Source organism: Lutra lutra, chromosome 6 (genome assembly GCF_902655055.1).
Source record: "Lutra lutra chromosome 6, mLutLut1.2, whole genome shotgun sequence".
Lineage (NCBI taxonomy): Eukaryota > Metazoa > Chordata > Mammalia > Carnivora > Mustelidae > Lutra > Lutra lutra.
The window spans coordinates 50643849-50899607 of record NC_062283.1 but is presented as its reverse complement, the minus strand read 5'-3'; the positions used below and the strand labels follow the sequence as shown (position 1 = coordinate 50899607).

Genomic DNA, 255759 nt, shown 5'->3' with positions numbered 1-255759 from the left:
GAGTCTAAAGTGAGAAAATATGGGATATAAAACTGACAAACATCAGGACTGAGACACAAAAGGTTCATAACCATGTAGCTAAGGAGTTAAGATCCTATAAATGTAGCTTTCAGGCCCCTTCAGAACATGGTCGCCATCCCACCCCCATCTTTCACTCTTCCCCATCCCGGCCTCTAGAAAGCCTTTCCTTACAGCCTTGTCCTGCTCTAGAGTTAGGAACTCCTGCTCAATGCTCCCCGCCTCTTGGACTAATATACCTTATTATGATTTATTTTTTATTATTGTTTTTCATAGTAAATTGTAAATGTTCTAATTGAATCTCTTGATTCATCTCAAATTTCCCTTCCTTTATACATGGTCAATAAAAAATAGCTGTTTAATGAATGAATTTCCTCATTTGGAAAACCATGAAGTGTCATTAAATAATTCTAAACAGGGGAGTGACTTCCAATTTATGAATGAGAAGATCCATTTCGGCAGGAATGTAAATGGTGGACTGAAGACGGCTAACACTAATGTCACAGAGTCTACTAAAAATGCACTATAATGTGGAGCCGATAAATATTGAGGGTTTGCATTAATTCATGTGTTCAACATATATTTACTGAATATATACTATGTACCAGCCACTCTACTAGGCACTGGAGACAGAGTTCTGAACACTGGAGACAGAGTTCTAAATTTCTCTTGGAAATTTGGAGTACATATAAGTAAAGACAGTAATTTGTGAAAGTGATAGATGCTACTAAGAAATGATAGGTTGGCGATTAAGAGTGATGTAAAGTAACAGTGACAGGAGAGAATAGCATGGACATAAATATTTCATAAATAAAATGGTAGGGATTTGATATTAGATATTTGCAGAGAACAACATCACGAAGATCATGGCAGGAACAGAGATTAAGAGTAGATAAACCACGGTGCTACCTAGAAAACTGGTTCAGAGGAGAGGAGTAACTTGGAATGGGAAAAGACTGTCTGCCACTTAACTTCAGATCTGTTACCAGTTTTCTCTGCCTTGTATATACCCCAGGAGGCTGACCTGTATGAATACAGGTTCTCTTGTCCTCTGGTTCCCAGTTGGGTTTAGCCAATAGTGAAAAGATGGGGGGACATATTCCTCTGGATCCCTCCATGAGGGCCCAACTTGGGCTAGCTGTTTCCCTAGACAGAATATCACTGTTTCTATAGTGTGGCTTTTTCTACACAAATCTCTCCTTCTGAATTCCAGAAACATTTCCCTTTCCCTTCAGGACTAGCAGTAGTAATGACTCAGCTATTACTATTCTTGAGTTCCTGAGTTACTGGTTTACTCCTTATGGTTTTCCAACAACTACCTACACCTGGATAAAGGCTCCCTAAATCAAACTCTTATAGTCATCGAGTTTTAGATAACTTGGACTTTATACTAATTTGAGTATACTATTTGTTTCCTTTTGGGTCCCAGACTAATGCTCTTAGTAATTATTTCAGTTTGGACCATTCACTGGAACACCAGTGGGATATCCATGTGGAGTTTTCTAGTGGCCAACCAGAAAAATATGGTTATGGCATTGCTGAGAGGTATCTAAACTAGATCCATTGAATTTGGAACTTTACAAGATTTTCCTTATCTCTCCCTCCCCAAGAGGAGAAAGCAAGTTTACCACCAGAGGTTGCTGGTGATTTCTGGGGAAAAAAAAAAAAAAAAAACACTGGGAAAATGGTTACTAGATGACAGACTTCTCAGAAGAATTCGAACATTGATGAAATTCCCTCCAGAGGAGCACCTGGATGGCTCAGTCAGTTAAGCATTTGCGTAAGGCTCAGGTCATAATTACAGGACCCTGAGATCTGGCTTCCTGCTCAGCAGGGCATCTGCTTCTCACTCTGCTTCTCTCCCACCCCAGCTTGTGCTCCCTCTCTTGCTCACTCTCTCTCAAATAAATAAAGAAAATCATTATAAAAAAGAAAGAAAGAAAGAAAGAAAGAAAGGAAAGAAAGAAAGAAAGAAAAGAAAGAAAGAAATTCCCTAAGTTATAAAGTTTTGTTCCTCTAGCTTCATCTACATATTTACCTACAGCCACTTTTTCTCCCTAGAACAGTTTGCATAAAACCCCACAGGTGCTCCTTGGCAGGAGTCAGGAGAGTGGTACCAGCTGAGATTCAGCAAGATGAATCAGAAAGGCTCCTTGGGAAGGGATTTAAGGCAGAAGGAAAACAAGGACTTTGTTGTTACTCTAAAGGCAGGGCTCCCAACTAGTCTTACTTTTGAATTCCCTGTGAGCCTTCTGAGAACATATTTTTGGGACTTACGGAAACCTGCATCCTTTTTGTTGCCCTGTACAGTGAAATGATGAACAACTTAAAGAGTAAGTGAAAGATTTCTTTTTTTTACTTTTTTGAGGGAACTGGAGGAGATTATGCTGAGTGAAATTAGTCAGGCAGAGAGTCAATTATCATACGGTTTCACTTACTTGTGGAGCATATGGAATAACATGGAGGACGTTAGGAGAAGGAAAGGGGAAGTGAAGGGGGGGAAATCAGAGGGGGAGATGAGCCATAAGAGACTGTGGACTCTGAGAAACAAACTGAGGGTTTTGGCAGGGGCGGGGGGGTGGTGTTTAGAGAGCCTGGTGGTTGGTATTAAGGAGGGTATGTATTGCATGGAGCACTGGATATGGTGCATAAACAATGAATCTTGGAACACTGAAAAAAATTAAAAAAAAAAAAAACATCAAATTTGAGAGTTCTACAACCAAAGAAATAAAATCTAAGGAATTGTTGGTCAAAATGATGGCATCACTGCCTTAAAGGCATGCCACGTTAGCGTGTGTATTTGGTGCATCCCCACTGATGTTTTTCCATACGCTTGCTTGTCTATTCTTTCACACTTTGCTCCTCAACACTTTAAGAGGAGTATCCAGCTGCAATCACTCACTGCACTCCGGTACCTCAAGTTGTTCCCTCCATACTACTTTGAGACTTGAGTGTCCATTCAGATCACACTGGTTACATCCAGAAACTTATTCTGGGAATTGGTCTTTCCAAAGCTTTTCTGCATAGTCAAGTCAGTTTCCATAACTGTATCTTCTTTAATTAGGGATTTATCACACAGGTATCTGTTATCTTGGTTGTACAAAGAGAAGGAAAATAGGCCTTTAAAACAGTGATTTAGTCAGATAAAATTTTAGATAGTCATAAAACTTCATAGAACTAGAATTTCTCCATCTACTTCATATAATTATGTTTATCTATTAATATGTCCATGAAATATGTAATTACTCATCTTGAGTGTAATGGACTATTGGATATCTGTATATAAGTTGAATTTGTGCTAGAGAGAACTGTGACAAGGTAAAATATTTTCTGACTCTTTTATGCTTAGGTAAAAATACAACTACAAACATAAAACAGCCATCTTTCAAGTAAAAATCTTCATTTGCAAGCCCGGAGTTTGCTTTGGTTCTATGTTTACTAATTAAGGAGTTAATTTTTATTTTAATATCATATGTGTGTGCTCATGAAATTATTTTCTGTTTTCTTAAGAATATTGATTTCCTTTATGCAGTGGTTTAAAGTTTTTAACATAAATATTAGTTTTATTTCCTCTGGATAGAAGTTCTTAAAAAAGGCTTAAGGAGGATGTATTTCCATGATTATTAAAAACCTACTAATTTACATAAAATAATACTGGAAAAAAGAATATGTATTTAAGATGGCTAAATAAATACTTTGAGACTTTACTAAAATTTCATGTTGCATAACTGTTTTTGCAGAAATCCTTTTATAAGGTGAGTTTTTACTGAATGCTTACATTTACTATACTCCTTTAATATTTTGCAATAAGTGTAACTGCTGCTCTTCTGCCTGAAAATCCTAATTTAGTGAATCACTGAAAGTAATGAGCCTCCTAAGAAGAGCAGATGGTATTATTAGGGCAATGTAAACATAAGAAAAGAAGTAGCCATAAATACAAAAGTGGAATAAGTCCTTTAGAAAATATTCACAAACATCAAATATCTATGATGGACAAGTAATTTAATTTTGGTGTTGGCAGAAATATAAGTCCCTGAGATCTGGAGCAGTTGTTACTGACTTGGTAGACATAAAAGCCCAGTTACCGTAGAGGAAAGAGATAGGTGAGAAAATGTAAACCATGAATATAGGCAAGTGTTAGAGTTTTGCTTCTATGGACAGCATTGCACATGGGATGTGTCTGGAGTTTCTGTGAATGTGAGATCATCAACTGATAACTGAGAGGAAAAGATAGAAGGAAGAGAGATTGTGAAATGGTTATTTTGGGGAATGCGTTAAGTATACTTATTAGGGAAGTATTGTAGCAGCAACATTTCTAAGCTTATCTTTGTTCAAATCCTTGTTGTCTTCTTGTTCTGTGATTTGGGACAAAATACTTAAATTCTGAGCTTTGGTTCCCTCAACTTTGAAATAAGGTTAATAGCATTTACCTTAAGCTTTTGAGAGAAATATATTAAAAATTTCTTTTTTAAGTCCACTGTAACTGTTTTGGCATATGGTAAGAAATGTATGTGGGCTTTCTACTATGTAATTATTTGAATCATCTGGCATGATATTTGCGCTCGTAAAATACATATGTCAAAGTTGTGTTTTTTTGTTTGGTTGGTTTTTGTTTCGTTTTATTTTTGCCATCAACTAACCAGATGTAAAGAGCTGAATTTTGACATAGTTGAATTTTTGAAGATAAGTTCAATGGAGGGAAGAAGAGGGAGAGGGTTTGATTTAAAAACTAGTTGAGTCATTTTGGCAATGATTAGAAAGATGGTAAATGGGTCATAGACAGGGTAAAAGCTTTGTGGTCTCAGTGGAGATCAGGGATTGTTGGGTGGGAATTCCGGTACAAGAGAGGTAGAAAAATGGGACCTGAATCAATTGTACAGTTATAGTTAATAGGCCCATGAGGGTGCTAGATGGATTTGAAGAGGACATTGAGGAAAAGGTATTACAAATGAGACTAGTAAGGAATAAAGGTCAGGTGTTTGGTAGTTAACAGATGACTGAAAGGATATTGATATCACCAAGGAATAGCAGTAGAGGGGGAAACAAACAAAAACAAAACTGGCGAGCCAGGCAGCAGAATTTTCATGAGTGAGCGGGGAAATAAGAGAATAGTAAATGACCCCCCCCCCCCTCCAAAAAAATCAGTATGGTACCTAAAAGAATCACATAATGGGGGCGCCTGGGTGGCTCAGTGGTTTAAAGCCTCTGCCTTCGGCTCAGGTCATGATCTCAAGGTCCTGGGATCGAGCCCCACATCAGACTCTCTGCTCAGCGGGGAGCCTGCTTCCTCCTCTCTCTCTGCCTGCTTCTCTGCCTACTTGTGATCTCTGTCTGTCAAATAAATAAATAAAATCTTAAAAAAAAAATCACATAATGGATAACTAAATTTGATGATATTCTCTTCAAAGATATGGGATGTTTTGAAGCAGCAACAGGGAGAAACCTCTTGGAGTAGAAAGGGATTGAAGAAGAATGTAAAACCCAACCTCTGGGTCCAGAAATAAGTGAGTTATGGCAGGAAACTGCCTAAAATTGGAAGGATAGAGTTCACAATCGGTAGTCACATTGGCCCTATGCTATGGTTCCTAAACTCAGTCCTCCTCATGGAAGGTTTGTTAAACACCGCTTTCTGGGCCCCATCTCTGAGTTTGTTTTTTTGGGGTGATCTGAGAATTTGCATTCCTAACACGTTCCCAGGTGATGCTGCCGCTTCAGATCTGGAGGTTATGCTTTGAGAACAATTGACCTAGTGGCTCTCAACCCTGGATACTCCTCACCTGGGAAATTTTAGACTTAATAAATGCACAGGACTTTTCCTCCTGGATTTAACTGATGTGACATAGTCCAGCGCATTAGCACAACTCTTCCGTAAAGATTCTAATATCCACCCCATGAGATAGAATTGAATGAAACCAAAGAGAAAGGAACATGAAGAGGTTAAGGATACAAGATAAGTTGGTTGATGACCAATTGTGAATTCCTAAAGCCCAGTGCAAGGATATGGAAGGCCAGGAAGTAATGAAAGATGGGATTCTACTAGGAAATAAGCAGACTGAAGGAACAAGCAAGTACAAAATGGATGGTCTGGACATTTGGGCCTTACATAGTATGTGAGATGGTCCTGGGTTTCTCCTAGAAATCACCAAGCACAAAGAGAATGAAGAGCATGTAGTGATGTCATGCAGACTTGAAATGTGGCCATCAGCAAAACTCAGGGTGATTATTCTTGCTCCTAGCTTGGGAGATTGTTAGATATAAAATGTTTTTTTCAAGTGTTGAGAAAAGTTATCAAACAACAGGAGGAATAGGCAGTGTCCCAGCCCCTGAAAACTGTGACCTTGTGTGTGTTGAGAAATTACTTGCCTGTTTATTATTTTTAGCACTAAGAGGTAATCAAGAAAATAGAGAAATGGTGATCTGATTCCCTGCTGTCCTATGGTTAGATAAAATGAATTTGTTCACTTGAAAACAGGCAATTGAAAGACAAGGTATTTATATGCTTGCTTCACTAAGCATTTCTAAAATATGTAACTACAGGGGCACCTGGATGGCTCAGTGGGTTAAAGCCTCTGCCTTTGGCTCCAGTCATGATCTCCGTGTTCTGGGATCAAGCCCACATCCGGCTCTCTGCTCAGTGGGGAGCCTGCTTTCCCTCTCTCTGTCTCTGTCTGCCTCTCTGCCTACTTGTGATCTCTGTCAAATAAATAAAATCTTTAAAAAATAATAAAATATGTAACTACAGGGGAAAACTTGTTCTGATCTGGTGATAAGTACTTCTGTACATAAGAAATATTAAAGTTTTAGTTAAAATAGAAACTTCTGTCTTTCACAATCTCTTGTTGATGCTAACGTAGTAACCCTTCCTTTTCTCCTATACATGCTTGACTCTCCTATCTGTCCATGTTACCCCTATCTCTCCCTCTATTACTTAAAAGGTCTAATCTTCTCATAGCTTTTAGACTACAGGTTAATTTCTTAACCCAGGCCTAAAACAATAATTTCTACAACTTCATAATGGAAAGGATAGTCCCCACAGCAAGACTCCCTGGTATGGAAACTCCTCATTCTATACTGATTAAGTCTGTGAGTTTAGGAAAGTTACTTAAAATCTCCATGCCTCCATTGCTTATTAATTATTTAAGGAACTGCAAGTACCTCTTAAAGTTGTCAAGATTGAATTATTTGATACACATAAATTACATAGGACAGTGTTGGGAGGTAGCAGGAGCTCAATTACTGTTAGGGATTGGCAGTAATAGTAATAGCTGTGTGATGACCCCTGCCTACCTCCCCTGGCCCAACCTCTTATGGAGCTTCCAACTCATTTACACTCTGTGTTCCAGCCACAATTGTTTTGTTTTCATCCCTTAAAATCTAGAAGCTCTTTCTTACCACCAGACATTCATATTAGCTCTGCCTTTCATCTTCCTCCCCTCCTCACCAAGGTAAATCCCATGCTATGTAGATTTTAGATGATTGTTTCCTTGGGGAAATTATCACTGGCCTCTAGGACTAGCTTGAAGCCCCTTTGATAATACTGTGTACCTCTCCTGTGAAGGAATTGCTATATGTGTGATTACCTATTTGTGTGGTAATCTGATGAGATCTCTCCCTTTCTGTGGCTTCCAGCTGCTTGAGGCCAGAGGCTAGTTTCTTTACTCACCAGTGTATCAGCAATATGTTGTACCATTCCTGCTACCTAATTTTTTTGAAAGAATAAGAAAAGAGGACATTTAAAAATGGACAATTCCGAAAATTGAGTAAAATTTTTAACTAATAATAAAGGCTTTTGCTAAGAAATAATCTTGGTATTCTAAAAACAAACAACCAAAGTATATCAAATTAAGAAGCTTCTGAAAGCAAAATGAATCATAAACAAAAAGTAGTAGATAAAATTGGAGAAAACATTTGCAAGTCATGTCTGATAAGGGTTAATACTAAAAATGTATAAGGAACTCAATAACAAAAAATCTATTTTTCCCATATTTTATTTTTTTTTATCTCTATAAAAATGGCCAACAGACACAGGAAAAGATGTTCAGCATTACTGTAAATCAGGGAAATGCAATTTGAAACTACAATGGGCTATCCCCTCATATCTGTTAGAATTACCATTAGCAAAAATAAGAAGAGAAATCTTGGCAAGAAAGTAGAGAAAAGGGAACATTTGAGAATAAAGACTGGTGTAGCCACTATTGAAAACAGTATGGAGTTGACTCAAAAAATTAAAAACAAACTACCCTGTAATGCAGAAATCCCGCTTCTGGGTATATATCCAAAGGAAATAAAATCAGGATCTCCAAGATCTATCTGCACTCACATGTTCATTGCAGCACAACAGCCAAGTTATGGAAACAGTTTAAGTGTCCATCTGTGGATTATTGGATAAAGAAGATACACATCCATCCATACATACACACATAATAGAGTATTCAGCCATGAGAAGGAAGGAAATCCCGTCATTTGTAACATCATGGGTGGAATTGAGGGCATGATGTTAAGTGAAATAAGGAAAGACAAACTCTGCATGATATTACTTATATGCGGAATCTAAAAAAGCTGAACTCCTAGGAACAGTAGAATGGTGGTTGCCAGAGACCGGAGTCTAGGGGGAAATGGAGAGAGGTTGGTCAAAGAATAAAAACTTCCTTTTCTGGGCGCCTGGGTGCCTCAGTCCATTAAGCATCTGTCTTTTCAGCTCAGGTCATGATCCCAGAGTCCTCTGATCTAGTCCTGCCTCAGGCTTTCTGCTCCGTGGGGAGCCTGCTTCTCCCTCTGCCTGCCTCTATCTCTTTTCCTCTCTCTCTCTCTCTGATGAATAAAGAAATTCTTTAAAAAAACAAACAAACAAAAAAAACTTCCTTTTATAAGATGAAAGAGTTGTGGAGTAAGTTATGGAGTTATGTGGAGTTGTGGAGATACAATGTACAGCATGGTGACTATTGTCATCAATACTGTATTTTTAATTGAAATATAATTGACCTGTAATTTCAGATGTAAAACATAGTGATTCAACAATCATGTATTGTAAAATGTTCACCAGAGAGCAACCTCTGAATTGCTCAGTCAGTTAAGCTTAGGTCATTATCTCAGGGTCCTAAGATTGAGCTCTACGTCAGGCTCCTCCTCTCCTTCTCCCTCTCCCTTTGTCCCTTCCCTGCCTCATGTTTGGGCTCTCTCTCCCATGTGTGTGCACCCACATGGTCTCTAATAAATAAAATATTTTAAAAAATGTTCACCACAGAAAGCATATTTACATTCTGCCACCATACAAAGTACAGTATTATTGACTATATCCCTTATGTTGTAATTTTCATTTGTGTGACTTATTTTATAATTGAAAGTTTGTGCCTCAACCCCTTCATCTGTATTCTTACCCCACCCCCTTAGGGTCCACTAATTTTTTCCTCTGTATTTATGAGTCTGTTTCTTTTTTCTTTTTTTTTTTTTTTTAATTTTTTAAGATTTTATCCATTTGACAGAGAGAGAGAGATCACAAGTAGGCGGAGAGGCAGGCAGAGAGAGAGCGGAGGAAGCAGGCTCCCCACCGAGCAGAGAGCCCGACACGGGGCTCGATCCCAGGACCCTGGGATCATGACCCGAGCCAAAGGCAGAGGCTTTAACCCACTGAGCCACCCAGGTGCCCCATGAGTCTGTTTCTTGCCCAATTACTTTTTTAGATTACATATAGAAGTGAAATCATATGGCATTTGTCTTGTTCTGTCTTATTTCACTTATCATATACCCTCTAGATCCATCAATGTGTTTACAAAAGGCAATATTTCATTTTCTTTATGATTAATATCCAGTGTGTGTATATATACCACATCTTCTTCATCTAGATATATCTATGGTTTCCATATCTGGGCTACTATAAATTTATGTAGGAATAAACCTAAGGACACTTATATTTAATGTCTTCATTTTCTTTGGGTAAATATACAGAGGTGGAATTACTTGGTCATACAGTAGCTCTATCTTTAATTTTCTGAGGAAACTCAGAAAAGGTTTTCCACTGTTTTCCACTGTGGATGCACCAATTTACATTCATAGTGCATGAGCGTTTCCGTTGCTCCACATGTTCGTCAACATTTGTTATTTCTTTTCTTTTTGATACTACTCATTCTGACTGGTATGAGATGATCTCCTTGTAGATTTGAATTTTTTTGGCCTGAGGATTAGTGATGTTCATCTTTTCATGTGTCTGTTGGCCATCTGTATGTTCTCTCTGGAAAAAAAATCTCTTTAGCTCTTCTGCCCTTTTTTGTGTGTGTTTCTATTAACCTCTTAGTGGATGTATCACTTGCAATTACATTCTCCCACTCAATAGATTGCCTTAAGGTTTTTGTGGATGGTTTCCTTTGCTATCTATCTAAAAGCTTTGTAGTTTGATATACTCCCAGTTGTTTATTTTTGCTTCTGTTACCCTTACCTAGGAAGATCTATCCAGAAAATTACTGCTAAGGCTGATGTCCAAGACATTACTGCCAATGTTTTCTTCTGGGACTTCTGTGGTTTCATCTCTTAAATTTAGGTCTTTAATCCATTTCGAGTTTGTTTGTGGATGATGTAAGAAAGGGGTCCATTTTCATTATTTGTCCTATAACTGTCCAGTTTTCACAACATCATTTATTGTAAAGACTCACTTTTCTCTATTGTATATTCTAGCCTCTTTTCTTGAGCTTAATTGCTCTTAAAAGCATGGGTTAATTTCTAGGTTCTCTATTCTGTTCCACTGAACTATGTGACTATTTTTGTTTCTATTTTGTGTTTTGATTACCATAGATTTATAGTATAGCCTGAAATCAAGAATTGTGGTATCTCCAGGACTGATCTAAACGTTCCTTTGACTCTTCCGGGTCTTTCATGGTTCCATACAAATTTTAGTTATAGGAAAAATACTACTGGCGTTTTGATAGAGATTGTGTTGACTCACTAAATTGTTGTGGATAGTATGGACATTTTAACAATTTTCTTCCCATCCATGATCACGATCTATCTTTCTATTGATTTCATCTTCAGTTCTTTCATCAGTGTCTTAGGGTTTTCAGATGACCGATCTTTCACCTCTTTTGGTTAAATTTATCCCTCGATATCTTATTCTTCTTCATGTGATTGTAAATAGGATTGTTTTCTTAATTTCTCTTTCCAGTAGTTTATTAGTGTTTAGAAACACAACAGACTTTTGTATATTGGCTGCTATATCCTATAATTTTCCTGAATTCATTTATTAGTTTTAATAGCTTCTGGTAGTCCCTAGGGTTTTCTACGTATATTGTCATCTGCAAATAGTGACAGTTTTATTTACCAATTTGGATGCAGTGAATTTCTGTGTTCAATTGTTAAGGCAGGACTATGTTGAATAAGATGGGTAAGAGTGGGCATCCTTGTATTGTTTCTGATCTTAAAGGGAAAAATTTCAACTTTTCACCATTGAGTATATACTATAGCTGTGGGTTTGTCCTATATTGCCTTTATTATGTTGAGGTATGCTTTCTTATATTCACTTTGAGAGTTTTTCTCATGAATAGATGTCCAACTTTGTCAAATGCTTTTTCTGCATCTATTGAGATAATCATACGGTTTTTCACTCTTGTTTTGTTAATGTGGTATATCATGTTGATTGATTTGCAGATGTTGGTCTTGCATCCTCTGCATAAATCCCATTTGATTGTGGTGAATAATCCTCTTAATGTATTGTTGAATGTGGTTTGCTGATATTTTGTTGAGGATTCTTGTATGTATATTGATCAGTGATATTGGCCTATGATTATGTGTTTGTGTGTATGTGTCTTTATCTGGTTTTGGTTTGGTATTCAGTTAATCCTGATCTTATAAAATGAATTTAGAAATTTTCTTTCCTCTTTGATTTTTTGGAATAGTGTGAGAAGGATATATACTAACTTTTTTAAATGTTGCAAAATTCACTTGTGAAGCTGCCTGGTCCTGGACTTTTATTTTTATGGGAGTTTGGTGATTACTGAATCAATTTTGTGACTACTAATAGATCTATTCTGACTTTCTGATTCAGTCTTGGAAGATTGTAGGCTTCTGGGGTTTGATTTCTTCTAGGTTGTCCAATTTCTTGGCGTATAATTTTTCTGTAGCTTTTTAGAATCTTTTCTTTTTCTTTGGTGTCAGTTGTGATTTCTTTTCTTTCCTAATTTTGAGTACTCTTTTCTTTAAGTCTAAAGGTTTATCAGTGTCCTTCATGTTTTCAAAGAACCAGATGTTACTTTCATTGATCTTTTCTAATATTGTTTTGTCTCTTTTTCATCTCTTTCTGCACTAATCTTTATTTCTTCCCTTCTGACTTTGGCTATTTGTGTTCTTCTAGCTCCTTTGGGTATAAGGTTAAGTTGTTTAAGATTTTTTTTTTTTTTCTTTCTTGAGGTAGGCCTGTATCATTATAAACCCTCTTAGCACTGCCTTTGCTGTAGAAAGATTTCTTTCTTTCTTTCTTTCTTTTTTTTAAAGATTTTATCTATTTGACAGAGATCATAAGTAGGCAGAGGGGCAAGCAGAGAGAGAGGGTGGGTGGGAGGAAGAAGCAGGCTCCCTGCCTAGCAGAGAGCCCGATGCGGGACTCGATCCCAGGACCCTGAGATCATGACCTGAGCTGAAGGCAGAGGCATAACCCACTGAGCCACCCAGGCAGCCCTGTAGAAAAATTTCTTAACTGTTTCCATCTTTGCATCCAGGTATTTTTTTTTATTTCCTCTTTGGTTTTTTCATTGACCCATGGTTAGTTAGAAACCTATTGTTTTGCCTCCACATGTTTGAAGGTTTTTCCCAGTTTCCTTTTTATAATTGATTGCTAGTTTCATGTCATTGTAGTCAGAAAAGATGCCTGATATGAACTTTAATCTTTCTGTTGAGACTTGTTTTGTGACTTAACATGTAGTCTATCTTGGAGAATGTTCCGTGTGTACTTGAACAGTGTATATTTTGTTTTTGGATGAAATGTTCTGTATATATCTGTTTATCTGATGTGTCATTCAAAGCTGCTACAATCTTCTAATTTGTTTGGATGATCTATCCATTGCTATAAATGGGCTGTTAAAGCCCTAATATTGTATTACTTAATATCGCCCTTTATGCCAATCTTTGCTTTACATATTTACATGCTCTTAATTTGGGTAAACAGATATTTAAAATTGTTACACACTTTTTTTTTTTTTTTTTGGATGGATCCTTTCATCATTACATAATGTTCTTCTTTGGCTTTTGTTACAGTCTTCATTTTAAAGTCCATTTTGTTTGATAACGGATATTACTAACCTGACCCCCCCACACCATTTCCACGTTCCATAGAATATTTTGTTTCTATTCCTTCCGTTTCCATCTAAATTTGTCTTTAGGTCTGAAGGGATTCTCTTGTAGGCAGCATATAGATGGGTCTTTTTGTTTTGTTTTGTTTAATTCCATTTTGTTCTATTCTGTCAGGTTTTTTTTGAGCACATAGCCCATTTACATTTATTGATCAGTATGTAATTACTGCCATTTTGTTGTTATCTGGTTGTTTTTGTAGTTCTCTGTCCTTTCTCCTTCTTTTGTTCTCCTCTCTTGTGGTTTGATGGCTTTCCTTAGTGTTATGCTTAGATTCCTGTCTCTACTTCTCATAGATCTATAACAGGCTTTTGGTTTGTGGTTACCAAAAGGTTCATATGTAATATCCCATGTATAGCAGTCTATATTAAGTTTCTGGTCACTTAAAATAGAGTACATTCTAAAAGCTCTCTGCATTTTATGCATATGATGTCATATCTTATATCTTATTTTGTCTCGAACTAATTTTCATAGATATAATTGATTTTATTATTTGTCTTTTAATTTTCATACCCACTTTATAAATGATCTATTACCTGTACTGTATGCTGGTTTTTACCAGTGGAATTTTTTCTTATCATAATTTTCTGACTTCAAGTTATGGCCTTTTCACTTAAATTGTCCTTAATATTTCTTAAAAGACCAATTTAGTGATGACAAACTCCTTTAGCCTTCATTTGTGAAATTCTTTGTCTCCTTATATTTTGAAGGATAACCTTGCCAAGTAGAGTACTCCTGGTTGTTTTTTGTTTTGTTTTTGTCTTTTTTCCTTTTTAGCACTTTGAACATTGTGTCACTTTCTTCTGGTCTGCAAAGTTTCTGCTGAAAATCTACCTGATAGCCTGATAGGGTTTCCTCATATGTAACTGCTTTGCTTTGGTGTTGTGTGTGTGTGTGTGTGTGTGTGTGTGTGTGAACTTAATTGGGTCCATCTTATTCAGCTCTGTGTGTTTTCTGTACCTGATGTCTGTTTTTTTTCCCAGGGTAGGGAAATTTTCAGCTATTTCTTAAACAAGTGTTCTATCCCTTTTGGTATCTCTCCTCTTTCTGGGACTCCTATAATACAAATATTTGCATGCATGTTGTTGTCACTGAGGTCCCTGAAACTGTCCTCATTTTTTTTTTCTTCTCGTTGTTGAGCTTGGGTGCTTTCTATTATCCTGTCTTACATATCATTAATCCATTCTTCAATTTCTAATCTGTTGTTCACTCCCTCTAGTATATCTTTCATTTCAGATAATGCATTCTTCAGCTTTGTTTTTTTTTTTTTCATATTTTCTATCTCTGTGTTGAAGTTCTCACTGAGTTCACTCTCTTTTCTCAAGATTGTGAGAATCTTTAGAACTATTACTTTAAATTCTATCAAGTGCATCGCTGATCTCCATTTCAGTTAGATTTTTTCCTGGTGTTTTATTCTGTTTTTTGTTGAATCATATTCCTTTCTCCTAATGTTGTTTGCTTCTGTGCTCATTACTATGCATTAGGTAGGTCAGCTGCATCTCCTTGTCTTGAAAGTAGTAGTCTTATGTAGAAGACATCATGTGGGGCCCAGTAATACAATCCTCCTTGGTCACAAGAGCCAGGTGCTCCAGTGGTAGCCCCTTTAGGGGCTGCATGCCCCCTCTTGTGGTGAGGCTCTGACTAGTATGGGTGGTCTAGTAGGAGGGTTTGGCCCTCAGCCTAGAAGGCTTCAAAGACCAGCCATGACTGCCATCAGTGCATTGCTGAGAAGGGCTTGCCTGGCTGCAGCATTTGTGAGTGTGATATTTAGTGGGGCTAGCTCCTTATCCCACCTCCACTGGACAGAAATAGTCATGGGGGGCAGTGGTGGTACTGGTCCTAGTGGCTGCTGCTTGCCAAGTGTGGATGGGCAGTAGTAGGTCTAGGGCACGCTGGCCTCAACTGAGGTAACCTGCTGGGTGTGGCAGAGTGGGAGCTCATTTAGAGGGTCACTTTCTGGCATGCGAGTTGGGCAGAGTGGGTCCTCAGAAGAACACCCGGGCTGGGCAAGTAATACTACCAACATAGATGGTGGTCAGAACTGGTTGTCATAAGCATCAGGTTAGATAGGCTAAAAGAGAGCAATAAAAATTGTACCTGACAGCATCTCCATTCCCAGAGAAAGCTCCTGGGGATCCCTGACCCTTCGATACACATCTCAAAATTGTCAATGAATCTTCATAGATAACTCAAGCACTTTTTAAACTGCTGCTTCCGTGCTCCGGTCTTAGGCCAAATGATTTATCACACTGCCCTTTAAACTTGGTTTCCTGCAGCCTTCTGGCTTTTCTAGAGCTAAGTCCACTGATTTTTTTTTTTTTTTTTTCAAAGCCATAGGTTGATGGTTTATCTTCCCAGTGAAGATAAACAGTTGCTATTGCCTGATTGAGGGCTGGATTGACTTGATTATCTTGGAGTGCCTCAATGCCTGTGATACTCTGGTGTGGCAGTGACCCACAGGTGGGAGAGGTTTAGCTCCCTATTGTACCTCTTCCCCTATACTCCTTGATGTGGCTTTGTGGCTTTTTCTTTACACCTTTTAGCTATTGAAAGTCTGCTCTGCCAATCTTAAGACATTTTTACAACGAGTTAGATTAGATGTAGTTATTTCTTCAGTGTTTCCATGGAGATGAGCTCAGGATCTTCCTACTCCATCATCCTCTCTCTCTCTCTGAAAGTCTGAACAATACTGCATTTTATATGCCCTTGAAAATTCCTAGTAGTTAAATGTTTGCAGTATTAAAAGATGGTAATTATGCAAGATGATGCATAGCAAAGCATAATTCTACAAAGACGATGTCTCAATAAGGAAGTGTATCAGGTCATCACATCGTATGCCTTAAATTCATGCAATGTTAGATACATCTTAATAAAGCTGGGGGGAAAAGAATCTTGATTTACAATCCTATCCAAAAATAGATTTTATATGTTCAAGTCTTTGAATTATTTAGGAGGAAAGAAGAGGGAACTATTAAATAATTCCTCTATTTGTGTATAAATATTCAGAAAATTGATAAAGATAACCAGATTTTGGTTATGACTCCTCCAAACATAGGGACTAAGCATGAAGGTATAGGAACATTATTAATCTGACTGCTTAATGTGAAGCACATTTGGACAGGCAGCTTTCTTATTTGAAGGTTGCGCCCCTTCTGGGTCCCTAGAAAGGGTCTCAGCCTCCTTGCATTCTTAGGGTCAAAATGGTCCTCTACTCTCTCTGCACATTGTTGTATTATGCAGTGTTTTGTTGGAATTAACCTCAAATCCCTCCTTCACTCATGGCTTCCTTCCTGCTAGAGTTCCAGTGACATGCGGATTTGGCAATATAATTAATGCATGCCTTTGCTGAGAGAAAAGCAGTAGATCTTTTACACTGGCATTTCCCACAAACTTACGTGGATGTTAACATAGTTTGTCATTTCTGCCCTGGTACCAAGCCCGTGGTATGTTCCACTATGGATGGGGTGGGACAGTGATTGGGAGTCAGGGGATGTTGTGGTTAAGAATGGGTCAGGACAGAGTGCCAAAGTTGAACCTCCTGCTTCTGCCTTTCTCTTCCCTTCATCTCTCCAGGATTGAAAGTTTCCTATCAAATGTGGACTTTTCTTTCAGTATATTCCCAGACTGTTTATAGTATAACTTTCAGTGCAGCCCTACCACTCAAATCTACCAGAATTGGATCATGATATATACAGGAAAATTAATAAAATTTAGAAAGTACTCTCAAAAAAGCCTGGCTTTCAATGCTATTGTTTCCTCATGTCCTTTTAAGATTTTGAGCTCAAACTAAACAGTGATTTCCTTGGTCTAATACTGTACCCAAATTTAGGAGTAATGAATGCTGTTGCTTCATTAGTTTTGGAGCTGCAGAGAATCACAATTCAAGGAAAATAATAAGAAATTTTTTTAAAAAGATTTTATTTATTTATTTGACAGAGAGAAATCACAAGTAGGCAGAGAGGCAGGCAGAGAGAGAGGAGGAAGCAGACTCCCTGCTGAGCAGAAAGCCCGATGTGGGGCTTGAACCCAGGACCTGGGATCATGACCTGAGCCGAAGGCAGCGGCTTAACCCACTGAGCCACCCAGGCGCCCCGATAAGAAATTTTTTGATGGCGTAAGATTTTCCATTATTTTCCTATTACATGCAGCATGTCAACTAAAAGCCAGAGTTAATAGAGGAAAGAGGAAATAAGGACAAGGGAAATAAGAAGAAAAGAGTAGATGAGAGCAGGTGAGAAGAGAGAAAAGAGGGGGGAGGGACTACACTCTGCTGCCATCTATTTCCATTTCTTATACTATTGTGCTGCTACTGCAGGTAGAAAACAAGAGTGCCTGTTAGAGTAAAAGGTACCCCAAATTTAAAGCTGTAAATCGGCACTTTTGTAGATTCATTCAGATTAGATTCAGATTAGGACTTTGGTGGTTGTAGTTGCCTCACTGTTTTGCAAGTAGCTATAATGATTGCCACAGGTCAGAGAAGACTGAAAATCCTACAATTTCCACACACTGGATTTAATTGGCTAGTCAAATATATATTTATAAATTTATATGTACATTTTTTGTGAAGATCCGTGGGACATAGTTAATATTTCTGATCTAGAAGTACTTTTGATAACAGCTTTGGAATGTCGGTGAGGTCTGGAGTCGACTGCCAAGGAAGAATTCTTGAGGCCTCCTTGGAGGAAAAGGTGATTTTATTAAAGCACAGGGACAGGGCCTGGAGGCAGAAAGAGCTGCTGCCGATTATATACTTGGGAGTTGGGAGAAGTTAACAGAGGGAGGTGTCCAAAAGGACTTTCATATGCTAATGAAAACCCTCAGGATACGGAGGCCTTGCTAAGGTCAAGTTAAGGTGGTTTTTCCCTCTAGCAAAGCATTAACTTTAAGATAGTTGGGGGTTTCCTGGAGGAATGTCCTAAATATCCCACCCAGTAGTAGGAGGGGTAGTTTACAGGGTGTCAGGTCATGCTTTGTTCTCAGCTTGCCTTCTGCTCCCTTATCAGTTTGATTGCCCTTAGTAGCCCATTTACTGTTATATAATGGACCTGAATCTAATATCTAATAATCTAATATCTAAGTGTTTGCCTTTATGAAATAACTAAAAGAAAGTTGAGTTTAATTTGCATCTGACATCGACGGAGTATCCCTGACTATACAGACTTTTATAATTTTCATTATCTATTTGCATTTGTCTTCATTATTTATCTTGTTTCTATTACTAGTGATAAGTGCATCAAAGTAGGCTGGGTTATTTTATAGGAACGAGCTGTCACAAAATGTCAGTAGATCCCAATAACAAAGGTTTATTTCTTGCTCACACTACAAGCTGATTTACAGCTAAGTTCTGACTGTGCCCTGTTGCTTTCCCTGGGAGTTCCGGGCTGATCAAACTGCTTCTCCCTATAATACTACTAAAAGGAAATTAGAAATCATGACAAAGTACATTTTGGGTCTTAAAACTTTAATCTGGGAATAAAACATGTCCTTTCTGCTCATTTTTCATTGGCCAAAGCAAATCATAAGGCTCTCTGAATCAGTGAGGTAGGGAAATACATTGTTGCTCCAGGGAAGCCCAGGAGATATTTGGGGATAACAAGATAAGTCCATCAAAAAGAGCTAGCATTTAAATAATTATTCTGAACTCTGTATCCCTGTAAGACTGACATATTTAATACTCATCAGAGCCCTTGTTGGGTATACATGAAGTTTTTCTTATCAATGAGCAATAAGGAGTTTGGAGAGTAAGAAATTAGCTTAGGTTTACAAAATTGATAGTGGGCTAAGATGGGATCAGAACTGTTTTTTGTTTGTTTGTTTGTTTGTTTTTCTGTCTCCAAATGCAGTCTCTACTTATGGTTATTGTATTGCATATGTTTTCATAAGCTCTCAGGGATAAGGAGGGGGTTGAATATTTAAGCAGAAGCTGATGAGAAGCTGAATGATCCACATTACCACTCCGGTATTAGGAAAATCCCATTTGATGGTAGTGAGTTTTCCTCTACCCTTGTTTAAGGAACCAACTGCCCATAAGCCAAAGTAGCTGCAAATGAGCCAATGATTTTCTCTCACTGGTAATTAATTAACCTGGGGGCACTTGTCCATTGGTGTTGAAAACCAATAAAGGAGGGGTCAGCTAGACTAGCTGAACAGGTCAAACCAGATTTGTGAAATACAAAAATTTTGTATGTGATAATAAATTACATGTATACATGACAACCAAAGAGATGTTACAGTCAAATCTATATATCCCCTTTGTATTTTCTAAGGTACCATTTATTTTGTATATGAATAATAGAATTTCAGTAAGCCATGGGCTCCTTAATCTAAGCAATCACTGACCACAATACTTAAAACCATTTTGGGCTGTTGGATAGGCAGCTTTAGCTTTCTGGATGCCATTTTCCTTCACATACAAAATCGCTCTTGCTTCCCACTGTTACACTCCAGTGTAACTTCTTAAGGCATCACTGAGTGTATACTAAGGCAACATAGAGAAGGAATCCTGAAACACAATTATATACCTGTGCTTGTGGTGAACCTGGATGTTTAAAAAAAAGAAGAAGAAGTAAAAGAAAAAAAAATCTGACCTCTTGGAGCTGAAAGTCAACTGCAGTGACTAATTTGCAAAGGTATTTGTGTAATTAATATCAATCATGGTAACATTAAAGCATTTTAATAATACATCCCATTTGTAATCTTCACCTACAGTCCTGATTTTGACAGAAAAGTAACATGCAAATTCATTCTCTTCAACTTCAGTATTAAGTTGTGGACTGAATTGTTGTATTTCTACTGAAATTCATATGTTAAGATCCTACCCCGCCACCCCATCTAATGGTATTGGGAAGTGGGCCTTGGGAAGGTAAGTTATGTTACAAGGGTGGAGTCCTCATGAATGGGATTGGTATTCTCCTCAGAGAGACCCAGAGTTCTCTAGCTTTCTTTTCCCCATGTAAGAATAACACAAGCAGTCAGCATTTGCAACCTGGAAGAGGGCTTTCATCAAAACCTAACCATCCCAGAACTCTGGTCTCACTTTCAGTCTCCCAAACTGAGAAATTAATTTTCTTATGTGGTACTTTGTTATAGCAGCCCAAACTAAGATGTACTATGATTTAACTTACACTACATTGAAGGTAGATATTTGTTAGTCTTGATAATTACCTATGCCTTGACAATTATATACCACGGATTTAGAAATATATGTGTCAAAATTAAAAACTTAGGTATTTAAGCTTATTTTTGAAGGCTTCAAATTTCCTCATGAAGTTAAAATTACATTTAATACTTAATTTTTGAATGCTGCCAAAAAACTTCAAATGTAGTTATAAGTAAACATAAATGTTGGAAAGTATCTTTTGTTAATTAAAACTTTGATTTGTCATGAGAACTGAAAATTGTTACTGATAGACCTCTTTTAAAGTTCGTGAAATAGTACTATGTATTTAATTCTATCATAATAAAAAGACTTGCATTTTCTGGTTTCTAGAATATATGACCATATATTCTCATCCTTGAATATCTTGAAGCACACTGAAGCTTAGCATAAAAGTAACAGGCCCCTTAAGCAGGTGGATAACATAATTTTCGTTTTCCTAATGTATAACAGAATCTAAATTGCATTTTGCCTTCATTTGAAACCCAACCATTTGGTTATGGTAAACTCTTGATGGGAAGTTTATCTTAAGACTTATGTAATCTTTGCCCCTTGTGTATCATGATATTTGGGGAATATATTTTCTGGGGATAACATATGGTGGAACAATCTTTCAGGTTACCTGTTGTGACCCTGAGTTTGCATTATGGGGGGAAATATGCTTCCAATTAAAATTGTCCTATGGGGATGCTATTCTTTATGAATTCAGGGTGAAGAATAGCTAAGGAGTCTGGTCTGTGTCTGACAGCTGGTGCAAAGCACCTTGAATCAATAAAACTCTTATTAATTCCATGCTAAGTACTTGCTATTGGTTCACATGAACATGATTCTACAAAGAACTGTAGATTTGAAAACTCTAATACAGGTTATCGTTCAGAACAATGTCAATATTCCTGAGAAAGTCCTACAAACGGACAAAAACGATATCAAGTAAATACCTATATGTTAGCAATTTGTGGTCAGTGTTTTAAGTGCTTTGAGGGTTACAAAGAAGTTTAAAGACCCAATTATCTCCTTAAATGGTATTTCTAGAAAAAAAGACCTAGAACTTGAAGGCTACATAGACTATGGTTTATAGACATTCCTCTTACAACACAAACTCACTTTCTGTTGAAAATGATCGAGCCATTCACAAATGATCTCCTAGGTTGCACCCTGTATAATGCTAAAACTATTAAACATTCTGCAGCGTCAAGTAAAATTTTAATTATAGGAGGATTTATTTTTCCTTACTGTTCTCCAAGCCTTCAGGTTGTTCCGTATTCAGTTTTTTTTTTTTTTTTTTTTTTAATCGTTGTTGTTTTAATCCAGGGCAAATAGAACACTAAGTCAAACGTTTCTTCCCTATTTAGTCTTCATTATGCATCTCTAGTTTACTGGCATATCCCTTTCGTTTTCTGGAACATGTTCTACTATTTTATTGTATAATTCAGAGCTGAGTATCCAGAATCAAAGAAACTGTTTTCTCTTGATATCATTACTACAGCCCCTCACCTTCATTAGGAAATCAACTTAATGACCAAGAAGGAGTTGACCATTCATTCCTCTTTTCTTCATTACAAGAATCTCAAGGTAATTATTTTTTTAAAGATCTACTTCTCATTCCTAATATTCCCTAATAGCCAGTCCATAAGACAAAAGATCTATATTGATTTTTCATATCTGCTTAGTCATAAGGATTTGGGTGTTGTTTGAGAACCATTTCTTGAAATGACATTACATGACAAAACTAATTCTTAAGTAATTTAGTCATTTTAAAATTTCAGTCTTTTACTGAAAAAATACATAGGTGCAAAGTGATTGCTGTGTCTTAAACACTGAGCACATGGTTGTAGAAGAACTTTGAAGCTACAAACAATTCCCAAGCATCTGCCCACCTAAAATCTTTGTATTATTTGAGCGCTCTTTTAACCAACTTGCGTCTGTATGTCCATATTTCTCCATTTTTCCCTGTGCTTCTTTGAGTTTCCCAGATGCCTTGTACCTCTTCCATGCAAAGGATCTTGACACTTAAGGTTCCTTTCACATGAAATGGTCTTTTATCTCTTATGTAGCACCTTAATTTTTTTAGACTTCACCTCACAAATCATGTCCTTTGGATGGAATCACTTGGCAAGGTGGGTCATACCTTTTATTATACACAGAAGAAAATGTTTCTTCTTTATAGCACTTATTATAAGTATAATTGTCACTTGATGATTTTTATTTCCCCCTCTTAGATAGTTCTATAAGGAACTGTGGGTGGTTTTACTCAGTTACATCTCTAGCACATCATACAACCTGGCCTGTATTTGGGCTGGTTGACAGTTACTTTCTCGGGATCCATTCTCACGTCTGTACATAAAATTATGATTTTTTTTTAGGGTAGCAATATGCTCAAATGAAATGCTTGAGTTCCCTGACTCTTTAACAACTAAGTATAGTGATGACACATTTCTGGCTAATGACAATGAGAAGACTATAATTTTCCTGATAAAGAGACCGGTGTAGCAAGACTGCTGTTGCCCTCACTTCTGACCTAGAATGTGAATGTGGAGACTGGAACTATAGGAGCTATTTTGAGAACAGAGGAAACCAGCAAAAAGCTGAAAAATAACATACTTCCATCCTGGTGAAGCAGAAATAGAGCATTACAGTGTCGTGATCACTTACAGAGACAGGACAGGCCTCCACCCAAAAGTGGTTCAAATAGTGAAACTGGTGATGCTTGTGAAGAGATGTATTCCTCACATAGTGAATCTTTTTGAGACGATCAGAGAAGATAGACAAGCAGATATAAAAATGGCTTGTGCAAAGGAAGGGGATGATTGGACCTAGATTTTATAGTGGCTAGGATGTAGAGCCAACATCCAGATTTCTGCAGTTTGAACTTCCTCACCAGCACCACAGAAGGAGCAACTGGGCTTTTCCTTTGAGCATGTCCAAAGGAAATGTGGCAGGGTAGGGGGAGGGGTAGAGAAGTGTGGGGAAGATATAAAAGCTGTCAGTGGTTAAACACCAAAAGGGAGTCAGGCATTTTATTACATAGAGCATTAGGACAGTAACTGCAACCATGTATCTCTGTATTCTTGTCACTAGCAGGCAGTCACAATCCTAACTATAGAATAGGTGCTGAAAGAATACTAAGCATTTGTCTTTGAGGTATAATTGAGTTATAACATATTCTAAGTATATAACATGATTCAATATTTTATATAATAGAATTATCAAATAAATCAAGTTAGCATCTATCACCACACATAATTACAACATACTTTTCCTCGTGATGAGGACTTTTAAGACTTACCCAATTAGCAACTTTGACATACGCAATACAGGATTAACTATAGTCGTAATGCTGTACTGCATCTCTATGACTTATTTTATAACTAAAAACTTGTACATTTTGACCCCTTTCACCTATTTTGCCCACCTACCTACCCCCTCTACCCCAGCTTCTGACAACCACCAATGTATTCTCTATATCTAAGAGCTAGTCTTTGTTTTTTTAATTTTTTCAAGATTCCACATATGAGATCCTATGGATGTCTTTCTCTTAGTTCATTTAGCATAATGCCCTCAAGGGACATCCTTGTCACAAATGGCAAGATTTCATTCTGTTTTATGGCTGAATGATATTTCATCATATATACACCTGCATACATGCATCCCCATATAGATATGCACGCACATATGTGCAAGTATGTTTCTATGTCATATCCACACAACCACCTCGTCTTTATCCACTCATGTGTCAATAGACACTTAGGTTGTTTCCCTTTCTGGGCTATTGTAAAGAATGTTGTAATAAACATGGGGGTGCATGTATCTTTTCACGATAGTTTTTTGTTGTTTTTGTCTTTGTTTTTTTAAGATTTTATTTATTTACTTGACAGAAAGACAGCAAAAGAGGGAACACAAACAAGGGGAGTGTGGGAGGGAGAAGGGTTCCCGCTGAGCTGGGAGCCTAATGAGGGGCTCCATCCCAGGACCCCTGAGGCCTAAGGCAGACACTTAACAATTGAGCCATCCAGGCACCCCTAGTTATTGTTTCCTTCAGATAAATACTCAAAAGTAGAATTGTGTAATTATATGGTCGTTCTCTTTTTAATTTGTTGAGGAATCTCCATACTGTTTACCATAGTGACTGTACCCATTTACATTCCCACCAGTGATGCATAATGGTTCCTTTTTCTCCACATTCTCACCAATGCTGGTCTTTCTGATGATCACCATTTTAACAGGTGGCAGGTGATACCTCCTTGTGGTTTTGATTCATGCTTCCCTTATGTTTAGTAATGTTGAGCATCTTTTCATGTACCTATTGGCCATTTGTATGTTTTCTTTGGGAAAATATCTATTCAGATTTTTCCCTATTTTGAAATTGGATTGTGTGGGTTTTGCTACTGAGTTATAGGAATTCTTGATATATTTTGAATATTAATTCTTATCAGATCCATGATTTGGGAATATTTTCTAATTCATTAAGTCGCTCTTTCATCTTGTTGATGATTTTCTTAGCTGTGCAGAAGCTTTCTACTTTGAGTTAGTCCCACTTGTTTTTTAGTTGTTGCTTTGCTTTTGCAATAAAATCTAAAAAATCATCACCCAGACCAATATCAAAGAATTTACTGCCTAGGTTTTTTTCCTAGGAATTTTATGGTTTCTGTTCTTATATTTGGGGTTTTAACCCATTTTGATTTTTTTTTTTTATGGTATACGAAAGTAGTCCAGTTTCATTCTTTTATGTGTTAACTGCCCCAGATTTCCCCAACACCGTTTATTGAACAGACAGTTTCCCTTTACTATATATTCTGGCTTCGTTTGCTGTGTATTAATTGACCATATAAATATGGGTTTATTTTGGGGCTTTCTATTCTGTTACGTTGAGTGATGTGTCTGTGCCAGTACTATATGTTTTGATTATTATAGCTTTGTAGTATAGCTAGCAATCTTGGCTTGTGATACTTCTAACTTTGTTCTTTCAAGATTGCTTTGACTATATAGGGCCTTTTGTGGTTCCACAGAAATCATAAGTTACTGTAGTTCTATAAAAAAATGCCATTGGAACTGATGAGAATTGCATTGAATCTGCACATCATTTTGAGTAGTATGGGCACTTTAACATTGTTCTTTCCATCCATGGTCATAAACATCTTCCCATTTATTTGTCTTTAATTTCTCATCAATGTCTTAAGTCATCATTGTATGTCTTTTACCTCCTTGGTTAAATTTATTTCTAAGTATTAGTTTAACTTAAATTTTAGTTGACATATAGCATAATATTGGTTTCAGGAGTAGAATCCAGTTATTCATCACTTAAATATAACACCCAGTGCTCAACACAACAAATATTTTTGGATGCAATTTTAAGTGGAATTATTCTGGTTTTTTTTCTCATACCTTGTTATTAATGTAGAAAAAAGCAAAAGATTTTTGTATACAGATTTTATATCCTGCAACTTTACTGTATTTTTTTCTTATCGGTTCCAATATTTTTTGTTTTTTGTTTTTGTTTTTGTCTTTAGTGGAAGCCTTAGAAAATATATATATATATATATGTATGTGTGTATATATATATATATATATATGTATGTATATATATATATACACATATATATAAATATAAAAATCACGTTATATGTAATAGTAATAATTTTACTTCTTCCTTTCCAATTTAGATTTTTTTTTTCCTTGCCTAATTGCTCTTGCTAGGACTCCTAATATTATGTTGGATAAAAGATGAGAGTGAGCATCCTTGTCTTGTTAGTGATCTTAGAGGAAAAGCTTTCAGCTTTTTCAGTGTTTGAGTATGATGTTAGTCGTGAGCTTAAAATATATGGCCATTATTAAGTCGGAATATGTTCCTTCAATACTCACTCTGTTGAGAGAGTTTTTTATTGCAGATGTATATGGAATTTTGTCAAGTGTTTTTCCTGCACATATTAAGATGATCATAAGATTTTTAACCTTCATTTTGTTGATGTTTCATCTGCAAGTCAATCAACATGATACATTATCTTTGCATCCCTGAAATCATACCTGATCATGGTATGCTCCTTTTAATGTACTGTTAAATTTGGTTTATTGATATTTAGTAAGGATATTGGCATCTATGTTCATTAGGAATTTTGGTATGTAATTTGTTGTGGTGTTCTTTTCTGGTTTTGGTATCAAGGTAATGCTGATCTTGTAAAATGAATTTGAAATTGCCCCTTTTCTTTTCTTTTTTTTTTTTTTTTTTGGAAAGGTTTGGGAAGCATTATTATTATTATTATTATTTATTTATTTATTTTTTAAGTTTGGTAGAATTCACTGGTGAAGCTGTCTGGTCCTAGACTTCTGTTTGTTGGGAAGCTTTTAATTGTTGCTCAATCTTCCTATCCATAATTAATCTATTCAGATTTCCTATTTACTCATGATTCCGTCTCATAAAGTTGGATGTCTAGGGATTTAACCATATCTTCTGAGCCATGCAATTTGTTGGCATTTATTTATTTATTTATTTATTTATTTATACTTGTCTCTAATAATGATTTGCATTGCTCTGGTATCCGTTGTAATGTCTCTTTGTTTCTGATTTCCTTGAGCCTTCTTTTTTCAGGTGAGTCTAACTAAAGGTGTGTCCATTGTTCATCTTTTCATTGGTTCCTAGTTTCATTGTTATTTTTGTCTTTTTGTTCCCTATTTAATAAATATTTATTAAATGATGAGAAAAATGAATATAAGTTTATAAGGTATACAAAGCCCTAGACTTTCAGAGTTGCAACTTTTATCTTTTTCTGTATATACTATGCCCTTTCACTTGGGCATTATAACAAAGAACAGAGGACCAGTAATAAGGAAATTCACACAATGGTACATCGTTACCTACATATGCTAGAATTTGAGGCCAGGTAGTGAGTCAGAACCAACGAAGTAATATGGAGATATTATGACTGAGGAAGATCAAGTTTGGCATAAAAGCATACAAGTACACAGAAGTATATAGTGGGCCTAAAATTGAGACAAAGTCTTCCCAGACTTTTTCTCTTGTTTGTTTTTTAATTTCATAGTATGTGATCAGAAAAGATGCATGCTAGGACTTCAGTCTCTGACTTTGTTGAGCCTTGTTTTGTGGCCTAATACGTTTTCTATTCTGAAGAATGTTCTCTATTCTGGAGAATGTTTTCTATTCTGGAAAATGTGCACCTGAGAAGAATGTGTATTCTTTGCTTTAAGATGGAATGTTCTGAAGATGTCTGTTAAATCCATCTGGTTCATTGTGTCATTCAAAGTCACTGTTTCCTTGTTTCTGTTGAGATGTCTGTTCATCTGTGTTAAAGTCCCCCACTATCACTGTATTACTATCAACTCATTCCTTTATGTTTGTTACTAAGTCTTCCCTTGTGGGTGCATATATATTTACAACTGTTAAATCTTCTTGGTGGATTGTCCCCTTTATTATTATGTTGTATCCTTCTTTGTCTCATGTTATAATCTTTGTTTTAAAGCCTGTTTTGTCTGATATGAGTATTGTTACTCCAGCTTTCTTTTGACCTCCATTTCCATGATAAATATTACTCCATCCTTTCACTTTGAATCTGCAGGTGTCTTTAGGTCTGAAATCAGTCTCTTGTAGGCAGCAAATATATGGTTCTAGCTTTTTTAATCTACTTCATCACCCTGTGTTTTGATGAGAGAACTTACTCCATTTACATTCAAAGTCTACATTCAAAGTCATTGTTGACAGATGGTTATTTATTGATATTTTATTACTTGTTTTGAGGTGGGTTTTGTAGTTTTTCTCTGCTCTGTCTTCTCTTTTTCTCTTTCATAGTTTGCTGGTTTCTTTAGTGATATACTGAGGTTCCTTACTCTATTTTTTGCATATCTCTTACTGTTCTTTGATATGTGGTTCCCATTCAGTTTATATTTAACTTAATTTTGAACTCATTCTTTGCTCCTCCCCCCTGTGTGTTTAAGATATTTGGTAATAAGTTTTACATCATTCATTTTGTGCTTCCTGTTTCTCTTACTTATGATTTTTGTTTTCCACTCAGTCTCCTTTATCATTTTTTATAGGTCGGGTTTAGTGGTTATAGATTCTTTTAACTTTAGTTTTTCTGGGGAAATTTCTCTCCTTCTATTCTTAATGATAGCTTTGCTGTGCAAAGTATTCCTGGCTACAGATTTTTCATTTTAAGCACTTTGAATACATCATGCCACTTTCTTCTGAACTGTAGAGTTTCTGCTGAAAAATCAGCTGATAGCCTTATGGGAGTTCCTTTGTGTCTTCTATCTTGCAGGCTTTTGAAATTCTTTATCATTTTTTTTTTTTTTTTTTGCCATCTTAATTACAATGTGTGTTGGTGTGGACCATCTTGGGTTGAACTTGTTAGGGGATCACTGTGTTTCCTAAATCTGGATCTCTTTTCCCTCCCCAGATTTGTGATGTTTTCAGCTATTATTTCCCCAAATACATTTCCTGTCCCCTTTTATCTTCTCCTTCTAGTATCCCTATAATGCAAATATTACTAAGCTTGGTGGAATGACTGAGTTTTCTAAGTCTGTTCTCAATGTACAATATTTCTCTCCCCTGTTCAGCATAATTGTTTTCCATTACTCCATCCTCCAGGTCACTAATACATTCCTCTGCTTCCTGTATTCTATTCTTTTCTTATTTCTTTAGACCGAGAATGCATTTGGGAAGGGGGCAGGTAGGGAGAAGGACAGAGAAAATCCCAAACAAGGTCCGTATCAAGCCCAAAGCCAATGAAGGACTTGATCCCACAGCCTTGAGATCATCACCTTAGCCAAAATCAAGAGTCAGCTGGTTAACTGAGCTACCTAGGGTTCCGTTTGTGTGTGTGTGTGTGTGTTTGTGTGTGTGTGTGTGTTTGTGTGTGTGTGTGTGTTTGTGTGTGTGTGTGTGTTTGTGTGTGTGTGTGTGTTTGTGTGTGTGTGTGTTTGTGTGTGTGTGTGTGTGTGTTTGTGTGTGTGTGTGTGTGTGTTTGTGTGTGTGTGTGTGTGTGTGTGTTTTTAACCCACAAGACAACCTATAATTTTCATTAATACCATACTAGTATGTGAGGCATTTGTAGAAAAAGTGGTTCACACATCAAATATATCTTGGATATGAACTGAGATTCTGCTGAGCTTCTCCATCTTGACGGATTTTTAAATAGTAGGCGAAATAGAATATGCCAAGAGGTGACTTAAGAGTGAGAGCTCTTGGGGCACCTGGGTGGCTCAGTGGGTTAAGCCGCTGCCTTCGGCTCAGGTCATGATCTCAGGGTCCTGGGATCGAGCCCCGCATCGGGCTCTCGGCTCCGCAGGGAGCCTGCTTCCTCCTCTCTCTCTCTCTCTCTCTGCCTGCCTCTCTGCCTGCTTGTGATCTCTCTTTGTCAAATAAATGAATAAAAAAATCTTTAAAAAAAAAAAAAAGAGTGAGAGCTCTTTCAAATTAGGAAGATAAAGTCAGTTTCCCAAAAGAACACAGTGTTAGTGTACTGAGGGCAGGGCTTACATTTTGCCCTGTACATTTCAATAATAACTGAGACTGCTAACTAATGAACTAAAAGAAAAGATAAAAGTATGTCAATTCATTTATTCTTGCAACATCTACTCATGAGATCCTACAATTTGTTAGATATTGTGAGAGTCACTGGGGATATGTAAGTACATATGATACAGAATGAATTTCAGAAGTTCACAGTCCAGTCAAATGGGTACATAGCGAATAATCACACTGAACAGCGATTGAGTATTAACAAATTCCAGTGGGAATATGCTGGAGGAATAGAGCTACCCAAGGGAGAAGTTATCAGAAGCCAAGACATGAGCATGAGGAGAGGCAGAACATTGAGGGGTAGTATTTGATTTTGAGGGTGTTTGAACAGAGGCTGTGGAGGGTAGGAAGTAGAAGATAACAAAGTAGGAAGTAGAAGATAACAAAGGTAAACCTGAGTGATAGATGAAATCCATATTGGGAATGGCCTTGTGTGTTGTGAGGAGTTCCTAAAACTGGAGAATAGGGTGCCTCAGTTGATTAAGTGACTGCCTTCAGCTCAGGTCATGATCCTGGAGTCCGAGGATCGAGTCCTGCATCAGGGTCCGAGCTTCATGGGGAGTCTGCTTCTCTCTCTGACCTTCTCCCCTCTCATGCTCTCTCTCACTCCTCTCTCTTAAATAAATAAAAATCTTAAAAATAATAAAACTGGAGAATAAATTCCTGACCATGGCAATAATACTTCCTACAGAAATGTTGATTCTTTAGATAGTTGTGATGTAAAGTGGAAATTTTCATTCAACTTGGAAAATCCTGCATCTTTAACAGCCTATCCCTAATTCATATAGATAAATGGTACTATATACAAGGTGTGAGATATAAAAATATTTTTTAAGCAAACAAAGATAGAAATCAATGACACCCCTTCAGAACTGCTGACCTGAAACTATAGGCACCTATTCAGACATTCTGCGAGTGATGTTACTGTGTTTGTTTATGGTTCAGTGAAATTGTTCTAGAAAAATAATCGCATTCTTTTGAATTATCTAGAAAGTTGAAAATACCTCTTGCATCAAATTTTAGAAATAACTGAATATCATTTGGATAGAGACTTAGTTAATAATGTAGATAGTTGAATTGGTTAGTATTATGTTAACTACTAATAAAAGGTAAAAATAAAATATGTAGATACTATCTTTGTTAACAGTATCAGCGCAGTCTTTCCTGCACATACAAAATATTTAATGATAGTGGTATACTGTTTGAGTCCAATGAGTCCAGGGAATAGTGTCTCCTCACTTGAGTGATAGCCCACCAGGAGGCAGAAGCAGACTAAGAGCATGGCAGTGTCTGTGTTGTCCTTTACCTATGTAAACCCCTTACAGAAACACATCTACTTCCACACGTTTCTAACATTTGTCATCACATAATTCTCCCTTCTTATTGCTCATAATTCTAATCTGAATGTCTCTGATCTTCATCATGCATGAAGACCTTAAGAGATGACAAACCCAAGATGTACTGTTTTTTGCTTAAAGATAGGTCCATAGATAGGCTTTTCTTTACATAGATGTGATAGGTATCTGAGTGTACAGACTTCTGTAAAAAAGAGCCAGATGTTCTATCCCTAGAACTTAGTCATCTTATAACTAGAACATTGTACTCTTTGACCAAAATTTGCTCATTTTCTTCAACCCTACTCCCATTAAACACCATTCTAGTATGATTATAGTTAATAATACCATATAATATACTTGACAATTGCTGAGAGAGAAAATGATAAATATGATCACCACTATAAAGTATTGGTAATTATATAATGTGGTGAATGTGTTAGCTAACTATTGTGCTAGTAATCACTTCGCAGTATGTAAGGATATTAAATCAACATATGTGTACCTTAAACTTATACAATGTTTGTCAGTTATATCTCACCAGTGCTAGAAGAAGGGAAGAAAGCTATAAAGTCAAATGAACCTAAATAGAAGTAAATTTGGGGCTATGTTTATAAAATCATGACCTAGGTTTTAAATCCCATCTTCCAATTTTTAGAAAAAGTTTTATTGAACTTCAATAAAATATGTTGCTTTCCTAATGTTTATCAGTTATTCTTGTATACTTAACAGAATAAATAAGATTTTTAGGTTTTTAACAAATGCATTTCAAAAAGAAAACTATTGAGACGAACTAGTTTTGTAGGTGAACTAGTTTTTTAGATGAACTAAAATAGTCACTTTCCAATGTTTTAAAATGAGAATATAGAAAGTTTTTATGGAGGGCATACATTGTTTTCTCGCAACAAAATCTAACAAACTAATTATTTTCAAATTAACTATTCTCAAAAAATTTTTCTGGTATTTCAATTTCAATTATTCCCCCCTCCTTTGGTATATACACACATTCAGAATATTGATTTTTATCAGCTGACTCCCACATGATCCAGTGGCACCTAGATGAAGCTCCTAGGAACCCTAAACAGTGTTTTCTTAACAGTGTTGCTGGCCTTGTAGAATGCTTTCTGATTGTCTGCCCAACAACCCAATACATTTTCATTCACATACAGATACAGCGGTCACTGAGAAACCCTGATTGGGAAGCAGCTTTTCAGAATTCAGATGCTTCAGGATAATGGTCTGGCTACTTGTGATATGTTGGTCAACTTTATCAATGACAGGGGCCTTAAAGAACTAGCTGGAGAAAGGCATGTTCAGGTGAGAGTTCTCAGAAGTTCTGAGGTATTTCTTCTCATTTCTTCTCAATTCTTAGAAGAGTATAATCCTTTCCATATGCCATGTAAGCTTGATACTATGGTTCAGGACAGAAGAGAGTTGACTCCCATGGAAGCAGAGAAGAGCTCTCTTCAACAACAAAGCTTCATAAAAGAAGCATGTAGAATAGTTTTCTATAGAACAAGAAGAAACCAAGGCCTGCCTAGCTAGATAGCCCACCAGATGAATACTGGCAACTCATGTAGCATTGAACATCAAATCTACCTGCTCTCATGTCCAACTGCCAAAAGAATAGGACAAATTGCTAATTTTCATGAAATTCTTGCCTTTAGGTGATGTCTGACATGGAGACTGAGCCTACTGTGATATTCTTCAAACAGATTTACTCAGTAAAATGGTTTACTCTGTAAAAAATTTCATAATAAGTTCTTACTGAAATTATAGTTGCAGGAAATGCAGAAAGCAATTAGTTCAGAATGCATAACTTAATGATGTAACATAATAAGTAAAGCATAAGACTTTATCAATTTAAGATTATATGATTCTGGGGTTTGATGGTGAGCAGTCTCTTCTGGGTTCACGAAAAGCTCTTCAAGACAATGCACACTTTACATGAAACAGGATGAAGGGTGATCTTTTATAAGAGCCTGAGAGTTAAACAACTCATAATGGAATTCCACTGTAAGGCACTTCCATAGAAAGGGATAATAAAAATAATAATAGTTAACATTTACTGAATGCTTACTAAGTCACCAGTACTTTGTCAAACACTTGTAAGTATTGCATCAAATCAAAGAGCTCTATAAATAAGGACTACTCTTCAAGTTTTACAGATGAAGGGAACTGAGGTTTGGAGTTTAAAGTTACTAGGTAAACTGACCAAGGTTGTATAGCCATTGAGTAATAGCCAGATGCTGCCACAAGATTCAAGACTGATGGATATATAGTAAATCCATTACACCTTCTCTCTCCTTGGGCAAACTAGTTTGTTGACAATGTCTTCTTCCCTCAACTGAGGCATTATGTCTAGTCTTCCTTTATAACTATCCCAAATACTCCCTAGCACTCACTCTATTTTACTTTTATACTTGTAATAATCTTGAAGAATCGTATACAGAAAACTGGTGGAATTTATCTCAGATCCGAGTCTCCTGGAACAATTCTGATGATGACATGTTAACATGGAACTTGCATTTTATGGAGCTGGGAAACCGTAAAGGGGAGGAATGTGACAGGAGATATTGATAGGTTTTTGCATATTCTGTTTAGACTTTATAAGACTTTATCACATTGCAAATGTGAAGTGATATGGTTGTTTAGGTTGTAGGAGTTAATTTGAGAGGATGCTTTTGCTGTGTGAATGAGGAACTTGTAATAAACTGACTCTGGCCCATTTTCCCCCTCAATTAAAAGGGTAGTAAATCACTGTTGTGGAAAGAAATTCACTCTAGAGCAGTGTTCTCAAACTTTAGGGTACCTGAGAATGCCTTGGAGAGCCTGTAAAAACACAGCTTCTGATTCAGTAGGTCTGGCTTGGGGCCCAAGAATTTGCATTTCGGTTAAATTGTAATCACATGCTAATGTATTGGTACTCTATTCCTTCCCCTCATATCAGGAGTACAAACACATTAATGATCCAGAGTTTGTGAGCTGACTCTTAAATGACTCACATTTTTCTGAATAAAGCTTCTAAGAAAAATGTAAGCTTTGTTGCTGATGCTGCTCATCCTAGAACCACATTTTATTTTAGTTATTTCTAAGATTTTTTTTTTTCATTTTAGAGAAAGCAAGTGTGACCGCAAGAGGGGGGAGGGGCAGAGGCAGAGGGAGAAAAATCCTTAAGCAGACTCCCCACTGAGTATGGAGCCTAGTGCAGGATTCAATCTCAGGACCCTGAGATCATGACCTGAGCCAAGTCAACAGTCAGATTGAACCAATTGAGCCACCCAGGTGCCTCCTAGAACCACATTTTGAAAATCACTATCCTAGAGTAGAGATTTCAACTCTGGCTTCACATGCAACTGCCTTGTATACATTTTAAAAAGAAAGAGAAAAGAAAAAAATACAAACAAACAAATCATCTGGTGTGCTTGAAATCCTAGTCCACACCAACTAAATCAAGTCTTTGGAGGTGAAGTCCAGGCATCTGTATGATTATCTACACTCCCACTCCCATCCTCCTTCCATTGATGGATCAAATGGGCAGCCTGAATGGAGACCACAGACAGTAAGTTTGTGTCAGCCATGGAGAATAGAGGGTTATATCCATGTTATATATAACACACACAGAGACACAGAGACACACACAGACACAGAGAAAGAGAGGTACACAGAAAGAGACATGGAGAGACAGAGATACACAGAGAAAGACACACACAGATTCACATAGATACAGAGACACACAGAAATACAGAGAGACACAGAGGTACACATGGCAACACAGACATGGAGAGAGATAGAGACACACACATAGAGATACAGACACGTAGCGGGATATACACATACACAGAGGGAGATACAGAGAGGAACTATAAGCAATTCTTAAAGTAGCTATGCTTTTCTTCCAACTCAAGAAGGTTTTTAATATTATCACTTTTGTATCAATCTGGATGGCTTAATTCCTGCTTTAAAAATATTTCTCTGACAAATTAGTTTCTCTAACATGTCTTAACCTTTTTGGTATATATATGCATCCATTCTAGAGTTCATTCAACGTAGATTTTTTAAGGATTTTCAATAAGCTTTGTTGTCAAACCATTATAAGACAAATCCTAATGAATGACTAAGGGCTCAGGAAAAACATTAAGAAATATATTTAAAAGACAATTCAGGTAGAATGGTTTCCTTAAATTCCCAAATGTTTGATTTAAACTCATTTCTATCCTTTTTCCTTCTCTGTAACATTTACTAGACAGCTACAGTTCCAGGCCTGAGCAATATGTTCTGAGCACTAAGGAAGTAAAATTAAAGAAGGTGTAGCAAAGTCCTTGTTCTCATGGAGCATCTATTTGTTGGGGAAGCAAAGACCATAAACAACTAAATATACAAAGGGTTAAAAATTCTATAATAGAAGTTAAACAAGTTAATGTGAGAGAAGTCATTAAGACCTTTCTTTAGAGTGGGTTGTCCACAAAGACTTACTAAAGCGGGGAGATCTATGCTGAACCTGAATGGCAGATCAGAAGGAGCCAGGCTGAGAGCCAGGAAAAGCATTCCAGGCAGAGAGAATAACCAACTTACAGGACCTGAGGTGGGTTTGAATCTGGTTTGTTTGAGGAACAAAGACCTTGGGTTATAGTACAATGCAGGAGGGGTAACAGGTACAGGTATTTTGAATATACAAAGTTTCAGGTGCCCATTAGACACCCAAGAGGAGGTATCGAACAGGCACGTGCTTCTTAAACTTTAGAGAGAGTATGAGTCCTGGGATGGAGCCTGAGAGACTATTTCTCTAAAGGTCCCAAGCAATGGTAATTCTGTTGGCTGTGGAATGCATTTTGACTGGTGGGGATGTCGGAAAATTTGTATTTGTGGTATGTAGTTAAAGGAGAGAAGGAGGAGACCAAAATATCAGAAGTAGAGGACATGGGACCAGAGAAGTGGTGGGACGTGCACAGAGTGGTCCCTAGGGGTCAAGAAGTGCTTCCAGGAGGTGAAATATCAAATGGAGTGGTAAGGTTAGCATGAGGACAGATACTTACTCCTGAACTTAGTACACAACAGCCCCTGGAAAACTTGGATGGAGTAATAAATTCTAACAGAGCTCTAGGTGGATTTCAAGCTTTACCATTGTTCTCCAGCCCTCACTCCACCCCCAACTGATGCATGAAGACCTTACTTCCTCTCGTTTCAAAAATTAGCAGGATCATGTACTTTCCCCTTAAAATGCATACTCCTCAACTTTAAAACTTCTCCTGTTTCCATCTTTTGTCCCTATCTGTGAGAAGCTAAATATGGTCTTTCCTTAGGGTTAACTCAATTGCCTCAATTCCCTACCATTTCATCATAAAATGTGCTCCTGTCAGGGTTTTTTTCCTCCACCACTTCATGGATTTGTTGAAGGTCACCAATGACCTTAGTTGGTCTATCTTAATGTATTATTCCCGTCTTAAGTTAAAGTTTAAGGAGGGGCATGTAATGTTCTTCTCATTGAAACATGAGAAGTTTCTAATGCTGGGAAAATATTCTTCATTGATTAAAAAAAAAAATCAGAATAAAAGCTTCCACAACTGCTGAGCACTGTGTGGAATGTGAGGCTGGGAAGTGTACCCACCATCTTGTGACACTGGGGAGCAGGGGCCTGATGATGAGCCAAAACCCTGAGACAAAGAGGACAATGCAGAGAAACTTCTCATTTGGAGCATACTGAGCTTCTGAGTAAAGTGATGGTGGAAAAGCAGTATTTCTTAACTATTGAAGAGAATTTTGTTTCCAAAGCTTATCAGCTTAAGGCTTTTTTTTTTTTTAAGATTTTATTTATTCAAAAAAAAAAGATGTATTCATTTGACAGAGATCACAAGTAGGCAGAGAGGCAGGCAGAGAGAGGGGGAAGCAGGCTCCCCGCTGAGCAGAGAGCCTGATGCGGGACTCCATCCTAGGATCCCGAGATCATGACCTGAGCCGAAGGCAGAGGCTTAACCCACTGAGCCACCCAGGCGCCCCAAGGCTTTTTATTTGCAATTTATAGTAGCAACTCCACCATAGCAGAATGTGCCTTCCTTTGGGGCTGCTCAAGGCAGACAACAGATTCTCACCCCTCTCTCCAGCCCTTTTCCCCCACCAAATTTCCTCCTCCCCCTCTGTTCTTCAACCTTTCCTCCCTGCTTCCCTCCTTGCCCAAAATCTTCCTCCCTTTTTCCCTGTCTCCTAAACTATTCTTTTAACTTCTGGGTCTACCCCACATGGTACAAAACTTATATTTTCTAGCTCACAAAAGCAATTTGCAAATGGTTATTGGTATTCACAGCAACTCCTCACCGGCCTGTTACTTCCATTCAGATTTCTGGCTGTTGCCCAGGCCTTCATTTGATCTCCTCTTGACAGTTCTGATAGGGATATTTGTGGCTCACTTATTCAATGTTGTATAACCTGTCACTCTCATATCTGGAGTCAATCATTTTGGAGGTATAGGATGCACATATACAGAAGTGAGTAGCCATATAAGAGCAACTAAAAAGGAAGTAAATGTTAGAGTAATCAGAATAACCTAAAGGGGCATCCTACATTTTCTCAGAAGGTCCTAGTCCGTTACCATTTATTTGCTTGGTGAATTTCATGAATCTGGAACTTGGAAAATTTATAGTTTTCAGAGGACATCATTTTAGTTTTCATCTATAATAGGTCATCAAATATAAACTTGTGATTAAATATGTCACATATTCTAAAACACAGGATATTTTCCCTAAGGGCAGATGCCATAAAAGATTTTTTTTTTTATTAAGTATTTCAGTAAAGGTCATAATTGCTTTGCCATTCTTAAGCCTTTCCCCAAGGCTAACTCTGGTATGGGTTTATGTGTAGGTTGCTGGGGTGGGTCCTACAGTGATTATAAGGTTTCCTGGTTAGTTGAAATGTGGCTTTGGGGAGATTCTGCCTGTGGACTTCGGATGGTTTTATATGCTTAAGTGATTCCCCCCCAACCCCCCAAACCAGAAATGAAACTCCAGTCTAGCAGAAAGGTTTAGATGGTTTGGGTAGGGAAAGGATAACCGATAACTAAAACATCAACTTTCTTGTGGTGAGTGTGAAGAGGAAACATTGAGGTATTCTCGGAAATGAATCTGTAGACTGAGCTGTGAGCTAAGTGTGTGCTAAGCTGCACCGGGGGTTTTGGATCACTTGCTCTGCCTTCTGGAGAGTCCATGGTTTGTGTTTCAAAACAACAAATCCTGGCTGTTTCTGTAAGCAGTTTGCACCAACAGATCTTTTTGCAGGTAGCTTAAAACTAAGAACCTCACAGTTCCATAAGAGAGAAAGATCCAATCTCCTCAGAAGACGGGGTATGCATCCTGCTGTGCACTCTAGGGCAGGTATCCCATTACTGTCCCCAGTGCATAGGGCTGTGTTCTTCGTGGAGAGACTCACAGGGAGATATAACAGGTAGATCCATAAAGAATGATGATTTTGTTTGCTCCCTGCACTGTCCCCCTGGCAACATTAACCTAAATGCAATGAGTTACTCAGTACTCAGGATAATAAGCTCCTGCTCCAACACCCATCACAACCTGATGAGTTAGCCTCTTCTGTGGGAATTTGGTGTGCTTTTGTCAATTACCAATATGCATTCCTTGTGATTCTTATTACGAATGTCTTTAAAGTAACTGAGTTATAATCATTACTTCTCATATTTTCTTGAATTACTTTTTATTTCAATAGTTGTGAATATTTAATAGACAGTCCACAATGCTCACCTTCATATTTAAAGTTATATTCAAATTTATTCAAAGATAAGATCACTAAGTATTACTGGAGAAGTCTACATAAGTAATAGAACTGATGGTTCAGACCCACATTTAATAATTCTATCCCTTTGTGATTTGCATAGGTTAAAGAAATGTTTTTTTTCTTAACGTAGTCTTCCTGCTCTTCTCAACTTTGACATATTAATTTTTGTTATTTCTGACAATGATGTCTATTACAAGAGCTAAAATTTCAGTCATTTCAACATTAAAAATAACCATAACGTCAACCAAAAAAATGATGTGATTTAATCAAAGTAGACCTGAATCAATGGAAAACAGTTGTTTTCGTTTTTGTTTTTTGTTTTGTTTTGTTTTTCAATTAAAAACTGCCTTAATATTCTTAGGGTTACAGTGACCTTTCTTTTGGCAATTTGGATGTGATCTGAAAATTACCAAAGTGGATTATAATATATATATCAATCTATTCTTAACACTGCAACTGAGACATTGAGATGAAAGTCAGACCTTATATTTTTCAATAGTTGAGTAACACCATCCTGGTTTTTACTGATGAAAGAGAAAATATGGTAAACTGGATACATATAACAAACATGGGAGGTCGTAATGTTTCCAGGATATGGAGTCTTGCCATTGACCACAGCCTCTTGGAACAAGATAAAGTCATTGAAATAGTTAACAGATGTTAACCATACTAGAAATATAAAAGTTCTATTGCTAAAAATTATGTATGGTCAGATGGAGATTTGGCCCTTGGTCCATAATTTAACTGACTTGGCAAATGGAAAATTAAGATCCAGAGGCATAATGCATATCAAGGCCACACACTTTGCACACTATGCAGGAGCTCATAAACTACTGACAATATGTATACTGTGCTAAGCCAGCTTGATTAAGTATTAACACAGTATTTGATACTTAGGGAAATCTGAAGTCAATTTTCACATCTACTAAATTAAAAAGTTATTTCTATAAGAGCAAAAGAGTAGACTTTTCTCCAAGTTCAAAAGCAGGTCTACAAATTGTATTATATAGCTTCAGCTTGCAATTTACCAATGATTGGTATTGCTTTCCACCGATTTTGTAATCCATCCAGTAATATTCTTTAAAATTACATTTTCCCACTCTTGTCTATTACTTCACATTTCAGAACAAGTTGACAGTAATGATTTTCAGATGAGTATCTGTAGCTGAAATGGATCTTCCCAGCCTTGAGTCACAGGTTCATCCACGTCAAGCATTAAAGGAAGCTTGTGCTACTTTAGAGTTTGTGGTTTTATTCACAGCTTTGCAAATAAAGTCCCCAGCTTCCATCACTTTGTAAAGATTCACACCCTGTTAAGGGAAAGAAGGGATACCAGGTGGATTAGGGAGAAAGAAAACAAAACGGCTTTCCATTTTATTAGTAGTTAATTAACAATTTGAAATTATTAAACAAGATGTTACTCACTGATTTCAGAGTAACATTTGTCTTCTTCATGAATCACACAATCAGCGGATTTTAAATTTTTATGTTTTATTAAAGCATATCTTGAATCTGACTTTTAAATAAAATCATAGGCTGGCCATACCTGAAAAAACTCCATGTAATTTGGGGTGGTATCTGAATTCTAGGAAGGACAATAACAGAACTAGAAATAATCTACAAAATACCAGTGGCGAGCAATTAAAATTAGTAGGGTTTGGAGGAGTTCAATGACTTAAGAAAGAACCTTTTTACTATATAAAGAAACAACTTGATAAGCCTATGAGCAATACACGAAAAGTAAATGTATAATTTCAATGGTATTCAGAAACACTACTGGTATGATATTGAGGGAAGTAGTTGTAGGTCAAATCAAATGGAGTAGTATTAGTACACATCTGGAACTTGTTTGCCTGAGAAGTTGTACTGTTCGAAAGCATAAACAGGATCAACAAAAGCTTAGGTAAATCCATGAAAGACAGATAGGCAGTTGGGTATGAAGGCCAAGTTCAGGGCATGCTCCTCATCTCCTGGGCCCTGTGTAACAAAAGATCCCCATCGAGGTCTCCACTCTGCACTCAGCTGTCACTATAGGGGAGGTAGAGCATTAGGTGGATTAGCCAGAGATTTGCCCTCAGGTAGCATTTCATAAACTCCTGTGTCTTGCCTTACCATGGAATAGAAACAATGTTGACTTAAAACTGAACAGACTCAGGCTTCCTTACTATTAAGTAGTTCTTAATATTTATGTAAGTCTGTCATTTTCTTAAAAGAGACAAATAAAAATACAGGACCATTTCAACAGTGATCATAAGGAGATCATCGTTCTAGTACAGTCAATTCTCTCTAGAAACTTTTAGAGCGATGTTTCCTTTGTAGTTTACTTCTCTTTGAGAGTAGTCAAGAAAATTATTTTGTAAAATGATACTTAGGAGTCTCATTGTCTTTTTGCTATAAAGTTGTTCTTCAGGTCTCAACATTTGCTTTGGTTTGAGATTGCCCTGTCCTGGGAACAGCTATAGGTAGAGTATGTTAAGCACATCTTAGTTGACATCTTAAATGGAGTCCTATTTAAGTTTTATGAATAATTAGCTACATGTGCCTACCATTTTTGAATTATACCCAGCAAAGGATTCTAGAAAGATATTAGTCACCAGTGTTCTTTGCTTTCTAAGAATTCCATTGACAAGTATGCACTGGGATTTGCAGACATTTTATGTTAAAAAAAAATCCCTTTTGCCTTTATCATTTTACCTAAAAGATATCATTATATAATAACATTACATTTATTATTGAATCATTTGCCAGGTGCTTAAATATGTCTCATGTACTATGATATGTTCTGGGTTTTCAAAAACCCCATGTAAAATGAGTTTTCTATCCTCAGACTGTTGAGCATCAAGCAGGTGATATGGACCCTGTTGGGGGGGTGGCTCCTGTATTACAATTAAAATCACTGATAGAGATATGCCCAGATGATTATGAGGGTTGACGATGGGGCAGTAAACCCAATGAGGAAAAGAAAGTAGAGAGGAGTGTGTTTGGAAAGGGTGTGAGGAAGGGTAAATTCTGACCTGAGTCTTGCTTGGGGAGTATGAGTTGTTGAGAAAGGAGACAGAGGGGACACTGCAGGCAGAAGAACAGTAAAAAACATCTAAAAAAAAATGCCATGCTGTATGTAGAATGTTGGGCAGAGATGACCTGAAAAGGCATGAATAGGCCATATTAGGTGAAAGAACACAGCTTTGCCTTATAGGAAGTAAGAATCCAATGATGACAGCTCAAGCAGAAACAAGGCATATTCTTATTTGTATTTTGGATGACATCCTCTGATGGTAACATGGAAAATGAATTTAGAGGCAAGTCAGAAGTTCTACACACCAGGGTGGAGAATTGAATACCTAGGAAAGAACTAGGGAATTGTGCCGACATAGCTACAGTATGGGTATTAAAGAACAAACAACCGAAATATCTTGCAAGTCAAATTAGTGGCTCTTGGTAAGTGACCTGGCATGGTAGCCATAGTAACATTAGATTCTACAGAGAATCTTGGCTCGCTAGTCTGGGTAGCTCATTGAATTTTAGAACCTACCCCATGTAACCATTCTCTCCTTAAATTTTGAATTCTTAGGAATGAAGCCATGGTTTATGTGCATTTCAGTCCTCAAGTTCTAGAACAGGACCCAATACATAATATGCATCAAAGCATTAGCTGAGATCAATTCACTCATCTAAACCTACAAGAAAGAATCTAATTTGCCTCAGTTGTTGTCAATTCTACTTGAAATGATTAAGCTACTGTAAATGAAATAATAGTTACTCCTAACCAGGAAAGACAGGCAGTAGTTTTTGATGTTTACCCCAAGTGACACCCATCTCCCAGTCAATGTTATTGAGCATCTCTAGGTAACACGCATAGCTGTAATTGCTCGCTGGCTACAGGGAAAGCTAAACACAGAAATAAGGTCCTGAGACCACCTCAGGTTAGGTTCAGAGGTAGAAGCACACAGGTTGGCATGGAAGTCATAAGGTGAGGAACCCAACAGCAGGAGCCTGGGGGTTAGGCAGGGAGACACGAGAAGACTTCAGTGGTTGGGAGCAGCTCACTCTCCAGGTGAAACTGAGTATGGGGAGTAAGGCCATCTGAGTGGTGATGGAAGCAAGAGCCAGGAGTGAGAAATAAAATGGTGTGGAAATGGAAACTACAGGTAAATGGTACTGCAGGAGCTTTCATGTAAGTATAGTGAAGAGAGAGAGAAGCTTTCATGTTGTAACCAGAGGATGCTCTGACATCTCAGAAAATATTTTGAACTTCTAATCATCTGTGAACTTTTTTCTTCTATATTTTTGCCCCCTTCCTCCCCAAATCTGCCTTACAGACTAATAAGTAATGTTAACAAGCATGTGGCAAAACAAAGTACTAAATTATGTGGATGCCATAGAGGATGTGACTTTCCAGGAACTTTTATTTAAGAGACAGTTCTTGTTGTCCAGTGTCTCCCATGCTAAGTAGTGTTAAGCTCTCTTCTTTTCTGACCATTCCAATAGTGTGCTGGGCTCTTTTCCAAAAACCCTAGTTGTCACTGCAAGAAAATCAAGATCTCTGTTTCCTCCTAGGAAAACATCCATCCCAAACCAAAGCGCCAAAACAACAATCCTAAAGGCAGAGACACAGGCTCTCACTCAGTTTGTGAAATCAAATCAGATGATACATGAAAAAGTACTTCAGAGGTCATGAAGCACTATAAAAATGTGAAATGGTAGCATTATTGATGATGGAGCTATAGCTATAAGTTACTTTATAAAGCCCCCTAAAGAATTTTTACTGTATTTTCCCACTGTGCATTTTAGCAAACAGCAGAAAGGTAGTAAAACTTTGACCTCAAAATTGCTTCCCAAATCTGAGACACATTCCCATTTGTATCTGAGAGGCATACATGAATATTAAAATATGTTAAGGGACTTACTGTGTTGAGCCCCAAGCCATTAAGCATATATATCAAATCCTCAGTGGCTACGTTCCCAGAAGCACCCTTTGCATAAGGGCAGCCACCTAATCCGGATACTGCTGAGTCCACCACATTAATCCCCATCTGGAAAACAAACCAGAACACTCAGGGCTTGTCTATTCACGGCACGTAAATTGTTGAATTTCTATTTAACCTGTTCCAAAGAGCAAATAAGCAAAATCTAAACCCGTTATCCAAACATACTCGCTTACTCACCTGCTGCTAGAAAAGTCCCCGGGGTGCTGATTTCTTTTCTACCTAATCTTGTCTTTTAGGCTAACACAAACTCAAGGGATCTCAGGAAGTAGAATAATTTTAGACCAAAATTGAAGTGGTGTTATTCATTGATAACCACACAACTGTAGGGGGTGAAGCTTGAAGTAAGACGAATTCATTCCCAGGTTGTATAGATTCTCCAACCAATTCTCCAATTCAACCCTAATACTGTTATGTAAACACAAAACACTTCCAACATTCTAACTCAAAGTCAAGGTGCCTTGGAAGACTGGTGGTAGTGGTAGGGTCGCTGTGTTTGAAATAGGATTTTTGAAGGCTTAGTTCACCCTTTCAATTCACTTGTTCTTTACTGAGCCATTATTTTGCATACCTAACCCCGCTGCTTTGGGAGACGCAAAGAGCTATTTGGGAGGTAAGACCTCTACCAGCACCATCTCACATTTACTGAGTCCTCATTAAGGGCTGGGATTATTCCTAACATCTTGTGAGTAGTAACTCATAATCTTCACAAAAAGACCGATGAGGTAGATCTCCTTCTATCATCCCCAAATCACAGATGAAGAAACTCAAGTACAGCAGGATCACAAAATTGGCCCAAGGTCACCTCTGTCTCCAGAAAATTCACACTTGGATTTATGGCTTCTGGAAACATGCAGATTGTTACAAGTCATGTATGTGGGGATATCAGAGGTAGAGGATATGTGTGAGCTAGAATGTCCTTGAGGACATGATTGCAGTGGGGTCTGAAAGGAGCCCTGAAAATCAGAGGATTGGAGAAGACTGGAGAAGAGAGGCAGGGATGTCCTATCTCTGTAAAGGGTGACAGTTGGATGATCAGAAGCTACCAAGAGGCATAATCTGGTCACTCCGCTCCCGGATATTAAAGAAAAAAAGTAACATGACTTCTGCTAAAATGAGAAGTTCCTGAAAGCAGAGATCTTAGGCAGCATGTTAGGTCAGCTGTTTGCACTCACAGGATTGGAGCTCTACATTGCGGCTACATCTCCACAGTCTGTCTCCCAAGACCTGCGCTCAGTCTTGAGAATCTGAGTTTTTCACAAGATCGCAGATGCCGAGCTCACTGCCAATCTGGGGATCACACAAAAACACTTGTTTTTCTTTTTAATATATTTTTTAAAGATTTATTATTTATTTGACAGATTGAGAGAGATCACAAGCAGGCAGAGAGGCGGCGGGGGGGGGGGGGGGGGGGATGGTGGCGGGAAGCAGTCTTCCTGCTGAGCAGAGAGCCCGATGCAGGACTCGATTCCAGGACTCTGAGATCATGACCTGAGCCAGAGGCAGAGGTTTAACCCTCTGAGCCACCCAGGCGTCCCTTGTTTTTCTTTTTGATTAACTTTTTATTTTAGAAGAGCTTCAGATCTTTGGGAAATTGTTGGAGAACAGAGCATCCCCATATACACTGCACCTAGTTTCCCATATTGTTACATTATCTTGCATGATTATGGTGAACCTGTCCCAGCTGAGGGACCAGTATCAGAATGGTATTAGTATAGTCCATACGTGATTCTGATTTCCTCATTTTGAACTTAATGTTCTTGTCTGTCCTTTAGTTTGGGTTTGTCTGATGTTTTTCTAATGGCTAGACTAGAATTCTGAAATACTTCAAGGCAGGCCACAGAGGTGAAATACCATTCTCAATATGTCATAAACAAGATTTATGACTGATAAGCACCTTGATCACCTGGCTGAGGTAGTGTTTGTCAGGGTTCTGAAGTAAGGAAGCCTCCACTCCCCTCTTTCCATACTGTACTCTCTGGAGAAAAGTGACGGTGTGCTCACAATTAGGGGTAGTGAGATCTACAGAGATCACTTGGAATGCTCCCATTTGGACATGTATGTTCTCCTCTGTTTATTCAAACATTGTTTTTTTATCAGTAGGGACTCAAGGTATTTTTTTCAGTTTGGTTTAGAATCCAATATTATGTTATATATTTTGGGGATCAGGTTGTTGGAGCTTTGGTTTTTAGCAGCCCTTTCAGTTGGTTCCAGTATCTCTTTGTCATACCAAAGGGACTGTGCTTTTTGAACCATTCTTTTAGATTTCCCTTTGAGACTTAAGATACCTACATCAAGGCCTACAAGGTTTAAAAAAAAAATTTTTTTTTAATGGTAGACCAAAACAGTTAATAGCGGTGATCACTGGGTGTTGCGATTATAGCACACAATTAATTAATTAATTAATTTTTATTTTTATTTTATTTTAATTTGTTTATTTTAATTTTGTCTTTATTTTCCAATTCTTTCACAGTGAATGCTAATTATATATAAAGCATAAAAAGTTTCTATAAACTTTCACCTGTAGTAGAATAACAGTATGGAAAGGAGAATGAACATAAATGAATCCAAGACTCATTTTCTTGATTAACATCATTATTTTGCAACTAGGTGATCTTCCTAGGGTATGAGACTGCAGAGTTAATCTGCATACAAAATCGTTAAATAAGACAAGATCTGAGTGAAAGGTTACCTGGAAAAGGTCCTTTCCTGTTTTCCTAGAATCAGAAGGGCTATAGACCTGGGCAATTTCTATCAATAAGCTCTATTCCTAAGTGAACTGAATCAATTTTATGCACTATGTTGCTCTAAAGCAAATTTGAAGAGTTTACTATATACATTACCTGTGAAGTAGAACATTAAGATATTAATGCCTTTTAAATTCTCCAAAAAAACCCACCGTACTACTTTAAAAGCACTTTTTATGCAGTATCTCCTAAATTCTGACCTCTATTAAATGTGCAATTCTATTCCTAGAAATAAATCTTAATGGATAATACTACCCATATACTAAGCTATGATCTAATTTTTAAACAAGCTGCTTTAGGAGCACATGGGTGGCTCAGTCAGTCAGGCATCTGACTCTCAGTTTCGGCTTAGGTAATGATCTCAGGGTTGTAGGATGGAACCCAGAGGGGACTCCATGCTCAGCGGGAGTCTGAGAGTCTCTCTCTCCCTCCCTCCCTCTCTCTGTCCTCCTTCCACTCCCCTCACATGACCTTGTGCACTCTTTCAAATAAATAAATCTTAAAAAAAAAAAAAAGCTGCTTTGAAACTTGGGAACTATGAAAATTTGGTTTTATGATGTATGTTTTCTTCTACTTCCCTATTCCATTGGAAATAATGCATACTAGGATGTAAACAAGTTCTTGATGGAGTAGGGAAAAACAAACAAACAAAAAAACCCATTTATTCCCTTCCTTGATTCTTGATGGTAATAGATGGATAATTTTTGTACTTAAATAATATTAATAGTACATGTCACTATGTTCTCTAATATCATGTATTTGAAGATAATAGACGGGATCTTAGATGATTTTATTATACAAGAAATTGTTTTCAGTAAAAAACATTTTGTAGATACTCCTTTTTCTGTGTCTCCAAACACAAACCACTATTTTCAGGCTTTCACATTCCCAGGGGTATGGGTCTGTGTGCACGTGTGTGTGTGTGTGTGTGTGTGTGTGTGTGCGCGCGCGCGTGCGCGTGCACAAGAGCAGGCTTTTTGCACCATAGATTGAAAAACAAAGCACTTGCTTGTTTTGAAGGAAAATACATCTTTAGACGAGAAACCACAAGGTGGCAATGTCGCTTCAAAATCAGAGTTAAAGCCAAGCATTTGACCCCACTGTGTTCCAGCCGCTCCAAATGGCAAACATGTAAATAAATAGCTTTATATTATACAAATAACTATTTTCTTTTCCAAATGAGGAAACTTTTACTAATGGTATAGAACAAAAACTGTGGTTTAATATATTTTTTATTAGTAGTCCTTTGACGTGAACATGTTTATGAAGTGCATTCTTTGCACCAGGGACTTGGAATCCATACAAAATCCTGTAGCTCAGGAAGTTTAGCATTAGAAATCAAAATTATATATTTTGTCACTGAAGTGATATATTTGTCACAAAAGTAGCATATTGTTATTAAACTAGAAACCATTTTCTTCAGAGCTAAGGGAACTAGTAGTCCTCTCTAAACTAAAACTCAGAACTCAAAGTGTTGTGGTATCCTTGGCTCCCACCTTCCTCCAAGCTCATGATTAAAGCTACTAATCCAGTGACCAGGAAATGATAAACTTGTTGAGTTTAGTTACGTATGCTCTGTCTTCTTGAGCTCTCTATTTACATGCTTGGATTTAGGGGCTGAGAAAAATGAATAAAATACTAGTAGCCACTTTTTCTGGAAAATGGTAAATTGTAGATAAACCATGAGCCTATCATTCTGTGCTACAATCTTAGGTGAGCTCTGTGTAGAATTAATCTTGTGTAGTGCTTAGATGCCTGGACCATGATGATATGCTAACGAAAAGTACAACTTGACTTTTTCTTAGTGCTGTAAGAACCTCTTTCCCAAAGAAAATGAGAAATCCTTAAGCCAAGTCAAATCCTTTTGCAAAGCTTATAATGTCCCATATTTTCATGATTTCAAAATGCTTAATGAAATCTCAAGTTTTAGGTATTGTGGATATTAAAATCTTAAGGAACACATAAAATTTTGATATGTTAAGTTTTGAAATGACATCTACTTTCTTTCCCCTCTAAGATCAACTTTTTCTTTAAAAGAATCTGTAATGTTAGATTTAATTTAAAAGGAGATCTTTCTGATGTTGTAAGGTACTCATTTTTGGATTTCAGTTCCTCGGGAGAAAAGGCAAATGTTCATATGGGATAAATATTAAAAATACACTCCTTTTTCTAGTAGTTGTCTCCTCAGCCATTTCTAAGTCAGTATACAGAGGATTGCGATTATCCAAGCGTACGGTGCTACTGGTCTTCCAGTCATCAGGCCAGATAACACTAATGGAACAGGGCACTCTTGCCAATAAGCCCAGATCTTGCCTTGAGCTATTTCTCAATCACCACTCTAAACGGTTACTGTATATTGAGTTAGGCTACCACCTGAGAAATAAACACTATTTGCATTCATGGGTACTGGGAATGTAACATATTATGTAAATCTCTGATAATGAACAGTTAGCATACATGAATTAAGCCCAGGGTTTAAACTAAGTGATGTATATACAAAATTGGTATGTAAATAATGACAGGCATATATACTGCTGTTGGGGGATAACTAAGCTAATGGGACACTGTCATGTAAACTCCTTCCTCTCTGAGAAGGTTTTCCTACATGTTTCATTCTTCTCTGCCTTATTACACATAATGAGATGGATTATATTCTTTGCATCATTTAGTATATTTCAAATGGAGATAGAAATGGGACTGTGTACATAGACGCGGGGGTAAGGAAACAAACAGATTAAAAAAGGAATTCTCAATTTCAGTAAGAGAAAATAATAGACTATTAATGAACATTTATTGAATGCTTATTTTGTCACAGATCCTGTGCTTTAGGCCTTACATATGATAAAGCCATGCAGAAATAGGGTGAAATGCGTGGGAACCCATGCCCATTTTACTGATGAGGAGACTGACGCTCCAGGAAGATAAGCACCATCTCCTGCTTCAAACAGTGTAAAACAGAGGAAGAATGCAAATAGCTGGGCACTACTGTCCAGTGTTAATTGTTAACATTTCATTAACACTGACTGTCTGCCAGGCACATGACTAAACACCTCCTGTGCATTGTTTCATTTAATCCATATAAGAACACCAGGAGGCAAGGTATGAATTAGGAAGAGAATATTGACCAATCAAAAGGCTTCATTTTCTTAAGATATTGTTTTCAACTTTCTGAAAAGTCTCTACACAATGTACTGATAAGAGGATTTTGAGAAAGTAAATGCTGATTGTCCAAAGGATTTTTTCCTAAGAAGCTATCCCAAGAAAATAGCCAGAAACTTTAATTATAGATTATTGTTCAAGGACAGATATTCTTTGTAGCATAATTTATAATTGGAGAAAAAGGGCCATAAGTTAATGTCCAATAATAGGGAAATAGTTAACAGATTATATAAGATGTGGTGGGTTTTAGGGAGGGCACGTATTGCATGGAGCACTGGGTGTGGTGCAAAAACAATGAATACTGTTACGCTGAAAAGAAATAAAAAAAGATAGACTACTATGAAATTATTAAATATTTTTAATGAATTTGTAATTGTATAGAAAAATAAGAAACTGGAAGATAGGGGTTCCTGGATGGCTCAGTTGGTTAAATGTCTACCTTCAACTCAGGTCATGATCCCAGGGTCCTGAGATGGAGCCCCACATCAGTGTACCTGCTCAGCAGGAAACTAGTTTCTCCCTCTACCTCTGTGCTTTCTCTCTCTCTCTCTCTGTCAAATAAATAAAATCTCAAGAAACTGGAAGATAAGAGAGGATGCCAACCATGCTTGGCATTGTTCGTGTTTCGAAGAATTTTTTTTAATCCTCCCTGATAAATACATACCACACATGTCATGTGTACTCTTGTTTCATCATCATCCCCTTCTGCCAGAACAATACCCCAGAACCATACTGGCCTTTCTCATTTCCTGGTTTCAGTCCAAATTCTAGAGATGGTTCCTCTAGGAATCCTCTACTTCTGCCTGTTCTTGAGAGGCTTTTGCTCCTAAACTGCACTTCTTCAGTAACCACCTATTCCCTCTAACCTAATGGCACAAAATAATTAAGCCACCCCCCCCCAAACGTGACTGAGCATAAGATTCCACTTATAATGTCTGACTAGAGGGTATTACATGAAGTGAAGTAAATGAAAGACAGAGAAAGACAAAACAATATGATTTCACTTATATGTAAAACCTACAAGAAACCCAAACAAAAGAATAAGCCTTTATGATGTCTGAGGTGGGACCTGAGCTTCTGCATTTCTAAATTTCTAACACTTTCTAAATTCTGCAGAAGCTGCTATTCCCCAGAACATAGTTGAGTGGGAAGAAACTCTGGTTCTTCTAGGGAAGAACTGGTTCTCGAAGGTGTCGGTATATCCTGGTCCAGTCCGCGGTGGTGCCATCTTGCTTTGCACCATATTGCTCAAAATGGGACCACCTGAGTATCAGAGTTACTTACAGTCATAGTTTAAAAAGGCAGATTTCTGTTGTCTATCCCCAAAACTGATCTTTTTTTCTCATAAAGTCAAAGAACTTGAATTATTTCATACTCCAAGATGACTTTTATGCATAATAATGTTTGAAAATAACCTTCTGATTTACCTGTTGATCTACAGCAGATAGTGCTGGCTCTTCAGCAAAAAACAAAAAAACAAAAAAACAAAAAAAAACAAAACTGTTTCCTCTTCTTCTGGGATTTAGCACGGTGGCATAACCAAATTGTCCTTTAACTTACATGTGGTTACATGACTGTAGGCTAGCCAATGATGCGTAAGCAGAGAGATACAAGCCATTTCTAAATTATTTCTTCTCAGAAATTTTGTCAATAGTCAAATGCAGATGACAATGAGGCCTTAGGGAATGGTGAGCCAAAAATTGGGAGGAGCCTGGGCCCATGAATTACCTGGAGGAGAGATACCCACTGACAAAAACATGTTTAGTGAGGGGCAAACATCCATGTGTTTGAGCTGTTATTCATTTTGGGGAGTGCAGTTTTATTAGCCAATTAGAACTAATACACCAACTGATGACACACATTAAAATCCATCTTTTCCAGCTATTTTCTATTCTTTTTTTTTGTCCTCTTTTCTATCTTTTGTTGAGTATATTTTTTTAAATTCCATTTTCTCTCTTCTACTGACTTAATATTTCTACCTCTTTACATTGTTCAGTAGTTACTTTATGGTTTACAATATAAACTTAAATAGGTCTACCTTCACCTATCCATTCCACATGTATGGAAAGAATTTATAATAATATATTCTCAATTCCATCCAACTGCTCTTTGTGCTATAGTTTCCCTACCTTTACTTTTATATACCCATAATACATTTACATGCCCATGAAATGTTGCTCTTCTTTTTGCTTTAGGCAGTTATCTTTTAGAGCAATTAAGATTTAAAAAATTATCTTGGGCGCCTGGGTGGCTCAGTGGGTTAAGCCGCTGCCTTCGGCTCAGGTCATGATCTCAGGGTCCTGGGATCGAGTCCCGCATCAGGCTCTCTGCTCAGCAGGGAGCCTGCTTCCCTCTCTCTCTCTCTCTCTGCCTGCCTCTCTGCCTACTTGTGATCTCTGTCTGTCAAATAAATAAAATCTTTAAAAAAAAAAAAAAGATTTAAAAAATTATCTTGATCTATTCCACTTTTTCTCTGAAGAAACTTGACAGGAATAAGAATATCAGAGATTCGAATTCTAGTATTTAGTTAACAATCACCTTTTGGAGGTAGAAGAAAGAAGGTGAGTTAGTCAAAGAGACAAGTTCAGGAGGTATAATGTCACAAGCCAGAGAAGGAAAACTTTCTCTATTTTTTTTTTTTTAAGAGATAGAGAGAGAGAGAGAGAGAAGGAGGAGGGTAAGAGAAAATCTCAAGCTGGCTCCATGCTCAGTATGGAGTCCGACGTGGGGCTAGATCTCATGACCCTGAGATCATGACCTGAGCCAAGATCAAGAGTCAGACACTTAACCAACTGAGCCACCCAGGTGCCCCAAGGTTTCTCTAAATACTTATACCACAGTGATGAATACTTCACCTACTTAAGGAAAGTAGCTGAGAAAAATCTACTGTATTTATAAAATTGACAAATTTTTAGTTGGATGGTTTCAGCAGAGATCAGACAGGAAGAGCTGGCAATTAATTGAAAAACAAATGGAGGACATACAGCCTAATGCTTAAAAAATCAGTTTCAGGACACTTGTATTTAGACTTGTTCTGCCACTTGTTAACTGTGTGATATTGATGTTACTTCTCTGTCCCACCAACTGTAAGATGAATATAATAGCACCGAATCATGGGCTTGTTGAAGACTCAGTGGAATCTTCCATGAAAGTGCTTATCACATAGGTTGGCACGTAACACTTAGCAAATGCTGGCTCTAACAAGTATGTGTCGAGTATAGGGTCAGATGACCTAGGGTGATAAAGAAGAAGACCAGGGCATAGTTGTGGGTATAAGAATGGAGACATAAGCAGGATATTTGAGAGCTGTAACTGGGAAGCTTTAAGGGATAGAAGTAAGTAAATGGAAGTAAAGAATGATACCATACATAGAAAATTCACAGAGAAAAAAACCTTGGAGAATTTGGATGGGTTTGGGATTAGGGCAGAAACATGGATTGAGCTAGAAATTAGTGGCGAAAACTATCCTTTGAAGTAGGCTGAGAAGAGAGGATGGATGAGATATGGAGATATATTAAAGGAACACAGACCATGAACTCTTCAGGGCAATAAATGATCAATACTCTCAGAAACGCAGTAATTGAGCTAATCTGCTGGAAGTTCAGAAGTTATATCATTTCTAGATCCCTGACACTAACTTCTCTTGGAACAGCCCTACCTTCCACTTACCACACTCTTAGATGTGTGCACAAAGGGAGATGCATAATGAGGAGGAAGGAATGGGAACAGATCAATAAATAACACCATGTAAACAATAAAAAAATTGTACCTATACACGTGTAAATGACATTTTAATAAGAATCTATAAGTCCCAGATTTCTACAACTAGATAATTTAGTCAATTTTCCTTATGACTGATTAATTGACTTAAAGGGAACTAAGCTCCCGAGTTCCTAGTGGGGCTACCGAAAGTCACAGAAGCCATTATTCTATAGATGGATCTAGAACGTCGACCTTCATGTTTTTGGAATTTCACTGGTAGGAGGTAAATAACTTCAATTACAAATTAATGTTAGTGGGAGGTCTATGCAATAGTGTAAATATGCAACTAAATATTAAGTAAAAAGTTACAGAATGAGAGCACAGTGATGCCTGATAAGAATTAGGTGTTACAGTGTTATTACAAACCAAGGAGGGCTTGGGTTAGTGGGAGGACCAAATTTTGGTAGGAGGTGGGGAGTCAAAATAGCAGGTAACATATACAAACTACATGAGGGCAAGAGAGTTCCTCTATCTCACTCTATTATAGGCTCCACATATGGCATAGCACTCAGAACATGATGAGTTATTACACAAATATTTCTGAAAGAATTGAACAAATAACATACCTAAAAGAACAATGAATGCAATAGCAAGGCCTGCGGGCAAGTATAACAATACATGGTAATAAAGGAACTTGATACAATTCAACTGGAAATACAGAACCGCATAAGGAGGATACTAAAATAAATGAAACAGTTCAGTGGTTCAGTACCTTCTTTGTTTTCTCCCTCAACCTCCTTATCTTCGTACTGCCTTCTTATAAAGATGGGTTCTTGGAACCTGTTTTTTTGTTCAGTGATTTCTCATTAATCCTCAGTGCAATTGATGGACCTAAGTTGGGCTAATCACAGTCTCCTCTGCCAGAATTTAGAACAGAAACAAAGACCGAATCCACCTTTCTAAAAAGTGAGATGTACAGCATAAGAGGTATGGACAAGCAACTTTTTCCACGAGCAATGAGAAGTAGAGAAATTGAGTCTGCAGTAAGAGGGAAAAGGAAGCATCACTGAATTAGAAATGTCACCTGAATTCCAGATGACTTTTCAATCTTTCTGAGGTCCAGCTTCATTTCCTCCCTTTGTTTTTGAAGTAACATTTAATTAGAGCTATGCCAAGTGCCTTAAACCACACAATAAAACCAGGAAGTAGGTACTATTATCATCCTCATTTTCTAAAACCGAGCCACAGAACATTTAGTATGGTCATGCGTGGTGTTACATATTTGGTAAGTGATGTAAGGTGAGATGCAGGATCAGGTGGAAAATCCAAATCTCTGCTCTTGACTTGTGTGTATACTTCTCTAAGAGGTTTCCATGGGACATCCCTGTATCCTCATAACAAAGTCTCCTTTTTGCTTAAGGTAGCTTGAGTTGGCTACTGTTACTTGGAAACAAAGAGTAGTAACTAACACATCATTAAGGTAATGACCTGGCAGGGAAAAGATTCATAAATACAGAGAACGATAATGCAAAGTAGAGTGTGGTAGCTATTATGAAAATTACAAACAGAGCTATTCAGAAATACCAGTGAGACCATTTCTATATTTTGTAGTAGAGCAAGGAGGGAGGGGCTGGGTGAAAAGGTTGATGAATAGTTTGGCTCTGCTTTGGGCCTTGAAGGATGTTGACAAGTGGGGGATGGTAAGGGAAAAGATATTCTACAGAGAGGGAACAGCTTGAGAAAAGGCACATATGATGAACAGGCCAAGGATGGACTGAAACTATTTTAATGCGACTTGTATTGTAGGGGCTGTTGAGGTGTGGAAGGAGTACAGCTCCAGATCATGATAGGCCCTTAAAGCTTTTCTCTGGGGGATGAACTTTATTCCCTAAGAAATAAAGAGTTACTTACGGTTCATGAACAATCATGACATCATCAGCATTTGTTTTACTCAAATTTTGTTATCAGGGGAGCAATAATTAAGATGGATAGAAGGTTGAGAAATCTGTAAGTAGAAGTACTTGTTAGAAAATTAGTGCAATGCGTGAAGTCACTGGTGATGAGTATTTAAAGTGAAGCAGAAGGGGGAAAAGATTTCTGTTAAGGAACAAATTTGACATTTATGAGGTAAAATTGTGTCTAAATGAATAATAATGGAAGAAAGAGGTGTCATTGACAAAAACAGTGATTTCTAGCTTAATAACTAAGATGATCCATTAACTGGAATGGGATATAGGATCAACTCTAGTGGAAGGTAGAAGTTGCTTTCTTAGAAACCATTACAGATATAAAAAAAATGGGATATTTAACATGTTGTTTCTTAAAGCATCCCTGCTTATTCAAAACTAGCTTTAATTCTTAATCTTGCATTGCATACCTACTTCTTCTCATTTACATCTGGGGTGATCCATAGCTTTGGTAATGTTCAAATTCATGGTTAAGCATTCTTATAACCCAAAGGACTGGCCTCCACGGGGTAGTGAAATAATTTATAAAGATACGACAATATGCTTCCTAGGTCCCTGAGTTGAAGATTCCTCCTCTCTGCTGAGTACCATGGGTGTGGTTGGGGAGTGGGTGATAAAAATTCCAGATAGGTTTAGGGGAGCCCTAGAATACAGGGGACTGGTCCTGATTCCAGATGTGCATGATGGAAAATGTACAAGACTCAAAACTCCCATCCGGTTGGCTGAGATACCAGGGTAGCAAAGGTAAAGTTAGGAGCCTGGCAAGTGGGACCCAAGGCAGTCTCAAAGACAACAGGACACTTAAAAATGGCCATCAGACTAGGTAACCCCTGGCTAATGGTGGATGGATACTCAAACTTCCTTCACACTAAGCATGAGCATAAGAACAAGAGGCAAAGAGGGGCAGGGGAAACTTGAGACACAGAATTTTAAATGGAAATGGCTAAGCTGATTAACATATTATTCAGCCATTAATTAGGAAATATTTAGGGCATTTAATCTGAGGGTTCATTAAACTGAACATTGTCATTTACATAGAAAGTTTTAAGCATTTCACAATATTACATCACTACATGAATATTACCACTCAGTCCTTATTGTTCATTTCAAATAGTTCAAGTTCAGTTTGGTTTTTCTTTCTTTATTCCTTTCTTTCTCTTTCCCTTTCTTCCTTCCTTCCTTCCTCCCTCCTTTTCTTTCTTTCCTTCTTTCCTTTTTTCTTCCTTTCTTTCCTTCTTTCTTCTTTCTTTCTGTCTTTCTGTCTGTCTCTCTGCTTCAAGAGAGGTAGGGGAGAGGGGAAGGGAGAAAGAGAATCTTAAACAATGGGTGTAGAGCCCAGCACAGGACTTGACCTTACAACCCTGAGATCATGATCTAAGCCAAAATTAAGAGTGGGTTGCTTAACCAAGTGAGCCACCTTGGTACCCCCAATCTGATTTATAAATGACTCACCAGAAACCTTGCTTACTCTAAACAATAGGTCAGAATATCTCACAAGGTATTTATGATAATGTGTTAATTTTTCCAAGTAGTAAGTATAACTTGAAAAGTGAGAAAGCTGAGTACACATGAAATCAAAACAGATTTTCCTCCAGTTGAAGCCAGTTAACTCAAAGGAGGTAGGAAAACAAAAGTAAGTATAATTACATTTACATATATAGGATGTGAAGCAGGCTTGGAGCAAACTAACATATCGGAAAATATGATATAATCAATGGTTGAGGCAATTGTGGGTATTTATCTTTGATAAGACTCAGAGGTAGATAATAGTTGCAGTTACAAAGTTCAAGGTCATTATGTGGTCAAGAAAGTAGACATACTCCATATGATTCCAGAGGAAAATTGACATAGGTAGATTTTGCTTAATTATGAGAGAGAACTCTGTAGCCATTTAATGCTGCCTAAACTTAAGTGATTAGCTCTCAAAATAATGATCTGCCACTGAAACTATTAAAAGACAATCTAAAAGTTGTAGAAAGAATCCCTTCTACAGTGAGTGAAGCTCTTGGCTTTGATGCCCCATAGGAATTTTATCCAATCCTAAGTCTGTCTATAAATGCACATTTCACTTAGTTTAGTCAGTAACATCTAATTTTGTCATAAAATTATAAATGACAACTAAAATATGAAGTGCTGCTGCTATTGTGACTTGAGGTTACACATTCCTGTGGTAGGTCCATTCCTTGGCATCTGAACACAACAGGTAAATTCTAAGTAAAAACACAGCAACTTCTTGGGAAGGCCACATGCAGTAATCTTCTAGATGGCATACAACTGCAGAGTCCAGGGCTAATAGCCAAGAAAAAAACCTATAAAACATAGCTTAAAGAAAAAAAAATTATTGAAGATTCTCTTGAAAGTTTCAAACCCACACATATTTGATATTTGCGGCAAGGTTGCCCAATACCACTAGAATTACAAAAGCTTCCATATGACATGTAACATATTTTAGAATTTGCTTTAACTTTAATACTTCCAAGCACCTAAAATTCAATGCCACCCTTAGTTAAAAGTGAAAATAGAGAAGCAGATAAGAATTTTTATATCTGAGTCCAAGTACTATTCCCTCATTTGGCTAGATAACATTCAGAGAAAAAGAAAACTCACCTATGAAATATGTAGGAAAATAACAATATTAACCACGGGGTGGGGGGAGCTGATAGATAAGGCCAAATATCCTGTTCATGCAAGAATAAAGTAAGACTCCTCAACTTTCACAACTACAAGAAAGCTGCCACCTGCATCTCTGATTTCCCAAGTGCATAGCCCTGTGATGGTCAAGTGTTTGATTGCTGTGTGAGGTCATTCTTGTCCATATCTTTTCTGTTTTTTAACATAGGGGACTGCCTGTGCAGTCCCAACTCCCACATGAGATAGATTCCAACTGGTTCAGCCATCAGAAGGCTCTGTTGGAGGGAGAAACCAGAATATTCCCCCTTTCTGTTTCAGGTGCTATTTCTAGCAGAGCCTGTTTTCTCAGTGGCTCTAAATGTTGACTATGGACAGGCCCACCACAGTTCCAACTTCCTCCTGGTGATTCCTGTAACAATGTCTTCTTTCTTTGTGGTCTTCAGGTGGTTTCCTGCTCCTGCTCATCTCAGGAGTTAAAAGTGAGGGCACTGAGAGGCAAGCTATAAGGAGGCACTCACATTCAGAGTAGAGCAAGTACAATCAGCGCCTGAGAATGAGTGCTCCCTAAATGGTGTGCCCTAGGCACCTTGTTTCCTTGCCTTAATCCAGACACTGCTAATTTCTGGGTTGCTTTGCTGCCTAATGTTTAGTTTTATGGTTCTTTAGTCCCCTGTGCAGAGTTTCCTGGATTCAGTTGCTTACATAGCTCCTGTTTTCCAGCTGGACCCTGAAAGACCCAAGCATCCCTTTCATGGAGTTCAGTCTGAATTTGCTTCTATCAGGTGCCTACCAAAGGTAAATTGAGAAAATATTAAAGGAAGACCTTTTTAGGAGTATAGAGACCTTCCTCTTCTAAGGATCTGAATTCTAGACTTACACCAATTTAGTTTATCAGAACGACATATACCAGGATCTCCTCAGCTCAGACTCCGGCAGAGATAGCTTCCCTGAATCCCAGTTTAAGGTTATTTTCTTGTATTTACTGACAGTCATTAAAAAACACTAAAAAATAAGTCATGATACAGGATTTTCCCCCAACATGTATCTTAAAACCTTCTGTTGGAGATATCATTCATTAATTTTACCAGATTGTGTCCTGTGGAAAATTAGGTTGAACTAAGGGGGAAAAAAAGAGAGGAAATCTAGTGGCTCACTTCAGTGGATTATGGGAAGAGTTTGGAGCTAATCTTGGAAAAGACTGGAAGCTTTCTCTTTCATTCTGTCTCTTCCCTTCTCTTCCTCCTTCTCTCTTCACCTTCCCATCTTCCTTTCTCTCCTTTCCTCTGTCTTCACTCCCCACCCTTCATCATTTCTTTTCTGTGTTGACTTTATTTTTTCATGTCTGTTTTGCCAAAGGTCACAGGATTTTAAATAAGAAAAGTGAGTACTTTTTTCATGAGCTCCAGCCAGGAAACTATTGGGAAAGGGATCTTTGTTGAGCCACCTTGAATCACATGTCCATCTCTGGATGGGATATTGAAGCCAAAGATTTCTTGCACTAGAGCCAGGAGTCTACCATATCATACACTTAGGAGGAGTGTTGGGTATATGTTGTGCGTGTGTGTGCATGTGTGTGCGCACAAGCATGCGCAAAGGGAAAGTGCTACAATTTGTATGCCTTCATAAGAACTACATGGTTCGACTTGTGGGGAGCAGTTTCTTAGAAGAAGGAAGGTGTTATTTTCACAAATCAAACAAGGACTGTTCACCAAATTCCTTTGGTAGAAGTCACTCAGTATATTCCATTTAAATTTCAGTACCATAAAAAGATTAGTGTTTAGCACTCACACAACTCGCTTTGTCTTTGTTTTTAGAAAAGTTAAAACATCACGTAATGCTCTATAGTGGCAACTATTGGTCCCACCAGTACACAAACATTTGTGGAGTTCCTATGCTCTTGGTGCCAGGTTTCAAGTCGTGGGAAAGAACATGCACAAAATCTGTGCTCTTATGGAGCCAACTTTCCAGTGGAGGAGAAAAACATTTAAGGTGGTTAAACGACAAGGTAAGAATAATTCAGGAAACAAGTGACAGGGAAAAGATGCCAATTTACACCACTCCTCCAGGGAGCATTGCTTGACAAAGGAGTATTTGAGCTGGGACCCAGCTGAAGTAGGAAAGTGAACTTAAGTACTTCTGTGAAATAACTGTGTTAAGGCAAAATGAACAAAGGACAAATGCCTTGAAAAGGGATGACACTTGGTGTTTTGAGAGCAGCAAAGAGACCACAGTGACTGCAGTGGTGGGAACAGGAAGACAGTGTTAGAAAATAATACCAGATGTGTGGCAGGGACAGATCTTGTGGAAAGTATATTTTGATAAGGTCAGTATCATTAGTGTGGCAAATAGGAGTCTCAAACAGCATTTTTTTTGATGGCAGGAACAGAATGAAAAACATCTTGGGGCATTTTACTGTTTGATAGGCCACAATGTTTTAGATGAGGAAACCACAGTAGACTAGGGAATATGTTATAGGCCAAAGCTCATGAGTCTATTAACAAATTAACCAAAGTCATGTTAATGCTTTCCTGTCAAATAAAACATGTTTACTTGAACAAAAGTCTTCTGTAATTGACTACAGGAGATTTAGTTTTTTACTAGACAATGTAATAAGAATTTCATAAATGTCTATTAGTTGAACAAGTTCTGATTTCACAGGAAGACCTCCTCTTTTGTTGGATTAGTATGAAATGATAGCTCTTATGAACATATTCAGCTTTATAAAAGCTAAAGAATCAATCAACCAATGTTGAAAAGTCTTTGTATACCAGTATATTCAAGGGACAGTCCTAGATAGAAAAACTTATGATCTAGTGGAAAAGCTATAATGTATATGTGAATATATAGAAAGAAGACTGTGAGAAATACTAATTCAGGTCAATTAGGAAAATATTATAAGAGTTCAAGGAGGAATGAAGTTATTTCAGGCCCAGTTAATCAGAGCAGGTTGCATGGAGGAAATGACGTCTAAATCTGGCCTTGTGGAGTAGGATGATTTTACAGAGTGTGGCACTTGGACCTAGGAATACTTTAAAAAGAACTAAAAACAACACCATGACTAAACTTGTTAATAACAGTTTCCTGTTTATTGACATTAACATTAGCTTGATTCCTCCCACTATGTAGGGAAACTTTGTACATGTATCTGAAATATTATTCATTTACTATTTATTAAAACAGATTTATTAGGTGGTTTCTATGCACAACTCACTATGGGGACAAAAACAAAGGTTAGATGCAATATTATAAATCTAGATGCATAGTAGGATGGGTTTTTAAATAGAGGATTATGATATGTACACACACATAAATACTTTTTAACTTTCAGTTAAATGCTACATTATTGACTATGGTTAAGATAGCTATATATAAGTATAGAAGGAGATATCTATATGTTGCTTTTGGTGGGTATGTGTGTGTATATATTTCAGCCATCTCACATAATTCATGTTTAATTTAGAACTCTTAGAATCTTCTTTACAACTATGTCCAAAAGACATCTGTAGGTACTGCTGCATTTCTTCATAGAATTATGTCTGTTCTGGCTCAGTGTTTCAGGCCCGTGTCTAATCTTGTATCAATTACTCACATCATCTCACATGTCCAGAAGGAATTTATATCAAAGTTTGTAAGCCATCTAACAAATGCATGCATGCTTCTCTAAAGTAGAGCTGTATTTGAAATTTTACAGAGGTGGAACTCTTCCAGGCATCATATCTCACAAAGGATAAGAGAAATCCAAATCTTTATACAAAATGAAGTATAGCATTGTACAGTTATCTATGCAAAATGTGCTAGTTACTTATTGCAATATATGTAAAACCAAACATATCTCTGTCAAGTTGATATCTAATTCAAAGGTGAATGATTTATGTACACAAATAACTCACTTTCGCTTTATCAGAAACAAATGACAAGAGTCAGAGAAAGCACTCAAGTTTAATTTTACTCAAGTTTTTGTCCCCTTCACCAACCACATACTGATAAACATCATTTCACACCAGACAAGCTTTGGGGGAACACAATAGACATGGACTTTGGTTTTGCTTTTAGTTCTTCAGTAACTGGTATTTGACTTGGGAAAGGTCACTTTACTTCTTTGGGTCTCACTTTCCATATTTGAAAAGTGAGTTGTTGAAATAGTCCCCTTTGAAGTTCTACTCGCAGAGTACAGACAAATAGTCTTTAAAAAAAAAGAGGAAGGACAGAGTTCACAGTTACTCCCCTAACTATAAAGGAAATGAGGGATGTTTATGACCTCCCTATAAAGTTTCAATAAAATGTCATTCAGGGTGCTCATACCTGCCGAATGTCAGACATTCATAACACAGGTTTGTGCATGGTAGACAGGCAGTCAGTAAGTGTTGGGTGAGTTGGCGAACATATTTCGTGCTTTTAATATTCTAGTGATAAGATACATAACAGTTAAAACGGTATATTTAACATTAAGAGAATTGCATATTGAATGTACTATAAATCATTCTGCTTCTCAATATACATGCAATTCTTTTCCTAACTCACAGTTACAAATGTTTTATAAGTCATATAAGCACAAAAAAGACACACATTCAAAAGTGAATATATTGATCTGATCCATGGGCAAAACACTTTTCTAAAAGAAATGTATTGAATCCACTTATCACTTTTATCCAAAGGAGGAAAAATGTTCCATTGTTACTAGTAAGCAGTGTAGCCCATGTTTCTGCACATTGTTGGGTCGTATTTTTTAATCTAGACATTTCTGAAATTTAAGATGAAGATAAGTTTTAATGTCGCCATTTTTTTATTAGTAAAACACTAGCAACATTTAAACATTTTTCTGACCAAGTAACATTATGTAGGAAATTTCTATGAGACATAAAATATAAGATGTAATATCTTTTCATGAGAAACAACTTAATGTGTTTTATTAAGACTTTTGCCCTTAGGGTGCTGCTACAGAACTTGGAACCAAAATCATTTAACTCTGTGCCCTGAATATGGAGAAAAAAAAAGAGGAAAAAAAAACCCACAAATCTAATTTGTAAAATTATTCTGTGGTGCTTTGTTGGCAAGCAGTATAAACATCTTAAAGAATAATGAGCCATTGTATTTTTTAGTCATCCAGACATTCTTTAAGGTAGTAAAGATTTTTTTTTTTTTTTTTGAGAGTAAATTGTTTTTTGGAGAGTCAAAAAAGGAAACATGTGGAACACATTCCTTGGCTTTCCAAAATCTCCAACTGTGAGTGACACATGTACAGTATTTTAAAAGTTTCAAAAAAAAAAAAGCACAAATCATACTGTCATTCTCCAAATAATACTGTGTCTACCAAATAGTACTGCTTTTGAAAAGGATTAGCTAGCTAGTGTGTCAACATCTGGTAATCAAAGGTTGGGGATGTAGGGTGGGAAGTGGACTAAAATCAAATAGTCAAAGATTTGCTACTTTGAAGTACATTGTTGGTTAGAATACTTGGCACATGGTAAGAACAAGAATACAGTTTCTTCCTTTGTGTTACTTTGACTAGTAAATTCACTTAATGAAAACTGATGTATTTTGGTACTTCATTTAAAACTAAAACCATCCTTTGAATAAGAGAAGGTAACTATCATTTTATCAGAACTTCAAAAAATACCACCACAAAATTAGACCAACATTCTACAAAACAATGTTTTGTATTTTAAATGTATATGTATTTGATCAGACCCTGGACTTAAATAAATTGAAGAAGTATTCAAGATAGTCAATGTCAGTCTGGCTGCTGCAAAACACAGAGGTGGGCAAAACTACCCTAAAACACATCAATAAGGAAATCATCCTACTTATAACTTGAGAGAGGGAGGTTAAATAGTAGCAAAATTAGTAAGAATGTAAATGGCTATTTACTAATTGGGCAGAAGGTTTGTGTGATTCATTGTGATCCATATGAATGACAAATACACCAAATCAAGACAAACATTGCTCCTATCAGATATGCAATATATGCATATATTACGGGGCCTTTGGAGCATAACTGATGGAAACCTCTGTTGAAATTAGTCAACAAATTAGACTATAGGAAAACTTACCTTAGAAATTTTCAAAAAGATGGAATAAGAATGGCTGTTATGCTTCTCTATGCTTGTTTTCTAAAACACGAGTTAACTTCTTTTCTCAAAAGAGGCAATCTGCTGTCTTGGGACCTTGTCACGTTGTCCTCAAAATTTTCACTTTTATCTGTTGCAACCATATCCAAAATTATTTCCATTCTTCCTGTGCTAACCATATATACTCCCCTCTTAAATTTCTGGGTTTCTTTTTCTCTTCCTCACTTATACTGCAACATGGCTTTCTCCTCCTCTCCTCTCCCTCCTGCCCTGGCTCCATGACTACTAGAGCTCTCCTCTCTCCCACACATATCTACCTTCAACTTCTGTATCTGGATTTACAACTTTATGATTTTAATTTCATCTAGAGATTTATGTTTCAAAATGTAATCCATAACACTGTGCCAATAGAACCTTAAAAATTCTTTAAAAAAATCTAAAAAAATCTAAATCTAATCTAAAAAATCTAATAAAAGCCACCTGGGTGGCTCAGTGGGTTAAAGCCTCTGCCTTCGGCTCAGGTCATGATCCCAGAGTTCTGGGATTACGCCCAGCATTGGGTTCTCTGCTTAGCGGGGAGCCTGCTTCCCCGCCCCTCCTGCCTGCCTCTCTGCCTACCTGCCATCTCTGTCAAGTGAATAAATAAAATCTTAAAAAAAAAATATCTAAAGTAGATGGTGCAAATGATCACTGAAAATGCCAGTCCTCTTTAGCTCCTATAAAATGGTCTAAGGATTATTTTGAATACCACCTAAGACCAAACCGATTATACAAACTTCCTTTGCTATAGGCATGGCGCAGATGCTCAGATCTCATATTGGGGCTGTATATTTCAGTCAATAGACTTCTCAGAAGTAGTGCAAAGCGTATACACCAAGCAATGACTCCATCACAATTAAAACACAGTTTATGAAAGAAAATGGAAGGCACAAAGAATCTCTTTCCATGTGGAACAGTAGGTGTGAATATTCACAAAAACATTATGTTAGGGTTGGGGTGCTGAGTCCATACAGCCTTTACCTGAGAAGAGTGAGAAAGATAAGTGGAAAAAAATGGCCTTTGCAATGTTAAAAAAAAAAAAATTACAACTCTTTTAAAGCAAATGTGAAAGAAATATAATTTATAATTTATTTACTGCTGTGCCTTAATTTCCTTGCTTTAGAACTTTTACAGAGAAAATTCCAGAAAAAAATGTTAGAACATAGTTTTCAAAGTGTTCCTGTAAGATAAAATAAACTCAGAGACTGATATCTCAAAATATAGCAATAGAAACAGAAAAATTTTGGTCTGAAACCCTAGGTGAACTGTAGATTTTCTAATATTTCAAATAAAAAAATATCTACTTTTGTTCCCTAAATATAGTAACCCCTTGGCACCTCTCCAGATGGAACCATCACTAAAAGAAGTGAGCTTTGTCTTTTGTTCTGTTTCTGATTGAGCTGTTCATTTTTCTACTCCACATATTCCTGCTTTCCTGAGAGAACACATGGGACATGCTTTCAGTATAAAATATTCCAAAGTCTTTTGATTGTTTTGAGTCTCACCTCCAGGGCCATACTCTATAGGTACAGGATCATTTTTAAAAAATGAGAATACAAAACAGGTGGAAATCAGGAACCAAATAAAGCTTTTCAAATTAAAATGCCTTATTTTGATTAGAACTTCATTCCTTTTTTTTATCTGCTTTAAATATTGGTAATGAGACTCTTGTACAATTATCTAGGATTAAGATTTCTGTCAAGATACACGTTTCTAGAAACAATGACTATGACTAATATTAAAGTTAAATTCCAAGAGAAATTGTTAATTGCTAGCATGTGATAGCCACTGAAAAAATTACACCTATGTCATTAGATTTTCATGAAGATGATTCACTGATTTTATATACAAAAATATTAGACTCTTAGTTGCAGAAATCCAATTAAAAAAAGAAGACATAAAAGTCTTATTCTGCAGCCATAACACTGATAATGTGACTTAGTGATTTAAGTTTTTTGAGTTTAAGAAAGCAAAAGGACTCTACTGCCAGGTCTCTATATACCCATCCAGATAGACATCTAAAGGATATTTTTAATAGATATAACCTAAAACAAAGTTCTCCAAACACAAATAATATGGCAATAGCTAAGTCTGACATTCAGTTTGAATTGTGACTCAAACTCACTCACATTAACAACCTAGTGAAGACTAACAATAAAATAATGTTTCCTCTGTGTGGATTTCTATAGGTAAAACCAACACCCTCTCCTACTTTCTAGCCTTTTAGAACTAAGTATTGAGCATTTTCCCAAGCATTGTAAACCGGCCTAAGTGCCCCATGAAATCAGTCTTGGAAGCTGCTTTGTCATAAAGAAGTCTTTTCCTGATTATAATTTGGTAAGGCAGGTTCTCTTATTTTAAAACTTTTCTTGTTTATTCTGCCTTCTACACCTGTTTGTTTTGCTCTTTCTTATTAGCTTTATTGAAAGACAGTCGACATGTAACATTATGTAAGTTTAAGGTATACGGCATGTCAATTTCATACATTTATATATTGCAAAATAATTACCACCATAGCATTAGCTAATACCACCATCTGGTCATATAATTACCATCTCTTGTGCGTGGTGAGAATATTTAAGATGTACTCAGGTAACAACTTTCAGGTATATAATACAGTACTGTTGGCTAGAGCCACCATGCTGTATGTTAGATCCTTGGAACTTATTAGTTTTATAACTGAAGGTCTGTACCATTTAACCAATATGTCTCCATTTCCTCTACCCTGCCAGTCCCATTTACTATGCTTCTCTGAATACAGCTTTTTTTTTTTTAGCTTTCACATATAAGTGATAACATACAGAATTTGTCTTTCTCTAATTTATCTCCGTATACAAAGTGCATCTAAGTTGCTGTCATAAACGACAAGATTTCCTTTCCCATGGCTAAATGTACATGTGTGTCCATACCACATCTTCATCCACCAAAGGGCACTTAGGTTGTTTCTCTATCTTGGCTATTGTAAATAATGCTGCAATGAACATGGGGTACAGACAGGTCTTTTTAAATTTTTTTTTTTATTAGAAAAGAAAAAATATATTGCATAGGTCTTAATAACTGGATACCAAGTATATTCACAAATAGCAAGTACATTCATGTGAACAGTTCTGGGTGGGAGACCCTGATGGCACTCGTCTGGGGGAGGGTTTTAGCCCCTACCTCAATCAGCCCCATCCTCTCACAGCTCAACTCTTAGGTACAGCAGGGGACAAGCCTAAGGCAGCCCTCCACTGTATTTTTCCTTCAGGTGTCCAAGATCCCTAAGTAATCCCAACATCCACCCCTTCCTCCTCTTAGATCATGCCTCTGTAAGATAGCTGCCTAGGACAGGTCAGTAGTGAAGCTCCGATCAAAAACAAACAAAAAACACAAACGCTACAAAAACAAAGAAGAAACACATTGGGTCCCTTAAGACCATGAGATACACAAACCACTTCTATGACCTCCCCATCTTTCTGGGGCCATGACCAGAAGCACACACCCCTTGCAGGGGCCAGGTGTAGCCCAGCCGCTCTCCTGGCTCTGTCACACCACTGCTGTCTTAACTGCTGGTAACAATAAGGCACCTGCTACATATACATCCAGCCAAAAGCCCGGCTGTCCTCTAAGCCTGTGCTTTATGCTATAGCACTAGGGAGCATGCGCCCCCAACTGGAAGTCACCTGCACACCCCAGTGAGCTTCCTAGGAAACACAACGTTCCCTCTATCTCCATCTTCTTCCCCTCGGGTGGCTGTTGTCCATTTTCTAACAAGCACCAATCCCTCAGTTCCTGCCTGCCAAAGTCCACCCCTAAAATTCGGTTGTCTCTGCCATATGGGTAAGGTTGGTCCCCAGGTCCAAGTTCAATATTTCTCAAAAAACAGTTGTTAGGAACTAGACAGATTTTTCTTGAGGATTCAGAAGCTATGCTCAGGGTCAGGGACTGGCTGAAGCCAGAGATGAAAGGAGTGATGCTAGAGCTGAATAGTCCTGGCTCCTAGGCCAGAGGCAATAGTTCAGACACTGACATGAGGGTCAGCCGGAAGCTGGGCACTAAGCTGGGGTTGAGGGCCCACCGGCCAGTGCTGTGGCAGCTCCTGCCCTGCTGTACACAAGTATCCAGCAGTGCCTCTCAGAGACCACGGGGCTTGCTGTAGCCCAGATGGAGTAGTTTCTCGCCCACCTGGCAGACCAGCCGGCTGGGCATTGATGACAGCCATTCTAATGGGTATGAGGTAATATCTTGTGGTTTTAATTTACATTTTCCTGATGATCAGTGATGTTGAGCACCTTTCTATGTATCTGTTGACCATCTGTATGTCTTCTTTGGAAAAATATTTGCTCAGTTCTTTTGCTCGTATTTTAAAAGATTTTATTTAAAATAGAGTGAGAGAGAGCACAGGTGGGGGGGGGGAGAGGGAGAGGGAGAAGCAGGCTCCCTACAGAGCAGGGAGCCTGACAGGGGCCTCCATTCTAGGACTCCGGGATCATGACCTGAGCCAAAGGCATATCTTAACCAACTGAGCCACCCAGGCACCCCTTTTTGCCCTTTTTGTTTTGTTTTGTTTTGTTTTGCTCTTGAGTTGCAGGATTTCTTTGTACATTTTAGGTATCAATCCCTTATCAGGTATATGACTTGCAAATATTTTCTCCTATTCCATAGGTTGCCTCTTTATTTTCCTGGTTGTTTCTTTTGATGTGCAGAAGGCTTTCGGTTTGATGTAGTCCCACATAGCCTCTTGTAGTTTATTTTTGCTTTTGTAGCTTGTGCTTTTGATGTCATATCTAGGAAATTGCTTCCAAGACCCATGTAAAGGAGCATTTTCCCTATGTTTTCCTTAGCGGTTTTAGGGTTTCAGGTCTAAGAGTTTCATCCATTTCAAGTTAATTTTTGTGAGTGGTATAAGATAGGAGTCCAGTTTCATTCTTCTGTATGTGGTTATCCAGTTCCCAACATCATTTATGAAAGAGACTATCTTTTCCCCATTGAGGATTCTTGGCTCTCTTGCAAATATTAGTTGAACACATATGCGAGAACTTATTTCTGGGCTCTCAGTACTGTTCCATTGGTCTATATGTCTATTTTTATGCCAGAAACATTCTGTTTAGCTTTGTAGTATAGCTGTATATTTGATTTTGAAATCAAGGAGCATGATGCCTCCAGCTTTGTTCTTGCTTCTCAAGACTCCTTTGGTTCTTTGGGGCCTTTTTAGAATTATATATATATTTTTTTATTTCCGTGAATAATGGCACTGGAACTTTTATAGGGGTTGCATTGAATTTGTAGATGGATTTGGGTAATATAGACATTGCAACTATATGAATTCTTCCAATCCATGACCACAGGATATCTTTCCATTTGTTGTGTTTTGTTCAATTCCTTTCATCAAAGTCTTCAAGATCTTCCAGCTCATGGGTAAAATTTATTCCCAAGTATTTTAATGTTTTTGGTGATACTCTGTATGGGATTGTTTTCCTTATTTTTTTGGATGATTGGTTGTTAATGTATAGAAACCCAATTGTTATCTGTTGATTTTTGCATATGCAACTTTACTGAATTCATTCATTAATTCTAGTAGTGTTTTGGTGGAGATTGAGATTTTCTGTATATAAGACAGTATCATCTGTAAACAAAGACAGTTTTGCTTCTTTCTTTGATGTCTTTTATTTCCTGTCTGAATGCTCTGGCTAGGACTTCTAGGACTATGCTGAATAGAACTGGTAAGGGGGTGCGGGGAGGCCACTCCTGTCTTTTTCCTAATCTTAGAGGAAAAACTTTCAACTTTTTACCATTGAGCTTGAGGTTGTTTGGGTATATCATACATAACATTCATAGATTTTGTTTTTAAGTTTCATGAGCAAAGCTGTTAGGATCATTTCAAAGAATATAAACTTTAGAAATCAATATTGGGACATTTACCATTTTTCAGATACTGAATTCTCTCCTCTGTGAACATTATATATCTAGCTATTTGTTCTCATTTCTTTGTATTTTTTTTAAACTTAAATTCATTTAGCCAACATATAGTACATCATTGGTTTCAGATGCAGAGGTCAATAATTCATCAGTTGCATGTAACACCCAGTGGTCATCATGTGCCCTCTTTACTGCCCATCACCCAATTACCCCATCTTCCCACCCCTTTGTATTCCTTGATTATCATTTTTAATATGTATAGGTTTTTACATCAAAGGTTTAGTATATATTTGGTTTTAATACATATTTGGTTTCTTCTAGTACTCTATAGTTCTTTTGTTGCTAACTTGAATATTTAGTTTGTTATATTTTGATTGGTAACTATTCTGTGTAGGAGCACTGTTATTTTGGATATTTTTTAGCCTGAAACTTTGCTGAATCCTCTTACTACTATATATATTCCCATCCCCACTACCACACAATAGTTATTACAAATGATAGGACTGTCTACATGAAAATCCAAGAGAATATATATTATTATAACCATTTGAAAATACAGATGATTTTTAAAGTTTTTAAAGATATTTCACTTATGTATGAGAGAGAGTGAGCGAGATAAAACATAAGTGAAAGAAGGAGCAGGGGGAGAGGGAGAATTGGACTCAGGACTCATTGCTAAGCAGGAAGCCAGATGTGGGGCTCAATCCCAGAACCCTTCGAACATGACCTGAGCTGAAGGCAGACACTTATCTGACTGAACTACACAGGTAACCCTGATTTTTAAGTTCTAATTACTTTTTATTTATTTTCCTTATGTTATTACATTTATTATAGTGCTAACACATTGACAGGTACCTTTTTTTTTTTCCAGAAAAAGGCTCAATTAAAAAAATTAATCATTTAGTAAAATATTCATTGTAAGGTTTTGATAATACTCACGAGCTAAGGAAGGTTCCCACCTACTTTAAAGAGGTTTTATCAAGAACAAGTATTTATCAACTGTTTTCTGCATTCCTTAAGAGATGGTTTTCTTTTCTCCTCTATTAACAATAGGATTACATAAATTTCCTGATATTGAACCAATCTTCATTCATTCCTGGTATAAATCTTGGTGTTGCAGTCAGTTTGAGCTATTATAACAATATTATAAACTGCGTGGCTCACAAAACAGCCATTTGCTTCTCACAATTCTGGGGACAGGGAAATCCAGCATCAAGGTGCCAACATATCTGATGTCTGGTGAGGTCCCTTTTCCTGATTTGCATATGGCTGTCTTCATGTTGTATTCTTACATGATCAAGAGAAAAACCATCTAATTTCTTCTCAGAATAACGTTGTCCTACTCATGAGGGTTCTTATGAACTAATTACCCCCCACAAAGGTTCCCGTCTCCTAAAAATAGAACATGGGTTTTAGGATTTCAGCATATGACTTGGCTGGGGGAGGGAGGAGGGTGGGCACACACATTCAGTTCATAATAACTGGTCACGTTGTATTCATTTTTTTGATTTTGTAACAATTTTATAACAGTTTTTTGATTTTATAACAGTTTAAAATCTGTGTTCTTAAAACTTTCTTTTTTTTATATTTGCATTTATGCCCATGCATGTTTTAAAGTTGGTCTGGCTCCAGAACCACGGCACTTAATCTCTATGGTGTACTGCCATTAGTAATGGAAGTTGTTAAATAACAAAAACTCAGCGAAGTAAATTTTAAAGATCCAACTGGCTTTACTTAACTCGATTAATGAATCAGGCAGTATCCCATCTAGCAAGTAGAGGGGAGGTTCAAAGGGCTACAGAAAAGAGTTTTTAAAGGTAAAGAGGGAGTAGAAAAAAATGAAATTATTAGCAAAGAACCCATTGTTCAAAGCAAGGTCACCCTCCTAAGGAGAATAGAAGGGGTCTATCAATAAATTTCCTAGTGCTGACCAGGAAATTCCCATGTTGACTGGTTAAAGGTTACATTCCTCAGGGGTTGAAAGTGCAGTTAAGTTAGGTATTAAATCTTGATTTACTGACTTGTGGCCTTAACCTAAGTGATGCCATCTTGGGCCTATAGTTTTCTTTTTAACAAAGTGAATAATTTTCCCAAGATACAATAAGGTGAACATAAAAGCTGGATAAAAGTATGCCAGACTATAAGATTCTTGAGTACAGAATCTATTTGTAGACCTTCGGAGGTTCAGTATCAAGGGCCCTAGAACCCTACTCCATAAACCTTAATGGTTAGTGGGGCAGAAATTTGAGCGAAATTATGTCTGATTGACTATTTTGACTTATCAAAAGTCAGTATCACTAGCCAAGAAGGAGGAAAACAGTTTTGTAGGAAGCTTATGAGGGATGAATGTTGAGAATAGTGGTAGCTCAAGGGAATGAGACATAAAATCAAGAACAAGAGCTTTGTCACAAGTGCCATAGAAATAAAGGATGAAGTTCCACTTCTTGAGAAATTCTGACAACCTGAAATGGCTCTGGTTCTTGCTTGCTTGGTTTTCTTTCTTTCTTTTCTTTTCTCTTCTTTCTTTCTTTCTTTCTTCCTTTCTTTCTTTATGTTTAAAGAGTTCATGTGTTTTTTTTAAGAGAGAGAGAGAGCGAGCAAGCATACAAGTAGTGGGGGCAGCGAGCAGAGGGAGAAGGAGAAGCAAGCTCCCTGCTAGGCAGGGAACCCAATGCGAGGCTGGATTCCAGGACCTTGGGATCATGACCTGAGCCAAAGGCAGACACTTAAGGACCGAGCCACCCAGTAACCCTGAAATGGCTCTTGTGCTTTAACTCTTCTGTTTCCACCGACTGCCTCTTCTGTACTTCAGGCACACTGTTCACGCTGGAGGACCGCAATAGCAGTTTCAATGTATCTACAGGACAGTGGTTTGATCATTGAGTCTCCAGTCATTTCTGCAGAAACCACGGGAATCAGCGATGCGTCTCCCCCTCCCCTTTCTTTCTCCCCATTTCTTCCCTTCCATTTTCAGCCAATCATGAGGTCTACTAATATCAGTTTCTAAATAAATTTCCAACAGCCCTCTTCTCCTACTTGGTACAGGATATGCCCTATGCACTAAGCCATCAATAACTCCTGCTTTGTTCACTGAAAGAGACTATAACATGATCTGCCTTGTCCTATGTTCCTTACATTGATCTGTTCCTCTACAGATCTGCCAGAAAGATTTTTCTAAAATACAAACCTAAAGTTCTAATATCATTTCCCTGCTTAAAATCCTTTGTGGCTCTACATTACCTACTGGGTGAAATCCAAGATTTTTACCCATGCAGGTGAGGCCCTTCATGTTTTGGCATCAGGATATGTTGTGCAGCCTTTTTTTTTAAATCATTGTCTCATATTTTATTTACATCACCATTTTCTTTATGGTACCATTGTCTTGAAGTTCGTATTTCAACAACATAAAACTTCTTGTAGATTCCCTCACACTGTAACTTCCTTGTTCTTACCACAATGTCTTTTTCACCTGAAAGTTTTCCTATATATGAAGTAATTTTTCCTCATCTGAAAGACTGCTTCTTTTACAAAACTACATTTTTGGAATAAAACTATGGCTTCAACTAATAAAGATCTCATTTTAAGAATTTCTTCCATACATGTAAGAAATCATTTATTTTATGGATTTCCATGCCTATAGTTCAAATATACAGCCTACATTCAATATAGAGTATCTTTTTTAGAATTTATTTTCTCTTTGTGAATTTTTTTTCAAATGTATCAAGCAAGAGTCATTTCAGATTTCTTTTGTATAGACATCTAGTATTAAGTTGCCATGCTACTTGAATGAACACTACCTAATTCCTGCTCTACCTTATATCTAACACCAACTAAAAGTGAATTAAATAATTCAACCAGAGTTCACTTAAGGAAAATCAGCAGACCTAAACAAATGAACCAAAGTCAGCTTCTGAATTTTTAATCATTTCACAGACTTTCCAAGTATTCCCCCATTAAGTTCACATGTTCTGTTCTTATATCCTTAGGTACTGGAGTATCAGGTAATTCAGTAGAAATTTCAGTAGAAATCAAGTAAAAAAAATTCCTTATCACTGATGTTAAGAAATAAATTGTTTCATTGAAACTGTATATACTTAGCAATATTTAGTTACTCTTAAGATAGGTACTGAACATTAGGCATATTATTATGTGCTAGTCTTTGTGCTAAAAATTATGACTAACCATGATACACAGTCCTTTTCCTCACTGTTAAGTGGGACACTGACATGTAAGTAAGCAGTGTATAGTGCTGCAATAAACATGGAGGTGGGGGGATGCCTGGGTGGCTTAGTTGGATAAGATCTGCCTTCAGCTCAGGTTATGATCCCAAGGTTCTGGGATTGAATCCAACTCAGGTCATGATCCCAGGGTCTTGGGATAGAGTCCTACGTCGGGTTCCTTGCTTAGCAGGGAGCTGCTAAGATAGAGGCTGTTTCTCCCTCTATCTGTTCTGCCTGCCACTTCCCCTGCTTGTGTGCATTCTCTCTCTCTCTCTGACAAAATCTTGAAAACAAACAAACGAACAAACAAATGGAGGTATAGATATTTCTTCAATACTGTTTTCATTTCCTTTGGATTTATACCCAGAAGTAGGATTACCAGATCATATGGTAGTTCTGTTTTCAATTTTTTTGAGGTACTATTTTCCACAGAGGCTAAACCAATTTACATTCTCACCAACAGTGCCAGGGTTCCCTTTGTTCTACAACCTCACCAGTATTTATGACCTCTTGTCTTTTTGACAGTAGCCATTCTAACAGGTATGAGGTTATATCTCATCATGGTTTTGATTTGTATTTTCCTGATGATTAATGATAGTGAACAACCATTATCAACAATTGGTAAGATATGGAAATAATCTAAATGTCCATGAACTGATAAAAGGATAAAGAAAATGTGGCATATATATGCAATGAAATATTCTTCAGCCATGAGAAAGAAGGAAATCCTTATTCCCAATAATATGGATGGACCTTGAGGTCATTATGCTAAGTGAAACAAATCAGACAGAGAAAGCCAAATACTGCATATCACTTATATGTAGAATCTTAAAACACACACACACACCAAACAAAAAGCCCCAACGCTGATAAAGAGAAGGAAAGTGGTTACCAGAGGTGGGGGCAGGTAAGAGAAATAGAAGTTAGATGAAGGTCACAAACTTTTAGTTATGAGTGAATTCTGAGGATCTAACATAAAACATGGTGACTACAGTTGGTAACACTGAATTGTGTAAGTAAAATGTGCTAAGACAGTAGAATTTATGTTCTCACCAAAATTAAAAAAAAATGTTATGTGAGGTAGTGGATGTATGGGGGGAATCCTTTCATAAGGTATACATATATATCAGCACCATGATGTACACTTTAAGTATATTTTTGGTCAATTATACCTCAAGCTGAAATTTAAAAAAGAAATCAGCAGCGGAAATACTGTGTGAATAGCAACAGAGCTGGGGGTTTAACATATGGTACAGGAGCACAGTCTAGAAACACCTGTTAAGGAACTCTTTGTAAAGTGTGACTTAAAAGACCAATGTATTGTCCAGAGATAGTGGAAAAAATATTCCATAAAGAACAGCCTGTTTGAAGGCCTCCAGTTCAGAAGATTTGAGTGAAGAGGAGGTGACCGGTGATAAGGCTGTGGTGGCAGGCCTAAGGCAGCCTAACGAGGGATTTGAGATCTATTTGGAGGACTGAAAAGGGCAAGGAGTCACTAAAGACTTTAAGAATGTGAGTTCTTATTGTCTTCATAAGGTAACAATGGATTCAGTTATTAATTATTTTGAATATTATTATTTTGAAACTATTAGAAAATGATCTAATACCCTCTCAAAGATACACAATTAAGTTAACCAATTTTACTACCTAGTAAAGTACAATATATTAAAGATAATTAACATTAACATATTAATATTAACATATTAAAGTATAATATATTATATATTATATGTTATATATATAACATAATTAACATACAAAATCATATTAGTTTGAGGGGTAGAACCTCATTAACAGTTTTGTTATTGCTCATCACAGTGAGTATAGTCATCCTCTGCCACCATATAACATTATTACAACGTTATTGACTATATTCCCTATACTGTACTTTTCATCTCTATAACTTATTTATTTTATAACGGGAAGTTTGTATCCCAATCTCCTTTATCTCTTTTGCTCATACCCCCACTCACCTCCTTTCTGGCAAATACCAGTTCTCTATATCTAAGAGATTGTTATTTGGTTTGTTAGTTTTTTAGGTTGCCTACAGTATTAGTTTCTCTGACTTATGTTACTTAGCTTTATACCATATAAGCCCCATCCATGTTGCTCATTCTCTTTGTTGGCTGAGTAATAGTCTATCTTCTTTATCCATTCATCTATTAATGGATGCTTGGACTGATCCCACATCTCGGCTATTGAAAATAATGCTATAATAAACATAGGACTACATATTTCATTTTAAATCAGTGTTTTTGTTTTCTCTGGGTAAATATTCAGTAGTGGAATTACTGGATTTTTTTTTTAATTTTTAATTTTAATTTTTTTTTTTGAGAAATCTCCATACTGTTTTCCACAGTGGTTGCAACAACTTAAATTCTCACCAACAACATATGAGGGTCCTTTTTACTCTACAGCCTCATCAATACTTGCTATTTTTTGTCTTATTTTAGCCATTCTGACAGGTAGAAGGCGATGGGTTATTGTCATTTTGCTGTGCATTTAATTGGTCACATTGAGCATCTTTTCATGTGTCCATTGGCTATATGTATGTTGTCTTTGGAAAAGTTCTATTCAGGTCCTTTGCTAATTTTTAATTGGATTATTGCTTTTTTTTGGTGTAAAATTTCCTAAGTATATTGGATATTAACTCCTTGTCAAATATATCATTTGTGAATATTTTCTCCCATTTAGTAGATAGCCATATTATTATTCACTTTTTATTTTTTTATTAACATATATTATTTGCCCCAGGGGTACAGGTCTGTGAATCACCAGGCTTATACATTTCACAGCACTCACCATAGCACATACCTTTCCCAATGTCCATAACCCAACCACTCTCTCTCTATCCCCCACCCCTCAGCAACCCTTAGTTTGTTTCATGAGATTAAGAGTCTCTTATGGTTTTTCTCCCCCTCTGGTTTCATCTTGTTTCATTTTTTCCTTCCCTACTCCCCAACAACCCCTCTCAAATTCCTCATATCAGAGAGATCATATGATAATTGTCTTTCTCTGATTGACTTATTTCGCTCAGCATAATACCCTCTAGTTCCATCCACGTCCTTGCAAATGGCAAGATTTCATTTTTTTTTTCTAATTAATTTTTATTTTTTCAGCATAACAGTATTCATTATTTTTGCACCACACCCAGTGCTCCATGCAATCCGTGCCCTCTACCATACCCACCACCTGGTGCCCCCAACCTCCCACCCCCCACCCCTTCAAAATTCTCAGATCGTTTTTCAGAGTCCATAGTCTCTCATGGTTCACCTCCCCTTCCAATTTCCCTCAACTCCCTTCTCCTCTCTATATCCCCTTGTCCTCCATGCTATTTGTTATGCTCCACAAATAAGTGAAACCATATGATAATTGACTCTCTCTGCTTGACTCACTTCACTCAGCATCATCTCTTCCAGTCCCGTCCATGTTGCTACAAAACTTGGGTATTCATCTTTTCTTTTCTTTTTTTTTTTTTTTACAGCTTTATAAACATATATTTTTATCCCCAGGGGTACAGGTCTGCGAATCGCCAGGTTTACACACTTCACAGCACTCACCATAGCACATACCCTTCCCAATATCCATAACCCCACTCCCCTCTCCCAACCCCCTCCCCCCATCAACCCTCAGTTTGTTTTGTGAAATAAGAGTCACTTATGGTTTGTCTCCCTCCCAATCCCATCTTGTTTCATTTACTCTTCTCCTACCCCCTCAACCCTCCATGTTGCATCTCCTCTCCCTCATATCAGGGAGATCATATGATAGTTGTCTTTCTCCGATTGACTTATTTCGCTAAGCATGATACCCTCTAGTTCCATCCACGTCATCGCAAATGGCAAGATTTCATTTCTTTGGATGGCTGCATAGTATTCCATTGTGTATATATACCACATCTTCTTTATCCATTCGTCTGTTGATGGACATCTAGGTTCTTTCCATAGTTTGGCTATTGTAGACATTGCTGCTATAAATATTCGGGTGCACGTGCCCCTTCGGATCACCACGTTTGTATCTTTAGGGTAAATACCCAGCAGTGCAATTGCTGGGTCATAGGGTAGTTCTATTTTCAACATTTTGAGGAACCTCCATGCTGTTTTCCAGAGTGGTTGCACCAGCTTGCATTCCCACCAACAGTGTAGGAGGGTTCCCCTTTCTCCGCATCCTCGCCAGCATCTGTCATTTCCTGACTTGTTAATTTTAGCCATTCTGACTGGTGTGAGGTGATATCTCATGGTGGTTTTGATTTGTATTTCCCTGATGCCGAGTGATATGGAGCACTTTTTCATGTGTCTGTTGGCCATCTGGATGTCTTCTTTGCAGAAATGTCTGTTCATGTCCTCTGCCCATTTCTTGATTGGATTATTTGTTCTTTGGGTGTTGAGTTTGCTAAGTTCTTTATAGATTTTGGACACTAGCCCTTTATCTGATATGTCATTTGCAAATACCTTCTCCCATTCTGTCAGTTGTCTTTTGGTTTTGTTAACTGTTTCCTTTGCTGTGCAAAAGCTTTTGATTTTGATAAAATCCCAAAAGTTCATTTTTGCCCTTGCTTCCCTTGCCTTTGGGGATGTTCCTAGGAAGATGTTGCTGCGGCTGAGATCGAAGAGGTTGCTGCCTGTATTCTCCTCGAGGATTTTGATGGATTCCTTTCTCACATTGAGATCCTTCATCCATTTTGAGTCTATTTTCGTGTGTGGTGTAAGGAAATGATCCAATTTCATTTTTCTGCATGTGGCTGTCCAATTTTCCCAACACCATTTATTGAAGAGGCTGTCTTTTTTCCATTGGACATTCTTTCCTGCTTTGTCGAAGATGAGTTGACCATAGAGTTGAGGGTCCATTTCTGGGCTCTCTATTCTGTTCCATTGATCTATGTGTCTGTTTTTGTGCCAGTACCATGCTGTCTTGATGATGACAGCTTTGTAATAGAGCTTGAAGTCCGGAATTGTGATGCCACCAACTTTGGCTTTCTTTTTCAATATTCCTTTGGCTATTCGAGGTCTTTTCTGGTTCCATATAAATTTTAGGATTATTTGTTCCATTTCTTTGAAAAAAATGGATGGTACTTTGATAGGAATTGCATTAAATGTGTAGATTGCTTTAGGTAGCATAGACATTTTCACAATATTTATTCTTCCAATCCAGGAGCATGGAACATTTTTCCATTTCTTTGAGTCTTCCTCAATTTCTTTCATGAGTACTTTATAGTTTTCTGAGTATAGATTCTTAGTCTCTTTGGTTAGGTTTATTCCTAGGTATCTTATAGTTTTGGGTGCAATTGTAAATGGGATGGACTCCTTAATTTCTCTTTCTTCTGTCTTGTTGTTGGTGTAGAGAAATGCAACTGATTTCTGTGCATTGATTTTATATCCTGACACTTTACTGAATTCCTGTACAAGTTCTAGCAGTTTTGGAGTGGAGTCTTTTGGGTTTTCCACATAGAGTATCATATCATCTGCAAAGAGTGATAGTTTGACTTCTTCTTTGCCGATTTGGATGCCTTTAATTTCCTTTTGTTGTCTGATTGCTGAGGCTAGGACTTCTAGTACTATGTTGAATAGCAGTGGTGATAACGGACATCCCTGCCGTGTTCCTGACCTTAGCGGAAAAGCTTTCATTTTTTCTCCATTGAGAATGATATTTGCGGTGGGTTTTTCATAGATGGCTTTGATAATATTGAGGTATGTACCGTCTGTCCCTACACTTTGAAGAGTTTTGATCAGGAAGGGATGCTGTACTTTGTCAAATGCTTTTTCAGCATCTATGGAGAGTATCATATGGTTCTTGTTCTTTCTTTTATTAATGTGTTGTATCACATTGATTGATTTGCAGATGTTGAACCAGCCCTGCAGCCCTGGAATAAATCCCACTTGGTCGTGGTGAATATCCTTTTAATGTACTGTTGAATGCTATTGGCTAATATTTTGGCGAGAATTTTTGCATCTGTGTTCATCAAGGATATTGTTCTGTAGTTCTCTTTTTTGTTGGGATCCTTGTCTGGTTTTGGGATCAAGGTGATGCTGGCCTCATAAAATGAGTTTGGAAGTTTTCCTTCTATTTCTATTTTTTGGAACAGTTTCAGGAGAATAGGAATTAGTTCTTCTTTAAATGTTTGGTAGAATTCCCCCGGGAAGCCATCTGGCCCTGGGCTTTTGTTTGTTTGGAGATTTTTGATGACTGTTTCAATCTCCTTACTGGTTATGGGTCTGTTCAGGTTTTCTATTTCTTCCTGGTTCAGTTGTGGTAGTTTATATGTCTCTAGGAATGCATCCATTTCTTCCAGATTGTCAAATTTGTTGGCGTAGAGTTGCTCATAGTATGTTCTTCTAATTGTCTGTATTTCTTTGGTGTTCGTTGTGATCTCTCCTTTTTCATTCATGATTTTATTTATTTGGGTCCTTTCTCTTTTCTTTTTGATAAGTCTGGCCAGGGGTTTATCAATCTTATTAATTCTTTCAAAGAACCAGCTCCTAGTTTCGTTGATTTGTTCTATTGTTTCTTTGGTTTCTATTTCATTGATTTCTGCTCTGATCTTTATGATTTCTCTTCTCCTGCTGGGTTTAGGGTTTCTTTCTTGTTCTTTCTCCAGCTCCTTTAGGTGTAGGGTTAGGTTGTGTACCTGAGACCTTTCTTGTTTCTTGAGAAAGGCTTGTCCCGCTATATATTTTCCTCTCAGGACTGCCTTTGTTGTGTCCCACAGATTCTGAACCATTGTGTTTTCATTATCATTTGTTTCCATAAATTTTTTCAATTCTTCTTTAATTTCCTGATTGACCCATTCAATCTTTAGAAGGATGCTGTTTAGTCTCCATGTATTTGGGTTCTTTCCAAATTTCCTCTTGTGATTGAGTTCTAGCTTTAGAGCATTGTGGTCTGAAAATATGCAGGGAATGATCCCAATCTTTTGATACCGGTTGAGACTTGATTTAGGACCAAGAATGTGATCTATTCTGGAGAATGTTCCATGTGCACTAGAGAAGAATGTGTATTCTGTTGCTTTGGGATGAAATGTTCTGAATATATCTGTGATGTCCATCTGGTCCAGTGTGTCATTTAAGGCCTTGATTTCCTTGTTGATCTTTTGCTTGGATGATCTGTCCATTTCAGTGAGGGGAGTGTTAAAATCCCCTACTATTATTGTATTCTTGTCGATGTGTTTCTTTGATTTTGTTATTAATTGGTTTATATAGTTGGCTGCTCCCACGTTAGGGGCATAGATATTTAAAATTGTTAGATCTTCTTGTTGGACAGTTCCTTTGAGTATGATATAGTGTCCTTCCTCATCTCTTATTATAGTCTTTGGCTTAAAATCTAATTGATCTGATATAAGGATTGCCACTCCTGCTTTCTTCTGATGTCCATTAGCATGGTAAATTCTTTTCCACCCCCTCACTTTAAATCTGGAGGTGTCTTCGGGTTTAAGATGAGTTTCTTGTAGGCAACATATAGATGGGTTTTGTTTTTTTATCCATTCTGATACCCTGTGTCTTTTGATTGGGGCATTTAGCCCATTCACATTCAGGGTAAGTATTGAGAGATATGAATTTAGTGCCATCGTATTGCCTGTAAGGTGACTGTTATTGTGTATCGTCTCTGTTTCTTTCTGATCTACTACTTTTAGGGTCTCTCTTTGCTTAGAGGACCCCTTTCAATATTTCCTGTAGAGCTGGTTTGGTATTTGCAAATTCTTTCAGTTTTTGTTTGTCCTGGAAGCTTTTAATCTCTCCTTCTATTTTCAATGATAGCCTAGCTGGATATAGTATTCTTGGCTGCATGTTTTTCTCATTTAGTACTCTGAATATATCATGCCAGCTCTTTCTGGCCTGCCAGGTCTCTGTGGATAAGTCTGCTGCCAATCTAATATTTTTACCATTGTACGTTACAGACTTCTTTTCCCGGGCTGCTTTCAGGATCTTTTCTTTGTCACTAAGACTTGTAAATTTTACTATTAGGTGATGGGGTGTGGACCTATTCTTATTGATTTTGAGGAGGTTCTCTGAACCTCTTGAATTTTGATGCTTGTTCCCTTTGCCATATTGGGGAAATTCTCTCCAATAATTCTCTCCAATATACCTTCTGCTCCCCTCTCTGTTTCCTCTTCTTCTGGAATCCCAATTATTCTAATGTTGTTTCGTCTTATGGTGTCACTTATCTCTCGAATTCTCCCCTCGTGGTCCAGTAGCTGTTTGTCCCTCTTTTGCTCAGCTTCTTTATTCTCTGTCATTTGGTCTTCTATATCACTAATTCTTTCTTCTGCCTCATTTATCCTAGCAGTGAGAACCTCCATTTTTGATTGCACCTCATTAATAGCTTTTTTGATTTCAACTTGGTTAGATTTTAGTTCTTTTATTTCTCCAGAAAGGGCTTTTATGTCTCCCAAGAGGGTTGCTTTAATATCTTCCATGCCTTTTTCAAGCCCGGCTAGAACCTTGAGAATCGTCATTCTGAACTCTATATCTGACATATTACCAATGTCTGTATTGATTAGGTCCCTAGCCTTTGGTACTGCCTCTTGTTCTTTTTTTTTGTTGTGAATTTTTCCGCCTTGTCATTTTGTCCAGATAAGAGTTTATGAAGGAGCAAGTAAAATACTAAAAGGGTGGCAACAACCCCAGGAAAATATCCTTTAGCCAAATCAGAAGAGATCCCGAATCGTGAGGGGGGAGAAAGGGGATAAAAATGGGTTCAAAAAGAAAAAAAAAAAAAAGAAACTATTTAAAAAAAGAAAGCCGATAAAGAAAAAATATAAAAAGAGGAAAAAATATATATATATTAGATAAACTATTTAAAAAAATGTTAAAAAAGAAAACGGTAAAAGTTAAAAAAAATTTAGCAGAAGAAGAGAAAAAGAAAAAAAAATTGAAAAAGAAAAAAAAATTAACTGCAAGGCTAAAAAATCATGGGGAGAAAGCCATGAGTTCCGTGCTTTGCTTTCTTCTCCTCTGGAATTCTGCCGCTCTCCTTGGTATTGAAACAGCACTCCTGGGTAGGTGAACTTGGTCCTGGCTGGGTTTCCTGTTGATCTTCTGGGGGAGGGGCCTGTTGTAGTGATTCTCAAGCGTCTTTGCCCCAGGCGGAGTTGCACTGCCCTTACCCGGGGCCGCGCTGAGTAATCCGCTCGGGTTTGCTTTCGGGAGCTTTTGTTCCCTGAGCGCTTTCCGTAGAGTTCCGGAAGACAGGAATGAAGATGGCGGCCTCCCGGTCTCCAGCCTGGAGGAGCCGATAGCCCGGGGCCCCACTCCTCAGTGCGCCCCCAGAGAACAGCGCCCAATGACTCCTGTCACCCTGGCCTCCGGCCGCGCTCCGAGCTGACCGAGCCTGCGACCGGTTCAAGGCAACCCCGAGCTGAGAGTCACTCCTCGGCTCTGTCTCTGTAGCCGGCTTCCCCGTTCTAATACCGGTAAGATCTGCAACACTCAGACACCCCCGATCCTTCTGCGACCCTGCGGGAGCTGAGGCCGCGCTGACCCCGCCTGGGCTTCACCCCAGTTAAGCCTCTGGAGCGATGTCCCTCAGTGGAACAGACTTTTAAAAGTCCTGATTTTGCTCCGTTGCTCCGCCGCTCGCCGGGAGCCAGCCCCTCCCCCCGCGGTCTATCTTCCCATCCCTTTGGATTCACTTCTCCGCCAGTCCTACCTTGCAGAAAGTGGTTGATTTTCTGTTTCTGGAATTGCTGTTCTTCTTCTCTTCAATCTCCCGTTGGATTTGTAGGTGTTTGCAATCTTTAGATAAGCTATTTAGCTGATCTCCCACTACCCGAAGTAGTCTCAGCCTGCTACTTCTCCGCCATCTTGACTCCTCCTTCCAGATTTCATTTCTTTTGATGGCTGTGTAGTATTCCATTGTGTGTGTATATATATACCACAGTTTCTTTATCCATTCATCTGTTGATGGACGTCTAGGTTCTTTCCATAGTTTGGCTATTGTGGACATTGCTGCTATAAACATTCAGGTGCATGTGCCCCCTTTGGATCACTACACTTGTATCTTTGGGGCACAGTAGTGTGATTGCTGGGTTGTAGGGCATCTCTATTTTCAACTTTCTGAGGAACCTCCATACTGTTTTCCAGAGTGGCTAAGCCAGCTTGGATTTCCACCAACAGTATAAGAGGGTTCCCCTTTCTCTGCATTCTCACCAACATCTGTTGTTTCCTGACTTGTTAATTTTAGCCATTCTGACTGGTTTGAGGTGGTATCTCATTATAGTTTGATTTGTATTTCCCTGAGTGAGTGACGTGGAGCACTTTATCATGTGTCTGTTGGTAGCTGTATTATTTTTTTCTTTTAAAGATTTTATTTATTTATTTGACAGAGAGAGATCACAAGTAGACAGAGAGGCAGGCAGAGAGAGAGAGAGAGAGAGAGAGAGAGGGAAGCAGGCTCCCTGCTGAGCAGAGAGCCCAATGCGGGACTCGATCTCAGGACCCTGAGATCATGACCTGAGCCGAAGGCAGCGGCTTAACCCACTGAGCTACCCAGGCGCCCGGTAGCCGTATTATTTTGTTGATGGTTTCCTTCACTGTGCTATTGCTTTTTATTTTGGTATAATTCAAATACTTTATTTTTGTTTTTGTTTCCTTACCTGAGGAGACACATCTAGAAGAATGATGCTAAGGTTGATGCCAAGGAGATTACAGTCAGTTTTCTTTGAGGATTTTTATGACTTCATGTCTTATAAGTAGGTCTCTAATCCATTTTGAACTTATATTTGTGTGTGGTATGAGAAAGTGGTCCCATTTCATTCCTTTGCATGGAGCTGTCCAGTTTTCCCAGCACCATTTATTGTAGAGACTGTCTTGTCCCCATTGCATATTCTTGCCTCCTTTATTATAAATTAATTGATCAAGTGTGGGTTTATTTCTGAGTTCTCTGTTCTGTTCCATTAATCTATGCATCCATTTCTGTGCCAGTACTATACTATTTTGATTACTGTAGTTTTGTAGTAAATCTTGTAATCTGGCATTGTGATACCTCTACCTTTGTTCTTCCTTTTCAGGTTTTGGCTATTTGGGTTTTTCTGCAGTTCCATACAAATTCTCGTATTATTTGCTCTAATTCTGTGAAAAATTCTGTTGGTATTTTGATGGAGATAGCATCAAGCCTGTAGAGGGCTTTGGGCTGTGAGGATATTTTAATGATATTAATTTTTCCAATCCATGAACATAGAATAACTTTCCATTTGTATTATTTTCAATTTCTTTAGACAATGTTTTATACTTTTCATAATAGAGATTTTTTCACCTCCTTGGTTAAGTTTATTCTTAGGTATTTTATTCTTTCTGGTGATGTGTAAATGGAATTGTTTTCTTAATTTCTCTTACAGTATCTTATAAAATGTGCTCAACAGATGTTTGATGAATTCCTAAGGAACACAGAAAAGTTCTTTTATAATGCAATGTTGCCACACCCAGTTAACTACCTACCTCAGACACAGATTTAGAGAAGAAGTCAACCTTCCAATGGAAAGGTGTAATGACTGAATGATATTCCTGATTCTGGTATGAAGGCTAGACTGCCTGTTAGGTGAGAAATGGAGCAAAAATGAGGAGGGAGAAAAGATAACACTTTCAATTATTAATATGTACTCACACCATTTATTCCTCACAACTGCTCATGAGTAGGTACTACTAATATCCCAAATTTACAGGTCTGGAAACATAGGGAATGGGGAACTTAAGTAATTTTCCCTTAGCCACAGCATCAATTAGAACTTAAACATTTAGAATCCAGAGGCCCTTCTGGTCACTAGTGTTCTGTATTCTCCCACTCAGGAGCTAAGATACCGTAGATAAAATCAGAAAAAAATGAGTTGGCTTAGGAGAAGTAACAGCTGTGCTTTATTTTTAAATGATATATTTATGTATTTGCATATTTATATTGATTAGGGACCACACAAGATGTTTGAGGATAAAGAAAGCAAACCTCTTGAATAGCATGTATTTACAGACCTATATTTAATTGTGCATTTCCTTTATTCTCTGATTCGTTTTATGAGTTTCACTCCAGGACTTTAAGGTTAGTATTTTGAATAGATTTTTTTTTTTAAGATTTTATTTATTTATTTGACAGACAGAGATCACAAGTAGACGGAGAGGCAGGCAGAGAGAGAGAGGGAAGCAGGCTCCCTGCTGAGCAGTAGAGCCCGATGTGGGACTCGATCCCAGGACCCTGAGATCATGACCTGAGCCAAAGGCAGCGGCTTAACCCACTGAGCCACCCAGGCGCCCTAAGGTTAGTATTTTGAAACTGGGGTGAAAATATTAATGCTGAAATGAGGAACTTAATGGAAATTAAAAAAAAAAAAACAAAAAACAAAACCAAACAACCAAAACTGGGGAAAAAATGTTTTCAAAAGACTTAAAATGACAAAAGCCAAAACCGTCCAATAGCAATTTGAAGCAAGGGAATACACTACATGAAGGAAGGAGCAGTGGGCAGAATCCACAGGGAAGCTGAAGTGAGGAATAACAAGTCCAAATCCTCGTTATGTTTTACTACGATTCTGTATACCTTCTAGACACTGCAAGACAGAGGCAGCTTCTGCAGTCCGTTGATCTTGAAGCCAGACATTTATGCAGTGACCCGAAAGCTTGCCGAGAACATGGAAATATACAGATGAAAATAGTTGTATTGTCTTACTCCTTTGATTATTTGAAATACACAATGCAAGAGCAGGGGAAGCTCTTGAGAGCTAGTTAGCAGAGAGGGAAGGAAAGACAGAAGGGGAGGAAAAAACCCTTGCTACTGTTTGCAATTGTCACTGGCCAAATGGAACCCGAGTAAAGGGGGCAAATTACTAAACCCAAGCATAAACAAATAATGCAGGGGGCTGCTTACTTCATGAGGGCGATGCAGGTGTATGTCCATCTTTTAGCACGTTTGGGAAATGAAAATTCTATTCTTTATTCAAACGCCATTAAGTTATTTACAACTAGATCTGGAGGTTTCATATATATTATCATGAAGTATAAAGCCAAATGTCCCTTTTTCAGGAGCACCAAAGATTAACAGATTAGAATGTTTTCCACATGTCCATTTTTACTGTCAAGAGAATTTTAAAGACGTTTTCCAGCTTCCGCAGCTGAACCAGATGTCAGTGGGTCCCACAGTGAAATGAAATTGGCAGAGTAGCCTTCTCATGACCCCGGGGTTGTTTTATCAGGAATCAGTTTAATGTCTAAGAGCCATTCCTTGTTGAAGACTGTAAAGTTTTTGGGTCCAGTCTGCCACAATTACAGAAATCTGCTGACTTTGTTGAACCACTGAAACCAAGCAATATTTCTTATAACCTTTCTCACATGATGCTATAATTGTTGCTTATGTTGGCACAAGGAAAGTAAAGGGTCTCATTTCCACTGTGAATTTCTGGTCTCTGGTTTCAGGAACATCAGTAGAGAATATTTTACCAGCCACATTTTTTGTTGTGTAAATAGTCCTGGTGATTTACCCTATAGGTCCCTCCACTGTTTCTCAAAAGACTACGGGCTGAAAGATAGTGGATGACACTTTGTAAAATAACTGTAGGAGTGAACACAATAATGTTTTATATTTTCATTACTAGCTTTGGTTCAGGATTTCAAGGCCAAAAGTCCAAATGTGGTTATGCTGACATATTTCATTCTTTCTTTCTTTAGCTTTTAATTTGTCATCGTTAATGTAAAAAGCATAAAGTGGACATATAGTTTAAAACATAAAAAATGAACATACTTTTTACTGCACAGTTTAAGAAACAGAGCATCACCAATATTTTTTAATCCCCCTAGAAATGCTCCTTGATTATGTCTCCTCTCCTACAGAAAATTCTGCAAATCACTGTTTTTCTTTATACTGTTACAAGGTAATGTGATTGCTAATTTTGTCTATTTTTGAACTTTACATAATTGAAATATTGCTTTACTATTCCTCAATAATTTGCTTTTTTCACCCATTATTGGTTTTTTGAGATGGATCTTGTAATTGTACAAAGCTCTAGATACTTATTTTTATAGCGTATTTCACTGTGTGAATACGCCCTATTCTACCCAATTCATTTGAGAAGGAAATTGGGGCTGAATGAGTTTTTTGGTTTTTTTTTTATAATTTTTTTAAATTTTATTTTTTATAAACATATAACATATTTTTATCCCCAGGGGTGCAGGTCTGAGAATCGCCAGGTTTACACACTTCACAGCACTCACCATAGCACATACCCTCCCCAATGTCCATAACCCCACCCACCTCTCCCAAACCCCTTCCCCCCATCAACCCTCAGTTTGTTTTATGAGATTAAGAGTCACTTATGGTTTCTCTCCCTCCCAATCCCATCTTGTTTCATTTACTCTTCTCCTACCCCCTTAGCCCCCCATGTTGCATCTCCTCTCCCTCATATCAGGGAGATCATATGATTGTTGTCTTTCTCCGATTGACTTATTTCGCTAAGCATGATACCCTCTAGTTCCATCCACGTCATCGCAAATGGCAAGATTTCATTTCTTTTGATGGCTGCATAGTATTCCATTGTGTATATATACCACATCTTCTTTATCCATTCGTCTGTTGATGGACATCTAGGTTCTTTCCATAGTTTGGCTATTGTAGACATTGCTGCTATAAACATTCAGGTGCACGTGCCCCTTCGGATCACCACGTTTGTATCTTTAGGGTAAATACCCAGCAGTGCAATTGCTGGGTCATAGGGTAGTTCTATTTTCAACATTTTGAGGAACCTCCATGCTGTTTTCCAGAGTGGTTGCACCAGCTTGCATTCCCACCAACAGTGTAGGAGGGTTCCCCTTTCTCCGCATCCTCGCCAGCATCTGTCATTTCCTGACTTGTTAATTTTAGCCATTCTGACTGGTGTGAGGTGATATCTCATGGTGGTTTTGATTTGTATTTCCCTGATGCCGAGTGATATGGAGCACTTTTTCATGTGTCTGTTGGCCATCTGGATGTCTTCTTTGCAGAAATGTCTGTTCATGTCCTCTGCCCATTTCTTGATTGGATTATTTGTTCTTTGGGTGTTGAGTTTGCTAAGTTCTTTATAGATTTTGGACACTAGCCCTTTATCTGATATGTCATTTGCAAATATCTTCTCCCATTCTGTCAGTTGTCTTTTGGTTTTGTTCACTGTTTCCTTTGCTGTGCAAAAGCTTTTGGTCTTGATAAAATCCCAATAGTTCATTCTTGCCCTTGCTTCCCTTGCCTTTGGTGATGTTCCTAGGAAGATGTTGCTGCGGCTGAGGTCGAAGAGGTTGCTGTATTCTCCTTGAGGATTTTGATGGATTCCTTTCTCACATTGAGATCCTTCATCCATTTTGAGTCTATTTTCGTGTGTGGTGTAAGGAAATGATCCAATTTCATTTTTCTGCATGTGGCTGTCCAATTTTCCCAACACCATTTATTGAAGAGGCTGTCTTTTTTCCACTGGACATTCTTTCCTGCTTTGTCGAAGATGAGTTGACCATAGAGTTGAGGGTCTATTTCTGGGCTCTCTATTCTGTTCCATTGATCTATGTGTCTGTTTTTGTGCCAGTACCATGCTGTCTTGATGATGACAGCTTTGTAATAGAGCTTGAAGTCCGGAATTGTGATGCCACCAACTTTGGCTTTCTTTTTCAATATTCCTTTGGCTATTCGAGGTCTTTTCTGGTTCCATATAAATTTTAGGATTATTTGTTCCATTTCTTTGAAAAAAATGGATAGTACTTTGATAGGAATCACATTAAATGTGTAGATTGCTTTAGTTAGCATAGACATTTTCACAATATTTATTCTTCCAATCCAGGAGCACGGAACATTTTTCCATTTCTTTGTGTCTTCCTCAATTTCTTTCATGAGTACTTTATAGTTTTCTGTGTATAGATTCTTAGTCTCTTTGGTTAGGTTTATTCCTAGGTATCTTATAGTTTTGGGTGCAATTGTAAATGGGATGGACTCCTTAATTTCTCTTTCTTCTTCTTGTTGTTGGTGTAGAGAAATGCAACTGATTTCTGTGCATTGATTTTATATCCTGACACTTTACTGAATTCCTGTACAAGTTCTAGCAGTTTTGGAGTGGAGTCTTTTGGGTTTTCCACATATAGTATCATATCATCTGCAAAGAATGATAGTTTGACTTCTTCTTTGCCAATTTGGATGCCTTTAATTTCCTTTTGTTGTCTGATGGCTGAGGCTAGGACTTCTAGTACTATGTTGAATAGCAGTGGTGATAATGGACATCCCTGCCGTGTTCCTGACCTTAGTGGAAAAGCTTTCATTTTTTCTCCATTGAGAATGATATTTGCAGTGGGTTTGTCATAGATGGCTTTGATAATATTGAGGTATGTGCCGTCTATCCCTACACTTGAAGAGTTTTGATCAGGAAGGGATGCTGTACTTTGTCAAATGCTTTTTCAGCATCTATGGAGAGTATCATATGGTTCTTCTTCTTTCTTTTATTAATGTGTTGTATCACATTGATTGATTTGCGGATGTTGAACCAACCTTGCAGCCCTGGAATAAATCCCACTTGGTCGTGGTGAATAATCCTTTTAATGTATTGTTGAATCCTATTGGCTAGTATTCTGGTGAGAATGTTCACATCTGTGTTCATCAAGGTTTTGGTCTGTAATTCTCTTTTTTGATGGGATCCTTGTCTGGTTTTGGGATCAAGGTGATGTTGGCCTCATAAAATGAGTTTGGAAGTTTTCCTTCCATTTCTATTTTTTGGAACAGTTTCAGGAGAATAGGAATTAGTTCTTCTTTAAATGTTTGGTAGAATTGCCCTGGGAAGCCATCTGGCCCTGGGCTTTTGTTTGTTTGGAGATTTTTGATGACTGTTTCAATCTCCTTACTGGTTATGGGTCTGTTCAGGTTTTCTATTTCTTCCTGGTTCAGTTGTGGTAGTTTATATGTCTCTAGGAATGCATCCATTTCTTCCAGATTGTCAAATTTGTTGGCGTAGAGTTGCTCATAGTATGTTCTTCTAATTGTCTGTATTTCTTTGGTGTTCGTTGTGATCTCTCCTCTTTCATTCATGATTTTATTTATTTGGGTCCTTTCTCTTTTCTGAATGAGTTTTTATCATTAACAGTCTGCTAGAGTCTCTTTTGCTGTGTCTCCTGCTGTACATGTACATGAGATTCTCTAAGTTTTTATCTCAGGATGAATTCCTGGATCATAGGGTATGTATCTGTTCAAAATTACTATGAAGAGCCAACCTTATTCAAAAGTGGTTGTATCACCACATATTCTCATTATCAATATGTGAGATTTTCTGTAAATAGACATCATTACCAGCACTGGATATTCTGGATATCCAACCCTGGATATGTCTGACTTTGAGACATTTGGCAGTATACTAAGCATAAAATAGAATTGCTTATTTTCGTTTGCTTTTTTCTGATTAATAACATGTTGAATATATATTTTATGTTTATGTGGCATTTGTGTTCCCTTTTATGTGTAATACCTAATGGACTCCTTTGACCATTTTCCTACTTGTTTCTTTCATTTTTGCGGTTTTGTTTTGTTTTTGTTTTTTTAAGGAAACTCTTTAAGTACAACATACATATAGAGAAGAGCACAAATCATAAGTGTACAGATCAATCAAAAAATTGTATAGTTCATAAGCCCACCCATATCAGGAACTAGGATGTTACCAGTCCTTGACACGCCCCTGATACTCCCCCTCCCACTTTATGCTATTGCCATCTCAACATCTATCACTGTGGATGGGTTTTATGTGTTTTTGAATGTTCTGTAAATGTCATATAATAAATACTTTATTATGCCCAACTCCTCCTGCTCATCAAGTTTTCTTAAAATTCAAACAGTTGTATGTAGCAGTGTTTTGTTAATTTTCATAAATGATAGATGTTGATACCATCTATATAACTTCTATTGCTGACGTACATTTGAGTCACTTCCAATTTGGGCTATTACAAAGAGTATTAGTGTGAAAATTCTTGAACATATTTTTTGATGAGTATACATATACACATCTGTTGGTATATATTTAGGAATGCCCTTGCTGAGTTTTAAAGCACGCATACGTTAAAAAGTGGTGGTATCAACTTAAACTCCCACCAGCACTGTGTAAGAGTGTCATCTGTTCAAATGTTCAAGTGTCATCTTGCCAGTATCTACCACACATTATAATTTTAGCAAGTCTTGTGGCTATCCAGTGGTATCTCATTGTTGCTTTAATTTATATTTCTCTGAGTATTGAGTTGAGTACCTTTTCATAGCTTAATGACCATTAGTAAACTTTCTAATGTAAAATGTCTCTTCAACTCATTTTTTTTTTTGAGATTTTATTTATTTATCTGAGAGAGAGCAAGAAAGCATGAGTGGGGAGAAGGGACAGAGGAAGAGGGAGAAGCAGACCTCCTGCTGAGCAGGGAACTGATGAGTGGCTTGATCCCTATGATCTGAGCTGAAGGCAGATGCTTAACTGACTGAGCCATACAGGCCAGGATTTCTTTTTTCATGGATTTTCTATATGTAGTCAGTATTACTATTCCTTTGTCAAATATATGATTACAAATATCTTTCCCCACACTGTGGCTTTTTTTAAAATCATTTTCATAATGCATCTTTTTGTTTTAATAAACAATATTTTAGGACAGCTTTAGATTTTCTGAAAAATGTGAATATAGTACCTATAAGTACCATATTAACTATCCAATTACCATAGCTAGTTACTACTAATAATAACATATTTTATTAGTATGTATCCTGCTCTTTTGGGGTGAAATATCCTACAAATGCCAATTAGAATAAATTAGTTGATAGTGCTGTTTAGATCAACTCTACCTTACTCATTTTCTGTTTGCTTGAGCTATAAATTACTGAAACAGGTATGTCAAGGTCTCCAGCTATAATAGGGAACTTGTCTATTTCTTGTTTCACTTCTATCAGTTTTGCCTCAAATTTTGATGCTGTGCTGTTAGATGCATCTATACCTGCAACTGTTATTTCTTCTTGGATTCTTATCCTTTTGTCATTATTAATAAGCTTATTTATCCCTGGTAATTTTCCTTGTTGTTAAGTCTGCTTTGTCTGAAATTAATATTGCTACCCCACCTCTCATTTAATTGGTTTTAGTATGGTATGTATATATGAGTATTCATGTTTAAAGGGGATTCCTGGTAGACAACAAATAGTTAGGTCTTACTTTTTATCCACTCTGACAATCTCTGTCTTCACATTGGTGCATTAATGTTATAGGTATAAATGTATATACAGAATACACACACACACACACACACAAATATTTGAAATGATTGAGATTATGGGTAGATTAATAAACACAGTGTTCGTAAATGTGTTTAATTCATTGAATTTTTTAATTTCTCCCATCTTTTTCAGTCTTCTTTTGTTTTAACTGAACATTTTATATGACTTTATTGTATCTCTTAGTATATCAATTATATTCCTTTTTTAAAAAATCAGTATAGGTTTGAGTATTTAAAAAAATTATGTTTAATTAGCCAACATACGGTACATCATTAGTTTTTGATGTAGTGTTCAACAATTCATTAGTTGCATATAATTCTTTAAAAAGCTTTTAGTGATTTCCCTTAGGTTTTCTCATAGACATTTTTAAATAGTCTAAATTCACCTTCAAGTAATCTAATAGCATTTATGTGTAGTGCTGGTACCTTATAACAGAGTATTCCCCATTCCTCCCTCCCATCCCTTGTAACATTGCTGTCATTCATTTCACTTATCCTTAGGCTAAAATTACTCTATACTTCATAACTATTATTACTTGGAACAAACAGATGTCTGTTAGATGTATTAAGAGTATTTCAAATAAAATAACTGTATTTTACTTTCATTTGTTGTATCTGCTCTTCCTTTCTTATGTAGATCTGATTTTTCAGACACACATAATTTATCTTATCTATGAAGAATATCTTTCACAGTTCTAGTAGGGCAATTTATTGACAATGAAATCCATCAGTTTTTGTCTGAAAAAGCATTTGTTTCCCTAACACCTCTGAAGAATTAATTCTTTTGAATACAGAATGCTAGAATTGTGGGTTTTTTCCTTCAACATTTTAAATATTTCACCTGATTTTCCTGTTGCTGGCATGGTTTCTAATGAGAAATCCAACCTAATTATTATGTCCCTATACAAGTAAGATGTTTATTTTCCTCTGGCTTTTTAAAAAGATTTTCTCTCTCTTTAGTTTTCTGCAATTTGAATATGATATGCCTAGGTGTAGATACTTTTATATTTATCCTGCTTGGTGTTCTCTGTGTTTCTTGGATCTTTGGTTTGGTGTCTGCCATTAATTTTGAAATATCCTCAGATATCACTTCAGATATTTCTTCTGTTCTTTTTCTTCTCCTTCTGGTATTCTAATAACACATGTTACACTTTTTAAAGTTGTCCCACCGTTGATTTATAATCAGTTTTTATTTTTTCCCATTATTTTTTCCTTTGCATTTCCGTTTTATGAGGCTTCTTTTGACATATTTTTAAGCTCACTGATTCTCTCCTTGGCTATGAATGAATCCATCCCATTTTTCATTTCTGTTCCCTTTTCCCCCTTTGAATTTCCTTTTAATTCCTTCTTAGAGTTTCCATCTCTCTGCTATATTCACAACTCCTTTTTTTTTTCATGTTTCTACTTTAGCCCTTAAAGCGCTTAACACTGTAATTATAGTCACTTTAAATCCCCAGTCTGAATGTTCTAATATCTGTATTATATCTGAGTCTGGTTCTGTGTTTTGTATCTTTAGACTTTGTTTTCTGTTTTCTTCCTGGCTTTTGGCTGCTCTTGTGATTTTTTTTTTTTTTTTTTTTTTTTGTTGCTGTTGTTGAAAGCCAGACTTGTTGTATCTGATGACAGAAACTAAGGAAAATAAGCCAAACAAGTGCAAGGTTTTGTTAGTCTAGCAAGGAGTTAGGTTGTTGTGAATGTTGTAACTATAATAATCAGAGGCTTCAAATCTCTCTAGTTTCCTTGATTTTGTCAAGGGATTCCATAAGTATTCCTCCTTAAAGAGAGTTCATATCTTGTAGCCTTTTCAGCTTTAATTCAGGGTGAGTATACTGAGGACTTGTTAGTGTGATGATAAGGTATAGAGGAAGGGAAGCATCTTATAATCTTAGGATTCTCAGACTTTTAGTGAGCCTCTGTGGAGGTGACCTTCACAAATATTTCTCCAGCAGTATCATTTTTTTCCCCTACCCTGTTAGTAAGACACGAAGTTCGGCAGGGACTGGAGTGGGATGGGTATCCTTCTCTAGCTGGGATAAGGTTCTAGTAAGGTCTTTTTCCCTAGAGAATAGTCCTTTGAAGGTAGAATCTCTGATAATATTGCATAGTGAATATTCTTCCACTCTCCTTGTCTAAACCACAGGAAGATGTTAGAACTTGATGGGGTTCCTTGAGGTAAAACTCAAGAAATTATGATGACTCCTTTGAGACTGGCTCCTCACCTCCTGCTTATCCATGCTTCACCTCCAGCAGTTTCTCAAAAAATATCATTTAAATGCACCTAACAGTAAGGAAATCTCAGCTGTGCATCTCGGGATTTGTCTATCTCCAGATTTCAGGATGGAAGCTTGCCTTGCAATCTGTTCTCTAATGGGTCCAAGAAAAGTCACTTATTTTGTTAAATTTTTTTTCTTAATTTAAGGATGAGGATGATGATTTCAAGCTCTTTACATGTGGAGCTGATACCAGGGTTTTATAATTTGTCTTTATGGTCAGAAAACTCTCATTTTAATGTTGTTTGCTTATTGATATTTTTCTATCTTGTTATCTCTTTATTATGTAATAAATCTGTGTATACAAATTATTTTCTCTCATGTTATTTACTTCCACACTTAGATTTAGAAGACATCAGTACTTGATTTTGTGTACAGTGTGAGGTAGGGGTTAAGATTTTTTTTTTCTCTATGTGGATACCTAATTGAAAAAGCACCATTTACTGAAAAGATGTTTTCCCCAGTAAATTGTATTGATGCTTTTATTATAAATCAAGTCACTGTACTTGAGTCTCTCTTTCAAAAGCTTTCTATTTTGTCATTTGGTTCATATGTTTATCCTTGCATTATTATTTTGCTGTCTTTGGGCACCTGGGTTGGGCTCAGTTGGTTATGTGCCTACCTTTGACTCAGGTCATGATCCCAGGGTCCTGGGACTGAGTCCCATATTGGCTCTCTGCTCATCAGGGAGCCTGCTGCTTTTTTTCCCATTGCCCCTGCTTGTGCTCTCTCTCTTTCCCTCTCTGTCAAATAAATAAATAAAACCTTAAGTAGTAAAAAGAAATGGGGTAGGCTCTGTATCTCAATATTGTCTGAAAATGTTTGTGTAATACATAAACTACTTTCTTACTTTGTGTTCAATATAACTTACCCATAAAAGCATCTGAGTCTGATGCTGAGTCTGATGTTTTCTTTGTGGAAAAAATGTGAACTACTATTTTAATGCAGCTCTATTTCTTTTTTCCATTGCAGATAATTTATATCATTGTATGAATTTTCATCTAATTTTTCAAGTATGTTGGCATAACCTTTTCTTACTATGTTTTGTTTACTGTAACATTGTACATTCCATCTTCTCATCTCTTCTATGACGTCAGAAGTGAGATGTGAAGAAGCACATGAAGCTATTCAAAGTTTCACAGAGAAATAATGAACTATTTATAGAATTTAGGAAGAAACATAGCAACATTTCCACATGAATTTAAAACAGGAGAGAAAGGAAAGAACAAATGAAAAACTGGTACATATGAATTAACTTGGGGATTTATCTGAGACATGATAGAGTGAAGTCTTAAAAATTTAGAGTTGTAACATCTTTGGGTGAATGGATTATAAAAGAACAAATATGTTTTAAAAATGAGAGTCATGGGGTGCCTGGGTGGCTCAATGGGTTAAAGCCTCTGCCTTCGGCTCACGTCATGATCCCCGGGTCCTGGGATCAAGCCCCGCATCGGGCTCTCTGCTCTGTGGAGAGCCTGCTTCCTCCTCTCTCTCTGCCTGTCTTTCTACCTACTTGTGATCTCTCTCTGTCAAATAAATAAATAAAATCTTAAAAAAAAGAATACGTGTATTTATTTTAAAAAATGAGAGTCATTACCAAAATATTTCATATAACCAAAACCAATTCTTGAAGATGAAAATATTATTCAAAGGAAATATAAAAACATACATGAATCTAGTTTAGTAATCACATAGATGTTTAACATTTTACATATTTGGTTAGATTTCTCTCAATTCACTCGTGAGGCACCATTGCAATGCCAGTCATTCTCTTTGTCTTTTGTGGAATGAAAATTTGCGTTTGAGATGACATTTTGTTAAATTGAGATATAATTAATATACATAACTGTGTAAGTTTAAGGTGTAGAGCATAATGGCTTGACTTACATATATTGGAAATGATTACAACAATAAGGTTAATTAGCATCTATCATCTCATATAGACACATTAAAAAGGAAAAGCAAAAAAAGAATAAAACTTGTGATAAGAACGCTTTTTACTCTTAATACTGCTGTAAGATATATATATATATATATAATACACATATATTTATTAATCCTCATGCTATACACATCATCAGTACCTACTTAATTTTTTAACTTGAAGCTTATTCATTCTGAAGATAGTTCCCCAACTTCTCTTCTTTCCTCACTTCTGATAACCACAAAAGTGATCCTTTTTTTCATGAGCTTGTTTTTTTTCCTGCAGGTATTTTGTTATTAGATTCCATATATAAGGGAGGTTATACAGTATTCCCTTTCTATTTGCCTTATTTCACTTAACATAATGTCCTCAAAGTGTATCATGTTGTTAAAAATGGAAGAACTTGGGTGCCTGGGTGGCTCAGTGGGTTAAGGCCTCTGCCTTCGGCTCAGGTCATGATCCCAGGGTTCTGGGATAGAGCCCCGCATTGGGCTCTCTGCTCAGTGGGGAGCCTGCTTCCTCCTCTCTCTCTGCCTGCCTCTCTGCCTACTTGTGTTCTCCTTGTGTCTGTCAAATAAATAAAATCTTTAAAAAAAATGGAAGAACTTCTTTTTTGTGGCTGAATATTTCACATTATATATTACAAACTTCTTTGTCCACACATCTGTCAATGAACACTTAAGTTGCTTCCATATCATGACTGTGGTGAATACTACTGCTGTGCATGTGGGGTTGCAGATGAAAAGGTTATACCAACATATCTGAAAAGTTAGGTTAAATGAAAATTCATAGAATGTAATAAATTATCAGAAATGGAAAAAAGAAATAAAACCTCACTGAATGAGTAGTTTGCATATTTCAGATCACTGTTTTCATTTCTTTGAATATATTCCCAGAAGTGAAAGTGCTGGATCATAAAGTAGTTTTGTTTTTAATTTTTTGGGAGTACTATTTTCTATAGTGACTATACCAGTTTACAATCCTAGGAACGGGGCAAAAGAGTTCCCTTTTCTCCACATCCTCACCAGAACTTGTTATCTGTTGTCTTTTTGAAGATGGCTATTCTGACAAGCATAAAGTAGTATCTCATTGTGGTTTAGATTCCTATTTCCCTAATGTCTGCTGGTCATCTGCTTGTCTTCTTTGAAAAAGGTCTATTCAGATACTCTGCCCACTTTTCAATTGGATTATTATTATTTGGTTTTGAGATGTAAAAGTTTTTTTATTTTAGATATTATCCCTTTATCAAATATAATTTAGGAATGTCTTCTCCCATTTGTAGATTCCCTTATCATTTTTTATGGTTTGCTTCACTGTGCAAAAGTTTTTATATTGGTGTAGTCCTAATAGTTTATTTTTGTTTTGTTTCCCTTGCCTTAGGAGACCTATCTAGAAAAATGTCGCTAAGGTTGATGTCAAAGACATAACTGCCTTTGTTTTTTTCTAGGACTTGTATGGCTTTAGGTCTCACATTTAGGTCTTTAATCCATTTTGAGTTTATTTTTCTGTATGGTGTGAGAAAGTGGTCCATTGTCATTCTTTTTGTACATATTCGGTTTCTTCATCACAATTTACTATAGAAACTGTCCTTTCCTTATGGTATATTCTTGACATCTTTGCTGTAGATTAATTGATCTTCATATAAGTATGGGTTTATTTCTGGGCTATTTTGTTCCACTGATCTATGTGCCCATTATTGTGCCAGCAGCATTCTGTTTTGATTACTCAGCTTTGTAGTTCTTTTTCAAATCTGGCATTGTAAGGTCTTCAGTCTTGGTTTTTTTTTTTTTCTTCCTCTTCTTTTTTAAGTTCAATTAGCCAACATATAGTCTATCACTTACTCTTTTTCAGATAATTTGCTATTAGTGTATCAAATGCTACTGTTAATTGTATGTTAATTTTGCATCCTATAACTTTAGTGGATTTGTTTTTGTGGAGTCTTTGAGATTTTCAACATACAAAATCATATCACCTACAAATAGAGACAGTTTTACTTCTTCCTTTCTAGTTTTCATATGTAATTATTATGTGTTTTTCTTAACTAATTACTCTGGAAAGGACTTCCTAATACTGTGTTGAATAGGAGTGGTAAGTGGGAATCACATCAATCTTAGAAGAAAAGCTTTCAACTTTTGTCTTTTGAGTATGCTGTCTGGGGACATATCATATACAACCTTTATTACATTGAAATTTGTCTTTTATATCCTAATTTGTTAAGTGCCTTTAATCATGAATGGATGTTGAATTCTGTCCAATGCTTTTCGAGTTTCTCTTGTGATGACCATGCAATTCTTTTTTATTCTATTACTGTATCCTGTTGATTGATTTGTGGTTATTGAACTGTCCTTGTATCCCAGGAATTATACTCACTTGATTATGGTATGTGATTTTTAAATGCACTGAATTCAATTTGTTAGTATTTTATTGAGAATTTTTATATCCATATTGATCAGAAATATTGATCTGTAGTTTCCTTAGGAGTGTCTTTTTCTGAGTTTGAAATCTGGGAAATTCTGGCCTTATAAAATGAGTTTAGAAATGTTCCCTGCTTATTATTTTAAAAAAATTGAGTGGTATAAATTACATAGCTGTTGGACAAAATTCATCAGTCAGTGAAGCCATCTGGTCCTGGGCTTTCCTCTGTTGAGAAGTTTTTGATTATTGATTCAATCTCCTTACTAGTAACTCAGTCTCTTATTATATTTTTAAATTTCTTTCTCATTCATTCTTATAGGCTCTATGTTTCTAAGAATTTTACACCATTCATTCTAGGTTGTCCAGGTTGTGGGCATACGTTGATAAGAGTAGCCTCTCGTGATCCTTTACGTTTTTATGTTAGCTGTTGTAATGTCCCATTTCTCATTTATAATTTTGTTGGTAAGTGTTCTATTTTCTCTTTGGTTAATCCAAATAAAAGTTTGTCAAGTTTATATTTTCAAAGAACTGATATCTTGGTTTGGTCAAACTTTTCTCTTGCTTTTCTGTTCTCTTTTTTATTTCTATCTGCTTTATTCTCAATTTTTTTTTCTCTGCTTCTGCTAACCCTGAGCTCAATTTGTTCTACTTTTTAAGGGATAGCATTAGGTGGTTACTTGGGATCTTTCTTGCTTCTTAATGTAGGTGTTTATTGTTATCAACTATCCTCTTGGAACTGCTTTGTTGCATCCTATACATTTTGGTACATGGTGTTTCCATTTTTGTCTCAAGGTACTTTTTTATTTACCCTTTCATTTCTTCTTTTATCCATTGGTTGCTTCATATACAAGCATTCTTGAAATTTCCAGTTTTGCTCTTTTTATAGATTTTCTGTTCCACACCATGTGGTCAGAGAAGATAGTTGACATGATTTCAGTGTTCCTGAATTTGCTGAGACTTGTTTGGTGGCCTGACATATGGACACTCTTAGTTAATGTTTGATGTGAACTTGAGAAAAATGTATACAGGCATACCTTCTTTTATTGAACTTTATTTACTTCACAGGTACTCTATTTTTTTTTACAGATTGAAGGTCTGTGTTAACCCTGAGTTAAATAACATACTAGCATCATTTTTTTCAACAGCATTTGCTCACTTGGTATGTGTTATATTTTGGTAATTCTCTCCATATTTCAACTTTTTCATTAGTACTTTGTTAGGGTAACCTGTCATTAGATTACGACTCCCTGAAAGCTCAGATGATGCTTAGCATTTTTTTAGCACAAAATATTTAGTTTAGGTATATAATTTTTTATACATCATGCTATTGAACATTTCTTGGGCTATATACTGTATAAATAGTGTACACATATAATGTAAGCATAACTTTCATATGCACTGCACTGGGAAATCAACAAAATCATTAGATGCAATCATCATTTTTGCAATAATCACTTTATTGTGGTGACCTGGAACAAAACCCCAAATATGTCAGAGATGTGTCTATAGTGTCCTGTTATCAGATATATATTCTATATAAGTCTATTAGGCCCATTTGGATGATAATGTTCAAATCTGCTGTTTCCTTATTGATTCTCTGTCTGGATACAATATTCATTGTTGAGAGTGGGGTATTAAAATCTCCAACTATTATTGCATTCCTATGTAATTTTTCTTTTAGTTCCCTTAGTTTATGCTTTATATATTTAGGTGCTCTGATGTAGGGCACATAAATATTTCGTAGTCACATCTTCTTGATTGACACATGGCCTTTATTGTACCTTTTTGCTATTTTTAAAGATTATTTTATCTACTATATCTTCCTCTGCTTTTTTGTGGTTAACACTGAAATGAGATTTTTCCATTACTTTGTTTTTAGTCTGTTTGTTTTTAAGGCTAAAGGGAGTCTCCTATTGGCAGCATATTGTTGGATCATGTTTTCCATTTAGTCACTCTATGTCTTTTGATTGAAAAATTTAATACATTTAGGATTTATTATTAACATTTGGTTTATTGTTTTCTGCTTTTTTGTGAATCTATTGTTCCTTTTTCTTAGTCCACTGTCTCTTTTTTGTGTTTTGATATCTTGTGGTATCAGTATACTTTGACTTCTTTATCACATGTTACTACTACTAGTCTTTCTGTGTGGTTGTAATGAGGCTATGTTAGCTATCTTAAAACTATAACCCTCAATTTTAAAGTAACAACAACTTAATTGCAATGGAATTCCTCTACTTTTCACTTTCATTTCTCCTGTCTGCAACTTTTAGTTTAATGGTGTTAGAATTTTATATATTTTATATTGTGAATTATTATTATAGTAAAAATAACCATAGCTACATTTTTAAGCATTATTTAAATCAAGTTGTAAGTGAATTATATACCACCATTACCATACTACAGAATCCAACTTTGACTACCTATTTCTATTACCAGTAACTTTAATAGCCCTCTGATATTTTTATGACTTAATTAACGTCCTTTTTATTTCCCCTCTATAACTTTTCTTGTAGGCAGGACTAGAAGTCCCTCAACTTTTTGTTTGTAAAACTTTTATCCCTCCTTAATCTCTGAAGGAAAGCTTTCCCATGTATAGAAATCTTGGTTGATTTTTTTTTCAATATTTTTAATATATCATCTCATTCTCCTCTGGCCTGAAAAGTTTTTATTGAGAAATCTATTGACAGTCTTATTATGAGGCTTCCCTTGTATGTAATGTCCCCTTTTTTCTTGTTGTTTTAGAATTCTTTGATTTTTGACAAGTTAATTGTAATATATCTTGGTATAGCCTTATTCAGGTCACTCTATTTGGAGTATTTTGGGCCTCTTGAATCTGGATGCCTGTTTCCCTTCCAAGGTTTGAGAAGCTTTTAGTCTATATTGTTTTAAACATATTTTCTGTCATTTTTATCTATCTCTTCACCTCCCAGAATTCCTAAGGCAAATATTGGTTCTTTTCATTGTGTTCATAAGCCCCTAGCCCCTAGGCTTTCTTCTTTTTTTTTTTTTTTTTCCTTTTACTCATCTGATGACTGGATAATTTCAAATGTCCTGTCTTTCAGGTCACCTATTCTTTCTTCTGTATGATCAAATCAGCTTTTGAATCTAAATTTATTTGATTTCTTAGCTCTAGGTTTTTGTGTGTGGGGGGGGTAGTTTCTTGAACTTCTCATTTATCTCATACATTGTTTTCCTAATTAGTGTTCTTATAGTTCACAAAAGTTTACAATGATTATTTTGGGTGAATTGAGAATTCATAGGTCTTAATTTCTTTAGGATCAGCTGTTACAGCTTTTTAAATTTCCTTTGTGTCAAATTTATCTCCATTTTCATGATCCTTGATTTGTGATATTGTTGTTTGAGCATCTAAGTGGTCTCATCTTCCAATCTTTGCAAGTTCTCTTTGTCAGAGACAGTTCTCCAACAGTTTGTTCAGTTTTGGTTCTGAATATGTTGAACTGTAATGTCCTTGACCAAATGGGATCTACTACCATGTCTATTTTAGGGTGAGTCAAATGGTCATGCTTGAAGTTCAGGGTGAGTGTGCCACTGGCTGAAAACAGTTGGATAGGACTGCTGGCTTGGTTCCATACCCAAATGAGACTGTAAATTGGTTCATTCATCAGTTGTCTTAATTCTCTAGTCAAACTTATTAGATGTTCATGACTGGGTAGTATAGTCAGTATTATCTGGGGCTATGAATTAGCTTCCCTGCATGGGCAGAAGAGCAAGAGAAGACCCAGGGCCTATATGGGTTGTTGTGTGGGGGCTCTAATCAGACAAAAAGGTACACTGAATTTCTTGGTCAAGTGAGGCCACCAGTTTTTCTCTGCAGCTAAGGAAAGCCACAAGCTGTGTTCTCTTCTTAAGTGCCACTGTAGGCAGGGTTGTTGGATGGGCCCTGCAGCGCTCTATGTGCTCTAGTACAGTTCCCTGGTTGGAAGGGCTGAAGGGTGCCATCAGCAATAAGTGGGGCAAAAATTGATTTTCTAGCCTGGGTACAGTGGAAGAAGTGGCTTCAAGGCTGCTAAAGCTTTTTGTTGAATTTTCTAAAAATATTTTTGAAATGGATAAAAGGGGTCATATTTTTTATTATAAATTATTCTATTAAAAAAAATAGTTCAGGAATCCCCAAAAACCACCAATATATTCTCTGTATCTATGAGGTTTTGGGGTTTTTTTTTTTTTTTACATTCTAGATAGAAGAAAGATCAGACAGCATTTATCTCCACCTGACTTATTTCACTTAACAAATGCCCTTGAAATCCACCCCTGCTGCAAATGGCACAATTTCATTTTTTATGGCTAAATAATATTCTATTGCATATACATCTTTATTAATTAGTGGGCACTTGTTTCCATATTTGGCAATTGTAAATAATGATTCAGTAAATATGATGGTTCATGTATCATTTTTTAAATTAGTATCTTCATCTTATTCAAATAACTTCCACTTCAAAATGAAATTGCTGGATCAAACGGTAGTTCTAATTTTAATTTTGTTGAGGTACCTCCTTACCATTTACTATAATGGATGTGCCAAATTACTTTACCACCATGTTTTCTTCTAGAAGTTTTATGGTGTCATTCTAGTTTAGTTTCATTCTGTGGCATGTGGCAATCTTATTTTCCCAATACCATTTATCATAAAGATTATCCTTTCCCTATTGCATAGGTTTGACTTCTCTGCCAAAAATTAATTGACCTTGTATTTGCAGGTTTATTTCTGGCTGTTCTTCTGTTCCATTGAGCTATTCATCTATTTTTATGCCAATACCACTGTTTTAATTACTGTAGGTTTATAATACATTCTGAAATAACAGAGTATTATTCCTCTGCCTTTGTTCTTTCAAGATTACTTGGACTATTTGGGGTCTTTTTTAAAGTTTTTATTTTAATCACAATTAACTGCATGTATTATACTGGTTTCAAGTGTACAAAATAGTGTTTCTACAGTTCTATAATCACTCAATGCTTATCATTCAAGACTTAAGTGCACTCCCTAACCCCCATCACCTATTAAAACCATTCCCCCACTCACTTCCCTTCTGGTAGCCATCAGTTGTCTATAATTAAGAATCTGTATTTTGGTTTGTCTCTCTCACCCCTTTGCTCATTTGTTTCTTAAATTCCACATATGAGTGAAATCATATGGTACTGTTCTTTCTCTAACTTCACTTAGCATTCTACTCTCTAGTTCCATCCATGTTATTGCAAATGGTAGGATTTCATTCTTTTTTATGGCTGAATAGTATTCCTGTGTATGTATAAATACAACATATATATCTCTTTTATCAGTTCATCAATCGATGGACACTGGGCTGCTTCCTTATCTTGGCTATTGTAGGTAATGCTGCTATAAACAGAGAGATGCATGTATCCCTTCAAATTAGTGTTTTTGCATTCTTGGAGAAAATAAATAATAGTGTGATTGGTGGGTTATAATTAGTTCTGTTTTTAACTTTTTGAGCAACCCCTATATTTTTATCTAGTGATTTTACCAGTTGTGGTACTATATAAATCTTAAAACTGTTTTATGAAAAATGCCATTGGAACTTTAATAGCAATTACAGTAAATCTGTAGATTGCTTTGAGTAATATGGACATTTTAACAATATTAATTTTTCCAATCCGTGAACATGGACTATCTTTCCAATTATATGTATCTTCTTCAATTTCTATAATCAGTATCTTATAGTTTTCAGTGTATAAGCCTTTAACTTCCTTGGATAAATTTACTACAACTTTATTGAACTTGTTTATTATTTCTAAGAGGTTTTTTTGGTTGAGTCTCTAGGCTTTTCAATATGTGGTATGTCATCCACAAACAGTGACAATTTACATTCCACTTTGGATCCCTTTTCTTCTTCTGGCCTTACTACACTGGCTAGGACATCCAGTACTATGTTAAGTGAAAGTGGAAAGAGTGAGCATCTTTGTCTTTTTCCTGATTTTAGAGAAAAAGCTTTCAGCTTTTCATTGAGTATAATGTTAGCTGCTGGCTTGTCATATCTGGTCTTTGTTGAGTACTCTTTCCTTTACCCATGCTTTGTTGGGAATTATTATAAATGGACTTTAAGTTTTGTTAAAGGCCTTTGATAAAGACTTTTATCATTCTTTTTGTTAACATGGTATATCATGTGGATGGACTCATGAACGCTGAACCATTCTTGCAGCTCTGGAATAAATTCCACTTGAATAGCTATATGATCTTTTTAATGTGTTGTTAAATGTGGGTTAATATTTGTTGAGGATTTTTGCATCTAAATTTATCAGGGATATGGCCTGTAGTTTTTTTTGGTTTTATTTTTTTATTTTGGCTGCGTACTACTGCTAGCCTCATGAGTTTGGAAGCATTGTCTTTTTATAGTTTTGGGAAGATTTTGAGAAGGGCTAGTACGACTTCTTACTTAAAGCAGTCTGTTCTTGGACTTTTGTTTGTTGAGAGGTTTCTAATTATTGGTTCAATTTCTTTAGTAGTAGTAGTAGGTCTGTTCAGATTTTATAATTCATTGTGATTAAGTCTTGGTTGGCTATATGTCTTTAGGAATTTATCTATTTCTTCCAGGCTGTCCAATTTGTTGGTATATAATTGTTCATAGTCGTCTCTAACCCATTATTGGTGATTGACATCTCTTTCCTTTCTGAAGGTCTGCCAATTCATTTACCTTTCAAAGAACCAGCTCTTAATAGAAAGTATCTATGGACTTGTCTCTTCATTCCCTATTTTGTTCATTAGGGCTTAATTTGTTCTGGTTGCTTGAATTGTAAAATTGGGATATTTACCATTATGAACTGCCTTTGCTGTGACCCACAAATTTTGGTATCTTACATTTGTGTTTTTGAAATGTCTGTGGTCTTGACACAAGCAGATGTGTGTGCAAGAATAGAGCCACTGGCTTTGCTGTGTGTGCAAGGAGGTCTGTCCACCTGCCTAACTACAGTTTTCAGGTGTTCTCATTCTTCCTGTCAGAGGGCACTTGGGCTACACTCCACACTATGTGGTCTATGATGGCACACTCCAGGTTCTCAAAATTTCCTGAATATGATTTCTAGTTGGGAGGGGTCATAAATCAATCAGGAGTTGGTGGGGTTATGACTCAGCTCTTCTGGCTAGGCAAGGACAGACCAGCCTTCAGGGCAAGCAAACTAGGCAGACTTCCACCCCACTAAGCTCTCTGATTAGAGTCCACCACCAACTTGGATCTGCAGATGAACAAAACTACTAGTGTGGATTCGTACTTGGAGTGTGTGGATATAATTTAACTTGTCAAGATTCAAGTACTGTTTTTTGGGAGCCCTTTCTTCTTTCCCCTCAGAACAATTAGATTCCCAGAGGTTGAGCCCTGCAGCATCCCTTGAAAACTCTGTGAGGTGAAATCAGTAGATGCACCCACAGTGGTGGAAAAGGCAGTGGCTGGATGTGACACCTGGGCTCTCTCTTCCTACTGGAGGATTGAGAGGCAGAGGGGAGACTTATTACATGGTTCTGTGTAGCCCAGGAAAAGGGAAATGTGCTTATCATGTATCTGTTCATCTTACCCTTCTCATGTTGTGTTGGTCTCTCAGGTGCAAGGTGGTACTTCAGACTTACTCCTGTGTTCTACAATTCTCTGAGTAGTGCCTTGTCCCTGAATAGTTGTTACTTCTGACTTCACTTTTTCTCACAAGTAGCACTATGTCAACATCTTGGTGATGTTAACCCCGTAAACCAAGTCTTTTCCAGGTTATTCTAACATAGAACTATACTGAGGGAAAGAGAATTTCACTTCAATTTCTTTTCAGGATAAATATATAACTTCATGTTGAGGGAGAAATATTTCTCTAGAAATTTATTCGTCACCAATATGTCTTATATAATCTTTTTTATTAAATGGGAGACAATGGATCTAAAATGTTATCAGGTCTTAATTTGTCTTATTTTTTCCTTATCTTCTAACAAGGAATTGAATGTGGCTTTGACTGTAAACCAAAATGAAGGGACTCTCAAAATCACCCATACATTCTTCCATATTAAAGATCAAGTCCCATTCTCCCCAGGCTTGGGCTTTATAAAGCTCTTCACCAGCCTTTCCACATTCTGCATGGGAGCCTCTACTCTCTGCTGAGAACAATTTGCCACCCCTATTGTTCTTAATCACAACCTCTGACAACACTTAAAACAGAACACTTTTCCTTATATTACATTTGAGTGCAGCGTATGTGTTGAAGTACGAAGGCTTAATAAATCTTTGAATTTTCATTGGATATAAAATTATAAATTCCCTGCCGCTCTCATCTTAACTTTTTCATTTATATAACCACAAGTGATTCTCCTATAATCTTACACTTTATATCTATGCTGGTTCCCCGCACCCACCCAGTTTTGTATTAGGACAAGATCTCCATACAATGTAGAAACTCACTTGAAATATTTAAAGGTAATATTTTTTTCAACTAAAGGAAATCATTTGTGTAAAAGTCTGAAGGTTAAAACAATATACAGAGATAATTATAAACTTACATGTGTATAGATCTACTACTTTCATTTGCTTTAGCTGACTACAGTTCAACAGGATTCATTTTAACCTATAATTCCAATTAATCTGATCTAGAATTTCTAAGACCACAGACTCTGATTGAATCCTGGTTTAGGAAGAGGTCCCAGTATTTTTATGTCTTAAACCCACCAACCACTATAACTCAAATTCTTGCATGAATAAAAACAAGTAAGTGAGATACAAGAAGCAAACCAGATTTTAGGGCACCCCCTTTCCAGGGGCGACCTGTAACTTTGGTCCAGCCTATTTTTGTCAAGCAAGAATATAAAGTCACTTTGACAAACAACTTAGCAAGATTCTCAAGCACCTAAAATTTTAAGAAGGTAAGTAGTTAATATAATTAAAAGCTCATCTAATATTATATGTATCGTTGTTCCCTTCAATCTTATTTCATTACAAATGTCTTTTTTTCAATTTACTTCTCAGGCCAAATGGCCAAGAGAGGCTACTCTTCATCTGCCTCTTCCCTAATGTCACTTCAACTTTTTTACTTTAACTTTTTTGAAATACAGTCACATCTTCCAACCCATGCCACAAAAGAACGCACTCACCTGGGATTTTGGATGGGAACATACCATTTGTTTCTTTAGCCTGCAGTAAATACCATGATTTTTAATAACCAAACACCATAACCACATTGGCAAACATAGTAACATTCCTAAATCACATTATTTTAAATTAATATAATCTCACACACTCTGGTGATCCTTAACTCTTGGTAAGTTCTGTGCCTTTATATTAAAAAAAATGAGTCAAAAATAAACTAGGATCAAATTCAGAAAGCTATATTTTAATTAAAATATCTTGCTTAGTTTCAATATCTCCCTTTCTTTTTAATAGATACACTATGGATAACTGTTGGCCTTCTTAGAGCTGATGTGAACGCTAATATATTTCACTTGAAGGTCTGGTACCCATAAAGTCTTGTGTATTTTCAAGGGGAAGTGTTCCAAAATGTCTATGTAGAAAAATAAATAGGATTTTCTTTCCTTACAGAATAGGAACAGTATTCTTTTAATTTAGACTTTCAGTGAAAACAGTGGGTTTTGGTTATTGAAACAAATGTTTCCTTTAAGAATGTTTACTGAATTGAAAACATTTTACTAAGAAATATGACCTTTATTTAGTTATCTATAGTTATTATGAGATCAAAGTAAAAAAGGAATCTAATTCTCAAAGCATCCTTTTCAAACCTCAACTTTTTACCTCAGGAAATGGATGTTGCAAACATTTTCCATATCCTGTAAGGAAAATTTTTCCCCCAAAAATTAATGAGGAAATGAGCCTCATGGAGAAAAAGATTGAAAAAATATAAGAAGGAAGCAACAGAAAAGCAGGAAGAAAAACATAAACATATATTAAAACAATTCTCATCCAGGGTTAGAAATCTAAATTTGTAAGCCATCTACAGAAATAACCTATTTAATTTTTATATAAATGATAACATGAAAAAAAGTAAAATATACCAATTTATTGAATGGAGAGACAATATTCTTATGTCAATCCTCTCTAAATTTATGTCTTCAATGGATATTTGAAGGATGAAGTTTTAGATAAATTTAGTTAAATGAGACAAATATTTAAAAATAAAGGTTTGATAAAAAGACTAAATACAGGGGTTATGCCATATTAGATTAAATCTCTAATAAAAAGTCACAGTAATTAAAGGTATAACACTTGCATGAAATAAATAGACAAAACTGACAGGAAGAGACAAGATAATCTAACTTGTAACCCTAATTCTATTACCTTTCAAGTAGGTGCCTTTGGGCAACTAATCTAACCTTGGTAAGTAAGCCACAGTTGCCTTAGGTGGGAGAGAAAAAAGTATAAAAATCTAGCATTTGTCATAGCTTAACATTGTCTATTGGTGAGGAAAGAAGTTGTATAATAGATAACTACATAAATTCTTTTACCATAAATAAAAATATAGTACAACTGGATAAAATATTGGAATATAAGAAATGAAGCCAAAGAAAAGACAGGTAAGCAAGTTATATAATTTAAAGGTTCTTCTGAGCACAATTCCAAAGGCAGAAGCCATTAAGGGAAGATAATGTTATCGATATGTAGTATTCATCTATCCAGCATTTAAGACAGTTTGATTCCCTCTTTCTCTTTGAAATACTTTTTCCTTGAAAGTTTAGAACTCAAGAGTAACTTGATTTTCTTCTACCCCATGAGACACTATTTCTCAGTTTCTTCAATATCTGCTTTGATCTACTGATACAATAGTTTGGTGTTCCAGCTTTTGTCCTCATTTCTTCTCTATTATCTTATGCATCCCCTTGGATTTAAATATTATCTACAGCTAATTACTTCCAAATTTACTTCTCACCTAAAACCAATTCTTAACCCTCAAATTGCCTCTAAGTATGTGTAGGGGTGCAGTAGGGATCATGAGGTACAGGTTTTTTAGCTTAATACATGATCAAAAACATTAATTGTGTGTATACTATTAATTATTAAAATAAGTCTTACATATATAATAATTTCCCCTACATGTATAATAATTTCTTCTACATGGTGAAATTGTAAGTACATAATTTTTCCCTGTGCTTAGCTATAGCTTCCAAATATTTAAAAACCAGTGTTTTGGGGGGTTAATATCCAACCTATAGGAGGAATGACATCACCTAGAAGGCAATATCCATTGTTCCTGACTTTGCTTTCCCCTACAAGAACAACTACCACTCATGGACAACACACCCCCTAAGACAATCCTAGAACAGGGGAATGAGACAGAGACAAAGGCATACGGCATTAGAAAGTAGCTACAAGGAGACTGCACTGCCACTCTCCTAGGTAAGTACAGGACCATGCTGAGAGGTCTCCCCAGGGAAAAAGAGGTCCCTTTAAGGGGGAAAAAAAAAGCCTCATGCTGCATCCAGCTGGGTGACATCCTACTGGGGTCTTGCACTGTATTGATTGAGGAAAACCTGCATGTGACACATAAAGGTGTAGTGGCTTGTAACGGTCAACACTCTAGTCTTGGCAGAATACATTCATAGAGGCAGGATGTCCACTAGCTAATTGCAGAACTACATCAATGGTCCATTAGGACCAGGGAGATCAATGGAATGCCTGTGTGATCCCAATCCTCAAAGAGTGTTACCAATCCTTGAGCCTGGCTTGCCCAGACCAGGGAGCTAAATAACTGCCAAACCTGCTGCAGCCCAGCCTGGCCCCAATTGACCAGAAGGGCTGATGAGAGTGCCTGAAAGCTGCACAACCTAGTCATGTTGTTGGCCTGTTGCTCCACAGCGGCTGGAAACATAAGTTATAGCACCCTCTAATGCTGACAATAGTACCCAGTCACAACCATCCAGTTACCTGACCAGAGAACCTACCAAACCAGTGAGACCATCCTTCAGCCTCACTGGGGCAGGGAACCAAGCCAAAGGTCCAATCAAACTGCACTTACCCAATGGTACAACTCCAACCACTGATGGCAAGCTTGAACAACTGACTCCGCAAAATAGACATGAACACTAAGCCCTATGGCCAAGGACATTACCAGCAGACACTTCAAGAACCTGAACTGATGGGTGCTATACTATTTATGACAAAGCAAGTCTGCAAAGTTTAGAAAAGCAACCTTCTTATTAAAATGCAAAAATTAAGCAGACACCACTAAAAGAAATTAATAAAGCTCCAACAACTCTAATGAAATAAAGATCTATGTATTGTCAAAGACTTCAGAATAAACTTTAAGAAGTCTAGTGAACTATAAGGGCATGTATACAAGTGATCATAACTAGGAAAACAATGAGAAGTTCCACAAAGAAACAGAAACAAAGTCTCAGAACTGAAGAATTCAATAACAATAGCTTCAAAAGCAGATGTCACCATCTTTACCTATTAGTAATTACTTTAGAGCGGAGGATTTCTTCCATTTTTATGTAAAGACATAAAATAGCTGAATCGATTAAAATAAGACATATTAATATGCCACCTACATGAGACCCCCCCAATAGCCCTTAAAGACAGTGAGAGTGTCAAAGAGTGACAAAGAGAGTGAAGAGAGAGAAAATGTGTTTCAAGCAAAGCAAAGGAGCTACAATAAGAAAACAAACTGAACCCAAAGTTAGAAAAAGGAAAGAATGAAAAAGAAGAGAGGAAATTCAGGATTCTTTGAAAAGTTAAAGTTGAGGAAGCTTTATTTAAACTAAGGAGAAAAAAATTAAAAAATCCTTACAACTGATACCAGAGAAACAGAAGGTAAAATGTTACTATGATCAACTATATGCCAACTGGGCAAAGTAGAAGCAATGGAAGAATTTTTAGAAACCTATAACCTACCAAGACTAAATAAACAAGAAGTAAAAAATCTCCCAACAAAAGAAAGCCCGGAGATGGCTCTGATAGTGATATTTATGAATACTTAAAAATTTAATACCAGTCCTTCAGGGAACAGTTCCATTCATTTTACAAGGCCAATATTACCTTGATACCACAGCCAGAGAAGGACACTACTAGAAAACCACACACCAATATTCATGATGAATATAGATGCCAAAATAAAATACCAGATACTAAATACTAAAATAAAATGAATTGAGCAGCCCATTAACAGGATCGTTCACTACAGTCAAGTGGGTATTGCTCCTGGGGTACAAAGATGGTTGAACATCTACATTACTTAAATCACATTACTATAATGAAAGGAAGGAATCCAATCATCATCACAGTAGATGCAGGAAAAGTACCCAATGAACATTCATTCATAATCAAAAAAAAATTGTACTCAGAGGAGAAAAGTTGAAAGATTGTCCTCTAAAATCAGGACTAAGGCAAAGGTGTCCACTTTCCTCACTCCTATTCAACATAGTACTGGAAGTCCTTACAAGATAAATCAGGCAACAAAATGAAAGCCCTAAGAATTAAAAAAGAAGAAGAAAAAGAAGTAAAATTGTTTCTACTTGAGGATGACATGGTTTTCTGTACTGAACATCCTAAAGACTCAACCACAAAACTGTTACAGCAATGAATTATCTGGAAAAGAAATAAAGAAATTGATCCCATTTTTAATACCATCAAATTTAACCAAGAAATCAAGAAATTTCTCTACTCTGAAAATGTTGATGAAAGAAACTGAAGGAACCACAAATAAATGGAAAGTATCTTCTGTTCATAGATTGGAAGAATACTATTAAAATGTCAACAATACCAAAAGCCATCTAGAAATTTGATGCAATCCCTATCAAGATTCCAATTGTACTGGAGAAAGAACAAGAAAGAAACCCTAAACCCAGCAGGAGAAGAGAAATCATAAAGATCAGAGCAGAAATCAATGAAATAGAAACCAAAAAAACAATAGAACAAATCAACGAAACTAGGAGCTGGTTCTTTGAAAGAATTAATAAGATTGATAAACCCCTGGCCAGACTTATCAAAAAGAAGAGAAAGGACCCAAATAAATAAAATCATGAATGAAAGAGGAGATCACAACGAACACCAAAGAAATACAGACAATTAGAAGAACATACTATGAGCAACTCTACGCCAACAAATTTGACAATCTGGAAGAAATGGATGCATTCCTAGAGACATATAAACTACCACAACTGAACCAGGAAGAAATAGAAAGCCTGAACAGACCCATAACCAGTAAGGAGATTGAAACAGTCATCAAAAATCTCCAAACAAACAAAAGCCCAGGGCCAGACGGCTTCCCGGGGGAATTCTACCAAACATTTAAAGAAGAACTAATTCCTATTCTCCTGAAACTGTTCCAAAAAATAGAAATAGAAGGAAAACTTCCAAACTCATTTTATGAGGCCAGCATCACCTTGATCCCAAAACCAGACAAGGATCCCAACAAAAAAGAGAACTACAGACCAATATCCTTGATGAACACAGATGCAAAAATTCTCGCCAAAATACTAGCCAATAGGATTCAACAGTACATTAAAAGGATTATTCACCATGACCAAGTGGGATTTATTCCAGGGCTGCAAGGTTGGTTCAACATCCGCAAATCAATCAATGTGATACAACACATTAATAAAAGAAAGAACAAGAACCATATGATACTCTCCATAGATGCTGAAAAAGCATTTGACAAAGTACAGCATCCCTTCCTGATCAAAACTCTTCAAAGTGTAGGGATAGAGGGCACATACCTCAATATTATCAAAGCCATCTATGACAAACCCACTGCAAATATCATTCTCAATGGAGAAAAACTGAAAGCTTTTCCGCTAAGGTCAGGAGCACGGCAGGGATGTCCTTTATCACCACTGCTATTCAACATAGTACTAGAAGTCCTAGCCTCAGCAATCAGACAACAAAAGGAAATTAAAGGCATCCAAATCGGCAAAGAAGGAGTCAAACTATCACTCTTTGCAGATGATATGATACTATATGTGGAAAACCCAAAAGACTCCACTCCAAAACTGCTAGAACTTGTACAGGAATTCAGTAAAGTGTCAGGATATAAAATCAATGCACAGAAATCAGTTGCATTTCTCTACACCAACAACAAGACAGAAGAAAGAGAAATTAAGGAGTCCATCCCATTTACAATTGCACCCAAAACTATAAGATACCTAGGAATAAACCTAACCAAAGAGACTAAGAATCTATACTCAGAAAACTATAAAGTACTCATGAAAGAAATTGAGGAAGACACAAAGAAATGGAAAAATGTTCCATGCTCCTGGATTGGAAGAATAAATATTGTGAAAATGTCTATGCTACCTAAAGCAATCTACACATTTAATGCAATTCCTATCAAAGTACCATCCATTTTTTTTCAAAGAAATGGAACAAATAATCCTAAAATTTATATGGAACCAGAAAAGACCTCGAATAGCCAAAGGAATATTGAAAAAGAAAGCCAAAGTTGGTGGCATCACAATTCCGGACTTCAAGCTCTATTACAAAGCTGTCAACATCAAGACAGCATGGTACTGGCACAAAAACAGACACATAGATCAATGGAACAGAATAGAGAGCCCAGAAATGGACCCTCAACTCTATGGTCAACTCATCTTCGACAAAGCAAGAAAGAATGTCCAATGGAAAAAAGACAGCCTCTTCAATAAATGGTGTTGGGAAAATTGGACAGCCACATGCAGAAAAATGAAATTGGATCATTTCCTTACACCACACACGAAAATAGACTCAAATGGATGAAGGATCTCAATGTGAGAAAGGAATCCATCAAAATCCTCGAGGAGAACACAGGCAGCAACCTCTTCGACGTCAGCCGCAGCAACATCTTCCTAGGAACATCACCAAAGGCAAGGGAAGCAAGGGCAAAAATGAACTATTAGGATTTTATCAAGACCAAAAGCTTTTGCACAGCAAAGGAAACAGTGAACAAAACCAAAAGACAACTGACAGAATGGGAGAAGATATTTGCAAATGACATATCAGAGAAAGGGCTAGTGTCCAAAATCTATAAAGAACTTAGCAAACTCAACACCCAAAGAACAAATAATCCAATCAAGAAATGGGCAGAGGACATGAACAGACATTTCTGCAAAGAAGACATCCAGATGGCCAGCAGACACATGAAAAAGTGCTCCATATCCCTCGGCATCAGGGAAATACAAATCAAAACCACCATGAGATATCACCTCACACCAGTCAGAATGGCTAAAATTAACAAGTCAGGAAATGACAGATGCTGGCGAGGATGCGGAGAAAGGGGAACCCTCCTACACTGTTGGTGGGAATGCAAGCTGGTGCAACCACTCTGGAAAACAGCATGGAGGTTCCTCAAAATGTTGAAAATAGAACTACCCTATGACCCTGCAATTGCACTGCTGGGTATTTTTTTTTTTTTTTTTTTTTTTTTTTTTTTTTTTTTTTACTGTTCTATGGATTATAAGAATTTATTGCTATAACATGTATAGTTAAAAATAAAAGCCCACAACATTTTCACAAGTATTTTTAAAAATAACGTAAAGGTTAAAAAAAAAAAGGATAGATAAATATATAAAAAAAAACCATAAAGGTGAATAGACTAATGACCTCAATTTTCACAATTTATTTTTATTTTTAGGCATAATGATGAATCAGTTGCTAACATTCTATTAAATGAGACTCTGAAAATAATGAATTATGTAGAAGTTCCTGTCTTAAGGGTTCCTTTCAGACAAGGTGGCAAGAGTTGGAAAGTAGCATAAAGCCCATAACTACAAAAATATTTCTAGTACCTTCTGGCCAGAAGTATTTCAATGACAAAACATGGGGGGGGGGAGTGAATTAGAAATATTATTGCAGGGGCGCCTGTGTGGCTCGCACTGCTGGGTATTTACCCTAAAGATACAAATGTAGTGATCCGAAGGGGCACGTGCACCCAAATGTTTATAGCAGCAATGTCTACAATAGCCAAACTATGGAAAGAACCTAGATGTCCATCAACAGACGAATGGATAAAGAAGATGTGGTATATATACACAATGGAATACTATGCAGCCATCCAAAGAAATGAAATCTTGCCATTTGCGACGACGTGGATGGAACTAGAGGGTATCATGCTTAGCGAAATAAGTCAATCGGAGAAAGACAACTATCATATGATCTCCCTGATATGAGGGAGAGGAGATGCAACATGGGGGGTTGAGGGGTTAGGAGAAGAGTAAATGAAACAAGATGGGATTGGGAGGGAGACAAACCATAAGTGACTCTTAATCTCACAAAACAAACTGAGGGTTGATAGGGGGAGGGGGTTGGGAGAGAGGGGGTGGGGTTATGGATATTGGGGAGGGTATGTGCTATGGTGAGTGCTGTGAAGTGTGTAAACCTGGCGATTCGCAGACCTGTACCCCTGGGGATAAAAATATATGTTTATAAAGCTGTAAAAAAAAAGAAAAAAGAAAAAAGAAAGGATGAATACCCAAGTTTTGTAGCAACATGGACGGGACTGGAAGAGATTATGCTGAGTGAAATAAGTCAAGCAGAGAGAGTCAATTATCATATGGTTTCACTTATTTGTGGAGCATAACAAATAGCATGGAGGACAAGGGGAGATGGAGAGAAGGGAGTTGAGGGAAATTGGAAGGGGAGGTGAACCATGAGAGACTATGGACTCTGAAAAACGATCTGAGAATTCTGAAGGGGTGGGGGGTGGGAGGTTGGGGGCACCAGGTGGTGAGTATTGTAGAGGGCACGGATTGCATGGAGCACTGGGTGTGGTGCAAAAATAATGAATACTGTTATGCTGAAAAAATAAACAAAAAAAAAAAGAAAAAAAGATTCCAATTGTACTTTTTACATAGGTAGAGAAAAAACAATCTGCATAGATAGATGTAGATATATAAAACCACAATAGATTCAAAATTGAGAAAGAAAAACAATGTGGAAGGCATCAGACTTCACACTATTCTACAAACCTATAGTAATCAAAACAGTATGGTACTGGCATTAAAAAGGATCAATGCAACAGAATCAAAAGCTCAGAAAATAACCTTAAGTAATATGTTTAATATTTGACAAGTTGTTCAAGAATACTCAATGGAGAAAAGATCATCTTCAATAAATGGTGGGGATAAAACTGGATATTTCTATATAAAAGAATGTAACTAGATCCTTTTTTATACCACTCACAAAAATTAATTTGAAATGAGTTATTGTCTAAAATTTAAGATCTGAAACTATGAAACTTCCAGAAGAAAACAGTAAAAACTCCTTGACATGACTCTGGCGATGATTATTTGGTTATGACACCTAAAGCATAAATAAACAAGAAGTTAGGACTACATCAAACTAAAGCTTCTGTATATGAAAAAAACAATCTACAGAATGAGAAAAAAATTTGTGAAACATTATCTGATAAGAGATTAATATCCTAATTATGTATAGAATACATATAACTCAATAGCCACAAAATAAAAATCCAATTAAATAATGGGCAAATGTGGGCACCTGGGTGGCTCAGTCAGTTGGGCATCTGACGCTTGATCCCAGCTCAGGCCTTGATTTTGGGGTTGTGAGGGCATGTTCATGTTGGGCTCCACACTGGGCATGGAGCCTACTTTAAAAAAGATGGGCAAAAGATCTGAGTAGGCATTTTTCCAAAGACACAATGCAAATGGCCAAGAAGCATATGAAAAGATTTTAACATCACTCATCAGTAGGGAAACACAAATTAAAACCACAATGAAATATTACCTCATGCCTCTTAAGATGGCTGTAATTGAAAGGACATGAAAAAAAAGTCCTGGTAAAAATGAGGAAAAAGGTGAAATCTTGTACACTGTTGGTGGGATTATAAACTGGTGCAGCCACAAAGGATAACAGTATAGAGGTTCATAAAACAAACAAAAACTACAAGGGAACTACCATATTATCTAGCAATTTCACTTCTGGGGATATATCCAAAGGAAATGGAAACACTATAACTCTATTTGAGATATAGATATCTGTACCTCATGTTCAATGAAACATTATTTATTATAGTCAAGACATGAAAACAACCTAAGTGTCCATTGATGGATGAATGGTTAAAGATGTTTTCATATGTGTGTGTATACACACACACACCCATGGAATACTCTTCAGCAATAAAAAAAACAAAAAAATCATGCCATTTGTAACAACATAGATGGACCTTGAAGAAATTATGCCAAGCAAAACAAGTTAGACAAAGGCAAATACTGAATTATGCCATTTAAATCTACACTCCAAATTTAAAACACACACACACACAAAACCCTAGAGAGATCAGAATTTTGGTTACCAGAAGTGGATAGAGAAGGAACTAGAGAAAGGTGGTCAAAGATGTCAACTGCTAGTTAGAAACAAGTACTAGTGATAGAATATACAACATGATAATTATACTACCAACTGTTTTATATGAAAATTGTTAGGGGTACCTGGGCAGCCCAGTCATTTAAGTGTCTGTTTTTGGCTCAGGTCATGATCCCAGGGTCCTGGCATCAAGCCCCACACTGGATACCCTGCTCAGCAGGTAGTATGCTTTTCCCTCTGCCTCTCCGTGGCTTGTGCTCTGTCTCTCTAATAAATACACAAAAACTTTAAAATGATCTGTTAAAAGATTAACATTTTTTTTCCATTTCTTATCATGTGTTATGAGGTGTTAGATGTTATCGAAACTTGTTACTGTGATAATTTCACAAAATAGGTAGCCAAATGTTTATGCTTCACACTTGAAACTCATACATTGAATTGTATCTCAATAAAACTGGGAAGAAAAACAATAATATGCCCCTTTAAACCTGCTTTAAATAATAAAATAAGAAATACAAAATTTAGTTTTGACTGTACTGTTAAATTATTAGGTGGACAGGTATTCCAAAATTCTATTTGCCTTAAAGATTGACGCAGCCCTGAGGAATTATTTTGCTGTGGTCATGTCAAATATAAATTCATAAAATACAGATTACTATCATTAACAGAACACTTCATTTTTTCTCATAAAGTTGACAATATATTGGAAAGATTAAATATCCTAATCCCCTATTTTTTATACTTGTAGTCTTGGAGTTATTACTCTGATTTCCTGAACAACTCTCACTTATAAATAAATAAATGGGCAATTCCTAGTCCCACTGAGTCTGCATTGAAATAACATTTTTCATATGTGTCCTTCATTCTGTTTCCCTCTAATCATTTATCAGAAGGGACTATTCTAATAGGTTTTGCCCTACTGTCTGTGTCTCTGGTCTCTGTAACTTTGTCCTTTCATCTCTGCATCGCCCAGAATCATATCTGTTCATCTTCCACAATAAAACAAGACATTAATCAACTTGTCTGACTTGCAAACATAGCTGTCTATTGACAGTAAAAGTATAACAAAATAAAAAAGCTCTTTCATGTTTGGTGCATACATTGCCATCCTTGGTTTCCTGTGAAACTGGAAATTCCCTCTGCTCATACAGGAAACTCTCCAAGGTCTGACAGTAACCAAATCTACTCTTTTTTTTTTTTTTAAAGGATTTTATTTATTTGACAGAGATCACAAGTAGAGAGGAGAGAGAGAGAGGAGGAAGCAGGCTCCCTGCCTAGCAGAGAGCCCGACATGGGAATCTATCCCAGGACCCTGAGATCATGACCTGAGCTAAACCCAGAGGCTTAACCCACTGAGCCACCCAGGCAGCCCCCAAATCTACTCTTGTATGCATTCTCCCCACTACTTAGAGCTCTTCACTGTTCAAATTACATATCTATACATATCTATATCTATCTCTATATTTATCTATATCTATATCTATATATCTATATCTATATATCTATATCTATATCTATATATATATATATATATCTACCTATCTATAGATACTTCTCTATCTCTCCACAGAGCAAAGCCAGTAGCAAGCATGGAGGGTTTCCGTGCTACATCCAGATGAGGACTTAATTCAATTCATAGCCTCACCCACTGCTGGGTGTAGCTCCTGACATCACCCTACCTGTTCTCCCCAGGCAGGAGAGTGGTCATAGCCCTACCCACTATCGAGCACAGCTCCTAACCCTATCTGATCAGAAAGGCTGATAAGAATACCTGGATATTATGTAACTGATCAGTGCTTGAGCTGACAACAGACAGAGCTTATCACCCACAAAGTAAAGCCAGTGGCTCTGCTGGGTCAGGGAACAAGGAACACAGGTCATCTAAGATCACAAAGAACCCTGTTACAACAGGGAAGCTAATCCATACCCCCAGTTACCAGTAAATATACTAGTCAATCACAACTATTTAGTAAGCCTGAGCAAAGAATCCTCATAACCATAGAGCCATCTTACAAACCCATTTGGACATGGAACCATACATAAGTAGTTTCCAACTGTTTTCAATCAATGGCATCCCCAACCCTGACCTCTGAGCTCAGATAGTTGCTTTTTCCAAAAATAGACCCTAGTGGCAGGCCCCACCTGCCCAAGGATGTTACCAGCAGACATGCCCAGAAACTCAAACTTAACTGAATAGTGAAGAACTGTCTCCTATAAGCAAACCTGAAAAGTTGGGAAGAGATTGCTTACTCCGATGTGCACATAATAGCATAAGGACTCAAGGACCATGAAAAAATCAGGTAAATAGGATACTGTGAAAGGAAACTAATAAAGCTTTAGTAATTGTAAAGAAATGGAAATCTACAAAGTGATAATTCAGAATAGTCCTCTAGAAGAAATTTAGTGAACTGTAAGAACACACAGACAACTAAACAAAATTAGGAAAGTGGTACATGAACAAAATGAGAAGTTAAATAGAAACCACCAAACAAAACCAAACAACAAACAGAAACACTCAAGCGAAAAATACAACAAATGCATTCCAAAGTGAGTTCTAAAAGCAGGCTCAACCTTGCAGACTGAAGAATCCACAACTCCTAGATAGGACATTTGAAATTATCCAGAGAAGCAAAATGAAAGAACAAAGAAAGTTGGAAGAACTTATGAGATACAATGGGGAAAAAAAAAAAGAACCATATTCTCATAGGAATTCCAGGAGATAATACAAAAGGACAAAAAGTGTATTTAAAACAATACTGGTTGAAAACTTCCCAAACATGGGGAGAAAAGTACATACCCAGGTCAAAGAAGCCCATGAGATCCAAATACTTTTAGCCCAAATAATGCTACACTGAGATACATAATAAATTGTCAAAAGTCAAAGATGGGAATCCCAGTCCAAGATGGTAAGATAAGAAGACCATGAACTCACTACCTCCATGAACATGGCAAGTCTATACCTATTTATAATGTAATTCCTCCTGAGGAAGAAGGGAGTACTGACTGAACAGCTTCTACACAACAAAAGATAGAGACCACATAGAGAACAGCAAGGGAGATGGAAACATGTAGTGAAGGGAACCCTGAACCCCAACACCACAAACTACAGTGGGGAGAGCTGGTAATGAGAGAGTGAGTAGATCTGTCTGTTCCACAGCACAGAAAAAAAGCCATGGTTTAAAAGGGCAACTATAGTGTAAAAGAACCAGACCTAGAACCCTACAAACCTCTCTGGGTCTGAAGGGCTGGACAGCTCCATGGTTCAAGTTCCCTCTACAACTTAATAGCACAGAAGGAAGCAAGGTTTCAGGTGCAATAGCTGACCAGCCACCTCAGTGAGTCCTGGGCCACTAGCCCATACTAGCCCTGGACATACTGAGGCACAGGAAAAAAAAAGAAAAAAAGGAAGAAGAAGAAGAAGGAAGAAGAAAGAAGCAGCAGCCGTAAAAGCAAAAGCAAAAGCTGTGGTTTAAAAAAGCAAACAGAATATAAAGGGAGGAGCACTAGAATCCTTCAAAATAGCAGCAAGTCACTAGAATACTCTCTGGATTTAAGGGGCTAGTGGTTTAAGATTCCTCTCCACAATGACAGAGTGGATGGGAACATGGTCTAGGCACCCTAGCCGGCCTACTGTCTCAATAAGCCCTGAGCCCATACCACACCAGACATAGCCATCCCACTGAGCTGGCCCTAGCATGACACACACCAGGACACTGGTCAGTACTCACTATAGCTCCATCTATCACACCAAGAGAATACTGGCATAAAGCACACTGGCATATTCCAGGCTCATACCACCTTGGCTCCAGATAGCTTCCTAAGGTACCTTTGGTGCACAGTGCTCCAAGACCTGCAGGTTCATGTCTCCTCACACAACCAAGGTGCCCCATGCATGGAGTACCCTGGTGCCCACCTTGATTTTAGGTCTCCACCAGGTCACCCCCTATACTGAGAAATCTAGGACATCCCAGCTTGACCTTCAGCTTCAACAGTCCTGCCAAGATGCCCTTGCTGCAGAGAGCACAAGGATACATAAGCTTACACCTGCTTTAGCTTCAGCTATTTAGTCAGTGTTCCATCTCCACAGAGAGTCTGGTGAAGTGCCCCCAAGCCATGCCCAGTTCAGCTGTGGCCATCCCATAATGGTAGCCCCCCGCACTGAGTGCCTTGGGGGCCTGAACTCATGAGAGATACAGCTCTAGCCAGCTAGTGACACCAGGCAAACTGTCTACACAGGGGGTGACCATACATAAAACCATTCCTTCAAGTTTAGGTCAAGAACTTGTTCTAATTCACGGAAACACAGAAAGCCAAGCAAAATAGGGAAGTAGACAAATCTCCAAATGAAAGAACAGGACAAAACCTGAGAAAAGGAACTAAATAAAATGGAGATAAGCAATATATCTGATAAAGATTTTAAAATAACATAAAGAGGCTCAGCAGAAGGGAGAGAAGAGCAGAAGAACTCACTGAGAACTTCAACAAAGGGGCATCAAATATAGAAAAGAACCAATAAGAGTTGAAAAATATAAAAACTAATGTGAAAAATATACTAAAAGAAAACAAAAGTTTAGTAGATACAGAAGAACAGATCAGTTGAGCTGGACGACAGCACTCATGTTAAACAGAATAAATAAATAATTAGGGGTGCCTGTGTGGCTTAGTGGGTTGTACATCAGGCTTTGGCTCAGATCATGATCTCAGGGTCGTGGGATCGAGCTCCATAGTGGAGCTTCTTAGTGGGGAGCCAGCCTGGTTCTCCCTTTCCCTCTGCCCCTCTCCCTGACTGGTGTGCGCACTCTTTCTCTCTCTCCACTTAATGAATAAAATCTTAAAAAAAAAAAAAAGAAAATAATTTTAAAAAAGAAGAGAGCTTAAGGGTTGATCTCCATTAATATCAAGCAAACAAACACTCGCATTATAGGGATCTTAGAAGGAGATAAGAGGGAGAAAGGGACAGAAAACTTATTTGAAAAGGTAATACCTGACCTGGGGGAGGAAACAGACATCCATATTCAGGAAGTACAGACAGTTCCAAATAAGATTAATCCAAGGAGGTCCACATGAAACACATAATGATTAAAATGCCAAAGGTTAAAGATAGAGAATTTTAAAAGCAAGAAAGAAGCAAAAAGTACAAAGGAAACTCCATAAGGTTATCAGCTGATTTTTCAATAGAAACTTTGCAGGACAGAGGGAGTAGCACGATATATTCAAAGAGCTGAAAGGAAAAAAAACCTACAACCAAAAATATCTGCCTGGCAAGGTTACCATTCAGTATTGAAGGGAGATATGGTTCCCAGACAAACAAGAGTTAAACGAATTTATCACTTCTAAACCAGACTTCCAGGAATGACAGAGACCTCTTTAAGTGGAAAAGACAAGACCATAATCAGAAGAAAATTATGAAAAATAGACACAAAATATGACAACACATACATAAAACATGGATTGGGGAGTAAAAACTGTTCTTTTAGAATATGTTTAAAATTAAGTGACCTTCAATTTAATATACAATGTTTTAAACTTAGGGTGCAATGTATGAACTTCATGATAACTACAAACCGAAAACCTATAGTAGATATATTTAAAAATAAGGGGAAAGTCAGGACTAACACTACAGAAACTACAGAAAGTCATCAATCATAAGGAAAGAGATCAACAGAAGAACAGAAAAGAACTACAAAACAACCATAAAACAATTAACAAAATGGCAATAAGTACATACCTATCAATACTTACTCTACATGAAAACAGTGTGAATGCTCCAATTAAAAGATACAAGGTGGCAGAATGGATTTCCAAAAACAAGATTATCAATATGCTTCCAAGAAGAGAATCACTTCAGACCTAAATACACACACACATACAGACTGAAAGTTAAGGGATAACAAGAGACATTCCATGCAAATAGAAGTGGGGGGAGGAGCCAACGTAGCAATATTCATATCATACAAAACAATTTAAAATAGGACTGTAATTAGAAACAGAAGGGGTCAATCCAAGGTAAATATCTATGCACCCAACAATGGAGCACCTAAATATATAAGCAAATATTAACAGACATAAAGGGAGAAGTTGACAGTAATATAATAATAGTAGGGGACTTTAATACCCCCACTTTTATCAATGGATAGATCATCCAGACAGAATCAATAAAGAAATGATGTCTTTGAATGACGCATTAGCAGAGATGGACTTAACAGAGAAATTCAATACAAGAACAGCAGAATATACACTCTTTCAAGTGCACATGGAACATTCTCCACTTTAGATCACACGTTAGGCCACAAAACAAGCCTCAATAAATTTAAGATTTAAATCATATGCATCTTTTCTGATCATGATGGTATGAAACTAGAAATCAATAATAAGAAAAAAACTGGAAAAAAACAAAAACACATGGAGGCTAAACAACATGCTATTAAACATCCAATGGGTATATGAAGAAATTAAAGAGAAAATGAAAAAAATACATGGAAACAAATGAAAAGACAATGGCCCCAAATCTTTGGAATGCAGCAAAAGCAGTTTTAAGGAGGAAGTTTATAGCAATACGGGCCTATCTGAAGAAACAAGAAAAATTTGAAACAAACTATCTAAATTTATGCCTAAAGGACCTAGAAAAAGAGAAACATAAAAGCCTAAGGTTAGTACAAGGAAGGAAATAATAAAGATCAGAGAAGAAACAAATGAAAGATTAAACAAACAAAAAAGAATGGAAAGGACTGATGAAACTAAGAACTGCTTCTTTGAAAAGACAAAATTGCTTAATCTTAGGCACACCCAACAAGAAAAAAGACAGAATTCAAATGAATAAAATCAGATATAAAAAAGAAGTAACAACTGACACCACAGCATTACAAATGATTATAAAAAATACTACCAAAAATTATATGTCAATATACTGGATAACCAAAAAAAAAAAAAAAGATACATTTCTAGAAATAGGCAGTCTTCCAAAACTGAGTCAGAAAGAAATAAAAATCTGAACAAACCAGTTAGTAGCAACAAAATTGAATCAGTACTCAAAAAACTCCAAACAAGCTAAAGTCCAAGACCAGATAGATTCACGGGTGAATTTTTATCGAACATTAAAGAAGAGTTAATATTTGTTCTCCTCCAACTATTCCAACAAATGAAATAGGAAGAAAAGCTTCCAAATATATTCTATAAAGCCAGAGTTACCCTGACACCAAAACAGATAAAGACTACAAAAATAGAAACCAACTGGCCAATATTACTGATGAACATAGATGCAAAATCCTCAACAAAATATCAAGTCATATTCAATAATATGGTAAAAGTATTATCCATCACAATCAAATGGAATTTATTCCAGGAATACAAGGATGGTTCAATACTTGCAAATCAATCAATGTGATAAACAACAAAAGGAAGGATAACAATGAGATGATCATCTCAATTTATACAGAAAAAAAGCCCTTGACAAAATTTCACATCAGGTCATGATAAAACCCATCAACAAACTGGATTGACTGGGGATATGCCATACATGAAATAAAGGCCATACATGAAAAACCCACAGCTAGCATTATACTCAATGGCTAAAAAATGAGAGGTTTTGCTCTAAGATCAGTAAAAAGATAGGGATATCCCCTCTCTACTTTTCTCAACATAGTACTGAATTCTAGCCACAGCAATCACACAAGTAAAAAAGACATCCAAATGGCATGAAGTTCAACGGTTACTATTTGCTAATGACATGATATTATGCACAGAAAAACCTAAACACTCCACCAAAAAACAATAAATGAATTCAGTAAAATTACAGGATACAAAATTAATATGCAAAGTTTTTGTGTTTCTATATATTAATAATGAAGTAGTAGAAAGAGAAATTAAGACAATTCTATTTGCAATTCCACCAAAAAAAAAAAAAAAATACAAAAACCTAGGAATACACTTAACCAAGCAGGTGAAAGTCCTGTACTCTAAAAACTATAAAAGTTGATAAAAGAAATTGAAGACTGCACAAACAAATGTCAAAATTTTCCATGCTTATGAACTGGAAGAATTTAATACTGTTAAATGTCCACACTACCAGAAGCCATCTACAGATTCAGTGTGATCCCTATCAAAATACCAATGGCATTTTTCACAGAACTAGAGTAATACTCAAATTTGTATAGAACTATGCATGATCCCAAATAGCCAAAGCAATTTTGAAAAGAAGAACAAAAAACCTGGAATGTCACAAACTCAGATTTCAAGATATACCACAAAGTCATAGTAAACAGTATGGTACTGGCACAAAAATAGACACACATCAGGAAAACTGAATAGAGAGCCCTGAAATAAACCAACTCTTATATGATCAATTAATCCTTAAGAAAGGAGGCAAGAATGTACAATGAGGAAAGGATAGTCTTCCTGATATGCGGTGCTGAGAAAACTAGATATCCACAAGCAAAAAAATGAAACTAGACCACTTTCTCCTATCATGCCCCCAAATAAACTAAAATGGATTAAATACCTAAATGTGAGACCTAAAACCATAAAAATCCTCAAGAAAACATAAAAACCCTCAAGAAAACATTGGCAGTAATTTCTCTAACATTGACCTTGTCACGTTTTCCTAGATATGCCTCCTCAAGCAAGAGAAACAAAAGACAAAATAAGTTATTTTGACTATACCAAATTACAAAGCTTTTGCACAGCAAAGGAAACCATCACAAAAATAACAAGGCAACCCAATGAACAGGAGAAAATATCCATAAATGACAATGAAAATGAAAATATCCACAAATGACTAGTAAGTCATAAATATTTAAAATAAAGGATATATACAACTCAAAACCAAGTAATAATAATAATCTCATTAAAAATGGACAGAGCAGTTGAATAGACATTTTTCTAAGGAAGACATAAACATAGCCAACAGTCACATGAAAAGATGCTCAATATTACCAATCATCAGGGAAATGCAAATCCAACTCACAATGAGATACGATTTCAGACCAATCAGAATGACTAGAATCCAAAAGACAAAAAGTAACAGGTGTTTGGTGAGGAAGTGAAGAGAAAGGAACAGTGTGCCCTGTTGTTGAGGATGTAAACCGGTGCAGTCACTGTGGAAAACAGTATGGGGTTTCCACAGAAAGATGAAAATAGTAATACTATATGATCCAGTAATTCCACTACTGGGTATCTACCAGCATATATACACCCCTATTATCACTGCATAGTTATCCATAATAGCAAGATATGGAAGCAACCAAAGTGCTCATCAATAGATGAAGAGATAAAAATAAGTGATACACACACACACACACACACACACACACACACACACACAGGAATATTATTCAGCCACACAAAAAAGAAGCTCTTGTCATTTGCAACAACACGGATGCCCCTAGAGTTTATCATGCTAAGTGTAGTAAGTCAAAGAAGGTCAAATATAATATTATTTCACTTACATGTGAAAAAATAAAAAAACAAGCAAACAAATGAAAATCAGAAACAGACTCATATAGTAAGCTGATGGTTTCCAGAGGGGAGGGAGGTAGGGCAATGGGCAAAATTAATGAAAGGGAATGGGACATAGAGTTCCAGTTATGGAATGAGTAAGTCCCAGGGACAAAAGTTACAGCATAGGGAATATAGTCAACAGTGTTATAGTAGTGTTTTATGTCTAACTGAACATTTTCTATCAACTATATTTTAAAAAGTCAGACAAAAAAGAGTGTTAAAATTAGCAAGGAAAAAAATAAAGAAGTACCTGCAAGGGAACCCACATAAGATTATCATTGGCTTTTTTTTTTTTTTAAAGATTGTATTTATTTATTTGACAGACAGAGATCACAAGTAGGCAGAGAGGCAGGCAGAGAGAAGAGGAAGCAGGCTCCCCGCCGAGCAGAGAGCCGGATGTGGGGCTCGATCCTGGGACCCTGGGACCATGACCAGAGCTGAAGGCAGAGGCCTTAACCCACTGAGCTACCCAGGTGCCCCTATCATTGGTTTCTTGATGGAAATTTTTCAGGTCAGGAGAGAATGAAAGGATATACTCAAATACTGAAGCAAAAACTGTCTGGATTCCTGCGTGGTACAGTCTCTAAAGTGTCTGACTTGGTTCTGCAAAAGTTATGATCTCATGCTCATGAAATTGAACCCCACATTTAGCTCTGTGCTCAGCATGGGGTCTGCTTCAGATTCTCTCTCCCTCTCCTCCTCCCACTCATGCTCTCTCTCAAATCTTATTTTTTTTTTTTTAAGGAAAAACCTGACAATCTATACCAGCCAAGTTGTCCTAAAGAAATGAAGAAGGGATGACAATGAGTTATCACCTTGCACCTGTACAATGGCCATCATCAAAAAGACGGAGATTACAAAAGCTGCAAGGAGGAGGAGGAGAGGGAACCCTTATGTACTATTGGTGGAATTGTAAACAAGCATGGCCACTATGAAAAACAAAATGGATAATCCTCAAAAAAATAAAAAATAAAACTACTGTATGGCCCAGAAATTTCCACTTCTATGAATAGATCCAAAAGAAACCTATATTGAAAAGTTATGTGCATCCTATGTTCACTGCAGCATTATTTAAAATAGCTAAGACAGGAAAATAATGTGTCCACTGTCAGATGAACGGAAGAAGTTGTGGTATATATATACAGCCATAAAAAATGAGGAAATCCTGCCCATTCTGCTGACATGGATGGACCTTGAGAGCACTGAGCTAAGTGAAATAAATCAGACAAAGAAAGAAAATTGCTGTATGATCTTACTTATATGTGGACCGTAAAGAACAAAACTTCCCACCAAACTAAGAAAAAAAGATCCTATTTTTGGTTAACAGAACCCTGGTAGAGGGAGGGGGATTGGGAGTAAAGTGGTCAAAGGGTACCAAAAAGTACCAGTTTCCAGTTATAAGATACATAAACACTTGGGATGTAACATACAATGTGATGACTATAGTTGCCATTGTTGTACGACACACAGGGATGGTGTTAGAGTAAATTCTGAGTTCTCATATCAAGGAAAATTTTTGTATTCCTGTTTTGCATTTTCTTTTTATTGCATCTGTATGAGATGATGGATGCTAACTAAGCTGATCATGGCAATAATTTCACAATTAATTAAGGGTGATTATGTGGTATAGCTGAAACTTACAGTGATTTCAGTTTTATCTCAGTAAAACTACAGAAAGAAAATTACAAAATATATTTTACTTGAGAAGTCTTTAGAAATGTGTATCTACAACCTGATTTTTAGTTATTATTATTTACACAGATTTTTAAAAATATAAGTCTGTAGAACCTAAATTTGTCACCTAGGTAAAAATAATATTAGCTAAAAAATTTGACATGATTTCACTATTTTGAATGATGAAAATATTATTGAGTAAAGTGATGGTATTTCATCTGCTTTTTTTTTTTTCCTCTGTCATACCTAATAGAGACACGGTCCCATGGAAGTTAGACACATTTTTGGTTAAGTGAACATTTTAGAATAAATTATAAAATAATTCTAAAGGTTCACAATTGATATGCATAATTTCCATTTTATGTTCTGCTCTATATTAAAGAAATTTATATGGGGAAAAAACTTTGTAGCTTCTAATTCAAGATCTCACATTTGACATGAACTTATTAAGCTTCTCTACCCCACTATTACTGAATCTAACTTTTACTGAGAGCACTAAAACCAAGTTTGGTATGCTACAGTGAGAAGTGGTTTTATAAAAATGAGCCAGTGTGATCTAACAACCATATTGATAACATATATTACTCCCACCTAGTCCAAGCTCAGAGCTAGAAATATCTGGCAACCTATAAGAAAGTTGTTCAAACAATAAAGCTGAGGGATTCTTGACTTTGGCTTAGTAGAATTATCAGTGGTTCCAATTTTCTGTGTTTGTTTTTTTTTTTTTTAAGATTTTATTTATTTATTTATTTGACAGAGAGAGATCACAAGTAGACGGAGAGGAAGGCAGAGAGAGAGAGAGAGAGGGAAGCAGGCTTCTTGCTGAGCAGAGAGCCCGATGTGGGACTCGATCCCAGGACCCTGAGATCATGACCCGAGCCGAAGGCAGCGGCTTAACCCACTGAGCCACCCAGGCGCCCCCTCTGTGTTTGTTCTTGTTTTTGTTTACAGTGCTGGGCATCTAACCATTAACTGGTTACATTACAATAAGCCAAAAAACGAATCAAGAGAATACTACTTGACATATCAAACTGATCAACTTCACACCAATATTCTAAAGGAAAATGAGTGTTCACATTACATTTAGTGGCGAAATTATATGTGGTATATACAGTTTCCTTGTAAATATGAACTTCCCAAGAGACAAAAAAAAAAAAATTGAGGAAAAAAAAAAGCTTGGAAAAAATTAGAAAATGAAAACCTGAATGTGTTTTTATACAAATAGGACAAAAACAACAAGATTTCCAAATTGAAACCATATGTGTTGAGAGAGATGTGATGAGTACTTGGTTGAAAACAAGATCCTGAACACAAGATTAAAACAATAAGATGAGACATTTACAGAATGAATAAGAGAGGTGCTTGAAAAGATAGTGAGTTTTGAAGTTTCCATCTCGTATGCCAAGAGAAGAATCATACCATATCCTGGCCCAAACAGCCACCAACAATATAAAAGCCGATGTTAAGTCTAAGGAGAAGAAAGACTAGAGTGGGAAGAAAATAATTTTATGAATAGATGTTATTTTTTTCCCTGAAGGTGATAACAGCAACAAGGATTCGTTTTAAATTAAGAATGGCTATTTTTTAGAAACCGATAAAAATATTTACCAGGATGAGTCTGCCCTCCTGATTCAAAACTTGCATTATTATGTGGAAAGAAAACGAAATTACAACTTCAGCTGAGGATTTCTGTCTTACTTGGTGTACTCAGGGGTAAAGACAAAGAGACATCTGTTAATCTGATTTTTGGAATAAAATGGTCATGCTAACAAAATCAAAATTTCTAAGAGAAAATAAGATATTTTGATTAACCATGTCTGCTATGAATTGATGAAAATTTAATGAAAGAGATATGAACATGTTCTTTATCTTCTATGGTGGCAGATGTTTTGCATACGAGGAAATGGGAATCTAGAACAATATGAAACTTTCCCAGTATCATAATTTGTAGGCAATGGAAAACTCAGTGCCTCAGCATAATATTATTTGCAAGTCTCAAGTGAAAAAAAAAAAAGCGTACCCACTGGGAGAACACTAAGTAATTTCAAGAAAATGAAGCAAACAGACCACATTCAGGCTCATGGGGAGTGAAAAGACATCACGTAGGTCCACTCTCCACTTTCTACTCCAAGCTGCGTCATTCTTCATTCTACTTTTCTGTTCACACCTGTTCTCCAGGACTGCACCCTCCAACCCACTCAGCCTCTGGGTCCCAAGAAAGATGGTCTAATATGTGTTAGGGATTTTCCTGGATCCTGAGAGCTGTGACTGGTGGGAAAGATCACAAGGTTTAAATAGTGTTCTCTATGCATATACCCCTTTATCCCAGAGTGCCAATCAGATGTAAAGGACAGGTTCTGATATAGTTGGAGAAACAATGATTTTTTTTTTTTTTTGCAAAGTTAAGCCATGATTAAAAATAAAAAATATTCTGCTGATAAATTCAGTGTTTTTCTTTATAGTCTCATAGAATCTTTTCTAAATAGAAAAAAAACCTGATCATTTTTATAACATTTGCCTATTTAAATCAGCATGGATGCATTGCTGTAGGAGAGACAGAACATTTTTGGACATTTTTCTTTTGTGGTGAGCTTCAAGCTTATGATCTAAGCATAATCCACTGCATAAAAATTAAATACTTTCATTTTTAGCACATGACAATAGAATTCATGTATTTTATATGCTTTTTTATATTTCTATAAGCTTATTTATATTTTTAAATGCCAGTTTAAAATGCCATCTAGCTCAGAAACAGTTTTTCCCCCTCTTTTAAATACCTGTGGAGGGACACCTGGGTGCCTCAGTTGGTTAAGCGTCTGCCTTTGGCTCCAGTCATGATCCCAGGGGCCAGCGAGACGGTCCCACCAGGAGCCTACTTCTCCCTCTACCTACTCTGCTTGGTGCTCCCCCTTCCTGGGCTCTCTCGCATCCTCTCTGACAAATAAATAAAAATATTAAAAAGATAACTGTGGATTTGTAGAAATAGATAAAAATTGTTATCTCTGAAAACAAAAAAGCTAATTGACACCTATTGCTAAAACCAGAGAGAAGTTTCTATTAATAAAAAGATATTGATGATAAACAAAAGAAAGCAACATTATTCAAATATTTAGCCATTTTTCATCACTGATATAAGCAATCCAAACACTTGAAAAAAATAGGAGGGCACTTCGTTCATCTTTTTCCAACTGACTTGTGTGGCTCAGGAGCCCTGCTTGTACACACTTGAAAGTTGGACAACGCTAAACTTTTGCTAGGCTTCTTGTCCTCTTTTATTTTTTTAAATAATTTACACATTATCCTACCTTCCACGAAAATATCTCCCAACAGAATACTGTGTTGGAGAAAGTTAATTGTGTAGAAAAAATATAATCAAAAAGTTTTGAAAATACGGAGTTAGACTAACACAATTTTTTTTTAAAAGATTTTATTTATTTATTTGACAGAGAGAGAGAGATCACAAGTAGGCAGAGAGGCAGGCAGAGAGAGAGGGGGAAGCAGGCTCCCTGCTGAGCAGAGAGCCCGATGAGGGGCTCAATCCCAGGACCCTGAGATCATGACCTGAGCTGAAGGCAGAGGCTTAACCCACTGAGCCACCCAGGTGCCCCTAAAACAGTTTTCTTTACAGAAGTACTATTCAGAGACTTCAGCATCTGAATCTAACATCTACAAGAGTGTCTGATAAAATAAATATTTATTGATTAATGAAACCATTTAGTAAAACCTCTGTAGGGGCATCTGATTTTAACCATTTTATTTTCTTTCTTGCTCATTGATATCTATTTAGATCTTTATTCATATTTAAAAAGTGCATCTAATGCATGTATTTACACATTTTTAATGCAACTCTTTATGTCTCTGGGTCTACTCACAAATACATTGAGTGATAAGTTATTACTATTGTTATTGGTAGTTTTAATTGCCATGACTATGATAATAGTATTAAATGTAGTGTTATCAAGGCAATCATTCTAGAAACTCTACCTCTCATCTCAATTCTGCAGAATTTAAGGAGGGAGACATCATTGTATGCACTCTATCGATGCAGAAATGAAAACAAGTTCCCATGGCCAGTGTTTGGAATTTTGAAAAGTCTTCCTTGTGAACCTCAAAAATAAACCACATAAAAAATATCTGCAGGGCACTTGGGTGGCTCAGTTGGTTCACTATCTACCTTCGGCTCAGGTAACGATCCTATGATCCTAGGATCCTGGAATCCAGTCCCACATTTGGCTCCTTGCTCAGCTGGGATCCTGCCTCTCCCTCTCCCTCTATCTGCCCCTCCCCTGTCAAATAAATAATTAAAATCTTAAAAAATTTTGCTGTTTGGTAGCATTTAAATATGGTTTACTAAGAGTCAATATAAAAATGAATGCTTTGATATGAACATTAGGAAAATAATTAGGTTTTTCTAAAGGAGAATAAACATGTGGAAAATGTTAGGAAGAAAGACACATTAACTAAGAGTCTATTACATTTAAGGAAAAAAAAAGGCAAAGTATTTCTTCGGGAGAAACTTAAATATTGCCTATTATGTCTGCCTCCATGCTACCAATTAGCACATACTGTTGTTTGTGGTACTGTTTTACTCTGTTTTTACCTAGTTATGAAGACAAATCATTTGGATGAGAAAAAAAAATAGATTGTGCAATTGTCTGGTATTAAGTAGATTAAATAATTTGTTCACTTGTGTTTTACCCAGGGACCACAAGAAGGGTGAAACTCAACTTTTACATAAAAAATTAAGACGTGTATATTGGTTCGTGTACGTTTCTTCCATTACTAAAATGTTGTATGTTTTGCCACCTCATTTTCTTGCTCTTTCAGTTTTGAGTGGTTATACATATCCCACACTTAAAGCTCTAGTCTTAGAATTATTTCTCATATTAAATAGCTGATAACTATGAATTTTTGACTTCCATACAATTATGTACAATCGAAGAAGTCATATGTTCAAGTAATAAAAATGCAGAATAAGACCTGGGAACCCCAGAAAGATCTCTCTACTCCACGATTAGGATATGCTTTCCAGACGGAGGGGGATGTTCCATTTAGAACTCTCATTTGTTTCCTACCATTGTGGCCAAGTTTCCACTTATTATATGTCTCCTTGCCTTAATATTAACTTCCAGTGTAGAGCTCTGTAAACCGTTTCTCAAGCCCTAAATTAAAACAAATGATATCCACTCCACATCCACCACCAATTTTACTAGAAGCCACTTCAAAGATTCCGTTTAAAAAATGAAGTATGGCCACCGCTTCCTGAAGCCAAGGTTAGCCCCGTTCATAATGAAGCGGAACTTTCTCTGATTCCCTTCTATTTAAACACTGGCAGTTTTTTCCAAGATATTTTTTCTCCCCTACTAAAGGTAAAGCTGGTCATTTTGCTGTCATGGCTATTGTTATTGGGGATGGGGGAAACAAGAAAAGGACCCCGGAGAACTCAGCCTTACTCAGTGCTGCTGGGGACCAACACCCGTGTGTTTACGTGAACAATCCAGAGCCACGTCCAGCTCCGTCCATGAACATCCAAGTCACAACATTAAAGATGGTCTCAGCCACACTCGGTTTCAAAGAGAGCAGCAGTGTATAGTTCTTTCTTATGCCCTCACTGACTTATCCAACCATACAGAAATGGATGGCAAAAGAGACAGAAGAACTTTATGTCAACTTTTAGCTTCCCTGGCAGGTCTCTGCTTTTCGACCATTTCCTCACTTGTTCGTTTCAACTCGCCTATCCCGCTTTACATCATGCTGCTTCTTAGACAAGCCACCGTTACCCTCTTTCCCTGCTGGTTCTGTGACTACAACTTGAGCTGTGGGGCAATGTAAGACCAGCTGGAAGCACCGTCTTGCTTTCCCTGGCCCCCTGCCTCCACTCTGCTGTCCGGCCTCCCGCAGTTATCTGGTGCTTGTGCACATAGTACAAGAACAGAAAATACAGTTATAGTCACCTGCTCAGCGGGGAGTCTGCGTGTCCCCCTCCCTCTGCCCAGTTCGGCTCACTCTCTCCAGGTCTCACACTCTCTCTCAAATAAATAAATTAAAGAAAAGAATATCCACCTTCTTGGCCCCTTCCCTCCCTTGACACACACAACACACATACACACATACGCCAAATAGTTCATCTTAAGTTGAAGATGTTTTCTTTCAGAAAAGAGTTATAAGATTCCTGACACCTGAAGCCAAAGCCATAATGAATACTCTTGCCTTCTGCCCTTGTGAGGTGGAATTTTTGCAGGTTCATCCTTTGAGAGTGTGACATCTTGGAGGGAGTCTCTCTATCTTATACAGGTTCCCATCCATGTTCCCTATAGCATGCTTGGACCCAGAGTTGTTATCTAACCCTTTATATGGCTGTTGCAGGATGAGAAAATGCCTCGGGATTGTGGTCCTCACTTCTTTCCAAATAGACACTCTGCAATTCAACTAATTCAGCATATGTCATAAAGCTTAGATTCTCTCTGAATATATTTGCTTCTCTCAGTTCCTAGGACATAATCTTCCCCTCTCCCAAGTCCTTTGAGCAAGGGGTGTTTCATCGGTTTGAAGCACTCTTTTCACAACTGGCATGCACACTTGCACATGCCTGCACACAGACACACCCCTTATAGGGGTTAGTTTCATGCTTTACATTTGATTTTTTTCAAAGATTTTATTTATTCATTTGAGAGAGAGCCCGAGGCAGCACTAGCAAGGGAAGTGGCAGAGAGAGAAAGAGAAGCAGGCTCCCTGCTGAGCAGGGAGCCCTGTGGGGGGCTGGATCCCAGGACCCTGGGATCATGACCTGAGCCAAAGGCAGATACTTAACAACTGAGCCACGGAGGCACCTCACTTTACATCTGATTTTAAACATTACTTCCTCAAATATACCTTGTTAGCCATTAAATCACAATAGGGAATCAGCAGTATTTTGCATTTTGGCATCTTCAAGAGGCAGAAATTTGGGTGCCCAGATTTTGCACTATAGCCCTGAATCCCAAATAGCTAAGCTGTCGTTCATTATATAGTAAATATGCTACACAAGTAAATTACTACTCAGTGTTATCATACAGAAGATATATAAAGGAAAGAGAAAGGGAAGGGCAGGGGAGAAGTAAGAGGAAGAGAGACAGAGACTGAAAAAAGTAATATCCATATCAGAGGGGTGGAGCTGGTAGGAGAGACAGATGTCTTCAGGAACATGCTGGTCAGGAACACTTAATAAGTTACAGTTGTGCCTGAACACAGAATCCTGAAGTGATGCCTAGTTCTCTATTGTTTTAGAAACTAGAATACCTAGGAAGGGAAAATTGTAAAAATTCCCATGCCCAAAAGTCCATGGGGTATCAGTTTCTATTCTAATTCAATACAATATTCCTTACCTGCTTCCAGAGGATAAATATGGGTTTGTGCACATATGCTACAAAGTCAAAATAATCCTTTTCTAGGGCTTGATCTTCGCTTTGTTTTTTAACTTCTGCCAAACAACTGCACACTTTAGGTCTATGACATAAAGCTTTACATGTTGATTTTCAGCCTCACAAAAAAGTTCTGGTAGTCTTATTTTTAGTTGTCAAAATCTTAGGTTCTGAAAACATCACATGAACTTATTTTTGGCCAAGTTTAACAAACTAACACTAATTTTAAGATATACCCTTAAATACTTTTTATATGGATTGTTTTAAATAAATACATTGAAAATAGTTAAGTTTTTAGAATTTAGTAAGTAATTTTTAATCATCCAATTTTCCGGATCTCTTCACTTTGATTATCTAAAAGCATATACTTGACAAAAACCAGGGGTTCTGATGCCTGGAATATCAGAAAAATATGTTAAACAAAATACAGATTATTTTACACCATATCTTCTCATAACAGAACACCAAATTATCAACAAGAGCATTAGTTACATGAATACAATAGAACACTCTATCTTTGTATTTTGTTCTCCTCAAAATGCCATTATACTTCACTAAATTATATGGCTGAGAGCATGTAAGAGACCTGACTCTAAAAGGATTAATACTTTAAAAAGAATAAATTCGGGACTGAGGGACTCAAGCGGGTGGCCTAAGAAGACTCTAGGCTTGTTTCCTCCCACAGACACACTGAGTCTATACCTATATATGGAGCAATTCCTCCTGAAGAGGAACTGAGGGCTGAATGAACTGCTTCTGCACAAGAAGGGATGGAGGGACCATATGACAAATGGCAGAAAGAAGCAGACATGGTAGCAATGGAAATCCTACCCCTATACTATGAAATGCACAAGGAAGGACAGGACTGTGGCTATGCACAGATTTGTCTGACCTGCAGAACAGTAAAAAAGCAGTGGTTTGAAGGATGCCTAGACTTTAAGTTAAGGAAGCCTATTTACTAACCCTAGAGTATTCAATCAAATGGTGGGGGAACTGCTAGAACTCTCTCTCTGGGATTGGAGGTAATGGGGAACACCATTGTCTCCATTCTCTCTCCACACTTAGCTCTTATCTGAGCTAAGAGCAGAGTCTAGGCACTCTAGCTAGCCTGCTGACTCTGAGCCCCAAGATCCTAGCCCACACCAGCTGTAGCAGTCCCCATAATATAGTTCTCCCCATAAAGCTCCCCAGCCAATGCCACCCCAGACATAGCTGTCCCACCAAGGATGCTCCTGCATAGCATATAATATGACATCCTCAGCATGTACCCACTATAGCTCTAGCCATTTTGCCAAGGCAACCTTGGCACAAAGCAACCTGGAACATCTCCTGCTGTGTCCATGCTGTCAGGGCACTTCCTATACAAACCACCCAATGCAATTCTACCCCAACTCCTGCCAGATAGCCAAAGCTTCCAGGCACATGCAATCTACAAAAGAGATGTTTCTGTACAACGCCACTCCTTCAAGACTGGGACAGGTAGCTGTTCCACCTAATTCATAGAAACAAACACAGAAAGTCAAACAGAATTAGGAGTCAATGAATATGCTTCAAGCAAAAGAATAAGATGATGCTTAAAAAAAAAGAATTAAATGAAACAGAGATAAGTAATCTACCTAAGCGTTCAAAATTATTAATATAAGGAAGCCCACTGGACTTGAGAGTGGATGAACTCAGTAAGAACTTCAACAAAATGTTTTTTTTAAAAGGAACCAGTTAAAGCTGAGAAATACAATAACAAATGAAAAATCCGCTATCAACAGTAGATTAGCAGATGCAAAAGAATGGATCAGCAATCTGGAAAAAAGGGTAATGGAAAGCATCCAAGATGAACAACAAAAGCATTTCTTTTAAAATAAAGGTAGGTTAGGGAAACTGAAACAACATCCAGTGTACTAACGTTCACAATATAGGGATCCCAGAAGAAGTGAGAGAAAAAGGTACAAAATGATTACCTGAAGAAATAAGAGCTGAAACTTTTCCTAAGCTGGGTAATGAAAAAGACAGCCAGGTCCAGGAAGAACAAAGAGACACTACTAGGATGAACCCAAGAAGGTCTATACCAAGACACAGAATAATTGAAGTGTCAACAATTAAAGAAAATCTTAAAAGCACTAAGAGAAAAGCAACTAATTACATAAAAGGGAAATTCCATTAGGTTATCAGCTGATTTTTCAGCACAAACTTTTCAGGCCAGAAGACAGTGGCATGATATACTCAGAGTACTAAGAAGAAAAGAAAAAACAAAACAAAAGAAAAAAAGAAAAAAACAAACACTACAACTAAGAATACTTTACATGGCAAGGTTATTTCAGAACTGAAGGAGAGAGAACGAGCTTCCCATACAAACAAAAGTTAAAGTTCATCACCATTAAACCAGCCTTATAAAAAGTTTTACGGGGATTTCTTTAAATGGAAAAGATAATAACTAGAAAATTATTAATGGAAAAAACTGTACTAGTAAAAGTAAACATAAAAAGGTAGTGAATCAATCAATTCAGGATAAAGCTAGTATGAGGACAAAAAGAAGCAAAATCAATTCTGTTTAAATTATTAGTTAAGGGGGCGCCTGGGTGGCCGGTTAAGCCGCTGCCTTCGGCTCAGGTCATGATCTCAGGGTCCTGGGATCGAGTCCCGCATCAGGCTCTCTGCTCAGCGGGAAGCCTGCTTCCCTCTCTCTCTCTCTCTGCCTGCCTCTCCGTCTACTTGTGATCTCTCTCTGTCAAATAAATAAATAAAATCTTTAAAAAAAATTAAATTATTAGTTAAGGGAGTCACAAAATCAAAACATAGAAAACAGACATCATATACATAAAACACGGAGAGGCAGTTCTTTTACACACGTAGTTCTTTTACATGTGTTCTAACGTAAGCAACCATCACTTAATATTAACTTCTGTATACTTAGATTATATATGAACTTCAGGGTAAACACTATCCAAAGACTTATAATAGATTTACAAAAATTAAAGACAAAGATTGTCAAGCATAACACTGAGGAAGGTCACTCATCTAAACGGAAGAGAGCAAGAGAAGAAAAAAGAAACAAAAAAGAACTACAAAACAATTAACAAAATGACAATAGATATAAACATATCAATAATTAAATGTAAATAACCTAAATGTTCCATCAAAAGATATAGGATGAATAAAAAAATGAATAAAATGAATACATGAATGAATTTAAAAAAAAGCAAGCCCCACCTGTAAGCTGTCTATAAAAGACTAACTTCAGACCTAATGATATGTATGGACTAAAAGTGAAGGGAGAAAAAAGACCTACCATGCAAATGAAAACAAAAAAATTAGGATAGCAATATTATATAACACAAAATAGAATTTAGAACAAAGATTGTAACAGGAGACAAAAAGGACATTACATAATGATAAAGGAATCAATCCAAGAACAGGATATAACAATCATAAATATCTACGCACCCAACCATAGGCGCAACTAAATATATAAAACAAATATTAACAGACATAAAGGGAGGAATTGGCAGTAATACAATAATAGTAGGGATACTGAACACCCCATTTTCATCAATGGGTGGATCATCCAGACAGAAAATCAATAAGGAAATGCTGGTTTTAAACAACACATTAGACCAAATGGACTTAACAGATACATACAGAAACTCCATCCAAAAACGGTAGAATACACATTCTTTCAAGAATGGATGGAACACTCTCCAGAAGAAATCACATGTTAGGACACAAAACATGTCTCAATAAATTTAAGAAGACTGACATCACAGCGAGGATCTTTTCCAAAAATGGAACAATGAAACTGGAAATAAATTAAAGAAAGAAAAAGAAACAAACAAACAAGTGGATGCCAAACAACGTGCTAGTGAACAGCCAGTGGGTCTCCAAAGAAATCAAAGAGCAAATCTAAAATTACATGGGACAAATGAAAACAGAAACACATTGTATCAAAATCTTTGGGACATAGCAAAAGCACTTTTTTTTTTTAAGATTTTATTTATTTATTTGACAGAGAGACAGTGAGAGAGGCAACATAAGCAGGAGCAGTGGGAGAAGGAGAAGCAGGCTTCCCGCCAAGCAGGGAGTCCAATGTGGGTCTCCATCCCAGGACGCTGGGATCATGACCTGAGCTGAAGGCAGACGTTTCATGACTGAGCCACCCAGGCACCCCCAAAAGCAGTTCTAAGAGAAAAGTTTAGAGAGAAAGGGCCTATCTCAAGAAACAACAAAAATCTCAGAAAAACCACAATCTAATATTATGCCTAAAGAAACTAGAAAAAGAACAAAGCCCAAAGTTAGCAGAAGAAAGTAATAAAAATCAGAGTGAAATAAGTGAAATAGAGATTAAAAATACAATTGAAAAGATAATCAAAATTAAGATTAGGGTCTTTGAAAAAGTAGGCAAAATAGCCAGATTCATCAAGAAAAGAAAAGAGAGGGGACACAAATAAATAAAATCAGAAATGAAAGAGGGTAAATAACAACCAACACCACAGAAATACAAAGAATTATGAGACTACTATGAAAAATTAAACACCCTCATTTGGACATTGTAAAAGAAATGAATACATTCCTAGAAATATATACTCTTCCTATACTGAACAAGGAAAATAGGAAATCTGAAAGACTGATTACTATCCATGAAATTGAATCAGTAATCAAAAAATTCCCAACAAACAAAAGTCTAGAACCAGATGGCTTCCTAGGATAATTCTACCATACATAGAAAGAAGAGCTAATATATATCCTTCCTAAACTAGCCCAAAAAAATTTAAGAGGAAGGAAAGCTCCCTAATTTATTCTACAAAACCATCATTAACCTGATACCAAAAAAAACCCCCAAAAGATAAAAACACTATTAAAAAAGAAAATTATAGGCTAATGTCTCTGATGAACATAGATGCAAAATCCTCAAAGTATTATCAAACCAAATCAATAATACATTAATGATCATTCACCATAATCAAGTAGGATTTATTCCAGGGAGGCAAGGATGATTCAATATCCAAAAATCAATATACAAGATATATCATATTAACATAATGAAGCATAAAAATCTTATTATCATCTCAATAGATACAAATAAAGCACTTGATGAAATTCACCATGACTTAGTAAAAACTCTCAAAAAAGTGGGTTTAAAGGTAACATTCCTCTATATATTGAAGGCCAAATATGACAAACCCACAGCTAATATCATATACAATGGTAAAAACTGGAACACTTTTCTGCTAAGATCAGGAGTGAGACAAGGATATCCAATCTTGCCAGTTTTATTCAACATAGAACTAAAAATCTTAGCTTTGGCAATCAGACAAGAAAAAAAAATCCAGATTATTATGGAAGAAGTAAAACTGTCACTATTTGTAAATCACATGATACTACATATAAGACCCTAAAGACTACATCCAAAATGCTGTTAGTGTTACAAAATGAATTAAGTAATGTTTCAAGATGGAAAATTAATAAAGAAAAAATTCTGTTGCATTTCTATACCATAATAACAAAGTGGAAGAAAGAAAAATGAAGTAAACAATCCCATTTACAATTGCATCAAGAAGAACAAAATGCCTAGGAATAAATTTAACCAAGCAGGAAAAGACATTGCAGTTTGAAATCTGTAAGATGCTAATTAAAGAAATTGAAGATGGCAAAAAGAATTGGAAAGCTATATCATGGTTATGGATTAGAAGAATTAGTATCATTAAAATGTTCATACAACCCATAATAATCTAAAGATTCAATGCAATCCTTATCAAAATACCAATAGCATTTTTCACATAACTACAACAAACAATGCTAAAATTTATAAAGAAGAACAAAACACCCTAAACAGTCAAGCAATCTTGAGAAAGAAGAACAAAGCTGGAGGCATCACAATCCCAGATTCCAAAGTATACTATAAAGCTTAAGTAATTAAACCAGTATGGCTCTGGCACAAAAATTAGACACATAGATCAAAAGAACAGGACAGAGAGTCCAAAAATAAACCAATCATTTTATTAATTCATCTATGACAGAGGACATCAGAATATACAAGAGAAGTTTTTTCCAATAGGGAAAAGACCATCTATTTAATAAATGGTGTGGGAGAGCTGGACAGGCACATGCAAAAGAATGAAACTGGACCACTATCTTACACCATATACACAAATAAACTTAAATTGGATTAAAAAACATGAATATGAGACCTGACACCATAAAACTTTTAATATAAAATACAGGCAGTAATCACTTAGACCCTGGCCTTAGCAATATTTCTCTATACTTTTCTCCTCAGGCACAGCAAACAAAAGCAAAATTAAACTATTGGGACTACACCAATGTCAAAAGCTTTGTCACAGTGAAGGAAACAACCAAACAAAAAAGCATCCTCCTGAGTGGGAGGAGATATTTGCAACTGATGCATTTGATAAGGGGATTAACATCCCAAATATATTAAGAATTTACACATTTTAACACCAAAGGAAAAAAAATCTAATTACAAATAGGAAGAGAATCTGAATAGATTTTTTTTTTTTTTGAGAAGACATACAGATGGCCAACAGGCACATGATAAGATACTCAGTATGAGTAATCATCAGAGAAATACAAACCACAACCACAATGAGATACTGGCTCACTCCTGTCAGAATGGCTAGTATCAAAGAGATGAGAAATAATGAGTGCTAGTGAGGATGTGGAGAAAAAGCAACCCTCGTGCACCGTCGGTGGAAATATAAACTGATGCAGCCACTGTGGAGAACGGTGTGGAATTTCCTCAAAAAATTAAGAATAGAAATGCCATACAACCCAGTATTTCAACTTCTGGACTCTTGCCTGAAGAAAACAAAAACACGAATCTAAAGAGATATATATCTGTATCTGCTTTACGGCAGCATTATTTACAATAACCAAGACATGCAAGAAATTTATGTGTCCACGAATAGATGAAAGGATAAAGAAGGTGTAGTACATACATTCCCAATGCAGTATGACTCAGCCACAAAAAGGAATGAAATCTTGCCATTTATACCAACATGAATATTGCAAATTAGCCAGATAGAAAAGATATATACTTCATGTATCAAAATATAGGTCAGCAAACAAGCCAGACAGGAAAATACAAATGCTATATGATTTCTCTTATGTGTGGAATCTAAAAACCCAAAGAAACAAGCAAAGAAAAAGCAGAAATAGACTCATAAATACAGAGAACAAACTCTTGGTTACCTGAAGGGAGGAGGGTAGGGGGAATGTGTGAAATAGATGAACGATATTAAGAAGTACAAACTTCCAGTTATAAAACAAAGTCATAAGCACGAAAAGCAGGTAGAACATAGTCAATATTATTGTAAGTTTGTATGGTGACAGAGAGTAACTACACTTGCTGTGGTGATCATTACCTTTATATGATTATTGAATTACTACGTTTTACTGATACTGTATGTCAATTACCCTTCAATAAAAAAGAACAAATTTTATCAAATCAAATTGACAGTAATAGGAGACATCATTGCCCTAAAAAAGAAATGTGTAGAGATATTTCCTGAGTGCTTGTCATGTGGCAGACACTGTTTAATCACTATATTCGTAGCAATTTATAAATATTATCCCACTAACGCTCTTAATGTTTATAAGTAAGGATACCCATTTTACATGTACACATAAATAACACAAAATACCTGAAGGGCCGTGAGGATATTTGCTAAGGCTTGTCCATATGTGTCATGGCAGTGGACAGCAAGAGCACTAGGTGGGATTTCTTTCATGACGCTCTCCAACATTCTCTTCATGCTTCCTGGAGTTCCCACTCCAATGGTGTCTCCCAGAGAGATCTCATAACAGCCCATGCCATACAATCTCTTAGATACCTGTTGGGAAAGGGGAGGAGCCTAAAACAATGGAAATGGAAAGACTCAAGCCCTGTTATTCCTTAGCAAACATCATCCAGAAATAAAAGATACAACTGAGATCAGTTACCTATCCATGGGAAACATTTATTTTAGTTTTCTGGTCCTTTTCCCATTTATTAAATCCAAAGCATTATATAAAAGTTTTAAAGACATTACTCTATTTTTCTAACATCCAAGTTTGCCTTAGAATCATAACTATCTACATAGTTCAGTTATGAAATTATAAGCTACAATTTCAAATACAGGAACCTTACTTTCGCAACACTTTAATCAAAACAGAAGCATTACAAATTTACTTTGGAAGTAGTATTTCTCAAGGCCTTAGAGTAGAGGTCAAGAGATACCAATCCTAGTTCCAGCTCTGTCAGTAAGTAGTTTTGTGATTGGTAGAATCACTTAATATTTTTAACTTAATTCTTCTGGCTCATAAATGGATGCACGTGTGCAAGGTAAACTGCAAGTTCCCTTTATTCTGTGTAACTAATGTCACTGTAAAGGGCAATACAAATTTGCAAAAAGGCAGCATGGTGTGTTAACAAAGACTTGCATTCTGGAGTCAGACAAGCCTGGATTTACATCTCAGGGGTGAGGCATGCTAGTCATGAGATACTGGTAGAAGACTGACCTCTTTAAGCCTTAGTGTCTCTTATGTAAAACATTCACAACAAATACTCTTATCAGCATATTTTCTAAGCCTTATTAATTTTTAAAAAATTATATTAATGATATTAATAAGGACATGTTGGTTATGAAAATGAAATGAGGATCTATAAAAACATTTTGTACAATATCTGGCATATGTACAAAATACTGTAACTCGTTATTATGTATTTCTTTAGTGCCCACTTTATGACAGGCACTTGGCTAGGTGCTGGGATATAATAAGCATACAAATGTTGAGATGGTTTATGCTGTTGTGAAGCCTGGAGTCAACTCAGGATTGAACTTAATCAATTACACTCAAGAATGTGTAAAAATGAGTAAAATAAGAGTTTTGGAGCAAAGAAACAGGATTCTAAGAGCATGTAGCAAAGAAATTGACCCACATCTATCAAGTAGGTTGGGCCTAAGTGAGAGCTTAAGATAAAATAAGCATTAACTTGTTGAAGAGGGTGAGAAGAAGGGTACAACAAGAATGTTTCATGATACAAAACATGTTTCAGACAGCTGAAATAGAAAATGCAAAGGGCATTCCAGATAGGAAAAAAATACAAAGGGCAGGTGTGGCAAGAAAGCAAAAACTAAGCTACATGAATCTGGTGAGGTAGGCTGAGGGCAAACCAGGCAGAGCCTTGCAAACCAGCCAAGCTGAGAATTTTGGTTGAGGATTCTATGATAAGAGCAACAGAAAGCTACAAAAGACTACTAGGGTAGTAGTGGTAGGGGCAATATTAAACTTTCAGAAAGGCACTATCAACAATATCAAAAACAGGTTAGAGGGTACTCAGAAGGGCTCCCTAGTCCAAGCAGGAGACTACTATTGGATGGAAACTTGAATTAAAAAAAAAAAAAGGCATAATTCTCATTCTTCCCTACTGTCTATTAAATGCTGGAATTTTTTAATGGCCAGGTAAAGAACAATGACATTTCAAAAGAGGAAACCTAACCACAGTTGGGGAAAAACCCTAAGTATGGTATTAAGGGACTTTAAGGAATACAAGGGTGTCCTCAAGGACAAATGATAAGTAGTCCCTAATCCTGCCAAGATATCAAGATGTACTAAATATCATCTTGCATTTTTTTTTTAACCCAAGTGCTAAGTAGTGGTCTTACAAAAGGGATTTCAGTGAAGTGAATGGTCGGTCAAGTCACCTTGGAGGATGAGGAAGAGCTGGTGGCACCTGAGGAAATAAACACCAGCAGTGTAGACAGCCCTTTGAAGAAGTTTAGATGTAGAAGGATAAAAATATGTTGCCAATAACTACATGCGGATGCTTAATTAAAAAAGGAAGTTTTCGGGCAGAAGAGACTAGAACGTGTTCAAGAGTCAACAGGAAGGATTCTAAGCAGTTCAGTATATAGGGAGGAGGAAGTAAATGAGGAGAAGAACTAGAAGCTTGGACAGAGTGAACAGTTTGTAATGGTGACTGCAGGGAGTAAGAGAGTGAGTGACCACAAAATGTAATACAAAAGCACAGAAGGCTCATTTATGAGTGCTGGCCATCAATGCCTAATGCTTCCAGTCTGCCTATTACGTGATTCTTCTCAGCAACTCCTCAGGCATTCTGGTGCAGGCATGGAGAGTATGTGGGTGTGGTCCATCCATGGAGTCCACCAGGCAAAAGGCAGAAAAGCAAGGGTCTTGGTGTACAGGTAGAGTTGGATCCTAGTTCTTGTGGAGTCTGAAGTTATACCATTTTTGAAGTTTTAAGAAAAGAATATGTAATTGTGAATGCAAATTAATAACCAAGTCTTGGAAGGGTCCCATGCAGGTGAAGGACTATGACACTGAAGCTTTTTTTAAAAAATTTTATAGTACCTGCCATGGTGTGCAAAGGTTTTGCTTAAAAAAATAGACTGTGGGACAGCACTCATTGAAAAAAAAAAAAAATCTGCAGTACATTTCAAAAGTTCAAATGAGAGCACAAAGGAGGAATGATTTTAGCCAAATTGAATGTTTGTCTGCCTAAATTCTGATTTTCTAACAATGTTATCTTCACTACTTTGGTACCACATTACAAAATATATGAAAATAACAGCCTTAACAACAGGGACACATTAATAGTTCATATAAAAGTGTGTTTCTGAGAGCCTTATATAGTCTCAAAGACTGAGTATTTTGTATTCCTTGGTATCAATAAGTAGGAACAGGAAGTAGAAAATGAACTTCAGTAAGCAGGTCTTTAATGACTATAATCTATTGCTACAAAATTGCTCTCTAATAAAGGCAATTTGAATCTCAGCATAAAGAGCTATCAGATCTCAAAGGAACAAAGCAGTGTACCCAAAAGCAGTGTATACTCTGATCCAAGAGCTGAAGCATGGAGGACAAAAAGAAAGGGAGCCTACCCGAGTAACCAGAGTGAAGGTCGTGTGTGTGTGCATAAACTGTCCTGACATTCTGGTGGAATGTAGAAAGGCCACTGAGTTCTACCCGCGGAAAAATGAAACAGGTATTTTTATTCCTTCACCTGTGAGCACCTAAATCATAAGACTCAAATGCTATTTAACTTTGAAGAATTGTCCCCAATAGGTCCATCTTAAGTGTTAAAATCAAACTCTTAGTTAAGTAATCAAACTTGTTTTCCATTCCATGGTTCTCCTTAAACTTTGTTGTGCAGATCAACACACAGCAAGGAAAACAGGCCACTTTTTAAAATAATATACATCATTTTGCCAAGAACCAGAAAACCAGGGGTATCTTACTTCTGTCACTTTTTGTGGTGTGATGGTTCCTTCATATGGACAGCCCAGGGCACAAGACACATACCTAAAATACAGAACCATATAAATATATAGATGATGGATAAGTCATTTCCTAATTTTCATTTTATAAAAATTAAGAAATAGCTTAAAAGTCATCAAAATGTATTTTACAGTAGTTCATTATTATTCTTACAACAAACAAAGAATTTTGGAACATTTTCAACTTAACTGACATTTTCATCTAGTAATCACAATTTGATATATGTTATTTGATGGCAGATGGGAATAAGATAAAAGGTGTTTATCTTGTGGAGTTATTTATACTATAGCAATATATGAACATTCATGTATGAATGAAAATATCACTGAATTACATAGTTTTATTTAAGTAAGGACAGACATTCAACTGTTAAATATCCAGGTCTTTGGAATCAGAGAGAGATAGCATGTAGATGACTAACTGAATTTCTCTTTACTCCCATCTGGATATTTTGGCCTCATTTAGATACAGTCATTAATCACCCCAAAACTCCTAAACCAGGCCACAACCTCAAAGTTCATCTTGTTTATCTCCCATGGGTATACCTAAATCATTCCAAACAGAAGAGTTTCTAGTCTACATTTAAAAGACTACAAATAAAGATATTCTATAAGCTTCTTCAACAATTTAATATAAAAAGTCAAGCCTTTCCTGAGATGATAATGATACTTTTCCATCTTAAAGTATTAAGCTTTAGAAAAACCTGTTTTAGCTATTTTCAGCTCAACACCAATCCCATTTTATTAAACTTTCCTCAGAGATTTTACAATGCTTGTATTAAAATAATGCATCATGTGCTTGATTGTCAGGGGTGAAGCAATTCACATGAGTGAGAGGGGCTGGTAGGAAATGAGGCTGGAGATGCCATTTTCTGAGCCAGAATATAACAAGCTTTAGATAATAAGGCCCTTGAATGCCATGCCAAGAAGTCTGAACTTTGAGATTACTCAAAATTATTAGGTAATGTAGTGACAAGATCAGAGTAGTTTTCCAGAAATGTTAACTCTTTGAGAACTCCGGAAGTGGCTGCCAGAGGAAGGTGCAGGCTAAAAGAAGACAAACTCTAAGACCGTCATTTCCACACTTCTAAGATGCTGTCCACTGTAAGAAACACTATGAATTTCATAACAGATTTTGGAGTAAAAAAGCTATATATTCAATGATTCAATCCATACCCATTAATTCCAAAGAAATAATCTAATTTCAAAAGTATTAAAATGTGAATAAAAGTTGTGTTTTGCAATTCAAACAAATACGCAATTTACTAAATCAGTAAGCATTAATGAGGACAGAAAAGCAATACAGTGGTTAATTCAATTAAAATTTGAAAGTTATGGTGGAGAGGAAATCACTTTTTCTGTCCTAATAATTACTATAATTTAATCTTATTTGAATAATCTGTATAAATTGAATCAGGACAAGTAGAAAGAAAATGTTACAGAAACCTAACCCTTGGGAAAGGTAGCTAAGGTTGAAAAAGAACAAACATTTTCAATTCAGATACAATGATTACAGGTAAGTATTTTCTTTTTTTTTATATTTTTTTATGTTATGTTAGTCACCATACAGTACATCGTTAGTTTTTGATGTAGTGTTCCATGACTATTTGCGTTTAACACCCAGTGCTCCATGCAATACTTGCCCTCTTTAATATCCATTAATGGGCTAACCCATCCCCCACCCCATCCCTTTAAATATGCATTTTCTATGTGTGTGTATAATCACTTTTACTCTAAACCCAAAATATCTAAATGTGATTAAGTAGAAAATCCAAGCCATGCATTTACATGCCATCCCTCTAAATATAAAAGAAAAATGAAAAGAAAAAAGAAAAGAAAGAAAAAACAAGTACAAAACAATAGAAGCAAACTAACCTCTCCTGTGTTCTCAACTTATCTGGCCATAGCTACCCACTTTGTGCTGTAACTTTAAGTTGGCCACGTGCATTTTTATTCATTCAAGTTTTCCCTCTGATTCCTTCCCAGGTTTGCCTGGGTCTTCATATTCCACTGCATTTCACCTTCACATATTCTTTTCCATCCTTGCAAGTGGACACCTGTTCACACTTGGGGCTACTTTCTCCAAAACAAATGTGATGGTTCTCGACTATGTCCATTAATTTATTTTAATATTATATAAGCAGAGCTTGACAACTAAGACCCACAGCCCAAATCCTGGTCATTAGTCTTTTGCAAGTAAAATTTTAAAAAATATTTTATTTATTTATTTGACAGAGATCACAAACAGGCAGAGAGAGCGAGGGGGAAGCAGGCTCCCCGCGGAGCAGAGAGTCTTATGTGGGGCTCAATCCCAGGACCCTGGGATCATGGCCTGAGCCGAAGGCAGAGGTTTTAGCCCACTGAGCCACCCAGGCGCCCCTGCAAGTAAAATTTTATTGGAACGATGCCATGCCAGTCTATTTACCTATTATCCATGGCTATTTCTGCACTGTAAGAGCAGAGGTAAGTAGTTGCACATAGATTATCTGACCCACAAAATCCTAAAATATTACTGTCTGGTCCTTTACATTAAAAGTTTGCTGATGGTAATAAACGAAATACTTTCATGAGTATGAGAAAGTCTCTACCATGATAAAAAATAGTCTACATCATCTGCTTTAACTAGTGGCTAGAGTCGACATCTAGATTTCTGCTCTTCTCTAGCAATCTATTAGAAGGGCTCACGAACTTGCCTGCACCCATCACCTGGGGAGCTTAAAAAACAAAACCTTGATGGTTAGGATACACTCCAAAACAATTAAATCACAAACTTAGGAGAGGAAATTCAACCACCAGTATTTCAAAACCACCTCTAAAGCTCCATTATTTTGTCAAAATTGAAAACCACTAACCATTTAGCAATACTACCTCCCCTGGATGGCCTGATTTCCTTGTATTAAAAAAAGGGGGGGGATAATACAGAGTTTTGAGAGCTTGTCTCAAGAATCTCCCCAGCACTACGCCATGGAACCTTTGATCTATTTTCAATTGTCTGGTGGTTAAATTTCTCAGAGACCTATCTCAAATCATTTCTACTCTGATGAAGCTCCAAACTACAACCTCTCCATTTCTTTTTTTATCCAGTTTCTTACTTCTGGCTTAATGTCCTTTAGTATTTTTTTTTTTCACCAGTGTTTGAGTTTTGCAGACCATTTTGTCAGCAAATTATTTTATTTCACCTTCATTAATGTATAATAGTTTGAATAGGTATAAAATTTTAGGTTAAGTTATCCTACCATTTGAACATATTTCATTATCTCTGTCTCTGTTTTGCTGATGAAAATTTTGCTATCTAAAGGTAATGCCTTTATAGCAACTTTATAGTAATTTTTTCTCTATTGTCTTTAGGATTCTCTGTTTAGATCTAATATTCTACATTTTACCATGAGAGTGTCAGAACTCTTACTTTTTTTTTTAACATTTGTAAAAGCTTCATTTTTTTTTATAAAGATCTCTTATGTTCTTCTTTTTCTTTTCCTTTCCTTTTATAATCATCTATTCTAATTGTTCTATTTCCTTCTTTTCTGTTAAAGTTTTCCTGATTTTGTTTACCTTTTTTTTCCCTTAGGGTATACTTCATATCATCATGGGATTTATAATTTTTATTGTGTCTTTTCATGGTGCTTTAGTTTCAGTGGGAGTTCCATGAGAGTCTTTACTTATTTAAATGTCCCTATAAACAAGATCTGACTTCCTTTGGCCCTTGCCCTGTGGACTTTATTAGTTCTTGGACAAATTTCCACCTGAATTTCTTAATTTGAGTTTCCAGAATGCATCACAAGTTCTACTGATTTTGCATTCATAAGAAGGTGATTCCCAGCTCTAAGAATAATCACTTTGAAATCAATGTTTTAGTAAAATATCTGTCTTTTCCCCATATAGACATTAAAATCCCATTTTCAGGCCACTAGGGATTATATCTGAAATAGATCTCCCATGTGCTAGTGGCATCAACCTGCATGTTTACCACACTTTCTTTTTAATGAAATCTGAGGACTTACTTTTCTGAGTTTGGCTATATGTTTTAAAAGTGGTTATATTTGTTTGTAATGGGAACAAAAAAGGGAGTCTCTAGAGAGCATCAACTCAGTCCCCCACAGTTATTGTCTTTCATCATTACACAGACAGATAACCCAAGGAACAACTACAAAACTCATGAACATTATGAATTGATTTCCTGACATATTCACATAATATATTAAGCTAAATATATCCAAAATGGGGCTCATTCCTGTTTCCCCTGCATTTGCCATTAAAAAAAATAATAATGATACAGTCGTTTTCAGAAACTGTACTGCCAGATCACTTAAAGGTCATCTTTGAGAACATAGTCAATAACCTGGGTTGGCTGGTTCTTCCTTTCCAACCTCTGTAGCACAGGACATCTGCCAGTGCCAGCCCAAGTATACAGAACAGTCCCTGAATATCTTCTCCAGGACAGCTGCAAACATTTCCTAAGTGCTTTCCTTGCCTCTGGTCTCACATCACTCATTTGTACACCAATGTCTATTGACAAAATAATATGACCACAGCATAGATCTGTTTACATAGTTTTATGAAAATCTTTAAGTGGCTTGCCATTGTCTACCAAATAAGCCTGGTATTCAAGTTCCACAATTTATGAAACTTCAACTTAACTTTCTACTTCTCTGCAATTACACAGCTTCAAAAACTCCCATTCCAGTGAAAGTAAACTTTTTCCTGTCACCTAAACATTTCTTGAGATTTCTTTTCACTATATCTTTGCTCTTTGTAGATTTCTGTCCCACCTGAAAAGGCCATCATTTCTGATTATGCTTTCATAAATTTACCTAATCTTTAATGACTTCATTTTACTGACACCTTCTGCATTAGATTTCTCCAAATTACCCCAGAGAAATTTAATACAGTATTACTTAAAACTTGAATAGGATTTGTCTGTATGTCTCTTAATGTATTCGCCTTTTTTTGACAATATAATAATTATTTCTCTATAAATTGTTTTCTAGTCTGCTTGAAACTCTTTTAAAGTCAGATACTTTTTCATTTTCATATTCCATACAGTATCACCAGACAGTGCATTATATAAAACATATAATATTTCTTGAATGAATTAATCCACGTTAAGGTACCATTTTCATCATTTGAACAATTTTCTAAGCAATTCCTAATCTTTTCTCTAAATATATAACCTCCTATAGGTTATTAAAGTTCTAAATCCTGTAGCCAGAAAAGATAGCATATATTTATGAGTTCAGACTTAGAAGGATATTTTAAATATTATATAGGATGACAGAATAATAAAGGATTTGCCAACCATACTGAAGCTCATTGTGTTAAAATTAAAAGCATAGTGTTACAATAAACTCTGCGGATAGAAATGTGAGTTTACTTTTACTTGTGCTTGTTAAGGCCATTTATCAGTATTGTGCAAAATCATGATAAAAGAGAAATGGAGGCATTCAAGTCTTTACCAATGTTTCCTGGCTTAACTCAGTCATGAAAAAGTACCTACAGTGAGGCCTTACCTAAGCCTACCTTCCCACAATTATCCTACATCCTTTCACCATTCTGGCCAAAACGATGAGGAAAACCTTGGAATAAATGGTGCAAAGACTTTGAATGGAAGCAATCAACCACTGCTATCCTCAGAAGAGAAAAGCAATGCCAAGAGCAAGGAGATGACATGTGATGTCAATTAAACATAATTAAGACACTTAAATGTAGGAGCTGTTTTGGTGCAATCATGCAGAATACATCCATCAATAAACAATTCAAAATAGCATTCCATTATTAATAAACTAACCAAAAGAGGGTTGTGATAGTTTGTCAAACAGTTAACACTGTAGATGATAATAAGAAATAAATGCTGTCCCTTGGCCTCAAGGAGCAATTCTGCTAAGATGCTCTTTTGGCTCTCAAATACTAATTTCATGAGAAATGAAAAAATACATTCCTCCCCCAAAGACTCTATATGAAGGCTGTTTAGACATGACTGTACCAACACAGCTTACATGTATTAACTATTGTCAGCTATGTGTTATTCTGATTCACAGCAGTGCCAGAATAATATGTTAGGTTAAAAAAAATTAAGTATAAACCCTCAAACCATATGCATGACACAAAATAGCTTTAACAGATGTCTCATTTTTACAATTTTATGTACCATGTTTTGGTAAATGATGCTTTGACTTGCTCTTCTCATTTTTCTTCCAGGCCAACACAAAGCCCTCAGTTTAGCAGAGGTTGGAAAGAAACCTGACTAATAAACTATCCATTTAGAAGATGGTGCCACATATTCAAGTGAATTCCATTAGGGCAGATCATCCAATGGAAAGTATCTGCTATATTAGTCATGACAAATGCTGTCAGTCACTGTGTGTTTAAAAAATTGAGACTTAAATAAGGACACTCACTGTCATGCTCAATAATATTGCTATTACCTTCAGGGTCAGGACAGAGATCCCTAATGACATGTTGTATCAGAGAGAGGAGGAGTGAGAAATGTAATATGGGCAAAATGACCTAAACGGTTTGGCTAACAAACAAGCAGCCTGCAAATTCTTGAATAAATGGGTGTTATAAATTATCTCTCAAAAGGAAAACCAGTGAAAACTGACCACCTTCAGGGAGAGGGCTGTGCCCTTACTTCATGACAGAAAGATTGCCATTCTAAGGGTTAGAAATTATACAGAGCTAGACAATGAGTCAAAAAACAATTAAGCACAAGAATTGTCTAATATCATTAGTGTTTCATCAAGAAACTGGTCACTGATATACGTAATACAATCTTACTCAGAAGCTTTAAGCCAGATTGGATTTTTATTGGTCTTGGCTGAGGAGAAAGTAAGTGGTGAGGGTGATAGTAGATCAAAGATGCAAAAATTATGCTCTCTAGGAAAACAAAAGCAAAAAAAAAAATATTCAGACTATACCAACATAAAAAAGCCTTTGCACAGAGAAGAAGACCATCCACAAAATGAAAAGGCAACCTACCAAATGGGGAAGAATATCTGTAAATGCTATAACCAATAAGGAGCTAATATCTAAAATATATAAAGAACTTATGCAAATCAGTATCAAAAAATTATAATCCAATTAAAAAGTGGGCAAAGGACCTGAATGCATTTTTTTCCAAAGAAGACATACAGATGGCCAAGGGACACATGGAAAGATTCTCAACATTATCAGTCACAAGGAGATATCACCTCACACCTTTCAAAATAGCTAGTTATCAAAAAGACCAAAAAAAAAAATTAGCAAGTGTTAGCACTGAGGTGGAAAAATAGGAACTTGTGCATTGCTCGTGGGAATGTAAACTGGCAGGCACTGTGGAAAACAAAGTGGAGATTCCTCAAAAAATTAAAAATAGTAATTCCATACCATCCAGTCATTCTGCTAATGGCTATTTACCCAAAGAAAACAAAAACACTAATTTAAAAAGTAAAACACTAATCATATCCTAAAACTGCTTTTTGTTTTTCTGTATCTAAAAGCTATATGTAATTATCTATATTAGCTTAATGACTAGTTCATCTTTTACTCCTTATTCTCATTGTTTTGTACCTTTTTTCTGCGGAATTAGGAATTTCAGGACTTACAATTCACAGTTAAATATTTTTTGCATTGTAAACCTACACCAAAGAAATAGAAACAATTATAAGAACATATTATGAGCAACTATATGCCAGCAATTAGACAATCTGGAAAAAACAGATACATTCCTAGAGATGTGTAAACTACCAAAACTGAACCAGGACGAAACAGAAAACCTGAATAGACCCATAACCAATAAGGAAATTGAAGCAGTAATCTAAAATCTCCTAAAAAACAAAAGCCCAGAGCCAGATGGCTTCCCAGGTAAATTCTATCAAACTTTTAAAGAATTAATACCTATTCTCCTGAAACAGTTCCAAAAAATTGAAATGGAAGGAAAACTTCCAAACTCATTTTATGAAGTCAGCATTATCTTGATTCCAAAACCAGACAAAGACCCCATCAAAAAGGAGAATTATAGACCAGTATCTCAAATGAACATGGATGAAAAAATTTTCACCAAAATACTAGCCAACAGGATCCAAAAGTACATTAAAACGATTATTCAACACAACCAAGTGGGATTTATTCCTGGGCTGCAAGGTTGGTTCAACATCTGCAAATCAATCAATGTGATACAATACATTAATAAAAGAAAGAACAAGAACCATATGATACTCTCAATAGATGCAGAAAAAGCATTTGACAAAGTACAGCATCCTTTCTTGATCAAAACTCTTCACAGTGTAGGGATGGAGGGTACATACCTCAATATCATCAAAGCCATCTATGGAAAAACCTACAGCAACTATCATAATCAATGGAGAAAAACTGAGAGCTTTTCCCCTAAAGTGAGGAACACTGCAGGGATGTCCACTATCACCACTGCTGTTCAACATAGTACTAGAAGTCCTAGCCTCAGCAATCAGACAACAGCAACAACAACAAATAAATAAAAGGCATCCAACTCAGCAAAGAAGAAGTCAAACTCTCACTCTTTGCAGATAATATGATATTTTATGTAGAAAACCCAAAAGACTGCACTCCAAAACTGCTAGAACTCATACAGGAATTCAGTACGTGTCAGGATATAAAATCAATGCACAGAAATCGGTTACATTTCTATACACCGACAAGACAGAAGAGAAGTTAAGGAGTTGATTCCATTTACAATTGCACCCAAAGCCAGAAGATACCTAGGAATAAATCTGACCAAAGAGGCAAAGAACCTATACTCAGAAACTATATAATATTCATGAAAGAAATTGAGGATGACACAAAGAAATGGAAACAATGTTCCATGCTCATGAATTGGAAGACTATTGTGAAAATGTCTATGCTACCTAAAGCAATCTACACATGTAATGCCATCCTATCAAAATACCATCAACTTTTTTCAAAGAAATGGAACAAATAATCCTAAAATTTATATGGAACCAGAAAAGACCCCAAATAGCCAGAGGAATGTTGGAAAAGAAAACCGAAGCTGGTGGCATCACAAGTCCAGTCTTCAAGCTCTATTACAAAGTTGTCATCATCAGGACAGTATGGTATGGGAACAAAAACAGATATCTGGAACAGAATAGAGAGCCCAGAAATGGACTCTCAACTCCATGGTCAACTAATCTTCAACAAAGCAAGGAAAAAATGTCCAATGGAAAAAATACAGTCTCTTCAACAAGTGGCGCTGGGAAAATTGGGACAGCCACATGCAGAAGAATGAATCTTGACTATTTCCTTATTCCACCCACAAAAATAGACTCAAAATGAATGAAAGACCTCAACGTGAGACAGGAGTCCATCAAAATCCTTAACACAGGCATCAACCTCTTTGACCTCAGCTGCAGCAATTTCTTCCTAGAAAGATCACTAAAAGCAAGGGAAACGAGGGCAAAAATGAACTACTGAGACTTCATCAAGATGAAGAGGTTTTGCACAGCAAAGGAAACAGTCAACAAAACCAAAAGACAACTGACAGAATGGGAGAAGACATTTGCAAATGACATATCAGATAAAGGGCTAGTATCCAAAATCTATAAAGAACTTAACAAACTCAACACCCAAAGAACAAATAATCCAATCAAGAAATGGGCAGAAGACATGAACAGACATTTCTGCAAGAAGACATCCAAATGGCCAACAGACACATGAAGAATTGCTCAACATCACTCAGCGTCAGGGAAATACAAATCAAAACATCAATACCACCTCACACCAGTCCGAACAGCTGAAATCAACAAGTCAGGAAACAACAGGTGTTGGTGGGGATGTGGAGAAAGGGGAACCCTCCTCACTGTTGGTGGGAATGCAAACTGGTGCAGTCCCTCTGGAAAACAGAATGGAGGTTCCTCAAAAAGTTGAAAAAAGAGCTACCCTACATATCAGCAATTGCACTACTGTGTATTCACCCTAAAGATAACAAATGTAGTAATCCGAAGGGGCATGTACACCCCAATGTTTATAGGAGCAATGGGCACAATAGCCTAACTACAGAAAGAACCTAGATGTCCATCAACAGATGACTGAATAAAGAAGATATGGTATATGTATACAATGGAATATTATCCAGCCATCAAAAAAAACAAAATTTTGCCATTTGCAACGACGTGGATAGAAGTAGAGGGTATTATGCTAAGTGAAGTACGTCAATTAGAGAAAGATAATTATCATATGATCTCACTAATATGAGGAATTTGAGAAACAAGACAGAGGATCATAGGGGAAGGGAGGGAAAAATGAAACAAGATGAAACCAGAGAGGGAGACAAACCATAAGAGACTCTTAATCTCAGGAAACAAACTGAAGGTTGCTGGAGTGGAGCTGGGTGGGAGGGATAGGGGGTCTGGGTGATGGATATTGGGGAGGGTATGTGCTATGGTGAGTGCTGGGAATTGTGTAAGACTGATGATTCACAGACCCATACTCCTGAAATAAATAATACACTATATGTTAATAAAAAAATGTTTTTTTGCATTTTGCAGTTGTTTTTTGTTTTTAAACAATGGATGGATAATTTTGTTTGATTTCTAGGAAATTGTTACAAATATACTTCTTTCAACTTTCAGTAGGTTCAGGCTTTGAGTAATCATGGGTCAACTCATTTTAAATGATTTTAAAGGAGTGGCCTAAATGTAATTATGTAAAAAGCTTTTCTTTGTTGTGTACAACTGCTGACCTTGTGAATTTATAATATATAAGCATTTTAATAGTAAAATTAATAATGACTCCTTAGTGATAGTTTCCTTTTTTAAATTAATATTCTTGCAAAGAGAGAGAGCATGTGATTCTAATGACTTCATTTAAGGTTAAGTTGATACTCAGACAAAAAGGAATAAAACTAAATGTCTGATATATTAGAATACTACCTTCATATCTTGACGCATTTCAGTTTTGAAAGGATCTTGACAAGCCAAGAGATAATTATTTCAACAAATGCAGTGATAAAAATAGAGAAAATGATTACATTTATCATAGATTTCTATTTTTCTTTGCCTTTTTTACTTTTTAAAAATTTAGATAATAGAAAAATAACCTACATATTTTAAACATATGTCATATGAATTACACATCAAAAAATGAAGTCTAAAATGTAGATATTTCATTGTCCATTCATATATAATGTACATTCAGTGGCAGTTAGCTGACTTTGCATTTTATGTCAATGATTTGGCATGGTATGTTTTCCCAATGTATCCCAGATGTTATGTGAAGTCCTAAGCATATATAAAATATGTGTACATGTGCATGTGTATATGTGTGTGTTTGGGGGGACATGGGAAATTCAACAATAGCTCTCATAACTTTAATAAAAGCTGCTATTTAGACCATATGAAAGTTAACTATTTTCATAAAAATTTAAATGGTTTTACTGAGCATTTATAAAATGTGTGCTGCCTTATGGCCTTTAAATCTGACAGCTGATGACATGAATTTTCTGGATGGTGATCAAGTACATGTTGATGCAGCTGTTGCCATGTTGCCATATAAGAAATGCTGAAGCATCTACTTCAGTTTCAACTGGTTGAGCATGACTCTTTCTTAAATGATTACTAATGACCTATGACTCTTAATAATGAGTATCTAGAATCTCGATTGCCAGTAAAAATAAAATCTAATTTAAACTCTATAAAAGTTTTGGGGAGGAGGAAGATAATTCTCAACTGCGCAAAGAGCAAACTCACATGCTGAAAGGTGTCTTTCTGAAAATGAATAGTGTTTCAGAAACTCTATGAGTTGTGCTCCCACGGAACAAAATCTGCATTGGCAAACATACACCAGTCTATTGTGTAGCTCTCCAGCATGTCTCCAATGTACTCTGCGGACTGCATTGGACTGTGCGTCATTTTGTATCTATCTTGCGCCCTGTGCCCCTCTTATCAAAGCCTGGCAAGGTTTTTAACTTGTAGCATGGTTAGGACTCTCTTTGCTGATGGGACACTATTATTAATTGCTCAACAATCAGTATTCGAGAGAATTTAGGGTTTCTATTAGCTTTAATACATTACCTATTCTACCTCAGAAGAGAAAACTAAGATAATAAAATATAGTATACAATTTATGTTTACACCCATCTTTTAACATTAAAAAAAACCTTGCCATTTGAAAGTAGCAAACTTCTTGTTTGAAGTACAAGCTGCACATACTTTACTTTTATGGTTATGCATTGTTTTCAACTTTCCAGTAAGAACGACTTCACTGTAAAACATACACTCCACATTGAAACACACATTAAAATAGAGTGGTGTCTTCTTTTTCCCTTTCTTTCAAAGGAAAGAGAGACAAACAACTTCTGTATGTTTGAATTTAGAAAATGACAGTACGTTTCTTCTTTTGGATTGTGGTTATTCACTTTTGCCTTAAAAATCACACATCCTTGATTTTCTGTCTATGGAAACACACTATCTTGGTTTTTAAATTTTTCTTGTATATGCATGATATGTATGTATTTCAATAACAAAAACAATTTTAGGGGCGCCTGGGTGGCTCAGTGGGTTAAAGCATCTGCCTTCGGCTCATGATCCCAGGGTCCTGGGATCGAGCCCCGAGTTGGGCTCTCTGCTCAGCGGAGAGCCTGCTTCCTCCTCTCTCTGCCTGCCTCTCTGCCTACTTGTGGTCTCTGTCAAATAAATAAATAAATTCTTAAAAAAAAATCTGTATCTTTGAAAACTCATGCGGGAAACTATTACTATGGAGAGAAGAAAAAGAAAGTAACAAAAGTAAGCCAACCAAGATCGTTCCCTGTGATGTATTCTAACCCTATTTGCTCGCCAAATGACTTTGAGTGACTTCTAACCCTCTTCTGGTACCGCCACTCAAAATTAGGTCCGCTTGCCTTTTCATTAAGCACTGAACCTTCTCTTGCCACTCTGAATTTTGCTCATTTCAACCAGAGGAGGTAAACCTGCCTCTAAATCCAATAACAGCCCCTCAGGCTTCTTTTACGAATCCTCTGCATTTTAATTTGTTAATATGGTGATTATCATATCTCAATACTCATAAAAACCAGGAGAAAATTAGCTAATGTCTTAGAAACAAATGCTTCCCTAAGTAACCAATAATTTATTATATACTCCACAGAGCATAGGCCAGGGGGTTGAGCCTATTTTCAGTGTGTGCTGCAACTGCTGGTTCTGGAAAAAGGCAAGAACCAAAACAGGTCTCTCTCTCCTTCTTCCCCATTTGCCTTTGCTTTCGGGTTACAGAGAGACAACAGGGAAGTCAGCTATTGAGGGGGAGGTTGAATGGGGAAATGACAGGCTGAATTTCTCAGGGCAGCTCAGAAGCTCAATTTCATGATTTACATACTCTATTGAAGCTCTGCATAAAATAATCTTTGAAGAAAAGTGGCCATGGTTCCTTAAAAAAATGTTAAAGCTGTGGAAACCACATTAAGTAATTCCTTCCCAAATGCTACTATGAGTTTACACAAATTTATCAACCCACAGTAGGCTGAGATAAATAGATGGGTGCATTTGGATATTAATAAAATGAGTAACAATGTCAGGTTTGCAGGCAATGTCAGCTTTGCAATAACAAGTTTGCCTCTGATCTCAGCTGCATTATACACTTCAAAGCTGGACACTAATAATTAAGTGACGTGCACAAGATGTATCACTACACAGTGATGGCCCCAATCATACAAGGTACAAAAGATACCCTGCATATATTATGTAAAATGATGTCTTCATGACTCATAAATGAGCTTACACGATAGATATTAACTTAAATAGCATTTGTGGGATTTCATAAATACCCTCGCACTGGAATATTCATGTGCCTTGCAGACTTAACAACCTCCTCAAACTTCTGCATACTTTCTTCAATAGAACAGTTGATATTCTTCTTGCTAAAGGATTCAGATGCAGCACCAAAAACTGATATCTCAGTGGCTCCAGCAGCAACCTGAAAAAGAATTTAAAGGCAAAAGCTAGTAATTTCAGAAATGCAAATGATAGCAGTAGAAGAAATATTATCTACTCAGTAAAAGCATACTTGTGTTCTTTAACATTTGCCTTGGAATTTAAAATTAGAGTCTGCTCATCCTGCCACATATGCTCTTTCCAAATTTAAAAATATTTGATGATAACACAAGAACTCTCTGAACCGTAACATAAATCTGAGGCACAGAAAACACAGTGATGACGTTCCAATTTTACCTTTCCTAAATTATGTGTAGGCTTCAGAAATATCTTAACTATAATTATGGAAAATACTAGCACCCCAATAAAACATTTTCATATCTATGGGAAACATTCTTTTTAGACCAATTATTAAACTAGGGAATAGTAAATGCTTTCTGTTCTTATCTTCCGATAACCAAAGGGAAAAATGTTTTTCCAATTCATCATTTAGACTTTGCCCGAAATTTTCTTCCTGTCTCTTAACCTAGCTTCTGTTGTTTCATACCTTGACTGCCACAACCATACTCTTGTGTGTTTAATGTCTTAATCCTCTTGCCAGTCTTTAAATTCAAAATATTATCCTCCACATTTTTCCCCTTTGCCATCTTTATTCTTGTCCCAGGCTTCTCCAGTAACTTATTTTCAAATACCAAATTTCCTCATTTCCCAGCTGGATTTTTAAAGACTTTTTATTAATGTATCTCTGGCATTGTACAAGATCTTCTCTCTTTCTCATGCTCTATTAATATATTAAGAAAATAGGTCATTTTTTCTCCATTAAAAAAAAAATACTGGCTTCTAGTCCTCTACCTGAGATAAATTTTTAAGTTCTAAAACTAAAATTCTATTTGTTTGAACACTTACTATGTACCAGTACTGTTGTGTACTTTGTGCGTCCTCTTTCTAACACATAATATTATAAACGAAGTATCATTTTGCCCATTTTACAGATGACAAAACTGTGGCCCACAGAGGCTAAATCACTAAAGCTACAAAAAGTTCTGAAGTACTGCTTTGAGCACAGGTGTGCCTGACTCCCAAGTCACTGGTTTCACTCCATTACCTTACCTGCCCCTCCAAACTATAAGAAGGTGTGTGGACTCGGTATCTTTTTCAAGGTGGAGACATGCCTTACTCTGTTAAGACCTGTGACAGCAATTTTTGCAATTTCTTAAAATGCCTCTTGCTTTCTTTACAATGGCTTAAAAAAATTATATCAAAATAAACCACAACAACAAAAAAGAGTGGTTTTAACAAGTTACACAACAGGTGACATATCAACTGAGACCCACAACCTCAAATTTATGTAACACAGTCCCAAAGACAAAAGCGAGAAACATTAACACCAGGAATAGCTGCTACCAAACTTTTAGAGTAAAACCTAAGAGTGTAACACCTCAAGCCTTTACTTAAAATTGCCCTGATTCTTCTTGTGTTTTTTGCATATAAATTCGTAATTCACGTAGGACTGAAGAAACCGACCAAAAGAGGGACAGGGAAGGTTGTTAGAGGCAGCTGCAAATCAGCTTCACCTAGAGAGAGGGAAAAACCCACATCGGAAAGCTGATCCAAAAAAGTCGCCAAAAATGTTCTACTATAATAATATTAATAATTATTATATTGAGAAATGCTTAAGTTAAATTCTGTATTCCTTATTTAAGAGGGAAGCACAAAATGGACTTTCAAGAGAATGATATCAAAATGGATTACTGTATTTTTGTGTTTTGATTCCTGAATGGTTAAAGTGGAAGGGCCATTCATGTGGAACAATACCCAGAGGTTACAGATCGCAGTGTATTCATGTGCCTACATCAGAACAGCATTTCTACATGGTAACAAGGAGGCTACATAGGATACCATTTTAACTATGTAAAGACCTTAAAACAGTAAGAAACATATCGATTTAAAAATAATTAGTAGCACACTTACAGCACGGTGAAAACCCTGAAGATTAGGAGTAAGGACAGGATAGCGAACTCCTGGGTATTGATGAATACCTTTCATCACTTCAGAGTGATCAGCCATCTGAAATACAAAGTAGTTACATATATTCAACTTCATATATTTTATCAAGCATGTGTTTAGTTTCATAGGAAGGTTGTAATTACACATGCAATTATATTCTATAAATTAATGTTGGAAATAATAACCTATGCCAACGTAGGTAAAGATGAGTAGTCCCTAAAGTCATAAGTACATAAAACTAGATCTGAGTTTAACTTATTCACATCACAGGACCTGGCTAAATGATGGATTACAAGTAATTCTGAATTACAAAGAATTCAGCTGAATTCTGAAGTGACCGAATTCTGACTGAATACAAAGAATTCAGCAATTCTTAAATATCCTACTTTCATTTGACGTTTTTTTTAGTCTCTTCCTTTCATTTCACAGTCCAAGTTGCAAATAAAATATCCTTGAGAAGGGAGGAGTCAAGATGGCGGAGAAGTAGCAGGCTGAGACTACTTCGGGTAGCGGGAGATCAGCTAAATAGCTTATCTAAAGATTGCAAACACCTACAAATCCAACAGGAGATTGAAGAGAAGAAGAACAGCAATTCCAGAAACAGAAAATCAACCACTTTCTGCAAGGTAGGACTGGCGGAGAAGTGAATCCAAAGGGACGGGAAGATAGACCGCGGGGGGAGGGGCCGGCTCCCGGCGAGCGGCAGAGCAACGGAGCAAAATCAGGACTTTTAAAAGTGTGTTCCGCTGAGGGACATCGCTCCAGAGGCTTAACTGGGGTGAAGCCCAGGCGGGGTCAGCGCGGCCTCAGGTCCCGCAGGGTCGCAGAAGGATCGGGGGTGTCTGAGGGTCCCAGAGCTTACCGGTATTAGAACGGGGAAGCCGGCTACAGAGACAGAGCCGAGGAGTGACTCTCAGCTCGGGGTTGCCTTGAACCGGTCGCAGGCTCGGTCAGCTCGGAGCGCGGCCGGAGGCCAGGGTGACGGGAGTCATTGGGCGCTGTTCTCTGAGGGCACACTGAGGAGTGGGGCCCCGGGCTCTCGGCTCCTCTGGGCCGGAGACCGGGAGGCCGCCATCTTTATTCCAGTCCTCCGGAACTCTACAGAAAGCGCTCAGGGAACAAAAGCTCCCGAAAACAAACCCGAGCGGATTACTCAGCGCGGCCCCGGGTAAGGGCGGTGCAACTCCGCCTGGGGCAAAGACGCTTGAGAATCACTACAACAGGCCCCTCCCAGAAGATCAACGGGAAACCCAGCCAGGACCAAGTTCACCTACCAAGAAGAGCAGCGGAATTCCAGAGGAGAAGAAAGCAAAGCACAAAACTCATGGCTTTCTCCCCATGATTTTTTAGCCTTGCAGTTAACTTAATTTTTTTTTTCTTTTTCAATTTTTATTTTCCTTTTCTCTTCTTCTGCTAAATTTTTTTAACTTTTACCGTTTTCTTTTTTTAACATTTTTTAAATAGTTTATCTAATATATATTTTTTTTCCTCTTTTTACATTTTTTCTTTATCGGCTTTCTTTTTTTTAATAGTTTCTTTTTTTTTTTTATTTCTTTCTGAACCCCTTTTTATCCCCTTTCTCCCCCCTCACAATTCGGGATCTCTTCTGATTTGGCTAAAGCATATTTTCCTGGGGTTGTTGCCACCCTTTTAGTATTTTACTTGCTCCTTCATAAACTCTTATCTGGACAAAATGACAAGGCGGAAAAATTCACAACAAAAAAAAAGAACAAGAGGCAGTACCAAAGGCTAGGGACCTAATCAATACAGACATTGGTAATATGTCAGATATAGAGTTCAGAATGACGATTCTCAAGGTTCTAGCCGGGCTTGAAAAAGGCATGGAAGATATTAAAGCAACCCTCTCGGGAGATATAAAAGCCCTTTCTGGAGAAATAAAAGAACTAAAATCTAACCAAGTTGAAATCAAAAAAGCTATTAATGAGGTGCAATCAAAAATGGAGGCTCTCACTGCTAGGATAAATGAGGCAGAAGAAAGAATTAGCGATATAGAAGACCAAATGACAGAGAATAAAGAAGCTGAGCAAAAGAGGGACAAACAGCTACTGGACCACGAGGGGAGAATTCGAGAGATAAGTGACACCATAAGACGAAACAACATTAGAATAATTGGGATTCCAGAAGAAGAGGAAACAGAGAGGGGAGCAGAAGGTATATTGGAGAGAATTATTGGAGAGAATTTCCCCAATATGGCAAAGGGAACAAGCATCAAAATTCAAGAGGTTCAGAGAACCCCCCTCAAAATCAATAAGAATAGGTCCACACCCCATCACCTAATAGTAAAATTTACAAGTCTTAGTGACAAAGAAAAGATCCTGAAAGCAGCCCGGGAAAAGAAGTCTGTAACGTACAATGGTAAAAATATTAGATTGGCAGCAGACTTATCCACAGAGACCTGGCAGGCCAGAAAGAGCTGGCATGATATATTCAGAGTACTAAATGAGAAAAACATGCAGCCAAGAATACTATATCCAGCTAGGCTATCATTGAAAATAGAAGGAGAGATTAAAAGCTTCCAGGACAAACAAAAACTGAAAGAATTTGCAAATACCAAACCAGCTCTACAGGAAACCTTGAAAGGGGTCCTCTAAGCAAAGAGAGACCCTAAAAGTAGTAGATCAGAAAGAAACAGAGACAATATACAATAACAGTCACCTTACAGGCAATACAATGGCACTAAATTCATATCTCTCAATACTTACCCTGAATGTTAATGGGCTAAATGCCCCAAGCAAAAGACACAGGGTATCAGAATGGATAAAAAAACAAAACCCATCTATATGTTGCCTACAAGAAACTCATCTTAAACCCGAAGACACCTCCAGGTTTAAAGTGAGGGGGTGGAAAAGAATTTACCATGCTAATGGACATCAGAAGAAAGCAGGAGTGGCAATCCTTATAGCAGATCAATTAGATTTTAAGCCAAAGACTATAATAAGAGATGAGGAAGGACACTATATCATACTCAAAGGAACTGTCCAACAAGAAGATCTAACAATTTTAAATATCTATGCCCCTAACGTGGGAGCAGCCAACTATATAAACCAATTAATAACAAAATCAAAGAAACACATCGACAAGAATACAATAATGGTAGGGGATTTTAACACTCCCCTCACTGAAATGCACAGATCATCCAAGCAAAAGATCAACAAGGAAATCAAGGCCTTAAATGACACACTGGACCAGATGGACATCACAGATATATTCAGAACATTTCATCCCAAAGCAACAGAATAGACATTCTTCTCTAGTGCACATGGAACATTCTCCAGAATAGATCACATTCTTGGTCCTAAATCAAGTCTCAACCAGTATCAAAAGATTGGGATCATTCCCTGCATATTTTCAGACCACAATGCTCTAAAGCTAGAACTCAATCACAAGAGGAAATTTGGAAAGAACCCAAATACATGGAGACTAAACAGCATCCTTCTAAAGAATGAATGGGTCAACCAGGAAATTAAAGAAGAATTGAAAAAATTTATGGAAACAAATGATAATGAAAACACAACGGTTCAGAATCTGTGGGACACAACAAAGGCAGTCCTGAGAGGAAAATATATAGCGGTACAAGCCTTTCTCAAGAAACAAGAAAGGTCTCAGGTACACAACCTAACCCTACACCTAAAGGAGCTGGAGAAAGAACAAGAAAGAAACCCTAAATCCAGCAGGAGAAGAGAAATCATAAAGATCAGAGCAGAAATCAATGAAATAGAAACCAAAAAAACAATAGAACAAATCAACGAAACTAGGAGCTGGTTCTTTGAAAGAATTAATAAGATTGATAAACCCCTGGCCAGACTTATCAAAAAGAAGAGAAAGGACCCAAATAAATAAAATCATGAATGAAAGAGGAGAGATCACAACGAACACCAAAGAAATACAGACAATTAGAAGAACATACTATGAGCAACTCTACGCCAACAAATTTGACAATCTGGAAGAAATGGATGCATTCCTAGAGACATATAAACTACCACAACTGAACCAGGAAGAAATAGAAAGCCTGAACAGACCCATAACCAGTAAGGAGATTGAAACAGTCATCAAAAATCTCCAAACAAACAAAAGCCCAGGGCCAGACGGCTTCCCGGGGGAATTCTACCAAACATTTAAAGAAGAACTAATTCCTATTCTCCTGAAACTGTTCCAAAAAATAGAAATAGAAGGAAAACTTCCAAACTCATTTTATGAGGCCAGCATCACCTTGATCCCAAAACCAGACAAGGATCCCAACAAAAAAGAGAACTACAGACCAATATCCTTGATGAACACAGATGCAAAAATTCTCGCCAAAATACTAGCCAATAGGATTCAACAGTACATTAAAAGGATTATTCACCATGACCAAGTGGGATTTATTCCAGGGCTGCAAGGTTGGTTCAACATCCGCAAATCAATCAATGTGATACAACACATTAATAAAAGAAAGAACAAGAACCATATGATACTCTCCATAGATGCTGAAAAAGCATTTGACAAAGTACAGCATCCCTTCCTGATCAAAACTCTTCAAAGTGTAGGGATAGACGGCACATACCTCAATATTATCAAAGCCATCTATGAAAAACCCACCGCAAATATCATTCTCAATGGAGAAAAACTGAAAGCTTTTCCGCTAAGGTCAGGAACACGGCAGGGATGTCCGTTATCACCACTGCTATTCAACATAGTACTAGAAGTCCTAGCCTCAGCAATCAGACAACAAAAGGAAATTAAAGGCATCCAAATCGGCAAAGAAGAAGTCAAATTATCACTCTTCGCAGATGATATGATACTCTATGTGGAAAACCCAAAAGACTCCACTCCAAAACTGCTAGAACTTGTACAGGAATTCAGTAAAGTGTCAGGATATAAAATCAATGCACAGAAATCAGTTGCATTTCTCTACACCAACAACAAGACAGAAGAAAGAGAAATTAAGGAGTCCATCCCATTTACAATTGCACCCAAAACTATAAGATACCTAGGAATAAACCTAACCAAAGAGACTAAGAATCTATACACAGAAAACTATAAAGTTCTCATGAAAGTAATCGAGGAAGACACAAAGAAATGGAAAAATGTTCCATGCTCCTGGATTGGAAGAATAAATATTGTGAAAATGTCTATGCTACCTAAAGCAATCTACACATTTAATGCAATTCCTATCAAAGTACCATCCATTTTTTTTTCAAAGAAATGGAACAAATAATCCTAAAATTTATATGGAACCAGAAAAGACCTCGAATAGCCAAAGGAATATTGAAAAAGAAAGCCAAAGTTGGTGGCATCACAATTCCGGACTTCAAGCTCTATTACAAAGCTGTCATCATCAAGACAGCATGGTACTGGCACAAAAACAGACACATAGATCAATGGAACAGAATAGAGAGCCCAGAAATGGACCCTCAACTCTATGGTCAACTCATCTTCGACAAAGCAGGAAAGAATGTCCAATGGAACAAAGACAGCCTCTTCAATAAATGGTGTTGGGAAAATTGGACAGCCACATGCAGAAAAATGAAATTGGATCATTTCCTTACACCACACACGAAAATAGACTCAAAATGGATGAAGGATCTCAATGTGAGAAAGGAATCCATCAAAATCCTCGAGGAAAACACAGGCAGCAACCTCTTCGACGTCAGCCGCAGCAACATCTTCCTAGGAACATCACCAAAGGCAAGGGAAGCAAGGGCAAAAATGAACTTTTGGGATTTTATCAAGATCAAAAGCTTTTGCACAGCAAAGGAAACAGTGAACAAAACCAAAAGACAACTGACAGAATGGGAGAAGATATTTGCAAATGACATATCAGATAAAGGGCTAGTGTCCAAAATCTATAAAGAACTTAGCAAACTCAACACCCAAAGAACAAATAATCCAATCAAGAAATGGGCAGAGGACATGAACAGACATTTCTGCAAAGAAGACATCCAGATGGCCAACAGACACATGAAAAAGTGCTCCATATCACTCGGCATCAGGGAAATACAAATCAAAACCACCATGAGATATCACCTCACACCAGTCAGAATGGCTAAAATGAACAAGTCAGGAAATGACAGATGCTGGCGAGGATGCGGAGAAAGGGGAACCCTCCTACACTGTTGGTGGGAATGCAAGCTGGTGCAACCACTCTGGAAAACAGCATGGAGGTTCCTCAAAATGTTGAAAATAGAACTACCCTATGACCCAGCAATTGCACTGCTGGGTATTTACCCTAAAGATACAAACGTAGTGATCCGAAGGGGCACGTGCACCCGAATGTTTATAGCAGCAATATCTACAATAGCCAAACTATGGAAAGAACCTAGATGTCCATCTACAGACGAATGGATAAAGAAGATGTGGTATATATACACAATGGAATACTATGCAGCCATCCAAAGAAATGAAATCTTGCCATTTGCGACGACGTGGATGGAACTAGAGGGTATCATGCTTAGCGAAATAAGTCAATCGGAGAAAGACAACTATCATATGATCTCCCTGATATGAGGGAGAGGAGATGCAACATGGGGGGTTGAGGGGGTAGGAGAAGAGTAAATGAAACAAGATGGGATTGGGAGGGAGACAAACCATAAGTGACTCTTAATCTCACAAAACAAACTGAGGGTTGATGGGGGGAGGGGGTTGGGAGAGGGGGTGGGGTTATGGATATTGGGGAGGGTATGTGCTATGGTGAGTGTTGTGAAGTGTGTAAACCTGGCGATTCGCAGACCTGTACCCCTGGGGATAAAAATATATGTTTATAAAGCTGTAAAAAAAAAAAAAAAAGAAAGAAAGGAAGGATGAATACCCAAGTTTTGTAGCAACATGGACGGGACTGGAAGAGATTATGGTGAGTGAAATAAGTCAAGCAGAGAGAGTCAATTATCATATGGTTTCACTTATTTGTGGAGCATAACAAATAGCATGGAGGACAAGGGGAGATGTAGAGGAGAAGGGAGTTGAGGGAAATTGGAAGGGGAGGTGAACCATGAGAGACTATGGACTCTGAAAAACGATCTGAGAATATTGAAGGGGTGGGGGGTGGGAGGTTGGGGGCACCAGGTGGTGGGTATTGTAGAGGGCACGGATTGCATGGAGCACTGGATGTGGTGCAAAAATAATGAATACTGTTATGCTGAAAAAATAAAAAAATTTAAAAAAATATCCTTGAGATTAGGGAGAGGGTATTTTGGTTTTCTTTTTAAGATTTTATTTTATTTTATTTTATTTTATTTATTTATTTATTTATTTATGAGGAGGAGGAGGAGGAGGAGGAGAGAGAGAGCACCCACAAAAGCAGGGGGAGGGATGCGGGGAGAGGAAGAGAGAGTGTCTCAGAAAGACTTACCTTCCCACTGAGCATGGAGCCCAACATGTGGCTCTATCCCATGACCCTGAGATCATGACCTGGGTGGAAACCAAGGGCCCAATGTTTAACTGACTGAGCCACCCAGGCACCCTTCCATTGGGGAGAGTTTTAAAGGAAATATGCCATGCATTTGCCTTCCCTATGAAAATTTTAGGTCTAAATAACTTCCAATGTATGAAATTTAACATTATTTACCAAAAAATTACACATCTGTCTGAATAATTTAACAAGGCTCAGATATAAATATATTATATGGCTAGCATAAATATTTTAGTAATAGTCATCGTGTTCTATGCATTATTATCATCAAATCACTATTTGTTCCCATAATGCAAACAAATGCAAATAATGGAGTACATAGTAAGAAAATTTAATGCATTCTTCCAAGCCTTTATTTTTGTATATTTTCTATGAGTCTTTAAAAATCAACTTTAGGGGCACCTGGGTGGCTCAGTGGGTTAAGCCTCTGCCTTCAGCTCAGGTCATGATCTCAGAGTCCTGGGATAAAGCCCCACATTGGGCTCTCTGCCCAGCACGGAGCCTGTTTCCCCCCCTCTCTCTGCCTGCCTCTCTGCCTACTTGTGATCTCTCTCTCTCTCTCTGTCAAATAAATAAATCTTAAAAAAAAAACCACTTTAAAATATCAACTCTACTAGTTTGCCACAAAGTCTTTAGCCTCTTACAGCAAATAACTGATGATCAAACCTCATAATCATCACATAGACAAATTAACATTGACATAATCATGAGCTTTACATACTTAGGAATAATAAATTATGACAGGAACAATAAATAAATGAAATAATATATAAACAATGAAAAGTATACAAAATGAGCAAGGAGAAAGATGTAAAAACATGCACCAAACTAAATTCTGTATCTTCAATATGGGAATAGATGAGAAAAGACTTGCTTTTTCTCTATACATCTTGACTTGATACAATAAGGAAGTATTATTTTTAATTTTAAAATGAAGTAAAAATTAATCAAAGTACAAATGCTTTTTAATGTAACTACATGCTTCTAAAAATATGAATTATTATAATATTTACTGCTATTAGCTGATCAGTCTTTCAGTGAAATGCCAGTGGAATTACATTTAATACTTTCAATGAATATAATATGGATTAAATGAGTTTTTAGTATGTTTTAAATTTAAAATTATATATTTAAGAGGCAAAAATTGTTGACTGCCATCATAACTTACTAACATTTAAACCTCCAAGCTTCCATCCAATCCAAATACATTTACTTCTGTTTAAAATATGATTCTTGCTTACTTCTTAGGGATCACATTTACTATCTGTCACCGATATCTGCATATTCTGTGCAAAGACCAATCACTGTGTTCATCTACAATGCATAGAACCTGAGTCTCTAATTTCATCGTGAGCTTATTTGACTTTAAGCCAGATGTTTATTAAGCACCTGTGGTGTCCAAAACCCTATACTAGGCCTGTGCTAAATATAAATACAAGTAAGTCAAATCCTTGCACTAAATAATTTGTAATATAGCTGGGGAGAGAAAACATATGCACATGGAAAAACACTAACAATTCAAAGGAATATACTGGTTATAAATGAGAGCACAGGTTAAACGAGTTCAGAAAGGGGAAGTCTTGGTAGGGTCTAAAATAGTCTAGGAAAGTTACAAGACATATGGGATACAAACTGTAGAACATGACTATGACTTATTAAAATTTAAAAAGATAGGGGTGCCTGGGTGGCTCAGTCAGTTAAGTGGCCAGCTCTTGATTTACACTCAGATCATGATCTCGGGGTCTTGAGATTAAGCCCCGGGTCACACCCCATGCTCAGCATTGAGCCTGCTTGAGATTCTCTCTTCCTCTGTCCTTCTCCCCCTCCCACTCTCTAATAAATAAATCTTTAAAAATAAATAAAATTTGGGGCACCTGGGTGGCTCAGTGGGTTAAGCCGCTGCCTTCGGCTCAGGTCATGATCTCAGGGTCCTGGGATCAAGTCCCGCATCGGGCTCTCTGCTCAGCAGGGAGCCTGCTTCCCTCTCTCTCTCTCTCTCTCTCTCTCTGCCTGCCTCTCTGTCTACTTGTGATCTCTCTCTGTCAAATAAATAAATAAAATCTTAAAAAAATAAAAATAAAAATAAAAAAAATAAATAAAATTTAAAAAGTGGTTCCAGCAATATTTTTTTTAAAGATTTTTATTTATTTATTTGACAGACAGAGATTACAAGTAGGCAGAGGAGATAGGAAGAGAGAGAGGAGGAAGCAGGCTCCCCATCGAGCAGAGAGCCTGATGTGGGGCTCGATCCCAGGACCCTGGGACCATGACCTGAGCCGAAGGCAGAGGCTTTAATCCACTGAGCCACCCAGGTGCCCCCCCAGCAATATTTTTAATCCCACATAATCTTCTAGAAGCTCAACAGTCCCTTTCAAGAGGTGAACTGTGTTTACCTGCCAGTGAAACCTAGGCAGACTTGTGATTGTTCCAAGCGACAGAGTATAGCAGAAATAACAACATGTGACTTGAGAGTCCAGGTTATAGAAAAGGATACAGCTTCCACATGGCTTTCTCTGTGGCTGGGGAGCAACTATGGGGAAATCAGCTAATATGCAGTGAGAAAAATTAGCTTCTGCAGAGACACCATGTGCAGCAGCCCATGTGGAGAGACCCACATGCACAGGAAGTAAGGCCCCCAGGCAAGAGCCAGCATCACCCCCTAAATTCGTGACTGACAGAGCATTCAGATGACTTTAGCCTTCAGCATTCAAGTCACCCAGATGAAGCCCCAGACACTGTGGACCAGAGACAAGGTATCCTCCTCTGTGTGCCCTGTTCAAATTCCAACCCTCTGATTTCTTGAACATAGAAAATATTTATTTACACCACTAAGTTCCCAGGTAATTCATTACATAGCCATAAAAGCTGAAACACAGAAAAATCAATAGGGTTGGAAAAGAGAAAGTGATAGATGCCATAGTAGGAAAGCATTACCTGGCTAGAGAAGATTATGGGTAAATAACGTGGGAATAGATTATAAATGAAGATAAGGGACCATACTTTATGATGTGTTTCTGAGTTAGGTTCACATTATTCTAAAAATACAGAATTTATCATGAAGGCAATAGAAAGCCATGGGGACTGGGCACTGAATTAGCTGAAGACTGGGAAACATGCAGTATTTTGGAAAGATCAACCTGGGAGAGGTACAAAGGGCAGTCTAGAGACAAGTGAGGTAATTCTCAGACAGTTTTGAGAATTCATCATGTAACAAGTTCTAGAGTAATGGTACTAGGAATAGAAGTTCCCAGGAAAAATTAATAAGACACACTGTCTAGTCCTGTAACACAGAGGACTTTATTCAAAAATGTAACCCCCATTAGTTTATAGCCTTTTAAAATTGTTTAGCATTTCTGCATATTTCAACACAGTCTTTCATTATGTATCTACGAATTCAGCCTTTCTGTCGGATGCTAGATTGTGAGGTCTGCCTTTCTCTGCCTGTCTTTCCCATACACACACACACGTACATGCGATCATGTACACACAAATTATAGTAAAAAAAATAGTATACCACTCCTAATTTCAAGCAGAGTTACTACTAGCTTTAGGGCACTGTAATGAAATCTAAAACAACACTCTTACTGGACAGGAATGTTAGTTGAAATTACTAATACTTACACCTAACTGAACATAGCATGTTTAAATATTTATTAGAAACATTTATATAACCATGATAACAGAAATGAATAAAGTGCTTCTCTAACCAATATATAGATTTGGTTAAAGTGTGCATAAGAAAACAGCATAAAGGGCACAAAACACATTTTAATCTTTAAGAAATATAAGTTATATTGACCTATATGCTATTATTTCATTCCACATGTAAATTAACAAAAATTTCAATAGGTGTTTCAGTCAGTAAAACTGAAAAATGAATAGAGATGATGGTAACCAAATCCCCAGGTCATGAAAACTAAACTTTGATAATCATTGAAGATACCATAGTAAAATTAAAATACATGAATTTGATTCCAACAAATCAGTACTTTTTCCTTTTTAAAAATAGTGACAGTATAGGGGCACCTGGCTGGCTCAGTGGGTTAAAGCCTCTGCCTTCGGCCAGGTCATGATCTCAGGGTCCTGGGATTGAGCCTCACATCTGGCTCTCTGTTCAGCAGGGAACCTCCTTCCCCTTGTATCTCTGCCTGCTGCTCTGCCTACTTGTGATCTCTCTCTCTATCCAATAAATAAATAAAATCTTTAAAAAAATAAAATAGTCACAGTATAAAGAGGTCATTTAATAAGTAGTAGCATTCCTTCTAAATTTGGTAAATAAAGACAGTTATGTAAAGAGCTTTAGAAAATCCTGATAGAATATAATTTTATTACAATGAATAAAATAAAACAGGTTTCAGTGAAAGGTATAAAATTCTTGCCTTACTATTTTTTTTTACTCTTAGGAAGCTTATGCTATATTTCAATATTGATGTTATTTTTATGTCTAAATTTTAAACTATTATTCAAACAATAATGGAACTATTCCTTTACAGCACTATTTTGACATTTTAATGAAATCTTTCTATATCTGGTTTAACATATTTTGAAGATTTTGCTGTGACTTTTCATTTAAGATCACAAAAATCCCCATAATTTGGTTGATAACATACTTTGCTATCATCTCACCAGTTTGGAAATGGCAATACCTAGGTCTATCTGGCCAACAAAACTGGCTATACCTTGGTTAATCAGTTTCTTAGGAGTCCACATTTATATATGGATTCAAATAATAATATTCGTGTAACACTTTGCAAGGGTATTAAAGATATGTAAAAGGTCATAAAGATTAAGGTATAGTAGTCACATAGTTTAGAGATTTTATTTGCTGTCATGTGGTAAATTTAGACACTCCACATTATACATATTTAGACATCTTACTAATATTTTGTCATTATCTGAATACTCTAATCACTCCTAAATACATATAGTCCTCATCCAAATTTTCTGAGTTCATTGGGATTTCAAGATAATGCACAAGTCATGAACAATGTCAAAGTATTTCTCATAAACTAAATGAGAGAAAAAAATTAGACATTTAAATTATATTTTGTAGACAAACTATTAAATTTGCATTATGTCCTAAGACCTTAAAAATAATTTTTAAAATTCATTTCAGTGTTTTATGCACTTACTACATATTTAACATGGCATAGAAAAATTAAGGAGACACAGTTTATACACACAGAATCCACAGACCAGCAGGGAAAGATATGTGTGTGTATATGTGTACATACCAAACCACAAAATATAAATGTCATGTGATCTGGAGTTTTATGTAGCACAGATAAGAAATCATTTTTCTTGTTAAACTAAACTAGAATAATGAGACAAATATTTAAGCTACACTTTGTCTAGGCTAAATGTAAATAACTAAAGGTCTGTTTTTTTAACAGAGCAAATTACTCATAAGGATTTAATGAAGCAAAACTATTCAGAGAACTTGAAACTATTCAGAAGTATTCATAGAACAAGTCTATTCACATATATGTATATATTTACTTTCCATGATAAATTCAACTTCCTATGTACTGAAAAGGAAGAGTTTAATATGCCTAAACTTAAAACATAATTTTATTAAGATTCTTCAGGTAATTAGAGGGAGAAAGATTTTATAGATTTTTTTTAAATCACACAATTCTTCCATTTTCAAATCCAATCAAACGAAAATAAAAATACCTATTACTCTTGATCTCTCTTCCAAATAACAACTGACATAACAGAATACTCACTAAGTAAATTTTGTTCAGTTCCAACTGAACATATGTTTTCTGAGATTTCAATAAAGTGAAATAATTATTTATAATTAATTCTAGATAAAAGTGCAGGAAAAAACAGACTTTTTTTTTTTGAAGAACTGACTCTTATCCACTTAACACTGATTAACATTTTTCCTTTTCCCAGAACAAATCCAATTACAAAGATAACGCATAGTACAGGGTTTTAAGTTCCAGAGCTACATTATAAAAATTTTATGGAAGTCTCACATACACTGATGACATATAAAATCACTATATTATTATTTTAACTCAATAAGAGTTTAATCACTAACAAGACTGCAAAATACATAAGAGGAGTTTAGTTGTTTTGTATCACCATGGAAATTATGCATCTCTGTGGGTCTGCTGAAAGTGAGGAAATTATATTCTGTTATGGGGTGGAAATATTAAGAATTCAACTTAGCATTGTATTATTAAATGACAAAAGTGTTTAGAGTAGAATCTAAAATTAATGTGAAGGAAAAAATATTTAGAGACTCCTTCTTTATGGTGCTATCTGCAAAGAAGTATCTGCCAAATTATATTACTTGACCATGTCTTACAACTAGCTCTTACAATCTAAATATGGAACTCTACTTTTACTCCTTTTCTCTTTGCCCTGGTACAGCCAACATGCCCAAGTCAAGCATCTCAATGGGTGAGCATTACCCATTGTCCCTTCCTTTACTCCAATGACCTACTAAAAAACTCAAATTGTTTCCTCTCTTTTATTCTAACAAGACTGCTGCACGTGATTTCTTCTCATGGTATGTTAAAAGGGAAACTGAAAAGTGCTAGGAGAAAAGGAAAAGATAGAGAGAAAATCTAAATAATCAAAATGCCAATAAAGTTGAAAGAAAATAGGATGGAGTGTGAGAGAGATGTCTTGGTAGCAAGATGCTTTTATTGCTCTGGAGCAGTCAGCAAATATGAGAAGAGAAGACAAAAGGGAAATTATACAAAATGCTGCTTTAATCTATATAGTGGGTTTTGTAATGGTGTTCAAGTCATACACATAAAGACTGGAACACCATTGGGTTCCTTTACATTGCTATATTATATTTCTGTATGTATGAATTCAGGCACAAACTTTGCCACTAGGGAGAGCTTGTGATTCTCGTGCTCTTCAAGAATATTGGCATAAGGGCACCTGGGTGGCTCAGTGGGTTAAAGCCTCTGCCTTCAGCTCAGGTCATGATTCCAGGGTCCTGGGATCAAGCCCCGCATCTAGCTCTCTGCTCAACAGGGAGCCTGCTTCCTCCCCTCTCTCTTCCTGTCCCTCTGCCTACTTGTGATCTCTGTCTGTCAAATAAATAAATAAATAAATAAATCTTTAAAAAAAAGAATATTGGCATAAATATTCTCATGTATTTAAAATACATAAAATATATAACATATAGTACTCAGTTACACCTCCTATTAAAATCCTTGTTCTAGAGTTAAGCAAAAATTCCATATTCACCATGTCCTACAATATCTGGCACCAGAAGTACATAAATATTTGAGGAGAAACAAGTTTCAAAATTTATAGAATCAGAAGCTAGTCTATAAAAATTCTGCTAAACATTTTATGTATAAAATTATAGATGGAGGATTCAGTTTTCATCAATGTCAAATTAAATGGAAGTTCTTTCTTATCTTAAATAAATGCAATATGCAGTATATAAAATTACATCATTCACATTTTTATCTATTATAAAAATCACAGTATAGAATACATATCAAAAATATTCCCTGTGAAGGGCACAAAACTATGGTAATTCTTCTGAAATAGTGTTTCTATTTATAAGGTTACACATCACAAAGTGTTAGATACAATGTAGGAAAACATTACCAAAAATGTATTATTAAACTGAAATACACTTTGCTAACCTACCAAAAACAAACAAAAAAGCCTAAACACCACAAGAGAAAAGACTCAATCATCTTTCTAGTTTCTCCATAGAAAATATTACGAAGCGCTATTATGAGAAAGAGGCAAACTAAAGTATGCAGTCAAAAAAAATAGAAAAACATGAAGCGATGGACAATCACAATGGGAATACAACTAGCAATGAGACCAAATCAGTAAAACTGAACAAAGAAAAGCACAAGACTATATGAGTTTTATCAAACATTTAAAGAGATCTTCATGCCAATCCTTCTACCAATTCTTCCAAAAAAACTCAAGTGGAAGGAATACTTCTTTTTATAAGAACATTTAATAAAAGCTGGTCTTATAAGACCCTGATACCAGAACCACACAAGATATTACAAGAGAAGAAAACTACAGGGTAATATTCCTAATGAACACAGAGGAAACAATCCTCCACAAAATACTACCAAACCAAATAGGATGTGTAAAGGATCATAAACCATGACCAAGTGGGATTTATCCCTGGGATGCAAGAAAGATTCAGCATGCTCAAATAAATGTGATATACTTCAATGACAGAATCAAGGATAAAACCAAATGATCATCTCAATATATGTAAAAATTTGATAAAAAATGCTTCATCAAAGCATTTGAAAAAATTCAACACTCTCATAATAGAAACTCAAACAAATAAAACTTTAGAAATAGAATAAAATTACTTTGACATAAGAAGTACCATATGTGAGCCCACAGCTATCATTATACTCAATAGTGAAAAACTTTTCCTCTATGATCAAGAATAAAAGAGGATACCCATTCTTCCCATTCCTATTCAACACAGAATTATAAGTCCTAGCCAAAGCAATTTGGCAAGAAAAATAAAGGAAATGCAAAGGAAAGGAAGAAGTAAAATTTTCTCTGTTCACAGATGACATGAACTTTTTTTTTAAGATTTTATTTCTTTATATATTTGAGAGAAAGAGCATGCAAGCAAGAAGGGAAAGGACAGAGAGAGAAAGAAAAAATCTTAAGCAGACTCTGATCTGCATGCAGAGACCAACATGGGGCTTGATCTCATGACCCTGAGATTATGACCTAAGACAATATCAAGTCAGATGCTTTACTGACTGAACCACCTAGCCTCTCCACAGATAATATGACCTGAAATTTGGAAAACGCTAAGATTCCACATAAACAAAAACAAAAAACCTCTTAGAATTAATTTATAAATTCAGTAAATCTACAGGATACAAAATCAGCATATAAAAATCAATAGCACAAAAACAGACACACAGATCAATGAAACAGAAGAGACAACCCAGAAATGGACCCACAACTCTATAGTCAATTAATCCTCAACAAAGCAGGAAAGAATATCCAATGGAAAAATGAGCGTCTCTTCAACAAATGGTGTTGGGAACATTAGACAGCCCCATGCAGGAGAATGAAACTGGACCATTTTCTCATACCATACACAAAAATAAACTCAAAATGGATGAAAGACCTAAATGTGAGACATGAATCCATCAAAACCCTAGATGAGAACACAGGCAGCAACTTCTTTGACCTTGGCCACAGCAACTTCTTGCTAGATACATCTCCAAAGGCAAGGAAAACAAAAACGAAAATGAACTACTGGGACTTCATCAGGATTAAAAGGGTTTTGCACAGCAAAAGAGACAGTTAACAAAAATAAAAGGCAACCTGCAGAATAGAAGAAAATGTTTGCAAATGACTTAACAGATAAAGGGCTATTATCTAAAAATCTATAAAGAACTTACCAAACTCAACACCCACAGAAACAATAATTGGGTCAAGAAATGGGGAGAAGACATGGCCAGTCATTTCTCCAAAAGAAGACATACAAACGGCCAAAAGACATATGAAAAAGTGCTCAACATCCCTCAGCATCAGGGAAATACAAATCAAAACCACAATGAGATATCACCTCCGATAAGTCAGAATGGCTAAAATTAAGAGGTCAGGAAATGGTAGATGTTGGTGAGGATGTAGAGAAAGGGAAACCCTCTTACTCTGTTGGTGGGAATGAAAACTGGTGCAGCTACTCTGGACAACAATATGGAGGTTCCTCAAGAAATTAAAAATAGAGCTACCCTATGGCCCAGCAATTGCAATACTAGGTATTTATCAAAAGGATACAAACGTAGTGATTTGAAGGGGCATGTACACACCAATGTTTGTAGCAGTGATGTACACAATAACCAAACTATGGAAATAACCCAGATGTCCACTGATAGATGAAAGGATAAAAAAGATGCAGTATGTGTATACACACACAGGCATGCACACATGCACACACGGAAAATACTCAGCCATCAAAAAGAATGAGATCTTGCCATTTGCCACAATGTGGAGAGAACTAGAGGGAATTATGCTAAGCAAAATAAGGGAGAGAAAGACAAATACCATATGATTTCACTTCTATGTGGAATTTAAGAAAAAAAAAATGAACATAGAGAAAGGGAAGGAAAACTAAAATAAGATAAAAACAGAGAGGGAGACAAACCATAACAGACTCTTAACTACAGGAAACAAACTGAGGGTTCCTGGAGGTGAGGTTGGTTGAGGGATGGGATAATTGGGTGATAGGCATTAAGGAGGGGACTTGACATGAGTACTGGGTGTTACAAGCAACTGATGAATCACTAAATTCTATCCTTGAAACTAGTAATATACTATATTTCAACTAAGTTGAATTTAAATTAAAAATTGTTTAAAAATCAGTTGCATTTCCATACACTAACAAGAAATCATCCAAAGAGGAAATTAAGAAGACAATCTCATTTACAATAATATCAAAAAGAACAAAATATTTAGGAACTAAGTTAACCAAGGAGGTGGAAGAACTTTATATGAAAACTATTAAACATTGATGAAAGAAATAAAAGAAGCTAAAAACAAACAGAAAAATATCCCATGTTCATGGATTCCAATATTTAGTGTGTGAAAATGTCCACACTACACAAAGTGATCTATAAATTAAAGGTGAAATCCTTATCAAAATTTCAATTCCATTTTTTCCTGAAATAAAAAAAAAAATCCTAGCATTTACATGAAGCCAGAAAGAAGCCCAAATAGCCAAATTAATCTTGAGAAAGAAGAATAAAGCTGGGTATATTATACTTCCTGATTTCAAAATATATTTTAAAGCTACAGTAACTAAAACAGCATGGAAGACTGACATATAACCCAATGCAATGGAAGAGAGAGCCCAGAAATAAACTGATGCATATACATTCAACTGATCTTTGACAAAGATGCCAGAAATGCACAATGGGGAAAAGACAATCTCTTCAATAAATAGTGCTGGAAAAATTCGATACCAACATGTAAAAGAATGAAATTGGATCCTGATCTTAAACCATACCAAAAAGTGAACTCAAAATGAACTAAAATTTAGGACCTGGATTTGTAAAACTCTTAAGGAAAAGAAAGAAAGAAAGAAAGAAAGAAAGAAAGAAAGAAAGAAAGAAAGAAAGAAAGAAAGAAAGAAAGGTTTTATAGCACTAATCTTGGCAACGACATACCATATATGACACCAAAAAGACAACAAAAGCAAAAACAGACAAGTGGGCCTACACAAAACTAAAAAGCTTCTGCACAGCAAAGAAAACTGGAGAGTGGAAAGGCAACATATTGAGAGAAAATATTTGCAAACCACATATAGGATAAGAGGTTAGCATCCAAAATACAGAAGGCATGCTGCCACCATTATAGTAAAAATAACAACCCAATTTAAAAATGAACAAAGAATTTGAATAGACATATTTCCAAAGAACACATACAAATGGCCAACAGACATATGAAAACATGCTCAATATCACTAATCAGGAAACAAAAAGCAAAACCACAATAAGATAATTACTTTATACCTATTAGCATGGCTAGTATGAAAAACACAGAAGATAACAAGTGTTGGCAATGAAGGATGTGAAGAAAATGGCACTCTTGTACACTGTCGGTGAAAATGTAAAATGGCATAGCCACTATGTGTGAAAGTGCCAAAAAATAAAAAACAGAAATACTGTATGTTCTAGCAATCCTAACTCTAGGTATTTATCCATAAGAATTAAAATCAAGGACCGCCTGGGTGGCTCAGTAGGTTAAAGCCTCTGCCTTTGGCTCAGGTCATAATCCCAGGGTCCTGGGATGGAGCCCAGCATCGGGCTCTCTGCTCAGCAGGGAAGCTGTTTCCTCCTCTCTCTCTGCCTGCCTCTCTGCCTACTTGTGATCTGTCAAATAAATAAATAAAATCTTTAAAAAAAAAAAAAGAATAAAAATCAAACTCTCAAACAGGTATTTACATCCCCAAGTCAGAGCACCATTATTCATAATATCCAAGAGGAAGAAATAGTCTAAGTCTCCATGGATGAGTGAATGGATAAGAAAACGTGGCATAAACTGACAACAAAATACCAAAAAAGTAAATTGTGCCAAATGCAACAACACAGATGAAACCTGAGTACATTAGGCTAAATGAAACAATTGTAGAATGATAAATACTGCATAATTCCACTCATATGAGGTATCCATAATATAGTCAAACACATAGAAGCAGAGAATAGTGATTGTGAGGGAGGGGCTAAGGGGGAATGAGAAATGGGGAGTTGTTATTCAATGGGTAGAGTTTTAGCTATGAGAGCTGGTTAACTTTGGAAGTGTTATACAACATTCTGCCTCTATTTAGCAATACTGTATGGTACCCTGAAAAATTTAAGAGGGTAGATCTCATGTTAAGTTTCCTTCCCATTTAAAAAAAAAAATTATGATGTAACCTCAGACACTTAATTTTTAAAATACTTTTCCTAAATTTCGAGGTAACTTTGATAATTGATAACTTTTAAAACTTTACAATTTCATGAGGTTTTTTGCTCATTCAAAATTAATAGTCAATTTTGCTACCTAATTTTATATTTGACATTACACATCTTTTTTTCTTAATGAGGGTCCTCCAATTGACATCTTCAAATTTGAAAGTTCCCTACAAAGTGGTTAGCCTTTGTCCCCTAGTGATTCCAAGATCTCAGAATGAGAAAGATGGCTCTGAATGGTCCAAATATTACCAGTTGGCAATAGCACAACAATTACTTCATTTAGAGTTATGAAACCTACCTGCTGGTCAGCTATCTCAAAACTGAATGACCTCAAGTTCCAGATCATACTTTGCACCTTACCAAAAACAATCCTTGAACAGGAAGGCAATTGGGCCATACATACCTGTTTGTTCAATGGAAAACTGCATATTCCCTAGTTCAAATATTTGCAATAAGCAACCTTGACAGAGGCAACAAGGTTAAAATTTGACCACAAGAAGCATCAGATAGGAATAAAGTTACCAAGAGGAGAAAGAGGAGAATAGACTATAATAGGATGGGTTCTTTGGGTAGCACGATTAACATTGGTAAGTTTCATGGAAATGAAAAAAGATCCTAAACAGAGTAAAAATTGGGTCAGAACTTTGACCCCACCATCATTCAAAGAAAGCTTTGTCATTGTCAGCAGGATGCCTCCCTTACCCTGACCCATACACTTTATCTTTGCTGGTGCAAGCCAGGCACCCACTGTGATATGCAATCAGGGGACTAAACAGAAATATACAGAACCTAAAAAGCATAAAGAAAAAGACTCATTGAGAGAAGAAGAGACTCTAAAACATATGTGGGGCATAGGACATTTGGAGAGGTAAGGAAAGTAAATTTTCAAACTCCCATAATAGGATGCAAATTAGGTCCCTTTTAATCTTCCATATAATGCACAAGTGAAGACTGGAAGGACTTAATTATCTTGACATTCTGAATGTATATACACAAGTCATGGCCAAACCACGATCTTGTGGAACCCTCAATTTTATTTTAATTACATCTGACTAAAAGAATTAAGACCCTACCTCTTGTTAGCTATGCTCTATGTAGACATAGACGTACGGAGAACCATGACTGGAGATCTCCTAGAAAACCCATTCCCACCAGCAGGAATATGGGCATGGTCTGTAGCACTTACTACAAGGTCCAGTGTACTTTGAGAAGTGCTTCTCAAACACCAACATCTGAAGACTGCCTGGGTCAGAATTATCTGGGATGGTTTATAAAATTCCTATTTCTGTATTATATGGAAGCCCCAATGAATCAAAATTTCTGAGAGCATAAACTGTAAATGTGCATGGTGGAGAAGTTCGTTGGCTGATTTATATGACCTGTCTAGAGGAGTCTGAAACTCCATCCTGGAGTGAAGAATCAAAATTTTAGAGTAAGTTTCTCCTTCAGCTCACATAGACCCAATGGAATAAGATTTTTCTGTTGCCTTCTACTAGCATCACCACAGTCCAGAGTGCTGTGGTTAGGTCATACCACCCCAACTCCAGAAAACTGGTGTCACCTTAGATCAGACACCCATGACCACAATAGCTGAGGACAGCATTATATCACAGTTATTCATTCCTTGGCTAGAACCCTATTCTCCTCTCCCCATTGCTGAGATTTCAGAATAGTTTGAAACTAAGCCCTTGAAAGTTTTGAGACCTCCAGAATCCAATTTTTCCTTAATAGTTCATCTAGTTCTTGATGACAGTTCACCTAGTGCTCTCAAATATCCTCTAGCCATAGCAAAATGTTTGCAATACTATGTCAAACTGCTTTACCTCTATGATCCTTTGCATGTACCATTACATCTGCCTTAAAATCATTTCTATTTTCATCGAGTTCATTTCATCCAATCATCAGCTTAAAAACTCCTAAGACATTCTCAACAATCAACTTGATCCATGTGTTTCTATTATCTCCCTAGCTATGTGCCTGTATAACATTACTCATTACATTTTGTATGATTTATTGTTTTATATGTTTCTCTCCTTAAATTATTAGCTCCTTAAAGACTTTGCATAAAAGGCATTTAATAAATCGTTTTTTAGGGGGCACCTGGGTGGCTCAGTGGGTTAAAGCCTCTGCCTTCAGCTCAGGTCATGGTCTCAGGGTCCTGGGATCAAGCCCCGCATCGGGCTCTCTGCTCAGCGGGGAGCCTGCTTCCCCCCTCTCTCTCTGCCTGCCTCTCTACCTACTTGTGATCGCTCTCTCTCTGTTATATAAATAAATAAATAAACATTAAAAAAAATAAAATAAATCGTTTTTTAAATGAACTAAAATTTCTCTTCCTTGTCATTTATTCTATTTTGAATTTAACCCATCTTGAACCATGATTCTTTGTCTCTACTAATTCTTCTAAGATTTTACTGTTAGCAGTGATAGTGATAAGGATAAAAAAAACAAAACACTTTATGCCAGTCTGTATGTAAGGTTTATGTGTGTTGAATTCCTTATTTGCATTATCTATTTAAATGTTTTTAATAACCCAGTGAAAGGAACAATTTTTGTAGATGATAACTACAGATATTAAGGGTGAGGAAGATTACCCAGCTACTGACTGGGAGAGCTGGGATGGGACCCAAGTCTACCTGACTGTAAAGCACATTCTCTAATACCTCTTTGATAAATATAACTCCTATATAATCTATTGTCTTTATCTTTTATTTGAGTCATTGTTAAAGATTTCATGTGTCAAAAGATCAAGGAAAACTCCTAGAAAGATCTACCCTCAAGCTAAACAATTTGGGTAGGGATGCATGATTTAATTATCTAAACCAGTGCCTCCCAAACTAGATTCATCATCAGAACTATCTGAGGTACTTTTTAAATAAGTACAGATTTTTTGGACCCTTCTGTACAGATTCTGATTCTGTTCTGCTATAAGACCCAGGAATCTCTAGTCCCAAAACTTCTCAGGAGATGCTAGCCATCAACAAGACAGAATCACAACAGATTCAATCACAAAGGCTGTTGCTGTGAATGACACATTGGACCAGAAGGACCTCATAGATATAAACAGAACATTCCACCCTAAAACAATAGAATATTCATTCTTCTCAAGGGCACATGGAACTTTCTCCAGAATAGATCACATACTGGGTCACAAATCAGGTCTCAACCAATACCAAAAGATTGAGATTATTTCCTGCATATTCTCAGACCACAGTGCTTTGAAACTGGAACTCAATCACAAGAAAAAGTTTGGAAGACATTCAAACACTTGGAAGCTAAAGACCATTCTGCTCAAGAATGTTTGGATCAACCAGGAGATCAAAGAAGAACATAAACAATTTATGGAAAGCAATGAGAATGAAGACACATCAGTCCAAAACCTATGGGATATGGCAAAGTTGGCCCTAAGGGGGAAATACATAGCCATCCAAATCTCTGTGCTTTTTTAAGAAAAACACAAAAATATCTAAGTTTTGTAACTTTCACTGAAATATATGACCAAGCAAGTACATTGCTAGGGCCCCTCCCAGGACCTTAAGAGGGATCTGTACAAATATTTTAAGGTACTTTTCCTGTTCACAGCACATTTTGAGATACTAATAATTTTTTAACTAGGGTGAGAAAAATTCCATGGATTAAAAAATAAAAGTTTGGAAATTATCAGCCTTGATGAAATGTCTTACTATGCTCTTAACAACAACAAGATAATTAAGGATCTTCTTGAAATACACATTCATGGTGTCGTATAATATTCCTTTTCCTTGCCACTTCATGGAAAAAAAAAAAACTGCCAAGAAAGTAATGAGATCAGTCTGGAATGTCTTATTCTTGGTATATCCACAATATCTCTGTATCTATGTATGTTTATAAATTCTCTGCTTAATAAACCATTGTAAATTCTGCCAGGAAACAGAGTTAAACTCATGGACTTATAACCCTCATTTTTCCCCTGCTTAGTAATATAGTCTGCTGAATCATTTTAAAAAGTATTTTTGGAGGATTTTTTTTGTTTGCCTCAACTCCACCACCATCACCTAGGACAACATTCACATAAGTTCAACATAAGCAAGCAATGTCAGAAGGCATTTGCCTACCATCTGTACTAGCTAGATGAGACATAACTGATGGCATTACTTTCCATAGGTAGCAGAGTAGCAGGAAAGATGGGTACAGAATGTACAATTTCTTCAACACGTGCCATCAATTACTATAAAATGTAAATAACGTGGTTTCAGACACTAACTCAAAACTAAATTTGAGCAGTAACTCCTCTTAAACGTAATACATTTGTAATTTCAGTAATGAGAAAAAATGAGACTAGAGCTCTTCCTGACAATTCCGGGTGAAAACGCTCTATCCAGCTATGAACAGCATTGTAGCCTGGGTACTATAACCCTGTCTCATTCACAGACTCTTTGCACAAACCCCATATATCTTAGCCTCAGTAGCACACAGGAAATTTTGGTCTGCTTGAAGAAGTAAGACAGTTTTAATAAATCACAGTCTTATAATAATAAACACAGGAAATCTCTGGAAAATTGAACATCTAGTTTTTTTCCCCCTGCCCTACCCAATACCCTGTTTTGGCCACGCTACTAAAATGGTCTGACACCACACTTAAAAAACTTCTTAAGTTCAGAAGTGTTAAAACTAATTTGATCTGATGTATAATTTCCTGAACTTCTTTATTCAACATTACCTTTGTATTCTAAGGACTTCTGTACTTCCTAGTACTGGATGGAACACACATGCTTTTCAAGAGTGACCAAATGAAGTAACATAGGACCCCTACTCTTATGCAAATGCAGACAGGACATTTTAATCATAATCCATTAATGTCTCCAAATATTCATTTTTAAATTACAAAATAAACCTAATCTGTCCAATGGATTTGCGGGTTATAGACCAGAAGACCAAAGTTTCAGACAGAGAAACCAGTCATTTTATTCAATAACAGTTCCCAGTTTCCTAAGATAAACATAACAAATACACATTAGTTATTCTTTGTTCAGGTCAATGCCTTCGTGACCACCCTCCTGGTCTTCCCGTGTCAAAACAATCATGTTCCCAACATCACTCTGAAGTAGGGGCAAGAAGTCTCAAAGCTCCCAGTACATAATTTTCTTTCCAGTCAACTGTGTTGCCTCTCATATATCATGCCTTTGTGTCTGATAATAACACTGTCAACATTGTTATTCTCCATGCGTGGAAGAAGTCATTTTTAAAATATTGTATCTAATTGTACTCATTCTATACTGACTAAATGGAGTTCCCCTTCTTTACTTTACTTTACTACAGGTCTTTCTATAAGCCACCTCTATCCACAGTGGAGAGTCACACTGAGAAGAGGGTAGGCCTGGGTTGTTTGAGGGAGACTAGCTCACTGGCAGTTAAGGGCTATAGTAAAATGGGCTCACTACTGTGAAAAGCAATGCCATGACTGTGAAAGTTGTATAATCAAATACAATGATTTGGCCACTGTATAGATCTGGAGGTCTCTTTTTTTGTCAACAGTACAGAACGCAGAACTTTAAAATATTGGACAGAGTGACGGATGGCCAACTGCTTAATGTGTCCTGGTTACCAGGTTCTATCTTTTTTTTTTTTTTTTTTTTTTTACCAGGTTCTATCTTATTATAACTAATTTACAGATATTCATTTGATTTTAAAACCTCTAAGTTTTAACTATTTGAGGTGATTTCATTCCCATTATCCATTTTAATTTTATAATTGCCTTGTGTCAATATTATGGTTATTGCTAGTAAATACACGTTAGTCAATTTTGAGCTCAACAAAGAACCTGATACAGTTTTTGATAGATACAAGAGAAGCAATGAATGGGTGAATGAATAAATAAAAAGGATCTAAGCCATAGAGAGATTTAAAAAATACTTTGCCCAATCACATCGTAAGTGAGTAAGAGTCAGGTTCCAGATTTTCTATCATTCCGTTAGAAAAAGTAGATGTTACTGTATCTAAACAGTAGATGTAATAATATCACTAAAAGCTCAGGAAACCTGCAACCTGAGGGCTTGAAGAAAAGTACAACTGTTTTGGGGTTACTAAGAAATGCATTTCTTAATACATATTGTAAGATGAATTCAATAACAAAATTCATCAGTCTTAACTGAGAGTAATGTTACAATTTATTAGCGTGTCTCATCACAGCAGGACATGAAGGTTGGGAGTAAGCTATATTAGTGTTCTAAAGTTATTGGCACGAACCAGCTTTGACATGTTGGTATTTCAAAAAGTCCTTAATTACACAGTTTAAAAAGACAAACATGAACATGAATACTTAAAACAACTATAACCAATGCACCTTTGCAATTACAAACCAGAAGCTGTCCAAGACCTTTATAAAATGAACAGCATTCTTCAAAGAATGTTCTATATCAATGAAAACATCTAAAATTCACAGATGCTCTTCTAAACTATAATTAAAATCAGACTTTAATTTTATAAATTCAGTATTCAAGAGAAATGAATCTGGGTAAAAATGTTTCAAGTATAACAAAAAAGTTTTCAAGTATGAAACTTATCGATTCTTTAATGTGATTTTTGGAATGTAATGTTAACTTTAGAATGCTTATTTATCTAAATCTGTTTACTACCTATTATTCTTAGACAATGGTCCAAAAATTTAACCAGACATTTTAGATCAGAGTGTCTGTGTTCGCATGTGTGCACCTAAAAATTAGACCCAAAACCCCCCAAACTTCACTTTTTAAAAATTAATTATAAATCATAATTCTTTATAAACTTATTAATAAAATATATCTTTTAAATCAATCTATTTTAAAATGACTGGTGTAATATTTTTGCTTTCACTGCTCAGTATACAAGATCATCAATTTTTGGAAGGAACTTCAATTCCTTGGCATACTCTGCTTATTACAAGGGACTGCATTTAAGTGGTTTAGTCAGGAGACATACCAATGGAATGAGTTTACACTAAAATAAGATCGATAATGTTTACCAAAAAACTAACCAGTGCAGTGCTGAAAAGAGCATTAAAAAGTTAGACTCAAGTCTTTTCTGTGCCAAAATGTACTTCTATTCAGCTTTTATGCAATTATATTATATGTAGACCTTCCAACCATCAATGCATATCAATAGTCCTAAAAGACCAGACTTTAAGATCAGTTTAATCAGATACAGAAATTGGCTTTGAACAACTGTTTCTTTATTTCATGGGAAATAGTAGAGAAATATGATAAACACAGTAAATTATATATAAGTGAATAAAAGGTGAGATAAAGAGTTTTAACATTTGGTTATGGTTCCTTTTATAAATCTAAGAACAAACCGCCCCCCGCCCAATTTCTTGGTCAAAATATGATTGATCAAATTAAGTAATCATAAAAACAGTACACATGGAGCATAATAAATCTTTGAGTATAATTATGGTTTTTGGCTTCATGAGGAAAAAAATCCCAAAATATTGAATTACACCTTTAGCATGAAAAAAAAAGAATAGGAAAGTATAACCAGTAGAGTTGTTGACATTATTGCTCTTAAATATAAGTTTTGCTTTGGATACAGTAGTGAAACTCATGCTAGCTACAAAACAAGTTGGTATTGAATGCTGAGTAATATGGATAATGTTAGTAACTCCTATCTTTTCCAATTTTATTACAAAGTAGAACCTTAAACCTGTTCAAAAAGAAAAAAAAAAACAGCAAATTTCACTATTATAACTAAAACACTCATTTTCATATTTCCATGTTCTTTTTTTACTTTTTATTTATTATTTTTTATTATAGTCCATGTTCTTTTCTGAGATAAAAGGTGGTTTTTAAAGTTTGTGAATATGGGGTTCCTGGGTGGCTCAGTGGGTTAAAGCCTCTGCCTTTGGCTCAGGTCATGATCCCAGAGTCCTGGGATTGAGCCCCGCATCGGGCTCTCCGCTTAGCAGGGAGCCTGCTTCCCCTGCTCTCTCTCTGCCTGCCTCTCTGCTGACTTGTGATTTCTGTCAAATAAATAAAATCTTTAAAAAATAATAATAATAATAAAATAAAAGTTTGTGAATATGTTTTAGGCAATTTGCTTGCCTCATGTGAAAACAGTACTGATGAAGTAGTTGTGCAGTATTTAAAAACAATACTTTAAAATATTTCATTCGGTTTAGTCAATGATTAAAAATATAGAAAATGATTAAGAAAAGCCACCCTGGATCAGAGAAATGCAAGAATTTATATCATCATTATTTGTAAGGCTATAGTAAGTAATACCCACTATTATATGAACAAAATTTATATAGGATAGAAATCAAATTTACCACTATACTGTAGAGAGCCTAGTATAGCACTCAGAATATATCTGATTACTCTTAAATGGAGAAAACTTTGACTGCAAATCTAGAGAAATATTTTAATACAGTAACTTAAAATAATGCATGATGTTTGCTCACAAAAAGTAATAAAAAATCTATTTGCCTCATTTCATTTCTAGAGTACACTGACATTTGCTTTAAAAAAAAGAAAAGAGGGGTGCCTGGATGGCTCAGTGGGTTAAAGCCTCTGCCTTCAGCTCAGGTCATGGTCCCGGGGTCCTGGGATCGAGCCCCACATTGGGCTCTCTGCTCAGCGGGGAGCCTGCTTCCCTTCCTCTCTCTCTGCCTCTCTGCCTACCTGTGATCTCTGTCTGTCAAATAAATAAATAAATAAATAAATAAATAAATAAATAAATAAATCTTTAAATAAATAAATAAATGAAATTAAAAAAGAAAAGAAAAAAAAAGGACTTCCTACAATTTATTCTTTCAGAAGGAAGCAGGCATTGCCTAGATAATTCAGCACACTGAACTGAATCATGTGTGTAGATCAGAGATGCCAACCAGGTTCCAAGAGACCATCTGAAAAGATGTCTGTCCAGAAGTTAGGACCTACTGAGCAGGTCTAGACATGAAAGGCACAGCTTCTGGGTATACAGAAAGAATATTCTATAGTGAGGATAGTGATTTCCTACAGCTCTGTGTGCTCACCATCTTCAGAAGCACGGTGCGGATTTGGAGATATGGAGTCAAACTGCAATCTCTAACTTTTCTCTTTTGTTTTCGGGCTTTTTCTTTTTTCTTCCACCCCATCTTCCAGAAGGAGGTGATTCTCCCCTCTTGTGGCCTCCTCTTCCACTCAGGAGCATGTTTAGAAATTGGGACACAGGGAAAAGCTGACTTCACTTTGGGGTACAAGGGGTTATGAAGACAAAGGCCTAGGACCCGGTTTCTCCAGCTTCTACCTCATTTCTGCCTTAACCAGAGGTGAGGAAGAAAAAGATCTGGAGGGGGCTGTGGAGACCGCTTTCTCCCCTTCATCTCTACCATTGTCTAGTCAACAACCTCTTTTTCAATTACCAACCCAAATCTCACTGGATACACAAGAGTTTTATAAAGGGAGTGGGAAGGTGTGAGGTATATATTAGCAGCCCTAACAGTGCTAAAATATTTATGGTTTTGGAATTTAGGGATTTCAGAACGCAGATCCTGCTTTTCTATCAACTATATTTATTCTTTAATTATCAGTGAGAAAAAATGTGGAACCAGATTACTATATCCTTTTTAAAAACATAAGTGTCACAGATCATAAAAACAGCTCCAGGGGTATTTCCCATACCATGCACTCTTCTAGAAGGACACTTTCCAAACAAAAGGTGACATCTACCCCCTCCCTTTGAGACTGGATGGCTTTGTAGTTGCCTCAGCTAATAGATTATGGGAAAGTAACACTATGAAATTTGTAAGACTTGGTTATAAAAAGTACATCATTTTTGCCTGTCTCTTGGAGCAGTCACTTTTGCAACACTAAGCCACGATTTTAGATGTCTTAGCTGCCATAATGTAAGGATATCCAAACTGGCCTATACAGAGAGACCACGGAGAGTGGTTCTAAGAACACATGGAGAAAGAGGTATCCAGCCAGCTCCCAGCTGCCCCAGCCTCCCAGTCCCTGCTGTTGCAGTTCTGACCACCATCTGTGGAAAACCTCTAGCCAGAGGTGCCCAACTAGGCCACACCAAAATTCTTGATAGAAACCACGAGCAAAAACAATAGCTGTTACTGTCTCAGGAGAATGAATTTGGGGATTATTTGTCATGCAGATAATCAAATAGGACCAGCATTCATTTTACTAGCTTTCAGGGACATGTGGCAATTGCATATACGTGAATACACATGTGCACACACATATGGAATATTTGCCACGTGTTACACGATCCGTGGAACAACACTGGACGTACTGAAGCAATCTGAAGAGGCCGTGCTTTAGGCCATGAAATGCTGGGCGGGGGGATGAGGTAGAAAATATCATATGCTTGTTTTTTATTTTCCTGACGAGCTAATGTAATTTATCCATATGGATATAGCTTTCATAGCACAATTTTATCCCCATCTACTTTGAATAACTATCAGAGCTCATTTACTAAAGAATTTTGTCTATTTCTTCTCTGAGATCAAATATTGAGCAAATATTGAACAATTATTTTTTGACATGTAAGAAATTCAATGTGCTCAAGTAAGTTGGAAGGAAAAAAAAAAAAGCCTATCCAATGTGCTCAATAAGTTGGAGGGGGAAAAATAAAAAGGCTAGAAGCTATTGCTTAAAAAATTAAAAAAAAAATTTTTTTAAAGACCCTTAAATTTCTTTTGGGGCACTTGGGTGGCCCAGCAGGTTAGGTGTGAGACTCTTGATTTCAGCTAAGGTTGGGGTCTCAAGGTCGTGGGATAAAGCCCTGTGAGAGGCTCTGGGATATGCACGCAGGCTGCTTAGGATTCTCTCTCCCACTGCAGCCCCTTCTCCGCCATGTGTGTGCACTCTCTCTCTCAAAAACAAACAGACGTTTATAATATAAGCCTGTTTGTAAGGAGGCAGTGCTGGTGTGTGCACCTGGACTGCCAATTCGGGAGATAGGAAAAATGAAATGGAGAGCTCACCAATGACTAGTCTGGTGATCCGGATGGTCAGGTACCTAATGCTGACTGAGGTATTGACACCGACACATCTCTGTTACAGAGATGGTGTGTGGAAGGCCCAAAGCTATGAGGTAGGATGGCAATTAAGTGAAAGTCAGTCTTAGTGTGCAGCAGAAAAGAGTGTCCTAAACAGAGCATCAAGCACACAAGGGCAACCCCCCTTGAAGAGAATTGGGGTTAAATTCCACTCCTCCTTCAGCTGCTCCCCCAGAACGAGTTGGGTAAAAGGACTCCCTGTAGTCATGAAATGGAAACTGTGGTCTTGGTAAATCTCTCCTGCATCCCCTTTGGGGAGACGGCAGAGGCCAACTCATCTGGGGTACAATGAATGAGACTTGCACTGGAACACTTCCCAGATGATGATTACCCTGTCAGTTAACTGTGCCTCATAAGCAAAATAATGTGGGGGCTCTGTGTGTGTGCACATGCTCGCTGGCTCTCTCTCACGCACACACATGCACACACTCACACACTCAACAGCTATGCTAAATTACCCTCTTCCTTGCTTCTTCTCCACCCACGCATCCTTCCAGCAAGAGCAGAGCCAGAAAGAGAAGCAGGGGGACCCGCAGAAGCTACTGCCTCCCACATCTCATCAATGTAAATCTGTATTTGAAACTTCAATCCAGTAACTGTTTTCATTACTAATAAAGAGTTCTGTCACACACTGAGAGGAGGGCAGGGAAAAGTTTACCTTTGCTCACTCACATTGTACTTCGGCAGTATTTTTAATTGTTCAACTGATTCGTCAGTAATTGTTATGGTTTTTAAGGGTATTTCTACTTTTACGGAGAAAATCTATTTCTACATCACAAGTTGGGACCCTCCCTTTTAATAGTTCAAAATTAATTTAAGAGGGAGCATTTGCTGAGATTTTGCATACGACCTATATAAGCACAGACTGTTGTATACATTTTATGTAGTTTTCTTTAACATCTTTAAAAAAAAAGAAGTAATTTATTTGAGAGAGAGAATCAGGAAGAGAGAAAGATCATGAGAAGGGGGAGGGGCTGAGGGAGAGAGAGAAGCAGAGACTCCCCTCCGAGCAGAGAGCCCGACTTGGGGCTTGATTCCAGGACCCTGGGATCATGACCTGAGTCAAAGGCAAACACTTAATCCACTGAACCACCCAGGCTCTCCTGTAGTCTTATTTTCAGTAAGTGATACTCACTTTAATCACTCATGTGAATGAAAACGGTTAAAACCAAATTGCTAAATACTATGAATGTAAAAAGATTTGTTCACTTTTGGAAATTATTTTAAGGATTTAAATAGCTTACTACTAAGAGCCACATTCCAAAATTGCAGTAAGCCTATTTTTATAAACATGTTTTCTTTCTGCTATTATTGTTCATTCCATAGAAACTGAGGGGCTATCTGGATTCATTTCAAATGCTCTTAAGTTATATGTCACTCTTAGGAAAACTTTTTTCCAGATAAGTTGTAAAGAACATGTTTTGTTTTTTGGGTTTTTTGTTTTGTTTTGTTTTTTAATGGCAGGTATTTTATCATTTTTGGCCATTTAGATTATAGGTGTGGGATCCTGTTTTATATGGCACCCTGCTACTGTGGAACTTTTCTTCTAGCTGCCTTGGAAAGCTGCTGCCAAACAAAACAGTGGGAGGCAACTGTAAAAATGCTTTAAAATGCTAAAAAAAGAATAAGTGAACAAGCAGCAATCTAAACATAAACTAGAGGACTATTCCCATGACCTATGTTTAGGGGAAAGAAATAGAAGAAAATGTAGAGAATTAATGGACGACCGATTTAGAGGCACACTCGTTGTCTTTAGAAAACGTAATAATTACTTCAGACCATTACACATAAGCTGTTGGACTAAAATTGTCCTGTCCCATCTCAGATATTAAGTTAAAGGAGTCTGATGGCATAACATTTTCTTCAACACTAAGCAATTAGGATATAAAATTTAAAAAAAAATGAACATTATGAATTAGTTCTGCTAATTTAATGCCTTTTTATGTTAGCATAAAGACAACAAAATCAGCAGAATTACATGATGAGATGACCTCCACCCACAACAATAAAAACTGCTCTGCTCAGGCAAGCTGACTGAAATCTAAAACCCAAACACAACAATGGAAAAAATCAAAGTGCAAAAATGTGATATTCTCAATATTGCCCTTTGAAAAGTCCTTGATATGTTATGTAGTAATTGACTAGCATAACTTTGGAAGAATCAATCTGATCATATCTTTGATTTAAACACACTGCCTCTCCCTCCGCCCCGTTTTTGTTTTTTGTTTTTTTTAACAGATTTGTGATTTATTTTTTTCCCAAGATTTTATTCAGTCATTTGACAGAGAGAGAGAGAGTGAATGTGTACACAAGCTGGGGGGGGGGGTGGGGTGGGGAGCAGGCTCCCTGCTTAGCAAGGAGCCTGACATGGGGTTCTATCCCAGGACCCTGGGATCATGACCTGTGCCGAAGGCAGATGTGTCACTAACTGAGCCACGCAGATGCCCCTGGATTTGTGACTGACTGACTGATTTTTGGTTTGGAATGCATGTAACCACATGAAAATTAGAAGGGAAATGTAACATCTCTTTAGTATTTGAAGGACAAGTATCTTCAATTGTTCCGATGAGGCCTTCCTGATCCGATATTTAAGCTAAACACACTTTTATCTTTAAGATAAAGGCGTTTGACCACAGAAGGAAGTTAACTTGCGTGGAGTTAGTTGCAGTGAGTCAGTCCATCCGCTAGCGAGGCATTCCCTCCAATAACACTGCAGAGCACGGGTCAGGAGCCAGGTGCTCTGGACTCTGGGCATCCACGTGCAGGGAGGCGCTCATGGCCCTATGTGCCCTCAGCTCTCCCGAGCTCTCGGCAGCACTGCTGGGCTTTCCCAGGTTCAAAGAGGTTAAGTCACTGACTCAAGCTCGGGGCCGATTGTAGACAGTAACCTAGTACCAGAGGTACATCTGCCTCACCACAGCTGGCCCCAGGAGCTGTAAGGGGAAGTCCATAATTTATTCAGTAAGACTTTGAGACTACGAAGTGCTCATTAAATCTCAATAGGTTAAGTCCTGAGTTCACCTCCAGACCAAGCCCAGAGTAAATCATCTTATTTTACGGTCCCATCACCTATCTATTTAATGTGAGACCAGGAAGCATTTTCCTATTACTGCATACAGACGGACTGCCTTCCCTTTTGCTCTGACCATTTGATCTTTTAAAGAGCTAAACAAAAAGTATGGCCCTCCAGGAAGGGCTCTGGCCTCATCTTTCTGTAGGTCACCGGATGTATCCTAGATTAGTTTCAGGAATAATCTATCAAAGATTTTCCAGTGCTGTGTAATAATAGACTAGGACAAAGGGCATCCTTTTAGCAAAGAATATTTTGTAGGCAGCTTTATAAAACCATTGGGAAATAATACCTTGAAAAGAACCTAGTAAAATATATTATCTGAAATACAAGTGTGATTGGTCATCAATTAATATGACCAAGACCTCTTCTTCTTTCTTCATTACCCTCAAGTTTCCAGTTTCTCTCCAACAATAATCAAATTTGTGAAGTGAGCACTAACTGAATCAAACAGAAGATTTAAACATGATAAAAGAGTCTCGCATTCCATTAATGACAGCTCGTAAAATAACAATGGCTGGCCATTTTGTGAAATGGCAATGTCAAGGAAATACATCTAGTCTCATAAAGCTATCTGTGCCTTCCTAAGGAAATGATTTGTGGCCTGCATTACCCAGGATCAAATACATGAACAAAAGTAAGAGTCAGTTGCCCATACCGAAAAGTTTAAAGTATGCATTATTATTGTTTCAGACGATGGCTTTGTTATTCATTTCACAATTACTTACTAAGCACCTACTTACTAGGCACTAAGCAAGGGGGTGCAGTGATGAACAAGACAGACTTGGTCGCTACCTCCATAACTCTCACAGTCTAGGAAGCAGGTATTTTTAAAAATATTTACCAAAAGGGCTCCTGGGTGGCAGGTTAAGCCTCTGCCTTCAGCTCATGGTCATGATCTCAGGGTCCTGGGATGGAGCCCCACATCAGGCTCTCTGCTCAGCAGGGAGCCTGCATCCCCCCCTCTCTGCCTGCCTCTCTGCCTACGTGTGATCTCTGTCAAATAAATAAAATCTTAAAAAAATATATTTACCAAAAAATATACTATTATAAAACAGTGATAACTGGGATAAAGAAAAGTCAGATTTTTGTTTCAGGAAAAGTGTAAGTAACCCTGATATTTGAAAAACTGCCTCTCTGAAAAGTGATGTATTACTGGCAATTCTAGTGTGGCTTCTGGTGCTTCCCAGGTCTTGCAGTTAAAAGGCTTCACTGTTTTAAGTCTTATTACATCATCCTTTGTAATTGCAGAGCAATGCAGAAATTGAAAGATGCACAAGCAAGTATAGATAAGGTGCTATAGAGATATAGAGGTAGGACTTGCAATCAGGGAACAAGCAGCAACTCGGTTTGGCAGAATCCTCAGGAAAATGAAGTAGGGAAATAAAAGTTAAGGCTGGAAATGAAGGAAGGGGCTAAGGTATAGAGAACCTAGAATAACAGACTAGTTCCCAGACTTTTTAATAGGGAAAAGGCAATCTCTGAGGGGGCGCCTGGGTGGCTCAGTCAGCTAAATGTCTGGCTTTGGATCAGTTCATGATCTCAAGGTCCTGAGACTGAGACCCACTTCGGGCTCTGTGTTCAGCAGGGAGTCCGCTTATCCCTCTCCCTCTGCCCCTCCTCCCACTAGCCCACTCTCTCTTGCGCTCTCTCAATAAATAAATCTTAAAAAAAAAAAAAAATAAAGAACTTAGAAGGTTGTTATTTCAGGGAGATTTTAGAAGCAAAAGGCAAAATATAGGCAAAATATAAAAGGAAAAGTGAAATAATGCTTATGAATATCATTTAAGTGACTACCACAGTAATTGGCTAATAAGGGTGTGGATTACTAATGTTACCAAGGGGACTGAAGAGATTATAGGTAAGCTACGCTGAGGAAAAATAATTGTTGTGTCAGTAACTTACTAGATATGTAAAAGAGACCTTTGAGTACTGAAGTCCGGGACTCCAAAGAGAATGGATGAGCTATTTACATAAAGCCCGGTAGTTAGAAAGGAGCTTGATTTTGACCCAGCTGAACCTGAGGTACTGGTGACACATCTAGTTGAAGCTTATCAGAGAAGGCAGGACCAGAAGTACAGATCTGTCATCCTTTCAAGGTGACTGTTGATGTTGGAAGGATAGGCAAAGAAGAGAGCACAGTTAGGAGCACCTGGGTGGGTCAGTGGGTTAAGTCTGTGCCTTCAGCTCAGGTCATGATCTCGGGGTCCTGGGATCGAGCCCTGCATCGGGCTCTCTGCTTGGTGGGGAGTCTGCTTCCCCTACTCTGTGCCTGCCTCTCTGCCTACTTGTGATCTCTCTGTCAAATAAAAAATCTTAAAAAAAAAAAAAAAGAGAGAGAGAGAAAGAGCACAGTTAGAGAAAATTGCTGAAGGCAGAATGTTAGGGGAACCTTAAACTTATAATGAAATGATGCAGAAAAAGAGAACTTGGGAAAGTAAATGAATGAAAATTATGGAGAATAATAGAACCAAGGGAATGGGATGAGAAAGGAGTCAGTGAAGTTAAGTGCTAGGGAGAGATAGAAGGATCTAAGGAATGAGAATATGTATTAGATAGTGAAGGAAACTAATCAACGTTTCAAAGTCCAGAGCCAAGTCTCAGGAGTCATGATTGCTGCCACATGCCTGCCAACTCTGGGTAAGGCTCTATCCTCTTTTAAGATTCCAGGAGAGCCTGAATGGTGCAGTGGGTTAAGCATACGACTCTTGGTTTTGGCTCAGGTCATGATCTCATGTTCTTGAGATCAAGCCCTGTGTCTTGCTCCACATTCAGAGTGGAGTCAGCTTGGGAATGTCTTTCCCTCTGCCTCTGCCCCTCTTCCTAAATAAACAGACCTTTAAAAAAAAGGGCGGGGGGGGGGAGAAGATTCTAGACAATTTCCTTTGCCTTATCTGTGATAGACAGATTTCTCTAGCAAATATTAAATGCAAAAAAAAAAAAAAAAGCAAAGTGTAGGGGTGCCTGGGTAGCTCAGTTGACTAAGCAAACGACTCTTGATTTTGTCTCAGGGTCCTGAGATCAAGCCCTGGGTTGGCCCCATGCTGAGCATGGAGCCTGCTTATAATTCTCTCTCTCTCAGCCCCTCCCCTCCTCTCTCTCCAACACAACACAAAACAAAAAGGAAAGAGTACACATCTACATTTTTGATTAATATGAGATTATATGGGGAGAGTATCATCAGGCCATCATCAATACTCCATTCTAACAGGCAAAAAAACTGAAGCGCCTGAAAATGTTCAGACTATTCACGAGATCGGTAACCTAGTAAGTGGATGGCCGGCTCCTAAATTGCTATTTAAGTGCCTTGTCTACCCATTAATTTATTATAACATATAGTCAGGTAGGCTTAGGATAGAGGTCCAAATACTTTTTTAGAAGAGGTTTCATGATAGGGGTTTTTCTTTAATCACGTCTCAGTGCATGAGCTAATATTGAGTAAAAACATAGTACATAAGTCATTATAGCAGATTAATATCACAATTTATATCACAGTATTTGCTAAATCTTGGAAAAGTTGAATTAAAGATTCAGTTAGGGAATTACGGATTTACATACCTGTGGTACCCATCTGGAGGACACAAAGCTGGTCACTTCTATTACAGACAAGCCAGTTTGGGAAAGTTGGTTGATAAATTCAATTTTTATATCTGTAGGAACTATAACCTATAAGAGCATTAAAAATTATTTTGTAAGTACTTTGTATAAGGTCTATGGAAGCATAAATAGAAAATAACTTCCTAACAACAGCAAATTACATTTAATATGCATACATTTAATAGCAATTCAGAACAAACATAATCATGTAATCTATGAAACGCATGGAAGTGTTTAGAATCTTAATAAATATTTTAACTTAGCATTAGAAATAAACTGTCTAAAACTAATATCAAACTACCTTTTCATTCTGCAGTCCATCCCTAGGTCCAACTTCCACTATTTTAACATACTCAGGGAGTCCAGATAACTGGGGTGCTTCCTGAAATACAAAATACAAGGCAAGAAAAACAGGTTAACCGTGAAAACATAAAATTTGTTTTTTTGAAAAGCCAATCAATTACACTTTGTTAAGTAAAACTCTCACTCCAGAAATGTAAAATAGCAAGAAACCGACACAATGCTACAACCCAAATATCAAGTTTATATTATTGGCAACATGAAGTCATTTTTTTCTTCTAGCTCAATAATATTCAGTCTAATTATGGTCACAACTGGAAAGATTAATTTTTAAAATATAACTGTGGAAACGTAACATACTCAGGATCTAAAGAGCAAACTGTTAAATAACTACAGTGATGATAAATTCACCATTTTTAGAATTAATTTAAAAGTTATATCTTTTGGGGTGCCTTGTTTGCTCAGTCAGTTAAGCGTTATGGCTTGGTTTCAGTTCAGGTCGTGATCTCAGGGTCAGGAGATCAAGCCCTGTGTCCGGCTCCGTGCTTAGCACAGAATCTGCTTGGGAATCTCTCTCCCTCTGCCCCTCCCACTCATGCTCACTTGCTCTCTTTCTTGAAAATAAGTAAATCTTAGAAAACAGAAATGAAATTAAAATAGAAGTCTGTTGTATTAACAGACTTCTACTGAGCACAGTCATAAAGATGCCACACTCCATGAATGCGGCCCTGGTTTTCTGTCCTGTGCCCAGAATGCTGAGGCAGGAGAAATGGGTCTGCTGTTTATTTCCTTTGTCACAAGGCACAACCAGCACCAGAACACAGCTTGCAGAAGGACAGAGCCCCTCCACTGGGACCTAAACCCTCAATAATCCACTGGGAACATCTATCTAAGCCCAGTGCAATGCTCTGTTCTACCTTTTGGTCAAATCTGGAAAGGCAAAGTGTCTGGACTCTGGAAACTCTGGCCCTAAACCAAGTATTAGGCACATGTCATATTTAGAAAGACATTAGTTCAAAACAGGAAAAATATAAACAATCTTTCTAAACATCATATTGTAGTTAATATTGGAATCATCTCCTGGTCTCTCCGAGCCATGTTAAGTGAATGTAACTACCATCGATTTCTTCAAGGAATCGCTGACAGAATCGATCAAAATCAGCAAGACCTGTACTTCTCAGTGGCTTTCATTTTGCCTTTCAATAGGAATCATGAGTGTGGACTAACCAATGTGTATTTTCTACTCTTTCCTTGTGGCAATCTTCGACATACACTGGTGAAGTGGCTGGTTTGGAGGCAGAACCCAGTCTGTTTCTATGACACCAAAAAATGCTCCCTGGCACTTTTAGGGCTCATAGCCAATATGTTGTTTTATTGACATTCTGCGTTATCTCAGTCAAGAGACGTACCCAGATGATCCCTGCTACAGATGCTCCACATTTCCATGAAATTGGGCAATCCAATAAGCAAAAATTAACCACAAAGAACTCCCATCTCTACACCTTCTGAGCAGGCTGGAATCCATGCAGCTGGACGGGTGTAGGGTTGAGAGAGGAAGCATGGGTTTATGGGGCCACTCAGCTTTAAGCTCAGCTTGGGATGGCAAGCAAGAAACCATGTCTCCTTTACAGTGGTCATAACTGCAAGCAGGCACTGAAGGACAGATGGCAGGGGAAGGTGCAGTCAATAAGAGAAGTTCACTCTTCTTTAATGTCACCTCTAGCCCTAGGATTGCAGTAACGAAAAACAAAACTGGCCAATCTTAAACCGTGTTTTTTCATTATCACGGATTGTTTCCTGAAAGTGCACTTGTAACAGCAATTAGCTTGGAGCATACACGGCTGCAGAGGACATCTTTATTAAACAGCAGTACTTTAACCACCACAAGGAACACAGTGTTTTCTAGGGTATTACAATTTGCTGAATGCAATAAAAGAACTCAAAGCCCTCTTCTGTAACTTTGCTGTAGCTAGCTAGCAGAAGGGACAATCTGAAAGGAAAAAAAAAATCTGAATCCCCTACCCAATACAGCCATTTCAGTCACTCAAAGTGTTAGGTAGAAGCTAGATATGAGCGCTGGAGGGAACACCATGAGGCAGAGTCTCAGGTCCCGGAAGGGGAATGATAGAGACATGAACTAGAGGCAGGGATGGTGACAAATAAGCTACACATTAAAAGCCAGGGAGCACCACATCCTGACCTAGTGGTTTCTGAGCCCTTGAGGCTGACAGACCAAAGAGGTTGTGGAACATGCCCTCTTCTCTTCCACCTTTGCCCCAGGGAAACTTCTATAGTCATTATACTGCATCTGTATTATGGGTACAGCCCTGCAGGATGGAGAAAGCCTGGTATGACGGTGTGTAGTACAAACCTCATAGGATCCAAAATTCCCCCTCCTAACCTGTGGGAAGAATTCCCCATGTGACTGGAAGCAACCTCCATCAGAGAACACCCCAAAGCATTTTACTGCTCCTCCCAGACCAGAGAGACCCAATAATATCCAATCCATAAACAGCCTAGGGGCTGCCTCCACCTCATGGAACTGACCACTCTCCCACCTTGAGAGTCTGCCTCTGCTTTAATAAACTGCTTTGTGCTTGCTACGTTCCTTCCGGTAGTCTTTATTCCAGCACGGATCCCCTCGTAAATCTTCCTGTGGGGAATCCAAGGTCCGAGACCTTCGTCCCACCCCACCACGTACACTCTCTCTCACTCATAACAAAAGCGGTGTACGTGCTCAGTTGATATTATTTTAGATTTCTTCGTGAATATCACGCTATTCTTTTGTCTTTCCAGGTGTGAGTATTGTATTCCCTCTAGCAGTGTATCTGAGAAATCAGAAGAAAGTTCACATGTGTTCAGTAAGCTCAAAGAGTTAACGAGTTCTCCTTGGTGATCTCTGGTCTTTTTCGAGGCATTACTATATCTGTATGGATTTCTCTAAGGAGCTGTAGCTATATATCAGCAGGGCCTACTGAAAAAATTCACCTAAATGCTATACAAGCCATAGAAGTCAGTGATTCAAAACCGATCTCGTGACTTTCCCCACCTCATGCCCCTCCTCAGTTATTTCTCTACCACAAGCTACTGATACCTAAGTGGTCCATTTACTACCGGTTTGAGTTTGGCATATTCCTAGCATTGAGCACAATGCCTAATGCTTAGACTATGCTTGATAATTACCCATTGATTGTATGAGTGAACCTCTTCTTTCACTGGCTTCATTAAAATCATTTTTTTCCCTCAGTCTGTTGTTATAGCCTCCCTAAGTAGTCTTGCTAACTTGCTTTTCCAGCATTAGAATCTTTCAGCATCCAGCAGTCACCTTCAGAGACTAAGGTGAAATGATTCACGACAAGCCTCTCATCTTCTACCACTCTGCCCTTCAGGCATCCTCTGATTTTAGCCATGCCAAAGTCATGTCTTCCATACTTTAATGTCTGTACACATGAAGTTTCTATTGGTAGGAGATACCTTCTGTCTATGGGAAAGACTTTTCAGCAAACCCATTGGTCTTCTTCATGGACTAAGGACTGGCCTGCATTTCTCCCATGTCAGAGTTACTTCTGAACAAATTCCAGTCAATGGAATGTAAAGGTGAAAGATATAGACTACTTATAGGCTTGGCCCATGAAAACATCCCATGCACGTCCCCTCAAGTGCCCTCCCCTTCAGTCAGCCTAATGCCAACGAGTATGGCAAACTTGAAGCTGACAAAAACAAAACAAAACATAACAAAAAATTAAAGAGCCTATCTCTCTGAATCACTGCTTAAGAATTTTGTGTCAATAAGAAGCAATTATTTTATATTTTATGTGAACAAAAATGTTCTCTTAGACCATTTAGATTAGAGGTGTATCTTTATAATTACTAACTGAAGAATGGGAAAGGGTCTGAAATTTTAGCCCACCTGAAAGCTAATTAGTGAGCCTGCCAAGGATGCAGGTGGAAGGCACAAGACTCCTGGGTGAGAGAAACAAAGCTTATTACAGCAACAGCAGTAGCTAGAGGATCAGAGTTTGTGCTGGGTCCCCAAGCCCTAGTTCCCACAGAGAGAAGCAAAGAAGACAAGGTAACACTTGTACAAGCAATGCGTTGCATTACAGGAAAGGAATCCCAAGCCTAGTGAACTCGAAACTCTGGTAATGGGTGGTAAGCCTATCTCCATGGCTATAGAGATTAACATCATGTTTATTATACTTGACTCTGAGCATGCCTACATGTTGCTTTAGAGGAAGACAGTATCTCCATATTCTAAGATTTTGATCACCCTTAGCCTCTGCTCCAGAAGGAGACACTCTATCATGTAAAGCTGTTCCCAAAACACAAAAATTCTTGAAAAGATTGTTTGGAACCAAGGCACTTGAAACTCTGCTTATAGACATAGAAATTCAAGAAATTCTCCAGGTGGAGAATTTTTTCCCAATCCTACCCATGCTTCATTTTTACACTGTCTTGATTTATGGCAAATTTTCACAATTACGAGGCTACTGTGTTGGCTCCTCCAACTACAAACAAAGGCTGGGGCCAAATTTGTTCAACTGATCTCATGAGACATTTAATTAAGACTACTCTCAACAGAACTACAAGCAGTAGAAGGCAACTGGCAGTGTTGCCCTCATCCTCCTCTGAAGTGTCCTAGACCCAATCAGCTGAATAAATCCTACGCAGTAGAGGCCTCTGCACCAGAAACTAAGAGCTGTTTCCTTGGTGCCCGTCTTTTGATGGTGGGCATGTTGCCATGCTCACTACTAGGACCGATCCAGATAGCAATGATGGCACTCCAGTGATGGAGACTCGATCAGCAGCTTGATTCTGGGGCCTCAGCAGAATATGGGCCTCAGGTGATTCAATCAGCACAATTCATAGCACCCAAACATGTACCTTTGATTGTCAATCCATGGATGTCCAAATGGCAGAGAAGTTAGACTGATCACAACCCCAAAGTAGGCCAGAAAAATGGTAATAGCCTTGAGTTCTCCTGAATGGGTGGAGTAACCACTACCATTTTTAGTTCTTTGCAACTACAGCAGGGGTTTTACAACTGCAGTAGCCCTACGGACATCATCAGGTCTCGGCTTAGCCACATCACCCCAAACCAAGCCATGGCATCAGGAAAAGCACTGTGAATAGAAGGGTACCATGGAACTGTGTCTGCTTCAGGTAGTGGGTAGGGTAGAAGAGGGCAACTCTCACTTTTTTGTGTAAAGCTAAGACTGTGCAGGGGACAGGCTGACGACTTGCTCAATATGCCATCTCGATTTGATTAGTGAGGCCTGCTGAGATTGTCCTACCTTGTTAGTCATTGAGTCCAAGCTGATCTCCCCAAATGGAAATAGGCCAGGGAGTCATAAGGCCTCCATCACTCAGGTGTCCAGTTTCAACAAGAGCCCAATAGCAAGGTAATACCTGATATTCAAAAGGTATCTGGTAGCTGTGCCAGGGCAGTGAAGGACCTAAAACCCTAACCAGCACCTCCAGATGGAGGCACCTGACTTCATCAGAAGTTCCAATTTGCATCATTACCAGTCATAGAGACATGCAGCTCTTCCTAACTGAGATGATCCCCTCTGGCACATATGGGACTGAAAATTATAATCACATCACACATCAATTTTCACCAAATGTTCATATATGGAATCAACAACAGTACACTGTATTGGCTTCAACAGCCTCACTCATAAGGTTACTCTGGTTTTCTTTCCCCACTGTGGACCCTGCCCAAACCCCATCAGTTGAAATAGGACTCCCCACCCTCATGGGACTGAGCAGGATGGGGACTTTGATCCTTTATATGACAGCCATAAACATTTGAATCCTCCCTCTCCCCAAAGTTCCCCAGCATACTCAGATGGGCGATTTCTAATTATCATTTTTCCTTAAAGCAGATGAAGGAGGAATGTTGGGAGTAATCTGGGGGCACAGAGGGAGAGATGAGTTCGGAATCAGTAAGGCACATATACTTTCAATTTTGGGTAACACAGTAGCTCCTTACCAGCTCAATTAAATGAACTTGCAATGTTTGGAAGGCACACAAAGCCCTACATTACACATCAAAATCATCATTATGAACACCATTGATTTTTAACGTGGGGAACCCCTAGACTCAGCATCTATAATTGTGTTGGTGTCCAGCAGGATAATAGGGTTTGTTCCCTCTGGCTGACATACGCTTGATTTGCATATAACCCATCATCAAGATAACATCTTTTAAGTCCTCATACAGTCACAATGTATTGGCTAAGGGACTTCTGCAAAGTGGCAAGGCTGACTATAAAATTCATCTAGAATTCTTTGGCTCCCTTCTCACTCTCCAACAGGTTGCCTTTCAGCACTATTAACACAATCTAGGTCAGTAGGGTCCCCCATACTAGTCAATGGCTGACTCATTTATGGCTCCTCATAGGAGCTTATCTACCCTAGCCAAGTGTCCCCAAGAGGGCCAAAGTTTCTGTATAGCAGACAGGACCTACAGACTCGGAGACATTGTGCAGAACAGGCCAAGCTATACGAAGGTCCATTACTGCTGTTCCTCCAACACAAGCATTACTTACCCCACCCTATCAACTCCCAACTGAACTAATCAAAGTACTTATGATTCACCTGGTTTCTTTTCCTAATGCTGGCCAAATTTGTTCCTTCAGTACTCCTAGCAACTCTTGATGAAAAGAGGGAAGAGAAACTTCAGCCCACAAAGTATTCGTCTTACTACTAGTTGTTACAATGGATGGACCTGAGACTGACTTCCAGGTGGCCAAGGATGTTCCCCTGCCCCTAGGAAAGTTAACATAACCAAGGTACCACTCAGCCCTTGAACCTGCTTCCTGGAAACTAGACAGCCACCGTCTTCCTAATTTCTCATCATTAACATACAATAAAATGGAAGACCATATTTTGCTCAATTGACTATAAAATCTGATCAATATGTTTGTTACCAATTTCCATTGACTTCTCTCAAATCCCTTTCATCCATTGGCAAAGTCCTCATTCAAGAAGTCATGTTTTCCTCTACATCTTATCCTCATTAACAAAGTGTCACAACCTGTGAAGGACTAAGATTATACCCTACGTGCAAGCTCATAAGCAACCCTACCACAGTTTATTGGTGCCCACAGAAGATAGGCAACTCTTGACTCCGAGACAAAGGCTTTATTATTTGCATTAATAGCAGTAGTGAGAGCATCAGAGCATCGACATTTCCTTGCACTGGTTCCCTAAGCATGACAGGAGCTTGGGAACCTCAGTATTTCATAATGGGCAGTAAGCAATCCTACCCTTTGCTCTATTTCCCAAGGTTGTTTGCTAGACAAACACCTTGAAAAAATATTTCCAAAGGAAGTTAATCAGTGCCTTGCTAATATGTCATACAGAAATGCAGGAGATCCAGGGAGAAATGCAACTCAACATTCTCAATTAATACTTAGTTATTGTTCTCAACAAAACCTCTTATTCATTATCTAAGTTTTAATTTGTCCTCAAGACTCTCTGACCTCCTGAAAGAGAATTCAGTAATTTCATTTCTATGATCCTATAGAGACTATCGTAAAATAGGTCTGTAATTACCACTTTGCCCATTTCCCATTTTTTTTTTTTATTATAAACCTTCAGGGTCATCAGGGGTGCCTGGGTGGCTCAGTCAATTCAGTGTCTGACTCTTGATCTCAGAGTCATGAGTTCAAGCCCCATGATGGGCTCCACGCTGGGTATAGTAATAAGTAAATAAATAAAATAAAATAAAATAAATAAATAAAATAAATAAATAAATAAATAAATAAATAAAATAAATAAAAACAAGACAAAAAACTTCAGAGTCATCAGAGTGGACACATAAAAACACTTAAATGCTGTTTTTTAAATGAATGAATGAGTGAAACAAATGAGCTTATATCTAAACTGTACACAAGTAAGACTGACCCTTCACTTATCCTTCACATGTCACCAACATTATTATAGTTACTGGATACATGGAAATGAACCAAACAAACCACCACTGCCCATAACAAACTTATACTTCAGTGGCACAGGGATCTGCAGGTTGCCTTCCGGAAGTGGGTGCAGAGCGGGTACAGCAATTTTTTTTTTTTACACCGAATACATGAGAGTTGATGAATAACTTATATGTTCCAAGGAGTTGCGTTCAAAAAAAAATCTGCACAAGTTACTAACGTAGTCTTTAAACAGGCCTATAGTCTGAATTTATTTTTATAGCATTAAAAGCTCTATGTTACTGAGCTCAGTGTATCCTGTTGAACATGGACTAGTGGAGAAAGCCAGTGAAAAACAAAAGCTGTATTATCCAGAACAAGGCTTTCAAAAAGCAATGTTATATGGCTGACTGTATGCCCACACCTGGCATCAAATTTCTAATGGTTCACTTTCATAGAACAATAACAAAAGCAATACTATCTTGCCTTTACATGTTGCTGTATTATTCCAAAGCACTTTTCTTTCTACATTTCATCTGTGAAGCTACCCTGTGAGGTAGGCAGAGTTGTAAGAGAGATTAAGTGACTTTCTAAGGTTACCCAACTAAGTTCCCTGGCTCCTTTTCTAGTTTTCTTTAGGATGAGATTAAATATACCACAAACTATTAAGCTTAAGGTTGAGAAATAATGAACCATTCTTCAATGCAGGACATAAATGGGCTGCTTTACTCACATTTTCAATTTTACATAAAATTAAGTGGAAGGCATATTTTGATGAAGATTTCTCTGAAATCTTAATGGGGTGTGTGCATGTATTTATTTTTTATATGTATACACAAAATACACATGGGGGGGGCTTCTATATATACAGTCAACCCTCTTGATGGTGAAAAAGGATTCCTTACTATTCACTATACAAATACTGCCTTTTTCTCCCTGCTAAGAGACCACTACCAACCACAGTAGAAATTTCCTGAAATCATTTTATATGTTCCACTCACTTCATTTCCTGAAGAGTAATTTTATGTGTAAATAAAGTCTTATGTAATATTGACATATCCTGTTTCATAGCTGGTATTCTTCCCATGGAGAACTGCTACACCAGCCAAATCAAATGCTCCCACTACACAGATGAGAAGTCTGAATCAGGAAGTTGTAGGGTTTTCTCTTGAAATTAAATTGAACTTTTTAAGGGAGCATTTGATGTCCACTTTTCCAAGAGAATCTACTTTTTTCATCTCATCTGAAATATGTACACGGTACATTTTGTGGTAACATTAAACCCTCCACAATCCCCTATTTGTTGTTTCTTAGATATTTCCTTTTTTTAATTAATTTTATTTTATATAAACATATAATATATATATATATATATTTTTTAAAGATTTTATTTATTTGACAGACAGAGATCACAGGTAGACAGAGAGGCAGGCAGAGAGAGAGAGGGAAGCAGGCTCCCCGCTGAGCAGAGAGCCCGATGTGGGACTCGATCCCAGGACCCCGAGATCATGACCTGAGCCGAAGGCAGCGGCTTAACCCACTGAGCCACCCAGGCGCCCCTAAACATATATTTTTATCCCCAGGGGTACAGGTCTGTGAATCACCAGGTTTACACACTTCACAGCACTCACCATAGCACACACCCTCCCCAGTGTCCATAATCCCACCCCCCTCCCAGCCCCCCTCCCCCCATCAACCCTCTGTTTGTTTTGTGAGATTAAGAGTCACTTATGGTTTGTCTCCCTCCCAATTCCATCTTGTTTCATTTACTCTTCTCCTACCCCCTTAACATGGGGATATTTCCCTTTTAACCTAACACAGTCAGAAAGACATAAAGCATTATCATTGATTGAATAGATATCCACAGAAACCTTGGTCCTCTGGAGCAATCTAAAGACATTTTTCTCTCCGGTGCCTTTCCGGGATGAAGGGCTGAATCAACAAAGCTGGTACTTGAAACCCTTCCTTCAGAATATCCACGTCCCACTGTTGACTCAAAGGCAATCTCTAGCAGTTTAAGAAGAATTTACTTGTAATAAGGTAAAAATAAGTTTGTAACATACTATTAAGTCACCTCAAAGTTAATGAACAATATATCTTAATTTACAAAATCAAAAGGTAGAAGGTATCCACTTGTTTAATAATTTTTGACAGCCAAAAGGAAAAATGGAATATGTGCAGTACCTTGTTCCCAACTACAGTCAATGTTTAACAGAGATTAAAAACAAGCTCTAAAAATGTTAACACTCTTCTGTGTGTATGCATACTAATATTTATTGTAGGCACTAAATGGAAAATTAGTGCTGGGTGTCAGGGTAGATAGGGAACATAATTAAATAGGAATTTCTTCTGGGAATATATAAATTTTATGAATACTTAAATAAGAGTGGTTACCCAAAAAAAGCAGAAAAATATTATATAAGATTATCGGCCATATGCAGCTGATTGAAATACAGAATAATGGACACTATAAGAATCAAATTTATTAAAAATTTTTAAAATGAGGTGGGGTGCCCGGGTGGCTTAGTCAGTTAAGCTTCTGCCTTCTCCTCAGTGGGAGGCCTGCTTCTCCCTCTCCCCTCCCATACCACTCCCCCTTGTGCTCTCTCTTTGAAATGTTTTTTTTGAAAGATTTATTTATTTATGTGAGAGGGAAATAGGGGAGAGGCAGAGGAAGAAGCCAACTCCTGCTGAGCAGGGAGCCTGATGCAGAACTTGATGCCAGGACTCCCGGGTCATGACCTGAGCCAAACGCAGTCACTTAACCAACTGAGCCACCCAGGCACCCTCAAATAAATATTAATTTTTTAATATCTGCGTCACTTAAGTTCATTTCCCAGTTGAATAAATTCCACTTTTAAAAGTGTCTTGACCCAGGGTCCCTGGGTGGCTCAGTGGGTTAAGCCTCTGCCTTCAGCTCAGGTCATGATCTCAGGGTTCTGGGATCAAGCCCCACATCGGGCTCTCTGCACAACAGGGAGCCTGCTTCCACCTCCCCCTCTTCCTGCCTCTCTGTCTGCTTGTGATCTCTCTCTCTCTGTCAAATAAATAAATAAAATCTTAAAAAAAAAAAATGTCTTGACCCTATAATCCAGCAACAACACTACTGGATATTCACCCTAAAGATAACAAATGCAATAATTCAAAGGGACAATGTTTATAGCACCAGTATCCACAATAGCCAAACTATGGAAAGAGCCCAGATGTCTATCCACAGATGAACGGATAAAGAAGATAAAGAAGATATATATCTATATAATGGAATATTTGCCATCAAAAAAGATGAAATCTTAACCATTTGTAATGATGTGGATGGAACTGGAGGGTATTATGCTAAATGAGTAAGTCAGTCAGAGAAAGACAATTATCATATGATCTCACTGATAAGGAAAATTTAAAAAACAACACAGAGGATCATAGGGGAAGGAAGGGAAAAATAAAATAAGACAAAATCAGAGAATGACAGACAAACCATAAGAGACTCTTAACTCTAGGAAACAAATTAAGGGTTGTTAGAGGGGAGGTCGGTTGAGGGGATGGAGTAACTGGGTAATGGGCATTAAGGACAAATGAGCACTGGGTGTTAGATGCAACTGATGAATAACTAAACTCTACTCAGAAACTAATAATATATGCTAATTAATTGAATTTAAATAAAATTTTTTAAAGATAGTGTCTTGAGTGGGTCACCTGGGTGGCTCAGTCAGTTAAGGGGCCTACTCTTGGTTTCAGCTCAGGTCATGATCTCAGGGTCCTGGGATTGAGCCCTGAGTCAGGCTCTGTACTCAGCATGGAGTCCGCTTCTATAATTTCTCTCCTTCTCCCTCTGCTCCTCCCCCTGCCCATGCTCTTTCTCTCTCTCTCTCAAAAAAATCTTTAAGTGTCTTAAGCAATAAATGTATAGATATGTACTTAATAGTCATTCACTGTTTTAATATAAATCCATAACTATATTATAAATTAAATATTATATGAGGACTGAAAATACAGAATATTAACACAGTGAACAGTTTATGAAACATGGATGGTAATCAATAGAAACAAAAGTAAAACGTAACATAAGGAGAAACAAAGTAACAAAATCAAGAATAGTGCTTTTTAACGTGAGGATTCTAAATTTATCTTAATGCCTTTACTGGTCAGATTATAGAATTCAAAAAAGAAAAACTGCTATGCATTGATATAACATGAGATCTTGCTTCTGTAAATGGTCGCTGTTATTTACATTTAGTTTCAAGAAATAAAATGATTTATTCTTGCATTCATGGCAATTTAACAGTAAAATAAACTTTATGAAAAATTAGCCAACATCTATAGCTTTTCCATTACTATAATCATTAACATGGTATTAAAGTTTAAGATAGTAATAAAAGTGTTAATTAGAAAGCCAAGAGAAAAGTTTGACTTGAGATATTTTAAGTATGGAAAGTTACTTGTTCCTTGGTGACTTTGTTAATATATATATATTTTTTTAACCACTAAGATTGTTTTTGGCTCCTACAAATAAAAAAGTAGTCAGACTAATTGAAAATATACACATGCACATGTGCACGCATGCGCGCGCGCGCGCGCACACACACACACACAGTTTTAGAAAAACTCCAAATTCCAGGGAAAAAAATGTGATATATCATGTAATATACCAAGTTTCCGCATGGAAATCTTTTTTAGGATGATAAACTTCTGAAAATAGTATCTTGTAATAGAACATGCAAATAAGTACGTTAAGCTAGCTATACAAACAGCATGTCCTTACAGCCACAAAGTTTAAGAAAACTACTGGAATACGTAATTTTGTCAGAGTTTTCAAGTTCATACACCCAAGCTGGTATAGCAGTGCTTTTGCTGGGGAAACTTGGCTTATTATTTGGGTAAGAAGCCACAACTCACCATTCTTAACAGTTATTTAAATTTGGTTTGCCATTATCATGGATAAAAAGCAATTATTGCTTTACAGGACTTTTTGTTTTGCCATTGTTGGTTTTATAACTATGGCAAATTATGAAATCAGAAATGTGCCTTGAGTCTTCAATTTTATAATACTCCTTATTAAGCACAGTAATACTAGAGAATCCATTCAAACTTCAAATAAAATTCTTCAGCTCTTAATGAAGCCTCTTTATCAAAATACTCTATTCAGTAGTAGGTATTTTCTGATGGGCAAAAATCAAAATGCCTGAGAATCTGCAAGTTTCTAGACATACACCAAAAGTTCTTTGAAAATAGCACACTAGTTAGTTAATAATTTATTGTGTCTTATCTCATGATAGGTCAACAGTTTTTTGATATTCGTTGAGTGATGAACTGTTGAGTGTTAAAGATGGCAGAAAAAGAGACTAATAGAGATAATACCACTTGCTAGTGAAATTAGGTAGAATCTAAGTCTTTGGAAATTCTGCTTCTTGTTATTAATACGTGTTCTGGTGTGCTGCTGAGATATACCTTCCAGCACTGAGACATTTTCCAGAAGCCAGAGTTCTTGCAGCTGATGACATTTCATTTAGCCTTTATTTCAGGGACTGCCCCTCAACTAAAGAAAGCCACCTTACCCACAGTTGATCTCTTCTCTGTGATCCAACACTGTCTCAGGTAAATGTAGGTGGCCATTGATGGGGCAAATGTGCTCTTTTGGATACCTGATAGAAAGAGCACGAACAATCCCACTGGTTTGGGACAAAAGAGAAAACATTCATAGAATTCTCCCATGGCTATACTAACTCTCTTACCATCTCTCATAATATATTTCAAGGGACCTGAAATATCAGAGACATTCTTCAGAACATCACACTGATTCACTCTATCAATGAATAAAGTTCTAACAGTATGAAAGGATACTCAAAGTGTATTAAAAATTATGCAAGTAATTCAGAGGACTTAAGTGTTTGTTGTTGTTTTTTTAAACTCAGGCATCTAAAGAAAACAAAAATGCTGAATATTCAGTATAGAATTCAAAGTGTTAAACAGTCCGATCAATACAATAGAAACCCTGTCTCTGGGGCATGTATTGCCCCAAATGCCAAACGTACCACCACTCCTCTATTTTAGACAAAGGGCAGAAAACAGTAATAAAACATGGCAGTCTTTCACAATGAGCTCAGGTATGGGCTCCTAGGTCTTCTCAGCACAGCCATCTGCTTTAGTATCCGCTATCTACGTACACACTAGTTACAGTTACCTATTACCAATGATTGAACCTAACAGACAAACTCAAAACCTATTTGTGATATTCAGGGTAGTGGAAGTGTTATCATCACTGTTAACCTTAAATAAAATAAAACTCCTGGTTATTTTACTAGGGGAAAAAAAGGGGAGGGTTATTCAGGAATAGCAGAGAAAAGCAATTTGGGACAAGCAAGCGATGACAAAACCATACACGAGTCTGGAGAAAAAAGGTGAGGAGCACTCTTTTATAAAGGAACATGGTGATTTGGGAAGGCTGTTATCAACAAAAAGTACATTGTTATAAAACTGGGAGTTCAGAGCACAGCGGCTTTTTCCTGACTGATGTATAACAATCTCTTCACTAGCTGGGCTGTTTCAGGAGAAGCAGAGAAAAGGAAAACCTTTCTTCCCCCTGGTGGGCTAGTAAACTAGTATCAATCTGCAAGGTAAGTTTCATCCATTGGGTCTGCAACTGACAAGCAGTACTAGAACTGAGTGCTGCCCCTTCTGGCCTCCCAACTCCTTATTAGTGAAGTATCCTTTCATTACTTGTCACATTATTATGTATCTCATTTACTCCTCTATGAAATGGAGAGCAAAAGGGGTTAATATCCAAAATAAATATAGAACTTATACACCTCAACACCAAAATAATACAATTAAAAATGGACAGAGGACCTGAAAAGACATTTTTCCAAAGAACACATACAAATGGGGGCACCTGGGTGGCTCAGTCAGTTAAGCATCTGCCTTGGGCTCAGATCACAATCCTAGGGTCCTGGGATCGAGTCCTGCATCGGGCTCCCTGCTAAGAGGGAAGTCTGTTTCCCCCTCTCCCACAGCCCCTCTCCCCCAGCCCGTTCTTTTTCTCCCAGTAAATCCTATATACATATATACACACATATATATCAAACAGATACATGAAACTATACTCAATGTCACTATCATCAGGGAAGCACAAATGAAAACCACAAGGAGATATCACCTTACACCTACTAGAATGACTAGAAACAAAAAAGTTGAGAAATAATATGTGATGGCAAGGATGTGGAGAAGAAGGAATCCTCACACACTGCTGGTGGAAATGTAAATTGGTACAGCCAACACGGATAACAGTATGAAGGTTCCTCAAAACTTTAGAAATAACAAATGATCCAGTAATTCCACTACTGGGTATTAACCCGAAGAAAATGAAAACATGAACTCAAAAAGAAGTAAGCATCTCCATGTTTACTGCAGCATTATTTACAGGAGCCAAGATATGGAAGCAATGTAAGTGTCCCTCGATGGACAATGGATAAAGAAGATGTTCTTTACACACACAGAAATATCGCTCAGCCATAAAATAGGATGAGATCTTACCATTTACAACCACACAGATGGACCTGGAGGGTATTATGCTAAGTGAAGTAAGTCAGACAAAGAAAGAGAAATATCATGGGATTTCAACTACCTGTGGAATCTAAAAAAACACACAAAAAGCAGAAACAGACCCCTAAATACAGAGAACAAACTGATGGCTGCTAGAGGGGAAAGAGGTGAGAGGATGGGCAAAATGGGTGAAGACAAATGGGAGGTTACAGTCTTCCCGTTATGGAATGAGTAATTGACAGGGAAAAGTACAGCACAGGGAATATAGTCAATGGTACTAAACTAGCGTTGTAGGGTGACTAATGGGATCCCCACTTGTGCTGAGCCTAGCATAACGTACAGACTTGTTGAAGCGCAAGGTTGTACACCTGAAACTAAGGTAATGTGTCAACAAGAGTTCGATTAAAAATAAAACACTGACAACTCTTTGAAAAATCACTTGAAATAAAATGGAGATCATAGTAGCTGTGAAGAGTTGCAGCAAAGCGACATGTGGTGCTGTACACAGAACGGACATTAGACAAACAGGCCCAGGCAGCCATGTTTTGTTCATTCACTCAATTCTATCTGTGTAGCTAACAGACAAAACCCTAGGCTAGAAATTGGTCAAAGAAAGTCCGTTTGGATATGAAGATCCATTTTCATGGAGTTACCCTAGTTAAAACGTTCCTAAAATAAATTATTGTAGTAGCTTTTTTTCTAACACAACTACTGAAGCAAATCTTAGAAATGCTTTTTTTAAGGTTTTATTTCTTTATTTGACAGAGACAAAGTGAGAGAGGGAACACAAGCAGAGGGAGTGGGAGAGGGAGAAGCAGGCTTCCCGTGGAGCAGGGAGCCCGATGGCTCTATCCCAGGACCCTGGGATCATGACCTGAGCAGAAGGCAGATGCTTAATGACGGAGCCACCCAGGCACCCTTAGAAAGTCTTTTAAATGCCACGGTGCAAGGGCCATCCTGTATAGTGTAAAAAACTCTGGAGACAGAAGACCTGGCTCTACCACACACTTTGATGCACAAACTTGAGGAAATAACTTGATTACTGTTCTTCATTATCCTCTTTTTCAAGTGGGAATGTGACTCACCTCTGAGCCAAGTGGTCCTTCGCTTATAAGTATATTGTGAAGACTGAATATGAATATAAAATATGTAGCTTGGTGAAGAGTTGTACTTGAACGATGTTTATCAGGTGCCCTTCTTAAGGTTAACATGAAGATGCGAATATTTTAGAAGAAGCATAGCTTAACAGTATTTCATTAGCACTTTAAAACGTACCGGTCTGTTTAAAATTTACAATGAAAGGAATCATTGTCGATAGCAGAGCAGATTACCTTATATAGTTCTAGTCATAATCAAAATAATACATGGAAATTATTCAAGGTCTTTCAGCAAAGAGCTCAAAACTCTTCGGAGACATGATCCTATTCTGGAGCCTGCCAACAATTTTATCCACCTCCAGTGCTGACACCATCAACTCCACCCATCCTGTTCCACTTGGCAATGTCAACCTCAGTTTGAACCTTTGAGAGGCGAGAGAGGGGCACTCACTTCATTAAGAGGGTAAATAAGAGCTCAGATTCAAAACCTGGCTGAATAATGCCGTAAGTGAACACAGGAGTCACAGTTATTTACTTGTTGGAAATGTTCTCCTGGGGGGGGGGATGAATTTAAAAAGCAAATTAAATATATTAATAATTCTGATTGGCCTCACATGCTCAAGGCAAGAGTATCAAAAAAGGCCACTGAAAAGAAATAAAATAAAAAGGCCTCTATCTTCTCCACAAGCTAGATTTCTTCTTTCACCCCAAGGAGCTTCCTTTTTACCTTTCTACCTTAAAGAATTAGTTTTGGGTATGGAAGATCCAATTTTTTAAAAAAATGAAGAAAACAACAAGAACAATGTAGCTCTTTTTGGGGAACACAGAGGACATCACAGGGTCAGGTTTAAGCTGACCCACACCCTTAAGCATGAGAGACTTCCCAATGCCCAAAAGTCACCCAGTTACTCATTTTGTCATCATTCTTGGAGTATACTGATTATTCTAATTACCACTATAGGAAATGGAATACCAAAGCTTCCTGACCTCAAAATCCATCAATTTTCAGAAATCTCATCACTTGAGACATTGAAAATATATGGCAATAAAATATACTGAAACCCTCAAAATGGGGGCTTAGACCATTGTGAAAAAGTTATGGCAATGCACATGGCCCCTTGAGGCATGGAGTCCATGGCAGGGCCCTACAGGTGGTTATGTCTAACACTTAGACTTCTTTGTCTCTCTACAACCTGTCCTCCTAAAGGCTTCCACATCTCTGTAAGTGGGATATTCTCCTTTTAAACTGCTCCTACAGACTGAACATATGTGTCCCCTACAAATTCGTATGTTGAAACCCAATCCCCAATATGATAATATTTGGAGGTAAGGCCTTTGGGAGATGATTAGGTCATGAGGTGGAGACCTCATAAAAGGGATTAGTACCCTTATAAGAAAGACTCTGGAGAGCTCCCACTATACGTCCCCCACGTGAGGACAAAGAGAAAAGACAGAAAGACAGCTCTGAACGAGGAAGTGAATTCTCACGACACCAGATCAGCCAGCACCCTGATGTTGGACCTCCCATTGTCAAGAACTAAGAAATAAATTAGTTGTCTATAAGCCGTCCAGTCTATAGTATTCTATTACAGTCGTCCCAATAGATTAAGGGAACAGTTAAAGCCTGCACATAGACTCATCCTTGACCCCTCTCTTCTTCATACGCCCTCAGTCAGTTCAACCAGTGAACCATGTTCCAGCTTTGAAATAATCACTTGTGCCCCCGATTCCTGGAAGAGCACTGTAAGCTGCCTCTCTGTGTCTTCTCTTGCCACCCCCTCTTCAAGGCAGCAACCTTAGTAACACTTTCAAAACATAAAACCAATCACATCATTCCTCTGGTTCAACCACCTCCATGACTTCCCATTTCCCTTAAAAAAAAAATCCAAAGTTTTTACCATGGCTGTTGAGGCCTCCAAGATGTTGTACCTTATTAGTTTTCTGGGTTCCTCTCCCACTCCTCCCTGACTCCTGCTCCAACTGCACTGAATTCCCTACAGCCCCTTGAACACCTGTGCACCTGCACTTCCCCCACTGGACTGCTCTTCCCTCATGTATCCCTGGGGCTCACTACTTCACTTTCTTCTTGTCTTTGTTCTTTGGAAAGCCAATATGATTTAAAAAAAAAATCAAAACAAAGCAACATAAATCTTACCACCCTTAATCTTTATTATTCTTCTAGTACTACTCATCACCCACTAAAATGTTGTGAGTATGTCTATTTAATTATCTCTTGTCTGTCTCTTCCCATTAGACTAAGAGCCATGAGCGTATGGACTTGTTTAAATTCACTGCTGTATCCCGGCTCTCTGAATAGAGTCGGGCATATGGAACATGCTCAGTAAACACTTATGGAATAAATGGATATGATTTATTCAGTCAGAATTTATAGAAGTTAATTATATAATAACGGATGTTCCCACTCATCATGGCTTAGAAAACTAACAAGAATTCACTATACATAGTGTTCCCTTACACACTGAAGACAACCAGAAGCATCATTTGCACCTGAATTGTCCAAGGGAAGCTTTCAAAAACCCAACAGGAGTTGCATGTCGTAAAGAAGCTTCAACAAAAGAAAGTTAGGTCAAACATCTGGACCACTGCTTTTCTAAAATATAGAATGTACTGTAGGCTAAGGGAATATACGTTTCTGTTGTACAGATTCTCCCGGGCAGGGTGGCGTAGAGTTGAAATTTTCTACTGGTATTACTGGCTATGATAGACCAAAATATATCCAAAGTCTTGACCTTGAGGGCCCAAACACCTGCCAGTATAGAGAAATACAGAATCTTTGCAGCAGTTGAGGGGGGGGGGAGTTCCTATGTTAGAGAAGGAAGAGTTGTGATCATTGCTATCAGCATCAATTACCAAGGGCTCCACGGAATTCTGTGACTACTAATAAGCTGGACTTTCTTTCTTCCATTCACTTGATAAGCCATGGCATACTGCAGTGAACAAGACAGACAAAAGACCCTTTCTTCATAGACTTTACAGCAAAAAATAAAACTACATATGTTCTAAGTGTTACAAAGCAAAAAAAATGAAGGAAAGGGAAGATCTTGGGGGACAAGAGACATGCTGCAAGTTTACAAAAGAAGGTGTACTTCAAGAAAAGAACAGAAGGAGGTGATGGGACTGGGTACCAAGTTATACAGAGGTCTTGGGAAAGGGCCTTCTAACACCTAGTGCCATGTTCTCCAAGTTGACTAGGGGAAATGAATCTTGTGTGTTAACTGGAAGAGCCAGAAGGCCACTGTCAAATGGAGAAGAGTGAGCAAGAAGCAAAATAAAGTAATAAAATAAAATAAAAGGTGTTGGTAGTATAGAGAGCACCTAAGTAAAGACTTATTCCCAGGCAGATGGAAAGCCACTGGAGCACTTTGGAACAGAGGAATGACAGGATCTGAGGTGTATTTCACTGGGCTCTCTCTGGCTACTGTATGAAGAACAGACTGAAAGAGGCCAGCCTGAAAACAGGAGACTCAGAGACCAACAAAAGTCTGCAGCAATAACCCAGGTGAGAGAGGACAGTGGCTTGGGTTAGGACAGTTGAGGAGCAGAGGAGGCAAAACGAGATCATGAAGGTATGACTTTTCACCCTAAGAGAATATCTCCTGACTCCCAGGCTAGGCAGGACAGATGAAAAACTTATACCCTGATTTTCCCTTGAAGTCTGACAATGTAAAATGCAGAAAAAGTCAGAATATGTCTGAGAGGGGAGGTACAAAAATAAATAAATAAAGAGGAAAATAAATTGCTAAGTTTATTCAAAATCTGCTTTCATTAAACTCCTTTCCACCTTCATTGTGAACACTACTGCTGTCTCCCTGTCTGGAGCTTCGAACCCCAGGCAGGCCTGGAGCAAAAGAATTCCATTAGGTGGCCTGGCCACACCTCCTTCTTCCTAAGGCCGCTTGCCCACAGCAACCCCAGCTCTGCCTTCGGTTAATTTCTAGACTATTTCTCCCTCTGACTTCTCACCTGTCTCCACTTTCTAACACACTGACCTCTCCTGGCCCTAATTCCAATTAAAACTTATGTTTTGCTTCCTTAGGGCTCTGAATCCAACTGATGAGGTTGCTACTGGCTTTATTACCCTTTCCTTTCCAGGTGGCGATTTCATTTTGGAGACGCTGAATCTCAAACCCCAGAGGTGTCTCTAATGTTAGAAACGTGAGCAGGCTGGTAAGGGGTGGTCTGGGGCTGCTGAATTTCTGATCCTTCTTAAATCACGTCATATGTGTATTTGTTCATTCCATATAAGCTGAAACCTAGCCCTGCTTAAATGTTCTCCGTAGACGGGGAAGTAGGGGGAAAATCAATAAATTACGTTCCCTAAGTACAGTACAGCTGATATGCACACTTTACTTAAAAGTGTTCCATGTACTTAAGACTATGTCTCCTTCATTCCACCACCTCCTATTCTCAAGCTGAACAAGTGAAGCAACAGGATACTTAGATAAAGGTTTAACCTGTTGGGTCAGTCTAAAACCCCCCTGCATTTCCAGAATTCAGCTGGAACCTACCCAGAGAACCCAGTTCTGTTTCAGACTCCATTTAAAGAGACAAAAAAATTAGGTAAGGTCTGCATAGAAATTAAAGTAGCAGGCACAGCAAGGGCGAGAGAGGGTAGAGGACTAGAAATATCAGGCTGGAGTACAGATATAGAGAACTAACGGGCAGTTTTATAACTTAATGGGTAAAGGACAACCTTACAAAGAATGGGGTCTCTGTCAATTTTTATTTAATGCAGGAGTTAACAGAAATAGCAGATAGAGTACAAGAATAAAATTTTATGAAAATGAAGGCTGTTAAAAACTTTGAAGGGTTACTGATAGAGGACTGCATTAGCACGTTTGGAGGCAGCCACACATCCCTTTTTGTTTTAAGTGGTTCTAGTTTACACCTGTTGCCTTGGGGTAATTAATATTACCCTCTTTTACCCTCAAGGTACCCAAGTTGGGACCATAAGTTATAGGATCATCGTACCTAAATTCCCTACATAAACTTATTTTGAATGAATACAGACTTAATTTCACTATACATCCCTTCTAGCCCTACCAGAACACAGAGTTTTCATAGTGACAATAAGATTCCTGGCTCTAAACCTGCCTATAATTTTAGTCTCTCCATGTGACTAGATAACCAAGAAGAACCACAAACTAGCAAAGCCATTGCTCTAAGAATCCTTGAATCCCAATACATGGGCCTCCCTAGAAACTGAACCTTTTCTCGTGCCCGTGTTTCTAAAGGCAGATCTGGGCAACGTGAAAAAGGAGACTTGCTTTCAGCACTACTTCCTCCACTGCTTCCTGACATTCATTCATTCATTCATTCATTTTAATTTTCTATCTTGCAATGGATCGACCATCGTCAGAACTATCCAAACTTCAAATCTCACCAAAATTTTCCCGACCATGTCCATCATCTGTCAGGACTATGGTCTTGGTTATCAAAGTGCCATCCTCACCCTGAGGTAGCCCAAAATAAATGTTGGGTAGGCAGACACTCCCAGACCTCTGATCTAGCGCTGGAACCAATGCTAAAGCACATTTTATCAATGGCACCTCTTAGGTTCTGACTTCTCACCACCACTTGATGAAGTGGTCAGCCTAATGGAACACCATTGTGCTGGAGGAGGAAGAGATGCCAGGGAGATATTTATATAGAATTAAACAGGACCTTCTATTACAAAGTTTTGTTGTGGGACCAAATACTCTACACAGAGCCCTCTACTTGCCTAGTCATTTGTTCCTGAATGTGCCCAGTTAGATTACATTTCTCTTGTAATCCAGGAAAAAAAAAAAGAGCCTGCCTAGAGATTTAACAGGAAAGTTTAGGTCCATATGGTGGAGATTACTGTGCACACTCCACTGTCACCTTCGCACCTGGGTATAACCATTCAAGTGAGTTCTGGACAATGGAGTGAAGCCCAAGTGTGTTCCTGACAGAGTGAGGTGGGGAAGAAATACAGGTGTCTTTCCCATGATCTTTTCTTACCCATATACCAGCTAAATGGAAGAACATAGTGTGAAGCAGGGCCACGGGGAGGAGCCTAGGTCCCCGAATGACCAAATCATCTACAGTAGATTGGAGTAAGAAGTCACCTGTGATTATTTGAAACTACAGAAAATGTGTAACTGTACATTACAGTGATTAGATAATTGGATACTAAAATTCAATTCCTAGATTTTGAGTGTGGAGTCGAGCCGGAGACTTGAGAGTCTCCACACAATTAAAGGACCTTTAAATGACCACTGGGAGGACTGGTCGGAGAGCAGGGCATTAACCTCCCTAAAGCTGGCTTCTATTCTCTCTAATCTCTGACTTTTCCCAATGATCAAATATCTGGCATCAAGAACAAACAAACCAACGAAAACAACTTCTATTCAGAGGAAAAACTGGATTTTGTTTTTAATGATAAATAGGAGCATTTTGTGAAAAAATAAACCATTCCCTACCATCAGAAGGGGTTCAGAACAACAAACATGAAGTGTGTGGATTATTTTGACCTGAACACAATCGAGGTCGTTAGAGACTCAGAAGGAGCATTTTACCTCCCCATTAACTGCCTCTAAGAATTCATACAGAGGGCATGGCCCAAGAAGATAGCTATCAGTGGACATAACGATAAAGAGGAAAGCTAGGAATGGTAAGCGGAGGCAAGCTTGGCAGGACCTGTTTGTTCAAGTATCTAAGCCCCACGGTCTCCGCAGATCATGACACACACTTGTTTACCAGCCTTCTGCTCTTCCCATCTTCCTGTGAATTATCTTCCTTCCCTTTGAAACTTTAGACCCCTACCCTCTTCTGTTTGGTTCAGGATGACATATAAACCTACTTGCCTGTCTTTGAGCCTCTTGTGTCTCTGAAATTAATTTTTCTCCTGTTAATCTGTCTTAGGTCAATTTGACAAACAGACCAGACCTCCCCACCAATGCCCCCAAAAACCCTAGGAAGAGAAGGAAATTTTTTCGGTTCTTCCATTAGTGACCATGAAGGGACCTTCCACAGCTGGATACTATTCACTCTGGGATTTTTGCAGCTGAGAGATCCTAGGACCTCAGACAAGCAGCAGCAGAAGGTAAGAACTCTTGCCATGTCAGTCTCCCAGATCTCTGCCTGTGGGGTCCAGTGGAAACAAGAGTAGTGAGTCCTTTTTCCTTTTTACAGTTGAATTACCAGGAAAAAAATTACTGGGTGAACTAGTTTCTTGGGTGTAGTAACTCTGGCAAAGATTTGGTTTGAGTATTCTTATTTTCCTCTTGATTTCCTTCCCCCAAAGATAGTCGTTATTTTGCTTCTGTCATCTTGTTCTACGTCCGGAGAGCTTGGCTTTAAAACCACGGAGAATATTCTCTCTAGTCTCCACCAACCAAAAGATACATGTATCAGTGTGAATCCAGCAGAGCCAAACAGGATGTGGATCTGATAACAAAAACTAGACTTGGTCCAACTTGAGCTGGATGGGTTCCAGGGTGCGGTGGCATTCCCTTTGTCCAGCTGTGGCAGCCCTCAGGGGATTTTATCATTAAAGGATCCCCGTCCATACAAGAACGTGGTCATCTCCATCTTCATTGTGTTGTTACTGCTGGGAAAGTCCTACTCTAGAGGCACCCGCCCAGTGCCACGGATTAGCAGGTCTATGACTGGAGGCAACTCACATTCTCATGAGAAAATAGACTCCATTTGCACTACACCATTCTTACCAGCTAGGACAATGAGGGTCTTTTGCTTTCTTAGGCTAACCTTGGTAGTGAACTTTCTGGATTTTGTGAGGGCTGCACCTTTTACACTCTCCTTTGGGATGGCTCTTGCAGAAAAAGGCTTATGGTTTGAGTCCCTATTAAGAAAATAAGATCCTATCACTTCTCAGCCTTTTGGCTAAGATCAAGTGAAGGAAATGAGATCCCACTCATCAATGGCCACATGATAGATCCTTTGAATTGGCTATATTTGACAGAACAAATTTTAATAGAGTGCACATCCTAAGTAACTATCTTATTGGAAAGACCAAATTAAAAAGAAGTTACAAGGATTATAATGCTAGCCTTAGGGATTCTCTTAATAGAAGAACAGAAATTAGGCTTATAACAAAAATTAAGCTCCATGCCCAATGTTAACTCCCCTTCTTAAAAACTACCCCATCTCCTCATTCAATTCCCAAACCTCCTGCAAATAATCAGGAAATAGATCAGCTTGAGGCCAATGTTCAGGGGTCTAATGGAAGCAATAGTAAAGTTTTTTACTCCACAGTGAATTGGTCTAAGGTTGAATTGTGCACTCAGGAACGAGAGTTGTTCAATGTTTTATACAGACTTTCCTATCCTCCTGGGGCTGACAAGACCCTGGAGAATTTTCTGGCAAATTGCTACATTATTCCCTTAAATAATAAGGGAAATTAAAATTAAAATTAATGCAAAATCTTGCCAAATTCTCACAGATACTAGAGTCTGCAGAGGAGACCTTAGGAAAACTGGCAGAAGCCAGCTAAGAGCAAGGATTCTTGCTAGATTCAGCTTTCTTGCCTCTCTGTTATTAGGCCCAGTCAAGAGACGAAAATAAAGTTTGACATCCCTTCCTTTCCAAATCCAGATTCATTGGTTATTGATCCTTTCTCCCCCAGGGATCAGTATTGCTTCCTTGCTTGTCTCACTTTGTGTCCTGAGAATCCGGCTTGACTTTCCATCTGCCTGGACCCTGTTGACTAGGCTGTCAGTTCCTTCTTTTGGTTGGTTATCTTTATGAGTGATGCTAGATTCTGTGAAGTTATCCTTTGTGCCTTCCTTGAGGACACCTCTTGGGTCCACAGTTGTTGAATACTGCCAGAAATATTTACTATTTGTCCCAGCTGAAACATGACAAGATATTTGAAAGGATTCAATAACTCTGTGATTAGAAATCTTGGTTCTATTGGAAGCTGATATGCATAGCCTAATAGGCTATTTGAGACCTTCTTCTCTAAGCTAAATGTGTCCAGAGAAAAAGGAAAACATTCCAGTGTAGGTGGATGGATAGGTCAGTCCTTTATCATCCAAAGTACAGCCCCCTTCTTTGAGGAACTAAAGCAACTGCCCTTATCTTTAAAATCAGAGAGGGAGCCAAACCATGAGAGACTGTGAACTCTGAGAAACAAACTGAGGGTTTTGGAGGCGAGCGGGCTAGGGGATTGGGTGATCCTGGTGGTGGGTATTGTGGAGGGCACATATTGCATGGAGCACCAGGTGTGGTACATAAACAATGAATTCTGGAACACTGAAAAGAAAACTAAAAAATCAAAAAAAATTTTTTAAAAATACTACTGATTCTTTCCAAATACAGGAAAACCTCTCCTCCTAAGCTGTGACTCACAGCAATTTAGAAGAATATATCTTTATGAGATATCCAAAAAGGTGTAATAATAATTTAAATTAATAATAATAATAATATACATTATATGTGATATGATATAATAATTTAAAAAATAATAATTTTCTTGGGGCATCTAGGTGGCTCAGTGGGTTAAAGCCTCTGCCTTCAGCTCAGGTCATGATCCCAGGGTTCTGGGATCGAGCCCCACACCGGGCTCTCTGCTCAGCAGGGAGCCTGCTTCCCCCTCTCTCTGTCTCTGTCTGCCTCTCTGCCCACTTGTGATCTCTATCAAATAAATAAATAAAATCTTAAGAAAAAAACAAAAAAATAATTTTCTCTATAATCATCCTATTTTAATTTATTAAAGTAAACAACTAATTTGTTCACAGATTAAGTCTAGTTTTAATAAATTTGGCCTGATTATGTAATTATAGCAGAAATAGTGATGGACCATATAGGCTCTTTTAAATCTGCTTTGCTGGAACTTGTGTTTTGTTTTTGTTTTTTTTAACAGAGAGAGAAAATATGAGGGAGGGGCTCAGGGAGAGAGAATCTTAAGCAGGCTCCACTCTCAAGGCGGTGGTGGTGGTGGGGAATGTGGGGGGGTGGTATCATGACCCTGAGATCATGATCTGAGCTGAAATCAAGAGTTGGTCTCTCAACTGATTGAGCTGCCTAGGCACCCTTACTTTTGCTGGAACTTTTTATTTAAAAAAATCTCAGACTGAATTTTTAAAAGCCTCTTGAGTCAAGGAAGTCAGGCCAATGAATTTTTGCCGTCAGACTTCACCAGCAACACCTATAGATTCAGGTTAATTCTTATCTTAAGGTCTCCCAAACATACTGAAGTTTCTATTCCTGTCATTAAGTGACCTTATTTATCTGGTAAGGCTGCCAGGAACCCTGTAAGCAAGTTGCCAGGCTGTGTTTTTTTTTTTTTTCCCCTCAAGGGGTTTTATTAGCTCTATAGTTTAGCTCCTTAAAGCTGTCTCATCATACCTGAGTCTATGCATGTTATTCTCCAAACAGGATATTCCCATCAAAGCCTTGGTAACATGATCAACGTTTCCAATTGTATCTTACTACAGGGTGAGATTCTTACTGAACTTAGACAAATAACTATAGTCCCATGAAAATAAGAATACTCCCAGAGAGTTTTCTAATTCTGGAGGGATAATGTAGAGAGGAAAGATTTAAAAAATATATATGAGCAAAGATTAAACATTGAATTGCTTGGGGTACCTGGGTGGCTCAGTGGGTTAAAGCCTCTGCCTTCCGCTCAGGTCATGATCCCAGGGTCCTGGGATGGAGCCCCGCAACAGGCTCTCTGCTCAGCAGGGGGATTGCTTCCCTTCCCCTCTTTCTGCCTGCCTCTCTGCCTACCTGTGATCTCTGTCAAATAAATAAAAAACAACAACAACAAAAAAAAAACATTGAATTGCTCAAGCCATAATTTTTTTTTTAATTTTTTATTTTATTTTTTCTGTGTTCCAAGATTCACTGTGGGTATCAGTGGATATCCACGTGGATATTCATGTGGTTATCCATGTGGATATTCCAGAGCTGTTAATGGTCTTTCAGATTTTGTTCTCTACCTATAAATTGAACTAGATCCTGAATTCTTCCAGTTTTCTTTCCAATAGCTGGCTACAATTCTCCAAACTGACACTTTCTCCTATCTTCCTGACCTGGAATCACTAAGAACAAAAAGTGCCCTTTTCCCTAAGCCATGCAAGCTAGAGTTGGGCAATTTGCTATGAACTTTGGAGAAATCACAACAGTTCATGTCTAAACAATCTTCATGCCAGTTGCCAAGTGACCACCTGGAAAGATCACCAGAGGCATTCAAACTACAAAGCAGGATTATCTATCAGATTTCCTCTGCCTGCCTGCACTCCAACTGAAGACACTTCAAACCAGACATCTAGAAATTTTCTCGACTAACTGCCTTCAGAACTCAGAAACTAGAATTAGTCTGTTTAATCACAAACCATTTTTTTTTCTTTTGTTTCCATAGAAATGTCTCTTACTGAAAACCTGATTGTACCATAAACTTAACTTTGGGAGTTCACCTGTATCACCATCTCCTCAAAGGAGACAACTGTTTAACTGAAAATACCTATTCTCAGGTCGAAAGAGACAGGTTCAGTGAGATGGAGTAATCTAAAAACTCAGTTTCTGGACTGTCAAACTTCCTGGTGAGGTTTTATAGGTGGGATGAAGGGGATTCAGAATGAGTCTCCCCAAAATGTGTCACTTTGACACACAGATTATTTTGAGCTGAAGCCAGTCAAGACCCAAAGACTCCGAAAGACTTTTTACCTCCCCATTAACTGTCTCTAATAATTTAGATTCAGCGCCTGGTCCAGGAAGAGAGCTAACAGCAGAGAGAACAATAATTCTAAGAATTATAGGGCAAGTGTGGTAAGGTAGGCGAGGTACCCCAGAGACTGTTTGTCCAAATTCCTCTCTGTGTCCCACTGTCTCTGTGTGGCATGACAAACATTTACCAAACTTTTCGCTCTTCCTATCTTCCTGTCAATTGTCTTTCTCTTCTTTGAAGCTCCAGATGCTTTCTCCCTCTCTCCTTGGTTTGGGGTGGCATATAAGCCTCAGTTGCTTGACTATTTTTAAGCTTCTCTTTTTGTGAGGCTACTTTAGGTATGAAATTATTTATGTATGAAAATTTTTTTTTTTCACTTAACTAACAGACCAACCCATATATTCCATATATTCAACAATTCATTCATTCACTCATTCACCCTTTGGAGTGGAAAACAGTCATAAACAAGAGAAACAGGCAGGGAGATATGATCATTTATAAGAAGAGTAAAAATAAATTTCTGTGGAAAGCAATTTAAAGTAACATTGTCATTATGTATTATGGACAAGGTGGTACCAAATTGCTAAATCACAACCACTTATTTGATCAAAGCCTTGGACTTCTATTTACAAACTCCAGAGCTTTCTTAGGACTTTAAAGTAGTGCCAATATAATCAGAGTAAGACTATAAAGGTATCATGCGGGATGTCTTTCCAATTCCAAGAAATGGTTTCCAGTGGCTCTGAATAACTAGACATCATCACTGTCCTTTACCATTCAAAATATACATATATACATATATATATGTGTATATATATATATATATATATATATATATATATTCCAGTATGTTCTGTATTATGTGAATCTCATGTTCTATTTCATGTGATACCTATAAGCTATTCTGTCCAAATTCCAATTCCATTTTTTTTTAATAAGTTCAGCTGTGATCCACGATTCACTCTGTTAAGTCTCCATAATCCCTCCGTTCCATATTGTATATACACCTTCAGTGCTTCCTTCCCTCCCTCACATCCTAACACCTTCATTGAATCACTTCTTAATCATTTGCCTGAAAAGTAAACCCTCCAGTCACTTATTGTTTCCTTCCAGATGCTGCTGTGGAATGACTCCCCATGGGCTTCACCTAACATTCCAGCCATGTTCATCTGGCTGTGCAGACTCTGATTCCAGCACTCTAAAGCTTTTAAGCTCTTTCTTTCCAAGAAAACTCATAGCTAACACCATTATTTCCTCACAAAAACAGCTAACATCTGCAGACTGAAACATCAAAACAAAGAAAAAAAATGTGCACAGTTCTGCTAAAGTTGGATGCAGACTTTATCAGCCATTTTAGGCAATAAATCAATGTTCTTTTTTTCAATTTCCATTAAAAAATAAACCATAAAGGCTTATTTTCAATTTCCCCTCAGAGGAACTGTTAACAAACAGGTTACATGAAATGACTAATTAGTCTTTATGCCTTCCAGCTAAGCCAAGTAAGCTTCTACTTGGAAACCTAGTCTCTATCGAAATTTATCAGGTTGCTCAATAAGGTTTAATTTTATTCTGTACATAAATAGTTCATTTCAGCAGCATTATTTATTCAGTGTATTTGGGAAACAAGTATCCCAACAAACTGCTTATTCTAAATGAAAGGTATTCAATGTTTTTAAAAATTATTGGTTAGAACTTGCATACTAATAACTCTGAATAGAATTAAACCATACTCCTATAAAATCCTTTTTAAAACTTCCATCTTATTTGTTTTACAACCTCAGTTAATGGAGATTCTTTTTTGGAAATAAGGTCCCTACAAGACGGAGACAAACCTCAAGCCTCCTCATTCCAGCTGTTTCCTGTATAGATCATAATGGCCTTTAGTCATGGGCAACTCCTTTAGATCAGTATTTCTCAAATTTTCATGTGCATGTGAATCCCCTGTAGAGCTTATTAAAACAGTTTCTTGGGCCCATCTCCAGAAGTCATTATTCATTAGGTCAGGCTGGGTCCACGATTTTGCATTTCTAACCAGCTGACAGATAATGGTGATGTTATTGATGCAAGGACATCATTTGAGAATCATGGGTCTAGCTTAAGCCAACTTAAAAGAAAATCCATATGATCATGCTTAAGAGCCCACCACCATCAACTATAAAATCAGTTAAATCCTCTGCCAATATAATGTAAAAATGACAAAAATTGAAATCACAATCTTTATATTAATATCCATCCTAATTCCATAGCTTCCTAACTCTTTCCTTTCAAAAACCATTATTTCATGTCTAAGTGAAAATTATTTCTCTTTCCTCATCTGGACCATTCCAAATCGGTCTTCTCAGCATATGTTAGAATAATTAATGGATGCATTTGTAAACCGTAACACCAGAATCGCAAACAATTCTACAAACTCTCTTTATAAAGTCTGCAAGTCATTTAAACATTTTTCTACCTCTCATTAAATTTTCAGTAGTATTTGAAATACCAATATTGGTAACATCTACGTATATTAGAGCACACTGACAGGAACATAGAGTCATTATGTTAACGCTGATTAGCTTGAGAGAATGTGAGGTGTTTGTTCAGGAAAGACCTCAAGATCTGCTGCCCCCACCACCAGGCCATCTGGACTCTCGGGCTTCTTTTCAGTCCTTGTAGAGGGAAAAAGTTGGAGCATCAATGGCTGACTTACACAGATTTGGTATGGCAAGAGGAAGTCCTACTGTCCAAAGTGATAGAATACCAGTGGTAATAATTAATAGTGGTTATCGGAAAGTTTGAGATAATATATTCAATTCTCAAGGACACTCAAAGATGTCAGCAGAAAAAGCCAAGCAGTCAACTACAAGGCTGTGGGTGGGATAAATGAGAGGCACTGCGGAAGCTTCTGTTCCAACAGAGGCCTTCTCCTGCCTTCTCCTGGATGCCCACTTCTCAGTGGTCTCTCCCCGTTTTTCTTCTATCAGCCCCATACACAATGCCCTCAATTGTTCCAGTTCTTAATCTCACTTGGCCCAGCTCATCATTTTCCCCTGAGTGCTCTGACTCCAAAAAACATGTGATATATGATCATTTACCCACCAATAAGAAATATGAATGTCCATATATCCATAGACCTAAACCTACATACATGGAGATGCAAATTCATATACTCACAGACACATCTGGACATGGATTGGGTGATGTTCAGTGAGTAGGTACACATGGTTGCAGATGATGATAAACCTGTTCACAGGAACAAACTCTTGAGCTATAAATATTTGTCTTCAGGAAAATTAGAGCAACTAAAATGTATCGGCACTCAGAAAGTATTCAAATGTTTAATTATAACTAATAAATTATCAGCTAGGGTTCTCTGAAAGTATTAGTATGTTCTGATAGGGATGTGAAAGCCAAAATGTGAAAAGAAAACATATGCCCTACAGGCCAAATATAATTTATTCTGCCACAACAGTAATACAAGTAACAAAATTATGTAAGAATACGCTCCGTTTTTTTCTGGTTTGGAACTCCTGTGGTCTTTATCACCTAGGAGAATCGTATATTTTACAAATGATTAGGCACACATTTAATTTTTCACACATAGTTTTCCTGCCTAGGAATTAAGGATATAGCTATTGTCTAGCGTGCCTCGGTCTTTTTTTTTTTTTTTTAAGATTTTATTTATTTGACAGAGAGAGATCACAAGTAGTCAGAGAGAGAGGGGGAAGCAGGCTCCCCACTGAGCAGGGAATCCAATGTGGGGCTCGATCCCAGGACCCTGAGATCATGACCTGAGCTGAAGGAAGAGGCTTAAACCCCTGAGCCACCCAGGCACCCTGCCTCAGTACATTTTAAACATTTCAAATTTCCTAAAAGAGCCCTTGGCATTCATCTTCTCTTATCCCTATTGGGTAATAAATAAGGTCTCCAGTGACACTGGGAATCACAAGACAAAAGAAAGTTATTATATGTAGTTTGAGTAATTAGCTAATCTGATACCAAGTTTTGCCTGTGGTTTCATCAGAACCAGTTAAACAGGAGTTCATACAAAATTAATAACAAGAATCATTTTTATTTTCCTTTCCCAACAGTTTATAAAGAAGCTGCTGGTCTCCTTTTGCTTTTGCCTCCATTAGTAAAAGAAGAGTAGCATCAAAACTCACGAGGTTTGTGGCTTCCTCAGAGGCGGGTCCTGCAGCCTTAGAACCTAATGCTCCCAAAGAACAAAGTCAGCCCCAGTGGCAAGGAGGAAGGAGGAATGACAGCCACAGGCCACCTCAATGTTCCCTACTTCGGCATTTTTAGAAATGCTGAGCAGAAATGGAAGGACAGCAAAGCCATAATAAGTGCACCCTGACGGTGTAAATTCGACTCAAATGTTTGGTCATAATGTGACCTGAGCTCCTCATTTCTCAAATGGAAGTCTCTTGAGGTTTGTCTCTTAGGAACATATTATAGGGCTAGAACAACTGCCTTGTGATCATGTGATTTCTTTTTCTTTCTCACCCATTATCTTTTTTATCCAATAATCAATTATATACAATTTGTTTCATCATCTTTACTTTCTGACCTTCAGTATCAACCAGAAAGTTCTTGTTTTCTATGCTTTTACACAATCCAGGTCTTATTAATAAAAATTTTTATTTATTTTATTTTATTTTATTTTTTTTAAAGATTTTATTTATTTATTTGACAGAGAGAGATCACACGTAGGCAGAGAGGCAGGCAGAGAGAGAGAGGGAAGCAGGCTCCCTGCTGAGCAGAGAGCCCGATGCGGGACTCGATCCCAGGACCCCGAGATCATGACCTGAGCCGAAGGCAGCGGCTTAACCCACTGAGCCACCCAGGCGCCCCAATAAAAATTTTTATTAACCTCACAATAGCACTTCAGCACATTTTATGTGACTGAGATTTTTTCTTTTTTTTCTTTTGTTCCATTTATTGTACCTTGGCGTGGTTCTACTCCACACACTATGGTTTTAGATGAACTCTTAGAAAACAGAATAAAGATGCAGTGGTTAAAGGAAATAGATTTTTCCAACAGAACTTAGCCAGGAACTTTCAATTGATATGTGAAGTCTACACACATAGTATTTGGTATGCATACAATGTATTTTACCTAAATTCTGACTTTTTGGTAGGACCTTAAGTCATCTGTACTTGCCCCAAGTTTAAGCTATCTACTAAAAAACTATGAAAGGCCATATTTCTCAGAAATATCCTATACAACCATCTCCCTGAGTACAGGGGTAAAAGAAGTGCTGCTGTCAGGTACAGAGCGAAAGGGGATGGTAATGAGACATTCACGAATGATGGCCTCGTTTTAAAAAGTCTAAATAACTTATCTCTGAAATAAGAAGGATTCTTCCAGATTCGTCTACCTTGGATTTTAAGTGTTCAGTCTTGGGACACCGGGTGGCTCAGTGAGTTAAGCCTCTGCCTTCAGCTCAGGTCATGATCCCAGGATCGTGGGATCGAGTCCCGCATCGGGCTCCGTGCTGGGCAGGAAGCCTGCTTCCCCATCTCTCTGCCTGCCACTCTGCCTGCTTGTGCGCTCTCTCTGACAAAGAAACAAAGAAACAAACAAAATCTTTAGAAAAATAAATAAATATCCGGTCTCAAAATGAATTAATGAAGGACGGTGAGCTCTATCATTTCGCGTCATTTGTAACCGACAGCAATCTCCCTCCTTAACATGATAGATTAATCTAGAACCTTCATAATTATGTTAAATGAAGTTACGGTAAATGAGTACAAAGCAATTTTCTTACAATTGAAGACCATACTGCTCAACAGACTAAGAGGATGTAGCATAAGAAGTATTGGCTTTGGAAATGGTTATAGGTTCAAGGCCAGTGCCTCTACTAGTTATGTGGCCTGAGGAGTTTTTTATTAACTTTCTGAGCCTCCCTTTCCTCTTATTAAAAGTGAGGTAACGGGATCTGCTTTACGCAAATCTAAGAGTTCAGCCCTTAGCAAAGTCACTGGAATAAGTTTCCTATCTGGTAAAGAGTGGCTGCTAGTACTGATGCTGTGTGAGGGGTGCTTGGTGGCTCCATCCCTTAAACAACTGCATTAGGCTGAGGTCATGATCTCAGGGCCCTGGCATCCAGCCCCACATGAGGGACTGCTTCTCCCTCTCCCACTCCCCCTGCTTGTGCACTCGCTCTTGCTCTCTCTCGAGCTCTCTGTCAACTAAATAAATAAAATCTTAAAAAGAAAATACTGATGCTGTGTGATTTCCCAAACTCTTGTTAATAATACTCTATCAACAGTTTATGTAGCATTTTATATCTCCTGTATTCTTTCATTTGTCCCATTTGGTAAGTCAGTTGGAAATCTAGAGCAGGTATGCTAGAATGATACCACTGCCCCTGAATAATAATTTTTGATTGAGACAAATGATTGACATTCTATTTAGCAAGTTATCACTCTTCCTTTCTCACCAAAAGGTCAATATCTGCATGCATTCTTTTAAGACCAAATAGATATTTAAGAGATCTAGCGCTCTAGAGAGGAGTACTTATAGAGGCTTACGTTCCATCTCCTTGAGCTCAAGTTTTTCTCTCAATATTTTCTAGAACATACATTTAGCAGAATTATATTCAATATTAAAATCATGTCATAAGGGAATGGGGACTAAGCGATAGCAGACATTCATGAGTGAAACTCTGAATAACTACGTCTGTTTCTCCACAGGTCTTGCAAATGTCTTTTAAACACAGCCCTAAAACCTAGGCAAACAGAACTCCAAATTGCCCTCAGCTTTTTAGGTTTGACCAGGTCCACAGCGTTTTATAAAATGCAAGATTTGTAACAGTACCGTACATTTTAAAAAATCTGAGAATTCTCAGTCCTTAAATCACAATTCTCAGGAAGTAGAAATTGTGTCTAAGTAAAGTAAGATTCGTATTTGGACTTCAACATTAACCTATGTGATCAGCTTCGATTTCACAGTGAAATACATACAGATTGAGGAAAGAATTTAAAAAGTGAATGCCAGACTCCGTACACTCAGTGGGTTACAGATGTATGAAAGCGGTGGCAGAAAGCCACTCCACTTCCTTCAAGCTCCAAAAACATTTGGAAGGAAGCCCCAGAAGGAAAGACGTCTGACAGACATATTCTCGTTGGGGTTTCCTGCCTCCTTGTTTGCCAAGCTTCCTAGACCCCATTGCTTGTTAATAAAGTTCACCAAGAAGGCTTTATGAAATGCTGATTTCATAGAGTGAAACTTGTATTAAAGGCATTTTTATGTAGTCGAAGTTTCCTGACATCTGCATTTCCCTACTTCACAAATCCAAGGAAGCGTGACTTGGAAAGTTAACGAGCGTAAGGTGACATTTGATGCGCTTACTATCAGTGGGATATTCAGCCCAAACACTGAATCCAAAACCAGAGACCGTGGCTTAGACACTGCAACAGAGAAGCTGCTTCACCCTGAGGGTATCATTATACCCCTCAGTGTTCCTACCCTCCCTCTCCAATAAAACAGAGTCCTGAGAAGATGCATATTATACACCGTGTGAATTAACGCCATAAAAACAGAGATATGGAAAGTGAATGAATAGCTAGATTCTACCTTCTTAGCCAGGAAAGAAAAAACAAAACAAAACAAAATTAGCACGTGGATTTAAAATCTATGTTATCGTCCAATGTGAAAAAATAATACAGCACAGCTAAAACTACTAACTCTAGCTTACAAAAGTACTATTTTTGATATTACTTGTGTCAATCATAAAGTCTGTTAATTCGACTGAAAGCACCTGAAGTTTGTCCTGTGGGTGTATGTTGTATTTAACACGCAGAAACGATTTCACTCTGGAAACATTTTTAAAAGATCTGAGTCTTGGGGTGCCTGGGTGGCTCCTCAGTAGGTTAAAGCCTCTGCCTTCGGCTCAGGTCATCATCTCAGGGTCCTGGGATCGTGCCCCGCATCGGGCTCTCTGCGGGGCGGGGAGCCTGCTTCCTCCTCTCTCTCTGCCTGCCTCTCTGCCTACTTGTGATCTCTCTCTGTTAAATAAATAAAATCTTAAAAAAAAAAAAAAGGATCTGAATCTTTAGGTCTCCTGGATAACAGAGAGATAAATAAAATATAGTTTCTTCTCTTAAGAAGCTCTCAGTCTAGGGACGCCTGGGTGGCTCAGTTGGTTAAGCAGCTGCCTTCGGCTCAGGTCATGATCCCAGCGTCCTGGGATCGAGTCCCACATCGGGCTCCTTGCTTGGCGGGGAGCCTGCTTCTCCCTCTGCCTCTGCCTGCCATTCTGTCTGCCTATGCTCGCTCGCTCTCCTCTCTCTCTCTGACAAATAAATAAAATCTTAAAAAAAAAAAAAAAAGAAGCTCTCAGTCTAGCACTAAAAATACTGTATATTTAATATGGAGAGACTTCATCTATTCAAACATATTTGGTGGGGAACTCTACTTCCCAGGGGAAGATGGGCCCACTAAGCCCTATACAGGAATTGGGGTTAGGGGAGGTGAGGGACATAAGCCAAACACGCATAAGATTCACCACTTGCAAAACTAAGCATCCATTTTCAAATCAAACATGAAGACAATTAGTAAGGCAATTGTTAAGATTGAGGCCTTTAAATTCTTTTTCCCTGTAAGAGACGATAGACCAGATAGAGGATACAGATGTAGGTTGATATGTATATACTCAGACACAGAAATATTCCTAGCTAAATGAATTTTATTGTATTAATTCTGCTCAAAAATCTTCAATCATCTTACTCTGGCCAGGAATGCCTCCTATCTATCCAAATCCCATTTGACCTCCCGTATACCTCCAACACAAAGCCTGTTATCATCCTCACTGACCCCCCCTGCCCTGCAGTAGAACATATTTACAGGCTTATATTTGTAACTGAGTCGCAATCAAGGAATGCAGGGAAAAGCAGGATTTAGACTAAAAGCAGGATGAAGAAATGAGCTTTTGGGAGACAGCAATGAAAAAATGAAAATGTGGCCCGAGTAGTGCTGTTGGGACATAAGTTCTAGAGGTTCTATCTCCCCTTCTTGCACAGTAGGGTCCATAGCACCTTGCCAACATCAGAGAGCCAAAGCTCAGCCCTTCCTCTCTCTAAACCAGGGAAGGAAACAACAGCTCCTCTTATCAAAATCATGTTTGTAATGCACAGCTCTGATTCCTTAATCACTGATGTAGAAAGCAGTTTTGGTTACATTTTATATTTTTCAGAGAGCCTTCCCATTACTTGGCTTTCCATTACATTATTACTAGACTTTCATATAAATGAGGAAAGTCTAAAAGCATAAACCTCTATAAATGTGAACCATGTTCTAAATTATCTTCACATAAAAGTCTCTTTATATAAAGTCAGATTTCAGAATGCATGTTTTGGGAACAAGATCTGCCCACCAGTATTACTTTCTGAAGAAAAGAACATAAAAATCAGCCCCATATCGGTCAGATGTAGAAGAAATGCAACAGCACCTCAGTGTTCACTTCGGAATGAATTCTGATCACTCAGAAAAGGAAGATCATCAAAGGGGAAGATGGCAAATTTCTGGTAATTTAAAGACAACTCCTGCCTGCTGAGTAATTATGATTAGGGTCTGTAGGGCTGAAAATATACCAACATTCAGAAATGTCCTAGATGGTCTCATTAAAGCATCACTATGTAGCTATCCATCAAGGATAACAAAATCAAGCATCCACTGGCACAGGAAGATAATCTGGACGCTAGGGGCAGAGAAGCATACAAATGAAGACTACAAGTCCTGCTTAAGGCCTTTCTATGCAGTAATCTTCTACCTGTAGTCTTGACCAAAGTTATTTCCAGAGGTTAAATTCTGCTCACCTGTACCACAGCCAATTTGCATCTCCCACTTAGACTAATAATAGAGGGACTGGCAGGAGGAAACAGGGATTCTGTATGTTGCTTTTATTAGTAGGGCTGCAAGCAGGTTGGACAATCACGTTCAAATCAGAATTTCTGTTAAAACAATATTCCCCAAATACATGATTCTGCTTTAGCTCTTTTACCATGATCTGTTCCATGAGAGGGACCCATAAAGTCATGGTTCTGCACGGTCTAGCCCCTTAGGTGAGGAGGAAAAATAAAAAAGAAACAAAAATAAAAGCTAAACTTGGAAAGGGAGAGACAAGGAGAGAAGAAAGGGTCAGGCAAAGTTACAGCACAGAGTGAATAAGCATAAAGAAAGCCAGAAGACTTGGAGGAGTTTGTAGCTAATGAAAAAAACAAGAACACCAAGTGGGGGGAGGGAAGGATGTGAAAGCCAGCTGGAATAAGAGAAAGCAAGAAATACAGGAGCCAACAGAAATCCAAGGACAGAAAGTATTGGAGATTGAAAGGAACAGGAAATTTATTGGAAACCAAGTTGTTTTTCCTTTTGTATCCAATGCAATTCTATTCCAGGCAGAACTCTAGTCTCAACCTCAAAGAGGACAGAAGGGAAGTTGAAACTCATTGGAGTCTTTCCTGGACAGTGGCCAGGAGCTCTGGAAAGATAGATTAGGGAAAACATGATAGGACAGCAGACCCTCTGAAAGCAGATACAGGGAGAGAGAGGGGTGGCTGTCTCACCCAGCACAGGATTTTCAAAATTAAGACAAAACAAAAAAGGAACAAAGTGATAGTTTGGCTCTATCTCAGAGCTACTGAATCAGAATTTCTGGTACATTTAGTAAACACCTCAGGTGATTCTTATCACCCAGAAAAGCCAAGAAAACATTGATCTAGTAGTGAACATTGGGAACTCTGAAACTAGAGCTGCCAGATTTCCTTCTGAGCTCTGCTATTCATTAGAGTTGGACTATGCACAAGTTATTTTACTTTTCTGCACCCCGATTATTCAGTTTATAAAATGGATTGTTGGGAGTATGAAATGAGGTATTGTACATAAAGCAGTTAGGCAGGACTTAGCACCTATTGATACCTCCACAGTGGTAGCTCTAGAACTATAGAAGTACTCTGAATAGAAAAACTCATACAAAACAATGCGTCTTAATTAATTACAAAGTAAAATACGAAAAAGGAATAAAAAGGCTGCATCTTAGATGCAGTATGCATGTGACGAAGTATGCACGGGAGCATTCTTCCCAGTGGTACAGAGACCATGCCACAAACATCAGGCTTTCTGTTCTGGTCTCAGCATTCATTAGTTGGGAACCACCATGTGAACAAACTTGACAAAAAGCTTTCTTTTTTTCTTTTTTTTTCTTTTTTCAAAAGTATGTATGAGTCACTTCAAATTAAAGGGGACTCCAAGATTTGGAGTCTCCATGCTCAAAAGAGGAGGACTTTCTTGAAAGGCAATAAATCCAGGACTTGGCTGATGTGGAGAACCCAAAGAGAACCACATCCAACCCAAGACCACTGGGAATCAAACACAGGGTAACCCACCTTATTTTACAATCCTGTATAGTCTTTAGTCATTTCCCCCTCTATTATTTCCAACAACCATCTATTTCCTCTGTAGAACCCCATGTAATTCTCTGCCTTTCTCATTATGTGAAGACTCAAGTTCTTTCCTTTTCCATCTGGAAACTCAGCTCTGTAGTAACAAGCTGCACCACATTCACAACCTCTACTGAACATTCCCATCATCTTCTGACCTTAAATGAAGACCTGATCACCCCTACAGAAACATCTGCCCAGTAAGCCTCTCATATAGAGACTGCTTAGCTTTCTAGAACTTGCTTAGTGACCAGAAGTATGGATGGCATCTGCAGCTATTACTTCCCAAAAACTGTAACCCTTTATTTGTACAAAAACTTCTCTTCCTTTGAGATCCAAGTGATTTGACCAGATGGTCCTTCAGCCCTTTTTGAGGACTTGTATCCTTTATATCCCAAAACCATTAGAACTTAGTTTGCCAGTTTTCTTACCTCCCAGTTTTGACATTATTTTGTAGTTTACTCAATGTCCTGGTGAACCTTCTATCCAATATTAGATTTCCACTGAAATTTACTGGATTTTACTTTAGTTGAGCCATTAATTCATATAGTCATACAAAGGGCTTATTATTGCTTGTGACTGCTCACTTACTAAGATTCTGATCATGAATATTTTCAACTTTCTAACTTTGTTGTGCCCGTGCATAAAATCATAGTCTTCGTCAGTACTACAAGTCATTAGAACCGTACTTTTACCTACTTCCACCTGTGAGATACCTTAGGTTAACAAAGAGTCTTGAGAACAGCAATATACCTGGTAACATGCTAGCTGAGGACCCATGGTGTAATAATAATGAAACAGACTTTTTCTTCAAGATGAATGAGTTCACTCTGTGAAATACATCTTTTGTTCTAAACAAGCGTATTAACTTAAATCTAAAATAAGGACACCAAAAAAAGTATAAAAAGCCTCAAAGTTAAGAAATATAAAGTGGTGAGTGAGGTTGATAGATACAGCAGAAAATAGGATAAACATATCAAGAGTCACATGTAATCACACATAACTAAAGGTAAATTCACCTAAATAAGGATAGAGATAATCAGATAAGCAGCTTAGCTTATTAGAGACACAATTTAAAACAAAATCACAGAAAAATGGATGTGAACTGTCCTAAGGTACTTTTTTATTTTTAAGACAACTAAAATTACAGGAGCTAAAAATTCAGATAAAAACATTAAAATGTTAATTTAGAAAACAAATACAGGATTTTCTCTTCAAAAAATAAAAATCAGTTGTTAGCATGTCATACATATGCACAAAGATACAAACATACACATATAGAAGAGAGGATCAGCAAATCTACAAAATACTTTATAAATCAACTGATAAAATATATAGATGTCTCCCAAGGATTATGAATCAATAAAGAAAGAGAAAGAATCAACCAGTAATGAAATAAGGCAATGCAAAAGATTATGAAAATAATAAAATTTACCACCAACTCCATGTCCATAAAAAAAAGAAAAGATCTGAAATAAACTTTTATCAATAGACACAAAATATCATGAAGGGACTACCCATTTAATCATTCATTGATTCATTCAATAAATTTTACTGAACTATGTCACAGTGAAGAAGTAAATAGTACATTGCTCTCTAAGGCCAGATACTGAAGTTGAGCATAATGTTTCTTATTTTTAAAATATCTTCTTTCTCTTTTATAATTTTTATTTATAGTGAAAACCATTAGAATAGCCTGTTTTTCCATGAAGTATTACTTTCTCATTAAAGCATCCAATCTTGAGCTTTAAATTATTACCCTATACAAACTTTTGGCTGCAAGATAAGTGCTGGAAATCTAATGTATAGCATAGAGATTATGTTAATAATACTGCATTATATACTTGAAAGTTGCTAGGGACATAAATATTATATATTCTTAACATAAAAAAGAAATCGTAATTCTGTGATGGGTCTCAGGTGTTAGCTAATGCTAAGGAGGTAATCATCCTGCCCTATATAAGTGTGTCAAAGCTGTACACCTTAAGCTTACACGATGTTACATGTTAATTATATCTCATAAGGCTGGGAAGGTAAATAGTTATTCTAAACAGTTTGTATATTACCTGGAATACAACAACCGTAAAATTTTTGTAATATGGTAAATTAATATATTTTTACAACTTCAATCACATTGCATAATTGTCTGTTTTTTTTTTTTTATATTTTCCCTCTTATATTGTTAGCATTTCAACTAGCTTGAAGAGAGTGAATTTCTAACTAAGAACAACCAGAAAATCTGGACAAAATATTAATGAAAACACTTGTTAGATAGCCTTAGAAAATTGCCAAAGTAGTGAGTACTTAAGTGGCCAATATACCATGCAGAAGAAAGACAAAGTGGTAAGACCAACATTGACCATGACTTTCTCTTGAAATATTTGCCAATTTGGTATGAGAAGTTGAGAAGATCATCAGAGCTTTTAGAAGTCTTAAAGGCAGAGGAGAAAACACTTTGATGTTAGGTCCCAACCAGGACACACCCAAGTAAACATCCTAGGCTTTTTAGTTAGAACCACTGAACAGCAACAAAATAAAAGGGTGAAGAGAGAGACAAAGCCTCACAAATAAAGTAGGTCCAGACTCAAATCAGCTCACCATCTGATTGGCTTAAGGTAATCTATCCTTATATTTACTATTTGCTAAAAGCTAAAAATAATCCTTTCCACATCTCAGAACTGTTAGAATGGCCACTTAAAAAAATTCAAGTAAGTGCTGCAAAGGATGTTGGGGGGTGAGGGGAGATGCCTCCTGTACTATTGGTGGGAATGTAAATTGGTGCAGCCCCTTGGAAAACAGTATTGAGGGTCTTCCAAAAGTTAAAACTAGAACTGCCATATGATCCAGTAATTCCACTTCTAAGTATCCAGAAGAAAGGAAGTCACTATATTGAAAAGGTACCTGCCTGCACCCCCATGTTCACTGCACCGTCATTTATAATAGCCAACTTTAGTGTCCATCAACAGATGAATGAAAAGTAAGATGTAGTATAGACACACAGACATATTTTTTAGCTTTAAAAAAATTCCTTTCATTTGTGACAAGATGGGTAGACATTAAGGGCATTATGCTTAATGAAATAAGTCAGGCAGAGAGAGACAAATATAGTGAGGTATCATTTATGTCTAAATTGAATCAAAAAAGGCAAACTCAGATACAGAGAACAGATTGTTGCCTGAGGTGGGGTTGGGGTGGGGAAGACAAACAAGGGGAAGTAGGAAAATAAGAGGAAAAAAAGAACCCTTTCTGGGGAAGGATGATTTGAGGTATCTCAAATTAGGTCTATAATTTTCATTTCAGGTATCTAACACACACCCCAAAAATCAGTAAGCATTTGAGGAGAAAAGATATACAAATCAGACCCACTAGAGATATGAATATTGGAGTTATCAGACATGGAACTTAAAATAACTCTGATAAATACTCAAGAATTCATGGCAAGATGGAAAATTGTGGCAAAGAACAAAAAAGTGGTTTAAAAAATAACAGAAATGCATTAACTCAAAAATATAAAATTAAACTCAATAAATTAGATTAGCAGCAAATTACAACTCAAGAGAATTAGTGAAATGGAATACAAGTGAGAAGAAAATATTCAGATTGAACATGGAGCAAAAGGATGAAAGATACAAAAATGAATGTAAGAAATAGAGGGAGCACAGGGAAAATTTGAAGATTTTTCAAATTATAAGCCCAAGTGGATGGATTAAAAAGGAAACAGAAGTAATACTTAAGGAGAAATGGTTGAAAATTCTCTAAAATCTATGAAATCCAATAAAGCATGGAGCCATAGATCCAAAAAATGCTACAAACCACTGGCAAATGCAAATAAAATTAGATCTAGACCCATCACAGTCCTACTGTTGGAAACCAAAGACAGTGAGAAGACTATCATCAAAGAAGCAAAAATAAGACTAATAGTTCATTTCATGGTCTCTGGCTTCCATTGTACCTATTGAGAAATCTACATTTTGTGCTGTTGTCATGCATTTTAATTCTTTATATGGCATATATATTTATGGCCAATGTTAACTTACATTTATGTACATCATTATCAAAATAAATGTAATTTCAAACAAAACTTTAAAAATCGAGAGTGGTTGCACCAGCTTGCATTCCCACCAACAGTGTAGGAGGGTTCCCCTTTCTCCACATCCTCGCCAGCATCTGTCATTTCCTGACTTGTTAATTTTAGCCATTCTGACTGGTGTGAGGTGAGGTTCCTCAAAATGTTGAAAATAGAACTACCCTATGACCCAGCAATTGCACTGCTGGGTATTTACCCTAAAGATACAAACGTAGTGACCCGAAGGGGCACGTGCACCCAAATGTTTATAGCAGCAATGTCTATAATAGCCAAACTATGGAAAGAACCTAGATGTCCATCAACAGCAAATGGATAAAGAAGATGTGGTATATATACACAATGGAATACTATGCAGCCATCAAAAGAAATGAAATCTTGCCATTTGTGACGACGTGGATGGAACTAGAGGGTATCATGCTTAGCGAAATAAGTCAATCGGAGAAAGACAACTATCATATGATCTCCCTGATATGAGGGAGAGGAGATGTAACATGGGGGGTTAAGGGGGTAGGAGAAGAGTAAATGAAACAAGATGGAATTGGGAGGGAGACAAACCATAAGTGACTCTTAATCTCACAAAACAAACTGAGGGTTGTTGGGGGGAGGGGTTTCGGAGGGGGGTGGGATTATGGACACTGGGGAGGGTATGTGCTATAGTGAGTGCTGTGAAGTGTGTAAACCTGGTGATTCACAGACCTGTACCCCTGGGGATAAAAATATATTATATGTTTATAAAAAATAAAATTTAAAAAAAAATTACAAAAAAAAAACTTTAAAAATCGGATTTTTACTAAAGACTATAGAAAAAAAACTATTTCTAGCTGAAGGAAAATAATTCAGATGGAAAGATGGAGATGAAGAAAGGAATGAAGACCAAAGGAAAGAAGAATATTCTAATATAAAATGTATATAAACTGTATACATACTGATAACAAATATAAAATTAACATATACAACAATGTAAAAAGCAGAAGTCAATAATGGAGCTAAAATACTATATATGCCTGTTTAATAAGTTGCAAAAGTACCAATTTACATAATATTTTAAGAAGTCCAGGTCATGTGTTGACATCTTATAGATAGCAACTAAGAGTATAGTAAAAACAGCATATAATTAATAAGTTATGGTAGGGGGAAAATGAATAAAAGCATATCACTCAAAAGAAGCTATAAAAGAAAAAAAGGGGAAAAAGCATAATAGGAGGAAAAAAGGGAAAAAAGAACATTTGAGACAAATTTAAAAAAAAACAACAAACAATGGAATGGTACTTTGTTTCTTTTCTGAAAATTCTTCCCCAGTCATCCTAAGGTTTTTAGCAAATGTACTAACAACTGCATAGCTACAGATTAAAAAGCATATAGTCACATTATCCTCGGGTTAAATTTATGCAGAAATATATTTAGGTTAGAGTCTCAAGAACTTTTAACACCAAATACTTTCTTTAAACCATAATTTTTGCTGAGAGCAAATGTAACTTAAAATCATTCAGGATATAATGTACAATAACCACATGTTTAATGTCACATAATCTACAATTTTGCTTTTATACATCTACTGCATTTAAAATATTGTTTGTATTAGAATTTAGGCCCTGGAGAACTTTATTGTCACAACAGGGTATTAATATATGAAAAAAATTAGCTACTGCTTAAGCAGCACCTGCAAATCAAAAAGGAATTACTTTACCAGGTACCCTACATTTAATCAAAATCTTGAAATATACCAATTAAGCCAGTTTCTTCATCCCTATTTTAAAAGAGACAAACATAGAAAATAAAACAGGCCTGAAGAGATAGCTTGAATGATAGGATAATCAATTTTAACTACCTGCTCTATGAAAGGAATCTTCTGCAAAATCGGTGTCATTAGCAAAAAATTAGAGACTCAAAAATTTAATTAGTGGAGCTGTGGTACAATAAACCTTTTATTCACACTCACCTATTCTGTATTGGATAATAAATCGTTAGACTTCAAATGTATGCGTGTCTATTTTTATACATACACAACTCCAGTATTTTTCATCCTCATAATTTATCAGGAATATATTATCTCTCATGTGTAAACTGAAATTTTAAAACCTAGCCAGGATATTTCCTGCACAAACTCACAGAATGAACTGGTAGCAGAAAAAGATTTAGGTCTCCAATCTTGCATTGCCTAGCACAGGATTCTTTCAAAATGTAGTATTCTATCTGTCCCAACGGTTTCCAAATTGTTTCAAATTCCAGACGTCCTGCTCACGATGCTCTCTGCCAGATTTTATAATGACTTGTTAAGCATGGTGCTGTCTCATCAGCACCACCCAGAATCCATTTTCAACTCTTCTCCCCATCAAAGCCTGACCAGCTCCCGTGAGATGAAAAGGTAAGACATAAACAGTAGTAATATCCATCTTCTATCACAAAGACCAAACTGTATTGACATCAAGTATTCATTCTCATCACATTAGCATTAACTAATATATATCAGGGTACCACAAGGTACCAATCATTGATTTGGCAAGTGCTACGAGGAATTTCATGGTCCCCATAAGCCATGAGATCAACGTTCCATCATGTTTTCATTCAGTAAGCATTTACTGGCCATGAAAAACTAACCAGACATTCTGTTAGTTGCTGTGAATGGTGGATGTTTCCCTTACTTTTATGATACCTAGACTCTGGTAGGGAACTACACATCAAATAATCACAAAAATAAATATGTAATTCATATTATATATAAAGAACTGTCCACTGAGCCATATAGGATAACACGAGCTGCTTGCTTTAAGAGTCTGGGAAAGCATTGATGAGAAGGTAACATTTGAGTTAAGATCTGAAGGGTGAACAGAAGTTAATTCATTAAAAAGAATCTTTCCAGCAGAGGGGAAAAGAGAAAGACCAGGACTCCAGAGGAAGAATTGTTAAGAATTCAAAGAGGGCCACCTGGCAAGAACAAGACAATACCTTAAGATGATGATGATGCAAAGAGATGCAATGAAAATAACAGAGAAAGCTTCAGAGACACATTGAAAGTTTTGGTATTCATCCCTAAAAGTAATGGAAATGCACACCAGGCTCTAAAACAAGGGATCAGCAGGATTCCATTCAAAATAGACAACATCTCCCAACCAGCTACATGAACAGGGGGTTGCAGAAGGACTGTAGTTGTCTAGTAGACCATGAGAGAGAATGCCATTTTAAAATTGGTGGTAGCAGCAAAAGTTGGGAAAAAGAGATGGATTTCAGAGAAATTCAAGAGCTAAATTTGCAGGACTTAGGGATACTTCAGATGCGGAGAAATGAAAATGAAGAGCTCTTGCCTGGTGGCGTATAGAACTGAACAGACTGTGATGCTTTCTCACAATAGCAAGTACTGGGGAAGGTCTGGGGTTGAAGGAAGGAGAAGGTGAATCCAGTTTTGGAAATGTTGAGTTTGAACTGCTTTTGAAATATCCAAGTGATGATGTCAGGTGAGCAGCTGCACATCAGGACTGTAGCCTAAGAGGGAGATAGGAATATAAATCTGGAGGACACAAATATATAAATAGTAACTGAAACCGTGAGTATGGATACAAAGTCATGAGGAACCTGGTCATTTACCAGACAGCAACAGGTCACAGAGTCTGACTTGTGCCAGACCAAGGAACCAGAGACTCTTCTGGCTTAAAGCACTTACAGGTGTTATTAAACAGATGCCAAGGAAGATCAGTTGCAATGAGTTAAGTGTCAGATGTCAATGGTGCGGAGGTCAAATAAGACGACATATAAAAAACTATAATTCAATGAGCAGGACTGAAAAAGAATGATGCATAAAATGCCATGGAAGCACAGAAATGCGGCATTAACTCTGGGTGGAGCAAAGAGTTGATTAAAGGAAGTGACATTTAAACTGTGTTTGAAAAATGAGTAAGAGTTTCCCAGGCAAAGAAGTCAGGGGAAGAAGTCACTATTTCGTGAAGGTAGAGCTATTTCTCACACTCATAGTCACTTTTGATTACCCTGCTTCTACATCTTAAAAGGGCAAAGCAGACATCCTCAGGTAGCAGCCTAGCTTCCATCACTGCTCCCACGGCCCACGAAATCAGAACATGAGGGAGAGAAATACAGTATTAATACAGCAACAAACATCATGTAAAGTCTCAGACTTAGGGAATAAAAAGAGCATTCCTGATTCTATAACAGACTGCATAGGAATGTTAAAAAAAAAGTTATAAAAGCAAAGTTATTATAAAAGCAAAAAATCAAATTAGAATGTAGAAAAATTCAATAGACATGGGATCATATGACCAGAATAACTTTCCCTCTCATGCATTTTCAGCAAAAGGCTTCAAGCCGGATGACCACGGCCATCTTTTAAGTAATGAGGAACAATGTACCTTCTGATTGGTTTTGAAAGAATCCACAAATGCTAAATTACTATTTGTAGAACGAAGATCGCAATTTCACATACTGATACACTAAACTGAGAATACACTGAATGTAAAACTATAGGAAAAATGGGTATCTAGTATTGGAAGAGTTGATTCAAAGCCACAGAGTCAAGTTATGTTTACCCACTGAAATATTATAATTAATCCATTATTATTCACAAGACGAATCCGGGATAAACATTTCTGCATCCAGCAAAAAATTTAAAAAGAGTGAAACCCTTATACTGCCCCTCCCTTTTTCCATGCTTTAACATTCACATAACAATTGTCACTGTTATTACTTGGTGGAATTTTACATTTTGAGCTCTTTAAAAGGAAAAGCACATTTCTTATTCCATTTACTTCCCATTTGTTTGAGAGTGCAGTAAACTGCAAACACGTGGATACAATTAAGTTGCCTATTAAACTGGGCCTTCTGGAATCACCGGGATATCAATTTGGCTTTGAAAGTGCTGTTTTTTCAAGCTTGTTCAAGTATGTTGAAGCATAAAAACATTAAGGATAATTAATGATAGGCTAGATAATTTCACCCTATGATGTTTTCCTAGCCTTACATGCTGGCTTCATTCCTCTTTCTGCCACACATTGTCCCCTTTGTTACACAGTACAGGGAAGGAACTGAAAATTAAAGGCACTGTCCCTGGAGGAACGCTTACAGATACGCATATTCTATAATGCAGCCCCTCCAAGGGAAAAAAAACAGAGAAGAAGCAGTTAGGCGTCCTGCAAAAGGCCACAGGTAGGGATTTTGCTGGGTCTGAGCTATAGAGGCGGGTCTGCATGTTCACAACACAGAGAGGATGGGGAACCTTTTAAGAGGTGAGGCCTAAACAAGACGGAACTGCTGCAGGGAGGGCCCTGGGGTGCGGTGGTGACCTAACAGGGAGGGCCCTGGGGTGCGGTGGTGACATAACAGGGAGACAGCCGGCTGTGTACAAAAGGGTGGGGACACCCTGGGCCGCGAGGTGGTACCTGCGCAGGGTCGAGCGCCCCAGCCACTGAATCCCCGATCCAGAGATGCTCCCGGAGAAGCTGCTGGTAGCTGAGGCAGTGCTTCACCGCAGATGGCACATTCCCCATGGCAGGGCCTGGGACTGCAGACGGCGATAGGAGAGCGCCAGGAGCCGGGAGGAGAAGGATGCCGAGCGAGCTGCGCCAGCCCAGAACACGCCCCTCCGGGCCACAGGCGGCCAGCAAGAGCCCTGCTCCTCCGCTCACTGCGTCGGCGCCGGGAGGGTGGGGAGCGGGTGTGGGGAGCGGGCAGCACTCCCGGCCGCTCCCGGAGCTAAGAGTGCCGGAGGCACCTGCGGCGAAGGCCCGCGGCACCCGTAACCCGAGAAGAAAAGGAATTGAGCCCAAGGATGCTCAGGAGTGGCGCATTTTCCTTACTGCGCTGAGCGTGCGGGGTTCTCTGTACACTCTCCACTCTCCGACTTTTCACCTGATTCAGCTCTTAAGAGAAAGCGTGTAAATAAAAGAAAGGGCGCATGCGTTTTTGTGCCGGTGAGTTTGCTCCTTTCCAGCTGCAGACTTTCATGCTTAATGTAGATTTGCCCAGCGTTGAACTCACTTGAGTTTATGCTTGATGACAATAAGCTCTACTTTAAAATATTTTGAGCTCGTTTGCAAGGTTAAAACACAATCTAATAAAGGAGAAAATATGGAAAGTATTACATTGGAGGAGATGTCACAGGTAACTTGGTTAAGTCAGTAAATTGTCCTTAAGCTCGTACTACAAGTTAAGCACTGAACCGGAATCCAGTTGCTTAAGAGATGCATGGCTCCAAATTGTTAAAGCCCTAAAGGCTAAATTCATTGGGACTAAAAATGCTACATAAATCCTTAGGATATTAGAGTAGAAGTAATCTTTGGTGTGCAGGGGGTTGGTCCTGGAAAGGACCATTTCCCTACCACTTTTCCTTCATGGGCACACTTATATCACCTGGACTCACTCTGAAACAGAGTGATTTCAGCAGCTTGCAACCGAACAGACATTCGTCAAGAACAGTCTTGTGCAGCCAAGCGTGCATGGCCAGGCATACCAGTCAGCTCTACCTGTCTCTGTAGCAAATAGAAATCCGAAGCTGGCTGATGTTGCACAACCAGATGAAAGGATCCAAAGATTGTCTTGTAAAACATAATATAAACACACTTAGAGGGAATTTAATACCCAGAATAAGGAAACAATCATTACTACTTGGGAGAGTGGTAAGACTTCCACCTTCCACAGGCAATAGAAATAAAGCAGTCAAGGACAGAAAAAGGCAAAGAATAAGAGAGGTATTATGTAGATCCATGTAGTTCCTTAGTGGAACAGCACTGGAAAAGGCAAAGAGGAGAAGGGAATCTTAGACCTCACAGCTTTGACCAAGGAGGGTTAACTTGGAGAACATGTCCTGAGCTGCTAAAATGAAGTCGCCCAATTACTGGATGACTTTAAAACTCTTAAAGTACCAAAACAAAACAAAACAAAACAAAAAAATCCAATTATTATTTTCCTGGAAGTTACAATTTTATAGGAGTGTATTCGTAGAGCTAAATCTATTCTATGTTGTCTTTAGCAGAGCTCAATGGTTAATTATTTTTCTTCCACAAATGAATGCACTCTGGTTGCACCAAAGCCTATTACCTTTTTTTTTCTCTCCCTGTTGTAATACTATAATAGGAAACATTGTTTCTGAAAGAATTTAAAAGGTCCAATTTGAGCAACAGTAAACAAGGTAACTTTCAGAATGGAGTCAGTCCTTTAAAACTTGAAATAATTCTGACAGTTAATAGTGAAGTCTAAACTTTTGGAGAATATTACTTCTGAGATTAGCCAAAATTATATGTTCCTTTGCTATGAAGAACACCTAGAAGTAAACTTTACTGCTTAATAGTTTTCTAAATAGGAAGGTCTTCAGAAAATGCCATATCCCAAATAGTTCACCAAAGTAATATAGTGGGGTTTTGGTTTTTTGTTTTTGTTTTGTTTTGTTTTGTTTTTCGGAAAAAACTTTAAAATATGAAAATATTTGTTGACATAGACTTAATGCCTTTAATATGGAAAATGCTGTAATATCAAAAATGTAACCTATAATTCCTGTAATTACCAAAATCATTAGCAATAATAAGGACCAAATATCTTAAGAATGTTAACTCTCACATTGAAAGAGCGTGAAAATAGATGAGCTTTTGCTGGAAGGTACGGTTTGATATTAAAGTTAATTATGAATGCTGAAAATGTATAAACTTTTACAGTTACATTAGTGTACATCTTTCTTTTTATCATTAGAATGAAATTTCAATATGTACTCCTCTTAGTGCAAATCAAGAAAGCTCTAGATGAAATGAGAGTAGATACAGAAAATCCCTGTGGTGGGCAATGTAGCTCTTTCTCCCCATATGCAGGTTAAGAAACTTGAGCTCTTCAGAGAAGTATAGGGAATACTTTCTAAAAATCACGAAGTGTGTGGTGTATCATGATCATTGTGCATCAGAACTAAGCTATTTCTGTTTCATTGCATTTCAGTCTTTCACATATAAGAAGATCCAAAAAATCATTGCAAATTAAAAGCAATTTAAGTTCCTGTTTCCTCTAGTGAATATAAACAACTTTCCATTCAAAACATTCACATGTATCTGTCTTTCCTGAATTGTTCTTCACTCCCTTCCCTCATTAAGCTGCTACCAAAAATCCAATTTCTCAAGAAGAGATGTCAATTAACATCTTGGACCCATCCATTGTCTCTCTGTGTACTCCTGTTGACTTCTCTCTGCCACATTTCTCTTTGAAAGACACCACCATAGCACAGTGAGGGAGAGAGTCTTCACTATGGTTTTAGATCACCAGAGATGGGAGCATGGTTCTACCACTTATAAACTGAGTGACCTTCAGCAAGTTCTTTAGCTTCTGTTTCCTTATGTATAGGAGGGCAATGATAAAGTTTCCTACCTGACATAGCTATTGCAAAGATTAAATGAGCTACAATATATAAAGTTATGAACACATGGTCTCTGGCACAGAGTAGGTGCCCAATAAATTTTAGCTATTATTACTATGGTGGTTCTGGCTCTCTGTTTTATTTTGCATTCCTAAAATCACATTGTATAGCCGGAACAATTTTTGAAAAAATATATATGATCACTATTTCTAAGCTTAAAATTCTTAGAGATTTCTCATAATTTTGCTGAGAAGTTCATTAAAATGACACTCAAGTTTTCTTGAGAATGTTCTTAGTTATTTTTCCAGTCCTATCTCCTATTTCCAAACTTGTTAACTGCAGAAATCTCAAAGTATTTGCAATTCTCAAAATTCCAGGGCTCTCCCGTGCTGTACTATCATTTGAATCTTGTTCCATATTATACACATTTTGGGAAACACAAAAGATTCATGAAGATATCAGTGAATTCAACCATCCCTCTAATGCTAGAAATATTTTAACATATTT

The 255759-nt window shown here is 37.3% G+C and overlaps 1 protein-coding gene across 3 annotated transcripts; it reads right to left on the bottom strand.

Annotated features, from left to right (window-relative positions):
- Window positions 1-39266: 39266 nt before the first annotated feature.
- On the bottom strand, window positions 39267-252755 carry HMGCLL1 (3-hydroxymethyl-3-methylglutaryl-CoA lyase like 1). 3 transcript variants are annotated; one of them, XM_047734940.1, is made up of 9 exons: window positions 252302-252755; window positions 203176-203256; window positions 202836-202943; window positions 165316-165411; window positions 163239-163387; window positions 149432-149495; window positions 145835-146023; window positions 44053-44178; window positions 39267-40455 (listed from the first exon to the last, which is right to left on the bottom strand). In XM_047734940.1, the coding sequence occupies exons 1-9, from the start codon at window positions 252407-252409 to the stop codon at window positions 40354-40356; spliced, it is 1023 nt and encodes a 340-aa protein (XP_047590896.1). In that variant the 5' UTR covers window positions 252410-252755; the 3' UTR covers window positions 39267-40353. The 3 variants fall into 3 exon arrangements, with proteins under 3 accessions (XP_047590896.1, XP_047590898.1, XP_047590897.1); XM_047734942.1 differs by lacking the exons at window positions 39267-40455; window positions 44053-44178 and adding an exon at window positions 69411-69629; XM_047734941.1 differs by lacking the exons at window positions 39267-40455; window positions 44053-44178 and adding an exon at window positions 109124-109500.
- Window positions 252756-255759: the final 3004 nt, after the last annotated feature.

What these genes read in the sequence shown, in the direction of transcription:
- HMGCLL1 (XM_047734940.1), bottom strand. Translation starts at nt 252,409, where the DNA reads ATGGGGAATGTGCCATCTGCGGTGAAGCACTGCCTCAGCTACCAGCAG. An exon ending in ATGAATATTCCAGTGCGAGG is followed by an intron (nt 149,496 to 163,238) that starts GTATTTATGAAA and finishes TCTGTATTTTAG; the next exon opens with GTATGTGTCTTGTGCCCTGG. An exon ending in ATGGCTTGGGGCTCAACACA is followed by an intron (nt 40,456 to 44,052) that starts GTAAGTCCCTTA and finishes TTCCCTTAACAG; the next exon opens with GGTGTGAATCTTTACAAAGT.